General features: G+C 42.9%; 4 protein-coding genes across 17 annotated transcripts; 2 read left to right on the top strand and 2 right to left on the bottom strand.

Annotated features, from left to right (window-relative positions):
• The first annotated feature begins 20,314 nt into the window (after positions 1-20,314).
• Positions 20,315-21,702, top strand: LOC130194042 (GTP-binding protein Di-Ras1). The gene is made up of 3 exons (XM_056414919.1): positions 20,315-20,506; positions 20,617-20,787; positions 21,202-21,702. Exons 1-3 carry the CDS (start codon positions 20,369-20,371, stop codon positions 21,490-21,492), a joined length of 600 nt encoding a protein of 199 aa, XP_056270894.1. The 5' UTR covers positions 20,315-20,368; the 3' UTR covers positions 21,493-21,702.
• A 20,812-nt stretch (positions 21,703-42,514) lies between these two features.
• On the bottom strand, positions 42,515-64,557 carry tprg1 (tumor protein p63 regulated 1). Of its 3 annotated transcripts, none has more exons than XM_056414511.1 (6): positions 64,519-64,557; positions 62,357-62,579; positions 59,348-59,439; positions 54,710-54,886; positions 43,500-43,653; positions 42,515-43,334 (listed from the first exon to the last, which is right to left on the bottom strand). In XM_056414511.1, the coding sequence occupies exons 1-6, from the start codon at positions 64,548-64,550 to the stop codon at positions 43,140-43,142; spliced, it is 873 nt and encodes a 290-aa protein (XP_056270486.1). In that variant the 5' UTR covers positions 64,551-64,557; the 3' UTR covers positions 42,515-43,139. The 3 variants fall into 3 exon arrangements, with proteins under 3 accessions (XP_056270486.1, XP_056270488.1, XP_056270487.1); XM_056414513.1 differs by lacking the exon at positions 64,519-64,557 and adding an exon at positions 62,817-64,512; XM_056414512.1 differs by lacking the exon at positions 64,519-64,557 and adding an exon at positions 62,821-64,512.
• An 8,439-nt stretch (positions 64,558-72,996) lies between these two features.
• On the top strand, positions 72,997-79,967 carry LOC130194194 (uncharacterized protein C1orf112 homolog; the record flags this gene model as incomplete). Its single annotated transcript, XM_056415089.1, has 13 exons — positions 72,997-73,182; positions 73,723-73,885; positions 74,002-74,083; positions 74,192-74,330; positions 74,940-75,029; positions 75,168-75,232; positions 75,331-75,479; positions 76,307-76,436; positions 77,099-77,285; positions 78,042-78,124; positions 78,336-78,387; positions 79,049-79,138; positions 79,516-79,967. Coding segments are annotated over 13 exons (1,680 nt in total), but the record flags the coding sequence as incomplete, so codon positions are not given.
• Positions 79,968-112,117: 32,150 nt separating this feature from the next.
• Positions 112,118-243,563, bottom strand: lpp (LIM domain containing preferred translocation partner in lipoma). Of its 12 annotated transcripts, none has more exons than XM_056414710.1 (12): positions 243,382-243,563; positions 238,847-238,918; positions 222,169-222,214; positions 194,574-194,770; positions 181,485-181,588; positions 178,401-178,523; positions 164,388-164,984; positions 147,180-147,276; positions 134,039-134,208; positions 116,502-116,680; positions 114,194-114,314; positions 112,118-113,117 (listed from the first exon to the last, which is right to left on the bottom strand). In XM_056414710.1, the coding sequence occupies exons 4-12, from the start codon at positions 194,764-194,766 to the stop codon at positions 112,989-112,991; spliced, it is 1,713 nt and encodes a 570-aa protein (XP_056270685.1). In that variant the 5' UTR covers positions 194,767-194,770; positions 222,169-222,214; positions 238,847-238,918; positions 243,382-243,563; the 3' UTR covers positions 112,118-112,988. The 12 variants fall into 12 exon arrangements, with proteins under 12 accessions (XP_056270685.1, XP_056270688.1, XP_056270690.1 ...); XM_056414713.1 differs by lacking the exon at positions 222,169-222,214 and adding an exon at positions 208,220-208,302; XM_056414715.1 differs by having other exon boundaries at positions 243,309-243,385.
• Between the last annotated feature and the right edge of the window lie 395 nt (positions 243,564-243,958).

The raw sequence follows: 243,958 nt of genomic DNA, 5'->3' as shown, positions 1-243,958 counted from the left end.
CTTCCTCTGCAGTAGATGGCTTAAGTTTAACAATCTGTCGCTTTGGTCTGGCTGGATGTTTCTCAGTCTGTTAGATAACATGTTATCCAAGTTTCTCCTGCGGCTGTTTTCCAGCCTCCGCTCAGCTGTTCCTGAATCGGTCTGAAAACAAACACTTTCCACTCGTTACTCTGCTCTTCATCTTTCTGTTTTCATCTTTCTGCAAATTATTTCCGCAGAACTGCTTTAAAAAAAACTTGAATCTAACTTTTTATCTTAATTATTATACATGTTTTCGTTTAACCTCTGAAGGAAGCATCAGAATAAATTGTAGACACGTGTTGTTTGTTGTTATGTAACGCAATGATGTTACATAATAACATTATTGGCTGTTGAAGCAAACGTAACGCCAAGTAGATCATCTTTCATCAATATAAACGGACGACATATTTCATCTGTTTTCTGTTTTCATGGTTGAAACAATACAAAGTTCCTGGTTTTTAGTCATGTGCGTGATACATTTATCATCAGATAACCATCAGGTTGGATTCCTGAACAGAATGAGGACTGTGGATTCTGTCCTCCATCTCCATCACCATAGGTAATCATCTTATAATATATTAACTGAAGGAATTATCGCAGCAAGCTAAACCTATTCAGTGTTTGTCTGGATGCCTGAATTTGAACCAAAGCCACCATCGTTCTTGAACCGACGAGAACATCTTAACAGGCAGGGTTTGTGTTTGCTGAAACATGCACAGATCAATCGATAAACTGATCAATAATGAGACCTCAGATTGAGTGTGTGTGACACAGTGAGGTCATACTTTGGGGTCAGAGCCGTCCGCACATGCTCAGTGAGCTCTGCAAAGCAGCTCATGTGACTAATTCGGTCCGTGACCTTCACTGCAGAGACGACGAGTCACCAAAGTGTGAGAGGATGTCACTGTTTATTTGTTTTTCCTATTTGACAGTACATAAAAATAACTGTCTGTTTACCCGTTGTTATTCAGATGATTGTGAAGCTCTGGAGTCAGGGTTTTTTGTGTGCTCAGCACAGCAGATCTGGAGTCAGCAGGCGGTCCGGTGCACCAAATGTCACTGCTGCAGCATTGATTATGAAGAGCTGGCCTTTAGGGGATTGTGGGTAAGAGGAGGGGGTGGGGGCACCGGATCCAGACTGTCATTCAATGTGGATTTACAGGACGTGTTCTCAGGTAGGCAGGGAATGATCTCAGAACAAAAATGATGTATAACATGTGATGGAATATGAGGCAAACTCTATCCTTATTTTCATCACAATGCATTTACTTACTTTACTTATTAGTATTGTTGATTTGATAATCTAAACACTTTTTCACTTGAAAAAAATACATGATAAACAGGTTGTATCATGATCGTAACTAAATAATATTAAGCACTTTAGATACTACAATTACAATTACTGTAAAAAAAAGAGAGCCTGTCAATTCATTTGAGAATTTCATAAAATACATTTATAGATATATTTATACACAATATTTTAATCCAACAATGTATTTATTTCCTTCTATAAAGTAGTAGTTCACGTAAGAGCCAGATCACTGAGTAGCGGAGGAGCAGATACTTGACTTTTAGTTAAAGAACTCTAAATCCTACATTTCACACAATGCAGGCCAGACAGTCACATCAGGAAAGTGCCGGGAAAATGCAGAAAAGCTGTTAAATGAATATGACAGAAATTATGAATAATGAGTGGTAGGCATGGACCATGATCCATAACTCCACAATCCATGTAAACAGAAGGAGATAGAGAGGAGGGGCATCAGCAGGGCCATGGCAGGAGGCAGGAGGTAAAAAGGGCCCTATCATGAAGACCTTACCAGTCCCCCCTCCCCACACCATCATCATCCAGTGGTGTCTCTTTTCACCTCTCTTTTCATCTTGAACAGACACGAAGAGAGAGAGAGAGAGAGAGAGAGAGAGAGAGAGAGAGCTCATTGCTGCAGTCGCTGGCAAAGCATGCTGGGTAAAAAAATGTGGGAGCTCCCAGGAGGATAATGAATCAGACAGAGCCTTTTAAGTGAGCGTTAACGGGCCCATTAACGGGCTGCAGTTGCTATGGCAACAGCCGATCTAATGCGTTGTGATCCCCGATATGAGACGACGACGAAGAGATGGCAGGAGGAAGACCTCAGTGAGAAAGAAAGACAAAGCATCAAATCATCTGCAGTAATATCTGCATATTGCAGAAATGTCTAACACTTGGCCATTCGGTCAAACGAAATGTTGATTTGAGTTAATTTAGAGTCCCCATAAACTGTTATATTTGGATGGCTTTTCTACCATCAACCGTGACCAATTATCTTCAACGGTTTCTACTTCGAACACATCTACCTGTCTCTTGGACCCCATCCCGACGAGGCTGCTTAAAGACGTTTTGCCTTTAATTGGCGGCTCTCTATTAGATATTATCAATGTGTCTCTGCTAACAGGCCACGTACCACACTCCTTCAAAGTAGCTGTCATTAAACCTCTCCTGAAGAAGCCCACTCTGGATCCAGAGGTGTTGGCTAACTACAGACCGATCTCTAACCTCCCCTTCCTCTCCAAGATCCTTGAGAAAGTGGTCGCAAATCAGTTGTGTGACTTTCTACATCATAATTGTTTATTTGAGGAGTTTCAGTCAGGATTTAGAAAACACCACAGCATCGAGACGGCACTGGTGAAAATTACAAATGACCTCTTAATGGCAGCAGATAAAGGACTCCTCTCTGTCCTGGTCTTGTTAGACCTTAGTGCTGCATTCGACACCATTGACCATGACATCCTATTACAGAGACTGGAGCAGTCCATTGGCATTTCAGGCACGGCACTAAGTTGGTTTAAATCCTATTTATCAGATCGATCTCAGTTTGTATTTGTAAACGATGACGCCTCGATAACCACCAACGTTAGTCACGGAGTTCCACAAGGTTCTTTGGGCAATATTATCAGGAAACACTCCATAAACTTTCATTGTTATGCAGATGATACTCAACTATATCTATCGATAAAACCAGAGGAAACCAACCAACTAAGTAAAATTCAAGCATGTCTTAAAGACATAAAAACATGGATGACCTGCAACTTCTTGATGTTAAACTCAGACAAAACCGAAGTAATTTTACTCGTCCCTGAGCACCTCAGAGATCAATTATCTGGTGATGTGGATTCTGTAGACGGCATTGCCCTGGCATCCAACACCACTGTAAAGAATCTTGGCGTTATCTTTGATCGGGACTTGTCCTTTAACTCCAACGTAAAGCAAATCTCAAGGACTGCATTCTTTCATCTACGTAATATTTCAAAAATCAGGCACATCTTGTCTCAAAAAGATGCAGAAAAATTGGTTCACGCGTTCGTTACTTCGAGACTGGATTACTGCAACTCCTTATTATCAGGCTGCTCTAATAAGTCTCTTAGGTCCCTCCAGTTGATCCAGAATGCTGCAGCTCGTGTTCTCACTAAAACTAAGAAAAGAGATCACATCACTCCTGCACTAGCTGCTCTGCACTGGCTCCCAGTAAAATCAAGAATCACTTTTAAAATTCTTCTCTTAACGTACAAAGCCTTGATTGGTGATGCACCATCATATCTTAAGGAGCTTGTAGTACCATATTGCCCCACTAGAGAGCTGCACTCACTAAATGGGGTACTACTTGTAGTTCCTAGAGTCTTAAAAAGTAGAATGGGAGCCAGAGCCTTTAGTTATCAAGCTCCTCTTTTATGGAACCAGCTTCCACCTTCAGTCCGGGAGGCAGACACAGTCACCTCGTTTAAGAATCGACTGAAGACTTTCCTCTTTGACAGAGCTTATAGTTAGGGCTGAATCAGGTTTGCCCTGGTCCAGCCCCTTGATATGCTGCTATAGGCTTATAGCTCCCGGGGGACGTTTTAGGATGCACTGAGTATCTCTCCTCTTTTTTCTCTCCTTAAGGATTAATTTTCATCTCTCAATCACACGTTACTAACTCTGCTTTCTCCCTGGAGTCCTTTTGACTTCACGTCTCATGGGGTCATCGGACCCTATGAGACGACATAGATCCTATCTGCCTGATGGATCATCGAGGTCTGGGTCGTGGAATTCCTGCTCCTGACTACGCCACTATCCTGTTGAGACTCCGCCCACTCCTCCTCCCCACCGCCATCTGCCTGATGGATCGTGGAGGTCTCCATCGTGGAATATGCCTACTATAAACTATTCATACACTCTGTCATATTCATTGAATGTATTTTAACTCTAAATCTGTCCTTCTGTACACATTACATCTATTGCACCTGTCCATCCTGGAGAGGGATCCTCCTCTGTTGCTCTCCTGAAGGTTTCTTCCCTTCTTTTTTTTCCCCCTGAAGGGTTATTTGGGAGTTTTTCCTGGTCCAATGTGAGGTTTTGGGGCAGGGATGTCTATGTGTACAGATTGTAAAGCACTCCGAGACAAATTTGTAATTTGTGAAATTGGGCTATACAAATAAACTGAATTGAATTGAATTGAATTATACACTCAGCTTGTATCTGGGTCACGATATATTTTTTAATCAGCATAAAATGAAACACTGTCAGGATAAAAAAAAGGGACAAGAAGAACTAATCTGAAGATTGGCATAAAAAACATGCAAATAAATAAATATAGTTATTTTTCAGTAGAACATGTGACAACTTTTTTCCAACACTAGTGTTTCGACATGTTTTAAGCCACTTTAAAGCCAAAAAAGCTCCATAACCTAAAAGAGATCTGTTCCAAGATTTTACTTTGTGCTCTGTGATTATCAGCCGGTATATTGTTCTTGGATATACTGTATCTCCATCACAGCTGACTGAAACATTACAGCACCAATGGGCGCGTCCACCTCATGGTTAATGATCCTCAGTACAGTCACATGTTTACAACGGTCCACGTCCCATGTGCTTCTCAAATTCACACAGTGAGTCAGCGGAATAAACGGACCAGTCCTCCTTTGGCGTGCAAAGGCATAATTACACATACATGCATGCTGACGTAAAAAAATATATATATATAATGTAACAACCATTAATTTATCTGATACATTTTCCTCTTCTTCCTCCTTCCGAAGGTGATTCCTGTCTTTAGTCATGACCTCAGTTGTTAAAACAGATCTATTGACCGAGAAAGATGGCTCACATTCTGGAGATTCCGTTCATATGTTGTGTGATTTTAGTTATTTATGTATTAGTATTAGTATTCGTATTCCGCAGCTCTCTTTCTTTCTAAAATCAGAAATAGAAAGGTGTGGAACTCTCTTACAGTAAATGCTGAACAAAGGGAGTGTCGATCACTCCCACTCACACCTGCTCCTCCCCCACTTCCTCCCCAGCCTCTCTCTCCCCCCTGTGGGGAACGTCTGGTTACCCTGGCAACCGCGTCCTTCAGGCAAAGAGGAGAGGAGGAGGAGAAAATGGCGTTGGTGTGTGGAGAGCGAATGTAGTCAAAAATCCAGATCTCTAAAAACATCGGCTATTTCCTGTCTCAGTTTCAGGGAGTTTAAAAGACCTTCTGCCTGCAACTGTAATGCAGTCCTGATGCTTTTACACTAATAACGTTGTCACCCGGATGAGAGTATAATTTCATTTGGTGCGTCAGATTGAGAGGAGACACTCCCTAAAACAATAAAAAGCCATAGTAAGTGCATTCCAGATGCTAAAAGCTAAGCTAAACAAGTCAAGTAAATTTGAGTTGTATGGCGCCGGATCACGGCCAATCACCTCGATTGATGCTGAAAGCTAGAAAATGACTTTAGCGTATCATCCACAACGTGTCGCACAGGGTTTCCTTTCTGCTGCAGCTCAAGCAGAGGCAAACCAGCAGTGAATGTGTCGACTCACAAGTCCTGTGTGTGAGCCTGATGTCCCTCTGTGCCATAGAGCTCCGTCAACAACGATGAGCCTCAGTGTGTCACTGTGTGACGTGTTCCTTCATCCCCAGCAACACACACACTGGAGCTCATTTTGACTCTCTCCCACACACACCGTCCCGCTGCCATGAACACTCACTGGAGCACCAAATGTGGATTAATCTGCCAGTTAAAATAGGCCCCAACAAATGCACTATTTCTAAAAGTTACAGTGACTGCTTGAGGAAATTACTGAGTCCATTTTATACATGAAACTATGCATCTATGTTTTTTAGAGATTTACGTCCAGAGTAGGAACCGTCGGGCTTGGAGCTTTTCAGGTGGAAGATTTGAGCGATAGACTGACGTGCTGTTAGTATGGGTCTTTTTCAGGGGATTTTTTGAGAGTAAGAAAAACTTTATCCTTTGTTAAACGTGAAAGAAAAATTGCTAAATGATTCTGTCATCTTATCCTCCAAAAACTTGAACTAATAACTTCATTTGTGGCAGAAATGGACACAAATTGTTATTGTAGTAGGAGTAAAATCTCTGTGTTATCAAGGAGGAGGAGGAGGAGGAGGATGAGGATGATGGGTGGATGTTGGAGGAAGCTTTTACCGGACATTTAACAGGCTTCAAATTTCACAACAACAACTCAGAGTGAGTCAGCGCTCGCACTTCCTGTCTGCGGACACATGGTCATATTGTTGTTATGAAATGCGCTGCTTCTGTCTCTGAGACTGCTGGAGGTTGGCAGCTTGTCCGAGTTTTTATCTCGACATAATCTAAAGACTAAAGACATTTTACCCTGCTATTAAAGTATATGGGCTAAAACTCCCCGACACCTGGAAACACCTGGAAAGTGGAAACAGACAAACTGCGACGCACACAAAGCCCACAGGAGACAACATGACTGAATGTGAAGCCTTTCGGTCAAACCAAACTTCCAAACTTTCGAGCTCAATGTGGACTTCAAATGTGGATCAAGAATAAGATTCAAATTCGGGCAGATATAACCACCAAAAACAAGGTCAAAGGTCACTTCACTTCACAACAGACTTCTGTGTTTGACGGAAAACATTTAGCTCTCCGTCTAAAGCCGCTTATTTTTTAATTTTTTTAACTCATAACTCTTACATAACTTCACAGCTGCCTCCTCCGACTCAGTGAGAGAAAAACAAACTTCCGGTCCCCGAGGCTCGCTGAGTCACGACCTGAAAACACGACATCTGAACGTCTGATCCGAACTGTTAGTCTGATACACACGGGTCAGGGGTCAGAGGCCACACTCCTTTACCCTCTCGGTCTGTTTCTGATAGAAATCTGCACGCCCGTATGAATATAACAGTGACAGTTCTCGAATTGTATCCATGTGCGCCGCTGCTGAGACACTGAAAGGAAAACTACAGGGAAACACACTAACCACAACACTTTGGAGGATCTTGTGGTAAATTATATTTATTGATCAAACCAGAGGAGACCAACCAGCTCACTAAAATTCAAGCATGTCATAAGACATTAAAACATGGATGACCTGCAACTTCCTGATGTTAAACTAAATTTTATTTTTATTTTACTCGGCCCTAGACTAGATTACAGCCACTCCTTATTATCAGGCTGCTCTAATGAGTCTCTTAGGTCCCTCCAGTTGATCCAGAATGCTGCAGCTCCTGTTCTCACTAAAACTAAGAAAAGAGATCACATTACACCTGCATTAGCTGCTCTGCACCGGCGTCCTGTAAAATCAAGAATCACATTTAAAATTCTTCTCCTCACCTACAAAGCCTTGATTGGTGATGCACCATCAACTGCACACACACACACACACACACTATCTTAAGGAGCTTGTAGTACCATATTGCCCCACTAGAGAGCTGCGCTCACTAAATGCGGGACTACTTGTAGTTCCTAGAGTCTTAAAAAGTAGAATGGGAGCCAGAGCCTTTAGTTATCAAGCTCCTCTTTTATGGAACCAGCTTCCACCTTCAGTCCGGGAGGCAGACACAGTCACCTCGTTTAAGAGCAAACTCAAGACTTTCCTCTTTGATAGAGCTTATAGTTAGGGCTGAATCAGGTTCACCTGGTCCAGCCCTAACTATATGCTGCTTATATGCTGCTTATAGGCTGCTGGGGGACGTTTTATGATACACTGAGCTCCTCTCTCTTCTTCCTCTCCTAATGGATTAATTTCCATCTCCCCATCGCACATCATTAACTCTGCTTCCTTCCCGGAGTCTTTTTGACTTCACGTCTCTTCGGGCCCTGGCTGGTTGATTACAACTTAATTCAAGCATTGTTGCACACATACCCGTTGACTTCAAATATTCCAAGTTGGAGCAAGTGAGCAGTTTTAAGTTGCGTCACCCGCAGCCTGACGTGGTCATCGCACGGCTCCATCCTGCTGACGCGTCAGGGTGGTGACATGAGGTGTCTGCGAAGACCCAAAAGGCATTACCCGCCACAGCTGTTCTCCCTGCTGTCGTTTGGCAAGAGACGCATCAGCTGCCGAAACCAGCAGACCTCAGAGCAGCATCTTTCCTCAGGATGTGAGACTCCTGAAACGGACTACAACTAAATGTTGTTGAACAGTGACAATGAATCAACGACGGCCCTTGAACGTTTGCTCGTTGTAGCTTTATTTAGGAGGAACGTTTTTTTAAAGTATTACATATATGATTGGACCCCATGGCTTTAGTGGATTCTCAGTATTAAAAAAATAATTAACCAGATCACGGTTCGGTTGCCTATGAGGTGGAGGCCACGTTGACAAAGACAAACTCGGGTCCATATTTTAAATCTTGATCACAAATTGCAATTTTAGAGAAACTCAAACCAAACTGCTGAACAGCCTCCATTTTGTAAATCAATCACTTTTTAGATTTCTTTCTTTCTTCCGTCAGAAGCTGGTTTCACTCCATTGGAGAAACTTGAGAGTTGTTGCAGAGAAATAATTGATCAGGTTTTATTGTTTCTCACTTACAAACATCCTCATCAGTTGGACATGCAGCTGACATACATCACTTCCGGTTGGTGTGTTCAAGAACAATCAAACATCCGACTGCTGAACAGCATTCGAGGGATGAGTATTGGGAAATAAACAACAGCTACATTTGTTTGTTTTCTTGTGTTAAATATGTTTCTGTTCTACAGCCACCTCTCAGATGTCAGAGTTTCCATGAACACATCAAAGGGGAAGTACATGTACTGCAGATATCTGAATGTTTATTTAGGAAGTATGACCCTTGATAAATGTTGCTGTAAATACTTTTAATTTTTCAACAACAAAAAATGTCACATTCAAAATGTCATTTATAAAACTACCAATATAGTGCTTTCGAGGGAAATTTGTAGCAAGAGCGGTTTCACAGATATGTTGTAGATTTATAGAGATACTTTTGGAATAATGGAAGTAAAGATTTGACGGCTCAAAGAAAAAAATAAAAAGAAAGTAGCTAAGACATCAAGAATAACTGAGTGGACATTGATAGATTATCTCTCTGAAAAGTCTCTGCAGATTCATTAACGTGTGTTTTATGAGAGGCTTTTAGAAACTGTTACTTTATGAATGTTGATGGGAATCGAGGCACCGTGTTCCATACACTAATCCAAGCGTGTCCATTGTGACGGACCATGTGGTGACATTGTAGTAGCACCACTTTTAGCCATTATTCAACACATACTAAGAACTCAGTGTTTGTAAAAAATGAAGACGATAGCCCTGAAATCTCCACTCAGCTTTCTCGCTTTTTATTGTGTAAACATGTGAATCTGATTGAACTGAAGCTTCTCAAGGTTGAAACTCTGGATTTGATGTGACATTTCCTCTCAGTTATATGATGTCCATCAGTATAACCGAGATGTTAGAGGGAAGAGGAGCCGCACCCTCCAAACAACATAGGTCATCCTCCGTCAGACTCATCCATCCATCAGCATGCATTAATGATTCAGTGTCAACACTGATTGAGAAAATCATCTAAATATCTACATAAACCTCCTCAGATCAATGATACCCTCTCATTATGAATGGTATGTAAAACTGTATTTGTTTTAAAAGTGCATGGCTTAAAACCTTCCAGCAGATATATAAGATAACAAATGTAAAAAGACTAAACTAATGGAATACAGTTTTTTAACAAAACCATGCATCCCAAAACCTCAACCCAGGGATATATGATGCTGATCATGTGATCTCAACGTCTCCTTTCTCCCTTCCACTCAAGTATTAGAACATTAAAATGAATTGCAACTATAAACTCAGGATTCAAAGTGTGTGCTTTTCATTGAACGTTATATAATATAGCTTTATAGTACTATTGTGGTCATTATCAAAGATGCATTATGTCTAAAAACAAAACAAAAAAAATGAAAATTTCATAGTTCTGATTGGCAATACAAATCAAAATTTTGCTATGATTTATTTTTGATTGATTTATACTTAGTAATTTTGAAAATATAAAATATCCTAAATATTAGAAAATCATGAAATAATAAAATATACTAGTAGGGTATAATTATTGAATTAAAACCATTAAAATTCTAATTAACTGCTGCAGCCTTTTCCTGAGCTCACACAAACACAGCTGTTTTTTTTTTTTTTTTCTTTATTTTAAAAATATTAAAGATTTATGAGATAGGATTTATTTTAGGTTAGAAGTTGTAAAATCATAAAAAGAATAAAAAAGAATGCAATAAGCAAGTTCATTTTTTAATGAAAATGAAGAAAATATATTTTTTTTTTTTTTTTGCATTATAGAAAAAAAAAGAAAGAATTTTATCATTCTATTCTTTCTGAGACAGTCCTGTATGTGTGAACCACATATAGCAAAACTCTGCACAAGACTGAGTCACAGAATAAGCTGATAAAATGCCACCATAAGCAAATATATAGCTTCATTTGTCTTGTTCTTATCTTTATTCATCTCTAGGATATACATAGTCACAAGATGTCCCTGTTTCTTGTCATCACTTCATAGATAAAAAAGATTCAATATCATAGAATGATGTGAATCCAACAAACCAAACATAAAATTAATTTTGAAAGCCAACATCACCAACAGAGCTGCTCTTGATCCCAAAGGGTTCCTTTATTATATATATTTCTTATTTTCCTGCATCTACTTTTTATGCCAGAACCACGAATCAACAATAAATAGGCCAAAACAGAAATAGTCCCCAATATGAATCAGTGATATAAACCGATCCCTCCAAGAAAACAATGGTAAAACCCCTCAAGCATTACAAAGAGAGAGAGAGACTGGAAATGTTCACTGAGACAAACGGAAGAAATGAGCGGCCACTAAACGGCCCTGAAGCCAGCAGCACCAGGAGCACCGGCCGGCATGATGAACCATGAAAGCACCACAGACTGGGACCCACCTTGAGAGACGTTCAAGGCCACAGATCGTCAGCCAGCCGCAAACCAAATGAACATCCGTTCACATGTTTGATGCAGCGAGGACGAGCTCGACACGTTCGCGTTTGCAAGCATGTATTGGATTTCCAACAATGAAATTATTCAACAGTTTATTTACTAAATCCAGTTGTGAAATATATTTATACTTGTTTTTTCAGTTTTAACGTTTGACCTCTGAAATGTGTGTGTGTGTGTGTGTGTGTGTGTGTTTGTGTGTGCGTGCGCGCGCGCGCGTGTGTGTGTGTTTTGTGTTCCCTGTTCTGACGACATCTATGATTCATCAGCTCCTCCATCCTCCATCCCTCTGCCCGCATGAGGGAGGGGAAAGAAAATAGGACGCATCCCGCAACAAAAAAACATAATGATGAATTAGCCCAAATGAAAACAAAACGCGCCTTGAAACCCGAGTTTAATCCATAAACATGTTATTTTAAACCATTAACATGTGTTTTGTTATTATCCGGACCCAGGAGCCTTAATTCTCCTGTCGGATCTGCGCTGCTCAACGAGGCTCTTATTGTCTGTAATTCGCAGCTTTTTGTTTTAGCTGCACGGTCTTAAAGAACCGGACCGGGTCGTGCTAAAGGGCGGGTCGGTAGTCCATCCCGGTTTTTAAAAAAACATGCAATACGAGATCAATGTGAGCTAAAGGCAGAAATATAAGGAGAGGTCTGGTCTTACCTCATGACTCCGAGCTGAGCTGAAGATCACTGAGGGAGAGAGAGGGAGAGAGAATGGGAGAGAGAGAGGGAAAGGCAGAGAGGGGGGGGGGGGAGAGAGAGAAAGGGAAGGTGTGGGAGAGTGGAGATGCATGCTATTGAAGCAGTGTATACGTCTCTGCTTCGTTTATTAACCAAATACTAAAATACTCAATATATTCTCAACCATTTGTGATTTAAGTGCCACGTGTAATTATTAAACAAAATTAATAAAATCAAAGGACCACCTTCCCAAAATAAAATTAATAACGTGAAAAAAAATTTATAAATGTAAATATACCATGGTTATCTGTAATGAATCTCAGTGGTTCTTAAACTGTGGGGCGCGACCCTCAAGTGGGGCGCCACGGTATTGCAGGTGGGGCGCGGAGGCAGTGCGGAGAACCTCACATATTCCAAAAGTACGTGCACATGTTTACGTTACGGTTACGGCTTTAACGGGTTACGCTTGCGCATGCGCGATCACGAGGTCCAAACTCCTTTGCGACTCACCTGCACCTCAGTATTGTATAGCTTAGCAGTGTGCACAATGAAGAGACATTTGGCAGGAGGGGAAAGAAAATCAACCGCAGCGATGCAGATGAGGAGAGACCAGTCTGTGATTCATGCCTGAACACTGAGGCAGCGGGCAGTACGAAGCCCAACACATTAAAAAGACTCTTGGGCACTTGATGGACAGTTACCTGACAACGCGGGCTGAGACGGGAGAGGGGTGTGTGTGTTTCTGCGCAGATGGTGCGCAGACCATGGCGGGGAAATGAAGGGCTTGTCGGCGCTGACAAAGTGGTTCTCATTAAATGTGCAATGGACACACTGGCATACACAGAGAAGCGCTAGATGTGCCCTGAACTACACGAGGTTTTGACCGATGCTATCAGCGTGGCCAATTTCATAAAAACAAGGTCCCTGAAAGCACCACTGTGTTCACTGTGAGGAGACGGGAGCCTTCGGCTGTTCACATGGAGCTCGGTGGCTCTCACGAGGAAACGTGTTGTCGCGAGTCTTTGAGCTCAGAGACATTAAACATCCGTCATATGATGACATGTGTCATATTTCAGTACATTACAATAGAAATAACTGTCCACATATTATTCTGCAAAGAGGAGGTGGACTCAGTTAATCATTTGTTTTATCTTTGTAATACTACACAAGCATGTACTTTGAATTCTAATTAATAATTTGCAGGCAAGTTGGCTGATGAATAATTTCTGATGAAATTGGCGTAAATCTGAGTGACATATTTGGAAAGCTGAATAAATTAAATCTTCATCTTGAGGCAGAGACCAGCCCCTCGGCTGCTGACCACATCAGATTTCACTCAGAGGCTGCAGATGTGGGTCAGGAGACTCCATCAAGGGAATATTGATTCCTTTGAGAATCTGAATTAATTTGAACTAACACTGATACAGCTTGATGGCTCTCACATATCTGCACCGGTTGCACGTTATTGTTTTAAAAAGATATTTAGTGTGTGAGGAGTCACAAAACGTTGTTATTTCAATAAATATTCAGCATAGACCATTTAGTTACAATGTTGTGGTGGCGGTGGGGCACGGATATTTGTCTTCCTTTAAAGTGGGGCGCGACAGAAAAGGTTTGAGAACCACTGGTCTAGCTCATGATGTACAAAAAAACATTTACAAATATGTATTACAACTATTTGTACAACCTATACTGTAACTGTATCTAGGGATTTCATTTGTTTTGATTGCAGCACTCCAATTGTCCACTAGAGGAAGCCACAGGTCTTGGGATCAGCTTAACGATTTACATACATTTATTTTTGTCACTTACGTCACAGTGAGACGTACAGACACATTCACAGTTTCCCCGGATGCAACATGTGACACTAACTAATCTGTTATTGATCACTCACTGCCTTCAGCCCCAAACTTTAAACAGTAACATACAAAATAGACATTATTAATCCAGACACATCATGAATTATAGTAAAACACACAGACAGGCGTTTTACTTGGTTTGAATACATGTTGCTGATAATACAAGGTATAGGACCTGCACATATTAGTGTATTATTATTATTACTATTTTTTTTTTTACTTAAGTAAAATACTTCTTCCAAAACAGCTCGCCATCCTTGTTTGGTGTCATTATGTCACCGATGTTGAGAATGAAAATATACAATATTATATCTCACTATTTGCAGTCTTTTTTTCAAAACAGTTTCTGTAATGTATTAAGCAATACATACAATAAAGTAACACATGTTATGCAGTTCTTTATCTGATGCCATCTAAAGGGATATGATATAACACAAGGATATCTATTGGCTTTTACATTTTCTCGTCATTAAAACGGATTTCTTGAACTTTAACCCAAGCATCGTCATCAGTACACTATATATTTTAGTGTTAGTGTAATCTTATTGGATGTCATGTTTCATAATGTTTTTTTACTCAATTCTACTTTTTCTTCTGATGACGCATGAATGACGCTGATGGAGGTGGAGAGAAAATGTATTTTTACTTTGGAGGACGATGATGAGGAGATGTCAAGGTGCGAGATGAAGATAAGACATCTGCTTTACTGTTACAGCCTTCAAAATAACACTAAAAAACTATTTGATTTCTCATTCCATTTAGGTAATTCATTGTGACCTATATTTGACCAAAATGGTTGTTTATCATCTGAATCTCACGTGCCATAAAATGTACAACGATAACAATACTCGGTCTTCTATGAGGCTGGTTTCTTATGTTCTACCTTACTGTAAGGGGTTTTAATGACCGCTCGTTTGGATTCCATGCGGCAAATTATTTTTTGACAATGGTTGACCTCTGTAGATTGGCCGATAATAGGCTCTTATTCTGAAAATCAAAGAAAAAAAACAACCAAGCGAAAGTTTTGTTTCTTGTTTCTTTTGCCGCCTGAGCAGAGGAAGGAGGTGATGGTGATGGAAGGAGGAGGAGTAAGAGGAGGGCTGATGTGTTCGGATCAGCAGCAGGTCTGATGATGATGATGATGATGATGATGCTGTGAGTCAGAGAGCGTGGGGCTCAGGATGCTCACAGCCGCTCCAGAGCAGAGAAACTCCGCACACAGAGAAGACCGAGGACCCTGAGGAGACACGTACGGTGAGTCCGCACACATCACACCCGACACTCACACCAGCGTGTAAGTGTCTTTGTGAATGCGTGTGCGTGTGTTTATTTGCGTGTGTTTGTATGCGTGTGTGTGTGTGTGTGTGTGTGTATGCACGTTCATCGAAAACTAATGGGTGCTTTGCTTTTAACTGCGCGTGCCCGAGTCGACCTTACTTTGAATGGGAGTCAGACTCATTACCATGATGTGAGGAGATAATGACACCTGCAGCTGATTGAAACTGAGAACAAAGCCGTGTGTGTGTCCGTGTGCTCGTGTGCGTGTGTTTGTGTGTACATACAGGTATGTTGTGTTTCGTGACCGCCGCCGGAGTAGTCGGTGTCAATATGTTATCAGGGCTCTCAAGTTTTGAAGACAGGCAAGAGTGACATTTCCATCAGCCCCCCCCCCCCCCCCCAGCACGAAATTTTCGGATATCAGTCAGTCGCGCGCAATTCCAGGATGCTTTATTTTCATTGGTTGCTGGATTAAATCTCACCCAGATACAACAGATACGGGTTTTTTTTCTGATTGGCTATTGTGTAGCCCATTTCTTTTTTTTGATTGGCTGATAAGTGGCTCCTCACAGCCGAACTCCATGGGAGCGCTTGATTCCTCCACGGTGAGGGCAGCGCGGCCAGCTCATGTTTGCGCGCTGCGGCACATTAAAACATTAAATAGCCGAGAGTTTTTTTTCAGCGTGAGAAATTCGATGTGTGGCGGGAGTGCGGGACTTAAGACCGAAATGCGTGAGTCTCACGCTCAATGCGTGACACTTGAGAGCCCTGTGTTATAGGAATACTGCAACGAAAGTAAACTCGTTATTATTTGTAAAGATAAATATGATACAGTCTAAGTACTCCTTAAATTATTATTAGCAGTGATGTAATTAGTAGTTAAGACACATAACTGATGCAAAAGTATATTCATAAAATAATACTCTGTTAATGGGTTACAGAAGGTAACATGAAGCCCAGTTAAAGTATACACACAACTGAGCAATCTTTCAGAGATAGGATGGAAGCTCTGGAGATGTGTAAGGTGTGAAACTGCAGCTCACACACACACTCAGGGCGACAGTGTGTGTGTGTGTGTGTGTGTGTGTGTGTGTGTGTGTGTGTGTGTGTGTGTGTGTGTGTGTGTGTGTGTGTGTGTGTGTGTGTGTGTGTGTGTGTGTGTGTGTGTGTGTGTGTGTGTGTGTGTGTGTGTGTGTGTGTGTGTGATATCTATTCTCGGCGTTGTAATGTTTACACATTCTCATTTTAGACAGCAGGGAAAAAATGACACAACTTGTGTTGATTGCTTCCTGCTCGTTAATGAGCTAGCAAGGCATTCCAGAGTATTATCATGCTGGGGGCAGCAGGTTAGCCTGCTGTGTGTACTCAGACACTATTGACATATTGTTGCCTTCCACATTGGAAGACTGATTTTTGATATTTTGTGCACTGCGGTACACAATGTCCTGATTCCAGTTTGCGTACAGATATTTTTATACGTAGCACCACAGAGCTCTGTCCTGGGGTGTCCTATTTTCTTTACCTCTAATTGGCTTACCTTGATAGCCTCAAAAAAATCTCCCTCCTCATGCCCCAACCTTATCCATCCAACCAAAGCGGGCGACGAGTAGCTAATAAGAGGCAGAGAAGAGAGAGCAGGATTTGTAATTTAGTGTCATTGTTCCTCTATCGTTTTAGTCTCAGAAGTTTCTTGAAATTAAATAAGGACCGAAGCAATGTCCACGTTAGTTTATCACTCTGTCTCAGCTCCTTATACTCGTGGACAAAAAAACGGGGGGGAAATTCCCTATCCCAGTATGCATTTCAGCGACAAACAACCAATCACAGAGCCTCACATTAAGTGACGCACATCGCTTTCGGCAAACCATAACTAAAGACAAACCAATTATAAACTCTGGGTCAACTGTCTATTCTGAAGAAGTCTTGGGTATTGTAGTTTGTAAACACGTCCGCCAGACGAGTGGAACAACAATGGGGACGCTGAGGACACTGTTTTAGAAGAAAAAAAAAGGGAATATATTACAGGGGGAGAGAAATTGTAATTAAAATTAGCTTACAACTCTATAACCATAATTTACTTGTTGTTTTACTTCCTCCTTGTATTTTGTGTGTGAGTAATTGTATGTTCTTAAACAGGGACTCAGACTACGAACATTAAGGATGCCGGTCAGTTTCCTGGCGTCTAATGAACATTACTGCCTGATAGTCGTGACTGGCTGCAGATTATGTGTGTCAGCAGATTTGTAATTTTATTCCTAATCATGTCTGAGGCACACCCACATAAACAAAGTCCTGACGTGGATTCATAGCATAACGATAATAATCTAACTGTGTATTCTATTTTACAGTTTGTGATGAAAGCTGATTTATTCCTGTAGCATTGATGCCCCTCACTGAACAGTCAGTGGTGTTTTCCCTGCTGTCCGCCTCCGCACAGGAAGTGACGTCAGATGATGTGGGCAGGCGGGTAACCGTGACAACGGCCCTGCTGATGATGACATGTTTGCACTCCTCTGCGAGTGTATAAATCTCGGATGTCTGTCTTTCTCTCCTCTCCTCCGAGCACCGTTGTCACAGCAACCAGACAACTGGCACACACGTACGCACATTCAGATGCTCCCATGGTTACATCCAGAAACACAATGGATGTTATCAGGAGGCAGGTGCGTGTGTGTCCGTGTGTGAGATTGATTAACGAGCTGCTGATTAGTCACTGGTTTAAATTTGTGGTTGCGATAACGAGTGTTGATGTTAGTGCTCCGACTGAGATCTTCAGCTCGGAACCACAAGCAGCTAATCTGAACTCAAACACTATTTTACATGCAGTCTGGTGTTTGTGTCCGTTAGAAGGATGCCTGTGAGTTATCCAGAAACAAAAGAGAGCTGGACTCCCTTTAGATTCTTGAACAAATATTCAACTCTCCACACTTCAAGACCCAGGTCGCAAAGTTTGAATTGGCCTTTCAACCACTCGAGATGTCAGGACAGTATTTCATCATTTGAAATGGACTAAAATGAATATATGCATTCAAGCCGTATTCTTGATTTACAAACTGCATGGACTGAGGTCTCCTCAGGCTTTAGATATGTAATGTTTCTTAAGTCTGGCCAATGCAGGGATCCTGAACCTGGAATTAATTTCAGAGCGTTTTATTTTAATAGATCTGAGTATTATTTGCGCTGTCAGTTATACATACACACAAACAGGAACAGGTCTGCGGAACCAGACTCTGATGCTGTTTGAAAGGTAGACCGCCAGCTTGGCTCACAAAGCGAGAATCAATGGAAATAACCGGATGGTGGTATGGTATCTCCTGTTCTACAGACGTTATTACAGTCTGGATTCGGTGAGCTGCGGGGAGGCTGTTAACTGCGAGTGGGAGTAGATAAAGCAGTAGATCAGAGATTTATTTCAGGGAAATTACTTTTTGTTTTGTCAAACCCGATGAAAAGTTTATTTTTATTTTTGATGGGGGCCCAGGAAGTGAATGCATGATAAATGGTTTATATTTGAGAGCATCAGAATAAATCAGCATGTGGTGGCATAACTCACACGCTCACGTTGATGTCTCTCCTCCTCTCTGGTTTCTATCAGCTCTCTTATTTTACAAGATGCAAAGCTCTCATCAATGCTTGTTAGTCGTTCTTCCGATGGGGAATATAGCTCGGCATGTTGGGAAAGTCCCAGAGGACCATCGCTCCATCTTTTTAATCCATTCCTATTCGTCACGTTATCTGTGAATATGCTGTGAGAGTTCAGGGAGGGGCGAGGCGCTCATCAGATGTCCATGTGTTGTGGTCGCCGAAGATTTAAATGCCACAGAGCTGCAGCTGCAAAACAAAACAGGCTCATCACAGCAGCATTTTTCCATCATTGACTGTCTGTTACATAGAAAACCCATGGGTTCATTTACAGCAGGCCGGTCATATATTTTATGCTTTCTTGCTTGCATTCAATTATCTTTTGCAGCAGAATATGGAATAGAATGAAGCTACACTGAACTAAACCAAAATAGTTTTGCTTACCTGTTTGTGAAGAAGTCACGACAATAAACAAAGTGATCTAGCTGCTAAAATTAAGCCAGTCTGACAAAACCTCAGCTAAATTTAACTATGACTAAAATAAATAAATAAATAATACCTCAGTCACGTTCTTCAGTTTTACCAACTGAAATCCAAACACACAGCTCTAAGTGTGGTTTTGGACTTTTGGCAAGGTTAGCTAGCACCCCAAATTGCATGAGATGGGATAAATAAAGCCCCAACTTGGACAATTTATTTTGAGCTCCTATGTATGTACTGAATTCTAATTATTGATATACCATTTGCTCACCTGAACCAACACCTTCGTTTGACGTAACTGTTTGCTGACTTGAATCAAAAACCTGCTTAACTGAACAATTTAGCTGACCTGTAACAATTTCGAAAAACATTTACCAAAGCTACCAAGAACTAGCTTCTTTTAATATTGAAACAACTGTTTAATATTCTCAACTGATACCATTAGCTAGCCTTCACCGAACAGCTTTAGCAGCTAAATATAACTGTAAGCTGTTTATCTGCTAATAAAAACTGTAAACTTGCTTGTTTAGTTGCTGAATATAACTGTGAGCTCACTTGTTTCGCTGATAAAAAAAATATCGGTCTGCTAACCTGAACCAATAACTTTTAAATCAAACTATGGGCTTGCTAATAGTGGGTATAGTGAGTCGGGGGACTGATGCACAGAAGCTTCTAAATGACATGCTCATTGTTATGGAGATAATCTGCACTTGAAGCAGGTCGGGCGTCCAGTCGAAGGACTCTCCCAGAATAAAACCACCAGAGTGGTTTTCATTTACCAGTTGCCGTCGATGGCACTCAGACTAATTACATTCAGATCGTTTGTCTGTTCCTGCCTGGCTCTGTAGGAACAGTGTGAGTGGAGTTCGTGCTCATTTCCCGCTTAGCCTTTGACACCTGCTTTTAAAAGTATTACCAGATATTGATTTTCTATTACTATACATTTTATTTAGTTGATTTCCCACAAATGGTGATTTCCATCTTTGAAAAAGATACCAAAACATATCTGAAAATCATCTAAACCAACCTGAAACTCGAGACATCATACGTAATATATACATTGCACTACAACATTAAATTACATGGGCTGTAAATTCACGTCCAAGTTTCTCTTTCATTTCTGCTTAATATAACCTCCTCTTTTCATCTCCTTCTCAGCATACAGGTCAGCTATCCAGAGCAGCAGGCAGACTCACACTCCCAGAATGCCAGAGCAGAGCAACGACTACCGGGTGGTGGTGTTCGGAGCCGGCGGGGTGGGGAAGAGCTCGCTGGTCCTTCGGTTTGTCAAAGGCACTTTCAGAGACACCTACATCCCCACTGTGGAGGACACATACAGACAGGTAACACATGAAAACATTGTTTTATTTTTATTAGAACATAGCGTCTGTGTCATTTAAGCTCTTGTGATAACGACTTGTTACATTTTGAACATTACCTGTTCTCTCTGCAGGTGATCAGCTGCGACAAGAGTGTCTGCACACTGCAGATCACCGACACGACAGGAAGTCACCAGTTTCCAGCCATGCAGCGGCTTTCCATCTCCAAGGGCCACGCCTTCATCCTGGTCTTCTCCATCACCAGCCGCCAATCACTGGAAGAGCTGAAACCCATTTACCAGCAGGTCAGAGTCTTTCATTTTGTTTCTAGGTGACCGACTAACAGTTTTCAACAGGATCATTAGATATCAGTTATCTTCAATTTTAATTTAAGTTGTAAGTTTGCAGAAGTTTGTCATGTAACCACGATTGGGAAAACTACATAGTAGCAGTTATTATTTGAGGGCTTAAACTAAAGTTTTTATGAAAGAATTTAAGTAATTAGCTAGAGTAAGTTGGTCGGATTTTCTATGTACGGATGAGCTTAGAGGTTCCAAATAAAATATTAATATTATCAATTTCTATGAAGCACCAGTAAAACAAAGGAGTGTACGTTCTTCGTTTAATCTTTTCTACAGGTGAAGGTTAAAAGCGTTAAAGCTGAATCATGACTGTTTTCCAGAAAGGTCCTGTTGACTTGATCAAAATGTCCCCTTCAGATCTTGGCCATCAAAGGGACAGTGGAGTCCATTCCCATCATGCTTGTGGGCAACAAAAGCGACGAGACGGCCCAGCGCGAGGTGGAGAGGAAGGAGGCCGAGGCTCAGGCCGCCACCTGGAAGTGTGCCTTCATGGAGACGTCGGCCAAGACGAACTCCAATGTAAAGGAACTGTTTCAGGAGCTGCTGTCCCTGGAGAAGAAGAGGGACATGAGCCTGAGCATCGACGGCAAGCGCTCGGCAAAACAGAAACGAGCCGACAAGGTGAAGGGGAAGTGCAGCATCATGTAGAGAGGGCAGGCGGCGAACTCGCTGTGGAGATGTGGAAACAGCAGAGGAGGCAAGAGGGGAAGTCTGCTGACGAGCTCCCAAACAGACTCCTCCTCCCATCTTCTCCCAGCTCTGCATTACGGAGAATGGGTCTTGTTTGATGGCTCTCCTCCACCATCCTTCTGAACACTAAAGCCCCGTGGAACAAAAAAAATGAAACCGACTGATAATGAAAACTTGTATTTATACCAGGGTCTTGGGGCTCCTTCTGGTCCTGAACTGGATTGTGTTTGTAGCCCCCAAATACTTATAATATATATATATACATATAATATACATATATGTATATTAAAAGTATATATATATAGAGAGAGATACATATATATACACATATATGTGTATATACACATACTGTATATGTGTGTATATATACATATATATATATATATATGTATAAATACACACAGACCCATCGAACGGCTACCACTATCAATAATCACAATATTATAATAGAGGAATACTCCACTGATTTTAATGTGAATCTTGGCCCAAGCCAGAAATGTAACTTGTATTTATAAAAGCAAAAGATACATTAGATATAACTTCATTTATTCCAATGACAGATTGTTGTACAGCAGATGCAGTACAAAAAGTAAGTGGAATAAAACGTGATAAAGAAACAATTTCCGATCATAGTCAAGCTCTCATTTGTCTTAGTAACTCCTACAATACCCAGGATTCATAGTGAACGCTGAGATGTAGTTAAAGTTGTGCATAGGCCTGAAGCTGACACTAAAACCTCGGCAGTGCCTAAGCCCTTCAATTTAATTCAATTCTGTTTATTTTGTAAATTACAAAATTACAAATTACAAAGTTGCCTCAGAGGGCTTTACAATCTGTACACATACGAGATCCCAGGACCTCACATCGGATCAGGAAAAACTCCCCCAAAAAACTCTACCCAGGCAGAAAAAAGGGAGAAACCTTTGGGAGAGCAAAAAAGGAGGATCCTTCTCATGGATGGACAGAAGTGCAATATATGTCATGTGTACAGAATGAACAACATAAAGGAGTCACAGAACATTCAATGTATATAACCAAAATGATTAGTAGGCCTGATGAAACAGTTAGAACTACCAAAAATAGCAATACTAATGATAATCGAAGCAGTAATGGTAATTGCAATATTGCAATGCAACTAATAGGACCACGATCAGCCATGATCATCAGGGCCATGGCAGGACCCAGGAGGCAGGGCCCAGGAGGCAGGGCCCAGGAGGCAGGGCCCAGGAGGCAGGGCCCAGGAGGCAGGGCCCAGGAGGCAGGGCCCAGGAGGCAGGGCCCAGGAGGCAGGGCCCAAGAGGCAGGACCGGCTTCAAACACAGCCACGGTCCATGGAAACCTGTGAGGCGAGAAAGCACAACGACTCCGGGGAAGAAGTAGAGTTAGTAATGTGCAATGAAGAGACATGAGAGATAGAGAAAGGGAGAGGAGCTTAGTGTATCCTAAGATGTCCCCCAGCAGTCTAGGCCTATAGCAGCATATCTCAGGGCTGGACCAGGTGAACCTGATTCAGCCCTCACTATATGCTCGATTAAAGAGGAAAGTCTTAAGTCTACTCTTAAATGAGGTGACTGTCTGCCTCCCGGACTGAAGGTGGAAGCTGGTTCCATAAAAGAGGAGCTTGATAACTAAAGGCTCTGGCTCCCATTCTACTTTTTAAGACTCGAGGAACCACAAGTAGCTCCGCATTTAGTGAGCGTAGCTCTCTAGTGGGGCAATATGGTACTACAAGCTCCTTAAGATATGATGGTGCGTCACCAATCAAGGCTTTGTACGTTAAGAGAAGAATTTAAAATGTGATTCTTGTTTGAACAGGGAGCCAGTGCAGAGCAGCTAATACAGCAGTGATGTGATCTCTTTTCATAGTTTTTACACGGGATTTAGCATTCTGGATCAACTGGAGAGATTTGAGAGACATATCAGAACAGCCTGATGGTAAGGAATTGTAGTAGTCTAGTCTGGAAGTAACAAATGTGTGCATTGCTTTGAGACGAGACGTGTCTGATTTTTAAAATGTTACGTAGGTGAATAAATGCCGTCCTTGGGATTTGTTATACGTGAGAGGAGAAGTCCTGATCAAAAATAAATATAGAAACTATAGCATAATTAGATAATTCTTTTCTACGGTGTTCTGGGCCTCGTAAAATAAATCTGAGTTTAACACCAGGAAGTTGCATGTTATCCAAATGTTATATCTCTTTAAGACATGCTTGAAGTTTAAGGAGCCAGTTGGTTTTCGTCTGGTTTGATCGAGAGATATAATTGAGTATCATCTGCATAATAATGAAAGGGAAATTAAGTGTTTTCTGATATTATTGCCTAAAGGACTTTAAAACTTAACTGTTAGGCTACTGCAAAATGTGATAGCCTACCCAGAAATCTATGTATTGTTCATCCATTACTGACTAAACTTGCAAGTCGAAAGCAAACTATTGTGTAAACCATTCTCAGTGGTGAACCTGAAGCCGACCAGAAACCCAAGCTTTACGGAAACATAATGGCCCAAAACCAACCTGCAACTTTGACAAAGGCAGCCATTGTTAGCAGGTTGAGCAGGAGTAGTAAACAGTTGCTATTGTTAGCCTAAAGTCTCATAGCATCCAGGACAGGTTCCAAAACAGTTAATGTTCCATTACTGAAGAGGCCTGTAAGCTAGCGAATGATATGCTAATTATTATCCTTGGAAGTAATGTTAGGTTACGAACAACAAAGCGAGTGAACTGGACGTGCTAATGCTAAGAGCTTCAAGTAGAGCAAATAATCAATTCCTTGAACTTTTACTCCCATGATTTTGATTTGGGAAAGCTTAAAATAAACTCCAAATGCCGCTGTGCCGTATTTGTAGCTGCTAGGCTAGCATGAGGTTTGATAATAATGCGACCACACCTTACGCTGCCTGATGACAATTCACCAAGTATTGATAATAAATTCAACTATTAAGCAGCTACAGGTGAGGTCAAACTACAGTGAAGTATTCCTTTATCTAATAAGACCAGTGACCTTTCCATTATGAGTCGGCTCTGCTTCCTGCTGTCATTAGAAGAATGCTTACATACAAGCTAACGCTCTTCCCTCTCCACATAAACACAGTCGGCCTACAGGGGGTCCGACGGACCACAGAAGAAAGTCAAGATGCTCCTAAATCAGGAAACTCTGCAATGGTTGCATTGATTTTCACAAGTACAAGCCGGCCCTTCACTCTGTGTTCATCTCTGTCAGACTCAACAAAAAGATTGGAACAACATTTGGCTGCCGACCGAGCAGCAGTGGAAGCTCTCAACTATGTAAACTGTAAATATGATTTAAAGGAACAGTGTAACAATTTAGGAATCGTCGTCAGAATCCGATGTTTCAGATGGATATCCCTCTAAATCTGTGTGTGTTCAAGACAGAGAAACTGTTTTAGTCTTAGCATAAAGACTGGAAGCAATCGGGAAACTCCTAGCGAAGCTCCAGCGAAATCATCCAAATGTACTTATTGGCTACATGAGCTCCTAGCTAGCACAAACTCCCACACAACTTTAAGTAGGTAATGTAGGTGCTTCAAGGATTGTTGTGCTTAGTTAAGTCCCTCTTCTGCAGAATTAATTCAATTCAATTCTTCATTATTGTTTATTGTACCCAACAACAAACAAATTAATTTGTCTCGGGTGCTTCTACAATCTGTACACATAAACATCCCCCAAAACCTCATCATCGGATCAAAAAAAACTAACAAATCAGGGGGAAAAAAAAAAAAATGAAAGAAACGTTCAGAGCAACAGAGGAGGATCCCTCTCCAGGATGGACAGGTGCAATAGATGTAATGTGTACAGAAGGACAGATTTAAAATACATTCAATGAATATGACAGAGTGTATGAATAGTTCATAGTAATTAAGACGAAGACTTTTTAATGTTGAACTGTTCCTTTAACTAGCAGGGAAGAGGACTGTACATGAGCACTTGTGTGTGCAACCGCTGTATATTTGACATGCCTTTTCCTGCAACTTTACTTAACAGTTTGGTATATTTTCTGAAACATAAGTGAGCTTAAAAATGTTCAAAGCACAAACGCAACAAACTAAAGTTGGAGAGCAACAAATCGACAAGCACACGTTCATCCTGCATCCGTTATCTTATTTACACGTCAGTGAGTCCATGCTGATCACATTTTATGCACTTTTGAAAAATGTGCCATGTGTTTCCATTCACTGTAAAATCTACTTTTGTTGCATGTTTCGTGACCGAGATCTCACTGCATCCTCCCCGTTACCATACCAGGCTGTACTATTAAATAAACAACTTTAAGGTCCAGTTTATACATTCTTACCATACCATGTTCATGTAGATTTCACAAGTGAACGATTTAATCAAGCAGCGTTGCTCCGAGGAGAGCGTAGCTGTGTTTATTATTTTGTCATCAGACAGTTCAATAATTAAATTAAATGATCTTGAGTAAAGCGCTTTGCAACTCTGGAGGAGATGAAAACATGCATCGATATACAGCTTCATTTCATTAATGTTCCAACAAAAATCAATCTTATGTTTGCCCCAGGGGTAGCATGTGTAGAGAAAATATGAGGGGGCCCAGAAGACCATAAGATCCACTATACATTATTTAAACATTGTGTAGAGGCCCTAACATGTTTCCACTGCGAACGGGGAAAGTAGCCTAAATGTTGCAAAGCGAGATGTCTCTCCATAAACATTTATTTCGAGAACATTCTCCCACAAACAAATTCATTGCGCTGTGTCTTTTTCTGTGCCTTTAATCCTGGCTGCGTGACATTGTAACATAACATTTATCAACGTCCAACACAATTGCACGACATTATTTACTTACAGAACAACAGAGGATCACCTTGATATTAACACCTTGACACGATCATGGCCAAAAACTATTTGCTTCCCATCCACCCACCTGTTCTCATTAGCAGGCAGCCACCTATATGCCCTTCAGTGGTACTGTGCCACCCTGTGTTCAAATGTCGGAAGTGCATGGAAATTATTATAATTTTATTTCTCAACATTGCAGTCTAATTTTTTTATTTTTGGAAAGCTTCTTCACACCAGATTTGTGACAACAATAATGTTGTATTATTAATTATTTCATGTCTTGGAGCTTTTTCTTCCAAACAAATGAAAGCTTAGGATATGTCATCTAAAAGATATTATCTGATTTATATATAACGTGTGATCAGATGCCCATTAAATGTGCTAATTTCTAAATTCAGAGCATTTATAAAACAGTTATTTTTGCAATGTGACCATATCGTGGAGTAATGTCTATACCTGAGCAGAAAATGAAGTCACTCTCCCTCTGTGTGTGTGTTGTAACCCATGCTTCTATGTGCTTTGTTTACATAGATGGGCCAGCCACACCCCTTTTTAATTAAATTAAATTCAGTTTATTTTGTATAGCCCAAAATCACAAATTAGAAATTTACCAATTCCAAATCACTGTTCCAGGACCTCACATCGGATCAGGAAAAACTCCCCAAAAAACAGAAACAAAACTTTCAGGGGGAAAAAGGGACGAAACCTTCAGGAGAGCAACAAAGGAGGATCCATCTCCCCAGATGGACAGAAGCAATACATGTCATGTGTACAGAATGGAGCGTTACAGAGTTACAACACATTTAATGAAGATGACAGAATGTATGAATAATTAGTAGTAAGCATGGACCACAATCTAGACCTCCACAATCCATGAAACAGAAGGAAGTAGAAGGGGGATCTACCCAGATCATTTTGACTTGGTCATTTTATAAGTAGCTCGCGTGCTGAAAAAGTGTGAGCACCCCTGGTCTACAGGAACCGGACCCAAACCAAAATGCAATCATTTCTTTGGTCTGGTGTAGAAGCAGCTCTTGACAGGTGTGTCTGATCAAAAACTTACCGTACGTAAAAAGAAATGCCATCTCCCTTCATTCACTTTGATCCTCAGACCTTCATCAGGGGAAATTAATGTAGCCTGATTGCATGTTCTAATCATTCATGGCATGTATAGCACAGGAGCCCAACTAAATGAGACAGAAACTTGTTTATCGATGAATAAAAGTCAAAAGGATGCTAAAAAAAAGACCATTAAATTACTCAATAATAACTATCCTTATGAGGTCTCAAATTAAACCCACATGTCAGCAAACAAGTAATTAACCCCTTATTCAGGGGCATCATTATCTGACACCTTTTTTGAACAACTAAAAGGATTCAAATGAAATGTAATCATCTTATAATTACAATAACAACAACAACAATAATAATAATAATGATAACAACAATAATAAAAATACTAATTATAATAATAATAATGCATTTTATTTTTAACACACTTCATTCAAAAGAATCTCACAGTGCCAATTATCATTGCAAGTGATGCAGTTGACATCCTCCTTCCCTTAGATCAGCGGTCCCCAACCTTTTTTGAGCCACGGACCGGTTCCGTGTCAGAAATTATTTTCACGGACCGGCAATATAAATGACGTAATAAATATGATGTCATACAATTATACGAAGGGCATAAAGTGCCAAAACTACAACTCATCATTACGCCGAATTAGTGTGAGCCGTGCTTGTTGACCTGCAACGAGCCGCTAATGGAGACGGCGACACAGACGTGTGTTTGGTCCGCTGCTCCTAACCGAGTTCTGGTCACTGTCATTAGAACACCGGTAGAGTTGTTGTGTGAAATGTCCCTTAAGGCCACCGTCATTTGCATCTCCAACAAATTTGTTTCTAGCTCGGACGGGCTCGATTCACCGGGTGGGTTAGTTTACAAATGGGTTGCAGGGCTATTCTTTTGCAGTCGGGTCTTTTGTGGTTGGAGTACCGCTCAAACTCTTTGAAAAGCCTCTTCCACCCGGTCAACGTCTGAAACATGTAGAATGTTCCGCTGTTCACTCGCCCACAGCAGCGACTTTATCGGCCAACTTGAAAACAGTTGTCATTTCCCTGAAGTGACAGAATTCATTGAGCAGGTTGAATATGTTTTAAGATTCTTTGTCACTGTGCCGCCAGCAGAGGGTTCGGCGCGTGAGACTCGCCTGCAGCGATAAACCCGAACTTTAAGACTCCTGAACGCGGCTCAGACGTACACACGGGTGTATCCGGTCCTTTTTCAAAATAATATATTTTTCCGACTGATTAAAAACAAAAACAAAAAAACTTTATTTATTCACTTTTTTTCCGCGGCCCGGTTCCAACCAAGCCGCGGACCGGTACCGGGCCGCGGCCCGGGGGTTGGGGACCCCTGGCTTAGAGAACCGTTCTGCTTCCACCTGGTGGCTGAAGGGTCACATTACTGCTCACGGCGGAGTAAGAACACAACAGGAAGCGTTTGAAAAAACTCAGCGTTCCCTCTGGTCGAGGGATCATTATCCAGGATGTGTTCTGGCATCCATAAACTACCATTCGATTGTTAATATGATCCTGAACAATGTGTCGGGTTTGGGAGCTCTGACAGACGACCGTATATCATTCTCAGCTAAAATGGAGAGTTTGAAAATGTTTAGATATATTTTTTAATTGGAGTCTCATTCTACATGTGCTTGGAGAATGCTAGGATCCCTGTAGTGTTCTGCTGCTCCACAAAAACATTATAAATATGAATACACAATGTTCTGTTTTTTCCGACAAAATGGAAACTGACATCAGTTAAAGCAGGACTAAAATATGTTTTACAATTATTCCTCCATTGCTGTTAAATCCTCATTGGCGTTTAGAGTGGAACTCAAGAGTGGTACTTAGTTAAATAACATTTTGAGATACTTGTATTTCCCTTTTCTGCAACTTTATACCGGTACTCCACGACATCTCAAAGGGAAACATTAAGAATACAGACATCAGATGGTATCAGTCATTCCTCTCGGCTGCTTTGCCTCGGCCCTTCCCTTGAAGGAAAACTTAACAAGTGTTAGTTTTGGGTAATAAGACACTGATTAAGACACATGACATATTCTGAATATTCTATTCAATATCTGGCAATAAATCCCCAACACACCATTCCTTTAAAAGACAGTTTAGATAAATGTCTAAATAGCGTGATGCATTAACTGTTCATCATCAGGATATTAGTTTAAAGCTCTTAACTGTTCAGAGAATATGGGGAAAAAACAGCAGTTCCCAAGTCTCCTGAACACATCATTCTCCTATCAGACTATCTAAATCAGACTGTTTGATCTGGGTTTTTTGTGCCATAAAGAACATGAAGGTTTTTTTTCACAGCATTGAAAAGAAGAGCCACTAAGCAGATAAGTTATATTTGTATTGTCCCCCGAGGGGCAATAGAGCAGCACACGGCTACAATCCTGCTTAAGTGCATACATAGCTGTCTGACATTACAGGTCATATGGTCTTAATATAAAATCAATAACTTATTTTAACAGTCAGACAAAAAAAGAAAGAAGAGCCACCAGATGGCAGAAGGGCACTTCGATAGAGTTTCCTCACCTGCAGGATGCTCCAGCTGATTCTCCAAATCCACTGGTGAAGTAAGTTGTTGTTATCACACGAAGACCACGTGGCCTTAGAGTGGTACATTCCCACCAAAAAACATATGGTGGCCTGGTCACTTGATACCATGTAATCTCTCTTTTTGCAAGCAAATGTAAAAAAGAGTGGTCTGGGCTTAAAACCAATGATCTGTTGATCTTTGACTCAATAGTCAAGCAATAGCCTTTTGCATTGACCTTTTGACCTGGCCACGAAACTACTGAGAGATGGTGTTTATCTGTTGCGCCACCGTTTGTAGATGAAAAATAGAAAAATACAAACCCTGAAACAAAATGTCTCCAAGAGACTACTTATTCAGAATCTCCCCCAGAAGACTGTACTTTCATAGGAAATGTTTTGTTTTTCACACCTGACCGAACAGGTTTTCTTTATAATCATACAAGGATGATGAACTCCATCTGAAATGGGTGAATGGTGTCATACATGTTGGACATATAGGTCAGGATGTTGACACTATTCAGAAAAGTGTTTTAAAATATATACAGTATATGCCCCGCTGTCTGCGAGACAACCGACCCCACCTTGAGACATGGACCATGTCTCTTTTACAATGTGGGTGTGACCTCTGGCTGTGTCGTCACCATCCAACCATCCAACCAGTGTGTTTATGATTACATTGCACAACACCGTTAACATCACCACAAAGTTCTGCATGGATCTAGCCCTGGGGAGGCTGAACTATGGCCCGCAGGCTGTTTGCGAATGGATTGCGGTGGATTAAAAGTAAACTGGAATATGGCTGAAACATATTTATAATAAATTGCTCTGTATTTACATTGCACACCCAAGTTTAAACACGAAATGTTGACTAAATAGGGTGCACATGCTTCTTTGCCTCTTGGCAAAGAAACCGATATTTTGACACTTCTGCCTGTACTAGTTACATCTTAGTATTTGACTTACAGATTTATATCTTACATTTACATTTGCATCTTAATCTTTTAAGTGGGCCCTTAGGCCGCGAACAGAAACCAGTATTTCTTCCCGCTTTAATTTAACCTTTTCTACAGATTCATCACAATAATTGAAGTGACCATTGAGGCCATGCACTGTATTTAGTTTATTAGAATTGAATTATTGAAATACTACAGTGATGTCTAATGTTAAACCGTTAACTGTTAAAGTGTAGTTATTTTGGCCAACAATTTATTTCATCCGGCACATTGGGATTCTGAAAAGAAAACAGTTTTTCTCGCAGTCTACCTGGTTGAAAACTACACATTCACTTTTGGAGTAGTTTGCCAACACAAATTCATAGAATGAAACACGAACCAATAATGAAACTGAAATGATGTTTGTTTCTGGCACAAAAACACTCTGGCATATAGGAATGGGTATAATTTTATAGACACTAGTATTCCTGTCAATACTGCTGATTGCTTTGGCTCCTTATCGGTTCTTTTTTATTATTTTGTGAGAAAGAAAAAAAAATAGTTCAGAAAACAATCAATATTGCTTTTATTATTCTTTTATATAAACAAAAAGTATTTCTTGAGCAGAAATACAAGAAGTTCCAAAATATTTGAAATACATTTGCAGCTTAACAATTCCGAAGTGATTAGTTTTCATTTATTAGCCTTCTCCTATTAGAAACTCTGTATGGCATCACTAACGTTACCCACTGAGGACGAATGGCTGCTCGCCAAACAGATGAATACTGTGCATTACTGCAGATTCATGTTCTGCTTGGTTGCTAAATGTTTTGATAAATTGCTGGTTTACCTCCCTTATTTGTGAGGGTTTTATTGCATCTAGTAAAATGTAACCACACTTTGGATCTAGTACTGTACTGAGCTGGAATGAAGGTGGCAAGCGATGCTGTGAACCGAGGCTGAAGTGTCTTAAACCTGCATTCTCTGGACTGACCAGGGGGAAAGTCCTCTGATTGTTAAGAAGCCTATGAGAAAATTCTACTTCTCTCTTGATTTATTCCCCCAGCAAACATTGTAAACATGAGTTTATTGGAGAAGGAGGGTCTGAGAGGAGAAGTTCTCACTCTGTAACTTCCAAAGTAGCAGAACCGTTAACTCTGGACCTTATCAATAGAACCGGTGACCGTTTACAACCGAGTTCTGGGAAGGAATCCCGAATTGTTTACGACTATGGATTAAAATCTGAAACCCTAAAAAAACGTTCCCAGGTAACTGCTGCCTGCTCATCCTAAACTCCATACTCAGACCGAGAAGTCATATCTCTATTAACTGCATCACCTCAGATGTTTCAGCGGTGAGAAACTGAGAAGAGCGTCTGAGCATGGCCTCCGTTAAAGATCAGCAGATGAAGGGGCTCAGACAAAAGCAGCTTTAAGTTTTCCCCCTTTAAAAGAGCCTGTTCTTTAAATCAGTCAGATTAGTTCAGTATATAAAACGTTGGACTGCCGGGCCTGGGAAGACACAGTCCGAGCTCCACAACGACGATAGTCGATCTGTGAGCCCAGATTCTGTTATGGAAAAAGGATTCTAAAACATGGTAAAGGTGGATAAGCCACACTACAAATACCTCCCCTCCCTCCCCCACCTCAGGATGAAGATCGTGCCAGATCTTTATGAACAGGAAACTGTAGACAGCATAGAACCTATGGTGTGTTGGAGCGCCGTCTACTCTCTGACAGACTGGACCGTGGGAATAAATACCTCACAGACATTGTCCCCTCGCCTGGTGCCGATGTGAAAGTGGCAGAGGAGATCCTCGAGGGGCTGAAACCCCTCAGAGTGGTCTGTTGAGCAAGTGTGGAAGATTGCACCATCACAAGAGATGGAGGACTGCCATGAACCCCAACTACACTGAGCCCCTCCTAACCTTCTCACCTCGACACCAGAGGACACATGAGGGACCTCACCACTGGGTTTATGGCCACTGAAGAGGTAAACACATTATGAAGAGTGGATTTTTAATTCAAGTCGAATTTCCCATTGTCCATTTTTATTTGTAATAACGGCCTTTACTAGGCCTACATGTTGTTGCCACGATTACAGTTCAATAAAACATGAATATAAATAGATAGTTGAACAGATCATGTATTTTTTCTCTCCAGGCACCGAGGGGAGCTGAGTCTGCTCCTTCAGCTGCTGGAGAGGGTCTCCTCCTCAGCGAAGAGGTCTTCTCGCTCCCCGGACCACGTTCACATCCTCATCTGTTCCTGCCAGTTGTAAACGTGAAAGTGCCCCACTTTATTTGCTGCTGCAGTCAGTTTATGAGAATGACATCGGCTGGTCTCGAGTTGAGCTGCTCTGAGATTTCCTTCACAGTTGGCACAAGTAATTATTGGGTTTTCTTTTTGTCCATTTTCCTCCGTTTGATGTTCTGACGTCATGTAAGGAATGAAGAGTTGTATGCAAAGGAAGGCTGTTTCTGGCTCCATGAGCATGTTTTAGAGGATTCATATCCTACCACACTGAGGATCTAAATGATATGACGTAGTCTTTAAACAGCTAATAATAGCTAATTACATTTGCTCAAGCACTGTAGTTATGTACAATTTGGAGGTCATTGTCCTGGAATATTTCCATGTTCTTTAAAACTTGAAACAAATGCACCACTAGATTAGAGTGGCAATGTGGTACTTGTTACTGCACCATGTAATACACAGTCTGGAGTAATGTTGCAGACTGAATACTGCATTGGTGAGCTGACCAACATTATACAATAATAATCTAAATGAACTCCATCTCAACGAGCTACAACAGTAATGTTCAAACAATGGATGTGAATGAATGTTGGTGGTGGTCGGAGGTGCCGTAGGCGCTGATTGGCTGCCACGCTTCTGTCAGTCTGCCCCAGGGCAGCTGTGGCTACTGATGTAGCTTACCACCACCGGGATGACTGTGTGTGTGTATGACTACTGGACTCTGTAAAGCGACTTTGAGTGCCTAGAGAAGCGCTATATAAAATAAATGATTATAATTATTTATTATTATAACAATAAGAAAACATGTAAAAATAATAATAATAATAATAATAATAGGTACACCTTTAAAAGAGGTGTAGAGAGTATTTTACACGGCACACTTGCTACTTTTACTTCAGTAAATAATCTATATGCTTTAGAACAAAGCTATCTGTAAGGAGAATAAAGCTGTCTGTTTGCTGGTGGTTTAAGAAGCTATTGTTGCAGACACATGCACACACTTTTCCTCACACGTTCACTTCTTCACACTTTAACTGCAAGGGCAACAGATGGAAAAACTAGAGGGAGGCGAGAAGAAGGAGAGAGACAGCGCACAGTAAATGCTGTTTGACTCGGCCCGTTAGCGAGCGGCACTTCTCAGGACAGGTGTAACATGTTTACCAAACAAAGAAGCAACACAGATGTCAGAACAATGTAAATGGCACCTTGGGAGTTGCACAACCAGTGAAAATATGCATGGTATCCAAGCTAGCATATACATGTATGTTACATATACATGTGGGGCCTTTGAAGGCATCTCAGAGAGATGAGAAGACTGTGTGCCGCACCAGGATTGCAGAATGTCTGGCAGAAATAATCGTGTGTTACTTGCCCCGAGCAGCTCCGATTGTTAGTCGGGCTCATCCACAGAGCAGTGAGCCACAGCCGAGATTTCAAAGTGGATTTATAGTTGAAAACTGGTTGATATTTGGTCTAAAATGTGGTTACAACATCAACGTGTCACAAAACACCAATATGTTTTAAATGCTGATGGTTTGTTCAGTTGCAGGTTGAAAGAGATGATAGCCTTGTGACTGTGAACGTATTTCTGTCATACTGGTCGGGGAAATGTGGTCTTTATTCCAATAATCTAAAGTGAAATTATAAACACCATTTGCATCATTAGCATATGCTCACGGTGAAGCTAGCTTGTAGTGTTAGCATGTTAGCCTCTAGCATGAACCCACAGGAAACATAAACTTGTGGAGCTGTTGCTGTAAAAAACAAAATTAAATAACTTCTTTAATGTTTGTTTTATGCACAGATTTCCACCTGAAACCGGTTCCTTGGCGGCTTTGACAATAACATTTAAAGACGTATTTAAAGAACATTGTTCACATTGTGTCACACTGTAAAAACCGTGATTGGCATTAATTAATATCTACTAAATAAATAACAGTTACCTTTACTTCATAAAAAAAGACTATATGTATAGTTTGAAATTACATGGAGCTGAATTCAACATTTGTAGTATTATTTACATATTAATTATTTATTTATTAATTACATTTCACTTAATTTAGTTTGAATAAAATCAGCTGTGAATCGCTGATGAAACTTCAATTATATTTTATCAGGAAAGTCAAAGATACAGGAAATTGATGAATTTTGATGATTTGGAGGTCTTTGTTTTGAATCAACTTGAAACACATGTTGAAGGGCTGCGTTCCCCAAAGGTGAGTCATGTTTCATGACTGTAATGAGGCATACGAGCTATATTTATATCACTGCATTTCGTTTTAAGGTACATTTCTGGAGAAGAGTCAGTGAAACAAATCAACAAAGAGCACCATTTCCTCTTTTCTTTCTTTCTTTAAATCTGATGTCATATTCAGCTCCAATCTGTTGTTGTGTTTTGTTGACGCTCTGGCCGGTGTTGTGCTGACGTCACCCCAAGTTCACCGTTGTTAGTGTCACATTCACGGTGCTGAGGCGGCAGCAGGAGACTCAGATGCCATTTTTCAGTTTTCTCCATCAATGAGCGGTCTCGTGCTGACAGTTGATGGTACTTCCTGTGTGAAGGCTTCGAGGTCAGTTGTTTAGAGCTTTGAGCTGCCAGAGAGAGGCTGCATTAGACTGGCTGTTTGTAACGACAGCAATATGCATTTAACTTTGTACATATTATGTTAGACTGTTTTATATGTTTATATCTCATCTGCTTATTCTCACAGTACAGTTCAATGGAGAGGCCATTCTGCTGACCCGTCACATTTAGGTGCAGGACATTCCAGTAAATGATGTGCCTCACTGATAGTGTTCTTTGGGTGAAAGTGAATCAGAAAACACACTTTTTTATACAATTTATGATTACATGTCCCATCATTTGATAGGTTTACATGTTGCAGTGTTCCTGTTATTATCAACATCATGAATAATGGGCATCAATATACAAGTGCCAGAAGGGAACAGAATATGTAGCAATAGGTATATTTAATTTACATACAATTACAAATGTGAAGGAGTTCATATCATTATCTCTGGTCATTGAAATGTTTAGTTTAGTTAGTGAACTGATTGGATGCTTTTGAACTAAACTTGCATGAAAATACACTTTTGCAATACATTAAGGAGCTTGGAGCACCATATTGTGGACAGTCAACTTTTAAATGTCTGTTCAATGGAAAAAATGTTAACTGGGGGGGAGAATGAACCAGAGGTTTGGTGTTACGCTTCCGGTCGGGGCCGCATTTTCAGCTTTAACGGCATGAGCGTGTGTGTTATGAAGCCCGCTGCTTTGTATGACAAGACCCGCCCTCTGTAGCTTTTAAGCGCTTGGATTGGTCAGATGTTCATTATTGCTGTAAGCAGCAACGCGATTAGTCTCATGCCCGGACCAATGAGCTCTCCCCATCCTTGTCACCCAGGGGTGCGAGGCGGGTCTTGCCAATAAAAGCACTGGGATTCATAATTGCACTAATATTTGCTAAAAGCACGAGCTCCTATGGCGACAAAGCAGAGAAGCTTCGATAACGCACACGGAGGGAGAGTGACTTCATTCTCTGCTCAGACATAAAATAACAATCACTTTGTTGCTGCTATATTAATGCGGCGATATCTTTTTCAAATCCCTCTGTCGAGGCTGCAGTGTCAACTTACTTTGGTGTTTGTCTTGTGCATGCTTGTTTGTTACGTGTGCTACTATTGGAGAAAGAACATATTTGCAACATGCTGCTAATCTGTGCGGATCATTTACCTGTGTTGATACAATAGTGTGAGTGAAGAGGAACATAAATGTAATCCCTGATGAAGCAAAATGTGACGCACCCTTATACTTTACTGTAGTTCAAGATCAATACTGCATATTGTCAACCAGGGCTGGACTGGGACAACAATTAGGCCCTGGCATTTTTGGCCCAGACAGGCCCACCCCAATCGGTCGGACCACACCCACCAGCACAAAAATACTCGCCTTATATACTCGTCTTATATACCGTGCTGTACAGTCATATATATACAGTATTCCCCCAAACCACTACAAAGATGACTACATGCAGTAAGCAATGGTACCAGTGCAAATAGACCAGTGTACTCACTCACTCTTGACTGGCGGTGGTGGCCATGGGGTAACGTCAGCCAGCTGTAGCTATAGTCTGTAGCTATATTTTCCTGACCGGATCAACTAAAGTTAGAGGCCGACTCGGCCCTGCTTCCTCTGTATCTGTACCCTGCTGCTCCTGCTCCTCTCTGCCAGCCTCCTCTTCAACCTGTTGCTGCTGTGGTAACGTTAACATTAAACTTGTGGGAGCAGCAGCAGCAAACATGTCCCTAATGTTGACACATTTGGCAGCATCTGCCTCGAGTCTCTTTTTCTTTTTCTCTATAATTTTTTCCCAGCCTCCCTTCCGTTTTTGTGTGCTTTTTTCCCCCTCATCTCTCAAGTATCCAGGCTCAGCAGCACCGAAAGTCAGACAGAGGTCTCGTGCGTAAACCCCCCCCCCAACCTCTCTCTCTGTTGATTGGGCCAGCCCTGTGTCTGTATAGAAAATGGACCAATGGGCCGCTGTCCCCGATTTATGGGCCATTCGATGGTAGCTTTCGGCCGGGCCGCGATATTTTCGTGCCGGCCGGTCCAACAAAAAAAAGATTGTTTTTGTTTTTTGGGACCGGCCGGCCGGCTCGGCCCAAAACTACCGCGGCCCAGCGGGCATTTGCCCGGTATGCCAGATGGCCTATCCAGCCCTGTGTCTGTGTGTCAGTGGGCTTTCCTTCATGTCCGTGTGTCAGTGGGCTTTCCTTCATGTCTGTGTGTCAGTGGGCTTTCCTTCATGTCTGTGTGTCAGTGGGCTTTCCTTCATGTCTGTGTGTCAGTGAGCTTTCCTTCATGTCTGTGTGTCAGTGGGCTTTCCTTCATGTCTGTGTGTCAGTGGGCTTTCCTTCATGTCTGTGTGTCAGTGGGCTTTCCTTCATGTCTGTGTGTCAGTGGGCTTTCCTTCATGTCTGTGTGTCAGTGGGCTTTCCTTCATGTATGTGTGTCAGTGGGCTTTCCTTCATGTCTATGTGTCAGTGAGCTTTCCTTCATGTCTGCAATCAGCGCCGCTCCCATAACGCGCACTATACGCGCTGTGCGTAGGGCACCAAGTCCTGAGGGGGCACCACAAAATAGGCAACTAAAAAAATCCTCATAGCTAGAATAATTATAATGCCGATGTTATTTCAGTCTAGAAATATTAGGCGCCTTTTGCATGTATATCACAAAGCAGGCAGAACAAGAGATATATTTAATTGCTCAGCACCCCCGTTAACACTTCTCGGATCGCACAGGTGAACACACTCTCACTAGCCCCCCCCCCCCCCCCGCCCGATCGCGATCGACGGGTTGGCGACCACTGTTCTAACGTTACCCTGCTATTTGTTTGCATCATAGAATACTGTATATACGAATACATATCACTGGCTTTTATTTTGAATTTCATTTTAAGCACTTACACGTTATTTCCGTATTCCGTATTTTGAATGAAACGAAAAAACAAACGAACAAAATGTACAGGACCAGTGAGTCTTTGACTAAACTCATTGGTTGAGAGCTGATGACCTCAGTCTGTGATATCGCAGATGCGGCTTTGATCCCATCAAACTGCTCACTCCAAAGAGAGCTGACGTCGTTAGTGACGTCACACTACTCACTCTCAGAGTGTGTAAATAGACGTACACACCCTGATGATGTTGCTCTCTGAACCATCGTCAGGTTCACAGAGCAGGACGAGAGACGCCCAACGCGGGACAGAAGAATCGCTTCAACTTGGACGTCATAAGGGCGGCCCAGGCACCGGTTAAACTTTTAACTGCCACGATCTTTTTCCCTTTCGTTTCAGTGTTGAGAGCAGGACGAATGACTCTCGGCAGAGACTGTACGCGGTCTGCATTTTGTCCCTTTCGTTTCAGGATCTGATAGAGCATGCATGGACGAGAGACGCCCAACGCAGGGACAGAAGATCGCATCAACTCAAATATATCAAAATTACTACATGTTATAATATACCTTTGCTAGAAAAATTATGTTTTAGTTACATGAAAAGCCATTAAACTATCAAATTGAAAGTGCACATTATTCAACAGAAAATATGTTAAACTTCTGGAAAATATTTTCTGTTGAATAATGTGCAGTTCAATTTGATAATTGAGAGCTGATGACCTCACTGTGAGACATCACAGATGCGGCTTTGATCCCATCAACACTAAAAGAGAGCTGATGTCGTTAGTGACATCACACTACTCAAAGTTTGTAAATAGACCCAAATCATCAGGTTCACAGATGGCTTTGATTTATTTGTATAGCCAATTTTCACAAATTATAAATTTGTCTCAGAGTGCTTTACAATCTGGACACATAAACATCCCTGTCCCGATGGACCCTATAGAGACGTGAAGTCACAAGGACTCCGGGGAGGAAGCAGCGAGTAAACTCACGCGAGTAAAGGTCAGTTCTGTCTTTGACAGGGTTCCTACACATGCTGACCAATGAATATCAACATGTTATGAACCCATGCAGCTGACCTTTTTTTTCCTAGTCGCCACACCACATCCACGTTGTTTGATGAAAGCAGACGGGTCTCTGGATGTCAGTGGGCTTTCCTTCATGTCTGTGTGTCAGTGGGCTTTCCTTCATGTCTGTGTGTCAGTGGGCTTTCCTTCATGTCTGTGTGTCAGTGAGCTTTCCTTCATGTCTGTGTGTCAGTGGGCTTTCCTTCATGTCTGTGTGTCAGTGGGCTTTCCTTCATGTCTGTGTGTCAGTGGGCTTTCCTTCATGTCTGTGTGTCAGTGGGCTTTCCTTCATGTCTGTGTGTCAGTGGGCTTTCCTTCATGTATGTGTGTCAGTGGGCTTTCCTTCATGTCTATGTGTCAGTGAGCTTTCCTTCATGTCTGCAATCAGCGCCGCCGCTCCCATAACGCGCACTATACGCGCTGTGCGTAGGGCACCAAGTCCTGAGGGGGCACCACAAAATAGGCAACTAAAAAAATCCTCATAGCTAGAATAATTATAATGCCGATGTTATTTCAGTCTAGAAATATTAGGCGCCTTTTGCATGTATATCACAAAGCAGGCAGAACAAGAGATATATTTAATTGCTCAGCACCCCCGTTAACACTTCTCGGATCGCACAGGTGAACACACTCTCACTAGCCCCCCCCCTCCCCGCCCGATCGCGATCGACGGGTTGGCGACCACTGTCCTAACGTTACCCTGCTATTTGTTTGCATCATAGAATACTGTCTATACAACTACATATCTCTGGCTGTTATTTTGAATTTCATTTTACGCACTTACACGTTATTTCCGTATTCCGTATTTTGAATGAAACGAAAACAAACGAACAAAATGTACAGGACCAGTGAGTCTTTGACTAAACTCATTGGTTGAGAGCTGATGACCTCAGTCTGTGATATCGCAGATGCGGCTTTGATCCCATCAAACTGCTCACTCCAAAGAGAGCTGACGTCGTTAGTGACGTCACACTACTCACTCTCAGAGTGTGTAAATAGACGTACACACCCTGATGATGTTGCTCTCTGAACCATCGTCAGGTTCACAGAGCAGGACGAGAGACGCCCAACGCAGGGACAGAAGAATCGCTTCAACTTGGACGTCATAAGGGCGGCCCAGGCACCGGTTAAACTTTTAACTGCAACGATCTTTTTCCCTTTCGTTTCAGAGTTGAGAGCAGGACGAATGACTCTCGGCAGAGACTGTACGCGGTCTGCATTTTGTCCCTTTCGTTTCAGGTTCTGATAGAGCATGCATGGACGAGAGACGCCCAACGCAGGGACAGAAGATCGCATCAACTCAAATATATCAAAATTACTACATGTTATAATATACCTTTGCTAGAAAAATTATGTTTTAGTTACATGAAAAGCCATTAAACTATCAAATTGAAAGTGAACATTATTCAACAGAAAATATGTTAAACTTCTGGAAAATATTTTCTGTTGAATAATGTGCAGTTCAATTTGATAATTGAGAGCTGATGACCTCACTGTGAGACATCACAGATGCGGCTTTGATCCCATCAACACTAAAAGAGAGCTGATGTCGTTAGTGACATCACACTACTCAAAGTTTGTAAATAGACCCAAATCATCAGGTTCACAGATGGCTTTGATTTATTTGTATAGCCAATTTTCACAAATTATAAATTTGTCTCAGAGTGCTTTACAATCTGGACACATAAACATCCCTGTCCCGATGGACCCTATAGAGACGTGAAGTCACAAGGACTCCGGGGAGGAAGCAGCGAGTAAACTCACGCGAGTAAAGGTCAGTTCTGTCTTTGACAGGGTTCCTACACATGCTGACCAATGAATATCAACATGTTATGAACCCATGCAGCTGACCTTTTTTTCCTAGTCGCCACACCACATCCACGTTGTTTGATGAAAGCAGACGGGTCTCTGGATGTCAGTGGGCTTTCCTTCATGTCTGTGTGTCAGTGGGCTTTCCTTCATGTCTGTGTGTCAGTGGGCTTTCCTTCATGTCTGTGTGTCAGTGAGCTTTCCTTCATGTCTGTGTGTCAGTGGGCTTTCCTTCATGTCTGTGTGTCAGTGGGCTTTCCTTCATGTCTGTGTGTCAGTGGGCTTTCCTTCATGTCTGTGTGTCAGTGAGCTTTCCTTCATGTCTGTGTGTCAGTGGGCTTTCCTTCAGTGGGCTTTCCTTCATGTCTGTGTGTCAGTGGGCTTTCCTTCAGTGGGCTTTCCTTCATGTATGTGTGTCAGTGGGCTTTCCTTCAGTGGGCTTTCCTTCATGTCTGTGTGTCAGTGGGCTTTCCTTCATGTCTGTGTGTCAGTGAGCTTTCCTTCATGTCTGTGTGTCAGTGGGCTTTCCTTCAGTGGGCTTTCCTTCTGTCAACCATGTTAGTCGACAGTTGACGTAGAAAGGCCAATAGGCTGAGGATTCTCTCACACTGCTGTCAAATAAAATTACCTTTTACCATTAACTTAAAGCAGCACTAATATAAAATAAATACATAAATAAAATGACTGTGTAATGTGAAAGAGGCCATTTGTCTTAATCAATTCAAGCAGCCAGGAGTTGAAGCGAATGTGGCACAGTGGTCAAGCGGTGGAATTACTATTAGACTCATGATGCCATAAGGTCCAAAAATACTTTAATTACTTACATTAATAATACTTAAATTAAGAAAGATGTTTCATGTTTAAATGTGCCTCATTGATATCAGCCTCACTGTGAGAGGAATAGGATTTAAAATGTAGTAAATAATTACAGGAAGTTCTCCCAGTGATAATAATATTCACTGCAGCAACAACCGGACATGTATTCTTGCTTCGTCTGGACATGGTTAGCGTATGATAAAAGACGGTGCAAAGACAAATCTGCATATTTTATACCACCACAAAAGGACAAGAGAACAAATGACACACTGTGACACCAAAACCACGCGGAGCGACACAGTAAACACACACATCAAGGAGGAATACCGACACTGTCCATATATGCACTGTAAAATTACACAGCGGATGATGAAACTATGAACTGACAAATGTGCCCCCGTGCTCCGGTGAATCTCAGGGTCCCTCGGTGAAACACAGGGGCTGAACGGCATGGGAATGAGCTGTTTAACAGACACACCGGGGGAGGAACAAAGGAGTCCCGTTAGGAAAAGAGTGGAATTACCATACCGCTGAGGAGCGCCCTGAGAGCAGCGGGGGATTCGACAGCCAGTGCGGCGCGGTGTTGAAATGCGGATGTTTCACACTTGTAATAAGCAGAGGGGGGAGATCACACAGTTGTTTTAACCTAACACAGAACATCCTGAGAATCCAGACTTAAACGTGTCACTAAAGGAAACCCCAATATGGAAACGTCTTTGGTCAATCCTGAAAGAATTTCAATGAACGAACGTACAAACAGGAATTCAAGGAGCGATAATCCTTTTTCCCAGACTATCTGAACGACAACAACACTATTACATGAAAAGCAGAAGGTGTCAGAAGCCGATGTTTCCTCGAGCCATGCAGTATCCCAGTTTGTTCTGGTTCCCAAGGAAAGACATGAGGCCCACGTAGGCTTCGATGTGGATCAGGTGGTTCAGGACAAGGACGCCGTTGGCCTTCCCGGGAAAGGGCTTCACGGCGTGGGCGTGCTGCGCCGCCTCGTGGAGCCGCTCTCGAAAGTTCTGCATCTGTGACGAGAGGGTGGGAGGATCAGGGACGTAATCCGTGAAAACACATGTATTTCCTGTTTGCAGCTCTCTCGTGTTGGTCATGGCGTGGTTACCAATAGTGGTACGTTGGTGAACTGAGCCGTTAAACAATTTTATACCGTTCCCATCGATTGATCTACTCACGTCGCAGAGGGCATTGAATGTGTCGCTGATGCTCCTCACAGGGTGGTCGGTGAAGGTGACGAAGGGGAAGTCAGTGGCGAAGGGGTTCCACCTGGAGGTAAAGGAGGGCTCCCTCAGCCGGTCCCAGAAGACTCTCAACCCCTCCCCCTCCCGCCTGGACGCATCAAGACATACAGGAACACAAACGTCAGAGTCTCTCCCGTCAGTCACCATATCAATGACGTTACTCAACATTACTACAAACAAGTTCTCGTTATGTTTTCCATTGAGCGGGATGCACTATTTAAAAATACTAAATAACTAAACTGCAACTTGTATTTTCAGTTTTGATGAACACATTTCAATAGAAATTCAGTTAATTTGATCTATATTCCACTAATACTTGGAGCTAGACGGAGTCCTTAGCCCTGAGGGAATAAATGAATAATGAACGTAATAACAAACTAGTTAGAATGGACAAGCATGCTGAAGGAACACACACTGTGTTTCCCCCTTAGATTTAGCATGTTTCATCTGTTGTGTTTGATCAACACCAATATTATTTTGGGAGCAAAAAAAGCCAGAAGAACAAATAAAAGATTCTACAAAAGAGAAACCCCCCCCTCATAAATCGTTTCAACTTCCCCGTTTCTCACTGCTCTGTGCCCCTCTGTACTTAATAAGAAAACGCTCAGCTTTTGGGTGCCGAAACCGAAAATACACTTGCTATTTCTAGACACCTTATATGTCGAGTAATTAAGATACTATGCAGTTATGTGTCAGCTCAACTAATGAAAACAAGACAAATGTCCTTTTTGGGTTTTCAACTTTCTCAGTTGAATATATTTGCACATTTGTCCGACGAGGACGGGCTTGTTCAACTTTTCACCCGGAGTCAAACAACATCATTTGTAATATGTTATTGGTTTGGTTCTGACTGTAACAACTTCACAAATGCAACAAAGGGAAACATTTCGGGTGTACGACTTGCTCTACCTCTCTGTGACAGGCGTGTTGCCGTCACCAGTAGGTTCCCCCCCCCTAAGCACCAATAAGGACTGAGCAGCCAGAGGGATATTTGGTAAGCGCTTTTATTGCCACTGCAGACTGTCTCTGCTCTCCACGCTGACTCCCGATCTGCTGTCCAGCCAGCTCCTTTATGGAGACCGCCTCAGATACACAAACACATATCATCAGCTGGACTGATTACCACTCTGATTAGCAATCAGTCCAGCTGATGACAATCAGACACCGTTCCCTGAACCACACCCCCGCTCCACCCACTCAGCAGCCGAGCCTAAACACCCCCCACTGCCACATACCTCCACCGCCCGACTTAGGCCGGGGCAACATCCGGCCTAACCTACTCCCCCTCCCCCCCATGAGAGCGGGAGAGGAAGTCGGCCACGACCATCTGTGTCCCCGGCCTATGGATCACCTTGAAATTAAAAGGCTGTAAAGCCAGATACCACCGAGTGATTCGGGCGTTGGTATCTTTCATGCGGTGGAGCCATTGGAGCGGGGCGTGGTCCGACCAGAGGGTGAATGAGCGTCCCAGGAGGTAGTAGCGCAGGGAGTCGACCGCCCACCGGATGGCGAGGCACTCCTTCTCCACCGTGCTGTACCTGCCCTCCCTCTCCGACAGCTTGCGGCTGATGTACAGCACGGGGCGGTCAAACCCCTCTACCTGCTGGGACAAAACGGCCCCCAGCCCTCTGTTCGACGCATCGGTCTACAGAGTAAAAGGGAGAGAGAAGTTAGGTGTGTGAAGGAGTGGTTCCCCACAGAGAGCTTGCTTTACCTCCTCAAACACCAACTGGCACCGCTCCGTCCACTGGACCGGATCTGAGGCACCTTTCCGGGTCAGGTCAGTCATGGGGCTGGTCAGCTCTGCAAAGTTCGGGATGAACCGCCTGTAATAGCCCGCCAGCCCCAAAAACTGCCTCACCTCTTTTTTAGTCTTGGGCCGCGGGCAGGCTGCGATGGCGGCGGTCTTGTCCACCTGAGGGCGCACCTGCCCGGCGCCCAAGTGGTACCCCAGATACCGTACCTCCCTCCGTCCAACTGCACACTTCCCCGGGTTGGCCGTAAGCCCCGCCTGCCTCAGGGACTCCAGCATCGCGCCGACCCGCTGCACATGCTCCGCCCAGGTGGTGCTGTGTATGATCACATCATCCAGGTAGGCGGCAGCATATGCAGCGTGCGGACGCAGCACCCGGTCCATGAGGCGTTGAAAGGTGGCTGGGGCCCCGAACAACCCAAAGGGAAGCGTGGTGAATTGGTATAACCCAATCGGAGTGGAGAAGGCCGTTTTCCTTAGACTCTGGCGACAGAGGAATCTGCCAGTAGCCCTTGGTTAAATCCAGTGTCGTAAAGAAACACGCAGTGCCCAGTCGGTCCAGGAGCTCGTCGACCCGGGGCATTGGGTAAGCATCGAACCGTGACACTCGTTCACCCTGCGATAGTCCACGAGAACCGAATAGACCCATCCTTCTTGACCACAAGAACAATGGGACTACACCAGGCACTGTGGGACTCTTCTATTACCCCATCTCCAGCATTGCAGCCAATTCCCGCTGAACCACCTTCCTCTTGTGTTCAGGTAACCTGTAGGGTCGTAACCGCACTGTCACGCCCGGAGGAGTCTCGATCTCGTGCTCTATGAGGTTTGTGCGTCCTGGAAGGAGAGAGAACACATCAGCAAACTGCTTTTGCAACCGGGCAATGTCTGTTTTCTGGGTCCCGGAGAGACGGTCTTCACAAAGGAGCGAGGCCGGATTGGTGGATTTTGGGACCTCAGGCCCCAGCTCCTCTCTCTCAGATACCGAGGACACCAGAGAAACAGACTCCGCCTCCCTCCATGCCTTTAGGAGGTTGAGGTGGTAAATCTGTGTAGCTCCGCCCCTATCAGAACCCACCACCTCATAGTCGACATCCCCCACTCGCCGTGTGACCACAAAGGGCCCTTGCCACTTGGCGAGGAGTTTAGAGCTGGAAGAAGGAAGCAATACAAGTACCTTCTCTCCCGGTGTGAATTGTCTCAGCCTGGCACCTCTGTTGTACAGCCGCTGCTGACGCTCCTGGGCCTGGAGCAAATTCTCACGTGACAGCTGACCCAGTGTGTGGAGCTTTGCTCGCAGGTCCAGGACGTGTTGGATCTCGTTTTACTGGTGCTCGGCCCCTCCTCCCAGTTTTCTTTAATGAGGTCGAGCACCCCCCGTGGAGTCCTGCCGAACAAAAGTTCAAAGGGAGAAAATGCCGTGGAGGCCTGGGGAACCTCCCGTACTGCAAACAACAGAGAGTCAAGCCATTTATCCCAATTACGTTCATCGTCATTAATAAATTTACGGATCATGGACTTCAAAGTTTTATTCAGACGCTCCACCAGCCCGTCGGTCTGTGGGTGGTACACACTGGTCCGAATAGACTTGATACCCAGTAACCCGTAAAGTTCTCTCAGTGTTCTTGACATGAACTGGGTGCCCTGGTCCGTCAGAATCTCTTTCGGGATTCCGACTCGGGAGATGACCTGAAACAGCGCCTGCGCGACACTCTTTGCAGAAATGTTGCGCAAGGGCACCGCTTCCGGGTATCGTGTTGCGTAATCCACGAAGACTAACACAAAGCGATATCCGCGTGCACTCCGGTGAAATGGCCCGATGAGGTCCATTGCGATGCGCTCAAATGGAACCTCCATCAATGGCAGAGGGCGCAAAGGTGCCCTCGGAATGGCCGGAGGGTTTACCAATTGACACTCCGGGCAGGACGCACACCAACGGCGCACATCCGCCCGGATGCCCGGCCAATAAAATCGGGTCATTATCCGGTCCAGAGTTTTATCATATCCCATGTGACCAGCCATCGGGTTATAGTGAGCCGCCTGGAAAACCATTTCCCGGCGGCTCTTCGGCACCAACAACTGGGTGCTTTCCTGCCCTGTGTGAGTGTCACGGCTCACTCTGTACAGTCTGTCCCTGATCAATGTGAAGTGCGGATATGTCTGCGCTGCGTCAGGGTGCACCAACTGACCATCAATTCGTATCACTTGGCCAAAGGCTGAGCGTAGAGTAACGTCCCGAGACTGCTCGAGTGGAAAATCTTCCATGGAGTGAAACTCGGGAGCCGGAGGAGTCGCCATAGGAGGCTCCGCCGGTTCCCCCTCCCCGTCTGCAGTGTCGGACAACCTCGCGTCACCGCTGAGCACGGCGCACACACCGCATGACCCTGTCTGCTGTGAACGCACCCCCGCAGCCTTCCCCATTAACTTGTCAAAGCCCGGCCAATCGGTTCCCAAGATTAAGGGGTGCGTAAGGCGGGAGCTAACCGCGACCTTCACGTTATGCTTTTTCCCCCCGTGTCTAATTTCCGCTGACACTATGGGATACTCGTGAATGTCCCCATGCACACATCTTATCTTCACCCACAATGCCTCCACCAATGCCCCTGGTCGAACCAGGCTCTGGTGGATCATAGACTGTGTACAGCCGGAATCCACCATTGCCTGATGTATACCCCCCTGGATTCTTACCGGTACGCGGTATGTCGCTCCCGGACCTGGGGAGGGTGTTGGAGAGCCGGCAACCCGGATCACCTGGCCCACCTCCATCAGCGGACACTCCCGCCGGATGTGTCCGGGCTGTCTGCACCTCCAACACGCCTGCCCTGGTGTTTGAGGGACTACCTGTGGGTTGGGAAGGGTGCCGGTGTTTACTGGGGCCGGTATGGGTCGCGTCAGGGGCCGCATCGGCCTGGCCGGAGCCAGTGCGCTGTCGCTGTCCCCCTGGCCGCCGGGGTGCACCGCCAGGTGGTCTTCCGCCCGTGTGATGGCGGCCTCCAGCGACGTGGGGCCGTGACAGCGGACCCACTCTGCTGTTCTGGTCGGCAGCCCCTCCATGAACCGCTCCACGACGGCCTTCTCCACCACCGCCTGCGCCCCTTCTGTGCTCCCGGGCTGCAGCCACCTCGTCCCTCAGCCGTTGCGCGTACGCAAACGGCCGGTCGTCGGGCCCCATCGTGGCCTCGCGAAACCTCCGCCGGTGATCCTCCGGAGTCAGACCCAGCCTATCCATCACCGCCTTCCGCATGTCCACGTAACTTTGGCGTGCTGCTGGGGGAAGCCCCAGGGCCGCAGTCTGCGCCTCCCCGGTGAGCAGGGGCAGGAGACGAATCGCCCACTCCCCCACTGGCCAGCCGCATGCCTCCGCCACCGTCTCAAAAGTCTCCAGGAACGACTGCGGGTCGTCCCCCGCCGTCATTTTTTGGAGTTCCACCCCCCCCAAGGGGGAAGCTACCGGTGTGGCCGCAGCTGTCTGGGCGGCGAGCCGTTCCAGGGCGCGCGTCTGCTCCTCTGCCTGGGCCAGGAGCTTCCCCAGTGTCTGCCGGCCTGCCTCCGCCTGGTCCTGCATCATCGCTGCTATCCTCCCCAGCATCTGCCCCAGCTGAATCCATGGCTGATCTGGGTGCTGCTGGATGCTCTCCATGTTCTTTGTTGTTGGTTTTTTTTTTCCCCACACAAAAAAAAAGAAAGGGTCCCACGTTTGGCTCCAGTGTGACAGGCGTGTTGCCGTCACCAGTAGGTTCCCCCCCCCTAAGCACCAATAAGGACTGAGCAGCCAGAGGGATATTTGGTAAGCGCTTTTATTGCCACTGCAGACTGTGTCTCTGCTCTCCACGCTGACTCCCGATCTGCTGTCCAGCCAGCTCCTTTATGGAGACCGCCTCAGATACACAAACACATATCATCAGCTGGACTGATTACCACTCTGTTTAGCAATCAGTCCAGCTGATGACAATCAGACACCGTTCCCTGAACCACACCCCCGCTCCACCCACTCAGCAGCCGAGCCTAAACACCCCCCCACTGCCACACTCTCTTTCAAATGTTAAGAAATGCTTGCCATGTTGGGAAAGCAACATGGTTTCCAGCGGCGACCCAACAACTGTCAACATCATGTTTGTTCAACATCAGTTCACATTGTTTCCCCAAAAGGCAGATCACCGGATCAGTTGGTTCCATGTTAACAATGTAAGAATAATGGAGAAAAACGGCACTGATCTGTCCTCAGGGCAAATACTTTATGCGAGTGCAGCCTCATGTTTACCAGTCCTTGAGGTAATCTCCAGCGTGTTCCTCATATTAAAGCAAATACCGCAGGCTTTCGTGAAAATGCCCCGGGGTCATATCTTCCCTCAGCCTAATGAAACGCCAGAAGAAGAGAGCAAACCAAACGCCTTCGAATACTTCGAGATCCCATCTTTGAAATGATACTGGCGTTAATCTACTTGCTGCAAACATTCTCTCTCCGTCCATCAAATGGGATCTCTGGATCTCATCTCGCTAAGACTGTCACAACGGTGGGGAATACAGTGTCTGTGCTACTGTTCAAACGGGACAGGGTCATGGTGAGTTAAAAACAGCCTCCTCTGCATCTCTTTTTAGAGCTGTGCAATAAATGGATTTTTATCAATGTATTTGAATAATCTTGGGAAGTACAGAACAGTCACCACTTCCCTGGGCTCGCATCGTTCATAGCAGCACCGCCGGAGCATTCTTCAGTGTCCGGCCTCGAGCAAGCCGCTGTAAAGTGTGTCTGAAGTCTGTGGCGACTAAAAGCTACGACACAACTACATTATTCTGGCACTTCCAGCAGACGCACGCTGAGTGTTGGGCAGCGTGTGCACAAGACCTGATGAAAAGCATCCGATGTTTGTGGAGTCGAGGCAAGTGCATGTTTATAACGTGTGAATGGAAACACATCGTCTCTCTCAGAGGGCGTCTTAAGTTGAGTCTTTTTTATTTTTGCTTCAATGAAGCGTCCAACCAATCCTTATGTTTTGGTGGGAATCTGTTCCGTTTCCATTCGAAATAATGTCGTTGGACGTTTTAACTACGTCCACGAGTGCTTGAGCAACACGCAACAACAATGTTTATGGCAGTATTGTTGCTTTTGTTGATAGCCGTGTGAACATAGCATGTGTTTATGTTTATTTTATTTAGTGAAAGTTAGGCCTGTACTATCCCAATAATTTATGATTGGGATCTATAAAAGTTGAATTGCTGGGTTGTTCACCTTGGATGCACTTTCACTATTTTATGATATTATAAAAACAAAAGACGAATTGATTAATCAAGAAAACAGTCAGATTAATGGAGGAAAAATCATTATTTTGTAACTGAACATGTATAAAACAATATGCTCCTGGTATTGTGGGCATGAAACATTTTAGAACAGGTAGCTTAAATACAGCAATCTGATTGGTTCACAGAAGGTCTCGATGCGAGAGATCGGCAAGCAACACCCAGGAACCGGAGTAGGCGGAGCCTCATCCTCCACCTGACAACAAAAGGCCAGCTGATAACCAGCAGTTATCCAGGTCATCCTACTGACGCTGGGCAGTTCCTCAGTGGTTGCATCACAGATCAAATCAATATAATTACCTTCGCATTGAAAATGCCGGAAGGTTATGTTTTGATCGCCGTGTATTTATTTATTTATTTGTATGCGTGTTATTCGCAAAACTCAAAAAGTATTGATCCGAATGGCATGAAATTTGGTGGGATGATTGTTTATTATCCAGGGACCAGTTGATTAGATTTTGGGATCGATCGGGTCAAAGGTCAAGGTCAAAGGTCATGAACAGGTAAAAATCTTTCGCAGAACTCAAAAAGTATTGAACCGAATCGCATGAAATTTGGTGGGATGATTGTTTATTATCCGGGGACCAGTTGATTAGATTTTGGGATCGATCGGGTCAAAGGTCAAGGTCAAAGGTCATGAACAGGTCAAAATGTTCTTGAATCGCATGAAATTTGGTGGGATGATTGGTTATTATCCGGGGACCATTTGATTAGATTTTGGGATCAATCGGGTCAAAGGTCAAGGTCATGGAAAGGTCAAACTCTTTTTTTACCATAGCACGATACATTTTTGTCCAATTGGCATGCAACTAATGCCAAAATGTTCATAATTCAATGCCCAATCTTGTGATATGCGAAGGTATGCGCTCTACCGAGTGCCCATTCTAGTTCACACCTGTGATGACGAAAGAAACACGATTGATGTTAGTGGAGAAGTTCCAAAGCAACTGCCTCAGTATGTGCAGACAGGCAGCCCACGAGGCCTTTTTCATTGTGAACATTATTTATCATTTAAAACATACTATATTTCTCACTGTTATATTGCTCTACTTGATGAACATTTCAGAAAAGCAAAAGCATTCTTAATGAATATCCAAATTACCTGCCAAGTGTTCCACATCTCCTTGTAAAAACACAAGTGTCATGTGTTACAAGTTATCTGCTGGCTGTTTGCTCACGAGACACACAAAAAATACTCAACCCCCAAATCTGTTGTGGCTTTCAAAGCGTTTTTTGGGGGAATCTGATCTAAACCACTTTAAATGTGGGATAGAAACAGTCTTCTGTAATGAACCCGCTAGTTTTGAAAAATAGAAGGAGGATAAATAAATCAGGGTGCGGGCAATTTTCCCAACAGTCTTCTGATTTCGTTAATAATCTGTCACACATTTTGACCTTTGTACAAAGAGCACTCCCTGCCAACATAATTAAACACCTGAGGCGGAACAATGGTGTTGCAGCTGATGATCATGAGGGCGATCACCTCGCCCTGTTACACAAGAACCATCCAACGGACGACTACTGCTCAGCATGTTGAGCCTCCTCCAGAGCAAATGTTGTGCAGGGAGGAAACTTAGTCTGAATGGGAATAGTACACTTTTTGGGCTAATATACAGGTATGTTATCGCTGGGAGTTGGACCAACAGACTTACCAAGAGAGAGAGAGAGAGAGAGAGAGAGAGGGTCAAACGGAGGAAAAGCACACACACATAAAAGAGCATCGCCATATTCTGAGTTTAAGGGCAAGTAACGAGGGATTCCTCCTGGGGAATCTTTCAACCGCTTTGGTCTCTTAAGTCATCACACAGGATGTATACATCAAATCTGTCTCCAGTCCCACATCATCTCAGAGCCAAACAACCAAATCGGGTGCGATCGCTCAGTGGAGCCTGCGTGGTTTGTCAGCCATCCATCCACGTATCCATCCAACATGGACGACAGAGGGAGGAACAAGGGGTGAAGTGATGACGGGAAGAAACAAAGAGCTCACTTGTTATACACAGTTTCCTACACCGTCCGGGCCTTGAAAAGACATTTACATTATTCATGACGAAGATGCTCGTGCAACCCTCCGAAGCCTAAAGCATACAGCCACATTGCAGCGGATGTCATGATGCAAAAAGCTGTGATATCATAGCTGCGGGCTGTTGGCAAACACGTTTCCACCCCGAACCGCCGAGTCCACGAGCCGACAAACCGCTCCGAGGTGTTTGAATTTAGAGCAGCGAATGCCCAAAAAACATTATACGCCTATTGGTGGAAATTCAAGTATGTATTTACATTATTTTTTGCAATTTATGCCGCGGATGTCCTATTTATGAAAGTGCAGTTGAGGTGAATTACACTCAGTAAAGTCATTGAATGAAGCAGCGAGTGTGACATTTGTGTTGAAGCCGTTGAAGGCAGAGGGCAATATAAAGGCATCCGTCACTCTGAAATCTCAATTCTAAGAAAAAGAACGAAGAAACAGAGGAGAGCTGTGCTGGGATCATTTCAAATAAAAAAATGCTACCAGTGGCTACTAGTGTTTAATTAAAACTGTATACCTCACTGTGTAGAAGACTCATTAAATGTGTACTACATGGCTTTACTAACTTTGTTATACAAAATGTAACAACTAGATACATTGATATAAATGTATTGACTAATCATTAACATAATAAATCCTGCACCAGCAACTTGGTAAAGAAATCTCTTTTTGTTATTATTTGTGACCGGATTTATTTCATGTGTAAATCTTTTAAATGCACCGACAAATCAGTCAAAACCGTGACAGGAATTCTAATACTATTATATAATGTCTATAGTACATTCACACAGAATTGAATTGAGTAGATCGACCCCGATATCCCGATCTTGAAATGAAATGTACCCGAAAAAAAGAAAGCGTCATTAAACATCGCAGCCAAATTATCTTCACAGGCCGACTTTTCCTACTTTTCTCTCTCATTGATTTTGTGATGTGGAAACAAAGTTCCCCGTACCATCACAGCAGTGGGGAGGATTCTCATATACACATGAACTTTACTGTAGATCGATTTTCTTCCAAAAATAAGACAGAATGACCTAGACGAACAAAAGAAGACGCTTCCTGAGGGAGAGGCAGAGAAGAGGGGGAGGAAGTCGTTGAAGATGAAGACAGAGAGGGGAAGCGTTTGAGGGTCGAGTCGTTCTCATTCGAATCCGTCTCTTTGCTGTTGGTCTCCCGGGTGGCTTTCACGAGCGCTTTTATGTATAATTCAGCCGAATGTGCGGAGATAAAGCCCCCAATACAGGCCACGTTCGTCTAAGCTCTTCACAGCGCATTACGTTTTATTCATCAAATTATTTCGAGTTGGTTTGGTATTCCCTGAGCCGCCTTGAAAAGGTCTGGATGAAAGGACTACATTAATGTTGCCACTAATCAGTTAAGCGACAGCTCCAAGTGACAGCTTTGCACTCCTTACCCCTTCCTGAAAAAAGAGCTCTCAGCGCACTCGTCTCGCTGCCTCGCCGGTCCCCGGCCGCTCGGCGCGACCCGGCTGCCCCCCGGCACCGATCCCCCTCCGCGGCCTTCTGATGCCCTCAGCGCCGTGTCACTGCTCTCACTGACAACTCCACACTGTCCATACTGGAAGTGTATCATGCATACTTCCACCTTTGAAATCCCGCAGAACAAAACGGCTGCGTGTTACATTCTTCATTACATCCTCTAAAGGTGTTCACAAAGCTTGAGGACACGAGGTTCTGAAACAATAACTCACGAGCAAACGAGGCAAGTTTCCAGTTGAAGCTCAACGGTTAATCCTGTGGTAGGAGGGATTTTCACTTTTGTGAAGCAAATTAGAGCACGGAGCAGATAATTAGGGTTAATATTTGTAATTCTCCAAGTGAGGTTTTTTCATCAGCGCCAAAACACTCCGAGGATACATCTTTTTAATAGACTCATTGAAAATGAGTGAAAAAGGAGACCACGGCTTTCATCGCGACACAATGCTGCTCGGCACACTGAAGCTAAAGTGTGGTTCGTTTATCCACCACAGACTACAGGACCATGTGAGGTCGAAGCTGCAGATGAAGGTTTGAGTTTACTGTGGAAGAGGAGAGGACCTACTGAAGCAGGGAGTGCTTTGGGAAGCTGAACTGGCCGTGGGACATGCGGTCTATGATGTTCAGCGGGATCCTCTGGATTTGGTCACAGTTGAACATGACGAAGTCGTACTTGAAGACCAGGAGGGAGTTGTCCGTGATGAGGACGAGGCGCTCCTTCTCATTGTTCCAGTGATCCACCCTGAAACAACCAGAGAGAGAGCGCGTTAGATTCTGACACACTCTTTTTTTTACTTTGTGAACTATCGTACTATTATAGAGCACATTGCTGTACGTCCAATGAGTTGGTCTGATCTCTTTAACATCTTTATGTCTTTGTGTATACAGCGTGTTACAAGCATAAGCAACAACATGCACTACGTTTCCAGTTTATGCGTTAATTATTTCATTGTTCGAGTGTACAGAAGATTAAAGTATTTAGTTTAGACTACAGCCACGGTCACAACCTTTATAGCTTGTGACTCCTGAAATGAAGCAACGTCTACTTGTCGTCTCTTGTCACTGGTTGCATACGTTCACCGGTTCTAACCAGTTCAACCAGTGTCTGATCGACAGATATAATGTTCTTTTGTTTGATCTGCTGTCTAATACTGTTATCCAGGCCTCCCAATTTAGGGGTCGGGACCCACTAAGGGCTTATATCCAGTGGCGGTTCGTCCATAGGGGGCGCTAGGGCGCCGCCCCTCTTAAAATTTGGACATGAAAAAAAAAGAAGAAGAAGAAAAAGAAAAAAAATCCTATCAAAAACCTTATATGCCAAATCATTTAAATAGCAAATATACCGTGTTGACGCGCTAAATATGTGTGGGAGACCGTAAGCCTGTCAACAACCACTTAAGTTAATGTGAAAAAATATAATATATCGCCATTATCACGGAAAGCCCTCCCTTTTTCGCGCTGGTCTAACGTGTGTGGCATCGATACAACATTTCAGTCGTTTTGGCAATGACCGGCTTCACATTGGCGGATGAAACCGGGAATCTTGGGCGCACAAATGGATGCGCACGCGATATTCGGCAGATCAGAGACCCGTATGTTCCCTCAGCCCATAGAGCAGTGTTGCCAGGTCCGCGGTTTTCCTGCGGAATCAGACCACTTTGAAGTGTTCTTGGGGTTGAATTTTGTGTCCTTGGTTGGGTAGACCTATTTTGCATGCAAATTACATGAATATCTTTAAATAAAATCCATATTTTAAATGAAATAATTTATTCATACCCAAATCCTACCAAACTGACTCCAGATCATACGTTATACACATTTTATTTATGATAATATACTGTATCTAATTACACAAGGCCATTTTAGGACCTAGGTGAAATAACTTGAGGAAAACTGCTTTTGCTGCTGGCAAACTAAACATATGTTGTTACTTTGTAGATATTACAATACATTTGGCAATGATAGCAATGCTGTTGGACTTTAAAAGCAGTGTATATGGTTTGGCACGGGCATATTTTGAGTTCAGATATTGGGCTGGTTTTATCTCACAGACCTGGCAACCCTGCCAGGAGCTCCACTCACATGATCTTGAGCAACATAGCTAGCAGAAGCTTGTTGTTAGCATGGCGTTAGTGACTGACAACTCTGTGGTATGTCTACGCGAAAGACCTTTCAATCGGCGCTCCGATATTGTTACGGACAGGCTGAAAGAGTTGGGAGCCGAACATCCGGAATTAAAAATTCAGCAGCAAATCGCTGACCGCGGGAGGACGTACACCCGGAGATTCTCCTCTAGCCGATATGCTAACCGGAGCTGATTAGCTGAATGCTCCATGAGTAATTCGTTTTTTGTTCCCCCTGTCTGTTGTTCCAAAGTCCTGGGACTGAAACTCTCTGGACTACACCTTGGTGAGGGATCTACAGAGCTTCAGACAAGTGTAAAGCACGAATCTTGCCGCAGTTATCTAGCTAAGAGCATGGAGCTAACTCGCTAACAGCTGTTAACGAGTTAGCTTCATGCAGAGCAGTAGGAGACCGAACTGGCATCGAAACACAACGAAGAAGTTCTGAAAAACAGACACATTCCCTCAAGAATAATGAAACAGGCTGGTTACAGACATGATTGACTTTAACCAGAGAGTTATTGAGAAGTTTGCCAACTTTAAAGAGAGGAGGCTACTTGTCTTTACAGTAGTGGCTCTACTCTGTCCCCCATGTAACATGTGATCTCTTTCTGACTCTATTCTGCTCTGAACCTCTTTCATGTGACGGTGAAACTCTTTTATTTTGCAAACCTCTGAAACCCAATCCCATGTTCCTTAAAGCTGCTCTGAACCGCTCATGCCCAAAGTTACAGTGTGTTGATAGTTGTTATTGGACCGTGTTGAGCACGCTGTGTTCTTGAAATAAAGCTTTGTTTTTTACTATATTCTACTCAAACCCTCTTTTCTTCTCATTGTTGAGTGCTATTTAAACTGCGCCCCCCCCCCAAAAAAATTCACCAGCCGCCACTGCTTATATCACTCTGTATATCTGCGTCTTTTTGTTTGAAGTCAAGTTGTGATGTTGGTAGGGGAGTCCCCGACTAAGAATGATGTGCTTAGGGAAATCTGAGAGGTCAAGTCTTCTCTATAGTGGACTGATCATTGCATTTTGTTTGTTTTCCTGCTCATTGATCCCCACAAGAACCTGAAGCCGATGTAGAAGTCTCTTAAACTTGCATTCACTCCACTAGCCAGTAAAAAGAAGTCAGATTGTATAGAAGTCTATAGAAAATGACTCTACTTCTCTCTCGATTTATTACCTCAGTACATTGTAACATGAGTTTATGGTCTCAATCTCTAGTTTTAAGTCTTCTTCAATACAGTATGATGTTCATTGAGTAAATGATGGTACCTTTAGAGTCAACAAGACCATAAAGCAGGGGATGTTTTAGGGTGAGGTTTTCTGTGATTGACAGTTGGCTGCCGCTAACATTTGTTTTTAAAACAACTATTTTCTTTCAACAATATTAATAGTAGGCTGATTTTTATACCAAAATAAGCTATACTTCATGATACAATCCTATTTTTCCTATGGAAAGAAAAATCAAATTAACAGAAACACCTTCAAAGCTCTCTTTCTCTCTCTCTCCCTCTCCATCTCTCTCTCTCCCTCTCTTTCTCTCTCCCTCTCTCTCTCCCTCCCTCTCCCCCTCTCTCCCTCTCTCTCTCCCTCCCTCTCCCCCTCCCCCTCTCCCTCTTTCTCTCCCTCTCTCTTTCTCTCTCACACACACACAACTAATTAATTGTCCGATGGATTCTCTTTCTCCGGCCTGCTGAGCCGAGCTCATGTAGCCAACTCCCAATGAAACACTTGATTGCTGCAGGCAGCCGCGGGCCAAGGAAAAAGACAGTTCACTGAACAGCAGCGGCATCATGGGAAAGGTGTGGGTGAAGAGCTATGACTGTGCTAACGAAATGCGTTAGCCCCAACTCGACTGGCCACGGCAGCGCGGATAGTACAGAGGTGTTACAGTGACGCACCGTCAGACCGTGGATGGTCTGACAAGCTGCTGACACTGACAGCAACACGCTGAGGGATGTGCTGGACTACCGGCTCTACTGTAGGTACATAATAAGATGAGATACAGATAATAATGAAACGAAAGAGGAACAGTCCACGCAATTAAAGCATCACCTTCCTCTTTAAAGATAGTGACAATCCTCAGCAGGGCTGGATTTTAGGAATTTTCTCATGCTCTATTGACATAAGTCACCGTCCTCCCTCTCGGGAAATTCTGCAGCAGCGTCACAGAATTGCCACATAATGCACTCTCTGTGTCGCCAGACACCCTACAGCCAAGTCTGCAGCGACGGCAACTGCGGGCCAAATGTAGGACAAGCGTTACCGCGTGTTGGACAGAGCTGCCTAATTGAGATGCATTATTAATTCTCACACAGCCGGGCTTTAAAATGTTTCCTGAAAAGTTGAGCATGGAGTGATACAACCCGACGTATCGCAAGTGCACTTGGTAAATGCCTTTGCAGCCGTGTCATTTTGCTCCGTGTTTGAGGCAGTTAGTTCACTCTGCATTGACTTGTGTGATTAATACGTGAGTCTCCATCGGATCACGCAGAGCAGATATGGACCTGTATTGTCGTATGTCATGTGCAGAATGTAAGACTCCCTATGGGCAGCAGATTATCTGCAGTTAAACTGTAGATATGTTAATTATGGATTATGGATGAGCAACACATGATACTGTAACCTGTGCATTTATAGTTGCGTCATCATTGTCAGGTGACAACCTTGTCACTCCAGTTAAGGAATAATTTATTTGATGGTTCTTCCAAAACACTTTATTATACCACATCCCCAAAGTAGTATGTATAAGCCAGGCCCCTGTCTGCTCCGAGACCAGACCTCCAGCATTGGTCTTGCTCTAATCCGGGGCTTCTTACCATTTGGACGTGCCAAAAAAACCTCCAGACCGTGATTATACAAGGACCGGTTGGCTCATTGAAAGACCGCGGTACCCCATATGCCTGCAGTAACCCCCATAGGATTCTCTGGGTGACATGCCCGCAAGCCTTCTCCAAGTCCACAAAACATATAAAGGATAGATGGACAAACTCCCATGACCCCTCCAACAGACCTGCAAGTATAGAGGGCTGGTCTACTGAGCTGATGATTTTTTACAGAGCCAAAGAGACAAACTCACTCTACCGTCAGCCAAACGCTGTGAAGGCTGCCATCGACTTCTTCATCCACCAGAGCTTCAACGTCTTTGATGCCCTGTTTCAGAGTGCCAGGCTGAGGAGAGAGAAAAGCACGGGTGTCACTTTCAAATGTTCCATCGTGACAATGACAACGTGTGACAGCAAGCTTGAGGGGTGATCTTTGAGGCAGATGCACATCTGGGACTCGTACTCCAACAAAATGACAATAAACAAAAAAACATGAGGCCTCTGCGTATGAAAATGACTGCAAATGAAGAAAGCTGAGTGTGCATCTTCCACGTATAAACATCTGAGTAACTCAGGTGTTTGAAGACTCAAGAGAAAGCTTCTGTACGTAATACAAATGTCTGTTTTCCAATGCGATCCACACCGTCATGTCTCTAACATGGAATTATATTTGTCCACATGTTAATATCTGCTACTTTGGAAATGTATTTATGTATTTTGATGTATTGCATTGTGTTGTAATGTGCTGTAATGTTCTTCCCTTTTTTTCCCCCTGAAGGGTTATTTGGGAGTTTTTCCTGGTCCGATGTGAGGTTTTTGGGCAGGGATGTCTATGTGTACAGATTGTAAAGCACTCCGAGACAAATTTTTAATTTGTGAAATTGGGCTATAGAAATAAACTGAATTGAATTGAATTGAATTGAATTGTACAGTGTTGTACGTGTTTGCTGTTGCATTGTGCTGATCTTATCAGGCTACTAAATTGTCATTAAAAAATGTTGCTCTCGCTATTGGCCAAACAGTAATTAAATAACTGTAATGTGCATTAGTTGAATGCTCTTCACGTCATAATAGCCCTACACCATGACAGGCGTCATGCTCTCATGGCGGGGAGTGGAGTTTAATTGGAAAGGTGCCATTCTAACTCGTACAGCAAACTGTTGCTGAAATGGAACGGCACACTTTATTCACTTATTAGTGTTGCAAACTCTTTCCAGGTGAGTGGGAATACCTGGCCCACAAACCCAACTTGAAAAAATAGGTATTGTCCCTGAGAGCAATATGTTGTTGTTTCTCTAAGCGCTGCATCACTTGTTCCTTATACCCCAAGGTACCGTCTGTGGGCTGTTCTCCTCCTGAGCAGTAGTTAGCTAGCAAATATACTCACTGACAACAATTCTATTGTTAATATTTGGCACAATGTGTAAGTACGTGTGAATCGACATATATGCAATGTAAATAATACAGTAAGTAATACAGTTCAAGTTGCCTCAATTAACTTTGGCCAAGAAAGAATAACGGCTGAGTTCTCAGCTGACTTGATAACGCAGTTATTATGCAAGTTTGTGTGTTTTCTGAAAATGTCTGTCAACCATAGCAGACTTGTATAAGTATAAAAGTCAGAAAGAAAGCTTGAATAATGTGCTCTAATGAAGAAGCAGCGGTCATAGTTAGTGAAGCTGTGACCCCGAGATGGACGTTTTCAGTGATCTGAAATTGTTCATTGGCTAGGTTTGATATCTGTCAAACTGAATGGAGTCGCAAAACAGATTTATTCTAGTTGAAAATGTATTTCTGTGAGAGAAAGGAGATTGTACATGTATATATCCTGGAATGTAACTATAATAATTTATGCTTTTGACTAACCATTGCAACTAAAGGTACAACATGCTGTTCTCACATGGTGCTGTTTACAACTTGTTCCAGCTGTGTTTCAGCATCTGTTCAGCCCCACAGGCCCATCCATTAGTCTCATTAGCCATTAGTCTCACCGGCCATTAGTCTCATCGGCCATTAGTCTCACTAGTGATTAGTCTCATGAATCATTTGAAGACATTAGTCTCCAAAGATGATTTGACTGCTGTTATTGTATCAAATTAATTGCTCAGCATTTTATACAGTGGGGTAAAAGTAGCAATAACTCAATGTCAAAATACCCTTTTACAAGTAAAAGTCCTGCACTAAAAAGTTTGCTAAAGTGAGGGCAGAAGTCAGCGAAATACTTTTAAAGTATTGCCTTTACATTAATATTATGCAGCCCTTGGACAGGTTTACATTTTTATTCATGTTGGATATAATGTAGTTTCTGGTCGAGGTGGAAGCTTTATAGCAGCGTAACAACCTGTTGGATTAAATACACTGTTCTATGATTAGATGTCATAAATGAAATATCGTAACCAGCAAAGTAGCTAACTGTATAACTGTGTCAGGCTGTTCTGTCACTGGGTTATTTTGATCTTCATTGGGACTGCAGATGAAAATTAGCATTGAGCTAAATCTGGTCCAATGGATTGCTAATGTGTATGTTTGATGTTGTACAAGGCAAACAAACACTACATTAATTAAATACACTCATAACTACAGCTGTCAACTCTAGTATACTCAGGGCTCTCAAGTTTTGAAGACAGGCAAGAGTGACATTTCCATCAGCCCCCCCCCCCCCCCCCCCCAGCACGAAATTTTCGTATATCAGTCAGTCGCGCGCAATTCCAGGATGCTTTATTTTCATTGGTTGCTGGATTAAATCTCACCCAGATACAACAGATACGGGTTTGTTTCTGATTGGCTATTGTGGAGCCCATTTCTTTTTTTTGATTGGCTGATAAGTGGCTCCTCACAGCAGAACTCCAGGGGAGCGCTTGATTCCTCCACGGTGAGGGCAGCGCGGCCAGCTCATGCTGCGCGCTGCGGCACATTAAAACATTAAATAGCCGATAGTTTTTTTTCAGCGTGAGAAATTCGATGTGTGGCGGGAGTGCGTGATTTAAGACCGAAATGCGTGACACTTGAGAGCCCTGTATACTGTTGCAGAAGTATAAAGCTAATGTTAGCAAAGTATAACCTAAGTACAAGTAACATTGTACAATCAAAGAGTAAAGTAGCTGGGGACAAAGTGCAGTTGGGTAGCTTAAGTAGACGAACACTTGTTATTCTCAGGAATCTCTAACAACCTGCGGTGAGAACTTTCTAAAGCCGGTCCATCTGTTGCAGTCAGCCATTGGCAGCACAAGCTGCCTGTCAAGTGGGAAAGTGGAAGTCTTTACCCTCAACACGAAGAACCTCCTGGTCTTGAACTGGTGCAGAGATGGCTCCACGGAGAGGTCCGCAGGCCGGGGGCGGGCCGCCGCGACCTCCGCTGCCCGCTCCTCCGTGCCCTCTGCGGGGGCAGTCGGCTGAGTGTCCTCCGGGCCGCCGCCGGCGGAAGAGCTGAGCTGCTGCTCCTCACTTGGCGGGCCTCTCTCCTCTTCCGCTTCTGCCATGATGGGGCTTCAACGACACAGCATTAACAAGCTATTCAGCTTTGAAGTTAGACACTGCGCCGCACACGCAGACCCCGCCGCGGGGGGGCTTTCACCACCTGTACATCTGAGCCTGTGGTCGTCGTCACCTTTTTGGCGCACAACTCCCCGAGTATCGAAACGCGCACACACACTCCCACACACACTTACTCCCCACGTCCCTTTGAGTTCAAACTTCATAGTGATGGTAAAAAAGACGACTTACTTACTGCTGGTTGTCGGTGTCGCGGAAGGCGTCGACAGGTCGAGCCGGTGCGCAACTTCCTTGTTCCGACTGTTTGTTTTAATGGGCGTGCGCAGCCAGGATGCGCGACTCTGATTTACGGGGTGATAAATAAACCCTGCGCACAAGCTGCTGCTGGTTTGGGACTGGATCCATACTGGACTGAATTAAAATCATCTCAGTTATTGTGTCGTCTATGTGTGAGTGTTGTGACTGTGAGACGGGGTGAGGGCTTTGACTCCGCGTACACAGTGCTCACTTCACTGTCTCTGTGAGGGCCTCAGAATGACTCCATGGCTCCAACGTGCGAACCAGATTCAGCTGTTAGGATGCAATGGGCCAACACGTTTCCCCTTACACCACACTATTTCCAATTGGATTAAACTCAATTTTACACGCACAGCACAATATAAACTACAATAAAGTTGGGCCATAGAGTGTCCCTGTGGGGCCACAGGATAAGGGAATAATGTAGCACCTTCATAGATGTTGTCCTTAAGCACTTCTAATTTTCTTCACAAATTTGCAATTAATCACATGAAACCTGTGATAATCCCTCCACTGTGTTTTGTTTAATGTCCAAACAGGATAATATTGGTTTACATTGTGTCATAATATATGAATATTGTGTGGCTTGATATGAGGGAGAGGGTAGGGGAACAACTATATCTATGTATAATTGTCCTCTCTCCATTAGTCAGGCTAAATAACATAGTAACCAGTCATGTGCTGTCATAGGCATGTGTGAGTTCTCATTGGAAGGTTTCGGGTTCCCCTGTCAGGGGACTCACCACATTCACAACCTGTCGCTTTAGCGTTGCCGCCTGTATGTTCATAACAACAATGAACAAGCAGAGGTTTGTGCAACGATGCACTGCTCACAGATGCAGATGTCTTTTCCTAGGTTAAATAAATAGTGGAAGGGCTCCTGTCAAATCCAAATCTCCTATCTAAATTTAGAATCATTAACAACCACAGATAAATTAAAGATTTAGATCGCTTTGATTTCCTTTCCCTAACATACGTTGCTGTCTTGAATTTTTTTTCCTTAAATGCCGGTGAATGGAATTCTTAATCCAACAGGACGGTAACTCAATCAAGCAAACGTGGGTAGAACCAGACCCCCGTAAGCCAATTAAGGCTTTTTAAAATGTCTTATCCTCCCACAAATCAGTCTGCGTGGAAACTAATGTTGTCTGACACAGCGTACTGTAAGAGAACTCATTCCACATCTCAGTCAGGGAGCTCCTCCAACGCCCTGGAAGTTTAAAGCCAAATCCAGTTGTAATCTGCAGCCATCAAAGACAGATTTCTAAAGGCGTTTCTTTTCTTGCACGGTTGCTTAGCTACTCCCACGGACTGCAAACTCAGATTTTTCATGCACTTTAGTATTGTGTGAATGGCCAGTAGCGTTTAAGTCCACATCTCATGTAAATTGAACTATGCCTTAAAAAAATATTCTCTAAAGGAGGGGGCGATTACTTCGAATCAATCCAGAGCTGGTTTGCTTCAGTGATTATTTAATATTACAATTTCTAAAATGTCCTTCTGCTCGACGAGAAGCAGAGGGTGCAAGAAGCCGTATTTTCTTCTAAATCTCCAAGAAACCTCTACATCTCCTTCCTTTATTGGATTCAGTGATAAACTGGCAAACTAAAGACCGGAGCATAATTGAATCACAGACCTGGTGGCAGTTTTATGGAAATATCTCAGCATGGCAGCACCGTAAGCCCCCCCCCAAAACCCCCCTTTCCCAAAAAAGGGAAAAAAAAACCCCCGGGGGGCCAAATTCCCCCCCCGGGGGGGTTGGGGGGGGCCCCGGATTTTCCGGGCCTTTTTTTTTCCCAAAGGGGAAAAAAAGGGGGGGGGCCCCCCCGGGGGGGTTTTTTTCCCCCAAATTTTTTTTGGGGGGGGGTTTTTGGGGGGGGGGGAAAAAAAAAAAATTTTAAAAAAAATTTTTTTTTTTCCCCCCTTTTAAACAAAAAGAAACCCAAGGGGTTTTTGGGGGGGGGGGGCCCCCCCCCCGGGGGCCCCCTTTTCCCCGGGGCCCCCCTTTTTTAAAATTTTTTTCCCCCCCCGGGGTTTTTTCCTTTTGGTTTTTCCCCCCCCCCCCCCCTTTTTTTCCCCCCCCGGGGTTTAAAAGGTTTGGGGTTTTTTTTCCCTTAACTTTTTGTTTTTAAATTTTTTTTAAAAATTAAATTTTTTAAAATGGAAAAAAACCCGGAAAATTTGGGAAAAAATAAAAAATTTTTTAAATTCCCAAACCCCCCAAAACCCCCCCCAAAATTTGGGAAAAAAAAAAAAAAACCCCCCCAAAAACCTTTAACCCCAAAAAAAACCCCGGGAATTTTAAAAACCCCCGGAACCCCCCAAAAAGGGGGGGTTTAAAAGGGTTTTTTTTGGGGGGGGGGGCCCCCCCCCCCCAAAAAAAAAAGGGGAACCCCCTTTTGGGAAAACCCCCAAAAAGGGGTTTGCCAAAAAATTTTTTGGGGGGGAAAAAACCCAAAAAGGGGTTTTAAAAAAATTTTTTAAAAATTTTTAAAAATTTTTTGGGGGGGAAAAAACCCCAAAATTTTTAAAAATTTTTTTTTTTTTTTTGGGAAAAGGGAAAAAAAACCCAAAGAAAACAAAATTTAAAATTTTTTTAAAAAAACCCCCCGGGAAAAAATTTTTTTTTTTCCCCCCCTTTTAAAAAATTTCCCCCCCTTTGGGAAAAGGGGGAAACCAAAAAAGGGGGGGAAAAAAAATTTTTTTTTGGGGGGAAATTTTTTAAAAAACGGGCCGGGTTTAAAATTAACCCCAAAATTGGTTTTAAAAAAAGGGGGTTTCTTTTTTTTTTCCAAGGGGGCCCCCCTTTTTTGGGGGTTTTGGGGGGGGTTTTTAAAAAAACCCCCAAAAAAAAATTTTTTTAAAAAAAAAAACCCCCCCAAAAGGGGGGTTTCCGGTTTTGGGAAAATAAAAAAAAAAAAAAGGGGGGGGGGGAAAAAAAAAAAACCCCCCCCCGGGGTTTTTTTTGGGGGGAAAAAAAAGGGGAAGGGGAATTTTTTTTAAAAAACCCCCGGGGGGTTTTTTTAAACTCTTTTTTTAAAATTTTTTTTAAAATTTTTTTTTTTTTTCCCCCCCCAAAAAAACCCGGATGAACTCCCCCCTTTTTTTGGGGGGGGCCCGTTTAAAAAAAAACCCCAAAAGGCCCCCAAAAAAAAAAAAGGGGGGGGGGGGGCCCCTTTAAAAACCCCAAAAAAAAAAAAAGGGGGGGAAAAAGGGGTTTTTTTGGGGGGGGGGGGTTTTTTTAAAAAAAACCCGGGAAAAAAAAAAATTTTTTAAAACCCCCCCCTTTTTTAAAAAAAGGGGGGGGGGGAAAATTTTTTTTCCTTTTTTTCCCCGGGGGGGAAAAAAACTTTCCCCAAAAGGTTTTTTTTTTAAAAAAAAAAAACCCCAAAAGGGGTTTTTAAAACCCTTTTTAAAAAGGGGGAAAAGGGGGGGAAAAAAAATTTTAAAAAACCCCCCCCAAAAATTAAAAAGGGGGAAAAATTTTTTTAAAAAAAAAAAGGGGGGGGGTTTTTTTTTTTTGGGGGAAAAAAAAGGGGGAAAGAAAATTTTTTTAAAAAAAGGGGGAAAGGGAAAAGGGAGGGTTTTTTTAATTAAAACCCCCCCCCCGGGCCCTTTTCCGGGGGGGGGGAAAAAAATTGGAAAAATTTTAAAAAAAGGGCCCCCCCCCCCGGGGGGGTTTTTTTTTTTAAAAAAAAAAAAACCCCCAAAAAACCCCGGGGTTTTAAAGGGCCCTCCCCAAATTCCTTTTTTTTTAAAGGGGGGGGGAAAAAAAATTTTCCCCCAAAAACCCCCCCTTTTTTTTTTTGGGGAAAACCCCGGGCGGGAAAACCTTTTTTTCCCATTTTGGGGGGGGGGTTTTTTCCCAAAAAAAAATTTTTTTAAAAGGGGAAAAAAAAGGGGGAAAAATTTTAAAAATTTTTTTTGGGGGGAAAAATTTTGGGGGGGGGTTTTTTGGAAAAAAATTAAAAAAAAAGGTTTGGGGGGGGTTTTTAAAAAAAAAAAAACCCCCCCCCCCGGGGTTTTTGGGGGGGGGAAACCCCCCCCCCCAAAAAGGGGGCCCCGGGAAAAAAACCCCCCCCCCCCCCGGGGGAAAAAAACCGGGTTTTTTTGGGGAAAAAAAAAAATTTTTTTCCCCCCCCTTTCCTCCCCCCCCCTTTTTGGGGGGGGGTTTTTAAATTTTGGGGCCCCCCCCCTTTCCCCCCGGGGGCCCGGGTTTTGGGGTTTTCCCCCCCTTTCGGGGGGAAAAAAGGGAAGGGGGGGGTTTGGTTTTTCCCCCCTTTTGGGGGGGCCCCCCCCCCGGGGTTTATTTGGTTAAAAATTTTTTTTTGGGGGGGGGGAAAAAAAAACCCCCCCCTTTTTTTTTCCCCCCTTTTAAAAAAAAAAAAAACCAAAAGGGGGCCCCCCCCCCGGGGGGGGGGGGGCCCCCGGGGGGCCCTTTTAAAAAAGGGGGGGGCCAAAGGTTTTTTAAAAAATTTTTTTTCGAAACTTTCCCAAAAAATTTTTTTTTTAAAAAAGGGGAAAAAAAAAACCTTCCCAAAACAAAAAAATTAAACCAAATTTTTAGATTTTATTTTTAAATTTTATTTTTAAAAAAAAAAAAAAAAATTTCCCCAAAAATTTTTGGGTTTTAAAAAAAAATTTTAAAAATTTTTTTAAAAATTTTTTTTTTTTAAACTTTTTTTCCCCCCCAAAAAATTTTTATTTTTTAAATTTTTTTTTTTTTAAAAAAATTTTTTTTTTTTTTTTTCCCCCCCCCCCTTTTTTTTTTTTTTTAAACCCAAATAAAAAAAAAAATTTTTCCGGGGGGGGGTTTTTAAAATTTTAAAAAAAAAAAAGGGAAAAATTTTAAAAAACCTTTTTTTTTAAATTTTTTTTCCCCCAAAAAAAAAGGGGGGAAAATGGGGGGAAGGGGGGGGGGGAAAAAAAAAATTTTTTAAAGTTTAAAGGTTTTTTTTTTTAAAAAAGAAAAAAAAAAAAAAAACAAAAAGGGGGTTTTAAACATTTAAAAATTTTAAAAAAAAGGGTAAAAATTTTCAAAAAACAATTTTTTTTGGGGGGGTTTTGGGGGGCCCCGTTCCCTAAAAAAAAAACCCCTTTTTTTTTAAAAATTTAAAAAGGGGGAAAATTTTTTTTAAAAAAAAAACCCCCCCAAAAAAAAAAGGGGGGCCCCTCCCCCCCCCCCCCCCTTTTTTTTTGGGGGGGGGGGTTTTTAAAAATTTTTCCCCGGGGGGAAAATTTTAAATTTTTTTCCCCCAAAAATTTTGGGGTTTGGGGAAAAAAAAAAAAAATTAAAAAAAAAAATTTTTTTTTTTCCCCTTTTCCCCCCCCCCCTTTTTTTGGGGGGTTTTTGGGCCCCGGGGGGGGGGCCCCCCCTTTTTCCCCTTTTGGGCCCCGGTCCCCCCCCCGGGCCCCTTTTCCCATTTTTCCGGGAACCCGGGGGGCCCTTCCCCCAAAAAAATTTAAAAGGCCCCCCTTTTATTTCCCCCCCAAAAAAAGGGGTTTTTTCCCCTTTTTTTTCCCCCTTTTTTAAAGAATTTTTCCCTTTTTTTTCCAAAAGGGGGTTTTTTTTAAAAATTTTTTTTTTAAATAAAAAAAAATTTTTTTCCCCCCAAAAAGGCCCCCCCTTCCCCCCAAAAAAAAAAAAAAAATTTTTTAAAAAAAAATTTAAAACGGGGAAAATTTAGGTTTAACCAGTTTAAAATTTTCCCTTTTTTCCCGGGAAAACCTCCCTTTTAAAAAAAAAAAAATTAAATTTAAGGGGGGGGGGGGGGGAAAAAAATTAAGGCCCCGGGAAAAATTAAAAAAAAAAAAATTTTTTTCCCTTTTTTCCCTTTTTCCCCCCGGGGTTTTTTTTAAAAAATTGGGAAAAAAAATTTTACTTTTTGGGGGGGGGTTTTTGGGGGGGAAAAAAAAACCCTTTAAAAAAAAAAAAAAAAACCCCCCCTTAAAAAAATTTAAAGGGGGGGAAAAAAAATTTTTTTTTTTTCCCCCCCCCCCCCAAAAAAAACCCCCTTTTTTGGGGGTTTTAAATTTTTTTTAAGTTTTTTTTTAAAATTTTTTTTTCCGGGCCCCTTTGGGATTTGGGAAAAAAAAGGGGGGCTGGGGAATTAGGAGGGTTTTTTTCCCCCCCCCAAAAAAATTTGGGGGGGGTTTTGGTGCCCCAAAAAAAAATTTTTCCCCCCCCCCCCGGGGGAATTTTTTCCCCTTGTTTTTCCCCCAAAAATTTAAAATCCCGGGAAAAACCCGGGGTTTTTTTTTCCCCCCCCCTTTCCTTTTTTCGGGGTTGGGGCCCCCGGGGGGGGGGGCCGGGGTTTTTTAAAATTAAAAATTTTTTTTTTTGGGGGGGAAAAAATTTAAAATTGTTTTTGGGGGAAAAAAGTTTTTTTTAACCCGGGGGAAAACCCCGGCCCGGGGAACCCCCCCCTTTTTTAGGGGCCCAAAAAAAATTTTTGGGGGGGAAAAAACCCCGGGGTTTAAAAAGGGGGGGTTTTTTTGGGGAAAAAAAAAAAAAAAGGGCCCAAAATTTTAAAAAAAAAAAGGGGGGGCCCCCCGGGGGTTTCCCGGGGCCCCGGGCCCCCCGGGGGGGGGAAAAAAAAAAAAAAATTTTTTTTTTAAAAAAAAAAAACCCCCCCCAAAAATTTTTTTTTTAAAAAAAGGGGGAAGTTTTTAAAAAAAAGGGGGTTTTCCCCCCTTTTTTTTTTAAAAAAAAAAGGGGGAAACCCCCAACCCCCCTTTTTTTTTTAAAAAAAAAAAAATTTTCCCCCCAAATTTAAAAAAGCAAAAAAAAAAAAAAAAGATTTTTTTTTTTTAAAAAATTTAAAAAAAAAAAAAAAAAAAAAAAAAAATTTTTTTAAAAAAAAAAATTTAAAAAAAAATTTTTTTTAAAAAAATTTTTTAAAAAAAATATTTTTCCCAAAAAGGCCCCAAAAAAAAAAAAAAAAAAAATTTTTTTAAAAAAATTTTTTTTTTAAAAGGAAAAAAAAGGGGTCAAAAAAATTTGGGTTCATAAAAAAATTTTTTAATAATTTTTTTTTTAAATTTTTTTTTGGGGGGTTGGTTTGGGGGCCCGGAAAAAAAAAAAAAACCTTTAAAAAATTTTTTTTCCCCAAAACCAAAAAAAAAAAACCCCCAAAAGGCAAAAATTTTCCCGTTTTTTTTTAAAAAATTAATTTTTTTGGGGCCCCCCCCTTTTTAAAAGGGGGGGGCCCCCCCCCTTTTCCCCTTTCCTTTTTTTTCCCCCGGGGGCCCAAAAAACCCGAAAACCCGGGAAAAATTTTTGAAATTTTTTTTTTAAAAAGGGGGGGTTTTTAAAAAACCCCGGGGGGCCCCGGGAAAAGGGAATTTTTTTTAAAACCCCCCCCCAAAACCCTTAAAAAAAAAAAACCCCTTTTTTTTTAAAAAAAAAAAGGGGAAAAGGGCCCCCTTTTTTTTAAAAAAATTTTTTGAAAATTTTTTAAAAAAAAAAAGGGTTTCCCCTTTTAAAATTTTCCCAAAAAAATTTTTTTTTTAAAAAATTTTTTTAAATTTTTTTAAATTTTTTTTTGGGGTTTTTTTTAAAAAATTTTTTTTTGGGGGAAAATTTTTTTCCTTTAAAAATTTTTTTTTTAAAAAAAAAAATTTTTTTTTTAAAAAAAAAAAAATTTTTTTAAAAATTTTTGGGTTATTTAAAAAAAAAAACCCCCCGGGGGGGCCCTTTAGGAAAAATTTAAAGGGGGCCCTTTTTAAAAAAAAAATTTTACCCCAAAAATTTTAAAAGGAAAAAAAAACCCCCTTTTTAAAAAAATTTTCCCCCCCCAAAAAAAACCCCCCCCGGGGGCCCGGGGGCCGGGTTGAAAAAAAAAAAAAACCCCCCCTTTTTAAAAAAAAAGGGACATTTTTTTTTTTAAATCTTTAATTTTAAAAAATTTTTTTTTTTTTTTTTTTTAAAAAAAAAAATTTTTTTTTTTAAAAATAATTTTTTTTTTTTAAAAAAATTTTTAAAAAAAAATTTTTTTTAAAAAAATTTTTTCCCCCCCCGCCCAAAAAAAAAAAAAATTTTTTTTTTTTTTAAAAATTTTTTCGGTTTAAATTTTTAAAAAAAAAATTTTAAAAATATAAAAAAAAAAAAAAATTTTTTAAATTTTAAAAAAAAATTTATTTTTTAAAAAAAATTTTTTAAAAAAAATTTTTTAAAATTTTTTAAAACCCTTTTTTTATTTTTTTATTTAAAAAAGGAAATTTTTTTTTTTTGGGCCCAAAAATTTTTTAATTTAAAAAAAAAAAAAAAGGGGGGGGGAAAAACCCCTTTAAAAAGGGGGGAAGGGGGGGCCCCCCCAAAATTTTAAAAAAAGGGGTTTTTTTAAAACCCCCAAACTTTTTTCCAAAAAAATTTTAACCCCCCCCCAAAAAAAAAAAAAACCCCAAAAAAAAAAAGGGGAATTTAGGGTTAAAAAAAACAAGAAAAAATTTTTTTAAAAAAAAAAAAAAATTAAAAAAAAAAAAAACCCCGGTTTTTTTTCCCGGGTTTAAAAATTTTTCCCCCCGGCCCCCCCCCCCCCTTTGCCCCTTGCCCCCCCCCCCCCTTTTTTTTTTTGGGGGGGTTTGGGGGGCCCCGCCAGAATCTCAAGTCTGTGCCCAAACCACCCTTTCCCTAAAGTAAAGTGCCCCCCTTTGGCGGGAATTTTTTTATTTAAACCGGGATTTAAGGTTTTAAAATTTTTTTAAAGTAAAGTTTTTAAAATTTGGGGGGGGGTTTTTTTTTTACAAGGTTTTCCCCCCCCATAGTTTTTTTAAATTTTTACAAAAAAAATTTTAAAAAGGAAAATTTTTAAAAAAATGAAAAAAATTTCCCAAAAAAAAAAAAAAAAAAGGGGGGGGTTGGGGGGGGGTTTTGGGGGACTTTTAATGCCCCCAAGGGTTCCCTTAAATTTGGGAAATTTTTCTTTCAAAAAAAACCGGTCCTTCCCCAAGAAATTTCCCCTTTGTTTTGGTTTTTTTTTTTTCTGGATTGGGGGGGAAGGTCCAGCAAACACCCGGGTTGTTTTTTTTAAGGCCTTTTTTTATACTAATTTTCTCAAAAAGGTTTTTTTTAACAAAAAAAAAGGGAAATTTTTAAATGGGGGCCTTGGTTTTTTAATTTGGTTTTTTTGGTTTTTTTCCCCTTTTTGAAACCTTTGGTTTTGCAACCTTCTTTTTTCCCTTTTAATAACTCTGAGAATTGGGATGATCATATACGTAAGTTTCTTCATTGCACAATTTGTAATTACAAACTGCTTACTTTTTTGGGGGTCTGAGCAAAATGTCTTATAAATATAACATCCCCCCAGGTATACTGAAGGTCATCGGGCATGTTCCTCCCTCATATTGGTCTGTCTGAGCTGGAAGATGAGTGCCCCCTTCCCCCAAGAAACCTTTTTTTTTTTCCAAAGGTTAAAAACCAAAAGATTTGGAAAAAAGCATTTTTTTTTTCATTTTTTTGTGTTTTTTATTGGTTTTAAATTTTTTATTTTATAGGGCCCTTTTGGTTAAAAATAACCAAAGGGAGTTTAAATGAAAAGGTCAAAAAGGGAAAAAGCCAAAAATTTTGGGAAATTTTTGGGGAAAGGAAAAAAAAAATAAAAAAAAAATTTAATTTTTTTAATTTTTTTTCTTTTTTGGGGGGGGGGGGGGGGGGGAAAATTTTTTCTATTCCCTTTCCCCAAAACCGGGGGTTTTCCCCCTTTAAAATTGGGGGGGGGTAAATTTTTTAATAAAAAATAAAAATTTCAGGTAATTAATTTTTTGTCTTTGTGGGGGCTGTTTCTTTAAATTCCATCACCCCAAATTTGTCCCCGGGCAGGGGGTGGGGCCATGTTTTGAAAGGGCATGGGGGCCCAAAAAGAAAAAACCTTTGGGGGGGACCCAAGGGAAGGGGGGGGCCTTTTTTTTTTCCCGTCAAAAACAAAAAATTTTTAACCCTTTGTGGGGGCCCCTTTACCCAAAGAAACCCCAAATTTTCCCCGCAAGGGTACCAAAGTATTATTGCTGTCTTAGTTGTTACATAGACAGGCTGTGTATTTTTAAATGGTTCAATTAGTACCATACAAGTTTAGGTTATGTATGATATTTATTTCTGAAAAACATTATTCTCACTTCTGCCCGTACCAATATTTTGACAACATCCTGCTTTCTATTTCAGGCAATGGTGCAGATAATTGATGCCCTATCCACTTGTGTGCGTCACATTGGCACATTTGAGGAAGTCCCTGACTTAGATGCCATCCGCTCGTTACCGACTTGTATCCTGACGGTTCTGAGGGAAACCTTTCAGCACTGCAAGGTTGGCCTGTTGCGTTTATCAGTGGCTGTAATGGATACATTTTAACTCCCAATCTGCTATAATTATGGCTGAATGCTTCTTATTTTAAATACTATTATTATTAATTAAGTTTTGCATTTAAAACTAAAATTTGATAATTTATCCATTGCTTATTTTGACTATTTTAAAATGGGTAAAATGTTATTTAAATGGGGGATTAGTGATTCCAAAGTGCAGGGGACACAAAATAAAAAAAATACAATTTGCAGCACAGACGCGCCTCGAGAGACTCGTTTGAGCTTCATCCTCAGTTTCCTCTTTCTTGTTTTTGGAAATATTTTATGACCGGAAATATTATTTGAGCTCAAGATGACCTCATTAACTGGAAACTTGTGATGAGCATCTTTCTGTAGAATGAAACACAATCATTAAGCAATGCGGGGGAACATGAAATCCAGTCACACATTAATTGAAATCCATCTACTGAAAAAAAATATGTGTATGAAAAATATATTAAAATGAAAGTAATGAGTTTAAGCATTCTCTGCATGTTGTCCTCAGGAGAGTGAGGTGGTTTACTGTGGCCGTCTGTCCCTGGTGGCTGACCTGCTGCAAGGACTCTTCAAGGAGGCTTACTCCCTCCAGAAGGGTCTGCTGGAGCTGCTGGACCGCATTTCCCTGGACAGCAGTGGCGCAGAGGAAGAGGTCTCTGATATTGTAACAGGTGTGTGTGTGTATTTGTATGCATCTGTTGGTTTTCCACAGCCACACCCTTTGTTATGAAGCATATCCCTCGTTGTACCTAGACCATCAATGCAAGTTATGTTTCATCTTCCTCAGTGATTCACAACATGCTGGACATCTGCTCTATTATCTCCAACCTGGACATAGCACTGCACGCAAACACGTGGAAATTCCTCAAGTCAGTACAGCAGACAGTCATGTTGACACCTACTGTTTTTGTTGATTTCAAATTTACCGTCACTGGACGAATCACTTTGTTTTGAGTTGTGTGACCACTTCTGATCAGACAGAGTCTGAAGTACCAGTCATTGGTGGAGGAACACCTCCATCACGGTGACATCAGCAACAGCCTGTGTGACAACCTGATGGTCTCCTTCAACAACTGTGTGGAGCTGGCTGAACAGATTAAACATGCTGGTCTGCAGGTAGGAAAGCTCTGATTGGTCGTAAAAAGACAAACGTATTATTAGCCTTGTTTGAGATTAACTGCGCCTCGTCTGTAAAGTGGACTCTGAAGAGCCAACAGCCAGGCGGTTCCCATCATGCCCTCGGTGGAGAGCAACTGCACCGCCTGACTTTAAAAACGGTCCGCCTCAATCTCGTGAGATTATGGTCGGAGACAAATCTAACCAGCATGCATTGTGCTGCGATCGCCGATGATCGATTCTGTGCAGGACTGGCTCATCTCAAACAAGCTTATGAATAAGATTTAGCAGCTTTTTACAGATTCAGGACTATTTTAATTTATTAAATTTAGTTTCATTTTAATATTTGTCAAAAAAAATAGTGTTGGCGATTTTAAGAGTATGAACTTATATTTGCTCACTAGAGAATTAGTGTAAACTCAATATAAAAATGTAAACGTGGTAAGTACAGAACAGTCCTGATACCAACTAAACACCAGAATAGTGGATATTTCTATATGGATGTTTCTAGTATTCTACAAGAAATTTTAAAAAATCGACTCTTTGTTTTATTATTTGATTTTTTTCTTCACCTTTTTTGTAATAATGGTCTTTTGTCTTTTTTTAAAGGAGGCAACACAAAGCCCAGAATACAAACTGTTCCAGAAAACTGCAAAGATGTGTCGATTCTTTGCCAACACTTTGGTTCATTACATAAAGGTACACAACATCCACTTGACTTCCTCTTGACTCCATACCAACATTATGCCTGCCACATGACTATTACATTCATAATTATCTACTTCATAATACAAAGCAGCTGAACTGGCATCCCATCATTCCTTCTCCTTTGAACAGGAATTCAAGTGTTTTCTGACAAAGTATTGTAACTGCTATCACCAACTCTACCTCCAGATCATCAGGTATGTGTGGTTTTAAGCAGCCGGTTAAAACTACAACTTGTTCTTTGAGTTAACATTTGTTGAGTGAAGTGAAACGTATATCTGCTGATGTCTTTCAGTAAGTTCCCTCCCAGCTTGTGTGCTCCAACGTTGCCCTCGGCTCTGTCAGGGGAGCTGAAGGCCGCGGCTCTGGTTCCCATGGATGCCCTCTTGCTCCAGCTGTTACCTTTAAGGCCCTTCGTCGAATTTGTCCTCCAGAATGAGCTGCGTGAGTTTAATGCTTGCTGTGGATTCAGATACTGTGGCACTGTTGATGGATGATTTTCTGTTTCCCTTTGCAGTGGAGACATTGTTTTTTACACTGTTCAGTGATGAGCTGAGGCCATTCTAATGCCATAAAGTATACAATTTGTAATGTGCACTATTTATCTAATGTTAAAATAATTAATGTATTACATGTTTGTTATATAAAAGAAGAGAGGCATTCTTACGGTGGACATAAAACAAATTGTGGCTTTGGAAACAGTACTGTTCATTTTGAAAACTTAACAAAATAGTTTGATGTTTTAGTTTTATTTTATTTTGCAACGTGTTGCGCAACTGTCCACAATCTAGATTTTTTTTTCATCTGGGAGGAACAACTTTAGTTCGGTGAGACTATTTCAATTAATGTTTTATATTAACTTTTATCTACCGTTATGGTGACAATGTAACATGATTCGAACACATTAACGGTAGTATTCACTTTCCCTTTAAACAAACAAATTGATCAGTGAAGCTACACTTAAAATGTAAGTTACTCTAGTTTTTGTTGCACATTGATATTTTTAATCAATTACAGTGCAATGTTTACTTTATTTTGTCATCTCATTCCTGGTGTTTGCATACCAGTAGGAATACTTCATTCACACTTTTCCTGTCCGACATGGTGAATTGATCAACATCTGTGCTGATACCAGTCCTGTGTATTGCATCATGGATTCACTAATATAATGTCTAGCCATGTTTCACCGTGTTTCCTTCTGCTGACTGACACTTGTCAAAAAACATGCAACATCCGATCCCGGAATGACCTTTTGACTTGTTGGTCTGCAGGGCTAACTCCCGACCACCAGCTTCCTCAGTGTCTGATGCTGGTGAGCGTCCTGGGTCAGCTCGCCTCGCAGCCGGAGGAGGTGCTGCAGCTTTGGTACACCGGCAGCCACTTCTCAGAGGACACGCCCAGGTCAGGAAGAGTACTGCTGTTGTTGTCGTCAGCTGAACTAGTTTTAACATTTGGTGCTTTAATGCAGGGACAAGCGGTTCCTATTACAACTGGTTGTCAAGCTGGCAACCAACTATAACCATAATAATTTCGGTTATTGATGCTGAAGAATAATTTATTTTTATCAAATCAATTGGTGCTAATTTCTGATTTCTTATTTTACCGTAAAGAGTAAATCATTTCAGCATCAAACATAACGGATGAATTCAGATTTGTAATCATATTGCATTCCAAATAAGTATCATAGTAATGAATTATAATAACGATGACTTGATACCAATAAATACACCAATATTTTACACTCCACAGTAGTAAATGTGATTAATTATGCTCGTATTCAACCCTTGCTTGTGTATATGGAGGTAATAATAAATATATCTACAGTGGGAACTTTGATTTTTACAACTATTAAATAATCCACATTAAACAAAAACATAATTCTTCTATGTAATACAGCAGTTATACAACCCACGGTCACTAGTATTATTTATAACTAAGGATATTGAATAAGTAAAGATTATACGAATATGTATGCATCTTTCAGCAGTGTTAAAAGACATGTTATTATTCAATTATATATGTAAACTAATGTTTGTAAATATTTGTCCTTCCCCTGTCTCCAGGCTTCCTCTCTACCAGGCGTTGTTCACTAGTTTCAGGCGATGCTGCACTGAGCGTCGGGTACCTGTGCTGTTGCCGGGGGTGATGATGAAGGGACAGGCCCAGGTCCTGGTCACTCTGCACACCCACATGTGTGTGCAGCTCTGTGCCAGTGTGGCGGCGCTTCCCCCCGTGTACTTCCCCGTGCTGGTGAGGCGCACACACACACACACACACACACACACACACACACACACACACACACACACACACACACAACCACATCCATTGTATCAGAAGCAGCATCAGAAGAAGTGAACACTGTTTTGCTAGTAAAGTTCAGGCAGCGTTCAATCGTGAATGTTTTGATTCGGGCATCATCCCATCCCCCCCCACCCCAACTAGATACACAAATCAAGCATTTGCTTATTAGAAACCAAGAATGGTAATTTTGTTAGACAAATGAAAAAGGAGTTAAAGAGTGATTGAGAAAGCAAAAGTGAACTAAATCTGAAGCCAGAAGTTAATTCTTATCATTAATTTTTTTATCTTAAGTATGTCATGTCCTGCCATTGTGTTTTATCCTCAAATGTTGAAAGAACATTTGCAAATAATCAAGAATCTTTGAAAGTATCAACAGGATTTGTTTTGTTTGTTGTGAGGTTGTGATGACAGTCGGGGCCGAGCTTCTCACAGCACGCTTGCCACGAGTTTGTCTCACTTTGAGGTCAAAAATAACTAATAACAAAAGTGATTTTTTTTGTAGGTGTTTTGGGAATTTGTTGATGCTGTATTCTGGCCATAAGTTTAGATTTGATGCAGGATTTCCCGTCATTCATTGCGAGTTACTCTTTCACTTTCGTTTTTCTTGTTTCTGTTGAGTTTTCATGATCTTGTTTTTCCAGACTCCCGCATCTTCCGTCCCCGTCCCCTCTAAACCGTCGTTCTCCTTAATTTCTCTTCCAGGAGCGTTGTTTGATCGATACGGTCCTGCAGACTGATACCCAGACAGCTCTACTGGCAACGGATGTGTGGTGCTTCACAGCACGGTGAGTGTGTGTGTGTGTTCACACACAGCAGCTATATTCTTTTATGTGCACTGTGTCATGCTATATTATTTATAACAAACCCAACATTTCAGATACTTTTAGACATATTATTGTTACTGTTTCACCAAAGTCTTGCTGTCACATCTGTTTTTTACACATATATTTCTGTACTTATTGAATCCACTGCTGATTTGATCTTCTCCGCTGACAGGTATGGAACAGCAGAACTTTGTCTCCATCATGTCCTCCTCGTTGCGCAGCTGGTGGGTTGAGACCAGCACATAAAACAGTTGAGAGTCCACTTTGTAATCTTGTTTTATTTAGATCAGAAAGAAACAGAGTTCACAGCTAATTTCGCTCTAAAAACCCATTTTCAGACATGAATTGCAAAGATTCAATTCAATTCAGTTTATTTGTATAGCCCAATTTCACAAATTACAAATTTGTCTCGGAGTGCTTTACAATCTGTACACATAGACATCCCTGTCCCAAAACCTCACATCGGATCAGGAAAAACTCCCAAATAACCCTTCAGGGGGAAAAAAAGGGAAGAAACCTTCAGGAGAGAACAGAGGAGGACCCCTCTCCAGGATGGACAGAAGCTGAGTAGACCTCGAAATTGCACGATTTCTGAAATCTCGGCTCTTGTCAACAACGTCGTGGATGTTTCTCCACGTCTGTGACCTCATCCTGAGCACTTTCTAAAATATCTCTAAATCCCCTCTTCGTAGGGTCAGAATGGGGTCCTCCATGTTTTCTGTGCTGGACCTCGGGGACACCTTTTTTAATACCCTGTGACATCATTACGTCATCAGATTATGGATCCCTTTCCATCAGTTCGTCACCTGTCTTCTGCCGTGACGCCCGTGTGATTTTACCCCTGAGCCTGCACACTGATCCCCCTCTCTCTCTCTTCTCCTCCAGGTGAAATCTTGCACCGCTGAGTGTCACCAGTCGGTCCACCTGGGCCTGCTGCTCAAACGCCTGGTGTTCCTCATTACGCCGGACCACCAGGTTAGAAACACTGGGAACTGAAATGTTATTCTTTATGAAATCACAAGTGACTCGAGTGTCAACTTCAAATCTAGTTCATAGTTTTCCATTGAAGTACACACAGTTACCACCATCACATTGACGAACACCATTCGACTCATCTCATGATTTGATGCAGGAGAGCTCTTTCAAAGATGTTAGTCCAAAAGCTTCCATACGTTTTTATTTGGGTTGAGATCTGCTGACTGGAAGGCAATATTATATGATTCACATAATGTTTATTTATACAATGAGCTCTATGTGATGTGTCTGTATATTAAAATACATTAAACGGTGCAAGATGATACGGTGAAAATAAGGTGGTTATATAAATTCTCCGAATGATTTTGTTGTTCCAGATGGAGCTGGTGCGGAGCTTCCCACCGTCCGAGCTGGAAAACCTTCCAGTGTGGCGACACGTGCTTCTCCAAGCTTTTTCACAGGACGCTTGTCCCAGTGTCGAGGCCGACATCGTGGGCCTAACTCAAAAAGCTCTGACCGACTGGCAGAATGGAGGGTACAAACTAGGACAAGTGGACAAAGTGGTGAGCGCGACCTCTGGTTCGGGTTGCACCGGGGACGTAATCTTAACCAGTCGGTGCTCTTTGTTAACGTCACCATAGTGGCCAGTTTTGACCTCTTCCTACCACACGTGAGTAGTGGGTTAATGTCTGCTTTGTGGTCAAATGAAGACGCCATAACTGCAAAGACACGCTCGTGTAAACTCTGCATTATTTCAAATTGTGCGACACGTGTAAAAGGTGTTTATGTACATGTTTGCCTCTGAAGAAGAGGAAGATGTAGTGACCAGTGGCGGCTGGTGAATTTTTTTTGGGGGGGGGCGCAGTTTAAATAGCACTCAACAATGAGAAGAAAAGAGGTTTTGAGTAGAATATAGTAAAAAACAAAGCTTTATTTAAAGAACACAGCGTGCTCAACACTGTCCAATAACAACTATCAACACACTGTAACTTTGGGCATGAGAGGTTCAGAGCAGCTTTAAGGAACATTGGGTTGGGTTTCAGAGGTTTGCAAAATAAAAGAGTTTCACCCTCACATGAAAGAGGTTCAGAGCAGAATAGAGTCAGAAAGAGATCACATGTTACATTGGGTGACAGAGCAGACCCACTAATGTAAAGACAAGTAGCCTCCTCTCTTTAAAGTTGGCAAACTTCTCCATAACTCTCTGGTTAAAGTCAATCATGTCTGTAACCAGCCTGTTTCATTATTCTTGAGGGAATGTGTCTGTTTTTCAGAACTTCTTCATTGTGTTTCGATGCCAGTTCGGTCTCCTACTGCTCTGCATGAAGCTAACTGTTAGCGAGTTAGCTCCATGCTCTTAGCTAGATAACTGCGGCAAGATTCGTGCTTTACACTTGTCTGAAGCTCTGTAGACCCCTCACCCCGTTGTAGTCCAGAGAGTTTCAGTCCCAGGACTTTGGAACAACAGACAGGGGGAACAAAAAACGAATTACTCATGGAGCATTCAGCTAACAGCTCCAGTTAGCATATCGGCTAGAGGAGAATCTCCGGGTGTACGTCCTCCCGCGGTCAGCGATTTGCTGCTGAATTTTTAATTCCGGATGTTCGGGTCCCAACTCTTTCAGCCTCTTCTTATCAATATCTGACCGTCGATTGAAAGGTCTTTCGCGTAGAGATACCACAGAGTTTTCAGTCACCGACGCCATGCTAACAACAAGCTTCTGCTAGCTATGTTGCTCGCGTACCTGCGTGGAGGTGGAGCTCCCTGGCAGGGTTGCCAGGTCTGTGAGATAAAACCAGCCCAATATCAGAACTCAAAATATGCCCGTGCCAAACCATATACACTGCTTTTAAAGTTCAACAGCATTGCTATCATTGCCAAATGTATTGTAATATCTACAAAGTAACAACATATGTTTAGTTTGCCAGCAGCAAAAGCAGTTTTCCCTCAAGTTATTTCACCTAGGTCCTAAAATGGCCTTGTGTAATTAGATACAGTATATTATCATAAATAAAATGTGTGTACGTGCTGATCTGGAGTCAGTTTGGTAGGATTTGGGTATGAATAAATTATTTCATTTAAAATATGGATTTTTATTTAAAGATATTCATGTAATTTGCATGCAAAATAGGTCTACCCAAACCAAGGACAAACAATTCAACCCGCGCAACACTTCAAAAGTGGCCCGATTCCGCAGGAAAACCGCGGACCTGGCAACACTGCTCTATGGGCTGAGGGAACATACGGGTCTCTGATCTGCCGAATAATCCAATTGCGTGCGCACATTTGTGCGCCGCAAGATTCGCGGTTGCATCCGCCAATGTGAAGCCGGTCATTGCCAAAACGACTGAAATGTTGTATCGATGCACACACGTTAGACCAGCGCCTCGAAAAAGGGAGGGCTTCTCCGTGATAATGGCGATATATTATATTTTTTCACATTAACTTAAGTGGTTGTTGACAGGGGCTTACGGTCTCCCACACACATTTAGCGCGTCAACACGGTATATTTACTATTTAAATGATTTGGCATATAATGTTTTTTGACAGGATTTCTTTTTCTTCTTCTTCTTTTTTTTTTCATGTCCAAATTTTAAGAGGGGCGGCGCCCTAGCGCCCCCTATGGACGAACCGCCACTGGTAGTGACTGATGAGAAAAGGGGCAGGACAAACATCGAGGGCGAGGCTGCGACCTTGTTTCTGTCCTTGTGCCCTCCAGAGAGGGGATAGATGACAAGTGACCACCACGTTATATAGAGTGAGATAAGCTTGCTCCCATTGTGGAGAATGCATGGCACAGATTGGTGTTCCATGGTTTATAAAGTTCTGGTCATGACAGCATAATACAACACAAGTGTTGAACACAGTGTTGATATAATGCAGGGGTGTCCAAAGTCCGGTCAGATTTCATACGGCCCGCGACATCGGTCATATGTGTTATTTGTGGCCCGCCAGATCTGTCAGAATAAATAAATCATAAAAACTTGAAAGACGTAATTCCTCCTTTCTAATGTATCTGGCTCTGCATCCGTGGCGTGAACCCGTCTCGAAACCTATTTGCCATGGCGACGGCAAAAAAAAAGGAGAAAAGTTGACAGTGAGGGCCGCCGCGTTCAGGAGCGGTGGGAATTACGAGTGTTTCCCCTACCATGAGAACAGGGTGGGGGTCCGCCCCACTGACATGTTCTCTATAGCGCCAGATTACAACATAAGTAATGTCAGGTTGTTTTATTCAACTAAACGGTCGTATATTATTGATCGTATCTACACAGCGGCATGTCATTTCTGTCTCTACGTAGTGGCATTCACACTTCTCCTGGCTCTCGGTATCGCGGCGGAGCTCCGCCCCCATGCGCACAGACAGGTGCGCACATACAGGTGAGCGCGCTGCAACCAGCCGGCAGAGAGCGTCCAATATGTCGCGGGAACAGCAAACCGACACCTCTGCGTTCCCACGGTGGTGAAGACACGTCGTCTCAGAGTCGCTCTCTGCTCCGGGTTCAAGAGCAGAGACGAGGTGGGGCGCGAGGGGAAATGCAGATTCTTTTATTTCAAGACCTTGTTTGAGAACTTCACATATTACAAACTACACGGACATAAAACTAAGTCATTAATAAATAAAGAGCGAAATGCCTGTCGCCGACTTTCGTGTAAATGTGTACGTTACGACGTTAACCGGTTACGCTGCGCATGTGCGACAGACGAGATTCTTGGAGACTTGCCAGGTGTTTCCTCTCAGCGTTCCAGCTGTTGCCCTTCAAAACAAGAGCTCAACATTGAGCTTTATGGAGAGTGGCCGTATCAAGCCTGCAACCCCGTTTTAAAAAGAGGTGTAGTGGAAAGCCCATTTTATCACATAGAAAAAACGTAATGACTCAGACATATCTGCACTTGTTTTGTTTTTCAAAGGTTGCGCGTTATTGTTATTTTGAAAAGATATGCTGTGTCACTAACACTCAGTAAACTCTTTATGCCCAAATATTTGATCTTATTTTGTTTAATTTTTCACAGGTTGGACTTGATTGATATTATCTTGAAAAGGTATTCAGTGCAAAACAGGTTAATTGCAACGTTATGTAACTCATAGAAATGTAAGGTATTCTATATACAGCTTTTTCATTGTTATCTGACTGAATGAAAGGCAGACTTGGTTATATGATATGTGGTTACATTGTCATTTAAAAAATAAAAGTAATTGTGACAGTAAAAATAAATTGTTTTATAACAGTGTATTTTCATGTAACCTTTGTGGTTTAAAAAATGTCTAAAGGAACTATTGGCCCCCGGGCATCTGTACTTTATCACAATTGGCCCCAGTTGCAAAAAGTTTGGACACCCCTGATCTAGGCCAAGTAAATCAACACTGCATAACTGGAAACGCTCTCTGTTGCCAAGCTGTGAGGGGTTCAGTTGCTACTGTATCTCCTTGGGTTCATGCTTCAGTCTCTCCATGCTGTTTTTTTGGTGCTCTCCCAAGACATATGTGTTCATCACCGATGGAATTTACCATGAATTAATAATAGGTTAAATAATACATGTCATATTTTTGGTGGCTGTTAGATGAAGTGGCACCGCTTGTCGTGCACTATGATGGCATGTGTGAGTAATAGTGCAGCATGTGTTGTCCTTTGGAGACGCCGCATATTTAAAAGCATATCTTTGTTTTATTTGTGTTTGCTGTGGTAATCTGTAAGGTGGTATAATGTGTTATGTACTGCACACCTTTATACAATGGACCCCAAACACTCGATTGACACTTAACTCTAATTTAAAGCTGCTATAACAAATATGTTTACACTAAGAATGGGTCGAATGATTAGGTTTAAAGTGACGCTTGCAGAAGGGCGCAATGCCTTCCGGTTAACGTTGTGAAACAAAAAAGATCATGGCTTAAATGTCAAAATAATAACGACAAAATGTAACATGCGTCACAACATAGTGTAAATAAAATGACAACCACTCATTGCAGACTTTCTTGTGTAACATTAAGTTTAACAAGTGTAAGACATTTAGTCACTGAGTGTTAACTCAAAGCTTTCTTTGGTTTCACACAGGACACAAACAGCGGTTTTCTGAGTGAGTCATGTGGACTTTCTCGCTCTTCATACTCGTCATTACGCCACATAACTTATAATTACGGCCGCTCCACAGACTACTTCACTTGTTCTGTGCATCCCAAGTTGTAATACGTCACTTTCATTAACGTGCATAACAAAAAGGTGGTTTGCAAAAATGTCTAAAGCCAACATTTGTTATGTTCAGTGTAGTGTCAATGGCTCATTTGCACTCCTTCCAAAGTGGCTAATACATCTGTTATTGCAAGTTTGTAACACTTGTGGAAACCAAACGTGAGTTGGTTGAATGTGGGCCGGAGCATCCTCTGCGAGATGACATCCGTTGACTTTACAGCTCTAACGCACAAACAACTTCAATGTTCTTGCTGGATGGAAGTAATTCAATTATGTCCCAGCACGTTTGTGTTTGTTTATCCACATCACAGTGACGCCTGATTGAACTCTCCTGAGATATTACACAGGATCAGCAGATGTTACGCAAACCCCCTGACCCCATACGTTCCAGTCATGATCCGTGTCTGCACAGTGGCTTGCTGAGGCGTAGCAACACTGGCAGCTTCTTTCTCCCCTGCTTAGCCTGTGAGTAATGCTCAGACCAGAGCGCGGGGGCTGGGCCATGAGGGTATATTAACTCAGGTGAAGCCTGATGAGCTGGAACACTTCCCAACTTCAATATTTTAGCCCAACAAAAGCTCACATTATCTGGCCCAGCATGGCAAAAGGCTTGAGTCTATGTTAAGGTCTTTTCATTTATTTATACAACAGATTATAGAAAAACACTGCTTTGTTGTCAGAGCAGCATGACTTCCACGGTTTGCATATTATTGCCAAGCATACATAACAGGGAGATGATGTATCACATATACTTCCCAGTATATAAAACATTTCTCCATCATATTCTATGAAATAAATACATTTCTGGTTCAGTTACAACCATTCTCATATTTGTCGTAACTAGTTAACTTTTGCATTTCAACTGAACTACACTTCTGTCACACAGTAATGTGTATCTTGGGGCCAGTGTATGTTGTCTTGTGTTGACAATGATGTGGCGTGGGAGAGCAGCACATACTGAGCGTGAGCTGACCACAGTGTTTCCCGCCCAGAGGCTCCACTTCCAGATGAATGCAGACAACTGGTTCACTTGACCTTGGCAGTTATGACCACCAGGCGGACCTGGCGTGTCAGGGTTTGGTTCACGGGGACATTTCAGTTCAGCGATGGAGAGTTTCAGGGGAGCATGCATGGTGCCTGGTTAGCCTGAAAGTGATAGTACACATGTAAATCAGTGTGACGTGGACGTCGTTTCTCAAAGATAAAAGGGTCAAGGCCCTGACCCTCTGTGTCCAAGTTGGAGAAAAAGTCTCACATGAATAGCTTGGTTCACGTTTGTGGTTAAGAGATGGAATGTAGAATTGCAGCTGTGTGTAAAGTCAAAGTGCACATATGTTTTAAAGGCAGTGACACAAATACAACTTTTTGGAAGTTAGTTTTGATTAAAGGAATAGTTTTTCGCTTTCTCATCTATTGAGGAGATTACTCATCGACTGTGGCTCAGTGGTGAGCAGGGTTGTCCTTCAATCAGAGGATCGGCAGTTTGATCCCCGGCTCCGCTAGCCCATGTCGATGTGTCCTTGGGCAAGACACTTAACCCCAAAATGCTGCCGTAACTGTGTCTCCGGTGTATAAATGTGTATGAATGTTAGTTACTGCTGATGTGCAGGTGGAACCTTAGCCCCTCCCATCAGGGTATTAATGAGTGTGAATAGGTGAATGATGTAATCTAGTGTTAAAGCGTTTTGAGTTGTCGGTCCATTACTCATCTCTGTTAAGTATGAAGCTATAGGACAAGGAGACGTTACCTTAACCGAGCATGAGACTGAACGCAGGAACAAACGGCCAGACTGGCAGTTACAGAAACTGATGAAAAGACTCGAGGAAGTCAGTGCAACCAGCTACTAGTCGGCAAAACATAGTAACAGGCCAGGGGTCAGGAACCTCTTTGACTGGGAGAGCCATAAAAGCCAAATCTTTCTAAATATATTTAATTGAGAGCCATATAGTATTCTTAACGGATAATAAATTAAATATGTCTTGCTTTTAATGCGACTTTTGGTGCTGCATGATGTGGGGGGGGGGGGGGGGGGCAGGTGACTTTCTTTGCTCCGCTCCGCGAGACAAGAAGTGTTTCCGCAACACGTAGAGACTGAAATGACATGCTGTTGTGTAGATACGATCAATAACAGACGTTTAGTTTAATAAAAGAACAAAGACGTCTTTAAGAAAAGGACCTGACATTACTTCTGCTGTACAGGGGGGCGGGCGGAGATTTTTTTTTTCCAACTCAAAATTGTCTGCGAGCCATATGCCGTCACCGGAAGAGCCATAGGTTCCCGACCCCTGCTATAGGCCTACAAGCCAAGGTGAGGCAGTTAGTTTAGCTTCGTAGAGTAGAAGCAGGAAACAGTGATAGCTTGGCTTTGTCTGAAAATCAACCCTACCAGCATCATAAAAAGCTTAATAATTATAATATCTGAAATGTGTAGACCGAGCACAGTGTTATGACTTGTTCAAATAATATTATTTGGAACATAACGTTGTAGATATTGTGAGAGCTACCATCATTTCCATTTGATTAATAGATATGAAAGTGTCAACAAACCAAACTGGCTGCACATTCACAGTTGTTAACATCTGAATAAAATCCAAATGTTTCACGAGTACAATTGATTCAGCTTTTATCAAATTAGCAATACAGTCAGTCCAGGATCTTGTTTCTTTCAGTTATGAAGAAACTATTTAAAATGTGCAACACAATAAAAGTAGCTAATTGAAGCTATCTGATGCCGCGACAAGGATAGCTAGATTGTCAACCAGTAAGTCTAAGTGGACAACTGTCCTTGGACCCCAGATCCTCAGGGTCATGACAGCCTTTTGTTCACATTGAATCAGTTGATTAATTGAACATTTGTTTTGGAAAGATTACCCAAGAGTTACCATATAAATTAATGTGTCTTATGTCACATGTTGCTTTGTCGTAATCCATCATTGAAACATGGTGCACAAGAAAACATCAATTGTGGCCTCTAGCAGGTTAATCCAGCCATGGCTAGCGCTGTGGAATCTCCCAGTTACACTGCCATGCAGTACAGGCTTGTTCAATAGTTAGACTCAGAGCACAGACAATGAGATACATCATAGTATTTTAAAGTGTTTACATAGTTCCAGAGGCTGAAATCTAGCAACCATTAAGTATGCAAAGTTGGTTTTACTAGACACGTATATGTGGGACAAAATTGTGTAAACACCACATAGCATGGTCTACTCTTAAATCATACCAGCATGACGGGGAGGGGCTGTTCAAGCAGTTCAAACTAATTCCTTCCCTGTGCCCCACATCCAAGCATGCGATGTGAAACCTCAAGTGATCCTCATGAGTTCTGTTATGGTGCAAATATCACACAGGGCTAAGAGTTGTATGAGTGTGCTGAAGAAAACCTTGCCATGTTTTGTCCAGAGGGAGAGACGACCCAGCCACTAAGTGGCAGTGTTGTTCCAGCAATGACACAACGACAGGAGCAGAGCTGGACCAGAGGGAGCCAATTCATGTTCTACATGTGTGATTACAACATGTTTAACATGTATAAACTCATTAGCCAGCCTTTGTCTATTCGCCAACAACCTGACGGGGATTTTGATATGACTTTAAAAGATCCTATCATTCTAGCTTACTGTGCACTTTCAAGTCCATATGCCTTTGCTGTTTTTCTCCCCTTCCTGATTCTGTCTCATTTTTCGCACACCACCTCTAACTGTAAAGCGGACAAGCCCTCCTGGCAGATGTCATGACCAATCCGAACTGTTTCTCTTTGACAAAACCTGTGTCACCGTGGACACTGACTGCTACTACCACTTGGCCCGTCCACGCAGCAGGAGATCTGACCGATCAGATATCATCTAATTTTTCGGTATGTGTATGTATTCTGACTCATCCGAGAAGCGCGTTGGCCTTGAGCTCAGAGTGAGCGACTGCCACTAAAAAGTAGCCAGAAAATGTTTGCTTTGATATGTGGTGCTAACAGGAGGAGGATGAAAGCCAAATCAGAGCTGATGAATTAAGGGTGGCAAGTAACACATTTATTCTTAACTGCTGCCTTTGAGCAGAGCAGTCTATTTTGGGGCCTTTCAGTGTCCTGCCATGCTCATTTGGTATGAAGTAACCTCAATAAACTCTGTCGGAAAATTTGTGTTTTCACTTTAATTTCTACAAAACGAGCGTCATTATCTTTCAACATAATTGTGAAACTTCGACACAGTGAATTCTGAGGGTTCACTGAAGACAACATCATAGGCGTTTCCCTCAAGGTGAGTAGTTTCCTGGAAACATACCACGTCTCAGCATCTGTAACGATGACCCAGAAGGTAGAAGGTACTAGACGGCTGAGGAGTTTTCTCGTAAACGCACTGGTGCTCTGGTGCTACATAAACCGGGAATTCCCTTTAGGTAACTAACGGATGTATCCCTCTCCCCCTCTGCCCCCACCCCCAGGTGCTGCGGTGTCACCAGCATGTTAGCGAAGTCCTCTAGGAAACGTTCAGAGTAATTTCAGCAAAAGCCTGCTATGCAAATTGTCGACTCTTCCTTTGAGCGTCATCAACATTTTTCACCTGATTTTAATGTCAAAGTAAACCTTGAGTTGAGGCCAAAATGAGCCACGGTTTGCTCATGTTTCTTTTGCCTCCGGTGGGCCCGAGGTGAAAATGCCATTCAGGAATTCCTACAGACAATGCTCCACCTCTGCTTAGTAGAAGTTCACAGATTTGTCATGCAATGCCTGGAGGAATACAGTGCATTTTCTGCTCTGCTGCAAAATCGCATTCTGCTCCGCTGACATTCTCTTGCCCCGTTTGTTGGGGCAGTGCACGGCCTCATGTGATTTATTTAGCTTGATTGCAAAGACGTGCAGCAATGTGCTGCGTCTCCGACCATCATTAACAGTATAATCCTCAAACAGGCCTGCCTCATCTTATTGTTACTGTTCACTCCCTTCATTTCTTGCTGATTAAATGAGTTTTTCTGCACAGCTCGGGTTCTAGTCCCAACATGTGCCACTTTAGGCTCTGTTTAGTTGACAAACTTTTGTGTGCAATTGTGGAACATTAATCCGGTATAAGGTGCCATGTGAGGATGTTGTCTATGGTACGCCTCCGTCACATCATCGCCCACAGTGTCACTTCTGACAGAGCAGAAGGCAGCAAACACTTCCTTTTCAAGTACTTTCTCTGGGAATGAAAGGAAAAATGACAGCGAAAACCCCAGAAAATGAGGAGGAATTACAACAAGGTAGCCACGCAAGGTTCCTGGGACGTGGAGATGATGAAACAGGAGCCCACTTTAGAACAGAGAGCCCTACAAATCGTACAAGTCCCCAGTATATCAAAGCCAATCCAGGAGGCGAAGCAACCCCCTCAGTCATTTCATGCCCTCACACAGCTTCTCATCTCCACAGGGAGGTGAACTTTGAAACCAGATAAATAGTTCACCCCATTTACCGGCAAGTCGAGCACCTTCATTTCCCCCCTGAATATGTGTTCAGCGTAGCTCGGGGACGTTTCATCCAGAATTTGTGCCTTTGCTTGTTTGTAGAAAGAGATGCGCAATGGCTACTAAAAATAGCTCCATTGACCCACTTTTTAATAGGACTCTCTGGCATTGTTGAAAGGGATAGATCAGATCACACAGGACCTTTTAATAGAAGCATCCAGTCATCCTCTTTTCAGTATAATCTTGTGGTTATGGTGACATCACCCGCAGCATGCTTATGTTATTTAAATGCTCGCTAAGGCCTGACTCTGGTTTCTGTTTGCCACGCAGCACGCGTCACTGTGATCTCGCCACTGTCCGTTAGAACAGTGATTCTCAACTGGTGGGTCGCAACCCAAAAAGTGGGTTGCAGACCCGTTTTCAGTGGGTCTTTGCCTGGGCAAATTAAAATGTTAATTGCTATTATTTTGAAGGGTATTTTTTAAGCAGCAGAGTGCCGTCTGTTCACACTCCTTCATGCTGCGTTCACACCACGCTTTACTTGCGTGAGTTTACACACCGGCCTATTTGTGATAATTCTCTTCATTCGCGCTAACTGTAAATTTACGCCATCCGCCGAAATAACAACGATTTCTGCTTCGTACATGTTGTGGAAGTCCCACAAACGTCGGAACATCATATGCCCTCGTGTTGGGGTTCGTAATATTATTTATGAATGAGGCAAAGCTTCTTTTTATTTTGTACACGCTTTTGGTGTGAACGCCCCATAACTCCAGACTTTGAGACTTGTCAGGAGTAAAAAACGTCCCGTTCTCCCATTATTAAGTCCTCCAGACTTTGATCTATGTCAGTGTTTCATTTTCTTGAAAGCAAAATGTGTTTTCAGTATTTACTGACTGATAAGGTAATCAGAAGAAAAGATCATTTGTATGCTTGATTCTTTTTGGTCAAAAAATGTTGGTGGTGGACAGTGGCGGCTGTGACTGAACTCTGTCTGTGAGCTTGTAGTTAGTTCATAAGCAGACAGACAGTCTGAGGCCGTCTGTGAGCTGGCTGTCAGTAATCCAGCTCCTGGTCTTTGATTTGGTGATTTTTTTCAACAAGATTTAAATAATTATAATAATAATAAATATGAGATCCCCATTTGTGATTCCTGCATCTGTGCTTTTTCAAATAATAGAAGAAATACAATTGCAATCACTTTCAAGTAAACCAGATTGCTCCACCAGACAAGAAAAAGCTAAATGTTGAGCTTTTGTTTTGAAGGGCAACAGCAGAAAAGCCAAACTCACGGAGGTAAGACCTGGCAAGTCGCCAAGAATCTCGGCTGTCGCGCATGCGCAGGCACAACTTGTAAATACCGTAACGTAAACATTTACATTAAGGTACAGGCATTTCAACATTTATTTATTCATGACTTAGTTTTATGTCGGTGTACTTTGACCGTGTGTAATATGTGGAGTTGTCAATAAAGGTCTTTCTGCATTTCCCCTGCGCCTCACCTGTAGTCCTACGTTCCTCTTTCAGAGAGCACAGCTGACAACACGGCTGTCAGAGAACCCGTTTACAGGCGTTCTTTAACATCAGGCGGAGATCTTTTCTGACGTCGATCTTCCAGTCAGGAAGAAAACGTTTCAGAAGACACCTCAGAAAATGTTCGAGAATGAGGAACAATGTGTTTCTGATTTTATTTTCATTTTATTTTGGAGGTCGACCGATCGACGTGTTGGCGACCACTGGTCTAGGAGGTCCTACTTCTATTGTTGCCGATGTGTCTTCAATGTTACGCCGACCTAAAGGAGTCTCTTTCAAAGAAAGAATTGAATCGCTGCTGTTGCCCTGAGCACTGGCCGACTGAATACGCCTCTGTCGAAGTTGTATGACGTACTGAGACGCTTTTACGTCGATTAATTATGACAAGCCCTGGAGGGGCGACTCCTCCCGGAAGCCATAGAGAATGCATTGAGAGCTCTGTTTTGTGAAAAAAATGGGTTTAACATTGGAGTCAATGGGAGAGGTCTGGGGCGATTTTCATTTCGCCCAAAATCGCCCCAGAAGGGGCGGGGCCATTTGAAGCACGACTTTAGGCTGACTGAATGACTGTTACCTGATTGGACAATGACATACAGAGGCAGAGCAGACGTCTAGTGGTAGAATGCAACTTTTTTCTTTTCTTTTTTCTTTTCCCCCGAGGCAGTGCGTCGCCCCAATCGCCCTTATGGACAAGCCGCCCCTGGTGGTGGATAAACACTGCTCCTCAAGACACTGAATTATTTCCATAGTGCAGATTCTAAGGTGGCTAAACTACTTGTATGCTGTTCTTTGTCACATTTATTGTCACAATAACTAATAAGCTACCAGCTATAATAAGCTACTGCACAGTACCCACCTCTAACCTGAGTCCTGCTACGGAGAGTGCATGAAAACTAGTTTGTGATCGAGCAGAGAAGCCAAAATAGTTAGTTAGATGAAAGTAGAAAACGTAAAATGCTTTTCATACTATTTTTATAAAATGATGGAAAACAGGTGAAACCGTGAGCTAAAAGCAAAAGAAGAATGGTTGAGAGAGACAAAGAAAAGTAATGGATTAACAGGCCATTCTAGAAATGAAAATAATAGTTGGAATAGTAAAAGATACATAGTTGAAATAATTAACTTTAATGTATTGGATGAGCAGTTGAAATAGTAAGCTAAAAGTACATAGTTATGTAAATGAAATACTTAGCTAAAGTAATAAAAGTAAAAGATACATAGTTGAAACAGTTAATAAAAAAGTAATACATAAGTTAATAATAAATTGTTTAAAAATGCCACTCCAAGGGGTTGTAACTGGTGACGTCACTAAACTCAGCGAAACACTGAACATCCACTTTTTGCGGTGTTACTTATCATTCCCTTCAAATGAACTCAAATGAAGACATTTGGACCATGCACATGTACGATAGGGATGTGGGTTTGGGAACCACTGGCCTACAGGGACCTGCAGCGATACGTGTGGGCCATCCGGAGGACTTGTGGATGAGGAAAGGTCCGAAGCAGCGGAGAGCAGTGAATGCCATGTATCCAGGATAGTATGCTGACGTTTCTCTTTTCCGGGTGATTTACTGAGAAGTCTTTGAGGCGTTCCGGGGTAAGGTAATAAATCAGCGGCAACAAAAGGGAGGTTACAGAATCTTACAAAACAAATCAAGGCACGGGGATGACAAAACAGAGGCTAACAAATCCTACAGTTGCACTATAATACCCACAGAAAATGTTTCTTCTCCTCCACAGGCTGCAGTACATATGAGTTTTTTTAAGCTAAATCCACATTACTATGTACTCGTGAATGGATCTGCAATAATAATGGCATCCTGAACCAAACATTTTCTCTAAAATGAGCTGCGAGTCATCTAATGGAAGCAGGGATAAGTGTAAAATCCTGGACAACTCCCCTGACACCCTTTTGTAGATTTGAATCCAGACAGCGCTCTGAAGTGCTGCACTTTCATGGGAGGAAAAGAAAACAAAGACGCCTGCTCCTATGGCAACAGAAAATCTGTTAAATGAAGACAAACAGGGGGCCTCTCAACCTCCACCTACGCATGCACTAAAAAACCCAACCTTCCTTTCACAAATCCATCAATGTGGTAACTTTGTAGACTCGCTGGATGCTACTAGCTCATAGCATTCAGCGCTTAAATAGGACATGGCTGGGAATAATTGTATGAACTGCTGTAAATAGAAATAAACAGATGAAAGTGAAGAGCAGTAATGGCTCGTTGGGATCTATTCTGAGGCTTTCTCAGAAAATGGAGAAGTCTTGAGGGAGGCACTCAGTGTCAACATTTGGCTTTTTGTAATACAAAACACACTCTGCCATCTGCTTTACAAAGCCAATTATGAACAGAGGAGCACAAAAAAGAAGAACTCTTCAACCTGATAACATTCTTTGGTCAATGAGCTTTAACGGTGTTCACTCAATAACACAAATCAAATGACTATGAGCTATGATTCCATTTACCTTACATCTCAGAATGCATTTAACAGTGATTAAGTGCTCTGTGATGCGGAGTGGGGGATATTACGTATCCGTACTGGAAGATGTTCTTCAGTGTGAACAGTCCAGTGGACTGAAATTTCCAGTTTGGTCCCGAGACACAACGCCAAGAACAATCTGTTCCCTGAACGCTTCCAAATATGTGCAGCGGAGGCTTTCCCAGTGAAAACAGCAGGAAGTTGATCAATTCTTCCATCAGCCAAAAGTTAACCGAGCTGGTCAGATGTTCACAATTACAACATGTTTGCAGACTCGCTCTGAAGAAATATCATCTCGACCTCCGCGATCTTCGGCGTCAGATGAGTTCCTAGCAGCAGGCGACTGGTTTCGTCTCTCTCTAATCTCTCTGCCCCTCTACCATTTACTCGACAGCAGATTTGTAATGCTTTCTGGTCAAGTTCTCTCTCTCCCTGGCTGGCGAGCGCAAGGTATTCTTTAAATGTTTGAACAGATGGCTCCCAAGAAGTCTGGGGGTAAAAATATAAAAGACGTGCGAGAGACTTGAGAGCTCAGAATGCCATCTATTCTTCATCCCTTATCTCCTCTGGGATCCCGGCCTGGGGCATGATGGTATTTGTTGAGGCGCATGCACAGTCGGCAAAAAACAACAGCCAAATGGTAATATGTCATTTTGAGGTTGTCTACGGTTTGAAAGCATTCCACTGTGAGCAGAGCTGTAGATGCAAATCACGACTTTAAAAAACCTAAATTACACTCTGAATGTTTCCGTCTCCAAATCTACCATTTCCTTAATGTAAGATGAAAATATTGTTCAATCTCTACTGGAAGTGAGATTGTAGTCACGTTCACTGACCGACACTTGTGTTTTAACTTTTAATGGCGCAATACAGAAAAAAAGTTTGTACAAAAAATACTGCTAGTTCTTTACACCTTTGGACACAAACAACAAAAAGTGTCGTCCAAAAGACAAGCCAATACTCAGTTTGACTAACTTATTAAGAGTGGACATTGACATTGATTGGTAGCACTGTTGTTGTTGTTGTTGTTAAAGTTATGCTTGCAGGGTCACTCTACGGATGGCAATGGCATTCTCTGTCAGCTGACACAAACACTTTGTTATCAGAGCCATTGTGTTCGGAAACCCCCTCGACATTTCTGAAACCTGGTTTTCAGACTGTTTTTTGACTGACCCAACTATTTGTGCACGTGCACAACAATATGGTGGAGAAATTCTTCTCTGCATTTGTCCCATCCGTAGTTATTAAGGAGCAGTGACCTGCAGTGAAGCACAAGGGGTTCAGTGTCTTGCTCAAGGACACTTCAACATGCATCTATGGGAGAGCGGGGATCGAGCCGGCTCCCTCGTGGTTACGGGACGACCATTCATCCCTGTGAGCTACAGCCGGGTCGGCTAAATGACATCACGTGTCCCAGCGCTGCGTGACGGCAGGCTTTTCCCTCCACCCTTGAGTGCGGCCGCTCGGAAGAACAGCAAGCACATCTGATGCCGGCCGTGGTCACATGACGCGTCTTACTCAGTCAGGTTCGAGCATGCGGCGACCTTTATTCATGTTGACATTTCGCTCAAAGAAACGCTTTTGCTCAGTACAACCTCGTATGGCCTCCAGTGGCTCCAGACTCTTAGTCACCTCAAAAGAATGGCTCCACATTATTTTTTATAATATATAATAAGCCCTCTGAAGAACCAAATAATAAAAAATCTAAAAACTTCACCACAAAAGAGGCCACATGTCAAGAGTGATTTCTCTGTCTTCCTAGAAGGAAGCCATCTGAAAAGCGGCGAGGCGTGCGTGAAAGGGTTAAGACGCCTACTTCTGCACAGACTCGACAGCGTCACCTCCGGCCCGTGGACACATTACTAACTGCGCTCTAGGACCTCAACGTCTCTCTGCCTCATATCCTAAATCATCAGACTGCCCAAACTCGACCCCCAGAGAAGAAGAAAAACAACATTTGACAGATACAAAACACAGATCTCTCCAGTTTTCTCAATGTCTGCCTGGGGAATACACGGCGAGATGAAGACCCAGTGTGAAGGGTGACATGTATAAAACATGAGCGGATTGGGAGAGCGAGGTGAGCACCACAGAGAACTGGCTCGGAGAGAGGACTAAATAAAAAGCGGATGTCTGATTTATGACCCCCCTCCCCTAACATTTTAACCTGATGGTTTCGAGCTGCTACTGTAAATTTCAAACAATTTAAGAGAGATGTCAGTCGACGGGCACTCTGCTCATCCTTTGTTTCTCTCTCAGAAAAGACGACCCTAGCTCATACACCGAGAGTCAAGACAGAAGTGAGTTCCCTCCGCTCACATGCCAGAGCCACTCAATGTCCAGAGACTTTGGCTTGTTCTACGGATACGTGCGAATGCTTTTCAGAAGTTGGATGCAAATGCGGAATAACATGAGAATAACGTTCGTGAAATCCATTGTGAGGACGGATCTTTCCCATTAACTGTTTCTGTGAGCAGCGACTGAACATTATCCGCATTGTTGGGATCCCACGTCAAGTCTTTGCCACTCAGAGGATATGAGATGAGAGAGCTGGCAGCTACATAGGAAAACACATTTCTATTTCAGTTGACGTAGCTGCTTCCGTGCCGCGATACAACTATTCTCTGTGTCATTCCCTTACCCCGGCTCTTAATTGTTAATGATTTCTTCAAATGCAAAAAGCCGGCTTCGCTCGCACTCTCCCCCTTCGGGGGCCACGTTTTCCGAGATGTAAATCTGAGGGGTTCATCCACAAATTAGGTTTCCGCCGGCGGTGTGCGTGGATGTTGTGAGAATGGGAGATCGTGCCAGGAGCACGAGAGTGTGTCGTCAACCATGCAAACCTGAACTGCAGACTAGATCTTCAGAATGACTTTGTGTAGCTCGGAATCATTTACCGGTGCGATGGAGGGCATGTGAAACACGCGTGGCCAGTGAGGGATGAGCGGGCTAATGCTATAAACACGAAGAGCATGGTTATCCTCAAAGGGGCTTGTTAAAAACGGAAGAAACGTTGGGGGAAGGGGGGCCGCTTGTCAGATCTCTTATGCAATAGAGCCTGCTGAGTGAATACAGCAATCGAAATATGCCATCAAACAACTACATGGAGGCTACATGTCTAAAAAATGCATTAGTCATATTTAGCCACATTTTAACAGAAGCCTCAATTAAAAAATCAACATAAATCAAAGTCCTCATGGATTTGATGTCAATTAAAAAATATCTGTCCATTTTAGATGTTTATTAAATCTATGTAATCTGTACCTATAAAGTGCTGTGCTAACTTTTTATTATTTTTGTTGCACCATTGCACTGGTTCTAAAAGTCAATGTGCTTTTGGTACTATTGCAGAAATTAAATGGAAAAAAACAAACGTTTAATGATTCTTACGCGTTTTGACCTAGTGCTAAATGTTAGTCCCCCACCCTCCCTGATTGACTGCATTTTCAACCGAGAAGCGAGCATCATATCCCGATGCCAAGTTGTGGATCCAGGCAAAGATTATAAAAAAAACTTCCCTTTAGATTTAAATTGCTGTGCTTACACGTGAGAGGTTACAATTCAAAGAAAACATCTTCACTGTAATTACCTTGAATAAAGGAAGTGAAAGAACGACAGGTTGCTAGGAGACTGTTGCAGAAAGAGCCCAAGAGAGGCATCAATGCTGACCTTTAGCAGGGGACAAGGATAGAAAATGAAAATGGTGCATCGCGTCCCTTTATGCCATGGATCAGGGATTTTTCAGAAAGTATATCTGAATCAGAAATGTATTGTTTGACAAACAAACAACTAGCCATTCACAAAAGATTATGAATCCATGAAGTAGATTCACCAAGGCTTTGAAGTTAATTCCGGATTTTTCTGTTTGGTACTAACATCCGTTTTTTGACTTACTTTTGACTCATGGGGAAAACACTTCGGTTCTAATGTACACAGCGTTGACTCCAGTGTATTGTCTTTTTAGTTACTAAAAGCTTGATTCAAGGATGTATACTGAAATCTACACCAGACACACTGACCGCTGCTGCAGGCCACAGAAAGCCAGGAGAGTTTCCATCAACAACCACCAGTGTGTGTGTGTGTGTGTGTGTGAGCGTGTGTCAGTGTGTGTGTGTGTGTGTGTGTGTGTCAGTGTGAAAGCCCGTTCACACACTGGACAGTGTACAGCGCGTTCCAATCAGGTCATTCATCGGTCTCGTCTCAGTAAGCAGCACACCCCTCGGTGAGAGAGCAGCACCCCGGGGTTGCCAGGTGGAACGGCTGTGTTCATGTGAAAAGAAGAGGGGCTGGGGGTCAAACTTTGCCTCACACTCTCAAATGGATTTCTCCTGGAATGATGACGAACGAGACCAGCGGGATTTACTCTGTAAGACAGTAGCATCGCAACTGGGACGATGTCGGTTTGCTACTCCGCTGAGAAGTGGTCTAAATATTTCACATCGCTTATATTCTGGTCATTGATGTTGGGCAAAAACAAAACACTTCCACATCAGAGCACTGTGCCGTTTCCAGGAATCTGTTCATATCTGAGACATCTGATACCGTTTGAACACTTTTAGTAGCAGCCTCCTTGGCAGGAGTACACACAGAAATGTAAATGCTGAAATATTTGACAAAATGACCTTCCATCAAATACAACATGCAGATGGAATATTTGTAAGCATGTGGGGAATGTGCTGTTTGGTTGTGTGGTCCACCTCAAGCCCAGTGAATCGGTTGGTTTGTTGGTAAAAGGAAGAGACTGATGACTCCATGTCTACATCAGAGGAGTCATGTGATTGTAAACGCTCTCTAGATGAAGCAGGCTATCCGTCTCCCCCTGCCTCCAGTCTTTATGCTAAACTAAGCTAAGCTGGCAGCGAGCTATAGCTCGCAGCGCACAGCCAGGAGAGTGACATCAATCTTCTCATCGAACTCTGAAAGGATGCAGACTACTTTGTGTCTATCGGTGATTCAACAAATATGACATGCAGAGTTCCCCAGGACATCCTTCTGGGGCCTCTTTTATTCAACATCTTTATGCTTCCACTGGCTCAGTTTATGGAAAATAACCAAATAAGTTACCACAATTATGCAGATGATCTACAAATGGGCATAACCATGTGACCCGGGGACGATGATCCAATACGATCACTGAGTAAGTGCATTGTGCAAATTAACGATGTGCCAGAATATTCTACAATTAAACTGAGGTAGATGTTCTTGGAGCTGACGAGGAACGATTTAAAGTCACTGCTTCAATCGACAATGTCGAAAACCACGAGCCGAGCCAGAAATATTGGTGGTCATGGACTCGTACCTGAATTTCAACATTCACACTAAAATAATTACATATGATTCCCTCTAACATATTATTTATTTATTTTCAAATAAAAAAATTAAATAAAGATGTCTGAAAGGATTAATAATTAAGTTATTAATTAAGGTGTTTCGTTCTGAGCTCTAAACTAAGTATGAAGTCTACTTATTACCTCATAATCACATGAGTTCACATGTCATACACAAATGCATGTCATGCATTATTTGAATAAGGAACGCATACATATGTATAATTAAACATTCATGCACAGCATAAAGAGTCCTTTACAAGTGACAGTGTCACTCGGAGAAACCACAATATGATGTTTTCAGTTTCAGAGCAAACAAATCTTTTGTCTTTCAGAAATCCAAGAAGACAAACGGGGACGTTCACTGAGCTGTGTTGCATTCACAGCCACGACACACGGCCTTGAAGACAGAATCAATACCGTTGATTACAATATAAAACACAGGGGAACAGGGAAGAAAAGGAGACAGCCACACGCCATAAAAAAAGAAGAAAGAATCACTATTCATTTTAATTCATATATTATAGCGTCTTTACTTGATTGTTTTTGTTTGCTTAGATAGACAATTATTATATATCCAAACAGAGGTAGTAACATTGTAAAAAAGCATGCTGTGTCTGTCATTGATTTACTTTTTGTCCTGTTTGTGACTGATGTTTCACGGCTCTCAACCTTTTCTTTTCTTGTTCTCGTCTCCAGCAAAAGAACCCACTTAACAAAGAAGGTGTAACGTTTGAATTAGGAGCTTGTTTTTCTGAGGTGTGGCGGTCACAATAGTACACACAATCTGTGACACATTCATCTGTTTTACACACAAGTGTTGGAGTGGTAATCCAAACACACACACACACACACACACACACACACACACACACACACACACACACACACACACACACACACACACACACACACACACACACACACACACACACACACACACACACACACACACACACACACACACACACACACACACACACACACACACACACACACACACACACACCAAATCCTTTTAATCACAGTTGGTTGATCCTGAAGAAAAACACTCTTAGTCTGAATCACTCTCTCAGGAGTGTTTTTAATAAACTGGAGCCTGAGAGAGGATGCAGGAAGGTAGGTTAATACAATGGCTTATTACTGTTAATTGAACATGAATCATCAATGTGCTGTCGGCTACTACACATGTGTGCAGAAGGAATCAAATGATCCTGTTGTTCTTAGCAGCAGCTGTGGTGGCCAGATAACATTATACAAACGTAGTTTTAAAAGGTGTCTGACAATCAATCGATATAACTATGCAATCCATATTTTTGTGTTTACTAACATTATTACACAGGTTTTGGGGACTAAAGATGGTGGAGAGTTGCACTCGTTCGGTGTGTCTGAAATAATGCTCAAAATACATAAGCGCATACATGTGCGTATGCCTGAAGTTGCGGTACACTTAAGGCTCCCTTGAAAAACAGGTCAACCTGAAGACAGCTTTTGACCCCATTATGGCAGTTAATGAAAAACCTCTGGAGCTGTAACATTTCAGCCTGCATGCTATTGTGAATCGAATTTCATCCATCAATCCATCCAAAAGCTGTTGAGACATGTCACTTAAAACCACACATTTTAAACTCATGGTGGCAAGTTAGAAGAAAAATTAAGAAATCCCTAAATGCGTTGTACATTATCCGGCAACTATGAATATCCGTAAAAAATTTCCCTGCCAATCTATCTTCTATTTGTTGAGATATTTTAGTGAACCGGCTGACACCGCTGTCCATCGAGCCAAACTGCTAACATGGATAAAACCACAAGCTGTGTTTCCAATCAATTGTCAAGCAATTTTGTGAGAACGTACCAAATAAAGAAATGTGAATTATGCCCGTTTCCATCAGCTGGTTTGGAGCCAATACACTGCTGGGGCTTACTTTGGTCTCGGCGGGTTACATATAAGGCACATGGCTGCAATCAAACAAGGAAGAAAAGAAACGGAGGAAAGTCGATTTGAAGATATTTATCTATTTTTTGGTTATTATTAAGATGAAAAGAATTTTTTTTTAACTTTTCTACGTGTGAGCTAATATTTATTGGCCATGTGCCATGTATGTTTTTCTTTCTTTTGCAGTGTTGTGGAAATATAAATCCGTGTTAGTTATGTGAGTTTTATGTCAGAATCTACAAAGACAAAAGATTGCCATAATGAGCAAATTGAAAATGAGCTTATAAATTTGTCTGTACACATAGACATCCCTGCCCCAAAACCTCCCCTGCCCCAAAACCTCCCATCGGACCAGAAAAAAAAAAAAAAAGGATCAGGGGGAAAAAAAAAGGAAACAGGAGGAGAGCAACAAAGAGGATCCTCTCCTAGGATGGACAGACAGCAATAGAAGGACTGTGTACACAGATACAGATTTAGAGTTAAAATACATTCAATGAATAAAATAAAGTATGAATATTTCATAGTAGGCATCCACACGATGGAGACCAGATGGCGGTGGGGAGGAAGGGCGGTGGGGAGGGCAGATGGAGTGGGCAACAGGAGGGCGAGTCCACAGCCACAGCAGGTGATTCCCGACCGGGCCCGATCGATGCCGTCCATCAGGGGGATAGATCCCATCAGGCGGGAATATAAGTCAAACAAAAAGTAAAATGAGCAGAGTTCGAAAAAGGTGATTGAGAGAAGAATTAGTAACATGAGTCATTGAAAAAAAATTCAAAAGGTAGAGAAAAAAAAGTGCGGAGTACAAAGCCTATAACCAGCTAAATAGTGACGCATATCAACGCAGGACAATATCAAACCTGATTCAGCCTAACTATAAACTCTGGTCAAGTCTATAGGTCTTAGACAGGTAACTGAGGTCGTCACTGCCTGTGACTGAGGTTCCATACTGAAGCGGACTGAGGTGAGCTCTGGATCCTAAAAGAGGCTCCTAAAACTAAAACTTCTTTTTAGTGACTCTTTAGTGAAGACTCTGTCTCTAGTAGTCCCGTGCTTCTGTAGTAGTAGCTCCTTAGTGGGGCAATGAGCCTCAAACATCATGGAGTCACCAATCAAGGCAGAAATTTTTTAAAGTGATTTTAAAAAAGTGAGATTTTTTTTGCAGAGAGACTAGTGCAGTGCAGTAGTGCAAGTGGTGATGTCTTTTTTTGAACAGTAGCTGCAGCATTCTGGATCAACTGGAGGAGACCTAAGAGAGTGACCTAGCAGATTTATTTAGCTTGCATGCAGTAATCCAGTCTCCCCAATGTGAATGTGCAATGTGTGATTTTTTTCATTTTTTTTTTGAGACATGATGCTGATTTTTTTGAAATGAACGTAGATGAAAAGATACAATCCTTGATTTTTTGCTTTACGTGGGTTAGAAGGACATCGAAGATCAAATACGCCAGATTCTTTTACGGTGGTGTTGGATGCCAGGGCAATGCCGTCTAATCATCCACATCACCAAGAAATCTGATCTGAGGTGCTCAGGGCGATTAAAATTACTTCGGTTTGTCTGAGTTTAACATCAAGGCAAATACATCCATGTTTTATGTCTTGCAATCACAGCCATTAGTTATGTGAGTTTATGTGTCAGAATTTATTCTACAAAAGATTTGCCATAATCCCAATGAGCAAATTGAAAAAAAATGTCAACAAGGCAAATACAACCTGAAGTGAGTACAAACATGTTTTATTCCTTTCACAGAATTTTGCTGTGGAAACTTTTAAAGCTATAAAGCTGATGCAATATGAAAACAATGTGTGAATGGAATAATAGCCAATAAGCATATATAACTGAGGCAAACTAAAATTGGTCCAAGCAAAAATGAATGAATTCATAGCTGTCCAGAAGATACAACACGCTGTGTAAGGCTGTTAACATCAGTTCAACCAAAGCATTGAAAAGAAGGAACAGAGAGAGAGACACTTTATGACAGAGCAGAGGTGCACAGGTTCAGGTGTCTGAAGTCTCTTCTCCAGTAAATCAACTGGAAGAGGCGGAGTTGGATTAGTTTGGAGTGCCTGGGCAACACAGTGATGGGGGAGGGAGGGGCGACAAGTTGGATGTGAATAATTTATCACTGATGTTTCCACTGCCTTTGTTCCAGGTCCAAGGGAACCGGGCTTTAAGTTTTAATAGCATTTGTGGCTGGACTTATTATGTGTGATCAAATAATTCTCAGTCCTGGGCTGAGAAAAAAACCATTCTTTCCTTTTTTTGTGCAATGTAAGTTACTGAGGCCTCATGGGTAAAGCCTGCTTCTCTCTACCCTTCACCCTCTTGATTTTAAGACTGCAAAAACACAAAGATGTGTTTCTGGTATTTCTATGAGTACGAACTCATCAAGGATGCTCAATCATTCATCAATTTAAACATTTACTTAAGTAAAAGTTCACATTATTGAGCCTAACTGGAAACAGCAGATGGATTGAGTAAGACAGTAAGTTGCACGTGTTAATTCTTAAATCGGTCTCACACGGCTCTGTTGTGGAACGCCGAGTGGTGAAAGGAGTGCGTTCGAGCAGGATAAGCTCGGTCTTTGTAAATATTATACTTTTAAACACATATAAATGAAACAAACATTGAAGGCTCAGAGGTTTAAAGTACAAAGACAGAAAAGGTTTCATCTGGATGTCACTGGGTAGCGTGGGGCAGAGCTCATGTGCATAGAAAGCAAGGCAGAACTCAATGAGGTTCGGTAAATGTCACGCATAAATAAATGAAGAAATACGTGTGGACACATAGATAGAGACATAAATAAATAAATAAATACAGAAATGTAGAAATAGATTTATTTAATGATGTCCTGTTTAGGTATAACTTATATTTATTTATTCCTTTATTTATTCATGCATTTATTTATTTATACTTAAGAAATTATAATTCCTCCATAGGCGACAGGTACACGGAGACTAATGCAGACACAACTAAAGGCACAAACTGGCACAATATATATGGGGTAAACAGGTGTACGGCATGAGACAATAACGAGACAAGAGTGGCTGAGGGCAGGTGAAGGGAATGAAACAATCAACACACACAGAACAGGGCGTTACACTGGAGTTAAAAGAGAGGAGGCCTCGGCTTTGTATAGTTGGCATTTGAGATCATTTTGGGGACTTGATTAAGTGTGATTACATCGTGTCCGATATGTTGAGAGAGAAACTATATAGTACTGTATAGTGACAGGAGCGTGTTACATAGGTCACCAGTCTGCTCAGGAGGAAAGTAACCATACAAGCCATTGTGTATAATTAATATGATTTAAATTATAAATTAATGTTATAATTTGTTATAATAGTTTGGAAGATAGGAAATAAATAATACACCAATTACAACAATAATAACCATAATGATAATAAAATAATACTAATAAGTTAAGAGTAATGGATAAAAAATGCTATTTGTTATAAATATAAAGTTATATAATTGGACTAATTAAGTCATTATTTTGAAATTAAGTAATTGATACATTGTTGAAATAACTACATTTAATTTTAACGGTCTAAATAATGAGCTAAAAGAAGTAACTTTCACATGACTTTCACCTTGACAATCTGTTTTCATTGACTTCCACTTGAAAATCAAATCAAATGCACACATTTGCAATAAAACGTGTTGTGTTGATGGAGGGGGGCCTAAAGAGGTGGGGGTATCTGGGAACCACTGCCCTACCACAGTACCAGAATCGTTTCCCTGCATGAATAAATCGTCCTCACTCTTTGCACGTGATCGTAGCATGAACAGCAGCAGCCTGGTTCACATGGAAACACGTGGCACTACACCTATTAAAATGTTATCCGTGGAGGTTCAGGTATAATTGGAAACACTCAACAAACCCACCGACTGTCAAGCAAACAGGAAAGCGGTGTTCATTTTGCGCCTCCTGTTCTGGCATTCAGATATCCTCGGCTGGCTTAATCAGTCGACGCTTTAGTGTGAGAATGAAAGTTCACAGCGAAACGCAAGATTTTGCATTAAATCCACGGACGACTCTCTGCCTCTTACCCTTAGGTCAAGGGGTGACATCTCAAAGAGCGCCTTAAATCATGAGAACTGCTTTACCTTTCAGTGGAGCTGGAGAGACGCACCTACACTAAGTCAGTAAAGTCTGTGGATTTATCCGGCTCTGAACCCCTCCCCTGTGCTGCATATAAATCAGCCCTGGGTGCAGTGTGAGCCTGACAGTCAGACTGTGGCGCGGGGGGTGAGGGTGAGTGATGGGTGGGATGTGGAGAGAGGCAAAGGGCAAACAGGAGGATACAGATGGGTCAGGTGTGTCTGCAGCGAACAAACACAACCCACAACAGGCAATCGGCTCCAAGGCGTCGGAGAACACGCGTCACACAGATCACAAAGCTGTGTTAACCCCACTGGCCCCGGGGCCGGTGGAGAGGAGTGGGAGGAGTCAGCATGGATTCGACCTTAATGTAAAACAATACAAGGTGTTTTGAGAAATTGCAAACCACCGCAAACATGAGAGGCCACTTAAAATATTATGCAGAATGCGAGATTAGCCGTGGACACACACGCACGTACGTTCACTAAATTGCAATTCACATGCGAGGCATACTCGTACTTGCAGAGGCCTGTTGTTGCCGTTTGAAGAGAGCAAACAGGAGGTATAATTAATAACAGAAATAAGTATTTTTAGCTCTAGTACATACTCTGTAAATACATGGCCTCACTGGACTTGTTTCCCAGTATCGAAGGATGGAAGCCCGAGAAGAGAAAAAAATAAAAATGGTCAGTCGGCTGAGGGCCAACTCAGGGAATAGAGACGGATGCTCTCCAACATTCAACAACATGTGTGTGTGTGTGTGTGTGTGTGTGTGTGTGTGTGTGTGTGTGTTAGGATGCAAAACAAATAACATGGGGACAGATTTCTCTGCCAGATTTAGCAACCGATCTTAGTTGTGAAAGGACGCCCTTTGGCAAAGAGCAACAACTCAAGGAAATGTTATGGACCCAGCCTCTCGTGTCCAATGAGGAAAGTTGATTTTGTGTCATATCGTGATGGATTTTTTTGTTTTTTGAAAAGACGCATTGAGAAGTTGTTGTTGAACCAAATGAACTGCAGTAAACAGCAATAGCAGCGTGACGTCCCGCGTTTCATCCTGCTGAACCCGAGGCTTCACCCTCACAGGCAGTTCAACCCCCAGCGTCACAGATCAATCACCATTCAGTTATTAATCTCTGCCAGACTGAGGGTAGTGCAGTCTGCTGCTAATCCCTCTGTGATAGTTAAAGTGTGTGTCACTGGGTCCGACGTGGCTCCACAGTCGCAGCTGATTCTGATGAAACTGATGATTTATTATTCTACTAGAAGTAGAAGCCCAGAAATAGGTCTTCAGGCCGTCCGCACATTCAAAAAGAAAGAGGACGAACAGGGAGGATTGTTTGGCTTTTTTTTCTGTACTGGAAAGCACATCTTTTACAGATGGACTGTAACAGGCACATAATGGGGGGGGGGGGGGGCACAGATGTTTCTTCAGTGTTACCCAACAGTCTACAGTCTCGCTAGCTGGGCCGTGCTTTGAGTCACATGTTGAAGATCCGTACGCCCGCATCCTGAGGACCCAGAGCCAAAGACTACCGAGCTACATTACTACAAAGTGAAATGCTCTTTAAAATGTTGCTTTTTTTGGGTAACTAAACAATAATTGCACTTTTTGCAGGTTGCACAAATGATTCTGAACTAAACGGGTCACAATGTATCTCTTCTGCATGGTAACGTATGAATTAGCTGGGAGACTTTTTAATTGGATATCACCAGTTCATTAAACATTTTAATGCAAAAACAAGCATGTTACGGTGAAAATGTTAATGTATGAACAAAAACAATAACCATGGAGTACAGATTATTTTGACGTCTTAAACATAGACAGTGACACCTGAAAAGTGGGTCGATGTGTGAATGAGTCCTTTCATGCTGAGACTTTTTTGAAGGTTTTGGATTCTCAGCATCCTGGGACAATATTGTCGACATCACTCGCTCCAAGTCCGTTAAAGCTTCAAGTTTATTATGACACATTACTTCCACAAAAAATTTATAATAAAGCAACACTGTCTAGTTCTTTCAAATGTTTAGATGAAACAGATTTACCACCAGGAGATCATACAGATGGGCTGCCACCCTTGAACTCTCTGGGATCCTCCCAGCCAGCTGAAGAGCAACGAAAAGAGAAATAAAAGCGCCCCGACGCGGTTCAGCGGCTCATCGGGGACGGCTCTGGATCTGTCTTAAGTTCTACGGAGAGCAACACTGACTCCGCGATTACATCACCGCCTTCAGCAAACTCAAGGACGCACACGCGCGCACACTAAAATCAATGCTCTTGATGCAAATGCACTGCGGGGAATTCACTTTAAAGCTAATAATATTAAGCTGGCAGCGCTGCGATGTCGGCCCACATTGTAATGTTATGTAAATCTGACCGGGTGACGGCTTCATTTAGAGCGGGAGTGTGCGCGCGGTGGTTTCTGGGGCTTTATGCAGAGGAGTAAATTGGAGGGTACATCATGTTGGCTGGAGGGTCCATCACTCATCCATTTGTTTGTAAAACACCAGATTTATGTGCAGCAAAGCCCTCGGATACACTGCTGGAGGGCTTCTCTCTCCATCAGACGCGCGCGCGCACATATGCGCACACGCGCAGTATCGCCTCCAGCGTGTTTTTGGAGAGAATCAAAAATGACGAGGAAATCTCCACGTCGCCGGCATCCTAAAAGTCTTCCGTGCACTAGACGGGCTGCGTGGAGCGCCAGAGGCCGGTGGAGCAAGAAGCTGATGATATAACTCCGTCTTTACTGTAAGCTACGGGGGTCGGCCGCGGATAAATATTTCTGTTTGATTTCAAAACTCGGTGTTACATCACCGGCTCTGCTGTTTATGGCGTCTCGTACTTCCGCGTTTCAATTTGGGAGTGACACATGGGAAGGTTTAACACCAGGCCGGTCTTTAAGGGAATGGAAAATAATGAAAAATAAATAAATACAACTTTTTTTGAGTTCTTCTAACAACCCACCACGCGGATCCCAGTAGTTCTTAGTTGCGGCGTGTGGCCACAACAAGAGGAACAGCTCACTGCATCTGTGTGTAATTACACCGGCGTCCCAGACGTGTACTCCTAAGACCCGCGCGACTTAGCATTGTTTCTATTAGGCAGGTGATTCCAACCGGCCCGTTAAGGAGCGTTTGAGGACCGGCGGCGCGAGACGGGAGGAAATGAATCGGCGCTGTGTAAGCACAGTGGCACGCGCTCGCCACTGAAGGGCTGTTTGTTGTTTTAAAGGACTCTCAAAGAGAGAGGAGCCCACCGGGTCACAGCCGTTCAGGAACGAATCTATTTTCATCGGCGCGTACGTCGCTTAAGTAAAGATTCCTAAGGAGACGGGAGGAGAAGACCGAAGGAGAGAAGGTGGCTCATTACCATCCAGCGGAGCGAGGAGCCAAAGAGCGCGTGTTCAGCAGCGACGAGGGGGGGGGGGGGGGGAATACTGCTAAAAGACTAAAAAAGGACACGAACACGGAGGCTGTTGCAAAGCTTTTATTGAAGAGAGAGAAACAACGGTAGATTGCATGCCCCCCCCCCCCCCCATATATAGATCAAGAACACATGAGAAACAGGGTCAAGCTCTTTGCGGCGAGTTGCACTTTGAAGGCGCCGCTCCGCCGCCGCCTCGCGCGCCGCGGCGGAATAGACGCGTTTACCGCGCGGCAGCAGACTTGACACGGCGTCTTTTCGGGCGGCAATACTGCGATGCGGTGTCGCTCAGGTTAAAGGCACTTTTACAAACATGGGAGAAACAAAAAACAGAACAAGTACACTCAACGAATAAAATACTAAATTATGAGGCTCTTTTTTATTTTCTATATACTTGTAGCGACCGACGTGCTCTCACAGAAGATAAAACAAAATTAATACCGTAATCAGGAGAATTTGATTGCGCTTTTATGGCACATTAAGGTTGAACTCGGTGACCGTCAGGGTAGGTTTTGTAGAAAGCACGTGCTAATAAGTCAATAACACATTTTGAAATGTTTGATAAAAATCATTTAAAACCAGACAAAGACAGTTTTTTTAAAAGCACATGGCGCGTGCTCCCCTAAGTTCTCCAGCTAGCTGCGAACATCGCCCGTCTGCCGTTCGGCGATACTTCTATGCGGTCGTCGCTGCGAATGACCACATTTACATTCCACATTATAAAAAATAAAATGAATTGGTGCAGCTTGCAATGAGCTCACAAACTACCAGCAGCTCTTGTCGTCGGCCGTACCCTTAAACACGCATTGACGGCTGAATTGTACGAGACGTATGTGTTTGATTGTCAGCTGGTCCACGCAACGACACGTTCTGCTATGACTACATTTATTACATGAAGTTGACATGACTGCCTGCTTTCCCACGCTGTCCCAATCAAGTGAAAACACGACACCGGAATGGCTCGGCTGTGCGATGGTCACAACTGGCTTCAGGGGCGCTTCACAGGATGTCGTCCCTTTGAAATTGCCACGTTGTACCTTTGTACCTTTGTACCTTTGTACTTTTGTACCTTTGTACTTCTGTACCTGCTGTCTAATTATCATGTTGGACGGCCCGGTACCCACCTCTCACGGACGGCCAACAGGGAGACGCTGACTGAGTCGGGGGCTCTGCGGCAACAAATGTGCCAATAACCGAGACATATAGCAACACACGTGACAACATTATATACACAGTTTGTGTTGATGTGTTTTTGTTGCCTGACAACCGATAATCAGCTGGATCATCGAGTCAACCGTCCAATGAGCCGACGAGACGGCTCCGAGTACAGACCTCGTGTGGCTGGTGTGACATAATGTGAGAGATTAAATAAGGATTAAATGTCGTCGGTAACTTGGGAGACGCAGCTTTTCTCCCAGTTTGGTCTATTCATAATCTATTTTTAAAAACTGGAAATATAAGATTAATAAAAAACACCTGGAGAAGGATACCAATTGTGTTTCTGCACTTGTCGGTTATGAGTTGTTAAAATGTTTGTTGTTGTTGCTGCTTTTGAATGTGACTGGTGAACTGCGCTCCAAATCTTGATGGAAACGTTCCACAGGAAGTTCAGGTGGCTTCACCTTCTGGGGCCCGGCTCTCAGCTCTCACTCAGTTTTGAGGGACTATTAAACACTCCTTTATATTTTAAACAGTTTTTCTCTACTTTGGTGCAAAAAAAATGTGTCCTTGCCAAAGTGAATATATTAACAAGCTTATTAGCACAGTTATTTACAAAGCCTTTACCCCGGTTTAAATATGGCCAGTCCACTCCATCACAAAGACCCTGATGTAACCAGACTGGCTGTTTACAGGAGGATGTAAGAACCACTTCCTTGTTTCCAAAGAGAGGCAACAAACGCCCACATCTCAATGTGGAGGACAAGAGAGTTCTCTGAAGATTAAAATACGTTGCTTTGTTCATAATATAGCCATCCACATGCACAAGACATCTGTCATCTGAAATCGGGGAAATACTGTGAACCAAACCAATCCTTACGATAAACATCCGATCAGTACTTATCAAAAACATTGTCTTTGTTGTTGAAAGGTACCCTGTGGAGTTTTCTCGTAAACAAATTCAACATCAAAAAATACAAAATGTGTTGAATTAATCTCTTTTCTCAAAAGACATGAGCAAAAAATAAATTGTTCTTATATTTTAAAATGTGCAACGTTTACATCCATACATGCTCTCTAGTTGTCGTCGTCTTTCCTGCTTTTGCAGGCACGCTGCTTCGTAAAACTCGAGTGCCGCCAAATGTCCATCAGCGGACGTCTATACGGACAGATGACACAATGGGCCTTTGTCCACAGACATGTAAAGACTCCTCCCCTTCTATGCAAGACACACCCACGACTGAAAGATGCACAAAACGTCGTTTTTACAGAGCGGTTTTCATTTGGCATCTAAGGTGTCGTTTTTGCGATTCTGAGTCTGATACTAACGATCCCATTGCCTTGCAACCTATTGGCCAATCAGATTTCTCCGGAGGCCCCTAGCTCTGCATATGGATCCGTGTGTGAACTAAATGGGGGACCCGATCATGACAAACAGCGCCACTAGTGATCAAAAGCTCCACCGGGTACCTTTAACTCGCCTCATCATCGTATTGCTGTAGAAATTCTAATGAAGCAACTATTAAATCAGTCAAAATGCCGGTCAGCTGACTGTCATTCTTGAATGGAACAAAATAGTTTTTGGTGGGTGGAAATTCCCGTCGTCCCTTCTTTGCCCATAGACTCGAAACAAACACTAAATATAAAAGACAAGTTCCACAATCAATTCTGACTGTGTCACACAGTACCAACAGCATCGTTTTTGATTAAAAGATTACGATAAGGACACTTGTGCTCCAATCTGTACAGGTAAAATATTTCCTTATTCATAAAAATTTCTGATAAAGTGTCGATGCAATTAACATCAAAAATTGCATAGCCATCTCTAACTCGCTTTCTCTGCCGGACTGCGTCCACCACAATCACTAATCTAATGTGTGTCGCTGTAAATGAGAGAAAGAGTTACATATTCATCTGCTCAAAAAGTACATAGTTTAACTCAAACATTAGGCCAAATCTATCTGGAAAGCCCTGATTGTACGGTGCAGACTAACAGAACATGATCTACTGTTTGCATAGAAGCAAATTAGATAGTAAAGTACAAAAGGAAACGCGACGCTAAAAAGGGAATTGCATTCAACAGCTGCCTCGTGAGGACTTCCTCTTCGACACCAGGGCTACACTTTGTGATTCCTATGGTCCCGATCAATAAAATGGAACGCGTAATGTAGTCGCACGCGGATACGCACGCGGTAAACACGGAAGCTTAAATTCAATTCTTTGGTGTTCACTTGTGCAGAACTGTTTCATAATGCTTTTCCTATCCGAGTACCGTCTGTGGACTGAATCAAACACGGAAGAATACAGAGAAGGTCCTCACCAACACACTGTGTGCTCATGGCTTTTCTAAATACTGACGCAGTCACACACACGCGCACACACACACCCCCCCCCCAGCAGACGGGTGGGCTGAACATTTAAGCATGTATTTTGCTGGAGTCAGACTCTATTTTAGACCCCAAAAATAAAATTGGGCCGGCATGCGCACAAACCTGGCTGATTATGATATGAGATAATAACACTGAGTGATGATGTATACTGGAAGTGTTAACTGGTGGTTTCTGAGGGATTTTAAGCAATTTGTTTTGAAAAACGCTTATTTGCTTTTACAGAGGGAGTTAGATGAGAGGATTAATATATATATATATATAGTTTAGCATCATCATTTTAGCTTAGCATGAAGAAACCGCTAGCCTGGCTTTGTCTACCAACACTTCATCTTTTTATTTATTTGTATAAAAACAAAAGTTTAAAAGTGACAAGTTGCAGTTTATTTTAACTATATCTTGGCCAGAAGCCGCCTATTTAAAATCATTATTATGGACAGAGCCAGACTGGTTGTTTTTCATGCTAAGCTAAGCTATCCGCCTGTTGACTTCAGCTTCATATTTAGCGTACGGACATAATAATAATAATTTACTTATATAGCACTTTTTTAAACGAGGTTAACGAGTGCTGCATGAAATGACAGTGGTATCATCTAACTCTCAGTCAGAAAGGCTGTCAGCGTATTTCCCAAAATGTTCCTTTCACAGCACAGAAAAACCAAAAGACACGCCTCTTCTGCTGATTGTACCGAGTACATACATGTATGCAGGTGAAAGTGATGTTTCTGCTGCTGAACGTGAATATATATATCTATATATATATGCTGAGGAATGCAAGCGTCTGTCAATCTGTACATTTGCTCGCGCGCGCGAGAGAAAGACAGGAGAGAGCGAGGGTTATCACAGTGGAGGTGCCCGGGCGGCGGGTCGCTCAGAGGTCAGTGGTGGCCTTGGCGGTGAGGTCTTGGATGCGGCTGGTGTTACAGTTTTTGCAGAGGACGTGTCCGTCCAGAGGGTAGCAGCCCTGGTTGTCCCCCTCTGAGAGCAGAGAGCCGCAGTCCTGCAGGACACAGACACAACAGAGCCGGAATGAGACGCTTACTGGCGCCGAACGGCAGCGTCAAACTTACAGGAGGCCGAAGCCAGCGTCTGGCTTTCTACCAGCCGGTGAGTGTGGCGTGTGAGTGTGGTGAGTGTCCAGTCAGACACAAGACCCCTCTCGCCTGAGCCCCAACGACTACAGAGGCACATTCTTCTGTCGAGTTGATTGTTAGCATCCGTTTCTGGAGCTTTACTTCTGCATTTGGAGCGACTTCTCTATCCATATATTCTCCTATAAGCTTTTTCTCGACTTCAGCCATGTTTCTGTAGAGGCATAAAAGTAACAATGTTATATTGCTCTGCCCTGATTGGTTCGGTCTGAGAGAAGATGGACTCCCAATTATCAATAATAAGATCCCGAATGCTACCTGGGTGATGACTGCACTCGTCTCACCGCCGCCCGAAGAAGATCGCTCGTATTCCTCTGTTGTCTCTATTAAAGTGCCCTGTGTGGACCTTCAGTCTGACTGCAGCCGTCGGTGTGTTTTTTTGATCGATCTCACACACACACACACACACACACACACACACACACACACACACACACACACACACACACACACACACACACACACACACACACACACACACACACTCACTCTCTGGAAGAATTACAACTCCATCTACTCACGTCTCTCTCCTCTTGTTGAGCCTCCTTCAGCTGAACTAATCTGCTTTGCTTTCCTTTGACCTTTATGTCTGCCGTGCGCTTACAGCGGCGCGGCTCAGTGACAGCGCGACACGTTGCCTCTCTTCTTTCGGCCCGAGCACGTAGCGCCTCAGCGGCGCTTATCAGCCGGCGAGCGGCGGCTGACAGATGGGTTGCTATGTAGGTCTATAAACTTTGCAGAGGGGAGATGGAGAGCTATTTCCAGGCAGGTGAGAGAGGGATGATTGGCTTCTCGCTGGAAAGGTGACTCGGGGGACGGGTACGGAAGATGCTCCTTCGCAGGGCAACGCGGTGCACAACAAGCCGCGCTCATTAAAGGGCTTCCGATTAACACACAGAGAGCATGGAGGGCATGGAGGGCATACCTCGCAGCGGTAACACTGCACGTGGAAGTCGCGGTCCAGGGCCACGATGCGGACGGTCTCCTCCTGGCCCGGTGCCGGCATTATGGGCTCAGAGCACACACAGCAGCGCGGAGCGAACTTCCTGCGGACACAGAATAAAATCAGATAACGCCGTTGTAACACGATGCGACGCAATTTGAAAACAGATGTCACTTGTAATCGTTTTTGCACGGTGAACACGGGCTGCACCTACCGCCGTTACTCTGTCTTGATGAAATAGTTTGGTTTAATAAAACGTCTGAACAATATGACATATTAACACCAAAGCCCAAACTGATACGTTCACATTTCTTGACCTGTCCAAAATGTAAAAATTATGACAATAAAAAAAAGGTAAAAAAAGCAAATCCTTATAATTAAGGAGCTGGAATAAGAGGGGGTGCTTTATTTGTGCTCGATACATAACTTAAATAATGAATCAATAACTAAAATATTTCATGGCATTTTTGGCTTATGACCCCTAAAAGTACTTTGCTATCCACTTCATTGTATTTGAATAATTATTAGAAGTCTAACAAGGAGAAATTATCCAGGAATTATTCAAAAAAATGTAGTGAAGTCTGAATTTATTTTCTTTTTTTTCTGCTTAATCACCTATTGACCCTCAGATCTTAAGACTGGGCCCACATTTGGGAATCAATCTTGCAAACCGGTTCAGTTCTTCACACAAGAATAAACACAGGAGAGGTTATAAAGACCAGTCTTCACATAATGACACAGCGAATTAGAGGAAAAGGCCCGGCTTGTGCATTATTTCCTTCGCTTTAATTATTTATTCCCTCGACCGTCGAGGTGGCACTAAAAGCAAAATGTTCCCTTCTCTGAAATATTTTGTATAAATATATTATTATAGCATTTGAGGAAAAGCTAAACATAGGACAACTACAGAGATCAGAACTGACTCAGATGAACAATTTAAAATCAGCAGGAAGCGCTCCGTCCAACAATCGGATCGCTGAGGATATGAAAACACATTTCAGGTCATGTCAGGTGACCGAGGGCCGGCAGACACTTCTGGGAATCGGGTAGTGAGGGAGCCCGCGTGGCTTTGGGGAACCACGGCCCCGAGAGCATTAGCCAGAGAGAAAGCTCCGGCCCCCGGGCGAGGCTGTTCCTCAACGCAGAGGCCTATTCAGGTCACACTTGTCATATGGAATTAAACAACGGCCCGGCGCCGCTGCTCCACTGAGCAAAACGCTGTGCGCTCACACCGAGAGCGGGATGCTTACTTCTGTTTCCCTTCTGGTCGTTGAGCAGAGGAACATTTCTGGGAAGGTGGCCGCTATGCAATCGGTGGAGTGTGACGCAATGACAGGAAGCTACGATTAAACTCATGTCGGCAACATTTCACCGCGATAGGAAGGACTAAGATCTCAGATTGATGAGTCGTGAACACATTGTAGCTGAATATGTCAGCTTTTAAAGCAGCATTGTTAGCCAGGAGAACAAGCTGTAAACACGACGATGACATATCACCTTATAGAGTTGTTACAGACGTGATAGCAAACAAGTTGCCTGTTTACACAGTCGACCGACAAGCAAGCATTCATCTGGCATCATGTTGCTCTCCTCCGGCCAAATGTTAGTCACGCAATAGCTCTGCTGTTAACTCTGGTTTGATGTGAACCAATGAGACGCATCTCTGACTTTCCCCACCAGCTCAATGCTAGATTTGTTTGACTGCTTTGTTTGAGGAGTTTATCAGAGCTTGTTCTCTAAAAACAAATATTCTCTTCTTTTTAGCTTGGTTTTTGGTCTTCACCTCCTCCAGAGGGAACTCCTTGTTTCTTTAGCTGCTAAATGCTCCACTATGTTCACCAGCTGGTTGCTAACTTGGTCTGTCTGCAGTTTGAAGCTGGGCAGGGATTTATGGCAGTTAAGTCGTAGATCATAAAACCAAAAGAAGAGGCTGAATAACATTATTAGAGGTCCAGTGAGTTTGAGAAGTACTTGTGGCCTGCAGGTGATGTAAAAACATGAAAGGCTCTCGCAGAGGCCAATGTTTGGTTTGCAGCTGGGCTACTGTGGAAAGATGGCGGAGCCTATAAGGAGGTCCCCTTGTAGAAATGAAGAATTTATTCTAACTCAATGATTCTTATTTCCAGGTGATTACACACTGGAAAATAGAGTTAATAATAATAATACATTCCAGGAGAAATGCTACACACTGGCCCTTTAAGAGCTAAGTGGTCATTAGATTAAGTCATTTGATCCAGCGTTGTCACCGACGTATTGACTTCTCGACCCGATGAAGTCCCCGACTACGTACTTGTGAAAGTCCTCGATGCAGTGGATGTGGTTGGAAGCGTCCACGGTGAAGGGGATGCCGTCCAGGCTGCGGTGGCACACCACGCAGGTGAAGCAGTGGGGGTGGTAGGCTTTCCCCGTGGCCCGCAGGATGCGCTCCATGATGGGCTTACTGCAGATGGTGCAGGTCTCCAGGGTGTTCTGTCGACACAAAACCCACAGACCCACGTGATTACACAACAAACCTGATGATGAATCGAGTGAGTCGGATGATTCCTTTCCAAAGGCCGTCTTTGAGCTCTTGTACAATTAGCACTCGTCTGCTAATGGACTCTAAACCAGCGTGAACAATTTTGAAAAGTTTCTCTGCGTATTCTCCTTTTCTCCCAGTTTGTGGGTTCTTTCCCCCCCCGAGCTTCCCGCTGCTCGGCTCTCATTCGCGCCCCGTGCGTCCAATAAATCCACTGAGGACCTTTAGCTCGGCTGTCCTCGAATGCCTCTGAAGCTGACGGAATCTGATTAGCGCTGCCGTCCAAACACAAACACAGTCATTCTTCAGCCGCCCTCACCGGCACTTCATCCACCCGTATGCAAGAGTGCAAGCAGTAAATATCTCCACTTTGTGATGACTGCAGGTTTTCTGCAGCCAAGGCGACTGGGCAAGCGGCCCGCGGGGGGGACGGGGGGGATGTAGCGGCCGCCTGCTTCTGACTTATCTGTGGCATCTCTCTTCTTAATATCTACCGGGAGACGCCATTTGTTATTTCAATATTTCATAAATAACGACCGCCTCTCTAAACAGCAATGCAATTACTGGGGGTGGATATATCATGCATGGGTGATCAATGTGCGGCCTGATGTGGCCCCCCTGCTTCAGTCTGTGTCGCCCCCCCCCCCCCCTTCTCTCTCTCTATGTGCGTTTGGCTGGGCTAAAGGGTGCACGGTTCAGCTGCTCCAATTGGCTCCCACTGTAGCAGCGCGCTGCCTCAGTGTTTCCAAACAAAGCTCGGGGTGTGTAGCAACACTGCGTCGCGTCATCGGCTGCCTCCCAGACGCACCGCTGGGCCCTCTGCCGTTTAAAAGGACTCTTCTGCAACCTGCTGGGCCGAGGTGATCTCTTTCTCTCTCTTTTCTCTCTCTCTCTCTCTCATTTGTAGTCCGCATGCTACTGAGCAAAGCCGGTGGGGGGTTCAAAGAAACTACAATGCTAAAAAGAAAATGTTGGCGCGGCGACCGTCCTCCGCCCTCTGACCCGCGGCGGAGGGTGAGAGGGCGACAGATTAGAGCGGCGGATGTCTGACATGGAGGCTGTGAAAGGGAAAGGTGCTTTTGACCACATGGCCGCTTCTTCAAAACACTTCAGGCATTCTTTCATGAAAAGCAATGTGTGCAGTCAAGCTCAGCCTTCTTAGTTGTCTCTCTTTTCCTTTTCTCTCCCCCTCCAAGACGGTAATAGAAATAAACATTATTCCCAAGGGCAACATTTGTGTACAAACAATGTCCACATTGCAATCCTGCTCGATCCTGGAAGTGGAATGAAGCCTTTAATGAGCTCGCTGCACCGAGAGCCCTCGAGGTTTGCCTCACGCGCGCACGTGGAAACCGAGAGTGGTGGTGGAGGTAGAGGGAGAAAATATTTGCAAACTGAGAATATGAGTGAGATTCCAGGGCCAAGTAGCACTAGACCATCCTCAACTCTTCCTCATCTGTCTGCATTCCCACTTACTTATTCTCATCTGCCCTTCACGTGGGAATACCTTGCCCTTGTTTAGCTTAACTAGAGCATATGATTTCTCGGCACACAGTTCCTCCGGGCCATTGTAATGAGTACAGTGCTCAAAAGAGCAAAAAAAATAAATGAATTCTCTCTTGCTCTCTCCGACGGTGAGATTGTATGACCTCAATAAATTCTTTCTGCTCAGCCTGCGTTGTTGTTGTTGTTGTGTTTTTATTCGCTCCTGTCTCCTTTTATTTGGTGTGAGGTGACATTTAGCAAGGCCTGTTACACAAGCTCATGTCAAAACAGAGAGCGCACACAGGGTCTGTGTTTTGGGCTCAACCTCCACAGATGTTTTTTGGGATAATCAGCGTAAATCACTTCATGCCCTCTCTGTCCCACATCCAGGTTCTCTGCACTTTGCCACTAGAGGGCTGTATATGTCTGCAGATGTCTGGGGTTTTTTTGTGCCCCCCCCCCCTGACTAAATGTGATGTATTCAAGCATATGTATTCTTTTTTTCTCTCCTATTCCTCCCCTCCCTCCCTCTCTCTCTCCCTCATACATTTCTCTAAGTGTTTGCCCAGAAGGCTAAACAAATGTCTAGGCAGATGAGGTGACGTGAATTTAGGTCAGGCAGCCCTCTTGCTGATCCGAAGGGGCGAGTGGAAGTGTGTTAGTCAATTGTGCCCCCCTTCCCCTCGTTGTCAGCCGATAGCTTTTTGCTAAAAAGTGGTATCATGATCTGCGGCCGGCCGCTACTTAGCAACAGGCCCGCGAATACCGTTTGACAACGCTGTCTGTTGGGATGACGGGTGTGAGGGAGTTACACCTCAGTCCTGTCTTTAGGAACCATCAATGGAGTGGGATAACTTCACTCCTTTCCAGAGTGAAGTCAATTTGTAATTTCTAACTTTATTGGATTAAATGAGATTATCTTCAAATTTAAGACTGCTGGAAAATAAATAACAGCGTAAAACAACTATTCACTCCTCTATTCTTTTGAACACAGACCCCCGCTATAATCATTAGGGCTACAACGTTTGGATTCATCGGAAGATCATTTTCTAAATGAATGAATAGTCTGAATTATATTATCTAAATTATATTCAGTTTCCTACACGAGAAGCAGCAAACCTCGCACTTAACAGAATGAACCACACATGCTTGGCACTTTTGCTTGAGAAAGGCCAATTTACTGATTCTCATTCATGATGTTTAAATGTTTACTGAAGCCCGAGTACTGAATGAAAACTGTAATATGAATCAATACTTGCAAGGGGCCACGGGTTCCTCGCCAATTCAAACACTACAAAGGATTGCGTGGGTGGGACGTGCACAGGGTGAAACCAAGACACACTTTCCATGTGTGTGAAAATAAATGGTCAAGAGGTGGAAGTCTGCTGTGGCACGTTGCTAAGCTGAAGCCGGTCACCATCTCCGCAACACACATGTTTACACCGATCTATTCTTCTTTTTTTCTTTTTTCTCCACGCGTCCTCGTCGGAGCCGACCCGGGGCCGGCTGGACGACAGCGAGACTGCATTAGATTTATGACCTGGCACGCCGGAAGCCCTCGGAGCGGCGCCAGATTTACCGACGAGCTGAATCAGTGTGCGTCCAGGCCGCCACGGAGCGGGAATTAACGACACCGTGGTGACGGCAGCTCGGACGACATCTCACGACGGCTTGTTCGAGAGAAAGGCCCGAGCACCGCCGCTGCGCCCGCTTTCCTCTGCAGTGAAAAAGACACACCGACTTGGTCGTGAACTATGAGTCAGATTACTGACCCTCCTACTTCCTGAGGGAAGGTGTCCGCTGACCTAATGGACCTCGACAAGCAGCCTCTCTTCCCTTTTAATGCTTGAAGTTCAAAAGGCCTTTTAACTGGTTATGAAACGGTCTCGATGCAACACTGACGCGTCTATTTGACCTACATGCTGGAAGCGAACAGGAGATTTGCTCTTTCAACAAAGCTATTCTTATTGGCTGCTCGCGGGTCCGACTTCCTGCGTCGTCAGACCAAAAGATGTAAAGCACGCAGACAGTAAAGCTTTGTATTAGGGCTGTCAATCGATTAAAAAAAATTAACTAATTAATCGCACATTTTGAAATTCATTAATCGCGATTAAAAGTGTTTTTTCTTCTTTTTAAAGACCAAACTTCACACAGAGCTGTGTTTTCAAAGAGGCTCCTACCTATAAAGTGCCAGTGAGGTATTTAATATTGTGGATGATAAATTGTTTCTTCAGTGAAACATCCAGATTAGTAAAAAAAAGAAGTATATTGAGACCCCATTGGTCCTGTCATCTTTAACACTGGACAACAGCAGAACCAGTGGCCTTGGTAACTGACTGACATTCAAATATGTCCTGTTCACCCTCTGGAGGCTGGGGGCATTTTCTCCATTTTACCCAAAAATTTAAATTCACCTTTTAAAGGCGTTTGCATATGACACATCCCCACGTGTTATACATCAAACATTCCAGAACAATCTCATCTCTATTCAATGAGGCTCATTTGTCCTCGCGCCGTGTTCTCTGGCTTCTGACTGACAGGCTGCTAATGAGCCTGACCTGTGTGGTGGGAGGTCCTTGTGATTTACTGAGTGTTCATTGGTTGTTTTTTTCGCAAAATGTTGACAGACAAACGGATTGACAAATCACAGTGAAGGTTTCGTGTGACGAGTTCTTTCCGCGCCGCGTCACCCGACACGTCGCCCCTCCGTTCCTCTGTGTATCAGAGGGGGAGACGGGAGGAAGGAGGAGCAGGAGGAAACCCGACTGATTCATCCACGAGTTTAAACTGATTTCTGCTCCTTATTTTCTCGGAGAAATAATTGTTTTAAAAACGGAAACAGTGTCAAACCGCACTGCCGCGGTTTGAAATTCAGGGGAGTGAAAAAACTTCAACGAACACCGGAAGTAAACAAAGTTGCGTTAATTGCGTTAAAATATTTTAGTGCGTTAATGCGGCCAAATTAATCGCATAGATTAACGCGTTAACGCTGACAGCCCTACTTTGTATACATCTTAACTGTCATTAGCCTGGAAGCCAGTTAAAAAGAGATTTTTTTCACATTATATTTGTGGTTATGGCAGATACTAAATTGAATTGACCGAATATTTTTTAAATTTGTATTCTTTAAAAATAAAAATGAGCGATATAAAAAAAAAAAGCCAACCTTAGTTGGTCATTCAACAAATGGAGAATTGATTCAAAATGGATCCTGAAGCGGTCGATGACCTACCTCACCTTTAAGACCGGCACACAAAAATAATAATAAAAAAAGTATTAATGTGTTAAAAAAAAAAAGCTTTGGATAAACTAGCGGACTCTTCTCATTTCTAGTCTTTATGCTAAGCTAAACTAACTGGCTGCTGGTTGTGAATATCTTAAGTGGTATAATTCTTCTTAGCTAACTCTCTCTCCTGAAAGTGAAACGCCTCAATGTCAAAATATTCCTTAAAACACGGCGACAAAGAAAATACTGGTCTGTTTGAAAACTGCTCGCTGACCATCAAGAAGACCCCACTTGACTGTCCTGAAGAGGCCTGAAACCCTTGAAGTGGATTCCCTTGCCCGTCCGGTGTGACGTGGCGGCCCCCTGTACAGTCGATGCGTGTGGGTCTCCTGCAGCACCATTGGAGAGTGCTCTCACCAGGAAGCAGCAGTTACCTCACACACAGCTGACTTGGCACCAGCTTCAGCTCATGCATATTTAAAAAGCCGATTTGGCAAGACTGCCCACATCAGTGTTTACAGACACTGATGCCGCTGTGTGAATACTAATTGCGGAATCAGTATCTTCTGTCACAGGGATATTTGTGAAAGTCAGAGACATAGTACACTTAAAGAGTAATTATGATTCATTTTGGGCGAAGCCAGTGGTCAAGGTTAAACAAATATATATATTATTTTCCACATTCTTGGGCCTGCCGATAATGCCAGAAATCGGCGTTGGACGGGAGCTCATTTAATTGACGACACATTTGCACGCCCCTCCCGTGATCCGTCGTCTGCCCGAGCCACGGAGGTGGAGAGGTCTGTGTGAGTTTCTATCACCTGGCCGGTCGAGCATCTCTCCCGCTTCTACGAGTGAGCCACATTCACATTCAGTTCTAAATTCAAACTTCACATATCGGTGATTGCTTTCCAGTGACTGTCTCTCGCTTGCGTCCTGTTCATCCGTCTGTGTGGCGTGCGGGAGCACATGGCGATGTGCTGACATGACCTGACTCCTTTGCGAAACCCTGTCCTTTATGAGAGCATCATGTGAATCACCCACATCTGCTGCCTGGACAACTAAGGTATGTCTGTGTGTGTGTGTGGTTTGAGCGACCATGTCACACAACAGAGAACGCGATTCTCTTCATGGTATTTTTTGGTAACTCCAGAAGACCGGCGACCTTGAAAACCGGCGTCCGTGTGATTCCGCTTGTGACACTCTTCTGTGTGCACGCCAGTCAGTCAGAGATGAGCGGGCAGCCCGCTTCCTCCGAGTGGCGCTCAGCGCGGGCCCCGTCTCGTCCGTGTGACAAACTCGCCAGACGGCCATTCTGATTTGTTGTTTTTGTTGACATCTGTCTGGACGCTTTATGAGCAGCCTCAGCCCGAGGACCCTCCTCACTGGCGGCTGCTGAGCAGGCTTTCACCTTTTTCCAGTTACCAACACCAATTTTTACGGTCAAATAAATGGCATGCGCCAAAGGAGATTCAAATATTCATGTGGCTGCCTCTGTCTCTCTCGGTCTCTGGCAAAGTGGCCGGCCTGCCCGTCTGCCTCTCCGCCTTAATTTCAGCTCCGCAGCAGAATGTGAGCCCTCTGGACTCAATGTCTCCTGCTCTGGTTACAGAGAGAAACTGACAAAGAACCCCAGCAGTAGTTCTCTCATGCCATGAGTTGGAGTGACATTGTGGTGGGTCAGCACTGGGCCACAGATATATTTTTCTCCTGGGTTGAGGAGGGTGGTGGTGGTGGCGGGGGGTGCGTGTGTGTGTGTGTGTGGGGGGGGGGGGGGGGCTTGCACTCGGACAAAAAACACAAGGTTGGGTTGAAGAGGGACCCGGTGTTTTGGAATAGCTCCGGCCTAGTCTTATCCAAATAGCGTACTCTATTCCCCCCCCCCCCCCCACACACACACGTGTCTTAGCATGTGTTGAGATGTGAACCCCTATTCATGCAAGTTCTATCTAATTGGCTCCCTCCTTTAAGGAATTAGACCGAGTTAATCACGTCTGAATATACAGAACTCAATTAGAACTCCTCGAGCTAATGCACAGACATGAATATTTGATGACGCAGTCAGCAGAAAAGCCGAGGCCGCTCCGCGTTGGTGCCTCAGACGTCACAAGTTTAAAACAAATGCCGCAGCACTGAATAGCATGTGTGTGTGTGTGTGTGTACCATCTGCGTATCCTTCACATGGAAGTGACAGGTGTGTGGGCGGCGTGCAGTCGTTTCTAACTACAGCCGCGTGGGAGCAGCAGCGCAAACTTTGCTTCCCTGCGCTGTGCGGTTGACATCGGCCGGGGCCTGGCTGTGAGGCGGGATCGTATCAGCCCTCTCTCAATGGCAGCAGGGTCCCCGGGGGGAGTTCTTGGGGATATCCCATTGTTTGGTGGGAGAAGAGTCCGCTATGATTCGCTGTGGAGGACATCCATTACCAGCAGCCCTGATACAGCTGGCACCACGCCGGTCGCCTCCGGGTGTTGTGCCACCATCGGAAACTTCCCTTTGCGATTGAGATTGAATGAGTATGGTGCCTTTGAACTCACTTTAATTCGGTAAACATGAGCAGAGCAGTGGCTCCTCACCTTTACTTTAGGGCAGGGGTCGGGAACCTATGGCTCGCGAGCCATATATGGCTCTTCTGGTGACGGCATATGGCTCCCAGACAATTTTGAGTTAAAAAAAATAAAAATCTACGCCCGCCCCCCTGTAATTTTCTCTATCGCGCAGATTACAGCAGAAGTAATTTAAGGTCCATTTCTTAAAGACGTCTTTGTTCTTTTATTAAACTAAACGTCTGTTATTGATCGTCTCTACAGCAGCATGTCATTCTGACTCTACGTGTCGCGTTAACATTTCTCGGCTCGCCGTCTCGCGCCGTAGAGCTCCGATGCCGGCGTGTGCGCGCATCAGGACGGAGCAAAGAAAATGTCACCTGCACCCCCCTCCGTAGCATCATGCAGCACCAAAAGTCGCATTAACCCGTGTGTTGCCTTAGGGTCATTTTGACCCGAATCAATATTACACCCTCCCCCCGCCTTAGGATTAATTTGACCCCATTCAATGTTTAATGTCGGTGTTCTTTCGGTAGTCAACAAACAAACATAAAGTGCCTCACACTTAAACTTGGAAAACAATATTAATTCTAATAATTTTCTGGAGGTTTTAATTGCTGGCGTCAAATTGAACCCAAAGGGTAAAATATGTTAGTAAATATAAAGGTAACAGGAGGGTGAAACATTGAATCGGGTCAAAATGACCCACAGGCGGGGGGAGGGTGTAATATTGATTCGGGTCAAAATGACCCTAAGGCAACACAAGGGTTAAAAGCAAGACATATTTAATTTCTTATACGTTAAAAATACTATATGGCTCTCAATGAAATATATTTAGAAATATTTGGCTTTTATGGCTCTCAGTCAAAAAGGTTCCTGACCCCTGCTTTAGGGTCAGATGTGCCCCCACGTTGAAAGTAGATTTAAAGTACCACCACAGACGACAGTTACAGCATGTCTATCCAGAATGTCTTCGTTAAGATGTGAATGCTTGAGTTACGGCCTAAAATGCGTTTTGTGAAGGTCACAAGTGGACATTGTGCCAAATTTAAAGAAATTCACTCCGGGCGTTCCTGAGATATCACGTTCACAAAAATTAACTGGATGTAAAATATGATTTTGTCAACTTTTATGACTCGTGGCCAGAGGCATAACATTTTACTTTTTTTGTACATTTGGTCCAATGTCATTCAGGTCCTTTTGGTGAAGTTTGCATTTTTACTGATAGCACCTGGAGGGAAGTTGGAACTTAAAACCATTTCAAAATTACTTTTAGCTAATCATTCCAACTGTTTATCCATTACTTGAACTCTTTCACCTTTTAAGTTTAGTTGATTTGATATGAACATCGCAGAAGAATTAGAAATGTCACATTTCTGTGGAATAAAAATACGCACAAAGACCAGATGCACAACACCTACACAGCTGGTGTGACAACAGATGGTCCAGATGAGGTTCTGCATTTTGCAAAGCATTATAGAAGTAACCGCTCATTGAGGTCTGGGTGTTCACTGTGTTGCTCTACCGGTGTTTTGTACCCAGAGACTGGAAAGTCAACATTTTTAAATATGGCCATCGCCATCTTGGCTGATTTCCCGGCAATGAATGGAAGTTATCAGATTTGGAATGTGAAGGAGTGAAGTTGGGACGATGTATAGGTCTCTGGTACAACGTAGCCCCGCCCGAATGCATACGCTGCTTTCTAGTCTATTTGACTCGAAATGGAACATAACTTACGACATGAACATCATTCTGTATTGAAAAAGATTTGAACGTAGAGATTGACACCATAAACTTATGTTTACAATGTTTACTGAGGGAATACATCTAGAGAGAAGTAGTTTCCTTTTCTCACAGACTTCTATACAACCAGAGCAGTCGACCCTGGTGGTCAGAGGAGAGAATGCACGTTTTAAGACACTTCAGCCTCACTTGAGAGAACCGGAGGTTGCCTCCTGCTTGTGACACATTCATGAAGCAGGGAAGTAACATGACCACGAAGGTATTTAGAACTAAACTGTGAGTTGAAATAGTTAAGGAAGCTTTCAAAGCTGAACAGTTCTTCCAAAATGTGCCACCCCATTGTTTTTTTAGTCAATTATTATTGTCAGGTTATAGTGATTGGTTTTATAGTTGGTAGTGAAACTTGCTGTATAGTGACCAGGAAGTGACAGTAAGATAGGTGTGGGCATCTCGTGGCATGCACGCAGAGCTAGGCTGTGAAGTTAAGGTTTAATTGAACTTTTTCACAGACGTTACAGATTTGTTTGCTTTTAACTATTGAAACTTTGAGAGATAATCATTTAAAATTGTTTATCCATTACTGTGGTAAAAAAAATTCCTCTCTTTACAAACAATTTAAAGAACTGTTGCCTTTGACAACTTTTGGTTGGTGGAGTGGTGTACTCTCCTGGAGCTATCTGAATAGTTACTTTCTAATTATAATATATATATATATGCATACATACATATACATACACTACCGTTCAAAAGTTTGGGGTCACTTAGAAATGTCTTTATTTTTCAAAGAAAATCAGTTTTTTCAATAAAGATAACATTAAATTAATCAAAAATACACTCTATACATTGTTAATGTGGTAAATTAATATTCACGGTGGAAGTGTCTGGTTTCTAATGAAATATCTCCATAGGTGTATAGAGGCCCATTTACAGCAACGATCACTCCAGTGTTCTAATGGTACATTGTGTTTGCTAATCGCCTTAGAAGACTAATGTCTGATTAGAAAACCCTTGTGCAATTATGCTAGCACAGCTGAAAACAGTTATGCTGGTGATATAAACTATATAACTGGCCTTCCTTTGAGCTTGAAGTTTGAAGAACAAAATTAATACTTCAAATATTAATCATTATTTCTAACCCTGTCAATGTCTTGACTATATGTTCTATGAAATGTTCAATTCATTTGATAAATAAAAGTGTGAGTTTTCATGGAAGACACGAAATTGTCTGGGTGACCCCAAACTTTTGAACGGTAGTGTACATATTGTATTAATCTTCAAACTACTTGAACTACTCCACAATGGTTCCACATACAGCGCCATGCTGGCAAGGGCAGAATTCCTCTGAAGGAAATGCATTGTTAAAAACCAGTGTCCTCCGTATATGGAGGTAAACTCCCCCCTGATAATCTGTTCAATGCTACCAAGAACAAAGCAGGTATCAGAAAGCCCAACGTCAACCCTTTCATCTCGTCTCAACATACTGGAGAAGTGCCCGGGACTTTTTACTGCACAGACTGACAGTTCAGGTTTACCCAAATGATGGAAATCAATTAAATCTTTGGAAGCAATGTGGAATTGCTGTTTTCTGGTCTCTGAGAATCACTTCTTTTTGGCTGGGACTTTTCCCACCATCAAAGCCGATTGTATATGAGAGAAGGAGATGCCAAGTCTCTGAGGGGAGGTGTAGTCTGTTTATTCGGAATATACTGGAAAACTATTGCACCAAAAATGAATCAAACATTGGAGCCGCCCAAAATAAGTCCCATAGTTCCTTCTTTGATTTTCACATTTAGTATATCTCTTGGATTATTTTAGATTGCAGTACCTTGTGTATCAAACTTGTGTTTGTGGCTGATGCAGACATCTGCGTTTTCCTCAACACTTAGCAGAAGTAGACCCATTACAAAAGTTATACATTTAAAAACAAGACTAATGTGGTGAGGAGAGGAAATCAATAAAAACAGAAAAAGTATGCTCTGAACAAAAGCCTCTAAATGTGGAATATCTTTGTGTATACGATGTGCCTTTTTGGGAAATCCCATAGAAAAGGATGTTTCTCAAAGAGGGTCCTTGCTGACGATAGAAATTCACATTAAGAGTTTGTGCTGGAAAAAGTGAGTCTGCATTTGAAAAAGTATTCCACAAAAAAAAAGCAGCAGATAGTTGAGCCATAAAAAAAAAAAACCAAAGAGGCAATATGAAGGGAGCGAGCAGGTGAGGCTGACATCACAACTTTACACGACGGAACAAACAGACACGGGGGGGTTAAAAGCTCATCAGTCAATCATGAACGTTCGCTGGTGACTGGCAGCTGCCACAAGCACGACGTGGACAATGAGACGAACCATTCATTTTAAATAACAGAGCCAAAGTACAACACCAGATAATGAACGTAATTACATTCAAGCGACTTGCCGCCCGTGACCTTGGTGGGCTCTGAAATCCTGTCAAAAGAGGCAGAAATAGATAAGGTTTTTTTTTTGGTGTGCGGACAAATCCATATCTCTTTTATTACTGCTCTTTCAATAGGAAGCTCCGCTCCTGGCACGACCTTGTGTTACTCACATCAGTCTCATTACAGTTCACATAAAACCAGCTGCACTTTAGATGATCTATATTCAAGTGAAGTGGTAGTAGAAACAGTAAAGTGGAGGTGTGACTGCCTCAAACAGGGAAGCCTTTCTCACAAGTCCATGGTGTCAGTTTAGCGGACTGAATGGATCTATATACCTGCAGAAAAACCGGAAGCCAAGGGCGGTTGAGCAGCCGTTTTAAAGTCAAATAACTTGGCTGGAGAAATGCTGAAGTTATTTGCGAGAAAGCGGCAACAAAGCAGAGATGGAGGACATCGAATGAACTGAAGAACAGGAGTCGTGGCAGCTTGTGTAAGCAATTAAACTCGGTGGCACCGAATCCCACTATTGAACTTCTTCAAAGACCAGCCGAGCCGGCAGACACGGGGAGAGTCCTTGTTGCTCTCAGCGCTGTTCACTAATACGCTATCCCGGTTAAAAGAAGACCTGCTCAAGTGAAATGAGACATGAAATTACTAAACGTATAATTTCAAATAGATGTGGTGACATTTCGGGTTGGATTCTTAAGACGGTATCATGACCGCCGGGACAAAGCGGCTTCATTTGCTTAGAGAGGCCCATGAATGTGGCCGCAGTTGCTTTTAGTTTCTTGAATACAGGAAGGAACGTTCAGCGCTCTCGTCCTGAAGGTTTCAGTCCTGGTGGATGTGGCGACGCCGGCGGTTTCCAACATCAGGAGCAACAAGTTTGGATATGAGCAGCTACTTGGTCAGAAACACAAAAGAGGAGCAACAGCCAAACAAATCAAGAAGTCAGTTAAAACCAACTGCGACCGCGATCAGATTTCAAGCCGGCATCAGGCCTCGTTGGAGGCGCCTGCTTCCTGTTCCATACTCCCTGCAATACAAACCGATCCGCTCTCAATCAACGTAAAATAAAATAATTTGTGATGAACGATAGCCGCCAGCGCTAACCTCCGTTATGAGCACATTTCCTGTGACTGCTTCATAAAATTTAAGGAGAAGCCAGAGAACAAGTTGGCATTAGCAGTAAGTTCACAGCTCTGTTATTGTGCTATTGTGGAATCTGTGTGGCGGCCTCTACCACTGACAGTGGAAGCGATCATGTGCAGAGGTTGATATAGAATGTTAACACATTGAATGAAAAAAACCACAGATCATAAACAGTATTGAAATGCGGTTCAATACCACGAAAGGAAATCCAACTCGTGTTTCCGTCATTCCAACCACAGAGCACTACACTCGCCGCGTACCTGGACCTAATCTCACAAATTGCAGCACTTTTCCTCGAGTGGAGCACTCTTCTTAAATGTATCACGCCTCATATCTTTGCTCTCAGCGAGCTCCAGCAGAGACTGTGCTCTTCAAGAATGTAAAGGAGGAGAATAAAAGAAGCCCCAAACCTTCAGCTTTCTGCAATTTACTATGCATTTAAGGTCGTAATCTGAGGTTGTTTAGTGTGAACCCCGGTCCTCATTTTTTGGGTCAACACATGAAAACATTCTAAATGCCACAGTGGATCCCCATCTACGAGGGCGATTACTCGCCACCGTGGCTGGAGTGGTTAAATACTTTTGTTTTATCGTCCCGCCCCACTGGGTCACCCTCCTGTTTGTGAATATCTAGATGTGCCGTCATTCATTTGATACAGTTTGCAGCTGAAAAAGAAAAAAAAGGAGGAAAGAAGTCAGCAGCAATGCTTTGAATCCACTGGGAAATAAAAAGTCTCACGTGAGAGCTTTCTTGGAAAACACTTAGCGGCACTTAAAGTCAAAACTAAAAGACAAAACTGCCGAGTTTGCTTGAGGTTTCATACTTTGAGTCTCATGTGTGCAAACAAGGAAAGGGGGAAAGATGCATGGACACCTCAGGCATCAGACAACGGGAGGAAAAACAATCTAATAAATGCCAATGGTGACATGAACACGATTACGGAGCGCTCTATGCAAAAGAAAGAGACATTAATCGGCCGTATGTGGAGTTTATCGCTGCGTATTCAAATGGGCAGCGATAAGGCTCCGCCAAACACAAAGGCTGATCACTGCCCCGCTGGCCGTGGGGCAGCAGTGTGACCGAGGCCGCTGACACGGGTAGAGATAGCAGGGCTGTAAAACCAGGACGCACGCAGGTGACGATGACCGACGAGCTGCTGCACATTACTGAAAAGGAATAAGCGACATTACGTAAAACAGTTTAAACGAGGCGGATTGTGCGAAACACAAACATCGGCATTGTTCCCACGGGATATGTAAAGTCTGCGCCCAGATTATTACATTACACTACATGTCATTTAGCTGATGCTTTTATCCAAAGCGACTTACAGCAAGTGCATTCAACCAAGAGTACCAACTCAGAACAACAAGAATCAAGAAAGTAACATTTCTTTCTACAAAAGTACCATAACTAATACCATTATTAGTGCCATTCAAGTGCTAATCTGTTTTTTAATCCAGATATAGTCGGAGGAGATGTGTCTTTAGTTTCCGGCGGAAGATGTAGAGACTTTCTGCTGTCCTGCTGTCAGTGGGGAGCTCGTTCCACCAATGAGGAGCCAGGACAGCAAACAGTCTGGATTATGTCGAGTGATTAGCTCGAAGTGCAGGAGTCACAAGTCGATTGGTTGATGCCGAGCGGAGCGAACGTGCTGGGTTATAAGGCTTGACCATATCCTGGATGTAGACGGGGCCGATCCATTCGCAGCACGGTACGCAAGAGCCAATGTTTTGAAGCGGATAAGGATGGCTGCTGATCGCCTCCTCTGATACTTGGCACAAAACCTTTCGGGATGGCAATCAGCTTTGCCAGTGCAAAATGTATGCCGGGAATTCCTGGCAAAGGGGATTATTGGTTGCTGCTCATATAATATTAGAGGTTAAGAACAGAACGACAATCTGCAGTCAAAAAAAACTCAAACGAATTCACAGTGTCTCGTTGCTGGGAGAGATTCCTCGACTGACTGACTTGAACTTTCCCCTTCTCTCTCTGGGATATGACGTTTCTCTGCAGAGACCCAACTCTCACGCTCACGCTCTAATCGTACGGAGGCATATGACCCTGAGGATGAGAATAAAAGAAGAAGAAATTACTTTCATTAAGAAATTCAGATTCCCCCATCCTTTTGATCTTGTGCCAGAAGAACATTTATGCTGATGAAATGCATAAATAAAGTTCTTAAATTATCCCACTCCTCTTTAGCGCGTGTATCGAGAGTTGGAGAACTTCCAGACGAGACAACTACAATCTCGGTGAGTGCCTCTGAAAAGGGGATGATTTAAGAGATGGCCTGCCACTGGTTTTGCTTTACTGGTAAATTGGCCATCGAGCCATTTCCTGCAAGTGAGGGAAATATTACAGATGTGTCAGAGGAATCAACGATGTGGTTGAAGCTATTTCTTTGGGGCAAATACTCATCGGTGCAGGGTGTTTACGCAAAAATCTACCAAGTTATTTTTTAGCTGGCCCGGTCGTCACCACGCTCCACCCCTCATCCACTAAAACAAAGCAAACCACATTGTTACAGAAATCGATGCAGCAGAACCAGAGAGGATTTATTTTTCCTGTCACGTGTTCTCCTTCCTCGTCAAAAACCTGGCACGGTCATTGCCCACAATGCAACTCTGCCTGCATGGAGCTGCTGGCCTACTCTATCTCCACCCCCCCGGAGTGACTCAACGCTGACTCAAGTGACATCACTTGAGGAGATTCAAGTCTTTAGTAGGTGGCTGTCGCAGTGAAGCAATTTTGGTATAAATCATTTGCTCAACAGTTCAATATGCTGTATAAATGATATTTATCTGGATTTTAGGGCAATATAAATCTGTTCCATGCTCTGGATGGAGGGAAAGCCAAAGCCCGCAGGACCCGCTGGACTGGGTGTCTTCATTTGTTCTGCAGCCGATGTCGAATGTGAGGGTTGGACATTGTCCCCCTCTTCCATGGGATTAGGCTGGGTAAAAAGTGACAGTGACAAGGCTGTGGTTTACCCACATTTGAAATTTGAAAGATTAAAAAATGACCAGCAGTGTAAATATGCCCCACCCCCATAACCAAATAAAAAAATAAAACGTGAACATAGCTGTTGTGGCGGTTGGAGGTTATGCTTTAACTATTATCTTTTCCTTATGTGCTTCATTTGAATCAGAAGACGTTCAGCTTCATTCAAGTTTTAAAACAAACTGAATCCAATGATAGAAATCGCATATTTCTTCATGAAAACCAGAATGAAAGTCACAGTGAAGGCATTTTACAGTCAAAGCCATTTCCCATTGTAAAAGGCTGATTGCCTTGCACAGACACTTCCAGGAATGACCTTCAAACTCAGCCATGTTCTTGCTGACAATAGAAACCCCGTCACATCCAGGCTTTGACAAAACGGAGCGATTTTCTAAAGAAACCGAATGAGGGAAACAACTTCTGCAAAACAATTTCCTTGCGGTTTTGCCGGATGATGAGTCTGTCCTGAACATGTTGTGCTAGGAAATACTCACGTAGGTCCACAACAGATAACAATTCAAAACTAAAATAAAAACAGATTAAGACTCCTTCTGGGAAATCTCAGTCAGTCAAGTTTTGACCACAAGACTGATTTAGATAGTTCAAATGAGACGAGAGAGGAGGCAGAATCTCCTGCTTTAAGTAATCCATGAAGAGAATTAACACCGTGTTAGACTCTAACGTGATTTTAACACTCAGTTAATATTATTCAAACCATATCTGACTGCTTATCAGCTGTAACTCCAGATAGTTATGCATCAGCTCACTCAATGCTGGGCGTGTGAAAACAATATAATTATCATCTAATCCACCAAGGAAGAGCTGTCTAGAAATCCACTATTGTAAAAAGACCATGAACGCATCTCTGAGATCATTGTTCAGGGGGAACAGGTGAATCCTCGTTCAGGTTGTCATGGTGGGCAGCCAAGACAACGCTGAGCCATGTTGATTCATCTCATTGCTGCTATTAGCATTTCGCTATGTTGTCAACATCAACAAAAGGCAACAATTGTCTAAATTGCAAAAATGATTGGTCACGTGGGGGCAGCATACAACTGTGAACAACACATGGACACACTATCATATTATAAAGTCAATATGGCTAAAGTGTTGGAAAAGAAGTTGCCGATTTATACACCCAGCATACACAGAGCAACATTCCTTTAGGATCATGTTCAAGTCCTATAATCACTTCATGACTTTCAGTGAAAGAGATCAATAATGCAAATGGAATTGGATTTGGTGAAGAGGTCATTATGACTTATTGAGGACTTGACTCAGGACTGGTCAGTCTAGACTTTGGACTGAACACGGGTCTTGCCATGACTTGGCACTTGAGACTTGGTCCCATCTGAGAACACATTCAAAGACCGTAAGTTCTGATATCAAACACAAGATACTGAACCCAAGACTTGTGAGCCACATTATTTCAGCATCTTTTTGTGTCTACGTACTTCAACCGTATCTGAATTGCATAACTCCAAGAAATCCTTTTCAGGGGTAGATGAAAGACAGTTTCACTGTGTGGCCCAAGACAAAACCAAAGAGGAAAAAAAAAGAGGAAATTAAGTTGTTTGCCGGGCTTTGATGAAACCCAACGTGGTTGCCTGGAGTAAAGATATCTATAAACATTCCAGGCACAAGGCTACCAATGTGCCCTCCCGTGAATTCATAATGTGGACATTTGAAACATGGACACATAAACAACCGGAGTGAGCCAAAGAGTTGGTGGTGAGGCAGAGACCAAAAAGAAGTTGTGACTTACAATATAGCAAGGCTCACAGAACGCCTTCTTCTCCACAGCGTAGAAAGGCTTGCCGCGCAGCTTGGTGCTGCAGGTCATGCAGACGAAGCAGTCGACATGGAAGACCTGGTCCATGGCGGTGCAGCCGGTTCCTTCACCCACCACGTTCTCTCCGCAGCTGGCACAGCGCCCTGGGGAGAGGAAGAGGCGGGGAGGCTGAGAACAGATTCAGTGTAAATCCAGATATTCTGAGGTCAGATAACATTCATCGGCGCCCCGACAGTCGCGATCCGCTCACTGGAAACACCATCCAGACCAAACGAATGATCCCACCGTGCAGACTGTTGAGTGAGACTCTTTCCAGGCACTGGCAGGCGCCCTGATCATAATAAACCTGATGGGAAGCGTCAAGAGGAAAGGGCTTTGCCAGGAGATTTACTGTATGCTTCTTCTCAACACTGTCAAGATAATCACGTATGATTCTGTGGATTTATCATGAATAGTTTCATGACACAAAGAGATGCGTCAAACAGGGAAAACTAATGATGATTTCCATGATCATTTCTATGGTCACTTACAAAGTTGCGTACACAGAGGAGCTGATTTATGTGCCCCCTTGTTCCAGGAATAATGGTCTCTCACTCACTCTTTTCCCCAAAGACAATGTGAGGCGCCGTTTGACTCATCAGTGACCAGAATCCCAATCACAACGGTTTATTGCCACGTAAGCTACAGGAATTAGGCTCGGTGAATGGTGCATAACGATACCTGCACAGTGGAACAGTATGAGACACAATATTGTTAACAAACAAACAGTAAGTTAAAACAAGTGTATTTTAATAGAGAAAATATGTGTACGGGTGTGCAACTGTCGAAATTGTCCTGAGGATGGAAGAGTCTGAGTCACCGCCAAGGACCAGGGAAGACTGCAGCGCACCAGACGCTTATGGAGGAGCAGAGGATGGACTCAATGGTCGCAGTGTAGAAGTGCACCATCATGGTTCATTTAGCTGAGGCTCATGGGTATTGTAGTATTTTGAACCATCTGTCATGTTAAAGTGACGCGACTGGCAAAAAACGGATAATAAAACAGTTGCCAACACAAGAAATAAATAATTAACCATTTGCAAGTTCTTTTTTCGATTCAAATAATTCAGATTTGGTCGATGTGGAAAGTTTGTGGAAAGTTTGTTGAACTGCTGAAGAAAAGTTCTGGAAGCTGGAATTGGCATCCCCAAATGGCTCATTTCCTCTGATCAACGGTTGAAAACACAAAGGAATTAAAATTCCAATAATAATGAGACGAGACATCAAATCATAATGTTTGAGATGGAAATAGTTCATGTTGAGCATTGAAGAGGAGAGTTAGGGCCTAATTGATTATCAACATAGTTACGGATGAGCTTCCTGCTGACAAATCATTTCTTTAAGAACTAGAACTAGTTTACTGCTGTTCACGTCCGCCTGACCGCTCACTGGGAGTTGTTCAACCACCGGGTCCATGAACCGGGTCTGCCGCCCGTGGATCCACTTCGCTCCGGCAACGTGGAGCCGTCCCTTTAAACAAAGTCAGAAGTGCCTAATCTTCTATTTCAAACACCCGGATAAGGAAGGATTAAATACTATAATTATGCCACATTAAAGAAACCAAACGCATCGCCAAAGTGTGACACAGGCGACATCTATTGCAACTAAATCGGGCCTTGAAGTGATAAAACTTTAGAAGTACAAGCAAGTCTTTGGCAGAAAGGGGGCACAAGTGAACGGATATTATTGCGCCAGAAAGAGCCCGATTGCATATTGCGGGACATGGCATTTGGATATTTTTAATTGAGTCGGAGATATCTCTAATTGAGTTTAAGGTGTCCTCGACTCAATGCAAGTTATCTTCAAACCAATTAATAACACTGTCAATTTAATTACTGGTATCTTACAATAATAGGGTTTAAAAAGATATGAGAATGTTTTATTTTTTAACACATCTGAAGACAGATGCAATCTCTCAGAGGAAGCATGATACAGTATATTTAATTAATTAAAGTTGAGTTGTATGGGGCGGGGGTGGGTTCCTTTTCATTTTTTGGGCTTCATCTAACGGCTGATTCGGAGCGATGATTGACACCCTGTATGTTCTGAACGGAGCAGTTCAAGCGTGTCACAGACAGAGGCGAGACACTAACCGGGGGAGATAGAGTATCTAATGCTCGCATTTTACACAGTTCACACTCGCTGTTTTGCATATCGAAAAATTCAAACGGGGCGTCAAGCGGAAATCTGTCTCAGGTATCAGAGAGCAAGTTTTGCAAGTCGTGTGTTGTTGAGATCAAATATCTGCTCGACTGCGAGGCCCACTAATGGTGTTCATAATCTCAGATAACTCATTATCTTGCCTCGGTGGAGAGAAGTTGCTCATGGCGGTTGCAACTTTCCCAGCAAGATTTTGGAAGAAATCCTCGTTGAAACGCTGTGATTTGTGCCGCTTATTGACTGGGGACACGTTAGGGAAACAAAAGGGCTGACGGATTGCCGCTGAAGACGTTTCGCTGTTAACACTCTGAATCCTGATCACAGCATTTTCTCTTGTACGTTAATTTGTCGACTGCTGTCATCCGCAACTTACGGGGTTTAAATGTTTTGTCTCCCCCCCCATAAAAAAAACCGAAAAAGAACCCGCTATTGGTTTTCATCTGCTCCCACGGCTCTATCCACACCTCAATTACGGCTGCCTTACCTACTGTACAGGGAGGCAAATTAAACAAACTAGTGAAGGCACGTCTCGGGGGGGACATGTGGGTGTCAGCGGAATCACAAGCAGGGTAATCACTTCAGAGAGCCAGAGGGAGAGAGAGAGAGAGAGCGGGAGACAGAGACGGAGCACGCCGAGCCCGTTAGTGGCTTCAGATCACAGGCCATCTTCAGTGAGGGGATGAGAATGCCAAACATGTCCCACGGGGGGGGGGGGGGGGGGGGGGGCACTTTAAACAGAGAGGAAGGAAACCTCTCGGAAATCCCTTTTCCTTTTGGCAGTCTGTAATCGCGAGGGCCCTCAGGAGCTATTTGTGCGTGGCAGTGTGCACGATTTTACCCCTTGACACACACACACACACACACACACACACACGGGTCTATACAAACACAGACACATGTATATAATGTGTGCACAGACGCATCAGCAGCCCACACAGGAGTTCACAAGGAACACAGCGGTGCTTCCCAGTCTTCCCATTTCTAAATATTGCCCAAAATGGACAAATTCACAGCGAGTCTGAAGGCGCGGACACGCCGGATGTCCTGCCAGACACGGCGCTGCGATCGTCCAGCGTGTTCGTCGTATTACTTGATCGATCATTCGGACCATAAGATGTCCCTCAGGATTTCATATTACAGCCCGACCGGTCATACACAGATGGCTACTTTGTTTTCTGACCTTCAGGCCTTTAATAATGTGATGATATCCAGTTTGAGACAAAGGAAACCAGCAACAAATCTCACAGAAAAGACGCTGGAACCAGTCCAGCCTTTTCACGTTCAAGAATCTAACAGCAGAGAACCGTCGCTTAAAGAATAACTGACACGCATCGAAATGACTGAAGATCAACTGAATAATCTCTTCATCGACAAAATCAGTCCAGCTCTATTTTTACAATTGATAAATCTTTCCATTATTTTAAATTCATTGATTTTTTGTTCACTCACTGAAATGTTAGAAGTTCTCAGATCCCAAGGTGGTGTCCTGTCCGATCAGATGTCAGACTGACCGTCAGTCGAAAAACCCAAATATTGCATTTTTTACACTAATGGAAAACTTAAATGCTCTTATTCGGGGAAGTGGAACTGGTGCACGTTTGGTGGGTTTAGCTTCTTCTCACTTCATGAGTGACTTCTAACCAACCGAGCATCTAACCAACTATCCAAACGGTCGTCAACTGGTGTTGTTGTTAAAACCAATTCCTGCGTCTGAGGACAAAAGTTATCGCGCTCTGAAAGAATCCTCAGATCCCTCACGTTCTATAGCGCGTCTCGTCGCAAGGCGATAACATACAATCCACAAAGTGTGAACATGTAAAGCTTCTCTTTAGTTTCATCCGGCAGTCCCGCTGTACGATAACAGACGTCGTTACAAGGCCGCGAGTTAATTACTTCACGCGGCTGCGTGGAAAGTGAGCAAATTATCAATTTTGTGACACTACTTCAATTGGCTTCTTGAATAATACAGCACGGCAATTGAAGCCCCCCTTCCCCCCCAAGGAGATGATCGCAAATACTTTCGAATAATTTCAGCTGGGCATAAAGGAATCATGAAAGGTCTCACCGCTCCCCAGCGGCCCTTCGCGAGGGGCAATGGAACCGGAGTCTTAGTATCGAAACTTCAAATAGTTCCTGTAGAACCAATGCAATGGTGACGTGGGGGTGGGGGGGGAGGGGGGGTTCATTTACACTTTACTCGCTTTCCTTTTCATTCCTAAACCCTCAGAAGTGTCTCTTCTCTGTTACATCGAAAGTCAAAAGGACTGAAGAGAAAATCTTTTTCTTCTTCTATTCTCTCTTTTATTAAAGAAGCGCATTCCCTGTGAGCTGCGGAGGCTTAGAATGGTTAGACAATTTAATTGGATAAAAGCAAAAGATTAAAGAGGCCCTGACTCTGTTCCATAAATAATTGATTTCTAATGTATTTGTAGTGGCAGTGAGACGCTGTTGTTTGGGAACGGGGGGATGTTGAGTGGCAGAACGCTTCAGATTTTCCCTCAGTCTTTGCCTTCTTTGTTTTTTCACGCCGGGATATTGAAGCGGCATGAAAGGCAGAGAGGGAGCACACTTGCAGCTCAATTTGATCTTACATCGTCAGAAATCAAAGATCGTGCATGTAAAGGAGGATCGCAAGGAACTTTTTTTTTTTTGTGGGAGACCAAACTTTTTCGCACAATGTTACTAAAGAATACAATTCTGCTGGTGCAACCCTTGCAAACCCCAAAAGGCAAAACCAGCAAACTGTAGCTTCTTATCCAAAACTCATCAAAGAACCACAAAATCCATTTCGGGACTTCAGCCGAAGTTTTTTTTCTTGTGCTTGGATTTGAATATCCGAGAGTAAAAAGTACATGTGTTGTTCAATATTAACAACGCTGAGAGGAATGCATCGAGACCTGACTAATAGAGAACGTGGAGACGACTAATTATCTACCAGTACTTTTCAACACGGTTTTCCTCCCACGAATGATGCATTGATACACCATAATAAAGGGGGGCCGGACAAAAGGTACAAAGTCGTAACAGCTTCTTCCCACGTCGTTCAAGACTGAAACAATAAGAAAACCATAGGTTGGTGGGTGGTAAACAGCGGACAATAACTCCAACACGTTGGAGTGTGTTACTTCCGATTGCCCTCCCCGCGCCGCCCCGACAATGCTGTGGCCTTCAGTCGCCTTTCGTATGACAAGAGAAAGAGCTGTCATCGCTGTATTTCAATCCCCCCCCCCCCCCCTTTGCCTTTAATCTCATTCCCAATGTCAGCAAACAGCAATCTGCAGAGCGGCTGCGGTGGAGGACGGAGGATAGGCGAGCCTGTGCCACCACGCATTACGGCTCGGCCTGTCAGGGCCCACGGCGGCGAGGCGTGGGGGGGGGGGGGGAACACAGAGGGGAGGGGACGGACAGAGTGTAGGTTACATGTCATAGAAGCAGGTTGGCAGGAGCGATGTGGTGGAGGGGTCCCGGGGTGCAAGGGCGAATGGGGGGGGGAAGAGAGAGAGAGAGAGAGAAACACAGAGAGAGAGACACAGAGAGACACAGAGAGAAAGAGAGAGAGACACAGAGATAGAGAGAGAGCAGGGAACAGGTGAGAGCGTGTGTGTGGGCGAGTTCAAAGACGCCTGGGTGTGTTTATGCGTGCCTTTGATCCGTGTACATCGGCCCGCCTGCGTTCGCGTGCGTCGAGCGTGCCGCATGGCGACTCGTTCCCGAGGTCAAGCGCTCACTCACAAATGAAATCTATCAACGGGAGCGCCCGGGAGCCTCAGCTGGGCTCGCACGGTAGCTGATCTTGCGAGCCTCAGTGGCGCTGTCTCAACGAGGCAGTGTAGCAAGCGCCCGAGCCTGGCGGAGGGGTGGGAAGGAGGGGGAGGGTTTGTGGTCACCTCACGTGAACCACTGCCATAAAAAATAAAAGGCGGGACTTCTGTCTCCGGGGAAAGAGGAGCACCATGCTGGCACAATGCATCAGCTGAGAAACTAGAAAGCAGCATTGTGAGGTCAGCGGCGGTGCCGGGACAAGATAACGAGGGAACAGAAATGGCAACGAGGACCCATAAACTATGCTAAAATTTAAAAAAATTAAAAAACGGGTGTTCATGTTTTGTGAAAACTGCCCTCGCAGATGAAATTAACTGAAAAACCAACATGATCAATGACATGCAGGATGATGACATAACGGCATAGTGAGGCATGGGCTTTAGCCTAGTTGCCATGTCACCAGACTGCCTCATATGACCCCCCTCCCCCTGGGTGGTCGCTGACCTCCTTCCAGCAGCATTATGCTCCTCTGTCTCAGAGTGTACCGCAACATACAAACACAGACACACGGAGTGCAGCGCGGCACAACAAAGAGGCAACACTCGGCTGTGATTGGAGGAAATCCTCTCGCAGTGAAAGGCGCTTCAAATTGAAATGGACAATAATCCCATTGGAGGTGAAAGGACAATTATTCTCATGTTTAAAAAAAAAATCTATTCATGTATTGGATTAAAGTACATATAATGAACTGCACTTATTGTATTGTTACATTTTGCCCTCATTGTTTTGTTCTTTTCTTTCTTTATTAAAAGCAGTGTGTAGGATTTAATGTCATCTAGTGGTAAAGTTGCAGTTTGCAACACCGTGGGCTCAGGAGAAAGTGTTTTTTTATTTTTTGTCAATTCCGAATAACACCGTATTGTTTCCATGAAGTTGTCAGTCATTAAATTCTGATTTCATGCTACATGTGATGTTGTGAATTTCGCAAGCTAAATTCTTTTAATGTGAAGCAGCTGCAGCAGGAAGTGTTGGGTTAGCTTTAGCATTCATGCTGATACAGTTGGAGAAAGGACAGCGAACACCGAGGCATTGGCGAACAAACTAAGACAGAATTGCTGGACGGCATTCCTGTGAATCACTTGTGTGAAGTTTTGCTCAATAATAGCAATTTGAATTCAGGGCGGGAATGGCGGACTCCACCACTTCTGGTGAAAACTACTACTACATGGAAAGGTAATCAAGGAATGCAAATATATAGACCGACTACTGCTGATAAAATGCAGACCATCAATTGTATAAATTACAAGGGTTTGATTTGATCATAACATCATAAGAAACACACCTTTAAAGCCCTTTTTCTTTCCAACAAGTTGAAAGTATTTTTTTATGTTTGAAAATGTCTCTAAATGTAAACTCATTAGCACACAGTGCCTGCGTGTTTACTAGAGCATGACTTTAAAAGCTACAGCTTCATGAACTAAATAGAAACAGTTAGCTGTAGTTGGGGGAGATGGTTGGCCAAAGGCATTCGAAGACTGTGGAGGTGGAGTGAGATGGGGAAGCGGGGTGGAGGAGGATGGGAGAGGGGGGTGGGGGGGCAGAAAGGTTTTACTCTGACACACATCCCACTTGTTATGACATGTAGAGGCACATCTAAAAGCAAACTCCTAAGAGGTTGCTGAGGGCGACCTCAGTAAAATGCAAATGAGTTCCACCAGAGCATCTTAGACAATGCACAAAGCTGTCTAAACTGGAAGCCTATTAATACATTAAGTTGCGATGCTCAGTTGGCTTCCAAAGAGAAATATGGGCGGCTCCGCCGGAGCGCACTGTGTGAACCCTAAACTTATTTTCTGACCCAATTACCTTGGCTGATCCGCAGCAGACTCCTCCGGCCTGTGCTGTTGCTGGAGCTCCGCTGCCATTTGTATCTCTTCCAAGATTCCTCATGAACATTTCATGTGAGGTGTCTTATAAATTATGAGGGCTCCTCCAGCCGACATTATGAGGGGAAAATGGCAACGCCTGCCTTTTTTCCCCTCGCTCCCTTTCTCTGGCTCTAATCATAAAAACAAAGACCGGCTCAAACCAGGAGGAAAAGGCTTTCCCGACAGCTCTGGAGTACAGAATGCCCAAATGAAGCCCTGCGCTCCTTTCCAACGACACACACACCCTCTCTCTCTCTTCCGTCTGATGACATTACAAAAACATTTATGCCACGGCTCAAAAAATCTCACTCAAAAAAAATCAAAGAAATTGCATAAATATTGATTGGGTATTAAAATGATTTTAAGTCGATACAGTGGAGTACTGACAGCCTGGGAATAGCATGAAGGAATTCTCAACTTTGGTTTTAAGGGGAAATCAAAACAGATTCTCTGCGGCAGAATGAACTACACTGCATAAGTATCAGCATCACTAATTGTAAATAATGCAAGGCATCGCATCCTTTCAATTATTCAGCTCTATGTCCTGTTTTTTTTCTTCGGTTGACAAGAAATGTAGCGGTGACAAAATATAGTATGTTCCTCTGATGCACAAACGACGAGGCATGTGTAGCTGTGTCTTATTAGATTTCCACAAACACAGTACACCTACGCACAACATAAGTGGATTAAAGATGACGGATGATGACATTTGGAGAAAGGGCTCTTTCAGATTACTCAAATCTAATCTGGAACTCTAAATCAGGACTAATCAGTTGCTTTGCAAAGACGCTTCAATCACAGGAGGAATTTTCTGGCTTGCGAACCGTGATTCTCGCCAAGAAAAGCACTTCTCTTATGTAGGGAATCATTTTCAGGTTTTCTTTAAGAGAACGGCTGTTTGTTAATGTGCCATGTTTCACCACGAAACAAAGCCCTTGCAACTCACAGTTGCTGTTAAAAAAAGAGCTTGATGATGTTGCGTAACTTTGCGCCGGAGCTCCGTTGAGTCGACTCTAAAAGTTTCCTCGTGACATCACGGAGCCAGAGTAACGTTAATTCAATTCAATTAACCCCCCTTGGACCGATGGAAACTTGCTGCAGCCGTTTCACATTAAAGGCGCATTAAAGATGTTAGCGGTGCCGAGAAAAAAATGTAAACCATAAAAAACCCTCTGCCGCTACAAGAAGATGGCCATCCAGTCCAGAGCTCGAGATCGCAGCCCCGCTTCGATTCATCTTGTTAATTACTAGCCGCAGGGGTTCCGACAACTACGCACCCTTTTCCCGCCTGAATCCGACGAAAAAACTAAATACAAAAAAGAGGAGGCTTGTGCGCCATTCTTTGTAATTCCAAAAGGCTCATGCTTTGGGACTTATTATCCCACAGCAACGGATGCACGGACTCGTCCATGTTAACGTCACCGTGGCGGCTGCATGTACATTATTCGGCGGAGGACGGGGGGGGGGCTGTGCACTTGCAGAACGGCATGTGCCTGCTCTTGAAAAGCCCTCTTCTAATGAGTCCCTGTGGTCACCTCAATCTCAGGCTCCCTGCCCTCTTCCCCTCTCAGTGCATTCAGCTGTCGCCTTGTTTAACCACACGATGACCACCTCCCTCTCCCCCTCCCCCTCCACACTCCAGCAACAGCCAGCGGCTGTCAGCCGGAGACAGGCACGCTATTCCGAACTCGTTCTGGCTACTTCGGCTCACATGTGGCCTGTTTCTCGACTCGCATGTCTTTGTTTTGTCGCTAGCCCTCAGACACTCGGCCTTATAGTTGGTCTGAACCACAGGGACAGGTATAGCCGTGTCGCGAAACACACCACAACAAATGTAAAATGAGGCCAGGGAGGCTGTGAGGGCTGTTCCTCTCTAAAAAATGACTGCACTTTGCTTTAAGCCAGCAGATCCGTTTGACCTATGTCTAATGTGGACCAATTAAGGTCTTTACATCAGCGCGCACCAATGTGAAGCCGAATATCCCTTAATTCCAGTTAAATACATGTCCCTGCAGCTATAATACACCTACACATGCTATCGTGGAGCGCTGCGCGATTATGTGCTGATATAAAGCCTGCTTCAGAGTCCCTATTGAATGTATTGAGTGAGGTATCTAATGGGCATGGGAATTCATTCCAGGGCAAAGGGGATTAAAGGCTTGAGAAGAGAGCGGCAGAGGGATGGCACTCGCTGGCAGTGGAGGTTACAGAGGGCGAAAAAAACAGAAACGACATAGAAATGCACATCAGCTGTCTCTTTTGAAGCCTATTTTTTGCAAAATAATATTGAAATTGGTATTTTGTTTAATCCTGGCAGTTATAGTTATATATATATATTCTTTCTTTTTTTCCTTCTTTTCTCAAAAGAGAACAAAATTGAATATTAAGTGCTTCACAGGAAGAGAAAAGCTGGGAGAGAAATAGTGTAACAAAAATTTAATAATAAAGCTGGACAATCAAACAAGACACAGCTTTTTAAAAATCAAAATCAGGATGTTTCAAGCCTTTATCTCTCTCTCATAATACCCCGAGCAGGAGTCGAGTCTTATCCTTTGATCGCACTGATAACGTTTAGAGACTCTACCTTGAGGACTGCTTCCCAGACTGCTAGATATTCTGCTGTGTCTACACTTGGAAATCAACAGATAAGAAGTACAGAGAAGAATAGGTTAACCTTGTGTGCATCACACACACCGACGCCGCACCCCGTGGCCTCGAGCCAAATCCCCAAAAACGATTGTTCATGTGATGCTAAACTAACTCTGTGGGCCGTTGGGCGGGATAATCTAGGAAATCGTATTCCTAAATGTGGAATGGCTTTGGTTTTGAAGCGAAACCAGTAGTTTAGGACACATTTCTTCAGACTATTTTTTCCCCTTTAGTCTCTCAGTGTCACAGTGAAAAGTGTCTAATGAGATCAGACTACCTGCGCTAATGTGTTCCTCTGAACCTCAACAAACCCGCCGGCGGGACCGAAAAGTGTGCCAAAACCACACCGTTTATCATAGCAAAGAGGTGTAAAAGCTAAACATTTCCATCAGATTATCATCTTTCTGACGGTCCTTGAACACATCATGGGGATGAACGCTCCAGTTAGAAAACAAAACAAAATGAGAGCTTAAATTGTGATATTTCTTTTAAATCACTTCGTTCTACACTTTTCGTTTAACATTTTGCTCCAAATAAACTCTTTGATTAAACCTGATTCTGTGAAAAGCATTGCATTCATACAACTGTGAAGCCATGATCGACTCGACTGAGACCAACAGTCACGTGACAAAAATCCAGTGAACCTTCGAATGAACTGCAGGCTTCAGGACACGGCGCAAATGTGGATCGTTCAAGATATGTTGCACGTGGAGCCTTCATGTGTTTCACCTCAAACAGTGGAAACACTTGTGGTCACTCGGAAAAATAATGGATATAAAGATTCCATTGATTTCCAATTTCTGTAAATGAAATCAAAAAATATCCAACTTTTTAATGATTCATGGCATTGTTAAACTGTCATACTAGCGCTCTGCGGCTAGCCATAGTTGTGCTGTTGTGTGTAACGTAGTGAAAAACAAGGCCACAGTGAGTAAGATGTGGAGAAGACAAAGGTTCAGAGGGGTGAATGTATCAAACGGTTCCTTTGCTACTCTCATCTATGAATGCCAGATATTCAAGTGTCTGTCGTTGTGGGAGATGCAGGACCACTGATACCACAAATGATCATCTTCTGCTTGGCAGACTACAAGTCGGCTCCGGGAGGCCTCGGTCTAAAACTCAGGGAGCAACATGACGTTCACATGCATAAGCAAATTACTACAATACGTGAAGCACAACAGGCACAGGGGAAGTGATCCTATCACAATGTGGTAAGAAGAGAGAGGAGCAGGAGGAAGCTGATAAATCAATTAGTAGCATTGAACAGGCACAGGGGTCATTACGAGTGAGTGACAGCTTGTTAGATCAGGGAGACTCCGGGAACCCGATGACAGTTGTGGCAGACGGGACTATTGCGATATATTGTATGAAATGGCGGTACCTCGTTAGCACCGTTTCACAATGCTCAACAAAACTTGGCATTGAAAATACTGTTCAAGTACAAATAAAACTGTATACTCTGACAATACTGCATGCTCTGCCAAGATGAAAAGATGATGCCGTCTCTCTTCATTCAGTGAGATATCTGCCGATCTGTGACTGGTGAGCTAAACAAGTGTCAACGCTGTAATGCAGAAAAGACGCTTAAAGGTTCAGACAGGAATCAAAAACTCCATTCAATATATTTCATTTGAAGTATTTGCCTAAGAACTAATTGCTGAAACTCTCGTGGACTGCATGCGACAGGTAAACAGCTTTACTTTGTTGATATTGTCATGCTAAAACTGGTCAAAAATGTTTTCGTAGCAGGAAGAAAGCAGCCAAACTTAATGTAGTATTCTGCGTTCATTCCAAAATTCCCAAATAAAAATGTTCAATAAAGTTAGCGGATTCAGATATGACCCTCCTTTCTAGCCCTCAAACACGTAGCACCTAGCATCAAACAATATGCTAGCTGTCTATATTACTCTTAAAATAAAAAAAGCTTAAAGCTCGGTCAATCTTCTTCAGAAACATTTCAGATACTTTCGTTAAAATTCTCAAGACATCTTGACCGCAATCAATAAATTAAATTCCATATTCGGCACAAATGTAATGATTGTAGGGGCTACCCGCGACATGAAGACTCATTGCTCGACGCCAGAGTCTTCCGTCAGCTGCTAGCTTGAAATCTGTAAATGCTAACAATAACCGCGTTTGTCGTTTACATTCATATTGATATTTGGGGGACGTGTCTCTGGAGGGAGGCCTTAAGGCTGTTGCAGACTTTATTGCTAGACTTAGAAACTTTTCTGAGCTTTTTCTTTTCATTGTAAAATTGTTGGCTGGGGACGATTTTTTTAATCTAACATACGTTTGCTAGTTTTTCAAGATTACGAACCCTAGCTTTCACCATTTGCTGCCACAGGGCATTATGTTGACAAACACACACACAGATTTTATGACTTGTGCTAGCGGGAGAAGCGTGGGTGTTACTCATAACATGAACGCAGCATTCAAAAGGTCCCGGGGAGTCCCGTCACAGTTGTGACACAATATCAGGCTGTGACTGCCAAGTGGTTCGTTTTTAGTGTTTACGCCTAATGTGGAAAAACGCCAACACTAACCAAGTGTGTGTGTGTGTGTGTCTTTCTTACCAAAATATTCCTCGGACGGTGGGTTGTCCATGTCAAACAGCATCTTCTTGGTCAGGCGCTCCAGCTCGTCCTCCGGGTGGGCCATGTGAGCGCCGCCCTGAGAACCGGGGAGAGGAACATAGTTAAGATTCATGAAAGCTGACCGGGGTGAACACGTCGGCGGTTCTTTGTGTTCGTTTGCTCCTCGCCGATGGTTGACACCGCTGACGAATGTGGCTTCAAATGCAGAGCAAGAAAAAAGAAGTACGAGTATCTATTGCCAACAAAATATGTCCAGGTTCAATTTAAAGATTCACAAAAAAATAAGAAACCCTGACTTCAATAAATCAGGACAAAAGCACTCTCTCAAGGTCAAACAAACCACATTCACGGTAATTAAAATGCAGCGGATGGTTTTCGGTCTGCCTCCCCCCCCCTCTGAGATATCTGACCCTGGCTCAGGCCCCAGCGGTGTGCGGCCCAGAAGGTTGTGAATATCCTTCTGTGGAATACAAGCATGTGGGGAAGGGGGGGGGGGACAAAACAGTGACCCTGACTCATCCTTGTATTTGGGGGGAAATAATGATAACAGAAGGAAAAAAAAAGGGATGCAAAGCTACTTTTAAGTCGTGCACATTGGGGGCGATGGGTCAGGAGATAGTTCTTTACTCGCACTCGGAGCACAAAAACCTTGAAGGTGCGAGCCGTGTTGCGGCCCTAATCTGTGAGGGTTTTCAGACGCAGGGCGGAACTCTCTGAAGATGCAACTCGCCTTCCTCTTTTCCTCGTCGTTTGCCAACCCGTCTTATCACGCAGTCTCTGACATCCGCGCGCTGTGTGTTGCACCTGACATTTACTGCCAATCATTTGTCCCCTTCCCCCCGGATCAAGCCGTGTCACAGGTGTGTGTCCTTTGCAGACGCCCCAGAGGCCTGACCTTGACTCTCTTCGTGCTGCGCGGTTGAGCTTTTATTTTACCTGAAATCAGCGACACTCTGGCGACCTTCCCTGGATCTGGGGGCCGGCTGGATCTTTACAGTAAAGTTGATTTTCAATATTGTAACGCAGGCCGAGATCTGAGCTGACCTTTCGCAGCGTTCCTAATTGTGACGTCTGGGAGTGGGTTTGGTGCTAATGTGTCCGCGATTTACTGCGTCACATGAAGGCATCAGATCCGTCAAGAGGAGATTGACCGGAAGAACGATTTTGTACTCGGAATGAAAGAGTAATTACAGGTTGTGTCTTCTGCGGTTATTGACGACTGGATTTGGATGCACGCAATTAATTTGACTCATTGTACGTGTCAGTCATAGTTTCAGTCACGGAAATATAGTTGGTGTTAAATTATAGTGGCATTAAATTAATTTCTGTCAATTCCCCATCACCGGAGGTAAAAAAGTGTTACTGTGTTTCTGTATTTCCAGTATTACGTACTGGGGATCTATGGCAATATTCACAGGGAAACAATTAAACAAACCCTACTTCAGTTTTTCTTCATTGTATACTGACGACTAAAAAAGAAACTAAGCACATCACTCTAAAACACTATGTACAAATTTGCATGCCAAGTACTTCATATACTGAACATGTGTACAATTGGTCATCACACTTTTGCATGACTTAACACCTGTACATCTCTTTTCGGACGCACTAAACTGTAATAACCACTATACTTGCCGGCCGGAGATGCCTAATCATGGTAACCCGTGCCGATCCTGTAAGGACCAAACGACTATTTGTGTGAGAATCAAATAAGGTCGAAACGCATTTGATAAAATAGGGTATGCGTAGGAAAGTGGAACCATACACTTACACGGGCATTACAGCGTTATTGCCGTGACATTGCTGTCCGCTAGATGTCTGCGGCAAACATTGACATTGCTTCTGCATTGCATTGTGGGATATTTGTTCCGGCAGTGAATCCAGTATTTAGCACACACCAGGACTCCAGAGGGCTCAACTCGGAGCACAATTCCATTGTTTAGGCCTCCAGAAGTTTCTCTAAAACAACCAGGACTGAAATCGGACAGCTTGGCCCTTTGGAGCTGGTCCTGCAAACGTACGGTAGGTTAACTCCAGAAACGTTGAGCTCCGATCACCGCACACAGCTTTTCCATCTTTGCCTTCTGCTCGGCCCCGGGTCTCGGGAGGCCGATAATGGAAGCCCTAGGGGTCGACGTGCACATCCTTCCACCGCGCCAGAATCCGCTCTGGGGACAAAGAGAGCAGCTGAGCTCTTGGATCGCTCGCCACCTTCGCGCCTCCTCGGCCACTCGACTGTAATCGCAACCATGAAGGATGAGGAGGAGACGAGAGGAACCTTCCTCAGCGGTTGGATGTTCCTCTATTGTCGCCTTTTTCCCCCTTTATAACACACAGCGGTCCACGGAGGTGTGCGTGGAAGGGGGTAGAATTCTCCCACATGCACAAAGGAACAGATAATAAGTCGTACACCTGAAAGAAGTGCTCTTGTTGTCAACGATCTGCTCATTTTGCCCGTGTTGTTACAGCGAGACAGTGAGGAGGACGATTTAACCCTGGTAATCGGAGCTCCACATCAAAAGCACATTGGAGAGGGAACGAAACGCTGCTATTACCAGAAACAGACTTTTGAGTTTAAGCTTCATTTATAGCTTATCCACTCTTTGACACCCTGAAGCATTGCACTGCCAGAGAGTTTAAAGCACCTTGTTAGGGAGTCTTTTGTGACAGCACGGAATAATTTTTCACTTGAATAAGAAAAAGAAATTGCTTCCCTGCATGCTTTGTGATTGCTTCGCAGTTCCCGTTCGGCTTCTTCAGAGGAAACAATGGGAGCATACAGCAGCTATACGCGCTGCAGACATGGGCTTTTCAGTTACGTCTGGCTCCGTTCAGTAAATTGTATGTCGAGGCTCATAGTTTCAGGTCACCTGCTTTTCAATCAACCGCAATACTACTGAAAGACATCCTGACGGCCGTCATCAAACGCACGCTTGACGAAAACCGCTGGGAAAGTGCAACATCTGTACGGCGTGCGACCTGATGCGGCGCGACGGTTCGGAGGTGAGCAGACAAGAGCAGAGTCTGGGAGCTGAACGGCCGCCCCGTCGACCAATAAAGCTGTGCGTTCCACCCACTGTGGAATTGGCATTGTGTCAGAACTGATTAAGTAAGGAGCGGAGTGTGTGTGTGTGTGTGTGTGTGTGTGTGTGCGAGTGTGGCTGAGGTGGTGGAGGTGGGGGGGCTCAGTATGTGCTCTCACCTGATACCCTGATAGAACCGCATCCTGCTAAGAACCAAACCTCAGGCTCTGTCTTTCCTGCTTCTACTACAGCGACAAGAGGGTGAACGAGAGAGACAACGGTTCTCAGGTGCATCGGATTTACACCTTTATTTAGTGGAGGGGGGACGAAAGGAACATTTACATACCATCACACCTGCAAAGACCTGAGAGGAGTTTTTCTTTTAAATATTCTGAATGGGAGAGTCACATATTTAGTCTATGCTACGACATGCTACGTTTTTCTTCAAAAACTTTTTCTGGTACCCCGAGAGTTTTGGGTCAAACCGCTGCACTCGCCATTGCCCTTTACCCAGCGTTCCAATCCCAGTGGAGGAAGGGGCGGGACAAGTAGCCTAACACAAAGACGTGAAGGAATCCCCTCCACCCCCGTGTGGGACAATAAGGTCGATATGACTCAAATGGCAGGTTTCGTTCTCTCTTCCTGCTCGCTACATCTACAGACATGTTTTTAACTTTTAATATTCATCTAATGGCAACCAAAGCATTTTTTTAAAACACACGCTTTTTCAGCTGAAAAAGAAAAGACTTCGGTAGCCCCTCCACAGATCACTCTGTCACGGGTTTGTCACGGGGTGAGGCTCAGGTGCAGAGAAACAGGACCGGACTGAATATGAATAATAAAACTCTTTAATGAGACAAAAAGTTCCAAAAAAAGCAAAAAGTCCAAAAGGGGTCAGGCAGAGAATCGGAGGTCAGGGCAGGTAGGCTGGGTCAAAACAGGCAGGTCAGGAATACACAGGGCACAAGAAATATGAAACTAAAGACAACAATCCAGCAGGCGGCAAGGGAAAGACTGGCACAATATATAGGGGGGGAAACAGGTGTACGGCATGAGACATTAACGAGACAAGAGTGGCTGAGGGCAGGTGAAGGGAATGAAACAATCAAGGAGACAGGAGTGGCTGAGGGCAGGTGAAGGGAATGAAACAATCAAGGAGACAGGAGTGGCTGAGGGCAGGTGAAGGGAATGAAACAATCAAGACAGAGGAGACACACAGGAGACAGGAGAAACGGAACAGGGTGTTACACACTCTGCTTGTTGCCAACATTACTCCAGTCAAACATTACTTAAGGAAAACTATTAAAGTCACACTTCAGAATTTGAGAATTGAAATACATGTCGACTGAGACAGAAAACACTGTGTGGGCTTGTTGAGAAGGGGAACAATTGTTAAAGCCTATTGACCTTCTGAGTTTCAGCTTTGAAGAAGCGCTTCCGGCAGTGGTAAATGCCTCGTGATCACTTTGTACCTCTATTTTGAGAAAATATCTGACCCCTCTGACACCATAACGAACTGCCAGAACCGGAAGAAATAGAGACACTTTCTTCTGCAGCGTTCTGACAAACATGGACAGCTAATTATGAGGCAGCGCTAACGAGATCAGTCGTCTTGCACAGCTCTGGGATCAGCTGGCCATCTTATTGTTAGAGGAGTCATGGTGATTGGTCAGGCTGGGTTTTCAACAATGTGATATAACAGAAGTCTGAGTGTGGTTAGTTTCGCTGTAACACAGAATTCAAGTCTCTTGATGGGAACTCCAGTATAAATGGACATTAAGAAGATGCTGTAATCCGAGGGCCATGTCTCTGAACAGATAAATGCAGTGTTTCCCCTCGAAGGTTCAGTTAATTTTGTTTAATTTCATTTTCTATACAGCGTCAGATCACAACAGAAGTTATTTAGGTTCCCTTTCCCATAGAACAGGTCTACGCCTTGTTATTTTATTAAACTAAATGGCCTTATGTGATTTATCTCATTTCTGTCTAGTGGTCATGCGTTTACAATTCTCGTCTGATCTCTATCGGGCACGGCGGAGTTCACGCTCTCCTGCGAGTAGCACCTGGAGTAGAACCCAGAGTAGATACGTAAACACATTACATTAATGAATTCATAGATTAAATACAGGACAGCAAGTTCTCTATGGTCCACTCAGGGTAACTTAAAAACGTGAAATCTACACATGACATTATCATGAACAATATACTGTGTGACTGATATCATGTGGAACCTTTTCAAAACAAGACAGCTGGCCATACTGTCAGAACTGTCCCTTAAATCATGAGGAGTTTGGCGTGATGTAGTCAGCCATGAGCCTGCTGGCCTCCATTGTCCTGACAGTCTCGGTCAGCAGTGTAAACTGTGAGAAGGACTTCTCCACCATGAACCGGGTCATAAATACTTTTCACAATGGGATTTGCTGCTTTAAGCGATCACTATTTTCAACTATCTCGTTTGAAGCCTAACAGTAAATGCATTTGCAGGTCAAGACAAACATCCGCAACAGGCTGCAAGGAGACCATCTTGCAGCCTCCTTGCGGCCAGACGTTTATGACTTCGCATATCGAAAGGCTCTGGAAATATTCGTCTAAAAGCCCCAAAAAATACACTGCAGTGACAAAACCTGCACACCTTTGGCGGTAAACCTCGGGGAAACAGAGGGAAAACACTGGATTGTACTGTACGATTGCAGTCAATAAATAAGTTAAAATAAACCTGGATGCATGTGGGATACGTACATGTTCCGGTCAGTCGCCCTCAAAAAGGTTGGCGGCCTCCTGAAATTCTACAAACGGGGATTTTGAGGAATCCTGCATGATTTTAGGAGGGTACTGCACAGTTCGAATTTAATGAGTGAAGACAATGAGCAGGAGAGTCACTGCATCAGCATCACTACCCACTGAGCTGAAAGTGATAACCAGAGTGGGAGAGGGAGGGAGGGGGGGGGACAAACGCTGTAGAAGAGAGCTAGACGAGAGGCAGCTGCTATACAACACTAATCTGTGTCTCCTGCAGCCGTCAATCAGCTGTGTATATTTTTTCTCTCACTGTAGACCCCCAAAATAGTCAACCTTAAAATCCCAAAACTATCGTCTCACCTTTTACAATGGCTTAACATTTCCTGCACGATCAGCGCAACCTGGAGAAAGACATAATCACTCAGGGACATATTTATCCACAGATTCCACGGCGTCGACGGAGCGGTGGCTTTAACTCGGGCTTTTAATAGAGAAGCTTTACTCGGCTCTCAATCTGACATCCTGGCTTTTCTTTTTTTGTCCCACTAAATCACAATGGTACCATTTGAAAATGGACACAGAGCCTTTGAGATCCAAAACGGCTTAAGAAATAATAGTAATGATAAACGAACAAAATCAAATCGAGCATTCCATTAGTTAGGGTTTATGAGTTTATTTTTATTTTTTATATTGTATTGGGCATTTTTTTCAAAGCATTTGCTGCCACAACACTAAACGAGTGATTAAAGCAGTTTAGGAGACTCTTGTTACACCACAACAATGAAAGGATTGCTGGATCAGTCACACCATCCTTCTTGTGACTTAAGTGTGTGTTTAGAAGAGAGGGGCTTTAGCATGTCGTGGGTCTGCCATCAAAACATATGGGATGAACACTTAAATCAGCTTTTTCTTTGTTGTAATGTGTGTATTAAGAGCCACAGATTTTATGACTTTATTTGGTTCCGCGGTGCAGGTGTGTTTTCTCAAGCTCGTTGGTGTCACCTTGACACAACAGCGCATGTGATGGACTGACCAGAGAGAAGCAGCAGCTCTATTCATGAGACCCGCTCTGATCACACGGCGAAAGTGGTTTGAAAGTAACAGTTGCTTTGTCATTTTCCTGGCGTCTTAAAGGATTCGCAGGTTCTTATGTAATCCAGCTGATGAATTGGCTGCGCGCTGCGGTGTTAAACAGGTTATGAGTAATCTGCATTACACTTTGAGGAGAAGCCGCGGCAGCGCTGCAAATTAAGCTCAGGGCCAACCTCGCGAAGGAGGCCCCCCGCTTCAAGTACACACTCTCCCCAAACAAAATAGGTCATGCTGTTTTCAGCTCCAATTTAATGCTGTGGAATAAATAAATAAATAAGAATAACAGCAAACTGTGGAGCAGCAATGTGCAGAGCAGCCCGCGATAATTAAAAATGAAACAATTCCATAATTGACATTTTCTATTCATTCGTTGCTGTAAACTGAATTTCTGTAAAAAATAAATAAATAAAATGAATTTCCAGAGTGTTGGCAGAACCGTAATCTATGTGGAGAGGGGCTTTTCAATGTTTGTTAAGATTGTGCGCGTGTACAAAACTAGGTCATCTGTTCGGAACCGACACATCACTCTGCAAACAGATATTTGAAAATCACAGCGTAGAGAGGCGAGCCACAAGCAATCTGAGGGAGAAAAAAACAAAAGAAACAACAGCAGATGACTGCACAAATCGCTGGGATGGAGATAAAACTTATTTGGCGTCCCTCCGTACCATTACACAACCCACGAATGGAGCAAAACATGCGATCACACAGAATGCCCCCCTCCCCACTGCTTCCTCACACCGACGCATAGGTCTCCATTTAAACACGTGTGGTGGACGTGATGGAAATTCACGCAAGGTTGAATCCGTCAAAATCGGCGCGCTGGCGACATGCACTTCCCCCTTTTATATAACACGCGGCGCTGGGCGTCTCCCGAGTCATCTTGCCTCCTTGTCGAGCCACGGTGCGTCCTTAACTTTTCCACCCTGATCGGCGGGGTGGTTTTCTCTTAATCACACCCAGCATAAATGCTGAAGAGTAAAGAAGAAAGTAAGAAAGACAGGGAGTCCTGTCTGTGAGAACGGGAGCAGGATGTTGAGAGGACTCTAGGTGTGTGTGCAGGACGAGTGGGAGACAGAGCGGTGCTGCAATAGACGGGCCATGACCACGAGGAGCCAGCAGGGGCCACTGTTTATGCAGGTGGCTTATTGCTCTGGATGCCTGGTGACAACCAACACAATGATAAAACACCTTCATTGATGCCGTCACTCAGCTGACCAGCACCTTTTTTTGTAAAAATGTCTTGCCATGAAGAGGTAGAAGTACAGCACGACTCATCACATGACCGTGTGAATGCAGGGAGGTTCATGTTACTGTACCAGGCACACTCCCGAACCAATAACACATCTGAATGTCCTCGCTGCCGAAAGCCAGTGAGGGGGGAAATAAACAAACTGCCCGGACGGCTCGGATGTGCTGGGGCTCGCCGAGCCGCAGTGACAGGTTATCGATCCGGCCGGTTATTTACCGGCCTCGCCGTTCGTCTCAGAGCGGGGCCGGGGGAGAGGAGGGTGGCAGGGGCCTCTTATTTATGAAGCGCTTATGTGACAAACACTTCTGATCTACTGTGGGGGGTTACCGCTGAGTGAATGAAGCGGCCAATCAACAAAACACACATAAAAATATGATCTCACGACGCGGCAATAAGGCACTGTTATTTCTTCCAAAGTGTGAAAAGCGCACAAACAAGCATTATTTAATTCCTTTTGAAAGTGTTTGTAATAATGTGTGATATAAATAAAGGTAGCAGGTTTTTATTTGCTTCATGTAAAATGATGTGTTACTATACAGGGCTCCACAATAAGGACACCCTGCTAGCCCCGACATTGTTGTTGTTGTTTTCCTAAAGCCTGATGAGCCATCTGGCTTCTCTCTTTGCTGAGAGCTGCACACCGATCGGTCACTTGCATTAAATGACGGCAGTTAAAGACAAAGTTTGTGAGCTGAGGCACAAACAAGCTTTTCAATTATACTAAAAATATGGGTTTAGCTGGGTGGCGTGAACAGGACGTGGGTCGAAAGATCCTTTACTTTAAAAGATGAAATATGACAATTATGTTCACTTTGGTTATTTGATAGCAGCTAAAAAAAGACAATTTTGCAGAGGGGCAAGTACAAGTTGACTCCAGGCAGGTAGATTTATGGCCCACCAAAAACCCCTAATATCCACCTGTGTTTAATGCAGGGCATTAAGATGTATAAACTCACCAGATGGACATGCACTATGCTTGTTTTAACTTTTAACAGGAATTATAAACTAATGATTATGACGACTATATAATTAGAAAAGTAAAGGATTTATTTGAAACTGTATTCCTTTAACTATGTCAATCAATAAAGGGTATCATGAAACACTCCAGCAGGAAAGGCACAGGTGACAACTGTCGGGCCACTGGTGAAGTCTGTATGATACGTTGGAGTGTGGGGCAGATCTCAGGTTGACCACGGGTGGCAGTGTGGAGAAGTGTGGCAGGTAATTGATAGATGGGGCACAGGTGCAACTGACACGGGTAATGATGCATGGGTGACGGGGAGATCGCACGTTTTTTACCGCAAACAACAGAGACACAGTTGTATTATAAAATGGAAATAAAGGGGAACTTCACCCAATGACACAAACGGCATGGAATCTCTGATGAAAAGAGAGTCAAGAACAGGATCTCCTCCCGCACCCGGCAGAGGACAGAAACCGTCACGAACAACTCTGGCTCTTCTCCAATAGAATCGGCCGCCGCATGGGGAAACAATCGGCCCCACAACAAGCAACCGAGGGACTAATAAAGGTCAAACGTCCGCATGTCACAGGATTAGCTAAGCCTATATCTTAGTGAGCTGTTAGCGAGCTCATGTTAGCTAGGTGTGAGCATGTGACTGTAGATATACACTTACAAACATAATACTCGTTAGTAATAGTTTTCTGATGGATCGGCTTTCCACTAGACGACAAGTAGCATACTGTCAAAATACTTTGCTGGGACCCCCCCGCCCACATGTAAACATCAAAACCATCTTAGCGGTTTAAAAACTCCACAGTGTCCCTTTCATAATCCAGCTGCCCGGTTTCATATATCCAACACTAAATATAGTTCTGTAGTCCACTCTACGGGTTTGCATTAATGAGAGTGAATTATTTAAAAAACTATTAGTGATACGGTTATTAATTTAGAAGTCATAAAAATGCATTTACAATGAAAAGCTTACCATTAGTCTAGTTTTAAGACACACTAAGTCCAACCATAACAATTATGACAATACAACAAGAAACTAATAACCTTTGACCAATTATTTCCATATTTTGCAAAGGCCCATCACAGCTATCACCGCCCAAAGCTGCGACCATCACTTTCACACTGAAGTGCATCAACACTGCGCCCCCGTTGCCCGTAATGGGCCCAATCTGCTCTCGTTGTCGCCGGTGGCTATATTTGCATTGGGGATTGTTTTACGGCCCCGCTTCAAAATCTGAATGCGCTACTTGAAGAAAGCTTTAGGATGTGCTCGCGTGAGACGGTGAAACGTGAGGAGACCCACTTTCCATCCACCATTCCCTAAGCGGACCGACCTCTGTGAAATATTCAGTAACCCGAGCCACGTCGGACCACCACCGAGCACGACACGGGCTTTCGGTACGCCGATAGCTATATGCAGGAGCTGCCTCCAGCTGATCCCCGTCACCCAGTCTGACCCGCGCTGGAGCTGTGAAGACTTCTGGTGATTACACAGCCGACAGTCAACTGATACGAGCCAATTGGGGTCTTTGCATGGACTCTTATTCAAATATTCATTGATTTTATTACTGTTACAGACTAAATCATGGCTTTTGTTTTCCAATTCTGTGAGGATGTATTATTTCAGCGTTTGCATTACCAACAGCCTTTTGGTCTTTTAAGCTCCCGTCTCTAAAGTCTTGCAGATTCGCCGGCAAAATTCCCTCCCAACTAACTATTCATATTTTTAAACCTCACAAAGTTCACAGCATAGTCTTTAAAGATCATTCCCCCCCGACCTGATGCCCATTTAAATATAAAATAAATATACACTTTTATTAATCCCCAAGGGGAAATTAGTTCTCTGCATTTAACCCATCCTTAGTTATTAAGGAGCAGTGGGCTGCGGTGAAGCGCCCGGGAAGCAACTGGGGGTTCAGTGCCTTGCTCAAGGACACTTCGACTTGCAGCTAATGGGGAGAGCGGGGATCGAACCCACGACCTTGCGGTTGAAGGACGGCCCTCTTACCCCACTGAGCTAAAGCCGCCCCAATAGCTTTCAGATGAGAAAACAGTAGTGAATACCACAGCAGTGGTTCATTTAAGGTCACTTTTAAAGTGGCCTGAAATGAACGCACAAAGAAAACTTGGACCAATGGAGGTTACCTTTCCGTTTTTTAAATTTTGCTTTTATAAAGGATTTCTGAAATGCAGCATCATCAAGCATTTTGGAAAACAAAACAGGGCAATTTTTGTTTTATCGTCAGAAAATAATTGCTGAAAATGTACAAAATACTGATCTCCATAGTACAGATTTGTGCAGTTGGGCCCATGAGTTTCCACTAGTTTGTGTTTAGTGTTTTTGGGGAAGGCTTGATTACACAAATAGCTATCGTTATCATAACGAACACAAGAAGTCAACTAGGGCGAATACTTTTTATCCAAATTGGAGTTAGCATAGGGTTAAACCGGAAGCAGCAGGGAGAAGGCAGGATGACAGAATACTGCTGCTTTTTTTCACAATTTTGAAACCTAAATGTTCAAACTACAATGTATACGTGACAAACTCAGAACATGTTTATATTTTTTGCTTTACATAAACATTCAAATGTACCCTGTCGAATCCACCAGTAGCTCCATGGGGGACTGTTTTGTACTATGACCTCACCAGTTAAATTTGAAGGCAGCTAAAGTTATGAGGCCTGCTTCTATATTAAAACAAACCAAAACACTTGGACAATGCAGGGCTAACGTGTACTCCTCATTAACATGTAGCAGACATTCAGAGATACCTGCTTTACTCAAGCGAACGGTTCACTTTAGGTGAAAGATGATCATGAGAGACTTGATTATCATGAACATAGGACAAAGCCTGTTATTTGTGCTTCTTTGTATCATCTTGTTTTATTAAACGGCACTAGAAGAAAAAAGAATAATAGTTTGAGAGGGCAGAGCAGTTCACAGGTGTAATTGGAGGACTGACTTAGATTTGAGTGGGTGTACTTTTTCAAAAGCGGGACTAATTTTGTTTTTAATTGCACTGTGAAGACAATATCACTGTCTCACAAACTGTCTGGTATAGTTATCGAATGGTCTTACTTTCAGGTTTATTACTTGTACCTTTCCCTGCATGCATTCTTGCGTGCGCATGCACTTATTTAAGTGGTGGCATTTTTCCAAAAAGCTCCACTTAACACTAACTTGGCAGAAATTGCCGCACAGAAATAGAAATCATGGTTTTGTCCATTAAACACGGTAGCATTTCAATAGCAACGAAACAAATGTGTTGAGGTGCACACTGGGATAATTGAAGGCTGCCTTTTCCTGATGTTGTGTAAACACTTAAGGGTTCGGTGAAAAATAGAAAGCAGCCATGAGGAATTCTAAAGAAGTATTCATTGATTTGTCTTGTAGCCAGAGGGAAATTCTGGAGATAAAAATGAAGGGAGAACGCACAAAAATATGTTGAAGAGCTGTGATTGTCAGGGTTCGATGGGGCTGGGTGAGAAATCTACATGTTTTCGGGGAAGAAAAAGGTACAGAACGTTCGTTATATCACAAAATTATCTGAACTGATTTCTTCAGTTTGTCTGTCAATACATAGCTAAGATTAAGTGTTTTGTTTGTTTGGCGTAGAACAAAGTGAAATTTGTTTCAAGGTGCATCTACACTTGAAGAAAAAAGATCACAGGGCTGCAGAAAACGTGTTTTCATCTTGTGGAAGCCCTGGGCTCTCACTTTGTAGTTACACATGGTAACCCTGCGCCAAGCTGAGAATCCTGTCTGGTAATCTACACTCAGTCGACTTGCTGTTTTTTAAAGAGCTGCTCATAGTTCATAGAGCGGAGGGCAGCTGGGGTCAATCAGCTGAAGAGAAGGCACCATGCATGATGCGTACACAGTGTTCACACCTGACCATCTTTCCAGGCTTGAATATAAGTACCTCTTGTGCAAGCGAAGGAACGGCTCATTTCCTGTAATATATTTAGACACCGAGTACCATTGAGGGTATTATGAGTCAATCAAAACTTTAGTTTTTTTACAGAGTCCCTAAAGGTGCTGTCCTGGGACCCCTTTCATTCCCGATTAACATGCAGCCTCCGGGAAAAAATGTCCACAGAGATAGAGTAATGTTGACCTCTATTGCCACTATAGCCTTCTACTACCTGAGAGATCCATATAATTACCATATGATTACCATTCTGGTCCCAGTACATGAGTTATTAACAGTCTCTTGCCTAGTCTGTGGTTGTGGTTGCTCCGACTGTGGCTCCACACACACACACACACACACACACACACACACACACACACACACACACACACACACACACACACACACACACACACACACACACACACACACTTCAACCTGTCAATTAAAGTTGCAGACTGATTGTTTTAATTTGTATTCAATTTCAAATGTTTTGCTTTACTGTGACAACGATATTAAATCAGATGCATGTTCACATATAAATATGTGTTCTTGCCTTTTTCTCGACTATCACCGTTTAGCAACACCATGCTACGTTACAAACAAAAAAGTTAGTTTGGTCACATCCTGATGGCACCATATGCAAATGCTCTGGTGCAGGTCAAAGGCAAAGTGGCCACAACAGGAAGGCAGAGAAATGTCAAATATGTAAACATGTTTGACAGTTGAAACCATCATTGACCTTCCGGCGGGCTTTAACTGGCTGCGGGGATTGAGCGGTTCTAAAATAATCCTCCCCTGTCAAACGTCACTCAAGCTCAGCAATAACACAAGTCATCATCCAGTTTCGCTTTCCTCCAATTTTCGGGTTAGACGAAGAGACTCGTGGAAACTGGTATGTTAACCGGCAGCCATGAAATCGGTTAATTTTTCAGACTACAATAGAGATCAAACCCTGTTGGATTTGGGTAATTAAGCATCCTTGGAGCCTGTTGATGTGAGAAGCTGTTCTTACACCTTCACTTTACGTGTTGAGAAAGGACACGTTGGGGGATTGGGTGCTGGGCGGAGGGGGTGAGGTGGGGGGGGGGGGCGTGCACGGTAATCAGGACGAGTCGAGATCACAGAGTCTCATCCAAGGACTTCATCTTGGACTTCTAATGATGCTGACCTTCTATGAATACCCTTAATTATGTGGAATGATCTCTTGAATTAAGTCCTCAATCAAAGTCACTGGCTGCCTACTGAGAAAGCCTTGGGTATTACATAAAATCAACATTAACTGGAGACGGACAAATATGTAAACAGCTCCTTTAATTGACTCTGTTTTGGTTGATTCACACAACCGATTAAAAGAGTCTTTTAAGCGGCTTTAACAACATGTGTGAGAGGTTACGAACATGCCACGACATCGGGTCAGGCACCGTGATGATCATAAAAGGCAGAGTTGACAGATTTTCGCTTTCAGTCTAATCTTGCTTTCATCGCGCCTGGTTTATTTTGGCGCTCAAAGAGCTGCTACAGTGGAGACCAATAAACAAAAAGACAGATTGGAGCTAAGGTTTGGGTATAAAAGTTGTCGGGGACGGTCGGGTTAAAGTCATTTACAGCACATGATCGAGCTGGATGTGTGCATATGGGGCATTAAGTTTCCCCGATATGTTTTCAAAGCCTTCAAATGAAGCATAGGGGTTTGGAGGGGGGTTGAGGGAGGCACAGAGCCCATTATCCCGCTACAGTATATCCTTGGGAATGAAAGACAAATATATATATATATTACACACACACACACACACACACGCACACGCTATATCTATAAAATTAGAGATTTCCTTTTATCTGAAATCAAAGCGATGCTTACAAATCTATTAAACGCCACCTTTTGTTTCTTTAATAATGCATCATACTGGGACCAAAGCAAGCTTTTCAAGCAAAATGTAGACTTTTGTTCTGAACAAATATAATTAGACTTATTTTTAAGATACTCTCTGCTATGTCGAAGCTAATTTGTATTTAGTAAAGTACAGTCCTTGATGAGCTTTTCCCAGAGGCCGGAAGGCCCAGTTTGTATTTTGAACCAGCATAAAATCCTTGAATTAAAGAAAACTCAAGGGCCTTGCACTTTCCAGAGATTGTCGACGGCTGAATGTATTGAGATCAGAATAGCCGCCTCTGTGGCATACACTACTGTTCTAAGGGATGACAGTATTTATTCATTCTTCTCAGTCATGTACAGCCCTATAAAAAGCTCTGACACCCTGCAATGCTTTTGAAGGCTCGAGGCCAGGCCATATTGCTCATGCCAAGATTAAATGTATCGTTTTTAACCATATTATGAATGTTTTTGTGTGTAGTATTTAATTCCAAGTGGGTTTGATGGTTTGAACGGGCTCTAAAAATAAGAAAAAAACATTTTAAAATGATAGAACTCACATTTATCATGTCCTCGACACCAGACAGAGTAGACAGTAGCAGGCCACGGGCAGATCTTATTTAACGACTACATCCTGTTTGTAAAACTAGAAAGGGCCTTGAACACGTACTGGAGGGCCAAATACATAATATCGTGCTGAAAGACTGTTGCAAGCTAAAACCATGCTCCATCAGCTAATGATAGGTAAACCGATGAATAAGAAACGGTTTAATCCATTCCTTCTACTTTTGCTCCTCTGATTTGTTTCGACCGGGTGCTACGATTGATGGGACCATCACTGTTTTACAAAAGTTATTAAGATCCTTTCATCTTGACTGAGAACAATCCTATCCACACAGACATAGGACTGAAACCATGACCCGAGAAACTTGAGTACGAAACTAAAAATCATCAATGCACATTGTATCCATTGAGGCTCTGTTTAAGCAGCTTATAATATATAGTTGCAAATACTAATGCCAAGATGTTTTTTACTCAAGTAAATTTGACTTGAGTAATGGGAAGAATATAGAATGACTATAATCATCAACAGCTGCAAAATCAAAGACACAAATAGTAGTTATGCTACACAGTAGCATAACAACATAGAATCCTCTTCACGTTTTGATTTATACGTTTTATATATAATTATACATATTCCATCTCAATTGAATGGAAAAATATATGAACTTTAAAGTATTTGGCTTAAAATTACAATACACAGCGGGTAGATACACAGCACACAAGAATAAGAGCTGCTGTTTATGAGACAAATGAAATCAGATTGTGTAAACCCCCAACGGAGAAGATCTTTAACAAATTTATAAAGGTTAAAACAACTGTTTATTCTGCGCATTTCAACGGAAGTTGGCAAGCAGCTCCCCGTTGAATTGCCATCTGATGCTGCACATTTGTATGCACACTGCACGCGCGCACAAACACATACACACACACACACACACACACACACACACTTTTGCTTTGTCAAATAGTAAACATGACTGAAAAGATGCCACAAAGAAAAGGACCAGCGTGGGGAGTATTGCCAAACCTACTCGGCTCAAGAGATGAGGGTCAATAGGTGGATTGATGATGATTGATGAAGTCATGCAGATATTATCGGGGAGCAAACCAAAGCTTTTTATTTACCTTATGATCCTACATCGTCAAACCCTCAATTTGAGTCACGGCTAAAAAGGACGGAGTTCTAAAGACGAGCGGTGGCCGAAGTTAGTTCTCCTCCCATGGGGGCTGGGTGCTGGGCTCAGGCTGTTGGAGATAGAGGAGCTTAAATATCCCAAAGAGGTTTGAAGACAGGCTGCTACACTTTCGTTTTGACAAAAGCAGGTTGAGGTGGGTCGAGCAACCAATCAGGACGCCTCGCAGAACCCTCCCTGTGGAGGTATTCCAGGGATATCTAATTGGGAAGAAGCCCCGGGGCAAACCTAGAACACGCTGGAGGGATTAAATATCCCAGCTGGCCTGTGAACGCCTCGGGATTCTCCAGTCGGAGCTGGGAGACGTGGCTGGGGAAACGGATGGCCTGACATGTCTGCTTAGCCCAATGCCACCAATCCAGAGTATGAAAGTTGAAGAAATATATATGAGTAGATGGATGACAGGATGGATGGATAAAAAGGCAAGCCGACTGTTGCCTCATCCATCATTGTAGTAATATTTTTCTATTATCACAAATATGTTGTTTGTTTTTCTAGCTACGTTAAAAAAATTATAGCAATAGATGGAGTAAATTGTATGAGTGATGAAAACCATTCTTACCTTTGGCGGAACAGCTGGTCCAGCATGGTAGGGAACCAGGCCTGGTGGTACATCGGTGATGTAGGTCTTTCTGGGGCCTGACGGTTGGTATGCCTGGACAGGGGCCGGCTCAGGTCTCCTAAGACTTAAGCCGCCTACTTGGGGTACTCCTGGATGGTTCTGTTCTTGGTATCCGACCGGAGCCATCTGAGAAAAGCCAGGCTGTGGTGGTCCATAGGCAAAGTCGGGACCTTTGGGCTGGGCAGGCATGTACTGCACCTGTGCAGGGCTGCGAATGGGCTGCTGGCCAAAGTGGTGGCCAATTGGGACTTGATGCTGAGGGCCGGGCTGGGCCGATCTCACCTGGACGTTGAAGGTAGGCTGGCTCGGGGTTGAGGCTGTGGCGTAGGAGGCCGGTACAGGCTGAGGACCGGTGTGGCTTTGAGCCTTGGCCATAGTGCTGGCAGGAGAAGGGGGGATGGACGAGACCCCCCCAGGTGCCTGAGGTTTAGGCGTAGACTTCTTCGTGGCGGTCAGAGGTGGCTGGGTTGGGATGACCATACGCTTGTAACCGGTCACTGGAGCGCTGGGGCTGGAGGCTGCCGAGGATCCGGAGTTCTGAAAAACAGCAAACAACCAAAACACTCAATTTCACCACTGCTCAATGAAAGACTAATTGCAACCAAAGTATTAGACACCGTGACATTTATAGCCGATAGTGGCGCTACGCACCAACATGTATTACAATTCATGTGTGTGCGTGTTGTTGGATTCATGACAATCTGTCCAAAGGTTGTTGAGACATTTCAGTCAAAAGCATAACCTCAAGCTCATGGCAGTGCTCGGCGAAAAGACAGGTGGATAGGGTTCCTCCTCTATATGCACAAACTTGGATATCCATCAGATGATAGTAGATATAGACATTTCAGTCTGGACCAAAGTTGTGAATTTACTTGTCGCCCCACTGCTAGCATTGAAAGAAACCGTAACAGTACAAACTGAAACACTTGTATTGAACAGCGATCCACAGACACTATGGTTTACGCTCAAATGATTATCCCCTCGGCCTCCCCGGAGTCAATTACGAGGCTACCTCGACAGCAAAGGCTCCACACCATCCGCTGCTGCCGTAATCTATGGCTAATAAAGCAGGAGGGGAAGGGGATAAATTGTTCGGCGGGGGGATGCCATGACAGCAGACTGGCTATGGCACACGACACTTGTGCTGACTCCAGCTCCTTGGACGGGAAAGATGTTAAATCACAGAGATTTGCGACGCTGGTGTTCCTGGGAAGAGGCGGCTGTGAAAGCAGCAGACGCAAGCAGGCCACTGCAGGGATTCAACGGTCTGAACAACCGTGGCGTTTTGAGCCGACGTCCGGGAACGGGCCGGACCAGAACGGAGCCGCTGAACACACAGGAACTGCCAGTCACAAGGATGTCAGAGACGTCTGCCCCGAGTGTCTGTCATGCAAGTAATAATTGTTTTTCACTACCACTACATATCGGTGTCAGACGTTCAGCCAGTCTAAAAAGGGTCTATCATTAACCTTGGATGGCCTTATTAGGTTACTGCCTGAAGCCAAAAATCAGAGTCAATTACTACATTTGCAGCACTAAGGGGAAAAAAAACGAACACTTGTAGTCTTTAGACCCTTTGCAGTTCAGTTTGATGAGATGTCTTCTAAATTGGGGCAAAGCAACAATTCCAATCGATTTCCCTTAAAAGTTGATCAAAGCCTGCCGGGCGGCGAGGCCCCGAATAGCTGTGTTTCGCTGCGCTGCTACGCGCTGCTATGCGATGCTACGCGCTGCTACACGATGCTGTGATCCCTCGCTCAAATTGAATATGGCACACTCGCGTTCGCAATTCCATCAGTGGAAGAGCATCCTGTGAAATTCACGTCCGGATAACGTGTCGCGCCACAAACAATTCCAAGTGTTTTCGGGTAAACGAGGCGCGCGCATCAACTTCGTCTAAATCCCATCTAATCTAAGTCAGAGGGGGCCCCTGAGGAGCCATGAAGAAGCTCCAGGAAATATTGTCTGCTCTCACTCCGATTCCTGCCTCAGTGATTAGTGCTGATGTTTATTTTAAAAGTGGGCCTGTCTGCATATGTATGAGGGGAAAGAATCTCCACTATGCCCTTTAGGAGGTGAAATTACTTAATTTAAATGTTTCATGGGTTTTAAATACTCTAGATTATTCATTTATCTTTAAGGCCTTAGAACCTACAGAAGCATTTAGTTGGAGCAGAGAGCCTGAGATGCAAATTGGCCCCCTCCAAATAATTACACTGTCATGGTGCGTTTTCCACAAATTAAATTAAGAGAATGGATTCACGCCTTTCTGAGGGCGATGGAACTTATCAAACGCACGCTCTGAACAAAAGAGTCTGTGTTATGAACCGAGTAATCGTTTGAGTCGATGGCCGCCTTTGACCCCACCGTGTCCAAGACTGACATCAGAACATGATTGATAGGGAGGACATGGACCATATGTACAGTATATGTATATAAGCTGAACATGTTCAGGACACATTATAGCAGAATGATGCTTCCACCGTGACAACAAAATATTTTGCTCAGTTTCTTGTTTTTGTTTGTTTTAGGAATCGTTTCTTTGATCATAGGATGCGATATTTCTAATGCCATTAGGACACATTTGCTTGTTATTACTACAAAAGAATCTGCAATGTTCCTTTAGATCATTATATTTAGTTGACTCACAAAACCTCGTCGTTACATTAATGTATGTCATTAATTGTGACACAAAACCTCCATATTGTTCCATATTTTGAAGCACAGTGCGGAAAACGCACATTACGAAATATCATCCAGTTGCAGTTTAATGAAGTAAACCGTTTCCACTCCTCAAAAACACCTTTATAACCCCTCTTGTTTTTTACAATTTCTAAACCCAATTTTGTAAAACGATAATAATCATATTGTGATACAATTCCACTGAGGCTCAGTAAGAAACATAGTGGATCTATCGCAGAATAATAATTCTAAATGGTCTTTTTGTGTGATCAGACAGTTTTGAAATACACAAGTCGGCCAATAGATGGAGCATAATACTGTGCTGCTGTATGATGCCCACACACACACACGCACAGTTTTTTTTAAAGTTTCCCCAACGCCTCCCGGAAAGTTAACCCTCACCCCACACCGTAATTCAGACCGACTTTGCACAGAGGCTTCTTAAGAAAGCATTTTGACACATTAAAAAAGATCAGGAGAGACTATACAAGCCCTCGGGGGCCAAGTTAAACTGTTAACTTTGCATTTCAAGGGGGGATTCTTTTTTACTTTATTTATTAAAGCAAGCTTGAGGAAAACCCCCACAGAGGGAGAAGTTGTGCATCTTTTCAGAGTCCTATGTTTTGTTCTTCTCTCAACTTCATCCCGCTCCTTATTCACACACCACGCGTCCGCCGGCCTCGACCGTCCACTCGCAGCGAGCGCTGTGACCGCGGAACAATTCCCGGTCAACACCGAAGCGCCCCGTTAATCTCCCCCTTCCACTTCCAGTCATCTCGTCTCGGCACAATCGGGTGCACAATAGTGGCATTTAACTCTCCGCCAGCCTCAATACAGACACGCGATTGAGGGTATCAATTTTCCTCTCCTAAAATAGTTCAAGATAAGGCACATTAAGTATGATGAAACAATGTCTCTGTGGAACATGGCGAGACCTCTAGCGGTTTGCAACTATCTCTCCGTTTGCAGATAAAAGTGTGTTCCTCACACACTGGGAACTTCTTCACTCTGTCGATCTTATATCTGCATATCGGGTTCTTTTTAAATTATTTTTTTTGCTCCTTCAAGTGATCGGAGCATGACAACCCTCGTCCTCCACAAGTGAATATTTCAACACAGCTTTTCACCCGCGCTGTACGCATTAGAATGCACGCGGCCAGCATCCCATTAGTGCTGAAACACTGCCATGTGGCTGGCGTTCTCACTGCTGATGACATCACGGCGTTGCACGGTACTGTGCTCACGTTCGGCCTTTTATGGTCCATTTTATTCAAATGGATTCTTTATGGAAACGCAGCAACTACTTCCTTGTGGGGTATTTACAGGAGCAGCTACTGCACGAAAGAAAAGAAGTTTCAAAAATCTAAACGTTTTGTTGGTGTTTTGATAAATAAAATTAAATAAAAACAATATTGCAACGGGCAATATTTCTTTGTTTTGGAGCATATGGCCAAAGCTGGATGTGACTCCAGTGTTTTTTTGATCGGTTATATTAAATCTGTGAAAAAGTGAAAATATTGACAAAAGTACATCGTAGACTTTACACTAACAGGATGAGAAGTCAAACGATATCCGAGGATGTGGAAAGTTTGGTTTCAGGATTATCGGCAACGCTGTGGAGGAGAACTCATGTGGGGTTTTCAAGCTGAAATACTTTTAAAGACAACGTTTACAACTCTCACAGTAGTTGATCTTGAAAATATCACAGCTATGATATTTGTTCTGTGGCTTCTGATGGTCGACCAGTTTTTTTTAAATGTAAAAAAGGGAAACACACAATAATAATTTTTCTGTACATCTGAATTTCACATTTCCCAACACTGATTTAGATATTTGGTAGTTTACAATATCAATCTATCAGACAATAATAACACAAAAATAAAAAATGTTTTATGTACTTAGAGAACAGGGAGCGATATGAACGCACAGAGTGAGTCAGGTAGCAGTCATGTTAACATGCACACTCCGAGACAACCCGGACACGACGGAGTCCAACCTTAAGGCCGTGTTAAACAAATTCAGTTATGTAATCCCCGAAAAAGAAAAAAGAAAACCTTATAAATATCGAAAAATAAATTGTTATGTAGAATGATGTAACATCATCATATAAAAGTAGGGCGTATTAGTCACTGATGCAACTAGAAACATCTTTTTCTGGGCTACTGTGTGAAAAAGAAAAAAAAGTCCCAGAGAGTCAGCGATTGTGGCACTTCTGCAGGCTATCTATAAGAACAAGAAAAAGAGAAGTGTGTGTTTTGTGGCGCTCACACAGCAGAAACTAATCGTTTCATTCACCTCCTCCAGTACTGCGGGCCAGTCTCTCTCGTCGCACGCATCCCTGTAATGCCGTGCACTTGCGACCCGTCCTGCTTCGGGAGGAGGAACGATGCTCGCTTGCAGCGTGTCGATATCATCAATCCCAGAGACGAGGAACCAAAACTGTTCTCTCACAGGCTGTATGTGTGTGTGTGTGTGTGTGTGTGTACTTACTGTAAGCTTGCACACGTTATTGGGAAGACGGATAATGTGCTATGTGCATAATGTGCGATGACAGCAGCATTGTTCCCAGGGACTTGATGTAAAGGAGGCGGTTTGTATTGACTGTCAGAGCATCCCTGGCTCAAACTAACTTTGTCATTGGCTCACCCTGTTAATAAAAGACAAAGGGGTGATACCGCGTAGTTTATTTGACTCACAAACATTGACGGAACGCGATGAGCGCCCCAAAGGCACGCTCCTCTCTGCACAGTTGGCTGCCCCTGTCAAAACTCAGAACCTGCTGCCAGATTGACCTTAAGGTCGCCGGTTGCCACCGGCGCTGTGCTAACATCGCTGCTCCGCACAGCGACAAAGCAATCAGAAGAAAGCAGCGGCATGCAAAGCAAACGGGGGAAGAGAAACAAGTTAAACACCGTGGACACGGGGCTGCAGTGTCGTCTCGTTTGAGATAAGCGGCGCACAAACACATCAGTGGCGTAGGAGCCCTGAAGAGTGGAAATAGCCGCCTTTGGCTTTGAGCCTTTGACCTTTTACAAAGGAGTAAAAGCTGGTTGACTTGTGACAGCAGCAGAAGCTGGAAGCAGTTGAAGCCAAATTAACAATTTTTTTACTTTGCCCTTAACATAGCTGACCACTCATTTTCCTTATAACTGACCTTCCCTAGAAACTATGACAAGCCAGGGCTGATAACTAAAATGTAATGCGCCACTACACACACCTTGTCACGCGTGTTCCTGACAAATGCAATCCGCCGCGACAGAAGCTTAAGTCAATGTGTCTCAGCGCCGTGACCGCCAAACCGCGTGAAGGTCATTCCAGACATTACAGCAGGACATGCGTAGACATGGAAACAATACGGCCGTAGTGCCAACAGTGCCTTTGTTTAGCTTAACAAGTATAATGAGATGTTTCCTCAAAGCTAATTGAAGAAGATCCTCTGCCACCTGGACAAGTTACCGTATTCATTCAGTATAATACACTTTAAACCGAGCGCCAACAATAGAGAGTTGTTGACTGTTGTAACCCTCATTCACAATCCCATTGTGATTTATAATGCAAATTATAATATAGAATGCAATATAATGTAATATAATGCAAGCTACAAAAATTAATCTGCCATGGAACATATGACCTTGTTCAACAGTGTGTCGTACAGGCTCCTTCCATACATGTGATCTAATTAAAGGAATAGTTTGTATGTACTATTCACCTCCTCAGACTCTCAAATCCCAGAAAAATTTTCCGATTGATTAAATATACACAATTTGTATCCTTTGGGTTTTTTGTTTGAGCTAAACCTTCGAAGTAATCTATTCATTCTGTTTTGAATGGACTTGAATGAACACCATTTCCCAAAAGCCAAACGCCACCAGCCCGACGGAAGAGGGCGTTAAACTAAGCTGAGCTAATCGGCTGGTCATAGCTACATTTTATAAAACTATTCCTTTAAATCCGTTTATTGACACTGCCAGGTTTCAGACATCTCCAACCATCACATGTACAAAATAACACCGAAAAGGCCTTTGATCCATCCACTCTATTCCCTCCAGAAATGGTTCTTATTACTTGAGTCTTATATTTGAATTACTACTTGGACCCTTTACTTTACCCGACACAAAATGTCTAGATTAATTGCTTATCCATATATATATAGATATTATATATATACACATAAATATATATATACACACATAAATATATACACACATACATATACACATATATATATATACACACATATATATAAATATATAAACTTGCTTCTGAATGCCTCATATGGAGATATGTGTGCTCCTGAAGGCATTAATTTGTAAATGGGGGAGGCCATCCCTCGAGATGCCTTCGTGGTTGGAGCCCCATAAGGGGAGCAAGCAGAAAGGTCACCAACCCCATCACACTCTCGGGGAGCAGAGACACCACCAGGGTGGTCCGTTGTCTGCAGACTGAGACTGTTCGCCAGACGCCATTATCAGTGGGAGGCTCGGGAGCGCGCGGCGAGGGCCGATCATTCTGCCGTGTTGTGACAGCGAGTGCCATCCGCAATGCTCTTCCTGTTGAGAGATGGGAGTGTCACGGCGCGGCTTGACTGGCGCAGCGTGAAGCGAGGGCCTCCTTGGGGCACTCGCGTGGAAGGATCCATCTCAGCAGCATTTGGAGCGCTCGGCTTCAGCGACACTGTCAGCAGACCTCAATAATGCCTGTTTGTTTTGTGTGGACATGACAACCCATTACACGCATTTCAAGCTATTTGACGTCGAGTGGAAAAATACAAACAGACTGATGCGTGGAATGCTGCAGCTTGTCTGCTGACGCTTTGGATCACTTGAACCTCTTTGCCGTGTGAAAAGACAACCGAACCGAGGGGAACGCACAACAAGATGGCAAACTTTTCTTACCAGAGCAAACAAACTATAGGTTTGGTCTTTTTGCGCCAGAGTTTTTGTCAAAAATGCAAAATGACAGTTATGAGACCTGTAGAGATGAAACCATTCGCAAACATTTTAAGAAGTTGCGGAGATGTTCAGGTGAATGGGACAAGCTAGAAGTAACAGTGACCTTGACCACTAAGCAAAATCCTAATCCTAATCCTCAAATCCAAGTGGACGTTTGAGCCAAATTGGAAGGAATTGGCTCAAGAAGATCCCGACATATCCTGCTCATGAGAATGTGAGGGACGTGAGGTTACAGTGACCGTTGACCAACAACCTTTAATCAGTTTCTTTAAATCAAAGTGGAGATTTTTTTTTAAATTGCTCCTGAGAGAAAACGGACAACCCCAAAATAAAATGTTTTAAATGTACGATTCCAGAGACTAACACTTTATACCTAATAACACAGGGTCACGACCTCTGTCCTCACCAGGCATCGAAGGGCTCAACAGCCTTACACGCGTCATTCGTTTTCTAGACAGCATTAACGAATGCTCACTCGAGTCTCCAACATGGACACAAACAAAGAGGCGGATTCAGTGCGCATCGCTGCCCGGACTAATTGAGGTGGAACCAAGACTGAGTCACACGTCTCCGGTCCCAGAAGTTCTGCCAGAAGGCAGCCTTGTGACTCCCCCTGTTCACTTACCTCTCCCTAACACACACACCCATACACTCTCACACACACACACACACCCATACACTCTCACACACACACGTTTATCCAGTGGAAAAGTGTATAAAGCTGAGGCTTTCAATATTTTATTTACGATGCTGCACATTATCGTTGCGCGTGGATGGATCAGACAGGGGGAGCTTTTTTATTTCAACTTGGATCTCATCACACCGCATTGAATCAAACCGGGACGAGGTTTTAATGGAGGTAGTGCATCAGAGTTTAATTGGGACGAAAATGTCGCTGCCTAATGCCTTCGTAAATTGTAACTTGGTTACTTCATGGGTCATACTGTGGATAAACCTCCAAAGTGCATCAGCGTGTGTGTGTGTGTGTGTGCCTTTCTCCTCAACAAATCTATTGGGAAGAAGACCAAACCAAACACTAACTCTGTTATCATCCAGTGGTCGACTTTGGTTCTGGAGTCCACAGTTAGCTGTTGTTGTTGTTTGTATCACTGACCTAAAGGCACGTACTGAATATACAAAATAAAAACGGCGATGGGTTACGATTACTAGAAAGGCAGCGGTGGCTCGGTGTGAATAAGAGGTCGCAGCGGTCACGGCTTCAGCAGCCTCCACCGAAGCGGCCGCTGCTTTGAAGAGCGCATTATTTTGACACTCATCTGGGCCTCTTTGTATACTCCCCCACAACAGATGTGATGTACTCCGACAGGCCCATATACACATATATACAGGACTGTCTCAGAAAATTAGAATATTGTGATAAAGTTCTTTATTTTCTGTAATGCAATTAAAAAAACAAAAATGTCATGCATTCATTCATTACAAATCAACTGAAATATTGCAAGCCTTTTATTCTTTTAATATTGCTGATTATGGCTTACAGCTTAAGAAAACTCTAAAATCCTATCTCATAAAATTTTAATATTTCAAAAAAAAGAAAAAAGCTGAGTGTTTATAACAGCCTTGCAGTGTTTGTCCAAGGCTCAAACCCTTGCAGGTGATTTGTTTAATACCTACTAGTATACTTTTTCATGATATTCTAATATTTAGAGATAGGATATTTTAGTTTTCTTAAGCTAGGTTATTTAATCAGCAATATTAAAAGAATAATTAAAATATTAAAAGAATAAGTTGATTTGTAATGAATCCAGAATGCATGACATTTGTTTTTTAATTGCATTACAGAAAATAAAGATCACAATATTCTAATTCAGACAGTCTGTATATCTACATATATGAATATATATATCTGTATACATACATACATACATACTGTACATACATAGAGAGAGAGAGAGAGAGAGAGAGAGAGAGAGAGAGAGAGAGAGAGAGAGAGAAAATAGTGTCTTCTAACTTCTTCTTTTTTAAGATTTCCTACCTATTTAGAGTTAAATAAACGAACAAATTATGGCTGTATTGTGATATTAAACTAATAATACATTAAACTTGATTATTAAACTAAATAATGCATCTATCTGGATTGTTTTGCTTGTTGGTTGAAGGATGGTAGGACATTTTTTATTAAAACTGAACGTCTTATGTCCAGAACTACAAATACATATATATACACATACATGAATACAGGATGTCCTCTTGAGAGTATTACAGGACTTGATAGGACAACTCAAATGAGTCAAAGAAGAGATGCAAAACCAAAATATCCACAACAGAGAACACAAATGAATGGGCTGGGTCTCAGTAGGATATATATATATATATATATTTACTTTTTAAATAAATGGAATTTAATTATAATTTAAACAAACAAAAGCGCGGGCCTACATGTAAACAATGAGAAACAACATCTTTTCGAGATGCCCAATTAGGGATGCAAATGTAAGACAGAAACCTTTCACAAATAAAGCACATTATCACAATTAGGTCCGGCTTCATTTATTTTATTTTTTTCCGCTGTCGCAGGATGAAGCAAACAAACTGCAACGCAAACTTAGTTAACTGTGTCAAATACCGAATGGCATCTAAGATGGAAAGTGGAGAGAGAATAAATGTGGATTATATAATGATCTCATTTCATTACCCACTGTTATGCCACAGAGAATACCAACTAAAGCAAACAAAATTGGTTTGATGTCTGTGAGGCATCAGTGCCGGCTGAATGTTTGCAGGAATGCTTCTTGGAATTTTTATGAATGAGCGGCACCGTCCATTGCAATTTCCGCCTGGGAGGCTGGCACACATACGGTCCCTTCGCCGATTCAAAATGTAGCGTCGGGTGGGGATGGAGAACAAGATTCTTCTCCCGGAGCTTGGAAGGGGCCGATTGATTTTTGGAGAGCTGGCTTTGTAATTGCTTTACGCGCCAGAAAGCTGTAAATCAAGAGCGCTCGTTGCTCGTTGCTTATACAAGCAGAAGATTACTGTGAGGCCGCTGTGCCAATGCTGGATGGTCGCGGGGAAAATGCCTGGCCCCGCGACACAGTTTAGAGCTGTGTTGTGGAATAAAGCATTGAAAGAGCCTGAGCACGGACTGACGGGAGCAGCTGGGTGGGTGGGGGTGGGTCAACCTGAGTTAATCAGCTAGAATCAGCATCAGCTGAGGAGAGAGTAGCAGCATGTATGTGTGTGTGTGTGTGTGTGTGTGTGTGTCTGTGTGTCTGTGTGTGTTCTTGCATATGTTCGTGCTGCTGAAAAAACTAGAACGGGCACTCGGTCGAGCGCATACCTTCGCATATCACAAGATTGGGCATTGAATTATGAACATTTGGGCATTAGTTGCATGCCAATTGGATATAAATTGACCGCGCTATTGTAAAAAGAAGATTTTGACCTTTTTCATGACCTTGACCGTTGACCCGATCGATCCCAAAATCTAATCAAATGGTCCCCGGATAATAACCAATCATCCCACCAAATTTCATGCGATTCGGTTTAATACTTTTTCACTTACACGGCGATCAAAACATTACCTTCCGCATTTTCAATGCTAAGGTAATCAAATGTAAAACTCCATGTGCAAAAAGCTTTCCAGAGAGAAGACACAGCAAGGGGGCATGAGCGTAAAACACCCGGGTTAAGTCAAGTCAACAAAACGTCCCGATACATAACGTTCCATGATTTATACATGTCACGGCATGTATGTGCACACTGCGGAAGCACAGGTGGCGCGGCTCCTCACCCGTAACTCAAGAAAAAGCTTGCAAACAGGCCGCGGTGATCAAAATAAAACGTGGGACGACTTCGACCCTGACAGGTAAAAAGCGCCACGGTGGCCATACATCCGCCAGCCGGGCAGGTGCACATCAATTTGTCAAGTCATGTTGACAAAGGCTTTCAGACTCCTGCTCGGATATATTTATATATATATATATATATATACTGCACGTTTATTTTTTTCAGAAACCCAACAAAGGTGTGCAAAAAATGTGTTTCAGCAGCTAGTAGCTCCACATCCTAATAAAAGTGTTTGTACTTCCGTGCCGGTTTCTGTGTATTTGTCGTGTGAACAGCTGCTGGTGTGTGTTCACATGAAACATAGAGAGAACAAATGAAAAGATCAGATCAGAAACCGATGCTTTCACAGTTATGCTAACGGTCCTCTAAAGTGTGAAAATGGACATTGTTACACAGTATGAATAAAATGTGTTGTACAGCTACATACAACAAAAAAGGTGCATGTTTTATTCTTAAAGGATTGCTACGGCATTCTGGGAAACACACCGCTTTGCTTACTTGCCACACATTTGATGAGAAGATTGATACCACTTATGACTGTACTCTAAATATTGGTTTAGCTTAGCATGAAACACTTATTCACAACATACACGATAGTGTACGACAACACGGAGGCTCCGCAGTTAGAAACACTACATTACTCCTTTCTCAGGCAGCGAAGACCAGATCCACGACATCGGTTTGTACCTTTCACAATAAAAGCCCTCGAAAGAACAACTGTGCACAGACCCTTGTGGGCATCTGGTCCATGCAGAATGTTAACCTGACAACACAATGTCGGCAATCTACGACCAAACCATTAAATATCAAGACACACATTTAACCATATTTTGTATAATCTTGTGTTATTTACAGTATGTATATAACTTCCCACAACACGAAGCCTACCAGAAATCAGCAGGTGATATTTTACTCACTTGCCTGCGGTGTGCATAGTTTCACAGCCACACGGCTCATTTCTTTGTCGCCCTGTATCCGCTGTGTTTCCAATGTGTGATCACTTCCACTTTGTGTGCTGTGCACCCATCATGCTCCCTCGGACCGGGAGCTTGGAGTCTCGAAACCAAAAGGACAAAAGCAATCGCAACCAACAGTCTCTTGTCGGTCTTTGTCAGGCGGCACACAAGTGTCATTTTCCACAAAAGATTCCAACGTGCCTTTTACAGGTCTGAGAGAAGAGGGTACGTCCACCGACGTGCTTTTAAGTGCTATGAAAGTAGTTGAAACAGTTGGAATCGGCTTTCTCTCCACATTATAGTCTCTATCTGACATAATAGGTCAGTGGATGCAAATGTGTGCATCTCGTATGAGGGCACTGACCCTCATCTGAAGCTAAATGCACAGCTCCGTCAATAATTGATCACCGTAACCCTGTTTTCAGTCTCACATATGCACCCTTTAATAAATAAATTAAACAGACAACATGTAGACATGGTGAGTACACGGTAAATAACCCACAGAATGAAAACTGGGATACCTTTCAGAATATGTTGGACTTGAATATAGTGCAGTTGGGGTGCCCTCACAAAAAAATAAACTTTCAGGTATTACATTATTGCTCGAATATCTCACTGGAGATATGATCTGCGTGGCGCTGAAAGCCCCTCCGAGCCTTTGGTTAGGTTTTTTTATCCGCCTGTCCTACATTTAGTGTGTGTCAAACAATTTAGTGAACTGCCCAAGGCTTTGACTTTTTGAAGTTGCTCTTAATACCATTTAATATCAACTAATGATATAGGTCAAGACACATTTTTTCCCATTGGTGCAAAACATCCTTAAAAGATGCAGCATACAGGTCTCTTTCCAGCAAGAACCTTTTGAGCTACAGCGAATCATTTAGTTTCAATTGTGTGAAATGATTCAGTAAAAAGTAAAACGTCTCCAAAAACAGTGTGATGTAAATGTACACGGTTGTTGTCCGTTTCATTATGTGAAATATTAAAAAGGTACTTGGTCATTTAGTTTTTAAGTTGGAGGGCTTGTGAGAGACCTTTTGTTTTTCTTCCAACGGTTAAAATCGTCAACATATGCTAAATTTGAGTCCCGATGAGCCACGCACCCAAAACCCTGCGTCCTACATTTCCCATAGTGCAACTTGAGAGCATCTCTCATTACACCATGCCGACCACATACATCCCTTTGTGTTTCAGACTCCAAACATCCAGGTTGTAACACAGTCCTACCCTGGGGGTAACCATGATGACATCACTATGAGTTTCTTTATTATTATTTGTTTCTAAAACTTTTAAAAAGCTCCCTCCAAAGCCACCAAGGACACTTTTGTAACCGTTTTCATAGATTGAATAGCACTGGTCATGTCCAGGTAATTGAACTGTATGTGTAAAATCTGTGCACTGCACCTTTAATGTGAAAAGTAGCCCGAAACAACAGCTGTTCGTTGAACGTAGTGCTATATTTCCCCCAAAATAATTGTACTGAGAAACAGTGCGAGAGTAAACGTGCATGGCTACTGACTGCCGGTGTGTATTAGCATGTGCAGGGGTCGTACTTGTGCGATGCGTGGCTTGTAGGGCGAGCTGCTCTCCAGGTCGGCCAGGATGCTCGTGAGGGAGTCGATCTCGGCATCCAGACTGGAGCGCCTCTCCTGCAGAGTCTTCTCCGGTCCTCTCATCTGTGAGCAAAATACGACCAAGATGGGGTTGAAACGACACTACGTCACTTTGCACAGCTGCAATCACGAGTACAGGACAGATTGTCATCCACGAGGAGCGATTCTACTGACTGGGAGGCGTTCGCTTGTGGATGACACACTCAGAGTTCGTGCTTCACCTTGACCCGACACCATCCTTTTGAAAGCCACATATCAAGAGCAGACTTCTCTCTGGGAGAAATGTGGTAAGAAGCAACGCATCGTCTGTTCATGAAGCGGTGCACTATTCAACCTCCTGCTTTTCAACACACTTGGATTTACAGTATTTCATTCTTCATGCATTATTCATCACAATCTCATCCAGCAGTATTTCAAACAAAAAGGTCAATTCATTTTATTTTATAAAGAATTAAAAGTCTGATATTTTTCTATTCCATATTTTAAACATGTGCCCCATAAAAGATGATGAGAATTGCTTAGATTTTTATTACCAGATGAAGCTTGAAAGTGTCATAAACCGGATGGCTCCAGCAGTCTGAGACCGAGCTGATTTATAATCTACATTTTTCCCTTCAGTTTCACCGCAGAGCAAAACACAACTTTAGCATATAAAAAAATATTACAAATATTAAAAAAACACTAAATATAACTTAATCTGCAGCTACATAGCTACAATGATCTGACCGTTAGTGACACACGGTTTTCTACAACAAATTCCGGGAATTTCTCTACGGAATGACATATTTTTAGTCCTCTGAACTATGCTGCAACTGCAAGAAGACTTCTTGCAATTGCCTGCGGGGCCTTTTTGAGTTGGCTGGATCAGTGACTGCTTCTTATTCTAATGTTATGTGTTTGGATTGCCTGTCACAATCCATTACAGGCTGGGCTTGCCTCCTTTTGGAGCAGAGCTGCTGCTGCTTAAAAAACATCTAAGGCTATCATGAGCGAGGAGGGGAGGGAGGGAGGGGGCTGCGGGGTAAACAAAGCAAAACACTAATGGCTCGTCTCAAATAAACAACAACAAATTAAAAAATAAAATAATAGAAAAGAAAAAAACGTATTTCACGGGAGAATAACGAGGAGGATGAAAGCAAACATTGCGGTCTTTGTGATGTGTTGGAATTCTGCGTGTCGGGCTTCACAATGTGGACAACAGCCTCCGTCTTCCCCGCTCCCACGGAAGGGTTCGCCGCCGAGCGCGTCACAACCTAGACCTCCGTCTAGGTCAGGGTGATAGAGACAAGGAATAGTTTGCTTTTCTTCTGAGGAAGTACCACTTAAACGTTTTTGCTTCATTGTGTGAGATTCCTCTGCTGGGGCACGGAGAGGCAGATACAAAGACATTCTGATTGATATCTACCCCCCCCCCCCCTTTTCTTTTCTTCTCTCCTGCAGTTAAAGACTTCTCGCTCTGGCTACAGGGCACATAATTAAGATACCAGTGTTGTATTAAGGAATTCAGTTGCATGGCTAGACAATATGACGGAAGAAGAAAAGTCAGGGATAACAAAAAATGTTTTAAAGCAGTAAGGCAAGAGAACTAATTAAGCACTTAATTTCTTTGTGCGTCTACTGCCGGTGTCGTTCAGAAGAAGATGGCAGTGGAAAAAAGGGAAAAACAGAATCCTCACACAAGCTTCAGAAAACTTTGGGAGACGAGGACTGTGGATTTTCAGCGAACACGAGGAACAAACCATTCACAGTGAAGATCCTTCATGCACTCCTGCTCGGCCTGTACTGGAAGCTATCTTAGACATGCACCAACGTCCCATTTGTTTTCCTTTATAAACAGCAGCCAGCCGCCAAGTTCAATATGAAGTACGAACAGTTACCTATCAAATGGATTGAGAGCCAGATTTGACCGATCCATGTTGTATTGTGTTGTTAAAATATCATATATATATATATATAAAAGTTTTTCCTGTTTTTTTTCCTGTTTTTCCTGATCCGATGTGAGGTCCTGGGACAGGGATGTACCCGTGTACAGATTGTAAAGCCCTCTGAGGCCAATTTGTAATTTTGGGCTATACAAAATTAACTATACATATTTATATATATATATATACACACACACATATGTGTGTGTGTGTGTGTGTGACCTTACACGTAGAAGAAGAATCACACAGTTCGGTCTACATATGAGAGTTTAGAATCCGAGCTGGAGTGAGATAAGGGCCCTAGTATAAATACGGTTATGGTAATTTTTTTTATATTTTCTAAAAGTTATTTGTGGCTCCATAAAATGAACAATAGCAGAAAGCTTTTTTTGGTCAAATTTTGTCGATGGCTGATGTCTAACCGCTCAGCCGACCCTAAATGTGTGATAGGAAAGCAGGAAATTCAGAAGTGGAACTGCCTTTTTTAGATCATAACATAATACGTATGAGAGGTAGTTTCCATGGAGGCCTTAACACACGCAGGATGCAGCCCTTCACTGACGTATACAGTTTGTGTGGGAAGAGCGGCTTCATTTGCACGCATTGCATCGCTTATTTAAATTCCCTCCGTCTCTACACAGGAAGCATTCGTTTAGAATGAGAAAAATATGTATATTTAAAAAAAAAAGGGTGTTTGAGGGGGGTGGGGACATGTGAACGAAGGAATGTGAAGCTCTTGGAGGTTTTCGCAGCAGGGGTCAAGTGCTAAGAGTGTCGGTTAGATCACAGAGGCCAGAAATCTCCCCCCCCCACCCCTGGGAGGGTACAAACGCCTGTGGGTATTATAACCAGGCTCCACCAATAGGTGTCAGCCTTTTATGCTTCCTGCACTGAAGGGAGTATGCTTGTGTGTGGCTCCTTGAGTCAGGACGTCCAGCTCCAGGCAGCAGCTCTGGAGCTGGACGTCTCTGCTGCAGCTTTCTTTGGGGTTTTTTCTGGAATTAGTGCACAAACTCAGTGCACTCGGGACATCTTTTGCTTTCCTTTACGGCTCTTCGAGATGAAATTGAATGCAATAACACACACACACACCCAGCCTTACCTGAAAATCACAGGAGTTCATCGGTGGAGGAGACGGGAAAGAACCAGGGGGTGGTGAGAAACCGGTTGACTCTTCGGCAGGTGGCGGAGGGGGTGGGTAGTCCACTGGGATAGGCACACGCAGACACAGACACGCAGACACAGACACACACACGCAGACACACACACACACACACACAGCTTCATAAATACTTCCCCTTTTTTCCTACATTTCAAACTGTCACAATCCTAAAGAGCAGACGCCACTGAATTAAACTACAAGAAACCCATTTGTATTCATATTCTTGATAACCAGTGTGACAGGTGCAGAAAACAAGAAATTATACAGCTATTTTTTTCTTTAATAAATTTCGGGAATTGCGTAAACTCCTTAAGTTGTTTATCTTGGATGTAGGTGGACGGTGAACAGCTCCCATGATGCTCTGCACAGCCAACAGTGCATTACGCCGTGAGATAAACGGAGGTTACTGTGTGGATCGATCTGCTTGAGGCCCTGCATGATGCGTGGCGAATGTGCACACACACGCCTCCCTGTTCAACCGCGCGTGCGTACGTGTGTGTGTGTGTGTGTGTGTGTGCGTATAAAGTTCAAAAGTGTCTTTCCACAGACGTACTTGTGATGTCGGTCACAGACACAAATGCTCGGATTCTACAACTTGGTGTGCAAAATTAAAGCTGCTGCATTACAAATATTCCCAACTGATCTCAGAGCAGCGTGTGATATGAACGCGTTCGCTCGGCGATGACGCCGCGGTGAATCCTCTCAGTAGAGCACCGTGGCCTCTTTCAGCTCTTTGTTTTGGTTTTCACAACTGTCGTCTTTCGTTTCACTCATCGGTCGCATTCAGCAACTGCTCTCAGTTAAAGAGCTCTAAAAAGCCGCTGTTCACAACCTGCTCAGCAGGCTCACCAAAACAGATTTTGCAGTAATCCAATTTCAATTAATGGATCAAAATGGATGCAGAAATAACTACATGATGAAGCCAATTTGTCAAAAGTCTAAATTCATGCTTCGACTTGTTTTTCATTGAGTCAGGGTATGATATGCTAACTTTGTAGCTGTTCCTCCCGTTTCATATTTATTATATAGTGTACAATCTCCTTTTCCTTGCCCGTGTACAAATAGGAGGTAATACTGTAGAGCTCTGGGTCGCCGGAGACAGCTTCAATAAAGTTGTCGTCCCCTCCGATCGGCTGTTTTAAGTGGAGTTGACTGGGTTTTATAGCTGCGACGCATCTTTTCATTCAGCACGTTAGAGCTGCGCTGCTCACGATAAACTTAGGGATTCAGGACTTTTTCAGACCCCATCAGATTCCAGTGTTGCATGAATAAGCTGCATGTGTGTGTGTGTGTGTGTGTGTGTGTGTGTGTGTGTCAGTGCCATCTGTGCATCCCTGCTGGAAACAGTGACTTTTTAGAACACAGTCAATAAGTTTATCCCCGTTCATCCTTGAGTTGTCCGAAAGCTATAAATCCATCTCTCCAATATTCCTGATCAATATGGATTATTCTTCACAACTTTCTCTTGAACTATAACATCCAAAACAATGGAAAGAGGATATGCCGTCATTCCATAAAGAGCCTCGTCATCCCACGTCGACGGATTGACACACCACACCATTGCAACAATTTGATTAACTAAAATGCATTAATCTGTGTTTCTTGTCCCGCAGATTGGAAATGTAAATGCCGCATTACAAACAGGTCGGACTAGGTGTTTGTTCTGCCAGAGGAGGAAAGGAGCCAAGTGTGTCGTTCTGAAGTCCACGCTAATCCAAGGATTGCATCCAACCACATGTTTCAGACCGGATAAGGAGTCACGTGCCAAATTAAATTGTGATTTGGCTTCTTTTTGGCGCAGGACTGGCGACCATGTACTTCTAAGTACCAAACCAAACATGAGCTTTGCAAATTAAAGACTTTTATGGGACGTAATGGGAATTTGTTCCAACGCTAAGACTTTGATGAGTCCTGTTCAGAAATTCCATTTGCTTTCTGTGGCTTTTATCTGTTTTCATTAGAATCTAATTGATGTCATCAATGTAGTTTATCCAAGGCAGCTGACCAAATTAATTAAGCGTGTTTTTTTGTTGTTGCCTTGACAAAACAGCCCAGAGAAGAAGGAGGGGGGGGGGGGAAGCCGCAGACATAATTAGGGATGGGTATCGTTTGGGTTTTTTCCGATACCGGTGCTAAACCGGTACTTTTAAAACGATACCGGTGCCTAAACGGTGCCTGAACCGATACTTTTTTTTTTAAACGCACAATGAGGACATTAAAAACCTCTTTGGCCATATTCCCTGTAGAAGCCGTTATCATGGAGCACTGACAAACAACGGATATCAGACTGTTAACATACACAATATATGTTCTCCATTATATGATGTGATATGTATCGTCATGTGCAGACTTTATAGGGTTAATCCTGTCACTGTTTTGATGGGCAAAGAGAACAACCAATCAGAGGTACTGAAGATGACACGTGACAAATAAAGTGTTGCTTCTGACAGCGAGAGGTCCACTGAAACAAAGTGATGCCCTACGGTCTTTATTCCTCCGTCATTATATTCCCGGTAACACCGGGTATACAGCCGGGACCGCTGGACATCAACACATCTGCTAGCAGACTGTCACGCTCGTAGCTAGCGCTAGCTACGAGCTAACTTAAGCATGGTTATAATGGCTAATTTATTATTTCTTGGGCTACTTTTATGAATGCAAGACTTGCAATCAACGTTACGGTAGAAATCTGAGTTCAGGCTGCTCGTCATAATCGGTCTCCACGTGTTCAGGGGGACCGGTGACGGTCTCCGCGTCGCGTCCAGCCTGACGCTGGTGTGCTCGACACGGGTTCACAGTCACACACGGCGCAGCCTCCGCTGTCAAAGTTAAATATGAGAGGCTCGTAACCTGCTGACAGGGCGGAGTCACCTGAGAAGTTCACAACAATAGTTTTTTTCAATTTCAATCGGCTCAGGCACCGGAAAGAAGCACCGAAATGTGCGTTGCGTTTCGGTCCGGGTAATACCGGTTGTATTGGAACCGGTACCACATTGGCACCGGTTTCCGGTACCCAACCCTAGACATAATGCAGCATGGTTAAAATTGGACACATGTCTGCATCTTGAATATTACAGCATTTAAAAAAGTGTGAGCATTGCATTAAAACATTCCCTCCGGGTGCTCGAGGGCCTCCGTGTGAATTGTTTATATAATAACCTTGTGGCCTCTGCTAAAACTCCAGAGTGCAACAGCTCCTCCAAACCCATGGGAGAGGAAATAAAATATGCCTCTCGACAACAAGTTCTCTGCCCCCGTCCTCCCTCCCCACCGGCACAGATCCTCTCTGCCAGAGCGTATAAGTCACTTGGAACTCGCTGGCTTACGGAGAATTAAAACATTAACTTTCATGTACGCTTCCCCTCGAACATCGGAGATGTTTTGGAGTTCTCATTTCAGGAAACGCAAGGGTTGTAAATGTTAGAGAAGCATGTTTTATTGAAAAGGTCTTAAGAGTTCTGAATGTGGAACAGTGGAAAGCCAGGCGGTCTTTTAATAGAAGCCTTTTCAAATCATGATGAGACACCACTGGCAGAAACATCACGTTTCTATGCACTGGTTCTCTTTTACTTGTTTGGCTAGGGTTATGTAGATTTCTAGATTAGATATTGCAGTATTTGCATATTTACACATAACATTTCAGAAAAGTGTCATGGTGATATCTATTTTTGGTCTCGTCTTAAATGTCATTTTTCAATACACACTTTACAGTTTCATTCCTCTGTATATTATGAAGGTTATTTTACTGAGGTTTGTTCATATATCATTTAGAGCCTAATTTATAGCATAATTAATTCATAAACATGGCAAATATGGATTTTTTTTTATATAAACTGATAATATGTCAACAATATGACAAGAAATGTGAACCTGTTATCTAATTTTCAGATTTAGTTTTGGCAAATGTCCCATATTTAATAATATAATGCACCGAGAAAGAAAACATACAATGTTGGAAACTTAAGAACTTAAGTAATTGTACTGTTAAAGCTTACTTGAATAATGCAATGTGTTTCTACAAAAGTAACCATCTGACTCTCTATATCTGCACATTTAAATAATCAGGATTTTACAGGCGTCATCTTGCAAAAGGAACCCGTCTCTGCAGCTGGAACTCAAAGCCAGAGAGGAGCTGAGATGCGCCCTTTGAACACAGCACCTCACACCGGAGATGTGCACAAAGGTAAACCGCTCTGGCTGAAGAATCATCACACCCAAAACACAATTACAGCTGCAACTTAAATTTGCCCTGTGGACTTTTCTTGCAAACTAAAAAATGTGGCTTTACTGTTATTTACCAAAATACATTGAACCACGTCTCTGAGCGACCCGCTTGAACTCAAACACATTACTCAGCAGCATTACTGCCTTTTATTGTCAATTCAATGATTTTTCTCCCGATAATTATTTCTGTCATCATCGTCTGGGGCACTGACTTATCTGGGGAAATTGTGAAGATCTGCAGGGATTGAAAACAATGACCTTTAACCAGATGTTAGGGGGAAAAAAAGATGCAAAAATATACACAAAATAAAGTAAACAACAAGCCGTTTCAAACCAACCAGTACGAGTCGCTGTGAGAAAACCCTCACTGGCTTCCCACCAATAAACACCAGTGTGTCATGGTGGGGAGAAAACAACGAGGCCTAAGCTCCTCCAGCGGGGCCTGGGCCTCCGCTGTCGTCTGCGTCACCCGGTGTTTCTGCCATTTCTAATGGATCTAAACTCAGCACAGGTCTGAGCGGTCGAGCACTTCCTGTTCTGCAGGTCGGAGAGCGGCCTCTGTGCCGTGAATGAAGCTGGCTCCATTTGTGACAATCGAGAGTTGGGGAGCTCCAGAGTGAGCGAAGCAGCGGGAAGACCGACTTAATGCAACAACTCCCCCCCCCCCCCCCCCCGCTTTTATTGAGCAATTGCTTTTAAGTGGCGTTGTTGTGAACAAGGAATCCTAATCAGTGATTACCGTTATTTGAGAGGCCGTAAGAGGAATGATTGGTTATCAGGACCCTGAGCATTGCTGAGAGGGAGATGAAAGATCCAGCTGTGACAGAGACAAATATTAAACTTTGTCTCACAAGTAAGTGGCACATTTATAAACACTTCAAGTGCATCATATGACTAATGGCTGCCAACTCGAAGTGCGACGACGTCTTTAAGGAAACGCCGTCAATATATTATGCAAGTTGTTGCAAACGAGAAATATCCGTAGCGAATAGTTTTTTTTTTTAATCACAAAAATGGTGCTCTTTGTTGAGGATTATCGTATTCTGTTGGGGCTGAAGGTTAAGCATATGTTTACAGATTTACATACGTACAATATTATCAGTTACACGTGTGTAAGCGCTGGCCATCTGGTCTTTAACGACTTAGGACAAACCGCACGTTTGCAAGAGAACTGGAGACACCTCAAACACGAGGGACTTTTTGTCCCATCGCTGTGAAAAGAAGAAGAAAAAGAAAATTTTCCCCACCGCGTGTTTGGGCTCACCGGACGTAAATCATCGCCCACCGTCTGAAATTGAGGTATCGCTGAAAAGTTAAGTGCCTAATGTCTGAGTTTTTCAAAAAATACAACTTCTCAAGTACCCGATTATTTTTTATATTCGCACAGACCTAATCGGTTTAGAAAATAACAGAAGTGGCTTTTAGATTATCCAGTAGCAAAAAAAAAAAATCTTTAATCCCCTCCAGACCAAACGAACAAAGTGTTTTAAGTCCTGGTGTCGGTCCGCATGCTTTATCTCCACGCCGCCCGTTCCAACTGTGCTGCGCATGTTTCCACCGGAGTAAAGCAGCTGAGCCCGGCTCTTAATTAGCATGATACGCATAGCGGGGTGATATATGACTTCATTCGGTTTGGAAATGAAGGGATTTGAGCTCTTTGGAGATATACTTGTTTTTAAGTGTAAAGAGGAAGACCCAGATTGGCTTCTGCTGCACAGAAGAATTCCCACAGGGGGATAAAATGCAGACCAGGAACAATAGACGGATTACGTCTCCGTATTAAAGCAAAGAAACAAATGCGGAGGATAGGTGAACCGTTTGAGAGCAGCAATTTATTTTTTTATCCCATCTTAAAGCTTTAAAAACATCGAATGGGCCCCAAAATGTGACGTGTAGAAGGGTTTGCCCAATGAGCGAATGATTCATCCATGACCGAGAGGGACAGCTTTTACTGTCAATCCCTGCATTATTATCAAATACCAACATCAGTACCAGCCTCAACACACCCTTGTCAGAGTATATGTATATTTATATAATTAGTTACAAATTATGTTTGGCAGATTGGTTCATGCATCAACACTTTTCCAGTGCGCAAATGAGTTTTTGAAATCTTCCTTATCATTCAAACTTTGAAAGGACCGACCGGATGTGCAGAACAACATTTCCACCGTGCTGGACAAGCCGTCACAGAGTTCAGGTTTAGAGAAATAAAAACGTCTCATTGTGGCTGCAGGAGAACGGACGGCAGATGTAATTCAACAAAGACACACGGGTCCACACTGGAGGAAAGATTCAAAGAGTAACTGCAGACGAAGCGCGACGAGAAGTTGAGGCGGGAGGCGTCCTCAGAGCGGCGGCCTGTGGGCTCTGTGGGGACGCGGCACACTCATTGGTGGATGTCCTGTCGATTCTCATGGCGACGCCCATGAGGGACTCTGACATAACAACCGGTAGTCAGTTTGCCTCTGGCCAGTCAAGCAGTGAGGAATAAAAACAGCTTATGCACATGTTTGACACTTTTGAACTGCTGTGAGCAAACAATTAGTCCGTTTTCTGGAAACTTCAGCGCGTGAAGTCGGATCAAAAGCAGCATCTCAGATATTCTTCAACTCTCGCTGTGTATCAAAAACGTATCACGCTTCATGATCAAAGGCGGACATCATGAGGCAAAACAACACACTGGTGTCACAAAAAGCCCTCAGTATTCATTCAAGTTGTTTTTTTAGATTTATTAAGTTAGATAGGTTTTTATCTCTTCATAATATAAATACATTCTGAGGGAAGCGGCTGGCGAGGACTCATTCTCGTGTGAATCTCCTTTTCACCAAAGAAAAGAAAAGAAGAAAAAGAAATCCCTCTTTCAACACCTGATCATCAGATATTGCAGAAGCCGTTTGAAATGCTGGTTAGTACAAATAAAACAATGGTGCAAGGCAGCGCCTCGGGACATCTCTCAATACATCCATGAGAAGGCCACGCTCATTTAAAGGGCAACAGAAAGCCCAAAAGGAAAACACAAAGGGGATCTCCAGTCTGTTTCACAGATACGACCTCGCTCGGGACTTCTCCCACGAGAGAGCAGAGGCGACTGACCGTCCCCGACAAGATCGGTCATAGAAGCATTTCATTTGTTTTCAGCCAATCGGTGAACTGCAGCTCTCACCAACACCAGCATGGCCACTAGCGCGACTGCTGTGGGGCTGAAGTCGTATACTTCAACAGTTTCATTTTAAAACTTTCTTGACATAAAAAAGAATGTGCTTTTAAATTGATAAACATCGTTGGGTGGATGAAGTTCATGGCACAATTCAAATGGGATCAAAAACAAAAAGTTATCTGCTTGGTTACAGAAATCCTCTTTGCCAATGTAAGTATATTAAACAATATATGTGTGGGCGACTCCTCTGGTTGTATAGAAGTCTATGGAAAATGACGACTACTCTCTTGGTTTATTCCCTTAGTAAACATTGTAAACATGAGTTTATGGTCTCAATCTCTAGTTTCAGGTCTTCTTCAATACAGCATGATGTTCTTTAGTAACTTAAAGTCTATTTAGAGTCAAACAGACCATAAAGTATGCTTTAGGGCGGGCTTACTGTGATTGACATGTAGAACGTTAACCCTTTCAGGGTTTTCACTTCATGAAAGCCTTAAAATGTCTCAGTTGTGCTTAGCTGTACTTACAGTCTATGGATTTAAGTTATAAGCAGTCATGTGTAGCTGATTTAAATTCCACCAGTCTTGGATGGATATTTAAAAAGTATAACCACCATATGGTACAACAATTCCCTCGTTGTTTTATGGCCGCTTTTCACACCTTCCGTTGCTTTAGATTGTCTTTATCTTTTTAATTGCTGTGGTATCTTTTTGGTATGACATCATAAATGACTGACACACTGTTGCCAACACACTGCAACAATCAGAGCCTAACCTGCCTTCGAAAGCTAGTTTGTATTGCGGCGTTATTGCACTGGATTGCATGACCTTGTACGCTTGTTCATGATATTTTGTCCACCTCTCCTCCAGAGAGCCGCAGAGCTGATCATCATCATCGCACAACCATTATCCGTGTACTCTTTTTCCCTAAAACTTGCACAGAAGACTCACAGAAGAAGCAGCCGAGGCAAAAAGCAATCACGGGTGATTGAGAGTGAGAGCTCGTGTCCCATCTGAGATCCACTTAAACCCTCAAATCTGATCTGTTGGAAGGAGTTCTGGGGAAAGGGTCACTGTCTGAGACCTATATGTCATCCACGTCCTCCTGCTGGGGGGCTTTAATCAGAACAAGTTCAACCTATAAAAAAATGAATAAATAAACTAAATTAAATAAATCTGAGGGTAGCTGCGGCGGCTTCTCTTGTCCGCACAGTGAACACGGCCTCAGACTGCAGCCCGATGCTGGCCCCCGCCACACAAAGGGGCAGCGAGGCGCTGGGCCAAATTGACTTGTCCCTAATTTTTATGCTAATCCTCAATTTTCTTTTATATCAGACACTCCCCACACATGATATAAAAGATATTAAATAAATAAACAGAGACCCAGATTATCTCCCCCGCCCCCCGTAAAGACGTCTTATCCTTAGACGAGTGGAGATGTCTGCAGATGGCTTTGCATATTTGTGTGTTCGAAATGCTGACAACTAAATCACTCGTGTCATTATCAAATGTTAATGTTTAAAACAATGATGTGGCCCAAGCGGCAGAACATTTCACCACTTGAGTTTTTCACTGTTGAGAAATCTTTAGGAAGAGAACGTCCTTTAAACCCTGGCAAACGCTTCAAAACAGATATTAATTTGTTCTTCCTCCACATTTCCCCGTTTCTATAGTCGACCTCAACCGAATCTTTATTATGAAGACACAATTCAGAGCAATGCCCAGTTGATGTAATTACCGCCACAGTCAATGTGAGAGATAATAGAGGATAGTAATGAAATGAAGGAGGGAACAGAAGTCACCGAGGTTATGAGATGTTAACAATGTGACTTTGTAAAACATTTACATTACAACAATTACATCTTTAGCGATGCAGCCCCGCCCTCTTTATATTGCTTCATTAATCCTCTTAACCCCGGTCAATGATTCATTGTGGAAAATAAGTCGGGTGTCTAGATTAAATGTTTTGTGGGCAAATTACATTTTGGAATTATAAGGTTTTAACAATGAGAACTGAGTTGAATTAATTTTTTTCAAAAGAAAATCAAAGAATCTGTGAACATGACTAAAAGGCACTAGAAGTACCCGGTGCACGAGTTTCCAAGCAAAGCTTTTGTTTTAAAATGTCCTGTTTGGAACGGAGATAGAAGAAAATCAAGCGCGGGGGATTTCCCCCCAGAGGATGATATTTTATTAAAGAAATAAATGATGAATTAATAACGACGACATTACAACTGTCACTTGTACTGGTTAAATTGTCAAACAACAGCAGCGGGTCGTCACACCGGCTGTCATGCGTCATGTGGATTTCATTTGTGACTTTGATGGCCACTCTGTGAGCGCCGCCAAAGATCCTCTCTGAGGTCAGAGGAGCGTCGCTCTGCAACTCCACTGAACAACACTGTTCTCATAGTCCGGACTACTCCAGTGATACTTGGAACATTTTGTCAAATTCTGCATTCCTTGTCCTAAAATGCTGCTCGTCAAAGGAGCATCGGTGATGTGCGGCAAATGAAGCTTTTAGAGCTTTTGGGGCTGAAGAGATCATCCAGCTTTCTTTCTTCTGTGACACGAGTAATAGAGGTAATGGCACTGGAATATTATTAATTAAATACATACAATCGATTTGTTTATCACAATCATCAATCCTCCGTGGCTCCATATATACACATATTTATATATATACATACACACTTTCACTGCAGGCCAAGCCAAACTCTGGACACCGAAGGCCAAATTGACTAACTGAACAGATTGGCATGATGTTGTGTTTTCTTCCCAGAGCTCAAATGAGAGCCGTCTAAGAACATTTTTTACAAAACTAACATCTGGAGTAGCAGACGATCCACAACTCAAACCACAAACCCCCACGGACTGCAGTGTGTTCAACCCGACAATGTGCTCGCTGAATTTCATAACCGTTTCCCGTGTTTTGGAAATCGGAAGGTTCTTTGGGGGGGTTGAGGTTAAAAGTTTAGATAATAGTCACATTACAACACATGGACCAGATGGGGAGGTGGGACACATGTGGCTGGATGGAACGACTTCATAACAACTGGCTTACTGGAGGCATGCACTATGCACTCAGATGAGGAAAAACCTCTTCATGGAACGATTACAAAAATTAAATAAAGATGATCGTATAATTGTGTTTTTTTGATTGAGCAAATATGATATGACCATGGGAAAATATTATATAATAACATGATCATTTATGATTTTTTCCTAATCACATTGAGTTACCGGGACTAACCTTAAAATTAACAAATGAATGAATTGAATTACCCCATCTAAATTTAACAAGAAACTCAAACTTCAACAAAAAAATTATAAATATATATTTCCGTTCAGTTTTTACACCACACATTGGTCACATTATTACTCGTTCAATGACATTAACAAACGTGGAAATATTCCTTCATCTTTGTTAATTTTGCATGAGAAAAGTGCTCAGTGGTTTTCATTCAGAAAACATATCGTGATGCATATTGTTATCTAGATATGAAATGACCTATATCGGGATAAAGGATTTTAGCCATATTGCCCAGCCTTCCAAACAAAAACAAAAGAATCACACATTTTACTTAATTTAGAAAAGATCTTTTGAAAGAAAAGATATGAGTCTCTTTCTCTCCCTCTCTCTGTGTGTCTTATGAAGGCAGCCGTTTGGAGTCATATCTATCGCATGTAAAACAAGAGTTCTGCTCTGCAGAGCACAGCCTCCGTCTTTGCTCAACTTAATTCTACTAAATCTTGAATAATCTCAGAGATGTGAATCTTAATAATTCCAGACCGTAACCCTGTTGCAACGGAACAGAGACTAATTAAATAGGTTACACTAAAACTCAGTTTATTGAATATTACCGTTCCGTATTCAAACTCTTTTAGTCAAATAAACCATCAGCTCCCAGGGGGGGCCTAGAAAATAGCAGATTTAGCAAGGCTTCCTGGACTCGCACATGACTGCAAACCGCAGTTCTTACACTGTATGTTTATTGGAAATTAGGCATGCAACAAAGCCTCCGTCACAATGCAAATGTGAGCGTGGAGAAGACCTCCATCAAAAAATTTGCAAATGTTGCAAGGCCTCACGGCTCCCCCTGATACGGAGGCTGAAAAAGGAGAGCGACTACAGGTCACTGACAAAGTATTGTGGGGATCAGAGTCTGAGCCGCCACACACACACACACACACGGTCAATCCATCCTTTGACAAAGCTGAAGTGAAGAGGCTCATAGCGAATAAAACGAGACGGCCTGATGAATCCATTGGTAAATGTCATGCTGACCGAATAACGCCACAAAGTCAGACTAAACTGGCGTTGCAATATTCAAAAGGGTTCCCCTGACCCCTCATCTCAAGTCATCTAAAGGAAAATGGTTTCTATAGGAAGCTGTGGGCGTTCCCTTTTGCAGATAATATGACATCCCATGCCGTCTCCATCTGGGGCAAAGAACATGCAGGTTTTTTTTGCTTTATTCTTTAAATTGTGTGTTTGAATATTTATGCATACTGGGTTTCCAAATCAGTCTTGGAATAGCATACATTGTGAGTGGAAAGCCGAGACCCCGGTGGATCCAATGAGCCCAAAAGTATTCATGTTTGTTGATGTTACTTGTAGGTTTTTTTTTTAAAAACAACTTCTTGTGACCTCTGATAGTCACAGCCTCATGACACTTGAAATCTGAGCCGCTGGAGCATTCGGAGCGTGGAGGGCGTTTCTAGCTCTGTGGACGATGCGGCGGCTTCTGAGCAGCTTCCAGAACACCAACGTGAAACATGCAGTTCATGCAGAAATCTCCAAAAGTTTAGAATATCAAACTACGGCGCAGACTTTTCTGTGGTGCTCCTCGAGGTCTTGGTGACCTAGTGTGGGATTGTTTATCATTTTTTTGTCAATACTCAAGTGGTCAAAAATAATTTAATTCAGCATCAAGTTTGTGTGCAACAAATGGACAAACCAACCGAAAGGACTGAGAAAAGGTGGATGGATGATCGGTGTAATCGTGACAATAGAATGATCTTGTGCATCATTGAGTATATTTCAGTGTCTTGCACCTTTTCTACAGCTCTGTTTGTCCATGATTAACTGCTCCTCTGTTTTGCAGGTCTGTTCACAGACCAGCTGCAGAATACGGTCGCAGTCACATCTTTTTATTACTGAGTTTTTAAGCACCGTAAAAATTCATCGTATTGCAACTGTGTAAACCAACACTGAGTATCTCCAGTATCTGACAAATAAAGAGTGAATAGATGATGTGCAATACTTAAACAAATAGCTTCCAGAAATCTTTTTCTTCAATAAGTGTTTTGTCAGAGAAACGCAGCTCAGTTTCTGCTTTAAAAGGGAAACAGTTCGACAGTTAAAGTTGGAGCTGCAGACTGCGCGACTCCCCACAATCAATATGGTGACATTGCTCCTCAAGTTCACTCGTTTCTGTGGGAAACTGCAGAGTTCATTGTTGAGAAATATGAATAATTTAAGCTGAAGTGGACTGACACAAACAATGGGAGAGGGCAACATGAGATGTGCAAGATGTGAGCAAAATCTGACAAGAGTAATGTGACGTGCTTAAGATAAACTCCTGCTTACGAGGGGGGGGTCGTCTAAAGGTTTCATTGTAAATCTGGTTCCTCCTGTGTGGTTACCTGCAGCGTCGGAGAAGGCGGGCTCTCCCGCGTGTTTATAAGGGTTGAACTTGGGCTTGGGGGCGACCATGGGCGGCGCACACTTCTTAGGCGCCTGCTGCTGGGAGACGGAGATGCTCGCACTACCCAAAGTGGTCTCCATCCTGGCGGCCACTTGTCCCGTCTGGTCGTTGTTGTTCACCGGGTTCCACATGGTTCTGAGGAGGAAAGATGAAAGTTATTAAAAAATGACCTCCAGGACGACATGAGGTCAGGTGACGAGGAGACGCCCTTAAAACCAGGGAACAGAGGAAACGTGACTCAACCTCAAAGAATGAAAGAATCCAGCTCCAAACTGTCTAACTTAATTTATCTTGGTCATTTTTATCTTGGAAGTACTGCCAACAGGAATGATACACAATCTTTCAAGGACAGAAGCAACGATGCTCTCTCCAGGGGAAAGAAAAGGAAGAGACCTTGTAAAAGTAAAAGGGGGCCTCATAAGTCAAACCGCACTAGTCCATGGAACAGTAATAGATTCAACTTCACCTTTAAAAATTAGAATATTGATTAAAATTATCCACTGAAATCGTGTATTTTATATGCGCGTCAAACCACCTCAGTCATGTGACCCTATCGACGTGTTCTGTAACTGCCCAAAACAAACAATCGGCAATCACTTGACAGAAACGCAGGTGTGACGAGGCGTCTCGAGGTCTCATCGGCCTTCACGCGCTCGTGCTTCCACTCTTCAGAATACAGAGAAAAGGAGAAGCGGTCAGACGCATCCAGGAAGAAGCTCTCGAGTCCCGCCCCTCCAAACAAGTATAAACACTCCTGGTGGGACGACCCGTCACATGACCAAAACATGCAGTTGCGGAGAAATATACTGAGGACGTAAAGTTTTGGCGGCCCCTGTGGAAATAAAGTCGGTTTTCTAGTGAACCGTCGACTCAGTCTGACTTTATATTACAGCTATCGTAGGAGATAAGTAAAAGAGATAATAGCCCCCTACTGGCTACTAGAAATAATGCAGGTTTCACAGCACTGGCTTCACTTTTCACACTTAGAGGTAGTCGCCTGAATACGGCCGATGACAATTTTTCAAACATTTGTTAAAAAAGGCAAATTGTGCGTCAAATTACCATTTGAAAAGAAATCTTGTCATGTTTCAGGATCCTGGTCTACTCATTATATTCTACAGACCTTTAAAAACAAAACAACACAATTTGTATATATTTTTCAATAAAAATGAGAGCGATGATGTCATCGTTCCTTCTGATATCCCATCATGCATCATTTCGCAACTGCGATCCCGGTCAAAATAATCAGACTGAAAATGGTTCAGCCATCACATTCGTCTCAGTGTTCCTCAGGATGTGTGTGTAACACTGGAGACAGCTGGCCACGGTCTCCACGACGATGTGTGTGTGCGATTCAAGTCCACAGTACTTCCTGTATTTCAACTATTGAGTCAGATTATCAAAGCAGCTGGTAATGTTATTTTGCAAAGAGGCATATATAAAAAGGAGAATAAACCACTTTGAATTCTGAACCGTTTTTGTATTTTTCTCATTCTTTTCTTGCAATGAGAACAACAAATAAAAAAAGATGTGTGAGACAAAGAGCGGCGAAAACAACGTGTTCACAAACCACAAAGGAAATGACCATTGCAGATGCAACTGTCAATCTATAAATATGTGTGTGTGTGTGTGTGTGTGTGTCTAATGTTTTTTATTCTATATATTATTTGGTAGGGATCACTGATCCTACATCAAGTCATTATTGACAGCTGACCAACATAATGACTTATTATTATTATGTTGCATTTGTGCATGAGTACGGCCTTAATACAGTTACAGTGGAGAGTCAAAGACTTTGCCGTGGCTGAAGACACAAACATCCAGTATTTCACCATCGCATTCTGAAATCATTTGAAATATTTGAACTATTTATACGCCGCGCTTTTCCCCATCCTTTTTTGTTTGCGTTTGTTGTGCTGTGTTCTGATGTTTTTATGTTGTTTATTATCCTCGGTCTGACTGATACAGGGTTTACATTCTTTTTCCGGAGCACAGGAGAGAGAGAAAAAAGCCCACGCACAATCATCTTTTAATATCTGCTGAAATCCCTGCTCCTCCTGCCGTCAGAATGGTTCTTACTTTTGATATCGCCCCCTCCCCCTCCCCCTCTCTGCTCTTAATGCTGCAATTCAGACATGCTGGTGTCTTACACCCACCTGTCCTTTCAATGCAAATGCTTTCATTTCTCGACACACAAATGGCTAACAAAATAAAAGAGGAATTCAAAAAGGAGGCGAAAAAATAAGAAGGGAGAAATGATCTTAGAATGTGTGAGCAAGATTCATTGGGCGACACGTTGAATGGGAAATGTCTGTTACAGCGTGTGGTAAAGAAAAAATGTTTTGGATGATGGCAAATAATTCACAGCGTGTGCCAGTTTATGTGTCCTCGACCTTAAAGTGCACATTAAAATCAGTTTGTCTTCAACACATGATGAATGTGCCATTTTTGGGAACACTTAACAGATGCCAACAAACACCGATGACCTCAGTTTACAATCAGCATCGTGATCCATGGACTTCTAATTACTTTACCTCCATTTGACAAATCTACTTTCTAGTGGTCCCAACTAAAAATTATTGACTTTTATTATTTCCAAGGAATGCCACAAAGTAAAAGTTTTTTTTAGGTAACAAGGACATTATATCTTGAAATCGTTTTTTGCTGTGGAGTATTTCAAATATTTCGCCATTTAAAACACCACAAACGCCTCCATTGTGTTGAGGTGGAGCCTCATCTTAAAAACCTAAGCAACTAAAAACCAGCCAATTCCTGCATTATCAGACACAGACCACAATGGCTAAGTTAGATCAATTCAGTTTATTTTGTGGAGCCCAAAATCATCATCAGCAGGAGGCAGAGCGCTAATATACGGGACTTTAACCTTTTAATACGTCAAAGGACAAGCCGTATTGTTGCCGGACTCCATTAGAGGACGAAGACATAAATATATTAGTCCGCCTCAATACTTTGTGACTTCCTAAGACTGCAGGGCACTGTAGTTTATTGCAACACTCACATGCCACATGTGTTTGTTTTTTGCAACTATAAATCCATTGATGTGGCGCTGTGCAAGTGCTCCCAAGCGCCTTTCTTTTTTTTCTTTTCAGGGTGTGACGGCTGCGCCATGAAAACCCTCCCAAAAACTAAACTTTTTGAACACATGTCATGTGACGAGGAACAACCAATCAAAGCCAGCAGATATCTTTGCTTTCTTCTATAAATATCAGTCTACGTTAAATACATTTTCGCTTCTTTGACCTATTCAAGTTCTAAAAAATGAGTCCGGTTTTGCTGGCTTTCATAAAAATATCTGGCTAAAGATTTTTCAATGAGGTACAGTACGCCGCCAGGTGTGTTAGCTAGCGTGTTGGCATTCACCAGACAGATTAGCTGAGAAGATGCACTGCGTTAATAATAACACTGTCAAAAGTAACACTATGAATAAATAGTTGGCTCATTTTATTCCCACATGTAGAACGTATGTCCCCCATAGCTTCCAGCTGCCGTACCGCCCGCCGCTGCACAGTGACAGAACACCAGGTCTATGACCCATTTCCTGTTTGATTTTGGCCTCATGCTTATTTCTGTTAACTAACTCACTGTTCTGGTGCTGCTGCATCTGTACATCATCAAGAGCTGCAAGCTAAACAAGGGCCTCGACATGAGACCCCCGTCGGGTACTGCAGCTTGCTTCCCATTTCGGGCCGCCTGCGTGGGCTGGAGACCAGCATGCAGCAGTGACGGGGCGCGCCGAGGACGGTTCATCGGCCCGTCGTGGTTACGACTTCGGAGTTTCCACTTCGCCCCCCCGTTTGTCGTAGGACTGTGGGAGGAAACCGAAGCAGGCAGAGGAAACCCACACAAACAAACAGCGAATGCGGCGCCATGCCATGTGTGTGGGAGCTGCAAACATCCTGAAACAGACGTGGCCGGGCTGCGATGCGCATCTCAAGACCTTTGACCTGCGCTGGCTCGGCGTACCATCGTGTGCCGAGAGGTCTGAGGAGACCAAACACGACATGGTTTGATGCTTCTTTAACTTTGACTTCGTGTTCTCTGATCTCCTGCTACTTAAGAAGATGAATTATGCATGTGCTTACCGCTCGTCTGCATCAGCTTTGATGTGTTCAGCGATAATAAATAAAAGTCCCTCCCTAGTGCAAATGACGTGAACACGAGAAGGCATGTGCAAATACACACACTCAGAAGGGATTGCTATGGAAGGCATGTGGCGCAGGCCGACAGTGCGCACGCAGTCTTCAAAAAGGCTGCATCCGTATAGAAGCCTCATGAAAGGAAAGTCAATTGTGATTGCCGGGGCGAGCTGTGACCGTGTTTAACAGTTTGCTTTATGGGGGCACAGCAGTCTCTCACAGCTGTTCGCTGCACTTTTATAGCTGTCATTGAAGAACTGCTGCAGGTGTTTCTGCGGCATTAATCTTTCATATCCAACGAGGAAACTATCAAACAAAAACCATCCAAAGAGGACCACAGAGAGCACAGAATTCAAACACAAGATGGCAGGGTTCACAGTTTTTTTTTCTGGGGGGGGGGGGGGGGATGCTCATGAAATGCTTTCTAGCAAAATCTTCTGAAATTGTATGTTGAAAACGTACACAGAACTGCAGAAGTTATTCTTCCTTTTGCTTTTTTTTTTTAAACCACAAACATCTGTGGGTGATTGATTCCGGTTGCAGACACAGACGTGTTTTCTGTTTTCACCCTCTGACAATGTGACACGAAAAACAGATGAACAACTTGGAAGACAGTAATTAAAGCTAGACTGTAGCAGCACATCAAATGGTCTTAACATAAAGATAAATACTAAAGAACCATCTGTGTAGCCACTTTAAGACTTTTACTTTTGTTGTATCGTAGTGTATAGCTCACTCTGGAAGGTTTCTACAACGCTACCATTCAAGCTTTACATTAAAGCTAAGAATCTGAACTAGACGGCTGAGCACCAAACCTCACTTAACCCAGAGAAAATAGGGCGCTAGTCGGGCATTATTTTCAGCAGCAGATTAATAAAAATGTGGTTTGTCGACAACAATGGAGCTCTATGGCACGGAGCAAGAAGATATATCAGGCTTTGATTTAAACACAATACTTGCTAGTGGGATGACTATGTTGCATTTGGCCTTTTCATTTGCTGACCAATAGAGATGTATAGAATAACACTGGACTCAAAGACCACCAAATGGTCCATCTGCTGCTTTGCTTTACACAGAAGCACAAAACAGGAGATTGCAAATGAAAATTAGCAAACGTCCTCATGTACACTATATATTTAAGGGTTTCCAGTGCAGTCCATAATCTCATACGCATTTCTTTGTATCAGAAAGTGTATAAGGAAATGTGAAATAAGATTTGAAGTCCAATTATGCTGCTTTTCTCCCACCTTGTGCTTTGTCCCATGAGTGGAGTTGAGTTAAAACTACACAGCCCCTGGTTCACTAGGCAGCGATCAAAACATCACTTCAAAAAGACACTACAGAGATGAATATGGAGATACACTCCGGCTGGCAGATTTTTCATAGCAAATAGAGGGGCGGGAGGCTTCTGGGATTAGCACTCACGGTTCGTGATGCAATGTGCGGCGGGTCGGCCATGCGGATGAAAACGCTTTAAAAATTAAAGGTTCCCATCTGCAAGAGGTTGCTGCCGAGTCTTCCCAGCGTCGGACTCGCTCGGCTTCAGAGGGCTGGTTGAATGGCTGCACAGGTTAATGCGACATGACACAAACAAGAGCTCGCTGGCCGGGGAAGAGCAAAGAGTTCAAGTGGTCATTACGAATCTTGAAATGTTTTGTGCAAAGGGGGTAAATGTTTGAAAGTGCCCGGAAGTCTGACACCACTCGTTGTGTCAGCTCATTATTAATAATAGCAAAAGGCTGTTTTGGACCTCTTTCAAGCGTTACATTTTTTATATTGGAAGTGCAACGGTGGCGCCAGGAGATCGGAGGACCGGGCGGGTCAAACCCACACTCTGAAACATAGCCGCTGCAAACAGCACAGCGACATGCAGGGGTTTCTTTTTTATTCCTGATGCTGCTAATCTCTTTCTACTTCAGTAGTCTTTCATTTGTTTCATCAGAAAAAAATACAATTAATGACAGATATTGATTAATATATTGTCAGAGTACTGGAATAGGACAATGTTACTTGGCTAACAAGTGCCATTTTACTGACATGAACAGTTCTTTATCACACAATGACCTAGATATAATCCAAATTAGGATTTAGGTCCATGTAAATGTGAGAAAGTAAGATTTGACTTCTTTATCCCTTAAAGACAGGAATTCCCTGTGTGTAAGTGTGAGACAGGAATATGTTACTTGCCTCATCCCTATAAAACATGTAGCGTATGGATTAAGTAAAGTAAAACATCACTGTACAATCCAACAGTGAGAGGTCTTGGTAAATCCCCACTGGGATAAAAAAAAATGTTAGACGACTTAAAAAAAAAAAATGTTGGTACATATCCAGACAAGATGTGTTGCATATGTTTCATCCCTAAGAGGCATTTATTAATTAATGTCTCAGGCTACGGTCAGAGCCAGCACCACTCTGTCTCTTCTTTCTGACAAAACGTTTGCAGTTGGAAAATAATTGAATCTTTTAATTGTGTCCTTGAACTATACATCTCTTTCTTGGCTGAATGGCACTTTAGAAAATAAACTTTAAATTAGAGTTTTCTGAAGAGTTGCAACTGACTTATTAAAGTGCCCAACATTTCATCAATTAAAAAAGGTACCCTTACCAATAGGGGTACGGGAATACACTCCATGGGGTGCGTGAGGTTTTTTCTTTTTTAATTAGCATGAATTTTAAAAATCCTTTAAAAATAGTTATTTAATAAATATTCAATAAAATATAAGTGTATGGTCATAAACTGAATTTCATATTTTCTATATTAAATCCAACACTGAAAGCAATTTTGCATTTTCCAGTCTTCAAATGTCTAGTTCGACAAATAATAATAAAAAAACACTGAAATCAGCTCACAATAATATAAATGAGAAAATCCTCACAATTGAGCAAGTTGGCAGCAGAGAATTGTTGTCCTTTCCGCTTTAAAAGGGATTAAAATGACCGCAAAATTATGGACAATTACTGATAAAATATTAAACGGCAAAACAGCTGTCATTTATTTTTCCGTCGATTGACTCCTCTCCGCCACTTCTGTCATCTCCAGTTTGTGTGATTTGATCTGAATTAAAGTGATTCTATTAATATGTAATTCACAAGGTGGGGGGGGCCTCCAACACCAACAACAGTCCGTCCTGTTTCAACACTCCCGTCTCGCAGTCACTCGCTGTAAGTCAATCGGCCACTTAACACAAACCGGCCGTGACAACAAGCGGTGCGAAAGCTAGCAGGCAAAATCACCTTTGTGTTGTGTCAGAGCGAGTGAGCTCAGAGCGGTGTGAAGAAGAGGGTCTCGATCACAACTCGTCGCGTCGACAGAGAGGAGAGGACAAACTTGTTGGGCCGGTTAGCGGCGACAGACATCAACAGTGACTCTTCTCCGTACACGCAGCGGGCGCTTCGGCACGAGGCGAAACCTTATCAGCAGCTTCAATTGATTCGGTGTAAACCGTCAACGTTTTAAATTGCAAATGAATAGTTCATCGTTGACATCACTGGTGTCCCTTTTCCAAAACTTTTTTCTAAAATGTAAAAAGGCGGGAGCGTTTCAGACCTGTTTGCACAAGGCGCCATTACACAGACTGTGTAAAGCCCCCCTTAATTAGGCAAATTACACTGAGGGATAATGTGAAGGTTAATCAAATGATAAACATTGCAAATACCGATTTGTTTTCCCCACTAGCTATTGCGAGGACCCCAACCAGTAGATAACCATTACAAATGGGATTTGGAGCTGTAACTACTACAAAGACTGAAAAAAACAAAAAACACCACCACCTCCCCGAGCCAAGCAGAGCGGGGGAGGGGGGAGGGGGGCGGGGGGCAAACAGGATAGCAGGTTAGAAATGAAAAGGTAACATCTGAGTGTGTAGATTATTACAGGTTCTGATTCTGTGTTCCACTCTTTTTAATGCGTTTGTTTATGAGCAAGCATGCGTCGGTAATAAAAAATAAACAATTGCATTTTTTATTTTGTAAAACCCATTCTCACAAATTACAAATTTGCCTCAGAGTGCTTTACTATCTGTACATAAAGACATCCCTGTCCCAGAACCTCACATCGGATCAGGAAAAACTCCCAAACAACCCTTCAACAAAGACAACAAAGACATGCGAAATGGCCACAAAGATGTTTGCATGATGTAAACGATATAGACGATGCAATAATGACAATAAGATTAATTCCAGTCTAAAAGCAACGTAGGTGATAGCCGACTACATCAGTGACAGATACCAAACGGTTACTGTCTCATCGTCTACAGACGGAGCAGAACCTTCGGTCCTTGTTATAGTTCCAACCTCTTTGTTCCTGACGAACTTGAACATAATTTGAGATCCTCAGGCTGGCAGAGGTATTCATGTTTTCCTGTGTGTGTGTGTGTGTGTGTGTCATTTATAATGGCGATTCTCTCCTTGGCGTCTTCAACTGCCTCCAGCACCTTTATTTTTGTGGCTGTCATTGTAACTGAAGGTTTTTTCTTTCTTTTCTATCTGCACTAAAAACTGAATCTGTCGTTACATTCACAAAAACAAAAAGAGGCTCAGAGAAAGTTTGAAGGGTCAGAATACTTACAGAGGAAAGAAATCCACTGAACATGCTCTCTGTGCTTCTATTGTTCCTCAAGTGTCATCGTTAATTTTGGAGTTACGGCGCAAAACAAGAATGACATCCCTGCATCACTAAAGCATGAAAGATACCACTTATTCCCCCAGATAACCACTTTGTTGTCAAAGTAGCACCTTAAATACTTCCTCACAAGAGGTGCACGACGTTTCTGCTCAGCTGCCGAGTACTTTACTGGAGTTGATGGCCTTTGCTTCCTAATGACAGAAGCACAACTTTTCCGTAAATAAGTGAATGTGACGTTAATGCTGACTGACAGCTCGTATTGGCTTGGGAAATATCAAATAGAATCGTGTGGCTTGCATGACTGGAGTATGTGCTCCTTGATACTGCAAGTGGTAAGATGCGACGTCTCAGGAGTTTTATTTTATCCGAGTCTCAGGAGGGTGCTGACTGACAGCTGTAAATATATCTCAACGCAACCTTAACCATCTCCCGCGTACCTCTGGGGTAGATGGCACACTTGGGGAAAAAAATTTATTTGCATCAACAATAAGCAAAGAATGGATGTGTATATTTCCCACTTAATGCTTTTTTTATCTATAATAGTTTTGCTTGAGACACAATCATTTGTGTACAAATATTGTTTCAATAATTTTGCTGATTGCAGTGTTCATTTAGTTTTTTGTTATTGGATTTGTACAGTTACAATAAGCAATATTGAATATGCAGCACAGTAATGTATTAAAGTGTATTTGAATTTTGCTCAATACAATCCAGTATATTGCAAAGCAGCCCGTTTCTTTAATTAATATTCATATAATAAATATTCAAATGTGAATAAGATCTTATTCTGCATCAGAAATAATAACAATGATCCGCTTATAGTGACTAAATTGAGCCAGACAAACGTTTCAACTGAATTTTTTCTAGACATTATATGTTATGTGTAATTTTATATATGACGCTTACTTCCCTCAGAAGACTATTTTCAATGTTGGGAGACCAGTTTCCTGCGTGTGCACACGGCCGTGCAGAGCGTCCACTGATGCTAATGAGTCAGCTGGCACACGCCTTCAAATGAAGGCTTTGGGCTTCATCACTGTGCCATCATCATCATCGTCATGTGGTAGAAGAACGCATCGCCAATCTTTTCTTAGGAACTTCCTTAAAAACACAGACTGTATGATTTTATATGGTATGATGTGTTGGTTTAGCATGCTAACATGCACATGTGGGTATGCCATGAGGTCTGCAGGTGTTTACTTTTGGACAATTCATCTTTTGACCCGACCACCAAACGTTTTGCAATTCTTCTTCTCGGGATTATAAATATAATAGTGTATTGTCGGCGTATTGCAACAAAACATTGCAGTACAAAAGCCAGGGAAAAGTTTGAAGGCCACATAATCTGTCCCTCTGAGAGCACTGCAATTAACGATTATCTTAACGAATATTTGAATAATGGATTAATCTGTTGATTAGTTATTCGACTAATCGGATTTTAAAAAATGTAAAAACAAACATTTTCAACCTTTATTCAAAAACAGAACTAACAACGCTTTACTCACTCGAGTTTACTCGCCGGACTATTTGTGGTTTAATGCGTCATTCACGTCGGTGAAGGGGCGTGGCTTATCTCAATGGCTTTGCTCCGTGGAAACGGTTATTATTTCCGCCATCCACCACGCCCTCGTGTCTGGGCTCATAACGTCACCGGTAGACTCGCACAGCTCGGTGAGTTTCACCGACTGTCTGAATGACTGCCCTTTCCAGCGCTACGAGAGCAGCAGCAGCCAGTTAGTCGCCAACGGCACGACGCCAGTGATGAGGGCAGAGCGTCTCAATGCCGATTGGCTTTCGCAACGCAGCATTATGCTCTTTTCTCTCCCTCCGCTATTTTATAAGTCGATTTTTAACGATTCGTTGTTGCAACCTTTCTGCCAGGTTTATTTTTCTTTTAAAGGCGTCCTTATCAAAATGATGTTCTAAAGCGATGCGCTCGGAAATTGTGTTGAAGTGAAGCAGATTAGCTTTTTTTTTTTTTTTTATGTACCTTAAATCGTTGCTTGAAATCAAATACTAAAAAAAAAGAGAAATAAAATACAACAGCAAATATATCCTTTCAACATGTCAATATCGACCCAAAAAGTCCTTTAAATGTTGTTATTTAAATAGCATTAATCCTGTCTGCGTGTGCCTCATCTGCTCATTACATAACAGATACAATGCAAACAAAACAATTACAAGTCCACATTTTTATATTGATAGTTTAAAGTTCTCCTTTGGTCAACGGCCTTTTAAAACAATTCAAAAAGACAACACTGGCGTACAACTTTTCACCCCTCTAATTAAGCATCTCATGCTTCCTGTTCCAGCATAAAAGCCCTTCAGTGCACATCAAACTCAACTGTGTGTGATGAGTGATTTAACATCCAGACCGCCTCGCCGAGCGGCTCCGGGGGAGAACATCGGTCCCTTCCCTCCAAAGATGCTGCGCTCGTGCCCGTGAAATCAAACCGTTAATCCAGTGAATATACAGAGGTGACAATTAAGGGCCGTCACCCAACGGCGGCCTGTAGCTACACATGTCACTCTAGGATAGGTAGCTAATAAGCGCCTTAAGTTTTGGGTACGCATCGGGGCAAAGTCAACGAAAGTAGAGCTCGTCTAGGGAGGGAACAACAGCGAGCGGAGCGGAGCCGCAGACTTGCCTTGAACGGATGAAACATCGTGCCAAGCTGTCATTAATGGGCCATTAGTCTGACAGGCATTGTCCTAGGGCCTCTTACCACAGCAGAGGAGACGCTCATCACTCAACGGGAATACTTCTTCTTTTGATGGAGCTACCTGCATGGACTGATGATGGGTGGAGGGAAGAAACAAGTGTGGTATCATCTTCAACCTTGATGTGTTAATTGCTGCCTTTCATTCTTGAAGCGGGGTCGGAAAAACAAGACGAGTACGTTGGCTGCATCATTTACTTTCACTCTGTGGCGGAAGCAGTCGCTGGACAGATGTTGGTGTGGAGCACACACACACACACTTGGCATGGCATTTGGGATGTTGGTCTAGGTCAGTGGTCGCCAACCCGTCGATCGCGATCGACCTCGGAGACGTTCGCTGTCGCTCTCCAAAATAAAATGAAAATAAAATCAGAAACACATTGTTCCTCATTCTCAAAAACGTTATAAAGTGTCTTCTGAAACGTTTTCTTCCTGACTGGAAGATCGACGTCAGAAAATATCTCCGCCTGATTTTAATGAATGCCTGAAAGCGGGTTCTCTTACACAGCTGCGTTGTCAGATGTGCCCCCGAAAGAGGGGAATGTAGTCCACAGTGGTCCTACAGGTGGGGCGTGCCCCTCTAGTGGGGGAAAGTGGTACTACAGATGGGGCGCAGGGGAAATGCAGAAAGACCTAAGTGTTTTGATTTCATTCAATTAGAATTAGGCCAAATAAAAAGGCCTCAAGCTGCAAGTCCAGTCTGGACAGTCGATTTCTCTCAACGCCTCAATAGGCAGATCTTTCCTGTCACGAAGGCGGAGGTCAGGGATCTTGGGCTCAAAAAGGTTGGTGACCACTGGTCTAGGTGATAATGAAGTTGACTGAAACACAGCTGAAATGTAATTTCTGAAGTGGACAGACCGGAATCTTCGTCACCGTGAGAAAAGTACGAGCAGCAAGAGGACACGTTCCAGCGCCGGACAGAGTTCATCACGACCCACGAAAAAGTCGAGAAGAGCGGCCGGCTGACTGCAGCGGTGAAATACGGTGCAGAAGGGAGGCGAGCGCGTAATTAGGGGGTTCACCCCGTCAGCCATGTATCTTTGTAACGGCGTGTATGTGGTGCGGGGGTTGTAAATCAGTTTTGAATGCATGTTTATTTAAAACCCAACGGTGACCGGGATGGATGATGGTTATCTTGTTCTCGTCTATTGTAACCCGTCTATAACATGATGTCCATGTCCACCAGAGCTTTATCTGCCACTCAAATGAGCCGAGTCAATCAATAAAGAATGGACAACTAGGAGAACTTATATCCCCATGGCAATAAATACTCAGGGTTTATTTTTGACCAAATATTGTCTGTGAATTTCATCGTCTTTCTGTCTGAATGAAGCGTGTTTCAAACAGCTGATCTCCCAGCTGAAACACTGCTACTAGTGTATTTGTAAAAGATTTGTTGGTAACCGTGGTGGCACATATGGAAATTAAGGTTTTTCTCCTGGATCAAATTAGTGATTTTCTAAAAATTAAAAAAAATATATATCTGTATTATTCTTCTGTGGATTTTCCCAGTTCCTCATTAAAAAGGAAAAAAAGAAATAATGAAACTGTGTGACCTAGTAGCAACTATCAAAACATTACCATGAAACTCAATTATTATGTTGTTTGGTCCCATTTCTACCCGTTGGTCACTGATGAGTCCGTGTCGCATGAGGATGCAGGACGACATCACGGAGACGGCCCCATCAAGGAGTTACCCGTCAGTCCGCAGAATGTCACGGTTCACCTCTCGGTTTGTTTGGAACAAAAGGTCCAAATGAAGCACGCTGGAGTACCAGCTATTGTGACACAGGCTAAAGTGCTGATCCTTTTTCCCTGATCAAAAAAAAGATCACTACGTTTTTTTGTTGTTGCCTGATTCACTTCAGCTGTAGTATTTATTTGGTGACGTGGACAGAAAACACAACAAAGCTCTGAGGTCCCAGAGCTGATGTCAAGGTATAATCTCTCCGACATCCCGAACACTGTGAGATTGTTAGAAGTCACACTGAATTAACACAACCCTCCCAAGAAGTATGTGTGTGAGATAGTGTGAGTGTGTGTCTCTGTGTGTGTGCGTGTGTGTGAATGAAATTACCAGATTTCTTTTATTTTTCCTTCTTCAGTTGTGCCCTTGTTGTACTTTTACAGGAGCTGACAGATGTGTCAGCTTGATGTTTCCTAATGCATTAGGAAACAAAGCCGAGCGTTTACCGGAAGAATGCATGAAAAGCCCCGTGCTCCAAGAACAGTTCAGTCCAGCAAGTTAGTGGTGGAACTTTCAGCTGAGAAGACAACATTTAATATTAGAGGACAACAATTTTATACCAATCAGACATGAGCGATATGGAGCTGGTGGCTCGTTTGCTTTTGGTGACAGCGCTGTCGATCAAACGGGACTGAAACGCGCCCACACGCATTTGCGATAAAGAGTTTCTGACTTATTGTGGAATGCAGAATAAATTTGTCATGATGATTTAATGTTCCAGAGGAATCCTGTTTTCAGGGGCTTTGAGGTATTCAAAAGAATTGCTGTTATTCCTTATGCAACTGTACAGCGTCGAGACGAAAACCTCTCAGGGGAGTGTTGCTGCTGCCGCAGGTGAAGCGCTCCGTGAACCACGACGCCAAGTGAAAAGAATATCCTACAATGCTTGTGAATGAGACATTTCCTCGCCTGCTGACCAGATGCGACGCTGAGCACAGAGCAAGGCTCCTCGGAGCTGAACAACAAGAGACTGAAAACTCAACTGTGGACGTAAAAAAGAAAACAGAAGGAAAGAAGAAAAAAAAGTCACAGAAGGTATAATCCCTGTACTGTTGGAACGGTGGATTAGCGGATTTCTGAATTCCTCACAGCCTCTGCCATGTGCTGCTGTAGCTACACCTTTACAGTCTCTCCCCAAAAAGACGCTTAAATCCTTCATTCAACTAAACCTCATCGAAGAGGAGAAAAAAGAGGCTCCTTCAATTCAGGGACCCTCGGTGAGACGATGTCCACCTCAAACATTAAACGTGTCCCCGACGCACAGGGAATGAGGACGCTTCTGTCGCCGTGAATAAAAAACAACCTTTTAGCGATTTATGATTCCGTGACAGCAAGCGGACACGTCTCAGATTCCCAACCCTGTTTCTTTAGTTGATTTCCTGTACCGCAGGTATTGAGCTGTTATTTGAAAATGTTGCACACAGCTTATTCTGCGCTGCCTCAATGTGCACGTCGATCCCCTCATTCAAACTTCTATTGGGTTCTGGCTCGGGGGACATAATCCCTCTCCCCGGCAAAGCCACATCGAATCAGCTCGTCAATAACACTTTGTTTACCGGGTACAGATGACTTTGCCAGAGAATCTCCTTACAGCGCAGGCTGCAGAGGCATGAATGAGTGTAAGCTCGTGACGATTTTCATCTGAAGCCCGTTTTAAATACTTGAGCTACCATTTAAGCAATAGCAGCAGACAGAGATTTTGCGTCGCCATTGTGTCCGAATCATTTGGACTCGGCCCCGATGAGAGAGGCGCACAAAAGAGCCTTTTGTCTCGACTTAGTTATTGCTCCTTTTTTTGTGGGGAGGGGGGGCACCACCACAGAGAAATAACAATGGGCAGCTTTAGGTCCAGAACTTCATCGTGCCACACCGAGCCGGGGTTTCCTCATGCTGGCTTTAAAAACGCTCACAATACCAGCGGCTAAGCTCACGGAAAAGTTATCAGCCGCTGAGGGAGAGAGTTGGTATTAAACAACTATCGGTGAGAGAAAGCTGAAGATGCATTACAAGTTCATAATCTGCATTTTAGGGTCGTGGAAAACATTTCCTTTTAATAGAAAAAATCAATGGGAAGAGTCCGGCGTCCCCAATGGGAAACACCACACTGGTTAAAATAAATATAGATAAAATACACAAACAACTAATTAAATCATATAATTATTTAAATAGCGCATGTATCCCAATCTATCTTTTCATCAAATAGATATTTCTGTCTCATAATATTATTTAACACTAACGAAAGAACTAGTAACGGAGACATTATTACAATATCCGTCAAATTAAATTATCTGAAACAATTGTATTTATTAAACTATCAGTCAGGAGGTTTTAATACATTTTCAATCGGATTAAGTCAAATGTTTCTCACGTATCTGGCTGCACATCCAGTGCCGACATCGCCTCAAAAAGAATGTTAAACCGGATTCTTGTCCGTTTCAGGCACTAAAGTTTCTCCAGAAAATGAAGAAGAGAAGGAAACCGTTGAAGTGGTCATCGGGGTCGCGTTCCCTTCACCGTGCTCTGTGTTAAACATACTGGGCAGATATTTGCTGATTAATGCAGGTGCGCTAGATCACAAACAGCAGATGTCCAGTTGCAGCACAACCTGAGAGATTGGCCTCATTCGTACAGGAACGGTGCGCTTTGATAAGTGAGATCCACACCACAGTGCAGCACACAGGGACGTTCCTCCTCTGCAGATAAGGACTTGAGCTCAGGGATTTCTTGCAGATCGCTTTAGCAAACATATCACAGCACAGATGTGTGTTTTCACGTTGAACGTTCTTGAAAGGCCTGTACAGAAAAACTGTTGCCGATTGTCGACATAAAAAAATAAAAATTGTGGATCACTCCTTAAAAAATAAATCAGATCCCCGTCAAGCCCCTGAAGAAAAACAAAAGTGCTGAAATCCTGTTTGTCCAGCAGCATCTGTGCAGCGTCAGCCGGGCTCTCCACTGCTCACGCTGCTGCGCCGTGACCTTCGGCATCACCCAAAGACGATTATTTGAGAAGCAAAGTTAAACTAGTTGTTTTTTTAAGAGGGCTTTATCCTTAATTGACTGATATCTGTTGCTGTTTACGTGTCCCTGCTGCTGAGAAAAAAACTAATCCACGCACGCTCACGGGTCCCGCTAAACATCCAGCCAGGGGTATCTGTGTCGACCTCTTAATCACTCTGGGGTCGCTTTAATCTTTCCGTCTTAAGCGTGTCTTATTTACTTGTTTTCCTTGCAGAAAGTGATCGCGGGCAGCTCAGCTGAGTATCATCCTGCGCTGCAGTTTGTCATGGAGTAGCTGCAGTAATTGCCCAGAAAGTACTCCTTCATCCTCAGGGTGTAAACACGCAGCCTGATAGCCGCACATCAAACATATCTGCAGAGCTGCGAACAAAAAGCTCCAATTGCTCCATCACGTGACGGCTCAATACACCATTATCTTTCCGTTGCAATTGTTAAAGCATGTGGCCCCGGCTCGGAGCAGCATGGATGTTTGATTCCTAAACGTGCATCAGACATGAAGACCTGATGGTCTGCTTCTGTACGGAAATAAACTGACAAATGTACAACTATCTTACCAAAGTCAATCTGAAGATTATTTTAAAAAATTTACATTTTCCCGAGACTTTAGGAGTTCAAATCAGGTCAAAAGAATTCAATTAAAAGAAGCAAAAAAGTTCTCCACTTTAGGTTGTTATTTTAAAAAAAAATCAAAAAATAACAATGTACGCTCCAAACAGAAAGCACATTGAATGATGCGTTGGTGAACATCTGGCGTCTGGAACACACCGAGGATACGGTTGGGAAAGAGGAGTCTCGTAAACATGCCACCGTAACCGAGGAGAATGACCGCAGCCTCAAGTGGCATTCTAGGGCAACCGAGGACAATTAGGAAATTAGGACCAGAAAACAAAAGAATGTCCCTTTGTTTTGTTTTTAATCCCTTTGATTTTTATGTAGTTTATTTTTCAATATTTCACTTATTGAACCGTTCATTGATGCTTTGTGTTAAATTTATTTCCTAACCTACAAGCCCTGTTGGAAGTCTTTAGTCATTATTTTGTGGTGACTTATATAAATGTATGGGTGTAAATATATTGGAATCAGCTTGTAATGTTTGAAAGTGTTCTAATTGTGAAATTGTACACAACAACAACATGCCAATGATTTTAACAGCCAAATGCAGGGCCTCCAAGGAAAGTGGGGGAGTGTTTTTAATACTGAATGTTTTTTTGGAGGTTGGGAGTGTGGGGGTTATTTGGGGAGAAAGAACATATAAAGAAATTAATCAAAAGGAGGGAAAAAAGAAAAAAGAGACCATGTGTCAAACGTGATGATGTTATGAGTCGCGCAGTCCCATGAGAAAAGATGCCACGACGCAGCCATCCACCCTCGGTCGTTGTTGTGCGGTGCTAAAAGTCTTCACCATCATTATTATTGTTTTGTATGGCATTCGTTCTAAACCGTCCAATCGGGGCACACGCGTTACGTTTATAAGAAGCTCTAATCGTTGGAGCCGTCAGCCGTGTAAATATGGTATCTTAATCACAACACTCAAATCAGACTCAAATCTAAAGCAGTGAAGCTCAAATAGCCTCATATTGATATTTCAAACTTATAATGACAGCACCTCCAATATATGCAGATGGACATCGTGTCTGAGCACCTTGGCTGAATCAGTTTGACATACTAGATATATCGTATATAAATGCGTATAGCAAACACTTTAACTTTTGTCCAAAAATTTGATAATTGTTTTCGAGGGCATGCAGTTAGTGACAGTGTGGGCTCGAGCACATCGTCCTACATGGTGATGAATCAAGTTGTTCAATGTTAAGATCGTTGAAAGTCACGACACAGAGCAGGTTGGTGCACGGCAACACAGGTCGTGGACGGACAGAAATAAAGTTGTGATGTAATATCTGTAAACTTGAATGTGAAACTGGGAGACACGAAACAAGAAGCTCTTCAAGTGGAGCATTACCCACCCATCATAAATTATTATTGTTTTCTTTTCATGAATAAAACAGATAACATTTCAGATGGCATTTTGCAATGCAGGCAAAAAACAAATAAAATTGCTTTGGAGAAGAATCTACGTGGATCTTTTCTCTCAGCCCTGAAAGCGGTTTTAACACCAACAGGCTGTTGAGATTATCAGGTTGGAAAATGTGAGCTACAATATAAATCATGAATACCTTACACTACCGTTCAAAAGTTTGGGATCACCCAGACAATTTCGTGTTTTCCATGAAAACTCACTTTTATTTATCAAATGAGTTGCAAAATGTATAGAAAATATAGTCAAGACATTGACAAGGTTAGAAATAATGATTTGTATTTGAAGTATTAATTTTTTTCTTCAAACTTTGCTTTCGTCAAAGAATGCTCCTTTTGCAGCAATTACAGCATTGCAGACCATTGGCATTCTAGCTGTTAATTTGTTGAGGTAATCTGTTGAAATGTCACCCCACGCTTCCTGAAGCACCTGCCACAAGTTGGATTGGCTTGATGGGCACTTCTTGGACCATACGGTCAAGCTGCTCCCACAACAGCTCAATGGGGTTGAGATCTGGTGACTGTGCTGGCCACTCCATTACAGACAGCAGACCAGCTGCCTGCTTCTTCCTCAATAGTTCTTGCACAATGTGGAGGTGTGCTTTGGGTCATTGTCCTGTTGGAGGAGGAAATTGGCTCCAATCAAGCGCTGCCCACAGGGTATGGCATGGCGTTGCAAAATGGAGTGATAGCCTTCCTTATTTAAAATCCTTTACCTGGTACAAATCTCCCACTTTACCAGCACCAAAGCAGCCCCAGACCATCACATGACCTCCACCATGCTTGACAGATGGTGTCAGGCACTCTTCCAGCATCTTTTCACCTGTTCTGCATCTCACAAATGTTCTTCTGTGTAATCCAAACACCTCAAACTTGGATTAATCTGTCCAGAACACCTTTTTCCAATCTTCCTCTGTCCAATGCCTGTGTTCTTTTGCCCATACCAATCTTTTGTTTTATTGGCCAGTCTCAGATATGGCTTTTCTTTGCCACTCTGCCTAGAAGGCCAGCATCCCGGAGTCGCCTTCACTGTCGACGTTGACACTGGCGCTTATGGGTACCATTTAAAGAAGCTGCCAGTTGAGGACCTGTGAGGGGCGTATTTCTCAAGCTAGAGACTCTAATGTACTTGTCTTCTTGCTGAGTTGTGCACCGAGGCCTCCCACTTCTCTTTCTGCTCTGGTTAGAGCCCGTTTGTGCTGTTCTCTGAAGGGAGTAGTACACACCGCTGGAGGAAATTTTCAGTTTCTTTGCAATTTCTCGCATGGAATAGCCTTCATTTCTAAGAACAAGAATAGACTGGCGAGTTTCACAGGAAACTTCTTTTTTTCTGGCCATTTTGAGAGTCTTATCGAACCCACAAATGTGATGCTCCAGATAATCAACTAGCTCAAAGGAAGGCCAGTTTTATAGCTTCTCTCATCAGCAAAACAGTTTTTAGCTGTGCGAACATAATTGCACAAGGGTTTTCAAGGGTTTTCTAATCATCCATCAGTCTTCTAAGGCGATGAGCAAACACAATGTACCATTAGAACACTGGAGTGATAGTTGATGGAAATGGGCCTCTATACACCTATGGAGATATTTCATTAGAAACCAGACGTTTCCACCTAGAATAGTCATTTACCACATTAACAATGTATAGAGTGTATTTCTGATTGATTTAATGTTATCTTCATTGAAAAAAACAATGCTTTTCTTTGAAAAATAGACATTTCTAAGTGATCCCAAACTTTTGAACGGTAGTGTACATATAGCATGGCTATTGAAGACAACATTTCCTTTAAACATTTTGAAAGAGGCCATGATTGAGTTTCCCTGACAGTCCCGCAAACACTGAAGGATGTGTCCACTTACATGAAGCCCTTATATGCCGAAATGAGTCAAGGAAAGCCTTTTGGCCACAGCTCAAGTCGAGCAGAACAAAGAGTTAAGTATTTTAAATTCTACAGCGAAGCTAAACTGTTCTTGAAATTCAGCTGGCAGCCAGTAATGCGTCGATTTGATGTGTGCTTCAAGAATCTGGCCCAAACAGACAAACCGGGAGCCAGGAATCCAAACAAACAGTGTGAGAAAGCGAGAACCATCCCTGGCAGGTTTATCCCGTCGCTGTGGCCCGAGCATGCGAGGTCCTCCCATTCAACCCGCCTCTGTTCTGCTGCCATGTCGCCTGAGGAAAACCAAGCTTCTGCGCTCTGCTGTGTGACCTTAAAGCACCTTTGCTGTCCACCTGCACGCAGCGCCTTTCTGCAGGTTTGCTCGTGAGCACACAGACTGTGTGAACATACGCACGAGGCGTGTAAAGGTTGTTGGTAAATCGTTGTTTTTTTTAGGAGCTGCTCACATTTTCACAGCTCAAAAGGTCCCTCAAGGGTTCTGGAGTCATTTAAAGAGCAAATCAATTATGGAATGTTTGAACCTCACTGAATTAAAAGAAAACTTATAAAAAGGGCGTCGCCACGGCGGTTAGTTGACAAAGTACAGACATTGCTCTGATTGGTTGCCGATGACAGGATAGCGCATGGGTCGCATTGAGGGTGATGTCACAACAGTTATCCAAACTTGACCTCAATGTCATCTCAGAGCCACTGAAAAAAGGAGCTGAAGCACAATGACAAGAACCCAATCAGTTCATAAAACACGTTATGGTGGGGGTGTTTTTCTTTGGTGGCGTTGGCGGAGAGATTTGTGTCTAATAATACTTATCAAGGCCACATGTTTGCCGTCTCTTTTGTCTGCCCTATATCTCAGGGCACAAGTAAGCTTATTATTACTAGAAGAACAAAAGTGTGCTAATGAAAGCCTGAGCGGGGAAGGAAGCTTCTTGGACCACCTGTTCAACATTTTCATATTCAGGGAAGAAGAGCTCAGGTTCCCATACGAGCTCCCTGCCATCTGTTTTTTTTAAACATATCACATTTTGGTATTTAACCACTGGGCATGCTTTGCTAAACACAAGCGCCTCAGATCTCGTCGATTTCAACTTCTGCCTGTGCGGTTCTGTGCAATGTGCTGTATATTACATCTTCATCTGTATTTAATGCAAGAGAAGCAACTTCAGCGGGGGAACGCGGATGCAGCGTGCATCAGACATGAAGACCTGATGGTCTGCTTCTGTACGGAAATAAACTGACAAATGTACAACTATCTTACCAAAGTCAATCTGAAGATTATTTTAAAAAATTTACATTTTCCCGAGACTTTAGGAGTTCAAATCAGGTCAAAAGAATTCAATTAAAAGAAGCAAAAAAGTTCTCCACTTTAGGTTGTTATTAAAAAAAAAAATCCAAAAATAACAATGTACGCTCCAAACAGAAAGCACATTGAATGATGCGTTGGTGAACATCTGGCGTCTGGAACACACCGAGGATACGGTTGGGAAAGAGGAGTCTCGAAAACATGCCACCGTAATCGAGGAGAATGACCGCAGCCTCAAGTGGCATTCTAGGGCAACCGAGGACAATTAGGAAATTAGGACCAGAAAACAAAAGAATGTCCCTTTGTTTTGTTTTTAATCCCTTTGATTTTATGTAGTTTATTTTCAATATTTCACTTATTGAACCGCTCATTGATGCTTTGTGTTAAATTTATTTCCTAACCTACAAGCCCTGTTGGAAGTCTTTAGTCATTATTTTGTGGTGACTTATATAAATGTATGGGTGTAAATATATTGAATCAGCTTGTAATGTTTGAAAGTGTTCTAATTGTGAAATTGTACACAACAACAACATGCCAATGATTTTAACAGCCAAATGCAGGGCCTCCAAGGAAAGTGGGGAGTGTTTTAATACTGAATGTTTTTGGAGGTTGGGAGTGTGGGGTTATTTGGGGAGAAAGAACATATAAAGAAATTAATCAAAAGGAGGGAAAAAAGAAAAAAGAGACCATGTGTCAAACGTGATGATGTTATGAGTCGGCAGTCCCACGAGAAAAGATGCCACGACGCAGCCATCCACCCTCGGTCGTTGTTGTGCGGTGCTAAAAGTCTTCACCATCATTATTATTGTTTTGTATGGCATTCGTTCTAAACCGTCCAATCGGGGCACACGCGTTACGTTTATAAGAAGCTCTAATCGTTGGAGCCGTCAGCCGTGTAAATATGGTATCTTAATCACAACACTCAAATCAGACTCAAATCTAAAGCAGTGAAGCTCAAATAGCCTCATATTGATATTTCAAACTTATAATGACAGCACCTCCAATATATGCAGATGGACATCGTGTCTGAGCACCTTGGCTGAATCAGTTTGACATACTAGATATATCGTATATAAATGCGTATAGCAAACACTTTAACTTTTGTCCAAAAATTTGATAATTGTTTTCGAGGGCATGCAGTTAGTGACAGTGTGGGCTCGAGCACATCGTCCTACATGGTGATGAATCAAGTTGTTCCATGTTAAGATCGTTGAAAGTCACGACACAGAGCAGGTTGGTGCACGGCAACACAGGTCGTGGACGGACAGAAATAAAGTTGTGATGTAATATCTGTAAACTTGAATGTGAAACTGGGAGACACGAAACAAGAAGCTCTTCAAGTGGAGCATTACCCACCCATCATAAATTATTATTGTTTTCTTTTTATGAATAAAACAGAACATTTCAGATGGCATTTTGCAATGCAGGCAAAAAACAAATAAAATTGCTTTGGAGAAGAATCTACGTGGATCTTTTCTCTCAGCCCTGAAAGTGGTTTTAACACCAACAGGCTGTTGAGATTATCAGGTTGGAAAATGTGAGCTACAATATAAATCATGAATACCTTACACTACCGTTCAAAAGTTTGGAATCACCCAGACAATTTCGTGTTTTCCATGAAAACTCACTTTTATTTATCAAATGAGTTGCAAAATGTATAGAAAATATAGTCAAGACATTGACAAGGTTAGAAATAATGATTTGTATTTGAAGTATTAATTTTTTCTTCAAACTTTGCTTTCACAAAGAATGCTCCTTTGCAGCAATTACAGCATTGCAGACCATTGGCATTCTAGCTGTTAATTTGTTGAGGTAATCTGTTGAAATGTCACCCCACGCTTCCTGAAGCACCTGCCACAAGTTGGATTGGCTTGATGGGCACTTCTTGGACCATACGGTCAAGCTGCTCCCACAACAGCTCAATGGGGTTGAGATCTGGTGACTGTGCTGGCCACTCCATTACAGACAGCAGACCAGCTGCCTGCTTCTTCCCTCAATAGTTCTTGCACAATGTGGAGGTGTGCTTTGGGTCATTGTCCTGTTGGAGGAGGAAATTGGCTCCAATCAAGCGCTGCCCACAGGGTATGGCATGGCGTTGCAAAATGGAGTGATAGCCTTCCTTATTTAAAATCCCTTTTACCTGGTACAAATCTCCCACTTTACCAGCACCAAAGCAGCCGCAGACCATCACATTACCTCCACCATGCTTGACAGATGGTGTCAGGCACTCTTCCAGCATCTTTTCACCTGTTCTGCGTCTCACAAATGTTCTTCTGTGTGATCCAAACACCTCAAACTTGGATTAATCTGTCCAGAACACCTTTTTCCAATCTTCCTCTGTCCAATGCCTGTGTTCTTTTGCCCATACCAATCTTTTCTTTGTATTGGCCAGTCTCAGATATGGCTTTTCTTTGCCACTCTGCCTAGAAGGCCAGCATCCCGGAGTCGCCTTCACTGTCGACGTTGACACTGGCGTTATGGGTACCATTTAAAGAAGCTGCCAGTTGAGGACCTGTGAGGCGCCTATTTCTCAAACTAGAGACTCTAATGTACTTGTCTTCTTGCTGAGTTGTGCACCGGGCCTCCACTTCTCTTTCTGCTCTGGTTAGAGCCCGTTTGTGCTGTTCTCTGAAGGAGTAGTACACACCGCTGGAGGAAATTTTCAGTTTCTTTGCAATTTCGCATGGAATAGCCTTCATTTCTAAGAACAAGAATAGACTGGCGAATTTCACAGGAAACTTCTTTTTTCTGGCCATTTTGAGAGTCTTATCGAACCCACAAATGTGATGCTCCAGATAATCAACTAGCTCAAAGGAAGGCCAGTTTTATAGCTTCTCTCATCAGCAAACAGTTTTTAGCTGTGCGAACATAATTGCACAAGGGTTTTCAAGGGTTTTCTAATCATCCATCAGTCTTCTAAGGCGATGAGCAAACACAATGTACCATTAGAACACTGGAGTGATAGTTGATGGAAATGGGCCTCTATACACCTATGGAGATATTTCATTAGAAACCAGACGTTTCCACCTAGAATAGTCATTTACCACATTAACAATGTATAGAGTGTATTTCTGATTGATTTAATGTTATCTTCATTGAAAAAAACAATGCTTTTCTTTGAAAATAGACATTTCTAAGTGATCCCAAACTTTTGAGCGGTAGTGTACATATAGCATGGCTATTGAAGACAACATTTCCTTTAAACATTTTGAAAGAGGCCATGATTGAGTTTCCTGACAGTCCATAAACACTGAAGGATGTGTCCACTTACATGAAGCCCTTATATGCGAAATGAGTCAAGGAAAGCCTTTTGGCCACAGCTCAAGTCGAGCAGAACAAAGAGTTAAGTATTTTAAATTCTACAGCGAAGCTAAACTGTTCTTGAAATTCAGCTGGCAGCCAGTAATGCGTCGATTTGATGTGTGCTTCAAGAATCTGGCCCAAACAGACAAACCGGGAGCCAGGAATCCAAACAAACAGTGTGAGAAAGCGAGAACCATCCCTGGCAGGTTTATCCCGTCGCTGTGGCCCGAGCATGCGAGGTCCTCCCATTCAACCCGCCTCTGTTCTGCTGCCATGTCGACGGAGGAAAACCAAACTTCTGCGCTCTGCTGTGTGACCTTAAAGCACCTTTGCTGTCCACCTGCACGCAGCGCCTTTCTGCAGGTTTGCTCGTGAGCACACAGACTGTGTGAACATACGCACGAGGCGTGTAAAGGTTGTTGGTAAATCGTTGTTTTTTTTAGGAGCTGCTCACATTTTCACAGCTCAAAAGGTCCCTCAAGGGTTCTGGAGTCATTTAAAGAGCAAATCAATTATGGAATGTTTGAACCTCACTGAATTAAAAGAAAACTTATAAAAAGGGCGTCGCCACGGCGGTTAGTTGACAAAGTACAGACATTGCTCTGATTGGTTGCCGATGACAGGATAGCGCATGGGTCGCATTGAGGGTGATGTCACAACAGTTATCCAAACTTGACCTCAATGTCATCTCACAGAGCCACTGAAAAAAGGAGCTGAAGCACAATGACAAGAACCCAATCAGTTCATAAAACACGTTATGGTGGAGGTGTTTTTCTTTGGTGGCGTTGGCGGAGAGATTTGTGTCTAATAATACTTATCAAGGCCACATGTTTGCCGTCTCTTTTGTCTGCCCTATATCTCAGGGCACAAGTAAGCTTATTATTACTAGAAGAACAAAAGTGTGCTAATGAAAGCCTGAGCGGGGAAGGAAGCTTCTTGGACCACCTGTTCAACATTTTCATATTCAGGGAAGAAGAGCTCAGGTTCCCATACGAGCTCCCTGCCATCTGTTTTTTTTAAACATATCACATTTTGGTATTTAACCACTGGGCATGCTTTGCTAAACACAAGCGCCTCAGATCTCGTCGATTTCAACTTCTGCCTGTGCGGTTCTGTGCAATGTGCTGTATATTACATCTTCATCTGTATTTAATGCAAGAGAGCAACTTCAGCGGGGGAACGCGGATGCAGCGTTGATCTGAAAAGGTGTATGTCAAAATGTGAGGCCCACAAAGCAACAATTAAGTCTCCCCTTCATGAGAATTTAAAAACACACACACGCATGCGGCATGACTAGAATCTTGAATCAATTATATTATGCACCATTAGTGTTATCGCGACGCACAAACGTAATTTTGAACAGGCAGTTAAAGGACTTCTCAGCGGCTTATCAGAAATAATGCCAACAAAAAGTCAGCTAATGAGAGAGAAAGACAAAGGGATCGCTGCAGGCTTGACTAATGCACCAAAAGCATACTGAATAGGCACAAATACGCTCTCCAAGCATGATTTCATTACAAACGCATACATTTATTTTATACATCTTACACATTTGAGTCGTCTCTCCCATTTTATTTTAGTTTTGCCACCGACAGGCCACCTAATCGAGTCAACCAGTACCCCGCGCCGGTCTAGTCTTCAAGTGGCGCGATGACATTCAAGGAGCTTTACACCATGAATGAGCTGCGATGCTGGAGGCAGCAGGACTGTTGGAACACTTCCACGGAGATGCAGGAAGCGGCCCCCGTCTATCTGCTGAGCAGCGATCTGCACAGAGTTGTATTTGATTAGAGAGCGAGTGTTTTTCCCCATGTTCTATCGAAAACACATGGCTCGCTTTTCTCATAACCGAGGCTAATTGAAAAAATTAAGAATGCATCACGGAAACACTTACTGCACGTCATTAGGACAAGCTCCTGCCATTTGGCCAACTTTCTCTGACGCAAATGCGACGCCGAGGCCGAGGAATTAAAGCTGCAATCAACTTCTATGGATTTAAAACAATACAGATTAAATTCCCGCAGGACAGAGTTAAATAAATATATAATTTATAAGTAAAATACTAATTCATTTTTGGCTAAGATTCAATGAAGAGGAGGCTTGTGTTTAATGATCATAATCATATACACACAGTTTCATACTGAACCTGAGTATGTGTGCAAAATAAATTCACAATTCACTTTCAGTTCAATACATCAATGTGGCGAAATTTACCATCACTGACAATATTAGCAGCCTGCAGGAAATGGCTTTGCAAAAGGACCTTTAAATGAGAACAATAGTTTCTTTTAGCGGCCTTTGACGATGTGGGAAAACAGATTCTGGGTCAAAATAAACCGTTTGTGGAGGAACTTCTGCACGGCACTGCAACATCAATGTGTTTGGGAGCCACCGCCGACATTAACGACCCAAAGCATTGTGTTTAGTTCATACACGTTCACGCACAAACAACTGAGTCAAAGCACCACGGCTAGGCATCAAATACATGATTGTGATCACTGCAACATTAAAAACAATATCTGTGATTTAGTTTTACATTTTGTAACAAGTGCTTTTGGTGTGGAGAGGTGAAAATGGAGTGTGTGATTACTACTCTATTTAGGACAGAAAAAATTTAAAATATACCTTAATATGAAAAACATGAAGAACCTAAAGAGACTAACGGTTTAGTGTTCACGGCCTGTGAACATATACGGTATCGTACTGTAGGAGGAGCGACTCACCCAAACTGTAACACTAAGCGATGGCGGGGACCACAGGATCAGACACCTGAAAAGAAACGCGACACGATCAAACAGCTGCGAAAGCCAAGCAGCCGACAGCGAGTGCGTCGCTCCATCACTTCGGGTTCATCTGCTGCTGCAGCCGCCGCTCGGCCCCTTCCACGCAACCGCTCACTTCCACAAAAGTTGGCCTTAAAAGTGCAGCTTCGACTCCCAAAGTAAAAGCCCAACTTTTTCTGCAGGGGATACATTCAAAAATCATAATTGTGAGTGAGATTTCTATTTCTGGTGTTGTGAATGTCCTACATTCTGCTTAGATATACAGGTACGGCTGGGGGTGGAATGATTCCCGTCTCCAGGGCCCCAGAAGATGTGTACTCCTCGTGCTGAGGAATTTGTTTGTTCTGATAAATTGACACCGTCAGCTTCCCCACGTTGCCACAGAGTGGCATATACTATGGGGAGCAGTGGTGGGAACACAGATGCTACATGCGACTGGCGTCAGTCAATGTGACAGTTCTTCTTTTGTCTTTTCTTTTGAGGGAGGGGTGGGGGTTCTATTTTTCTAAATCTGAACTTCCAAGTCGAGGAAGCAGGAAGGAATAGGAATTAATACACCTACACTCCCCCTTCTCCCTTTAGAATGGCAAAAATCTCTTTGTACCCACATCATAATTACTGGTGGGCGCCAGTTTGGGATTGTTATCCATGCCTCCTTCACACTTTTTTGTTTTTGGTTTGCAAGTATAATCCAATGTTTTGAGAACATGCAGCTGACAACTAAAGTATTTTCTCAACTTCCCTTCAGTTTCTTTGCGCCGTGCGAATGTTAAGGAACCGCTCCAGCTTGAAGTGGCGTCCCTTGTTCTAGCATATGCTCCCCTATTTATTTATTTTTCAGGAGACAACATTTTTAAAAAAAGGAGATAGCCAGGCGAGATGGGATCCGGCAACCAGCAGCCGGGGTGCTGGGGACACGTCCCTCCAGAGAGATGTTGATGTTGACTCTATTTTGGTGTCGTTTCATGCGGTCTGACACCATGATGTTTCTTTTTCAATTACTGAGTGACTTTTAAAGTAGTTACTTCTAAAAACAGTTTGACTTTTTCACTCATAACGAGCAGTTTCAGTGTTGAACATGATGTCACCACAGTTTTGAATGTGGACATGTGTGCGCCGAGTAGTCCGTTCATATTTACATAAAACTTTAAATAATCAAATAAAGTGAAAACTATTTCTTGAACTTGTGCAAAAAAATTTAAACCATCAGTCGATAATTTGTTCAATAGAAAATTGATCTGCAAACATTTTTGATAAATTATCCAAACATTCTCCGGTTTGCTATAGTTTTCTAATTGTTAGTAGGTTCAATTAAAAACTGAAGTGATAGATTATTCAACAAAAAATATGAATAGCATATGTTTAAATTCATCAATAACACACTTTTCTTAGTGACATCTAGCCTTAACCACTCTGGTTTCATCGGTGTTGAGATATCAGCCAATAAGACTTCTGCCCAATACCGAAGATAACGGGAATGGAATGTATTGTTCACAAAGCACAGAAAAGTGACATTAGAAACATGCCTGTGCAGGGACAACAGGGCTCAAGCAGGAAGACAAGATACCAAGATAAGGAGATAAACATCTCTTTTCCATAGCCACAAGGAGTTTGCCCAACACAATTTGAGGAACATAAACAAATACATGACTATCATTTTAGATTAAAATGTTTTATTACAATTATTACGAGTGGATTATAACATGTTGAACCTCATTCAGCTCCAAAATTATATTCACACTGGTCTTTGATTTTTCTCGAGCGCCAGTACTGACACAAGTGTACTGTACGTTTATTGACCTGTGCTTCACCACTTATCTTGTTGGTGGGTAGCGAGCGAGTCTGCCGGTAGTGAAACAGTCAATCCATCAACGTGCATACGGTTGAAAAGTCAGAAACGCATAAGAAAGAATATTTGGTTTGTGGGCTGCCGTTTTGAAGCCTTGAGTTCTGCATTTTGGCCGCGAACATCTTGGTTTTTGTGCCAGAAAAGATACAAGTGGGCGGAGCTAACTGTAAAACTGAAAGCTCAATGAGACATGTTAAGCAACAAGAATGTTGACTATCATGAATTGAAAAGGGTTGAAGTTGTCAACTCCTAGAGCGGACAACGCCGGGGTAGCAACCTGCCAGTCACAAGGTAGACCCACCCTGAAGCATACCCTGCTTTATGGTCTCTTTGACTCTAAATGGACCATCATTTACTAAATGAAGATCCTGCTGTATTGAAGAAGACTTGAAACTAGAGTATTTGACGATAAACTCATGTTTACTGAGGGAATAAATCGAGAGAGAAGTAGAGTCATTTTCTACAACCCGACTCCGGAGGAAACTCTTTCTGGCCATGAGAAACAACGCTTAAGGCACAAGTGGCTTCACTTGACGTTTAAACAGCCGTCTGTGCAGATTACACTTCACTAAACGCAACAACAATTATCTTGACTAGCTTTAGAAAAAATGACCAGTTTAGTGGATTAATACATTCAATAAATCGCTTTAAGTGAGTCTTGTCCATTATTTCATTACAAGGGTACAGAACTGTGCAAGTAATATTTAATCCCCCCCAGTTTGATTTATCTTAGACTTACAGTTTCTGCGCTACAGATCCAAACACAAACAAAGGGGCTCCAGCTCATTTGGTGCTACATCTGGGGACCAAACCAGAGTTGTGTAATATGATGATCCGGCCAGAGATGGAGGAAAGCACAGGTCAGATGGGCTCATGGGTTTGTTATCGCCTCAGTTGCCAACCCAAAGAGTTTAAAGTAGAAATATATATATATTTGTTTTAAACAATGATGATGCCGGTGGTAATAGCAGCTATTCAAAACTCCGGGCCTGCAGCGAAAAACATTTCCACTCTTTTAGAAGGACATCAAGATGTGCATGTTTTTACATAAATCTACAGTAGATATAGTAACTCACAATAAATACGACACCTCACGCCGTCGCTGCTGCGCCTCGTTACTGCAGCGGATTATTTCAACGGCACCCGGCGCTGAAATGTCTAATGAACCAAATAAATAACACAACCGTATAACACAATCGACTTCAGTCCTTTTAATTCAACCACTTGAGGCTATTTAACCGTCACAGATCGAAGTCAAACAGACAGACGATCCTTTGACATTCTGGTGTTAAAGAGCAGCATCTTTTTTCCTATGATTTTAAAGCAGATTTATGACTCTACTGATGATATCTCTGGAATATGCAGGTAATATTGAAACTAAAACAGTGTGTGTCGCCTGTGTTTTTGTTCATTACAGGATTTATTTGTTGCAAATTACGACAATTGGGTGGTCGCCACCTACACGACGCCGTGTGGCAGACACTGGTCAAAGCTGGCGGCGAATAACATCTGGTCGTTTCTAGGACGCCGGCATGCACCTGTACCTTTCCTCTCAACAGCCATCGCTATGAATTCAGCTGAATAAAAGCCACTTGGAGCTTTCAAGAGGAGTTGAGTACTGACCCCACACAACTGCATCTGATCAACCGTGCATTTCCTGCAGACAGGCCGTGGATTTCACGTTACATTAATGGGGATATTTATAAACATTCACCGTCAGTGCTCAGGCATATTTTTAAAAAACAGTCAAATAAAATGAGCCAATTTCACTCGATGCCAAATCCATTACGATAACTTAGGTTCAGCTACTTTCAGCCAAACAATGAGTTAAATACCCAAATTATCAGAGCCATTAAATGTTCAGATGGAGCAATTTGCTATCAAACACAAGTGATCATCCAAGTACATTAGACCATTAACACATTTCTAAAGACCCGCAATCTGTCAAAGAAACGCAATTTAGGCCCTGAAAGAGGTCTTTATTTTTCAGGTTTTGATGGACAGGCTCAAAAGAGACTAAACAGCAGAGGACAGGCGCCCCCCTCTTCCTCTAACCTTCATCCTGGTCCTTTGCAGAGGATCATGCAGCTATTTTTAGAGGCTTCGTATGATGGGTTTTACACGTTTTTTTTCTTATTTTCTTTTACAAGAGCTGACCCAAACATTATTCTCATACAGATCTGCTAAAGCCAAGGAGCAGCGGGTCTCACTTCCTCTGTGGACGGATGCTTTCCAAGTGCTCCTACAATGGACAGCTTGATTGGGCCTTGAAGTTTACAGCCTGAAAGGGGAGACCAAACCAATGAAAAATACATATCCCCGAAAAACTACCCCCCACCCCCCTCACTCCTTGGTTTTATAGTGTATTTATAACCAATCCTTTACAGCAGGCACAGCAAAGTGAAGGGTGCGCTTCAAATTAAATTAGTGCACGTTACCTTTTCGGAGCTTGGTACAGTGTAGCTGCCCGTGGGGCTGGCTAGAGTGCAGGAAATACCCCCGAGGGGAAGCAAGTGGCTCCTCAGGTTTACACCTGACCTGCAAAAACGGCTCCTGAGAGCTTCACCCAGACCGGGGGAAAAACCCAGCCTGCTCTCACTCAGAGGTGAGCGGGTCCCAGGTCCAACGTGGCAGAGGAACTCTCCACGCCCCCAGTTTGAATGCTTCGCGGCGCTTCTCATGGATGTGAACGTGCAGCTTTCACAGGGAGAACGAACTTCTCTCCGTGACTTTCAACGAGAATTCAAAATGCACTAATAACACACTGCACTTTGAGTCGGAGCATTAGCCTTCCGGTCAGTACGTGTTTAAAAAAATGGAGTGGAATTACCTTGCTTGACTTCTTTTTTACCACAAAAAAAATTATACAAAATAGTACAATGCTGTCATAGTCGCTGGAGATAACCGATCCTAAGCTTTCTTTAGAAAGGTACGTCATCTAAAATATTTCACTACTTTCCTTAATAAATACAGTGCTTGTGCAAATTAATGCATCCATTGTACATGTACTGGCATTAAGAAGGCAAAAGGAGACATCCTCTGAATGGAGTCGACTGCACGTTTGGTTTGCGGCACACAGATACAAATGAAGCTCGTTCCGGTCAAACGCCCCCGATTCAGGCGCTGCTCCCTCCTGCATGAGCCTGGTACCGGTGTATTATCTGCCCGGCTCCTTTTAAGATGTTTTTCTTCAGGGAGTCATTCCTCACCTGGCCACAGGTTGCCTCCACTGAGTTTCACCTGACCCAGCCACCTCCCCGCCTGGCCTGTACCACTGCTGCAGCGCTCATGTCCCGGTCTGTGTTGCCTGCAGACTTTCCTGTGTTCACTCTGTTCTGTGGGCCAGTTGTTCCTCAGTTGACCCTCAGACTTTGACATTAAGTGTGTGAAGTGCGACGGCGGCTTGTCCTACGGTGAACCCGTAGAGTCTTTGAGGGCTCTCTTACCGACACTTCCTATAAGTCTGCAGTGCTTCGGGTTGTCAGTTGGGGCTTCTGCACCCTCCGGCAGAGTCTCCCAGAGTTCGACGTCAGTCAGTCGGTTACTTTAATGCGTCATTGGGTTCTATCTCAACACCAAATTCAGAGTCTATGTGTGATTTTGTCTGCAGAGACCAGGATGTGTCTGCAAGGAGCTCTGTCTCCCCACACACACACACAATGTCATGATGCATCATGATATCAAAGATGTTGTTTTCAACATGAAGTTCAAGTAACTGTGCGTGTGTTCTACAGTTACCTTATTACCTCAGTATATGGCATAAAAGGACACATTTAAAAAATGTCGATACGTTGGAACTGATGCTGGAGATCCTCAAGAAAACCGCGGGACAATGACACAAGAGCAAAAAAGCATTACGCTCATGAAACAGCAACGTCTGATCACAACATGAATAATCCCTTTTCTTCGAACCGAAAGGTTCTTTTCTATTTTTTGGGGAGTTTTTCCTGATCCGATGGGAGGTGCTGGGACAGGGATGTCGTATGTGTACAGATTGTAAAGCACTCTGACAAATTCGTAATTTGTGAAGGCAAACTGAAAAGAAACCAAAACTTGACGAATGGGTTCTCATTGAGATCTACTTACTAAGTTGCTCAGCGTGGTAGAACAACATGCCCGGAACGTCTCAATGCTTTTATTATTAACGGGGTGAAGGACTACAGCACGGAGCACGGCTCGGGGAAAACAAACGTGCTGCCTGAAAGGCTTCGGCTGTTTCTTCCTAATTTAAATGCTGCAACAAATGAAGTTGGGAAGGATTTATGAGATTAATGCATCTAATGTACTGGATCTGTCTGATATTAACACAAGTGACCTGAAAGGGAAGGTTCCCTCAGCTTTAAGCCCACTAAAACAAAAGCACGCGGGGAGCTCAAACCACAAGCTGAGTGGTGGCGCCCTGACGCGATGATCCACAAGGCACGCTCCATCGTGTCCAATTGGATAATCCGTCAATGAAGCAGATCCTGGGGCAGATCGCTAAGATCTAGATCGCAGCCTTTAACCTCCGATGTACATCGATGAGACACGAGAACAGGGCAAGTAGATGCACATGTGGAGACACAAAGAAGCTTTTTTCTTGATGCTGTGACAAAGCGACTGTGGCGATCCCCTCCACCTCTTCCAATACACTTGTAAGAGCATTAGCAGTGCTTTAAAGTCTAAATCGTACTGCATTAGTGCTCCTAACGGCACCAACAAACACTAACATGGCTTCTATGTAATTAAGATTCTGCGTTTTTGCTTTTGTTTGTTTGTTGTGGGTCCGATACCCTGCTTGGAAGCCGGCTCAGGGTTATTTAGTACAAGCAACGGATTGACTTCACGGACAACCCAATGCAGGAGAAAGGCTCCACGCTAGCGTCACCTCTGGCTCTCCGTACAGACCGTGTATTCCTCTTAGTCGGAAAACTGTTAGAAAACAGTGAAAAATGCAACCCTACCGTTCCATTTTTAAATCTCTCTTACCAGTGGGTTTTTATTCTTATTCTTACTTTCGACACAATCTGTGCACGGCGGCTACAGGGGAGCTGAGGAGATTCTAAGACACAGCGTCAAGCCGAATTGTTGCTCTCGCTCCAAATGTGAGCTGCTCCATTTCAACAGAGTTGGGCTGAACGTTTTGGGGGGAAATGGCATTCAGGCTGAGATTTCACCGTGGCGTTGTTTAGTCGGGAGAGGCCGTGACTTGTCAGACCATGTCGGAGACAGAGTAGAAGAAGAATTACCGAGTACGTGTGTGTTCTTTTACTTGACACTCAATGATGTGCATTGTACTATTAGTGCGTGATGTGCTGTTCTGTGTAAAACATGGGAACACGGAATGGAGGGAGAGGGGTCCGCTGTTTGTCCAGCAGCAGAGGCAACGTTAGTTAAAGCTGAATGGACATGCGTTAAATGATGACGCCGGTGTGTTAAGCTTCGTTTATACGAAACAAGAGCTCCGAGTATCTAGAGACGCCAGAGTGCTGACAAACAAAATGAACTGTGAAGTTGATGACTTTATTGTCTTTATAAAAGCCCCATAAAGAAACGGGTCAAGTATCACAAGCATTATTATAAACACAAAAGGTTGAACATCCTGTAAACTACTCTATTTGGCTGAAAAGTATTGACTTAAATATAGCGTTTTGATGACCTTTGTGTTTTAAAGCTTCTAAAAGAGAACTGGCTTTGTCTGTATAATCTATAGTCTAGTGAACTATTTGGATTCTTTTTATTACGATACATTTCTCGAAATGACATACGTTGTGCAACTAGTAAAGAGTAAAGTGTTTTTATATGTGGAGGCACGGGAGCAACGCAATGTATTGCTGTGGACGTGGCAGCAACAAAACTTAGTTTGAATGCATCAGGTCCTGAACAGACTGTTGTGACTTTGGTGAATCCAAACTAACCCTCAAGTCACACACTGCTTTGCTCCAGCGCTGGAACTCCAGTCCGTTTCTTTCTTTCTTTCAATCATTTTATTTTAAGTTTTTAACAAGTTACACCAGACAATTTAAAACAACGAATGAATAAAAATTACATAACAACCAACTATACGAACAATCAGACAAGGAAGAAGAAGAAAAATTGGAACTAAAAAATTAAATAAAAACACAAACATAAATCATAATCTTCCATATTGACAGTCCATTTCTGCCTAAAATGCTGAGAACAGGGAGCTTTGAAAAGATGGAAGAGCTGGACAAACAGGTGTGTGAGGGGCCTTCAGCCGAGGGCATGAAGAGGTAACCGAAGACCTGGCTCCACTTTGACCTGAAACACTTGAGTGCTTGGTACGTTGAGCAGCCTGAGGCATCTTGTTCGGCGAGTTAAAAATAGTACTTGGTTAGTTTGTTCGTTTAAGCATGTCACGGGGGTCTGATCTATCCTTTATCCTCCTCATTACTATAAGTGTGTCCTGATTATTTGTAAATCCACTCCAATCCACTTTACTGATTGTTACGCTTGTGTTTTTTCCACTAGATACGTCTTCGACATCGGGTCTCACTGTAAGACGGCATTACTGAGAGGCCCGCTCGATTTTTCTGGTCAGGGAAGACACGACCAGGAAGTAATATTGCTCAATAAAGCTTAATTTGGAGTATGCTCATCAATGCAAATCCCAAATCCTTTTAAGCGTAATATTCCGAGCCCAGAGATGTTTTAAAGTTCACCCAAAATAAAATTTAAAGAAAGATGAAAAACACACCTCCCCAACTGTATGTCATCAGTCCAGATCATTAAATGTATTTCTATTTTACATCCTTAGGATGCGTCACTGTATTCATTCGGCAAAAAACCCCACATATTTTGTTATTGGTTTGAAATCAAGGCCGGACCGACCTCATTGTGTACCTCATACAACGCGTTTACCAAGAGGAAGGAACAAGGTTACGGTTAACTTTGAGCTGTGTGCCCATTTATTGTATTTATTCATATGCTCACTGAGTATTCTTTTGAATTATATAAGTAATACACGATATTGAAGGAAGAATTCCCTTTTTACCCTAACAGGAAAATGTAAGTCGGCAGAACTTAAAGTACAATTTCAAAAACATACAGTTTTACTCAGAACTAAGCTCCGAGTAAAAACCTTCAGAATATAGTTTTTTATGATTTGTACAACATCGTATTCCTAAAAACATTAATTTCATGACTGTTAAGAATTTCTTTACGATTTATATGGTGATAAAAAGTGATATTACAAATCCTCTCAGTAGAAACCTTTGACTATAATAGGTCAACAAAATGAAACAATAATGAACCTAAATTCATCCAGAAATAAAGATTTCTGAAATGTATGCAGATGAGCACATTTTCAATCCGATGATGCGTCATTCACTTATTACATCAAAAAAATTCTGAAACTTGATTACAAAAAGTATTGTCTTCATGTCAATTATCCACAAGAAGTTTCATGGCAAAACATTGTAGTTTAAGCGTTTACCCTCTTCGCCACACATATATTGTATGTATGTTTTCACAGCTAAGTTGTGGAAGCCTACACATGTTTTCGACATGCCCTCCACGTACGGATTACATGGAGGGGTGAGCGCGAGGTTAAGTGAAGCCTTTGTCCCAGGTGTTACGCTGCCAGTGACACTGACACCGACTTCCAGCCAAGAGGATGATTTGGGTCAGTAGGTAATTGCATTCCTGGACCACCGGGGACTTGCTGGCAATTGATCCTGCCAAATAGCCACGTGAAATATGCACATGTATACAGTGTGCCAGTCGTCTAATGAATGCAGGCCCTGTGAGCATGGCTCCTTCCAAGAGTGATGGGGTAACGAAATGATGCGGCCCACACGGCGTACGGCCATGATAACGCAATAAGATTGTGGCAGCACAAAGGGGTGTTGTGCCCAACGTGGCACAAAAATCTAGAACCCATCCGACTCAATTTAGCACAACCCCAACATCTCGGACGTCAGCAAGAAGCTCCAAAAACAACAAAACATGTGATCTAGCTTCTCCAAAACCGCTACATCAGCTTTCATCAACCCACTTTGTATCTGACCAGGAGCATCCGTTCTCTTTTATCAATGAAGGTCGAGAGGAACCGCTGCCAGGTTTAGAGTTCAAGGTGACGAATCACCCCAGAAGTCAAATAGCAGCAGCTTTTATGCTTAACCCCAAACACTTCTGTGGTAATGGCTGATATTCCATTATTGCTCTACTTACAGTCTGGCTGTTCTGTCAAGAGTGCTTTGTGAATGCTTCCTGGAGACTTCTAAAAGACTGAATCATACATTTAAGAGTTCAAGTTAAAAAAGGAAGCATTACCAGCCCTAGAGATATTCACACATTTAGTTTAAATTCATAAATAGAAGAAGTTTCTTTGAAATTCCAGTAAATTATACACATTTACAAAACATTATTGACCTTTACTCCATAAATACTCGAGATGCACAGATCGTTTTGCAGCAAATTGAAAACCTCATAGGTGACCATTTTGTCCGGTCATCATGAGTGAAGAAGACACAAGGCTGCCATTTGTCACGACTGTAATCCTACAATAATCTGTGAAAGAACAACCGTAAAATATCTGAAACAACTAACTTAATTAGACACTTATTTGATCGGAATTCCCCATGCTGCGCAGAGTATTCCCAGTATGAGACAGTGAGCCTCTCCTCTACACTGCCGCTAAGGGAGCTAACAGCTCACTCAGGTTATTATTAGAGTTCAAGCTCTATTCTGTCAACTTTGTATGTGAAGTCAAACTACCATCATCAAGTGTTAAAATATTATAAAATTACATTTTTAAATGGGAAAATTAATAAATAAAGTTGCTTGAAGTTTCCACAGCAATGTAAAACAGATATTAGAGAGGTATTTATTACCCGTTTAAACTTCCCAACACTAGCTCCAAGCACCTTATAATACATCTTCAAACCTAGAAATTGTTATTAATTAAATCAAACATTTCAATAAATATACATCATTTAATAAATTGTTATTATACATTGATTTATTTCATGCAAATAACCACCATAGATGACAATGATTAAATTAAAAGATAGCATTTTGAATTTGAGACGCACATCAATAATGGCCCTGTGTTTTTCCAGCAACATGCAATAGTAATTTGACCGCCTTTGGAAGCTGGCATCTGATCCGTCAAGTAAGTGTATCAGTCACATCATGTGAAGAGTCCCATTAGTCTCCCGCTTCTGGCTAATCGGAGACTAATCAGTTTGTGACATCTGATCCTAAACGATAGGGGCACGGGGGGAATGTCACTTTGAGAACACAATCACTTATGACCTGTTAAGATTACAATTGTTTACTGGGAAGTGTTGACGAGCAGTCAGGAGAAATGTCCAGCAGCCAGAATGTAAAAAGTGATGGCCGTTGGGGACTCACCGCAAAACAGAGTCCTTCTAGATTACTTCTCCGGAAAGCAATACAGTTCTCGTTGTTATTTAGGTACCTCCCCAAGTCCTGCTCAGGGGTTTATACCAATACTTTGCCATCTTGCATCTGTAGATTTCTCGGAGATTCACGAGAAGGAATAATTCTACTCGGTAAATGATTTGCTCATGCTATCTTTTCAGAATATAACATTTGGAAAACATTTGTAAAACCAACTAAAAACGATATATATCTTTTTTTATATTTCATTTTTAAAACAGTAGTTTTACCAAATTTTATATATAATTTACAATAAAGAAAATTGTTAGAATAATCATCTCCTTATAGTGAACAATTTGACCCGGACAGACATGATAACTATAATGTATTACTCATACAAATATTAGAACCGGAGATGGGAGTCTTGGGGGTGAGAGGCAAAGCAATAGAGGCAACAGAAGACAAATTAAACTAGATGTGTTCATTGATTCAGTGCAGATATAAAGGCCACTAAAGCAAGAGATAATTCATTCCAATGAAATAAAAACGCTGAATTCTTCAGACATGACAAAGCGTCTGGCAGAGGCTGTTGACATGAAGGATGGTCATGACATCATGTAGTCAAAGCCTAAAGGTGGATCTCCTTCACCTTCAACAGAGGTGTTGAGTTATACTGGCCACCAGCAGGCGGACACAAAAAAGAGACCACACCAAAGAAATCTTAAATCTATTGAAAAAGAATGCGCCTCAGATTGTTGTTTATGGATCAGCCATTTCAGCTCGACTGTGAAATAGAAAAACAACTTGGATTGTTTCAAAAATCCAGATACTAAAAAGAGTACTTAAAGCTGTCGGCAGATACGCTACCTGACAGCATTATAATTCATTACAATACATTTTAAATTCCAATCCACCAGCAATGATTCCCAAAGCCCGGGTCATCATGTCAGTGTTAGTGCTGCTAGAAGTCAGACTGCAGACACTGCACATGTTCACAACATTTTCGTTCTGCACTCCAAAACTCAACGGTACCGGGGGGGAAAAATAGCTGTTTCGAAGGCATCATTAGTTAAAGAGTAATCAAGAGTTACCAAAACAGAAAGTAATCAAAGCCCTTAAAGTGATTCTCCTTAATACGAAAGATAATCCCCTCACCCTTTAGCTTGATTTTCTTCAGCTCAGTTGGATTCTCCGTGTAATTGCTCCTGTTAATCATGCCGTAATTCGTTGACGAGATTCATTTGGGAAACTCGTCTTGAAAACATCACAATCCCTCCCAATCTGGGGATGGCAATAATATGGAAATGAAGGGCCGCAAAGTAGAGTGAGACCAGATTAAGTGATTTGAAGAACGTTGGAGAGGTCGCCGGGGACCGACGTAAGCAACGATCAGCAAAGCTTATTAAACCAACTGCCTCAAAACATTCTTGTTGACGGTGTATTTGCTGAGAAACACCTCACTCCAATATTCTTGATACTGTGGTAATAAATAAAACTGGTATCGAGCTTCTATTGAATTTATTATTATACCTTTATTTAAAAGGCGCTAAATGAAAGATTGCAAGCCTTTCTATTGCTTCTCAAGGGGCTCTCCACATGGTGACAGCTGAGCTGGTGGCTAGCAGCGCTAACAGAGCTAACGATGTTTCTATGAGGGTGGGCTTCAACAGAGCTGTAGAGATATACTGGCCAGCAGCAAGCAGCTGGATCAACGTTAGAGTGACGGACCAAGCCAAAGAAATCTGAAATCTATGAAAAAATTATAAGTTGATATAATAATAAATAAATAATAAGAGTGTTGTTAGAATATCACATTCAGCGCACCTCACCAGGTAAACCTTGTTGACATTAGAAGATCTCTTTTCTAAGGCAATAACTCCAATGAATTTGCAGGAGTTCAATATGTCTGTTGGATAATAGTCAATCTTACAAATCTGATCTTCAAATATACAAAGTCTCTCTAACAGGGGTGTAAAAAACAGCTAGAGCCTGATTAACTTTGATGGCTACTCCAAATTAATTAGGTCATCAAAGCACTCCATGTTTTCCAAATTGTTTTTATGATATTCAATTCTGACAAAACTCCTCTTTACTTCCTCTCCTCAATCTTTTCCCAATGAAGCCTCCACAATGTTGCTTTCCCCGGTGCACAGCCATCTGGCGCGATACTTTAAACTAAGACGGACTCATTTTCAACAATTGTGGGATAATGGTAAATACTAAAACATAATGTAGGTCAGAGATCTGAACTGATTGAGTAAAGCCAGTGACAGGGCAATATCTTCCTCAGCTGTGATGAAGTTTACCACCTTTTAAACAATGCGGATGTGCAGAGAGAGAAAAAGACGGATGGAGAAAAACTGCTTTTGGGATTTAGTAAACTATGCTCACTGGATAATCTGGACGTGACCCCCCCTTACAAATGTGATCCAAACCACCAACACTAACAATGTAACTCTACCTGTGTGTGGCTGTCATTGCTGATCTTTGTGAGGTCAATCAATCGATTTCATATATTCTTTTCTATTGTCTGGTGGAATAATCCGATTTAATTTTGGGAACCAAATATTAAATATCTTGAAGGGGACAGTGTGCGGGAGTCAAAATGAACTGTCAAAAATTTTACATTTCTATCACAAAATGTTATAAAGTTTGACTTCAAGGCTAATGGAGACCAACAGTTCTCCCTAAAAGCACCCAAAGCCAGAGGCATGTCAGATAAAGTCAACGTGCTATCGTGCTCACAGTGACACTGCTGCAGACATATACAAATTATAGAATCTAAACATGTTTTGTAATTTATTGCAGACACACAAATATATTTTAAAAAGACATGTGGGTGCCGGTTTAGTCTTTGGTGACTACGATGAAAATATTGACAAGTAAAAGGGAAAAAGCATGGCTGAGAACATACTTTGTAAAATTTCATTCACCGATAAATGGCTTACACATTAATATATTCATGAATTAATTTGTACGCAATACAGCATCCAATAAAACAATATGGGACAAAAATAATAATAATTGACAATCGGACGAAATTGGGGTCACTAGCTTCGAGGCCGATACAGTCCCAGCATCATTTGAAGATAAAAGTGAGAGATAATCACACCATCACTGAGCCGAGTGGCGTCAGCACCTTAAAGCGAAGTAAAAATAATGTACCTCTTCCCTCTACTACGAATACTACTACTGCTGCTGCTGCAGGGCACCTCCCACACAGAGTGTTTGAAGTGTTCGAGTGAGAGCCAGGAGGAAGGTCAGACCTGTTAAGGTGTAGATATCAGACAAACGAACAGACAGACAGACAGACACACACACAGTCTGGCAGTCAAAAATGTTCTCACAGCAGTGCCAATTTTGTCCGAACTTTTAAAACAATGAGAATAAGAACTTCCCGAAAATATCTCACACACACAACACAATAAATCCCTTCTTGTCTGAGCTTCTTCCAGTTTAAGAACTTTTTCCAAGATTAATTTTGGACGACGCAAAAAGGTATTATATTAAAGAACTATTTTGACAACAACTAGTGGCATTCTCTCACTGCACACACACAGGAAAATAAAACATAAAAAGAAAAATAAAGAGTGATACTCACAGTTTCTCTTTAGATCACTGAAGCAGGGAAAACTAGCTTGACTAAATGGCAGTGACTTGGAAAGGCTGCTCTCAACCCTAGAAAGCCTTATGCAGCTGAAATGACTCACATCCCCTTCTCCCAACCTCTGTCAACCATCGTGAGGAGATAAACATTTCCAAATATGGAGAAAGTACGGAGACAGTATTGAGGGCAATATCAGCTTGGTTAGTTTTTTTACTTGGAATGCCATACGCAGCTGAGCCAGAGTCCCTCAGCAGAGCCAGTTCTGTGGTGCATACCTTTCACTTGGGGGAATAATAATAGAGAACTTTTCACCATCTCTTTGGGTACGGTATGACGTAAGATGGGTAACGCCATGAGCAGCTACAGTTTTATAGAAGGGCAAAGAAGTCGAAATGAAGACAAAATGACTAAGCTTAGAAAGCTGTAAATGTGTATCACAATAAAATAGCAAAACAAAATAATTAAAGAAATGTAGGGAAATGGATGCAATTTACTCTTTCTTCCATTTTTTTTTTTAATCAGTCGTCCGGGCTAGATTAGAAGGTAAAGATAGCCCATTTCCTGTGAGAAGCTGTCTTGTCACACTGATTGTGCTCAAGTGATTAAGAAGGTATAATTAAAGTGTGATTACTCTCCAGCAGTGCCGTGGGTCAGAGGAGATCGCGGTAACATTAACAGCTGCTTGCAGAGAAAACATTTCACCTCTCCGCCTGGACTGGAAACAGTTTTGAAGGGCAACTTGGTGCCAGTGTGTTCGTTACAGCACAACCCACTTCACCCCAACCCCAAAAGGACAGACTGCGTTCGGGCGACTGAAAATCTCACATGGTCATAAATAATTGTTTAAATACTTATATTTAAAATACATGTAAATATTATATTTTAAAAATAGTTGCATTTAAAAATGAGGTTTTCTGACGATATTTAGATCTGGTGCAAATCTGATTTGTAGCGATGCCAAGTCAGTCTGAACAGTCGTATAAGAAAGTGTGCAGTTTTTGCACGACTATAACGCTGCCTTAGTCTGACATTTCAGAAAAGAGGAGAAAAGCCTGTTGCTGGTGGTAATCTGAGGAAGAAGAGTGAGGCGCTTCAATTTGTGGGAGGTTATTGAAATGAAAGTCAAACTCTAAAATCATAATTGCAGCCAATCAGGGTCACATGACAATGTGGCTGCAACGTCTAGACATAAAAGCCTTAAAAAAACAGAAAAGAAGATAAAGTTGACTTAAAGCATGATTTTCTGCCCATCTCTATTGGATACATTGTAGCCGTGTGTACGCAACATCAAATCTGGCCCCCCAATAACGCAACAGGCTTTTCCCATGTGTAAATGGAGCCCACTGCCCGAAGCCGATTCCCATTTGCCTCCAGCCTTTCCTTCATTGGGCCTCCAGCCAACACCGTGAGGTCATCGTGATGTCAGCTGTAAAAAGGTCTGTACGACTTTGCCCAGATAGGCAGTTACCCTTCTTGCCCTCTTTACAACAGAAGGGCAGAGATATTATAGCAAAAACAAGTTGATAGGGATCCTCACTGAAAGATACTGTGCAACACAACGAGTTGCTCACAATGAATCAACCAAGCATTTATTGTTTGGCTTTTCTGTGTTCAACCTTCCTTAAGTTTCCAAATCATCCTCATGGTCAAATCTGTGACAGCGACTCGACCCTGACTCACTAAATTGTGTCCATAATCTTGAGCTTAAACTGCAACACATGACCTTAAAAACATAAGTTCCACTACCACCCAACACAAAAGCAGGAGGAAATAAAACCGAACCAACCAGTAGATATTAAAAACAAAAGCTCTCCCACCTTGTCTCCTCTCTAGATGGACGGGATTCCTGCAAGGTTGTTGAAGCGATGCCCTTCGGCGCGTGTTGAAATCTGTTGAGATTGAGAAACTGCATCATTCCAACAGGTTACACAACTATAATTTAGCCATGCAGGACCACGCCAACGTAGTAAGTGGGTCCTGTCAACATCAAAGAAATGTGTTCATCTGAAGACAGATGAGCCATAGGCAGCCTCCTATAAATCCTGCATGAACCCAAGTGTAAGTTTTGCATTTAAATGTGGGTCTGCCATTTATCACCAGGCATCTGTCATGGCCCGTTGGAGTCATGTTTCACAGCAAAGACACAGTTCAGGGGAAAAACAATGCTGACAGGTTGAGGTGCACAAAGTGTTTCACTATGGTGTAACAATTATTCAGTGACGAGAACTAAGACTAAAATAACAGTTGATATGAAGTTGCCGTGGGCAACGACAAACTGACGAGAGCGAGGCGGCCACAAGTTTTAGAGCCAGCGAAGCAAGCTGCTCCGCACCGACTGCAACACCCAGAGCATGATGGGAAACGCCTGGCTATCGCCCAATCACAGAGCCAATCGGCTCTTACTTTTTACAACAAACTCTGTAGAACCCTCATTTTTGTGTAATTGTAATATTTATCACTAGATGAAATTATCAACCTCATTTTGTGTGAAAACATTAGGGCTGCAACAACGAATTGATAAAATAGTTGGCAACGAGCTTCATTGTCGATTCGTTGTGTCGCGCGATTATTACGGCACTCAATGAGTCGCAGAGTATAAAAAAAGTTGAGTTGCGCGCGGAGCGGAGGAAGAGGACAGACCAGAACGCTGCGTTGTGAGAGCCAATCAGCGCTGAGCTGCTGCTCCTCCGTTAGTGAATCTAATTGGCTGCTGCTGCGCTCGTGGCTCTGGAAGCGGAAGTCATCCCCGTCGTCGGAGTGACATTCACGGAGCTGTGTGCGCCTACGGGTGATGTCATGACCCCAGACACCAGGGCGCTAGATGTTACCACGTGTGTGGCATTTCCACAAGAAGTATAACGTAGAAAAAGTGGTTATATGTTCCGTGGCGAAAAATATTTTTCCGCGAAGAAAGGCAAGAGATAAGCCACGCCCCCTCACCGACACGTATGACGCATTCAACCCACAAATAGTCGGCTGAGTAAACTCAGGCGAGTAAAGCGCTGTCAGTTCTGTTTGTGACGGGTTCATACACATGCTGACCAGTGGATCTCCAGGACCTTTCCAGGACTTTAAACCAAATTTCCGTGATTAAACATTTTGTGAAACCTCTGTGTATACATGAACAAATGTAGTATTTAAACTAACAATGAGAATTCCAAAGCATACAGTATATATTCCGTGTAAATTAACATTTGAATATAACAAATTTGCATTACTTTTCCAAAAATTGTGGGATTTTATTTTTTTCAATTACTTTTCTAGGCCTGGAAATAGCCATTTAAAAACTCCATGACTTTTCCAGGATTTCAATGACCGTACGAACCCCGTTTTGAATAAAGAGTTGAAAATTAGAGTTTGTTTTTTTATCCGATTAATCGAAAAAATAATCAACAGATTAATCTATTATCAAAATAATCGTTAGTTGCAGCCCTAGAAAACATAATTTGGGTGGTTGATAATAATAAACGGGTTTATATATATATATAACACTTTTTAAACGAACAGCAAAGGCAGACATGAGACACAGCTACATTCAAAAATCTAAATAAATCCAAACGTGGTCAGTGTGGTCTAGTTTTCTTGTCGTTTAGTGTGGTTTAGGACTTAAAACATTAATATTACTCGATTGGGTTTGAGTCTAATAATCATGTTAGCTTGTTGGGTACATAATTATCATATATTGTCAGATTTCTGTCGCTTTGTTGTTGATAAATCTGTGTTGCACAGTAGCTTGCATCAAGTACACAATCGGCGAGAGCTGAAGGCTTCTTGAGACGGTAAAAGCACAAGAGGGACGCTCGCCTTTAGTCTGACTGGAGTTTTAGGGGTGGTCGGAGTATTGGGACAACAAATTGTCCTGTAGGACTAGTTTTGTAATCCACATGGATTCAAGGCGACAGTGTTGTTGTGCAAACCAGCCCACCACATGTCACACCCTAGCTGACACCACGGCAGGCATCTTAAGACAGGCACCGACATGTCCATGCCCTGCCTGTTGCCTCAAAGGTCTGGAGATATTATCTCAATACACTTGTTTTCCTCCAAGATTACGTAGACTCGTTCTGTGGCCTAAGAATATTTTAATGTGCTCTATAACTCCATAAAAACAACAAAACTATGAGTCAAGAATCTTGGGTCAGTCACTGACACTTTAGCTGCTATCCAAACCTAGTACTTTTTTATTTTAGTACTTGCAACTGCCCTTTCAAAAGGTATACTGTTGCATGCAGTATGCATTCAATTGAGACATACTTCTTCCTCAACCTTGAACTTTGACCCTCTTGTTCATGTGTATGATACACAAAGGATTGTGGGTGGGAATAGCCAGAAAAGCATGCTGGCTTGCATGCTGTGAAATGCGACCGGATTTAGAAGAACATCCTGGGATTTTTGGCATACTCCATTTTAAATACTATGTAGTGGGATATACTAAATGGTATCCCTCTATCACATCAGTAAGTGGTGTTAAATGATCCTGTGGCAAAGATTGACAGGTAGCTCCAGATCCAATCGAATACCGGAAAACCAATAGTCCACACCAGTCTCTGGTTGTGGCAACCCTCAAACGGGTGACACTTTCTAAAAAAATACCAACATCTTGACATTACACTCTGCTCTAAAATGGCTCACTTGGAGTAGGCTGCAGTTCCTTCCAGAAAAAAAAAGAATAAAAAGGACACTCATTAAAATAACACAAACAGTAAAGTAACTTGACTAAACCTACCAGGGGGGCCCGGGCTCAAAGGTGGTTAAGGCACTCATCTTTTAACTTTAACATCATCAACGCTGTCAAACGAGTCCTTTTCAAACCGAAGATTTTAAAGACAGTTCCGTTTAATGTTGCCGGAGTCAGAAATGTGTCGGAGCGACGCAGATGTATGCGGTTTGATGGCAGCACTCTCGGGGGACCTTGGTGTTATTGATTTGAAACATCTAAGTCAAAGTTGGAATTCAGTCTTTTGGAGAAGAAAGTGAGACTTATTTTTCACGTTAGCAACATTTATGGTAGAACAATATCTATAGTGTGGACGAGGGCTCCCATTTATTTTTCACAAAAGACGAAGGCAACTAAAGCAACATTTGGGAGGTATTCTGTTATGTCGTCTGTGAGACAATGACGAATGTAATCCTTCAGAGGGACTTCCCAATGCATGTGGTGCACAGAGACACATTTGATGCAAGTGAGGAATTGTCGTCCACACATAGAATGTAATCGGTGAGGTCATAGTTATGTCGGCCTTTAAAGAAGTTATGGACGTGAATACAAGAGCATGTAATCGGCATGGCGGACAATATGGTTGGACACAGAAGTGTCCTCTTCTGAGACTCAACTAACTTGTCTCTCTTTTCTCAAGGAGGTAGAAAATCCCTTCCTTCAGACCTGTCTTTGGTCACATGTTGTTCGTGAAGGGGTCACGTACAGCACTGAGCACCGGCTGTGTCCGGGGCTCGCGGTGGTACATCAGGGCCCGAGGGGGTGCCAGGCCTGACCCGTTTAGACATTGTTCACGTCACAAAATCAAGGCAGTCATCCACACCCGGGTTCACAGTAGCATTACAGTTACACTGTAGGCCAGCACGGCAACGTTATCCACACCTCGACGGGCCTCAATTAACGTTAGTTGTGTGACACGAAGTCTAATAGATGCAGAAAACACAACTACTGACAACTCTTTCCAACTTCATGGTAAAACACCGCCAACGAAACTATTTCAACAACGTGGCGAGTCTTTGCGTCGTAAATCAGTCAGTTCATACTTTATGAGGGGGGGGGGGGGTAAACGCCAACAACTCTTAGTTACTTTAGCTCACAGTTATCGGTACTCCGGTAACGGGACCGAAGGCTCGTGAGTCCCTTACGGTTAAACATTTAGCGACATATTTCACAGCGGAGAAGGGGCTCTCGTGTTTTCTCCGGTGACAAGTCGGTCTTCCGCATTGCTCAGCAGCAGCGCGCTGGGCTAAAAACAGAGACGCCAGAGACGCCCAGAGTCACTCTTTGGCTAAAGTTGACGGCTAACAACGACTTCTACACATATAGGGTTATATATTCAACGCGTGACTTGAGCCCGGCTCGTGCACGAGCTACCGACAAGTTAGCTTCGCTAGTCCCCGCATGTAACATTAGCACCAGCCGAGGCTACCGTGCAAGTCCACGCCCTCATTGTGAACTCGGTCCGAGCTACAGTAAAATTCATATTATAGCCCAACAAGGCCGAACAAATTGGAGACGAGCTGCTCCCAACGCCGGGTAAACCAGTCATACCTCAAACTTACACCGGGTCTAAACACTGCCGAAAGCCGCAGACACGTTCGAGGCGTCGCAGGAGTGCCCGGTGGTTTCGCTTACCTCGCTTTTTGGGGAAATAAAACGAGAGGTTCAAATCCCAACCAAAAAAAGTGAAACTTCTTGATCCAAATTCTGGGAGAGTTGTAGGCGGTGACGTCACGCTCTGAAATTCCAGCCGTCTCAGTGAGTTGAGAGGTTTGCCCATGTAAGGCAGCAGGCCAGCGGTGTCACGGAGCAGGAATACCGCGGCCCCGAGCCCCCGGGACACAAGGATGATCGTGGAGCAGGGGAAGAAAAAAATGTAAAGCTCGATGTATCATGGATCGCAGTTTCCCCTTTTCTTTCTTTGTTCTTCCCTTTTCCGGATCTAAACCCTCTGACTCTGTCTCAAAAAGACATGTGGTGACAACTCATCCGCGAAACTAATTGAAATGTATCAATAATTAGATGTTCAAGTATGCACACCTGTAAAATGCCAATCAATTAAACAGCCTCGTAATAAATAAGCCTAGAATAGAATAGTTTTGACACAAAATAAAACAGAAACACTTTAAATAACTCAAACTAGATATACTATAATATAACTACCATATAACTTAATCAACACACAATAATGAACCATACGAGGGTCAACTCA

Source organism: Pseudoliparis swirei, chromosome 5, assembly GCF_029220125.1.
Source record: "Pseudoliparis swirei isolate HS2019 ecotype Mariana Trench chromosome 5, NWPU_hadal_v1, whole genome shotgun sequence".
NCBI lineage: Eukaryota > Metazoa > Chordata > Actinopteri > Perciformes > Liparidae > Pseudoliparis > Pseudoliparis swirei.
Note: the sequence above shows the minus strand (reverse complement) of the source record. Positions and strands in the feature narration are given on the sequence as shown.

Bases quoted from the DNA above. Each gene is read 5' to 3' on its own strand.
- tprg1 (XM_056414511.1), bottom strand. From the start codon at position 64,550: ATGCTGAGATATTTCCATAAAACTGCCACCAG. The intron at 43,654-54,709 runs GTAGGTCCTCTC...TGATGCGTCCAG, and splicing joins CCAAAGCACTCCCTGCTTCA to GCGGGAGGGGGAGGGGTTGA. The intron at 43,335-43,499 runs GTGAGTAGATCA...CTCTCGTCACAG, and splicing joins CATTCAATGCCCTCTGCGAC to ATGCAGAACTTTCGAGAGCG.
- LOC130194042 (XM_056414919.1), top strand. From the start codon at position 20,369: ATGCCAGAGCAGAGCAACGACTACCGGGTGGTGGTGTTCGGAGCCGGC. The intron at 20,507-20,616 runs GTAACACATGAA...TTCTCTCTGCAG, and splicing joins TGGAGGACACATACAGACAG to GTGATCAGCTGCGACAAGAG. The intron at 20,788-21,201 runs GTCAGAGTCTTT...TGTCCCCTTCAG, and splicing joins TGAAACCCATTTACCAGCAG to ATCTTGGCCATCAAAGGGAC.
- lpp (XM_056414710.1), bottom strand. From the start codon at position 194,766: ATGTGGAACCCGGTGAACAACAACGACCAGACGGGACAAGTGGCCGCC. The intron at 134,209-147,179 runs GTAAGAAAGACA...TCCTCTCCCCAG, and splicing joins ACCGTCCGAGGAATATTTTG to GGCGCTGTGCCAGCTGCGGA. The intron at 116,681-134,038 runs GTAAGTCACAAC...TTGTGTCGACAG, and splicing joins TCTGTGAGCCTTGCTATATT to AACACCCTGGAGACCTGCAC.